At 33.5% G+C, this 260483-nt stretch overlaps 21 protein-coding genes and 2 long non-coding RNA genes across 39 annotated transcripts; 9 read left to right on the top strand and 14 right to left on the bottom strand.

The window, feature by feature from the left end:
• Nucleotides 1-25748: 25748 nt before the first annotated feature.
• Nucleotides 25749-30678, bottom strand: LOC126661169 (deaminated glutathione amidase, chloroplastic/cytosolic). Of its 2 annotated transcripts, none has more exons than XR_007635530.2 (9): nt 30429-30678; nt 29652-29788; nt 29416-29544; nt 28860-28918; nt 28446-28558; nt 28260-28352; nt 28059-28161; nt 27678-27756; nt 25749-25970 (listed from the first exon to the last, which is right to left on the bottom strand). XR_007635530.2 is itself a non-coding variant. In XM_050354980.2 (9 exons), the coding sequence occupies exons 1-9, from the start codon at nt 30645-30647 to the stop codon at nt 25929-25931; spliced, it is 978 nt and encodes a 325-aa protein (XP_050210937.1). In that variant the 5' UTR covers nt 30648-30676; the 3' UTR covers nt 25749-25928. The 2 variants fall into 2 exon arrangements, 1 of the variants encoding a protein (XP_050210937.1); XM_050354980.2 differs by having other exon boundaries at nt 27678-27760; nt 30429-30676.
• Nucleotides 30679-33517: 2839 nt separating this feature from the next.
• LOC126660897 (probable protein phosphatase 2C 38) lies at nt 33518-38175 on the top strand. 2 transcript variants are annotated; one of them, XM_050354603.2, is made up of 6 exons: nt 33518-33785; nt 33918-33966; nt 34451-34942; nt 35961-36343; nt 37152-37388; nt 37602-38175. In XM_050354603.2, exons 3-6 carry the CDS (start codon nt 34618-34620, stop codon nt 37830-37832), a joined length of 1176 nt encoding a protein of 391 aa, XP_050210560.1. In that variant the 5' UTR covers nt 33518-33785; nt 33918-33966; nt 34451-34617; the 3' UTR covers nt 37833-38175. The 2 variants fall into 2 exon arrangements, with proteins under 2 accessions (XP_050210560.1, XP_050210561.1); XM_050354604.2 differs by having other exon boundaries at nt 33522-33785; nt 35976-36343.
• A 1343-nt stretch (nt 38176-39518) lies between these two features.
• LOC126660175 (protein IN2-1 homolog B) lies at nt 39519-42323 on the top strand. 3 transcript variants are annotated; one of them, XM_050353524.2, is made up of 10 exons: nt 39520-39715; nt 39813-39884; nt 39971-40031; nt 40306-40392; nt 40785-40883; nt 40965-41064; nt 41132-41208; nt 41445-41552; nt 41868-41948; nt 42066-42323. In XM_050353524.2, exons 1-10 carry the CDS (start codon nt 39552-39554, stop codon nt 42075-42077), a joined length of 861 nt encoding a protein of 286 aa, XP_050209481.1. In that variant the 5' UTR covers nt 39520-39551; the 3' UTR covers nt 42078-42323. The 3 variants fall into 3 exon arrangements, with proteins under 3 accessions (XP_055959964.1, XP_050209480.1, XP_050209481.1); XM_056103989.1 differs by lacking the exon at nt 40785-40883 and having other exon boundaries at nt 39519-39715; XM_050353523.2 differs by lacking the exon at nt 42066-42323 and having other exon boundaries at nt 39519-39715; nt 41868-41972.
• Nucleotides 42324-42548: 225 nt separating this feature from the next.
• LOC126662020 (disease resistance protein RPM1-like) lies at nt 42549-44183 on the bottom strand. The gene has a single exon (XM_050355906.1). It carries the CDS (start codon nt 44181-44183, stop codon nt 42549-42551), a length of 1635 nt encoding a protein of 544 aa, XP_050211863.1.
• A 2031-nt stretch (nt 44184-46214) lies between these two features.
• Nucleotides 46215-47914, bottom strand: LOC126662019 (auxin response factor 4-like). The gene is made up of 2 exons (XM_050355905.2): nt 47563-47914; nt 46215-46520 (listed from the first exon to the last, which is right to left on the bottom strand). Exons 1-2 carry the CDS (start codon nt 47857-47859, stop codon nt 46215-46217), a joined length of 603 nt encoding a protein of 200 aa, XP_050211862.1. The 5' UTR covers nt 47860-47914.
• Nucleotides 47915-69339: 21425 nt separating this feature from the next.
• On the top strand, nt 69340-73541 carry LOC126660174 (probable adenylate kinase 6, chloroplastic). Its single transcript, XM_050353522.2, has 4 exons — nt 69340-69756; nt 70084-70224; nt 71252-71524; nt 73084-73541. Exons 1-4 carry the CDS (start codon nt 69430-69432, stop codon nt 73243-73245), a joined length of 903 nt encoding a protein of 300 aa, XP_050209479.1. The 5' UTR covers nt 69340-69429; the 3' UTR covers nt 73246-73541.
• A 5183-nt stretch (nt 73542-78724) lies between these two features.
• On the top strand, nt 78725-84360 carry LOC126660172 (probable serine/threonine-protein kinase PBL7). Its single transcript, XM_050353520.2, has 5 exons — nt 78725-78983; nt 80041-80243; nt 81415-81604; nt 82178-82569; nt 83668-84360. Exons 1-5 carry the CDS (start codon nt 78881-78883, stop codon nt 83929-83931), a joined length of 1152 nt encoding a protein of 383 aa, XP_050209477.1. The 5' UTR covers nt 78725-78880; the 3' UTR covers nt 83932-84360.
• A 360-nt stretch (nt 84361-84720) lies between these two features.
• Nucleotides 84721-93201, bottom strand: LOC126662018 (uncharacterized). The gene is made up of 18 exons (XM_050355904.2): nt 92903-93201; nt 92567-92636; nt 91066-91668; nt 90792-90965; nt 90580-90693; nt 90427-90485; nt 90206-90272; nt 89979-90030; nt 89806-89898; nt 89576-89659; nt 89057-89460; nt 88705-88766; nt 87664-87733; nt 86657-86737; nt 86460-86561; nt 85854-85978; nt 85344-85458; nt 84721-85172 (listed from the first exon to the last, which is right to left on the bottom strand). The coding sequence occupies exons 1-18, from the start codon at nt 92986-92988 to the stop codon at nt 85008-85010; spliced, it is 2526 nt and encodes an 841-aa protein (XP_050211861.1). The 5' UTR covers nt 92989-93201; the 3' UTR covers nt 84721-85007.
• Nucleotides 93202-101446: 8245 nt separating this feature from the next.
• On the top strand, nt 101447-105424 carry LOC126660173 (CDP-diacylglycerol--glycerol-3-phosphate 3-phosphatidyltransferase 2-like). Its single transcript, XM_050353521.2, has 7 exons — nt 101447-102084; nt 103465-103562; nt 103672-103722; nt 103830-103943; nt 104099-104155; nt 104301-104386; nt 104864-105424. Exons 1-7 carry the CDS (start codon nt 101514-101516, stop codon nt 104982-104984), a joined length of 1098 nt encoding a protein of 365 aa, XP_050209478.1. The 5' UTR covers nt 101447-101513; the 3' UTR covers nt 104985-105424.
• A 6103-nt stretch (nt 105425-111527) lies between these two features.
• LOC126662017 (probable disease resistance RPP8-like protein 4) lies at nt 111528-113304 on the bottom strand. Its single transcript, XM_050355903.1, has 2 exons — nt 113005-113304; nt 111528-112724 (listed from the first exon to the last, which is right to left on the bottom strand). The coding sequence occupies exons 1-2, from the start codon at nt 113302-113304 to the stop codon at nt 111528-111530; spliced, it is 1497 nt and encodes a 498-aa protein (XP_050211860.1).
• Nucleotides 113305-113394: 90 nt separating this feature from the next.
• LOC126662016 (disease resistance protein RPM1-like) lies at nt 113395-114689 on the bottom strand. Its single transcript, XM_050355902.1, has 2 exons — nt 114249-114689; nt 113395-114177 (listed from the first exon to the last, which is right to left on the bottom strand). The coding sequence occupies exons 1-2, from the start codon at nt 114687-114689 to the stop codon at nt 113395-113397; spliced, it is 1224 nt and encodes a 407-aa protein (XP_050211859.1).
• Nucleotides 114690-115931: 1242 nt separating this feature from the next.
• On the bottom strand, nt 115932-117535 carry LOC126662015 (probable disease resistance protein RF9). The gene is made up of 2 exons (XM_050355901.1): nt 116864-117535; nt 115932-116822 (listed from the first exon to the last, which is right to left on the bottom strand). Exons 1-2 carry the CDS (start codon nt 117533-117535, stop codon nt 115932-115934), a joined length of 1563 nt encoding a protein of 520 aa, XP_050211858.1.
• A 716-nt stretch (nt 117536-118251) lies between these two features.
• On the bottom strand, nt 118252-119734 carry LOC126660176 (uncharacterized). 3 transcript variants are annotated; one of them, XR_007635253.2, is made up of 3 exons: nt 119632-119734; nt 118708-118808; nt 118252-118634 (listed from the first exon to the last, which is right to left on the bottom strand). It is a non-coding gene; the product is annotated as an uncharacterized LOC126660176 (long non-coding RNA). The 3 variants fall into 3 exon arrangements; XR_007635252.2 differs by lacking the exon at nt 119632-119734 and adding an exon at nt 119296-119432; XR_007635251.2 differs by lacking the exon at nt 119632-119734 and having other exon boundaries at nt 118334-118634; nt 118708-119288.
• Nucleotides 119735-124516: 4782 nt separating this feature from the next.
• On the top strand, nt 124517-125277 carry LOC126659571 (uncharacterized). The gene is made up of 3 exons (XR_007635015.2): nt 124517-124796; nt 124877-124960; nt 125050-125277. It is a non-coding gene; the product is annotated as an uncharacterized LOC126659571 (long non-coding RNA).
• Nucleotides 125278-133460: 8183 nt separating this feature from the next.
• Nucleotides 133461-135095, top strand: LOC126662014 (disease resistance protein RPM1-like). Its single transcript, XM_050355899.1, has one exon. The coding sequence runs from the start codon at nt 133461-133463 to the stop codon at nt 135093-135095; it is 1635 nt and encodes a 544-aa protein (XP_050211856.1).
• Nucleotides 135096-135247: 152 nt separating this feature from the next.
• Nucleotides 135248-138021, bottom strand: LOC126660241 (protein IN2-1 homolog B-like). 7 transcript variants are annotated; one of them, XM_056104214.1, is made up of 11 exons: nt 137872-138020; nt 137721-137792; nt 137582-137642; nt 137261-137347; nt 136762-136860; nt 136577-136676; nt 136434-136510; nt 136093-136200; nt 135683-135774; nt 135533-135576; nt 135248-135446 (listed from the first exon to the last, which is right to left on the bottom strand). In XM_056104214.1, the coding sequence occupies exons 1-11, from the start codon at nt 137979-137981 to the stop codon at nt 135439-135441; spliced, it is 858 nt and encodes a 285-aa protein (XP_055960189.1). In that variant the 5' UTR covers nt 137982-138020; the 3' UTR covers nt 135248-135438. The 7 variants fall into 7 exon arrangements, with proteins under 7 accessions (XP_055960189.1, XP_055960188.1, XP_050209570.1 ...); XM_056104213.1 differs by having other exon boundaries at nt 135248-135357; XM_050353613.2 differs by having other exon boundaries at nt 135694-135774; nt 137872-138018.
• Nucleotides 138022-143486: 5465 nt separating this feature from the next.
• LOC126660242 (protein TONNEAU 1a-like) lies at nt 143487-222434 on the bottom strand. Of its 3 annotated transcripts, none has more exons than XM_050353616.1 (9): nt 222429-222434; nt 150331-150421; nt 149758-149890; nt 149114-149202; nt 148897-149019; nt 148496-148623; nt 148329-148351; nt 148089-148245; nt 143487-143762 (listed from the first exon to the last, which is right to left on the bottom strand). In XM_050353616.1, the coding sequence occupies exons 2-9, from the start codon at nt 150415-150417 to the stop codon at nt 143711-143713; spliced, it is 792 nt and encodes a 263-aa protein (XP_050209573.1). In that variant the 5' UTR covers nt 150418-150421; nt 222429-222434; the 3' UTR covers nt 143487-143710. The 3 variants fall into 3 exon arrangements, with proteins under 3 accessions (XP_050209573.1, XP_050209576.1, XP_050209572.1); XM_050353619.1 differs by lacking the exon at nt 222429-222434 and adding an exon at nt 192989-192993; XM_050353615.2 differs by lacking the exon at nt 222429-222434 and having other exon boundaries at nt 150331-150530.
• LOC126660238 (probable LRR receptor-like serine/threonine-protein kinase At3g47570) lies at nt 157379-160533 on the bottom strand. The gene is made up of 2 exons (XM_050353608.2): nt 157865-160533; nt 157379-157749 (listed from the first exon to the last, which is right to left on the bottom strand). The coding sequence occupies exons 1-2, from the start codon at nt 160467-160469 to the stop codon at nt 157400-157402; spliced, it is 2955 nt and encodes a 984-aa protein (XP_050209565.1). The 5' UTR covers nt 160470-160533; the 3' UTR covers nt 157379-157399.
• Nucleotides 162385-165667, bottom strand: LOC126660239 (leucine aminopeptidase). The gene is made up of 4 exons (XM_050353609.2): nt 164533-165667; nt 163855-164088; nt 163458-163784; nt 162385-162861 (listed from the first exon to the last, which is right to left on the bottom strand). The coding sequence occupies exons 1-4, from the start codon at nt 165532-165534 to the stop codon at nt 162565-162567; spliced, it is 1860 nt and encodes a 619-aa protein (XP_050209566.1). The 5' UTR covers nt 165535-165667; the 3' UTR covers nt 162385-162564.
• Nucleotides 166968-171659, top strand: LOC126660240 (uncharacterized protein YKR070W-like). Its single transcript, XM_050353610.2, has 12 exons — nt 166968-167141; nt 167205-167314; nt 167915-167950; nt 168088-168161; nt 168858-168898; nt 168999-169070; nt 169183-169360; nt 169462-169557; nt 169819-169886; nt 170464-170671; nt 171191-171274; nt 171454-171659. The coding sequence occupies exons 1-12, from the start codon at nt 167020-167022 to the stop codon at nt 171511-171513; spliced, it is 1149 nt and encodes a 382-aa protein (XP_050209567.1). The 5' UTR covers nt 166968-167019; the 3' UTR covers nt 171514-171659.
• A 2193-nt stretch (nt 222435-224627) lies between the features above and the next one.
• Nucleotides 224628-234961, top strand: LOC126660237 (regulator of nonsense transcripts UPF2). Of its 3 annotated transcripts, none has more exons than XM_050353604.2 (18): nt 224628-224719; nt 224840-224930; nt 225091-225178; nt 226297-226499; nt 226978-227322; nt 227727-227831; nt 228004-228131; nt 229126-229302; nt 229429-229510; nt 229980-230249; nt 230366-230563; nt 230687-230788; nt 231186-231437; nt 231526-231744; nt 232089-232259; nt 232682-232867; nt 233182-233652; nt 233896-234961. In XM_050353604.2, exons 2-18 carry the CDS (start codon nt 224868-224870, stop codon nt 234385-234387), a joined length of 3552 nt encoding a protein of 1183 aa, XP_050209561.1. In that variant the 5' UTR covers nt 224628-224719; nt 224840-224867; the 3' UTR covers nt 234388-234961. The 3 variants fall into 3 exon arrangements, with proteins under 3 accessions (XP_050209561.1, XP_050209562.1, XP_050209563.1); XM_050353605.2 differs by having other exon boundaries at nt 224694-224719; nt 224863-224930; XM_050353606.1 differs by lacking the exons at nt 224628-224719; nt 224840-224930 and having other exon boundaries at nt 225089-225178; nt 226313-226499.
• Nucleotides 234962-245428: 10467 nt separating this feature from the next.
• LOC126662013 (uncharacterized) lies at nt 245429-246319 on the bottom strand. Its single transcript, XM_050355898.1, has 2 exons — nt 246047-246319; nt 245429-246001 (listed from the first exon to the last, which is right to left on the bottom strand). The coding sequence occupies exons 1-2, from the start codon at nt 246317-246319 to the stop codon at nt 245429-245431; spliced, it is 846 nt and encodes a 281-aa protein (XP_050211855.1).
• A 9911-nt stretch (nt 246320-256230) lies between these two features.
• LOC126662012 (uncharacterized) lies at nt 256231-256740 on the bottom strand. Its single transcript, XM_050355897.1, has one exon. The coding sequence runs from the start codon at nt 256738-256740 to the stop codon at nt 256231-256233; it is 510 nt and encodes a 169-aa protein (XP_050211854.1).
• Nucleotides 256741-260483: the final 3743 nt, after the last annotated feature.

Raw genomic sequence — 260483 nt, 5'->3', positions numbered from 1 at the left:
CGGGCCTGGATCCTGATATCGCCGAGCATAAGCTTCCATTGAAAAGTGGATTTCGTCCATTTCGGCAACCTCCCCGGCGAATGTCTAGGGAAGTGGATACACTTATCCAGGACGAAATTAAGCGGCTGGAAGATGCTAAGTTTATTCGGGAAGCCCAGTACACCGAATGGCTCTCTAACATCGTACCAGTGATGAAGAAAAATGGAAAGCTAAGAGTATGCGTAGATTTTCGGAACCTCAACCTGGCAACACCTAAAGACGAATACCCTATGCCGGTAGCCGATATGCTAATAGACAGGGAAGCAGGACACACGATACTCAGTTTCCTCGACGCACACTCTGGGTATAACCAAGTCCCAATCAGCAAAGAGGACATCTCTAAAACAGCCTTTCGATGCCCCAGGCCGATCGGAGCGTACAAATGGGTCGTGATGCCCTTTGGCTTGAAAAACGCGGGGGCAACATATCAGAGGGCGATGAACAAGATGTTCAGAGGCCTTGACTGCCTTGAAGTTTACATCGACGACGTTGTAATCAAGTCAAATACCGGCGAAGTCCACCTGGCCGACCTTCGGAAAGGTTTCGAACGAATACAATGTAATGGGTTGAAGATGAATCCTCTGAAATGCGCATTCGGTGTTTCGGCTGGAAACTTCTTGGGTTTCTTGGTTCACCAGCGGGGGGTAGAAATAGACAAGAACAAAGCCAAGGCGATAATCAATGCTGAACCACCAAAAACTAAGAAGCAGCTCCAGAGGCTCATCGGCCAGATCAATTTCCTTAGGAGATTCATAGCAAACACAGCAGGCCGACTTCGCAGCTGGAGTGTTTTGCTAAGAGGAAAAGAGACCGATGAGTGGATATGGACGAACGAGCAACAGAGGGTGTTTGACGATTTGAAAGGTTACTTGGCAAGACCTCCGGTGATGACCCCTCCAAAGCCAAATAAACCATTATTGCTATATTTATCGGCCGCACACGAATCCCTAGGCTGTATGCTCGCCCAGGAGGATGATGGAGTCGAAAGAGCAGTCTACTATCTGAGCCGAGGACTGACAGACACAGAAATTTGCTATACCGATATAGAAAAAATGTGTTTGTGCCTATACTTTACGTGTTGCAAGCTGCGATACTATATGCTGCCGGTAGTGGTGTACGTGTTATCCCAGACCGATATCATTAAGTATGTTCTATCGAAACCATACTTAAGAAATCGGATTAGGAAATGGGCGATAGCAATGTCCGAGTTTACATTGGTGTATGTCCCCCAGAAGGCAGTCAAAGGGCAGGTACTAGCGGATTTTTTAGCCGATCATCCTGGCATTACTTTTAAGGAAAAAACAATCGGTTGTTGCGACGTAGCTGTATGGGAGATGTGGTTCGATGGATCCAGGACTGGCCAGGGGGCAGGCGCCGGAGTGCATATTATCTCGCCTATAAGGGCATCGTACCGTCTATCATTCAAACTCAGTTTCAAGTGTACCAACAATCAGGCGGAATACGAAGCCCTAATTTTCGGCCTTGAAATCCTAGCCGAACTGGGGGCAAAAGCAATCAACGTCAAAGGCGATTCGTTGTTAGTCATTAAACAAGTAATTGGGGAATTCAAATGCGAATCCGAACTGCTGGTAAGGTATTACAATAAGGCAAAGCATCTCATCGAAGGCTTTCAGGACACAAGGATGGAATACACAGAGAGAGCCGATAATGTTGTCGCGAATGATTTAGCCCAGCACGGTAGTGGATACAAAACGAGTCTCTGCTTGAACACAATAGAAAGAAATATGCCAAATCTACATACTGGGGGCATCACCATCGACGAAAGGATATTTTCGGCCTACCAACTTGATGTTAACCAAGATTGGAGAAGCGAAGTATTGAATTGGTTTGAGAAGCCAGACCATACGAATAGAAGGTTGAGAACCTTGGCACTAAACTATGTAGTTCTAGCAGGCGAACTATATAAAAAGGGCTTTGAAGGGCTACTTTTCAGATGTATCGGCCCTAAAGAAGCAATGCTAGCAATGGCCGAAGTTCACGAAGGAATAGCCGGTGCTCACCAAGCGGGCCCTAGAATGAGATGGTTAATCCATAAATATGGCTTCTATTGGCCGAAGATGGAACAGGACTGCATAAGATACGCTAAGGGGTGCGAAGCTTGTCAGAAAGCTGGCCCTATACAACATGTCCCGGCCGAGGAACTACACTCCATCATCAAGCCCTGGCCATTTAGAGGATGGGCGGTCGACCTCATAGGGAAGATATACCCTGGCTCGTCAGATGGCCACACTTTCGTTATCATCGCCACTTGCTACTTCACCAAGTGGGTCGAGGCCAAACCCTTGAAATCACCAACGCAAGAAGCTGTGATCAAATTCTTCAAAGAATATATCGTCTACAGACATGGATTACCCGAATTAATAACCACTGACCAGGGGACAATGTTCACAGGAGGCGATATTGTTTGGTGGGCTTCTCAGATGAAGATTAAAATGTTACATTCAACACCATACTACGCCCAAGCCAACGGACAGGCCGAAGCTACGAACAAAGCTATCAAGCTTATAGTTCAGAAGATGATTGAAGAAAACCCGAGGCAATGGCACGTGCTCTTATCAGAAGCAGTTTGGGCGAACAGAACCAGCCAGAAGTCAGCCACCGGAACCTCGCCTTTCAGGCTGGTGTATGGTTATGATGCTATGTTGCCGATGGAGCTGACAGTCACGTCTACTCGCTGCAGGTACCAGAGCGAATTGTCCAAAGAAGATTACTTCGATAAAATGGTATAGATTCTCTTGACCTTGACGAAGAACGTTTGACGGCGTTAGATCACCTTGAAGCCCAGAAAAGAAGGGTCGAGAGGGCTTATAACAAACGGGTAAAACGAAAGATATTTACGGTGGGCGACATAGTATGGAAGGCAGTCTTGCCTATCGGTCATAAAGATACTCGGCTTGGCAAATGGAGCCCGAACTGGGAAGGCCCCTTTATCGTGGTCAATAAGTTAACAGGCGGCGCTTACTTGTTGGCAAACATTGATGGGGAAGAACACGACAGGGCGATCAATGGTCAATTCCTGAAAAAATATGTCCCTAGCTGTTGGGATGGCGTAGACCGTCGGTTGTTTGGAGCCACCGAAGAATAATATCGGTTATAAACTTCCGCCGAACATCCTGGAGTGTGAAAATTCATGGGGTGTTCGGCCACATTATGTAAACACCGATCATTTGGCAGTACCATTTATGTTTCGGTAGTTCACATTAGTTGAGTTTTTTCAACGGGTCCTCCGTTTTTCTCAACATTTTGTAATTGTTTTTAATAAATAATATCATTTTGTATCGGACCAAATGCGGACCGATAAATGAGAATAATCAGAAAATAACACAAGTGAATAATGGTAAAACTTTCGGCTCTCTGGCCGAATAAACATTAAAATTACCAAAATAAAAAGATACGGCCCCAAGGCCGATCTGAAGTACTAAAATTCAGAAAGAGATACGGCCCCAAGCCGATCAAAAAGTAATAATATTCAAAACATTAACAGGTAAAATGAGAAAAATATTGTTCTTGGCTATAAAAGCCTAAAAATGACTGAAAATATCGCCAATTTCGCTGCGAACACTGTTGAACGATTTGCAGGCTTCATCTACTTTGGGCTTCATTTTTGCAAGGCGTTGCTTCAGATGGCTTCGGCTCTTCTTGACATCGACGCCCTCGAGCAAATTCTTGTCCATTGAAATTTCCAGCTCGCCGATGCCTTTTTCTTCTGCCTCGAGCTCAAGTTTCATAGCGGCGATTTTCTCACCGAGCTCTTTGGCGCGATCCCGACGGGTGTTGAGAGAAGAAACCGCCGACTTCACAGTCACCTTCAACTCTTCCAGCCTTTCCCTCGCCTTAGCTTCCTGAAGTGATAGTTCATTGTGCTCAGACTGAATCGCCATTGATTCATCATATATCTTCTGAAAAGCAGGAAGTGAGGCGGACAGTTTGGCCATGGCACCACGGGCCTTCTCACTCAGAACTTTGGCGGGAGCGTCAGCCAGGACAGTAGAAGATGTCTTCAGCCTTTCAAAATCTCTCTGCGACTTGAAAATGGAGGTACCTTGGGACTTCAGTTCAGCAACTACGTCCAAGTGATCGCCCCAGTTTTCAGTAGCGCCGCTGGAAATTTCGACCAAAGATTCGCCCTCAGGTGTCGGCAAATCCTCATCTTCACTATCCGAATCCAGGAAGGCTGCCGCCTTGGCCGCAATGTCTTGTTGGTCCGAGGACTCAACTGGTATCTGCCAGGTTTTTCCACAGTAAAATATCAGCTGCCAGACTACTATAAGGCAATGCAAAACAAATCTAGGGTACCTTGGTTTTTGCAGCAAGGCGTGCTGGAAGGTTAGCCAGCGAAGAGCTCAGAGGTGATAGCAGCGTGGGCAACGGCGAGAAGGTCAGCATTTGGGAGACGGTAGGAGTCTCATCAGTTTTGTTCGAAGGCGACGGACGAACCGAACGACCCTCATCACCAGTCTGCTCGTCCGCAGTTTCAGTATCGCCCCTCGATGATGAGTGCGCGCTAGAAGGTTGCGTAGGGGGAACTTCATTGGGGGATGGGTCGAACATCCGAGACCCAGATGTCTCTTTCCTCGCCTTTTTCGTCTGGGGCTCTTTCTTGGATGGTTTCTTGCTAGCGGGGCGTTTTGCTCTGGCTTTCTTCGGCTCTGTGTTCTCTTCGCCGTCGGTATCAAAAACGTCGCCCTTATTCCACTTCGGGACGCCCACTGAAAGAAAACATAGTTAGAACAACGACTTTGGGCAAGTTATCGAAAGGACTCAATGAGATTACCTGGTATTCTATTATAACCGGTTTTGACCAGTTCGGCTATCGCCTCGGCATCAGAAGGGCATCTGATGCCTGTATAAGTCACACCTTCACTGGTTATCTCAGGTTTACGTTTTTTTGCCCTTTTCTTAGGAAATTTAATGGGGTCGATGGTGGACATGTTGACTTTTGGTACTGGTGGGCTTTTATACTTAAACTTAGGGCGAATATGGGCGAGGTAAAATTCATACGAATACTTAGGCTCATAGTGTTCTTTCCAGACTTTTTTCATTTTTTCATCATATTTCAACCTAGTTTCTCGCCTATGTTTTTGCATTTTTAAGTTCATACCGGGGCGATCTAACGGGTCATACTTAAATTTATAGAAATGTTCAAACTTAGCTATTTCATAAAGGTGAAAGAGGTTACCTTCATATTTGGCTCGTTTTGGTGCCTGCAAAAGAAACAGATCGGCATGAGTAGGGTTCCGAGATAAAGGAGGTAAAGAAAAATTATGAAGACTGAGGATTTCTTTTGGCGAAAGGTCGAAGTAGGACTCTGTGACCGAAGCCCACCAGCTATCGTATTCAGTGGTATGGGTTGGAGACACAGAAGGGCGAGATATTTCGGAGATAGGAGGAAGGTAAGCCCTGTTCAGGCGACAAATGAATTAGAGGTCAGGGTAATCTTCTAAAGAGGGTCTGTAGGTCCCGCGATTATTGACGGAGATCAATAAAGGACAGGGAATTCCTTGGCAAAAACCGAACTGACGGGCGACGTAATTAGGGCAATACGCCTCTAGACTACTGCGATTGTACTCTAGACCGGCAACCAAGTTGCGAGATTTCAAAGAACTGCCCCAGTACTGACCGCCACGTTTGAGTTGTGGATCGGCCCTCGCTTCATCCGAATCTTCACAGTCCCAAGCGAGGAATAACCAGGAAGGAGGATATTTAAGGGACAAGACCGGGCAAAACAACTCGGGGGCCCTTATGGAGTTGTTAAAAACTTCCAGGACATCCAGAACATGGGGAAGGCGAGTCCCTGCGGCGATGAGTTGGTAGCCACATAATTCGGCCTTGATCTGGGGACCGACTTCAAATAATTCTGGGAAGTAAAGGGCGAGCCATAATTGTAAAACCCATAGGGGACCGCTTGGGCATTGGAAAACCCTTTTATCGCCATGCGGGGCGATTTCATTGAGGCTTCTGTATAAGTGAGCAAGCATGAATTCCCCCAAATTACACTTGCGGCCTTCGGCAAGAACAGTGGCGAGGGTGAAGCAATCAGTGGTGACCCTGAATGACGGAGTGCAGAGGACGTATTTTGCTATAAAAAACGCAAGAAAGGCGATATGCTCTCGCATGTCTGGCTTGTAATGCTCTTCGCCCTTAAAGAGGTTGACGAAAGGTCCATAACTCCTTTGGGCTTTTGTCAGTTTGAAAACTGGAATTTCGGCGTCCAAGTTGGGCGAAATGCGCTCGCCGATAACAGGGATATTCAGCATGGTCGCCATATCAAGGAGCGTTATAGTCATCATGCCGAATTTGAAACAGAAGCAGTTGACGGCGGTCGACCAGAACAGGGAGGCACCCATGATGTAATGTTTCGCAATAGGTCTACTCGCTTTGCATAGGCCGATCATGTCATAAATTCCCACATCTTTCCATAACTGGCCGAAGTGTGGCTTCAATCTGTTTACCCATTCTTGATACCCTTTATGACCAATCGGCCAGTTTCTGAACATAGTGTTAACCCAGATGGAAGACTGATGGGGGAGCGAAAAGCGTGGTGGGACTTCTTCGTGGAATGGAGTGGCTATCTCACACAGGTGGCTGGGCGAAACAAGGATGGGTCCGACACATTCCTTGTCATCGTTGGTTTTGACTATTACCTGAAAGTCTGTGTTCGGAGCAGCAGCATGGATCTCGTTCATCTTGTCGGTCACTTGAGTAGCGATAGCATCATTGGGAGCAGCCATTGGAAACTGAAACGAGGGTGTTGCAGTTAGGCGAGTATTTAAATAAGGGCGATTCAAAGGGGTGGAAGAATGTAATACCCCGTAAGTTCAGGTACCGTTTAGTGCAACGTGTCCGGCAGAGAAGGACCGGAGTTGCAGAGATAAAGATATTGGATATTAAAGAAAAAGATAATATGGAGTAAGACGTGTATGTTTGAGGATTAGAATAAGAAAATAAGGAAAAATATCAAGAAAAGTCACAATTATAGTTCAGGGACTAAAGTGGTAATTTAACCAGTTAAGTCCGAAAATGGAATTATTTCGCCAAGGTCCGCGAAATGTTTTATAGTATTGGTGGTAAAAGTTTCAGGTCAATCGGAGACCTTTTAAAATTTGGACGCGGATTCATTTTGGGCTAAATTGTCAATTTTGAAGAATTCAAGGACCAAAGTGCAAATTAGCCAATTTAGCCTCGAGAATAGAAATTGGAAGATTATCGACGGAAATAATTATTTTTGGAGTAGTATTATTTATTGGGATATAAATAATACGTAGATAATCGAGTTAAAAGGATAATTTAACCGTTTGGTTAAATAAGAAAGTTTAAAAGAGAAATGGTTTAAGTTAAAGAAATGAAGGATTAAAAGAGTACATTAACCAAGATATATATAAGAATTCCTTAAGCATAAGGAAATGAGGAAAGGATCAGAAGGAATGATCCAGAGAAGAGAGAAAATGACGATCACCGTCGTTTCGCCGCCGTTTCGCCGTTCGACGTCCGATTCAAGTGATTCAAGCGGCAATTTCTTCAGAATCGAATTCTCTATCGATATCAAGCATCGTTTTAAGGTAATAATCTGAGAATTTGGTGGAAATTCGAGTATATAGCCGTTTTGATTATAATTAGGAATTTAATGATTTTGGATCGTTTTTAACGTTTTTGGAAAAACGAAGTTACGGGTTTTGAAGGAAATGAGGTTTCATACGTGTATGGCGGAAGATAGCATGACGGGAAGCCCGGAAACGACGTTTCCAGGAGCTGCGTTCAAGTCGCCCGTGGTGTGCGATCGCACACCCGTGGTGTGCGAACGCACACCTGTGATGGTGTGCGAACGCACACCAGCGGTGTGCGGACGCACACCGGTGATGGTGTGCGAACGCACACCCAAGGTGTGCGAACGCACACCCATGGTGTGCGGACGCACACCACCCTGTACGGGAGTGCAATGAGTCCACGAGGGACTAAAATGAACTTTTTGCCCGAGGGGCTAAAATGGACTTTTAGCCTTAAGGAAATGGGATTTTGATATTAAGCCTACGTTTATGAATTAAACGTACGTATGATTTGAATAGGAAGTGGATACATCGACGAGGTACGAGATCGACGAGCTGGAATAGTTAAAAGAGTGAATGACGTGTGGAGCTTACGTTTGGATATAAGGAATAGCGATCGTTGTGAGTTATACTTTACTTTGAGTATTATTACGCAATAGATAGTTTTTATATTATAAGTATAATATTAAACTACATCGCATGCTATAGTATTTTATCGATAGAAATGAATTTGTGCATCATATTATCGAATATATATAGATTGTGAAAACTAGTATATGATCCGGGGGAAACAAGCTACCTATTGGGTGTCAATAGGCTGTGTGATCACCAGCGTCCGGGTAAGTCATAGATAGAGATTGCATTGATTGTTTATCATACTTGTTTGTGCATGCGATACAAGGCCTACTTGGTTGAACTATCCCGGGGCCTGTATCTGCGAGTTGACTGGTGGAATTATCCCGGACTCATATCGATCGATCGTTAGATGTTGTGATAATGTTCATTATGCATACTAAGATATTAGGGTTTCGATCGGATCAAATGCTTGAAGTATAATATGTTTGTATATATGTGTTTTGTTTTAAATGCGATGTTATTTTCTATAATACCCTAGTAATGTGTTTTCTCACTCAGTATTTCCCCAAATACTGACCCCTCACATTGATGTTTTTCAGGTGTATAGAGTCGGATCAGACAGACCGTCTTTGGTGTGCTGGGTACGAGTCCCCTTGGTGCTGCAGTAGTATACGTATGACGAGTCTTAACATAAAATAGTCAGGTCTTATAGGTTGTGTACGTGTTTAATGTTTGTTTGATGTGACGTCTTTTGGTTGTCAGTTTTATATTGATCGATAGACGGGCTAGTACGTACAAGTTACGGAAGTGAGATGCCCACTATGGTTGTATCGATGGTGTGATATATATGATGTACGTTATGATTGTAAACGTGTCTTCTTATTATATGTTTATAGGATAGTTGTGTTTGCGTTTCCGCGAAAAAGTTAGAGTGGTTTTAGGCTTGCTACGGGTTTCGGAGCTACCACTCCCATTCCCTAGCGCCGGTCTCGGCTCAATAATTTGGGTCGTGACAAAGTTGGTATCAGAGCAGTTGGTCCAGTTACCTCTGCTAATATGTGATTTGAGTGCAGTTGGTCCATGATACCACTGCGAGTCTGTGATTGGTGTTTGTTTGTTCCTAGGTATTAGGTCATTAGACTAAGTTAGGAACTACTGCAGCTATAGAATTGAACCATGTCTGATCCAAGTCGTTTGTATTATTTGTTTTATGATCAAGCTGATTGATAGTGAATTATCGATGGATTGTGAAAGATCGAATTGATTGATAGTAAATTATTGATTAATCGAGAATTTTTGTTCGTTTCATTATGATAAGTATGATCGATGGATTGTGAAATTCTTGTTTGTTCCATTATGATAAATATAATCGATAGATTTGTGAAATCTTTGTCTGTTCCTTTGCAAAATACGATGTATGGATGGTATCGAAATTAAGTTATCGAAATCGATCGAAGGGTTATGGTATGCATGAAGAAGAAGTATGAAGTTACAGAAGTGGAAGAACTTATCGTGTGCAGAGTTTAAAGGTCTAGAGAACTTACAAAACTCGAAGTTTAAAACTTTTTGAAAGTTGTTTGTTTAAACGATTTTGAAAACATAATTGTGCCTAGACCCGCGATAGTCATCGATAAGTGCCACGACATCGATAGAAATGCATCACTACATATATCTGTACATACATCGATAGGACATGCATCATATGCATTATGTTCGGACGAAAAGGTGAGATGTGGCAACTCTTTGGGGATGAGAGACGTCATCACCCTAGTGCACAATTTTGTTAAAATGAAAATGAAATTTGATTTAAAGTTCAAGATGAATCGTTTTATCGCAAGAGTTTTGAAAGAGTTTTGTTTTCATGTAAGTATACCTAGACCAGAACTCTGTAACGGAAGTGAAGTGCTCGCGAGCAAGCTGCGATCAAGGCCACGAGGCGAATGAATACGTATCGTTGCGAAAACATAGACGTTATGCTTCTAGGATATGAACATAGATTTGAGTTAACGAGCTAGAATATAGCTAAGATCGTGAAAACGTTGGACAGTGACATGTATTCGATTAGTGATGTGCTCGAAAGTAAGTATCTCTTTGACGGGATGTCAAAGATCTTAAATGACGATATAAGAGAAGAAGTGAATAATAGATGTGCGTGAATAGCGGAATGAAAATGATTGAACGGTGAACTAGGACGTTCATACTGTATGATATAAGTATGAAAATGGGATAGTCGAGTATAGGAATCAACTTATAGTTATGCTTTGGAGATAGGAGATTGCCCTTATGATAAGATGAGGTGGATATTGTGTGATATTAGAAAAACGTCGGGTTTAATAAGGATATTGACGATTGACGTACAAGGATAGGAGCGATGAGTCAAGAAAATGTGTGATGGAATACAAAGTATATAGTATTGAATATTAAGCAAGGAACAAATGAAAAGGTCAAGGGCTTAAGATAAGTAAAAAGGTTGTATGAAAATTCGAGGACGAATTTTTATAAGGGGGGAAGAATGTAATACCCCGTAAGTTCAGGTACCGTTTAGTGCAACGTGTCCGACAGAGAAGGACCAGAGTTGCAGAGATAAAGATATTGGATATTAAAGAAAAAGATAATATGGAGTAAGACGTGTATGTTTGAGGATTAGAATAAGAAAATAAGGAAAAATATCAAGAAAAGTCACAATTATAGTTCAGGGACTAAAGTGGTAATTTAACCAGTTAAGTCCGAAAATGGAATTATTTCGCCAAGGTCCGCGAAATGTTTTATAGTATTGGTGGTAAAAGTTTCAGGTCAATCGGAGACCTTTTAAAATTTGGACGCGGATTCATTTTGGGCTAAATTGTCAATTTTGAAGAATTCAAGGACCAAAGTGCAAATTAGCCAATTTAGCCTCGAGAATAGAAATTGGAAGATTATCGACGGAAATAATTATTTTTGGAGTAGTATTATTTATTGGGATATAAATAATACGTAGATAATCGAGTTAAAAGGATAATTTAACCGTTTGGTTAAATAAGAAAGTTTAAAAGAGAAATGGTTTAAGTTAAAGAAATGAAGGATTAAAAGAGTACATTAACCAAGATATATATAAGAATTCCTTAAGCATAAGGAAATGAGGAAAGGATCAGAAGGAATGATCCAGAGAAGAGAGAAAATGACGATCACCGTCGTTTCGCCGCCGTTTCGCCGTTCGACGTCCGATTCAAGTGATTCAAGCGGCAATTTCTTCAGAATCGAATTCTCTATCGATATCAAGCATCGTTTTAAGGTAATAATCTGAGAATTTGGTGGAAATTCGAGTATATAGCCGTTTTGATTATAATTAGGAATTTAATGATTTTGGATCGTTTTTAACGTTTTTGGAAAAACGAAGTTACGGGTTTTGAAGGAAATGAGGTTTCATACGTGTATGGCGGAAGATAGCATGACGGGAAGCCCGGAAACGACGTTTCCAGGAGCTGCGTTCAAGTCGCACGTGGTGTGCGATCGCACACCCGTGGTGTGCGAACGCACACCTGTGATGGTGTGCGAACGCACACCAGCGGTGTGCGGACGCACACCGGTGATGGTGTGCGAACGCACACCCAAGGTGTGCGAACGCACACCCATGGTGTGCGGACGCACACCACCCTGTACGGGAGTGCAATGAGTCCACGAGGGACTAAAATGAACTTTTTGCCCGAGGGGCTAAAATGGACTTTTAGCCTTAAGGAAATGGGATTTTGATATTAAGCCTACGTTTATGAATTAAACGTACGTATGATTTGAATAGGAAGTGGATACATCGACGAGGTACGAGATCGACGAGCTGGAATAGTTAAAAGAGTGAATGACGTGTGGAGCTTACGTTTGGATATAAGGAATAGCGATCGTTGTGAGTTATACTTTACTTTGAGTATTATTACGCAATAGATAGTTTTTATATTATAAGTATAATATTAAACTACATCGCATGCTATAGTATTTTATCGATAGAAATGAATTTGTGCATCGTATTATCGAATATATATAGATTGTGAAAACTAGTATATGATCCGGGGGAAACAAGCTACCTATTGGGTGTCAATAGGCTGTGTGATCACCAGCGTCCGGGTAAGTCATAGATAGAGATTGCATTGATTGTTTATCATACTTGTTTGTGCATGCGATACAAGGCCTACTTGGTTGAACTATCCCGGGGCCTGTATCTGCGAGTTGACTGGTGGAATTATCCCGGACTCATATCGATCGATCGTTAGATGTTGTGATAATGTTCATTATGCATACTAAGATATTAGGGTTTCGATCGGATCAAATGCTTGAAGTATAATATGTTTGTATATATGTGTTTTGTTTTAAATGCGATGTTATTTTCTATAATACCCTAGTAATGTGTTTTCTCACTCAGTATTTCCCCAAATACTGACCCCTCACATTGATGTTTTTCAGGTGTATAGAGTCGGATCAGACAGACCGTCTTTGGTGTGCTGGGTACGAGTCCCCTTGGTGCTGCAGTAGTATACGTATGACGAGTCTTAACATAAAATAGTCAGGTCTTATAGGTTGTGTACGTGTTTAATGTTTGTTTGATGTGACGTCTTTTGGTTGTCAGTTTTATATTGATCGATAGACGGGCTAGTACGTACAAGTTACGGAAGTGAGATGCCCACTATGGTTGTATCGATGGTGTGATATATATGATGTACGTTATGATTGTAAACGTGTCTTCTTATTATATGTTTATAGGATAGTTGTGTTTGCGTTTCCGCGAAAAAGTTAGAGTGGTTTTAGGCTTGCTACGGGTTTCGGAGCTACCACTCCCATTCCCTAGCGCCGGTCTCGGCTCAATAATTTGGGTCGTGACAAAGAACAAAGGCGAACGCTTACCAGGAGAAGGTCTGTGGAGTACTTGAAATTGCTGAAGAGAGAGAAAACTCGATAAATGCAGAGAAAGTAGGTGAATGAGGAAATGAGATGTTGTTTTTCTTAAAAGATAAAATCAGAAGAAGCCAAAAGGTCGTGGGGCCAAGATGTACCATCATGGAGAACAGCTGGTAAGGACGTGGCATCAAAGGGGTACCGAGAAGTCAATAGATGCGCAACCCATTAAAAATTTGCTCGCAGGAATTTGGGCTTCAATGTTGGGCCGAGTGTTATTGAAAGCAGGACTAAGGCAAGAACAAGCCCGAAAATAAACGTTTCAATCTTGTTGGGGGCATTATTTGCACCGGCCCAAAAGGGTTGCTGGGTCAAGAGTTTCGTGTGGGCTTACAAAGGGGTCAGGCCCAAAAGAAAGCTTTTTTTTATTATTATTATTGCCTTTTCTGTTTTATTAGGAGTTTGTAGCTCATTAGAAGTGATTTTCTTTCAGAGTCTTAGTCCTAGTTGAATTAGGAGTCTTGATTATGAGGAGCTATAAATAGCTCAGAGCTTTATTATTTTTGTATCAACAAATCAATCAATCAAAAACCAAGCCCAGTGCTTTTTATCTCGCAATCTCCGGATTGTTTTAATTTAGGAGTAGTTTTCGGTATTAATCTCGCCTGAGTTCTTAACTCCCAGATTATTACTTTTTAGATCACGTGGTTAAGTGTTTTTAACCAAACAAGCCCTGCGAATATCTACATAGGTTCGTTAAAGCATCAAACCTCAAACCGATCCCGATTATAAATTCAAAGATTCGAGTCCGGAATATTTCCAGGCCAACAGTAACATTCTTGTCAATGGAAATAATATGTGCATTTCATTTATCTGCTACTGAGTAGTCCTGCTCACTCGTCAATTTTGGTCTCATCTTACCCATTTTTCATATTAGCATACATAAAATATCAAATTAAAAAAGGGTTTAAATGTATGAGCTAATAGAAATATCTTTTATCAAAAAAAAAAAAATATTCAAAATGTATACATAACGATACTTGTCAATCGTTGGAAATGATACACGGTTTGAATGAAAAACAAATTTAATTTAAATGTATTTAAACTGTTGTATAGCTATTTATTTAAAAAAATTGTTATTTATTTCAACCCAATTTGTTGTACCGCCTTATATGGTATGCTTTTATTTACTCAATTTCTATTCAAAATTACATATGTTTCAATTATCTTTTTATTGCACGTCAATTGTTTAAAAATAGGTGGATAAAATAGCATTACTCATTTTCTTTCTAATATCTACTCAGTAGTGCCTACCCATTAAATTTTCATCTCTCTTTCGTCTTTCTATCAACACATCCATTACATATTTTAATATTATTATTTTAAAATTTTTGTTAAGTAGTAGAGTTTTTTATATTTCAAATAAAAAATACAAGAATTAAGTGATTATTTGAAATATTTTAAACTATTATTGTAACAATGATAAAATATTTAGAACATTCTCTATATCAGTCTACTTCTTTTACCTTAATTTAAATTATTTTTGAATATATAAAATACAATAGATTAGGATGATTGATTCAAACGATGGTATACGCTGTCATTTTCAAATTAAAAAGATAAATATTTTTATTTTCTTTATTCAATATCACAATAGTTTATTATCAAATGCTTCAAAATAAAAATCAACAATAACAATGGCAATGATACTTTTGCTTATTTGACTTGCAAAATCCTGGATCAGGATGTGCATTGCATCCATCACATTTCTTGAAACACCATCCATCTGGACCTTTATCGTCAACTCCTGGTACGCAATCTCCGGGCCAATCCCAACAACATTTTACATCAAGCTTGACATTTGGTAGTAAATCAACTCTTCCACCATTTGCTATATTCATCTCTACAAATAGCATTGCTATAAATATAACAACACATAAAACTTTTCTCTTTATCATCTGAGCCATAGTAGAAATGTAAATATGTATAAAATAATTTTTGATAGAAAGAATATTGAAAAGTTTATGCAATTGTTAGTCTTATATAGGCTCCATTTCATTTCTTTAAAAGAAAACAAATCTTTTAGTTATAGTAACAATTATATGATTTAAATGAGAATATTACAATACCATAAAAATTGTGTCTTTTTTTGGGTAGTTGTAAATTTTGATTAATGAATTCAATGGCAATTTCCTTATTTATTAAAAGAGAAAAAATGAGATTAATTTCTTAAGATTTCATATATAACCCTAAATTAAATTAAGAGTACACAGAATATCTGTTGTTTATTTCTCAAATATTTAAATAAAAATCTTGATGCTTGCGTAAACAATCTTTCAATATATAATACAACAAATTAAAATTGTTAAAAGAGAACAAGATTTTAAATTGAATATTAGTACCTAAAATAAAATATATCTTAAAAATGAGCTTTCTAGATGTTCATTTTTATATCCATTATTTATTTATTTATTTATTTATTTATTTTATGATAAATAGATTACCGTTTGTAGGATATTATTCACTTTCGGCTTCCTCCAACCTTTCATCTTCATTGTTTACTTACGCATAAATGCACAAACAAAATATTTTTAACCAAAAAGTTATTTTTTATTTAAAAATTAAATATTAATGTATACAACTAAAATATCCTATTTGTTAAAGTTAAAGTTAGTATATTTTATCTTACTAATTTAAACAATTGTACATACTATTTTAATTACGCGTCGTTTGGATTAAAAGTTTTTAAAATCAATGCATTTTACTAAATACATGGATTTAAAATTAATAGAATGTGAAATAGCGGATTTATAAATTCCACTCTTTGAAATGTATATAAAATCTATGAATTTATAGAAATATATCTGGAATAATTAAATGTTACTACAATTCATCATTCATAAAAATAATGGATTTTAACTTTTTCGCCTTTTAGGTGAGAATTTAATTGAGGAATTTTTAAGTATAAGAAAATTTAAAAATCCATGATTTTTCATATCATTTTTTCGTACAAAACAATGAATTTCGATAAAATCCATAGATATTTGTACAATAAATGGATTTTGTTTCTCTAGATTTTTCAATTCATTGTCTTTATGCGTACTAATGAGTTAATTCAAATATGAATTCCCTCTATCGATATGTATAATTAAACAATATTAATTGTAATTACAGAAATCTTAAAAAAAATTGTAATTACAGAAATGCTAAATATATGTATAAACCTAGCCTATTATATGTAAAATTATTAGACATAATAAATTATTTAAACCAAGGAAATTATTTACTAGAATATAGTTATTTTATTTCTTTTCATGACCCGTAAAACAATAAACGACAATATGATTCTAATATTTATTCAACTCATTTTTTTGTAGAACAATTTAATATTCTCCATATTAACTTAAATGTGAATTTGTGCATTAATTGACTCGGGAATATGGTAATATTGATGATCAAATCCGCTCAAAAATATTATAAACTTTTATTTTTCTTAATTTTTAATTATTTTATATTTAAATTGTTATTAACTATTTATTTTGTACATTTTTTTTACACTTATATCTTTAATTTTTGATAATTAAAAAAAAGGAGGAGCGCTCGTGGAAAGATCGATCCCATAACCTAATAGATTATTGTACAACGCTTATACCCTAAGAAGCACGGAAACTTCGATAAAGTTGCGTTTCCCGTTTCGGAAACGTTTCGGAAACCGGAAACTCTTGGACACCCGTACGAAACGTTTCGGGCCGTTTCTGTAAATAATAAAAATTAAAATTTGTAAAAAATTTAAAATTATTACCCACAAATAAAAAAATCTAACTAGTTACCCATAAATTTTACATTCGCATTGCCCACAATATAACAAATATACTTATTTGTGTTGAATTGTATTATATTTTTTATATATTTATAAAATTTTAAATATTTAGTACATTAAATTGAATTATTTTGTTAATTATCATAAATATTTAAATAATATTTTTATAAATATATCCCTAAATTTTTGTTATTTACACGTTTCCCCCACGTTTCGTGTCCTTCATTTTGAAAAACTTTCGTTTCCCCGTGTCCGTTTCGTATCGTTTCCGTTTCCCGTTTCCGTTTCCGTGCTACTTAGCTTATACCATTTAAGTTATAACTCATTGGAACATTTTTTTTAATATAAAATGTATTTTATGTAAATTAAAACGATGTCGTTTTGATTAATTTTGTTCATAAAAGAGCTATAAATATATAAATTAAATACTAGAAATTGGCCTATATATGACAACGAATAACAAACGGTAATTTTTTTTTCATTTGGTACAATCTCTGAATAGTTGTAGTCTTGTAGAATGTATAAAAAAAATAGATTAATTGGAATCATTTGATGAATGTTATTTCACGAAACAATATTTATAAATGGTATTCTCTATATATGGAAGTAAATTTTTCATATAGACATTAATTTTAATTCCTTAATAAACAGTATAAAGTTATAGTAACAAATGTACATTTTAGCTAAAAAGGTTATTAATAAAATAAATTAAAAAGTTATAATTTAAAATAAATTGCAGTTTTCATTTTTGATTTTTACGGCTAATAATCACCCATGGTACCTCAACTTTAGGGGTACGGGCGCTAAACCCCCTGATGTTTAAAAACGGGCGCTAAACCCCTTGATCTTTGTGGCGGCGCTCACAAAACCCCTTTTGCTCCAAATTTGACCAAAATACCCCTGACGCCGTTTTTTCAGTTAATTGTCATTTTGAAAAAAAAAACCTGACAGTGTCATATCATCTGACACGTCAGAAATATACCTTAAAAATTTCAAACACCCAAAATACCCCTAATTTAATTTAAAAAAAGACAAAAAAACCAAATCTAACTTAAACCTCTACCCTAACCGGACGTCCGAATGAACCACTATCCGTCAACTATCCGACCACCGCCGGAAGATTTTCCGGTCATCTTCTCCGATTTGAAGATGACCGGAAAATTTCCGGTCATCAAAAAAATCTGTTCCTCATGTTGAGGAACAGGTTGTCGGTTTTTTGATGACCGGAAAATTTTCCGGTCGTCTTCGAATCGGAGAAGATGACCGGAAAATTTTCCGGCGGTGGTCGGGTTGGGGTATTGGTCGGGTTAGTTGCTGGGTTAATTCATTAGATTAGATTGAGTTGGTTTTTTTTTTGTCTTTTTCTAAAATAAATTAGGGGTATTTTGGGTGTTTGAAATTTTTAAGGTATATTTCTGGCGTGTCAGATGATATGACACTGTCAGATTTTTTTTTTTCAAAATGACAATTAACAGAAAAAACTGCGTCAGGGGTATTTTGGTCAAATTTGGAGCAAAAGGGGTTTTGTGAGCGCCGCCACAAAGATCAGGAGATTTAGCGCCCGTTTTTAAACATTAGGGGGTTTAGCGCCCGTACCCCCAAAGTTGAGTTGACATGGGTGATTATTAGCCGATTTTTATAGAATTAACAAAAAATTTACTAATTGTTTTTTATGGAATTAATGAAAAACAAAAGCTAACAAGAAAACCGTTATAAACTTTACATTAGACTTAAACTTTTAAACGTATATTCATTAAATAAAATAATGATCTCTTAATTAGTTTGATTCTTTAAAATCTAAATGAAAATATGACAAATTACCATTTGAAGCATTTGTGATACAAGCATTGATGATGTACTTTCCATAATTTGTCTTAAATATATAAATAGGGAATATTTTCCATTTAATTGACTTTATAGTCACTCTAAATCACAAATAGTAATATTTTTTTTGTTTTTCTAATTCTATATATTTGCTAATCTAATATGCAATAATTAATTGTTAACATTAAATTTACTTATAGTAATGGTAATGAAGTAAAATTATTTGTCTAGAAATTTTTATTTTTGTATTTGTTTTTAAATCAATTACTCTTTTTTAAAATTAGCTAAATTAAATTTATTCGATTACCAATTCAACCAAAAATGACTAAAATCCTATTATTTCTTATATATAAAAAGTGAAATATTTTTTCTTTTGATTAACACATGTCATTCTTATATTTATTATCACAGACAAGAATCTTTCTTTTGCTTTTCCAGCTTTATTTATTTACTAATAAATTGCAAAAATTGAATTTCTTCATACTAATGAGTAATAATTACGAAATCTTTATTTGTAGAATTATGATTCTCCAAAGTTCATTTCAACTTGAGAGGGTTAAGATTACGATTTATAATAATTATTTTATAATTATTGGTATAGTTTAGTTTAATTAAAATTATAACTTTTTGATTTATAAATATTCATTACTAGATTTACTGAATTTGATCACTATAGGAAAATCACAATGCTTATTTCTTTCTGTGTGTTTCTATATATTCAATTTCACCACTTTATAAAATCTCAATCCTTGACCAAAAATGATAAAATTATCCAAATTATTCTTTAGCTTTTGTTACCTTATCTTTGGGTCTAATGTTAAAGTAAATAATTTAAATATAATTTAAAGTTATGGAAAAGATAAAATTAATTTAAAAATATGTAATTTTTTTAACGAAAAATTGTTAAAAGAATTTACATTACACATTTTCTTTGAGTAACTAATAGCTACATAAATTTGATGGTTCTAACAATTTAATATTACTTAGACTATAGTTTATATTTAAAATTATAAAACATTATTTAATAAGTAAAATAAGTACAATTATAATTATAAAGAATTGTTTTTATTAAAAATCTATGAATCTGTGGTCTTTTATTTATCTTTTAATAACACAATGTTTTTAGCTTTCATCACATAATATCCTCACTTTCGCTATAATATTTTCATTTCTTTAGTTATAGTAATATTTGTTAACCTGATGATTTAATTTGGTAGCCTCATTTGAAAATAATTAATTACATACTTTTAAATTTATTTGAAATATACACTATACAAGATTACAATCACATTTTTTTATTATTTGTTAACTTTTTGACTTCTAGTAGCTTTATTAGAAAATAATATATTACACACTTCTAATTTCATTTGAAAAATATATTATATAAAATTACAGTCACATTTTTGAGAGAAAATAGAATGTGATTGCATTTTGACCTCTTATCAATTGTTGGATATGATAGACGGTTTCAATGAAAAATAAATATACTTTAGTATACTTAATTTGTTTTATATATGCTAATCTTTTAACTACTACTGAATAGTCGTGCTCACCTATTAAATTTTCATCTCTTTCTAATCTTTTCATAAGCAAAAACAATACTCCATTAGACAATTTAATAACATTATAATAATTTTTCTGTAAGGCAGTAATATTTATGATATTCAAATAAAAAATACAAAACAAGGGATTATTTGAAGCATTTTAAGCTATTATTATAACAATGCTAAAATATGTAGAACATTTTATATATTAATCTATTTCTTTTACCTTAATATAAAATATCTTTTGATTATATTTATATTTATTATATGTAATAGATTCTGATAATTGAATCAAACGATAGTATTCACTCTCATTCTCAAAATTCAAATGGGCTTTTTATTTTCTTTATTCAATATCATAATAGTTTATTACCAAATGCTTCAAAATAAAAATCAACAATAACAATGACAATGATATTTTTGTTTATTCGACTTGCAAAATCCTGGATCGGGATGTGCATTGCATCCATCACATTTCTTGAAACACCATCCATCTGGACCTTTATCGTCAACCCCTGGTACGCAATCTCCAGGCCAATCCCAACAACATTTTACATCAAGATTGACATTTGGTAGTAAATCAACTCTGCCGCCATTTGCTATATTCATCTCTACAAATAGTATTGCTATAACAACACATAAAAAATTTCTCCTTGTCATTTGAGCCATATTTTGTAGAAATGTAAATATGTATAAATAATTTTTGATAGAAAGAATATTGTAAGAGTTTATGTAATTGTTAGTCTTATATAGGCTCCATTTCATTTCTTTAAAAGAAAATAAATATTTTAATTATAGTAACAATTGTATAGTTTGAATGAGAATATTAATCTACCATAAAAATTGTGCCGTTTTTGGGTTAGTTGTAAAATTTAATTAATGAACTTAATGACAATTTCTTTATTTGTTAAAAGACAAAAAAATGAGATTAGTTTCTTAAGATTTCATAGATAATTTTACATTTTCATCTTTTAAATATAAAACACAATTATTTTATGCAAACTAAAACGACTTGGTTTTGTTTCATTTTGTTTATAAAAGGACTATAAGTATATAACTAAATAGTAGAATTTATGCCTATATATGACAACAAATAACAAAATAAAACTTTTTCATTTTATACATTCCATAAAAAGTTGTATAATATATATAAAAAAATAAATTATTTGAAATCATTTGATAAATGTAATTTGACCGAAACAATATTGATTATATAAATGATATTCTCTATATATGGAAGTAATTTTCTCATATAGACATCAATTTCAATTCCTTATTAAACGATATAAAATTATAGTAACATATGTACAGCTTAGCTAAAAAGGTTATTAATAAAAAAAAGTTAAAAAAGTCACAATTTAAAATAAAATTATAGTTGTCATTTTTTATTTTTACAGAATTAACAAAGAACTTACTAATTATTTCTTATGGAATTAATGAAAAACAAAAGTTAAACAAGAAAACCGTTATAATACTTTACACTAGGCTTAAACTTTCAAACGTGTATTCATTAAATAAAATAATGATACCTTAATTAGTTTGATTCCTTAAAATCTAACAAATTACCATTTGATGCAATTTGTGATATAAGCACTGATTATGTACTTGCCATAATTTGTCTTGAATATATAAATAGGGATATTTTCCATTTAATTGACTTTATTCATTCTCATCACAAATGGTAATATTTCTTTTATTTTTCTAATTCTATTTATTTGTTAATTTGATATTAAAATAATTGAGTATTAACATTAAATTTGTTTATACTAATGGTAATGAATTATAATTATTTGTCTATAATTTTTTATTTTTGTACTTGCTTTTGTATCAATTAGTCTTTCTTAAAATTAGCCAAATTAATCAAAAAATGACTAAACTACATATATTATATTTTATATATATATAAAGTAAAATATGTTTTTTACTGGCACCTGTCACTCTCACATTTATTATCACAAATGGTAATATTTCTTTCACTTTTTTTAGCTTTATTCATTTGCTAACTAATATAAAAATAATTAATTGCGAAAATTGAATTTTTTTTATACTAATGAGCAATGATGAGGAATTATAATTATTTATCTAGGAATTTTTATTTATATCTGTTTCCATACCAATTACTTTTTCCGTTCTAATAGAGTCGTCCACTGTATAGTATAAAAAAACACAATTATTGTTATGGATTTTATTTTTTTTTTCTCTATTTTTTAGGCTTAATCACCAAAAAACCCTCCATTTTTTAGCCTATTTTCAGTTGCCCTCAACGTTGCAATTTTGCCAGTTTATCCAAATTTGCACCTTTAAACTCAAATCCCACCCTGAAAAACTAAATTGGCAATTTTTCATTAGAAAAAAATCCGATTTGATCCTTTATTTTTAATTTATTTTCTGAAAAACATTTAATGTTATAAAATAAATAGAAAGGCATTCTTCCCCACAAATTCAAAAATTAATAATACAATTTCATTTGATTTTCATTTAAATATATGAAATAAAATAAAAATTCACCGCCACACACTTTCGACATCAACACCTTTTTTTCGAACTTCAACATATATTCAAAACAATAATATTTTCTAATTAATAAATTAATATATTCGAATTTTTAATTAATATATATATTATATGAAAAAATTATTTTTTTTTTTTTGAAATCGAAACAGATCTGGTTCGTCTCACAATGAATAGTGTATTTCGTGAACATGACCCCCTCAAGTTCATGTGAATTTGAGGAAATCTCAATCCTACAAGAGGACGTTAAAAGTTAGAAACCTCAAATGGTAAATATCTTTCTAGTTTTTCTATTAAAATTATAAAATAATTTGTCTATACTTAAACACAATTGTATTACAACTTAAGTTTATAACAAAATCCAACCACATTTCTCCTGTGACATGAAAATCACTCATTTTTCGTGCAAGCAAAAAATGTGTATCCAAATATACCAACTCAATAAACGAACCAGTTAAACCAAAAATCCATACTTATATTAAAACCAACGCACGATATTTTGTTATCACTTTTTTTTTTTTCCAGAGATAACAATATATAAATATATAAAAAGAAAGGTCATCTCATGAAGATGATAACCAGTCTTAGGCGAAGAAAATAAAAATGGACTTAGCGGCTACTCATTGAGCCATCCAAATACACATTCGTTTAACAAATTAAAGTATCCATATGTGGATAATTTGTCAAACGAACGGTAGCAATATAGAATGATAAAACATAGAAATAAAAATTGCTTACTGTTAGTAACGACAAAAATAATATAAATATTACCTTGATTTTGTGGAACGCATAATTGAAATGTCGGAATCATTTAGAACAAGACACACCAGCTGATACCTGATCATTTAAATTAATAAATAATATAACAAATCCGAATTTAAACTTACCTGATAGTAGAGAAGTTCCACCAATTAACGACAGAGAGTAAGGAGTGCTTGGGAGGCCCCTCTTTTAGAAGTATATGTCCACAAAAAAAAAAAAAAAAACACAAACAAAAAAAAAACACAAACAAAAAAATATTAACAATTGCAGTTTATAAATTTATAGTCTTTGTAGCATTTAGACTGATTTGATACACCCATAAAGGGGAATTGCGGATGAAAGATTTTATAGACAACGTTTTCAAGTTTATTTTTATGATTTTGAAATATTCATAAATCCAAAAATTTCATAAGATACTATAAAAAATATTTATGTAAAAGATACAAACCTTAAATTTTCAAATTCAATAGCAGACCCGAACTTTCCAAATTGCAGAGGTATTGCAAACGAAATTGTCATTTTTTTTTCAGACCAAACTAAAAAATACAAATCAATAAATGGGTTTTGAGAAATTGAAAACCAAGAGTGATTAAGAATTTCTCTTCAATATTTGAAAGTTGAAATCATACACAAATAGTATGGATTTAAAAGAAGAAAAATACTGCCGCAATCATCATCATCAAATATACACCGTGGGAAGTTTTCTTCAAAATTGCAGGAATTTTTATATGAAACATTTCATTTAATAAAATAAAAAATTAAAAGCCCACAAATCTCAACTCACAATTAAAAAACAACAACCATATCTGACTGAGACTCTTTGACTTCGTGTCAATGAAGGAGCAATGCTAATATGGTAATAATAGATATAGAAGAGACAAATGCGTATGCGGTTATGGAAACATGATCATAATGGAAAAAAATAGTAAGTTAGTAATTTAGAGTTGTTTAAAACCTTCTTAAAATCAAAAGTTGCCAATTGCCCATAAATTTATACTAACAAACAAACCAAACTGCATTAATAAGACATTTAAAAATGGTTTTTATACAATTGAAAAAATAAAATAAAAATAGAACTAAATACATACCTTAACTGCCGGGTTTCGCCAATAATCATACCATAATGTGGCTGGAAACAATTATTAAAAAGAAAAAAACATTTGATTACCGTTCACTATGAAAAAACGGTTTAATAACCGTTATCATTTTCAATTTGTTACATCTTGCATGTCCCATTTGATTTCTTGATTGATTCTGTGCTTTATGGTCGTTTCCATTGCTTACATTTGGTATCAAAACGGGATCAACTTTTAAGAGATGATGAAGATTTTGTCCAAAAAAGTTGACGACTTTCACTTCTTTTTAAGAATCACATGTGTTTCTAAAACTGGGAAAATTGATGGAGATGTAAGGGAGTGCATAAACAGGTTGGAAATCATAGTAAGACCGCCAACGGACGGTAGAGAAGAGGAGAGGAGGGCAGCAAAATCGGCGGCAGTTGACTCTGATTGAAATCGAATTAAACTGATAATATTTTGTTATCACTTACATTCACATCTTTTGTAATTTTGGTCAATGAATACTTTCCTATCACCGGATTTCGTATGTACTCATTGGTAATTTTTTGTGTTAAAATCTGTCAGTCATTTTTGGCACAAACTTTACGCCTTTTTTTACTAACGGATTACTAATTACAGATTTAACGACGAAAATAGGAACTATCGCTAAATTCGTCGCTAATTTATTGTTTTTTTAGTAGTGTTAAGACTAAACATTAAGGGTGTATTTAAACCTTTTTTCTAATTAAAAATCAAATTACACCAAGTATTTATATAAATTTAGGTTCACTTACAATTTACTATCAGTTTGGCTAACCAAAATTTGTCAAACTGGTTCAAATCGCTTTACATAGATTTAGATAAAAAATTATACATGATAATCAACTCAATATGAAATAATTTATAATTATACACAACAATATCTTTTTTTTTTGGTAGCCATCCGGTTTTCAGAATTTTGCCCTGACTAATCAATATTTGACCCGCGTCGCGCACCTAACATGGTGGGTTGGTACCAGTGAGATTTTTCTGCATTCAAAAGACTCGAACCCGAAACCTTGTTTAAGCGATATCAAGCCGCTTACCACTTGAACCAACCCCCATTGATCACAATAATATCTTAATAAAACTAATATCATTTCATAGTTTAGTTTTTTCAGTTGACCAATTGTAAAAATCAAACAAAAACTAGAAAAACACACTTATTAATTATTAGCATCCAAACTAGTATTTTAACCAATTCAAAGTACATTTTGATTTGGATTCATGGTTTAGTTCGTTTTTTGCTCAGCCTAATGCTATGTATACAAACTCAAAAGCTTCTGAAATCAAGAACTTCCATAGATAATTAGACTGTGGCCTTTAAAAATCATTGCGACGAAGATCTCCAAATATCAATAGGGTTTCGTTGCTGAAAAAGAAAATATATCTCATTACAACCATAAAGGCTAGCATAAATAATAGGGTTTTTGACGGAATGGTGTTTGTTTGAGAACCAAAAATACAAAAAAGTGCCTCTTTTAAAATTTATTCAAAAAGAGTGCCTCGATCCCACCAATCCTCATTTTTCAAATGTGGATTGCTCATCCTCGATCCCACCAATCCTCATTTCTCAAATGTGGATTGCTGAGCAATCCACATTTGAAAAATGCGAATTACTTAATTTCAGCTGATTAATCAGCTGATTAAGATTAATTAGCTGAAATTAAGCATTTGAAAAATGCGGATTGGTAGGACCGAGACACTTTTCTGGAATAAATTTTAAAAGACACTTTTTTGTATTTTTTGTTGTCAAACAAACACCATTCCGTCAAAAACCCATAAATAATACTCCATCCGCCCCATTTAAGAATTCCTATATTCCATTTTTGGATGTCTCATTTAGAAAGTATCATATACATTTTAGGAATATTTTTTCATTAAACTTCTCTTATTATTACCCATTTTTAGTCATCTTAAAAGAACTATATTGCGAATTTCATTAGAGGCAATAATATGAAAAGACAAAGACAATAAATATTTTCTTAATCTGTGTGTAAAAACAAATGGAACTTCTAAAATGGGATAGAGGGAGTATACATATGTTATGCAAAACGTGTTTTCTTTAAATTAAGAGGAAAGGACCTAACATGCTTAAACTATGTTGTATGAAAAAGGAAATGCCGAAGCTGAAATAGAAAACCTAGCGGAACACCATATATATTTTTTTTACAATAATAATAGATTATATTTTATGTGAAGTATAAGAATTTCAAAAGTGTTTACGGAAATTGAAATAAAATGCTGAAACATACTCCCTCAGGTCCATAATATTTGTCGCATTTGAGAAATTCTTTTAGTCCATAATATTTGTCATGTTATAATATCAAGAGAGCATTAATTACTATTTTTCCATGTTTGCCCTCCATTAATTTATTAAAAGAATACAATAAACAAATAAAAATGGTAGTCATAAATGTAAATAAGTTTCAATGTAGGGTTAACTTAGTAAAAGTGTTTACAAATTAAGACATATTAATTGTTTTCTTAGTTCTTGGCCAAAGCCAAATGCGACAAATATTATGGACCGGAGGGAGTAACAATTAAAAAAACTAACCACCAATAACTAGGGGAGTGCATTGGTCGGTTCAGCCGCCGTAACCGATTTTCATATAAACGAATCGAAAAAATTATTTGGGTCAGTCGGCTATTTCAGTTTACCAAGTTTTATTAATATCAATGATAAAAAAAATTTGATAAAATAAGTTAAAGTTATTAGTAATTTTTAATTTTATACAAATTTAAAGGGAAAATTGGTACCTAATTTCTATAAAAATTACAAAAATACTTTAAATTTCTGAAAATTTACAAAAATAACTTTATATATGTAATACAGTCAATTTGATAGGTTGGGTTAATTTAAAAATTTCATGCTAAAAATCAAACCAAATTTAAATTTCAGTATGATTCGGTCGGTTAATTCGATTATACCCGAATAGTTCACGCCCTTACCAAAAAAGACCATAATTCCAGCTCTAGGGGATGAGCACGGAGGGTAACTGTCAAATGCTATCTCAATATGTTCGAGATTTTAAGTGGTCTTGTATTCTTGGGTAAATGTGAATTAAATGAAAGTTACCTGGGCAATTGGTATCTTTGCTCTAACCGAGTCAATCAATGAAAAATCAATATCAGCCACAGTTATCCCACTTGAAAATCTATCTGCCAAAAGGAGAAAGCTATATAAATTCTTCAAAGTAGCAAGAGACAAAAAAAAACAAAGTAAACTATAATGAAGTATATATTATGTAAAATGTCAAACTGCCAAATCTAATAGCAGCCAGCAATGGTAAATTTACGAAGAAAAAAACAAACAGAAGTGGCTCAATGCAAAAACAGGGATGAAAAAGAAGAAATAGAAATAATGGAGTAAATATTATGTAAAATGTCGAACTGCCAAATCTATTAGCAGCAACGGTAATTTTCGAACCAGTATGATATAAAAGACGTTCACACTCACTTGGCAATCTACCAACTACAGTTCCCCACGGATCAATTATCAACGTGTCACCATAGCTCTCTCTTTTGTCATTGTGCTTTCCGGCTTGTGCAGCAGCTATTACCTGATAAATGTTCGTTGTGAGAAGAAAATAGTTATGTGACTGTAGAAGAACATTTATGAGTGAGCATATTTTCAGCACAAGTTTATTGTTTTTCGTACATAACATTGCGTCTCAATTGCACGAGCTCGAAGCAGGATCTCCCAGTGTGCCTCACCCGTAATTTTTGTAAATGCTGCAGGCACCAATAGAATCTGCAGATGACAATATAAACATGAACAGGTTAGACACAAACAGGTTAGTTCGACTTCTAATGCAAGATCAAGAGATTAGGTAATTTAACATACCTGGGCTTCATGCTGGAACCTGAGCTGCTGGTAAAGCTCTGGGAATCTTAAATCGTAACAAACTGAAAGACCGAGACATCCAGCAGGGCTATCAACTGCAACTATATCCTTTCCTAAAAAGGGGTTGTAACAGTTTTATTACTTTCGCAAGCTTGTGCGGAAACTTACTCTAATTAGTATATCAAGAGACCAGAACACTAAAACAAACAGACAACCATTTGAATTTGCAACTTGATCAAAGAAAAATAGAAAATCATAAAATTATATCCACATCATCCAACACCAATGTCAACAACATTTAGCAAAAGACATAGAACAATGAACCGCATGCACATGACATTAACCCAAAAAATTTAAGACCAGAGATAATTTTTCAGAATACAGCAAACTAAGATGCTTATGCAAAGAGCTTACCAGCTTCTGTAAAGCTGCTTTCTTTGTATACCCTTCCGCCCGGAACATCGACATCAAACCTTCATTACAAAAGAAACTTTGTGTAATAATTAATAAGAGATTTGACAAATCATATCATGATATAGCTAAAAGCAGTATAGAGGATAGAAGTTGTGGTACATAATCAATCCAGTGAATTTAGGTTTACAAATGTAATTTAAGTTCTACCCGGATAACCTTTTCAGCATGATCCAAAATTGTTTGCAGAAGTTCCATTGATAGCATAACTGTATCATGCTAAGGATGATTTCAATACCTAACCAGTTTACCATTAAAAGACACAAAAATAAATGAAACCATTGAACATCACATATTCAACCCACTATCATCTCATGCCAGAAAGTTAAAATGAAAAAATTGCGTAACTTGTATTCAACAACAAAAAAAATTACAATATGACATGTTCGCTTGTAAGTCCCACTCCAGAAAATTATATTTACAAAGATGACAAGTGATAGTATGAAGATGATGTAAAAATAAGTAATAAAATGAAGATTAAACCAAAAAATAACCTTACAAGAATATTTTCCGATACGTGCTTCTAATGCTCCCACTATCATCAATGATAACATGTGTGTTGCGTAGATGTGCATCATCAGATCCTCGCTCTTGAAAGCCTCCAAGAGATAACCAGATACCAGACTCTCTATAACATTACACATTATGTATAGAGACAAATAAGCAAAGTTATTAAACGAAAAAAAACTACAAAAAACACATTATATAAAAAAAGAAGAACAAATTGCAAAACACCTGGCTAAAGAGCAGTAATGTTGCATAATTGGACCATCCAACGGTTCTGCAATCTTGATACTGTCACCATCTTTTTCCCCAATAAACGAAAAACTTTCCGGTAAACAAAGTAATTTCACACCAGCTGCTGCTGCTTCCTATTTTCACATACAGTTGCATCAAAGCTTATAGCTTAAAACATTACATCAATCAGAATTAGTGCAAAAATAGTAACTATTCGGCCTTGTTTGGAAGAGTATTATGACCTAACTCATTGTTCTTTCAAAATTCTTTGTCAATCTATTTCTTCTCAATAATTTTAGCAAAGCATGCAAAAATGAGAGTTGAAAAACTAGACCTTATATTATTTGTGACGGAGACTCACTTTCCTGAGCGGAATCCAAAATCACTATCATATATCAGGATGTGGACCACAATTCCGGGTTATAATGGCCATCAGCATAGTCCAACCACTCCATTTATCAAAAAGGGCGTAGCCGGAGTTTAAACCCCGACCATGGCGCCCAGATAGTTGAGACTTAGACCAGTAAACTTTTGATCAATTGAATTGAATTCTGGCATATTTTTTTCACATTCCAAACAAGTACTAATTAACTAACACAGTTCTAATTTCTTTTAATTTATAAAGAATCTCTAAAAACACAACAGAATAAAGCAATTCAACAATTATAATTTCATGTTCAATAATTACTAAAACCCAAAACTTTACAGTTCTCAGTAAGAAAATAACAACAAAGTAAAAAAAGGGCAAATTGAGAAATTAATTTAAATAATTACTTTGACAAAGAGAGAGCAAGTGGCGAAATTGGCGGCGAGATCGTTGCTTGACGTCATCTGAGCAGCAGCGACTCGGACGACGGATCGAGCCATGCCGGCGACAGAAGCACGTGCTTTAACGGTCAGTAGGCGAGAATGCACGTGATCGAACCGTGTGCAACTGAGACACTGTGTGAGACAAAATGACATTGTTTTGACTTTTGATTGGAGAAATAACATGGTCGTGTCGAGAAAATTAAGGCACGACGGTGTCGTTTAATGATTTTGCTTTTGTGCTCCATGATTCTGAAAATTTAGTCAATTTATAATTTACTTTTTGTGCTATGCAGTTTATAAACCAGATACTAAAGAATCAATTTTTATTATCAGTGCAATTGTTAAATTATTAATCAAAAATAAAAATAAAATTGAGTAACATAATTTTTAACATTATCAAGCAAAAACAGAACCAATTAAACCAACATAATTAATCAAAATCTTAATAAAATTCAGTCGAAATATATTGATTTAACTTGATTTAACCGAAATTTTACCTGGCCATAGTTGTGAGTCTTGTGACCATATGATAATATTGCTTTATTTTATATAGACCAAGATCTACACATAGTTTCATTTAATGAGTTAATAAATCATCTAAATAATAATATTAATTATTAAATTATATATTTATTTAATTAAATTTTACTTTATCCAGTTTCAATTTTTATTGAGTATTTTGTAGTTTACTAAATATTTTTCCATAATTTTAATTTAATTTTTAATACAAAATTCTAATACCAACACTAGAAAAAGCGAATCTTATAACTTTACTTCTCAAACTTTCTAGAAATTTGAGACTGTCTGATTGAGTTAAGTAGTATTAAAAAAATTAAATAGTAATCATAATTTATAATTTAAATTTTGAACAATCTAAAAATATTAAAGTGATTTTAATAGACACAATAATATAATAAAATTGTCATTATATGTTTCATGAGATAGAAAAAATATTTCATTAATATCTATAACAAAACTATTAAGTAATACCATTCATTCTAATTCATTAAATATCATAACTAAACTTAGATAACTATATTTTTACGCATTCTAATAGATTACAATAGGCTTAATGTTTTAACAAAAATCATAACCTTTCATCCCCTTTCCAATCTTACCTTAACGTTGCAAATCTGTCAATTTTATCCTATTTTGCATTTTTTTCATTTCAATTGTACCCTAAAGTATAAAAATGACCTTTTTTTATTTGAAAAAAATTCTCTAAATTGACCCTTTTTGCATTGGATTAACTTTTTATATTAAATTAACCATTTTTAAAAAAAATATTGAACTTTTGTCAAATAAATAAAGGTCAATTTTATGCTTCGAAGTACAATTGAAATGGAAAAAATGCAAACTGGGATAAAATTGACAATTTTTAACGTCAGGATAGAATTTAAAAGGGAATGAAAGGTCCGAATTTTTTAAGGCATTAAGCTATTACAATGTGAGCATTTCAATATATTACAGAATGAACATGAAAAATATTAATGTTGATCAATCCTAAATTATATTCCAAGTCCTACTACAGTTGACCTATCTTAAACTATGTTTTTATTCATATAAAATACATAGTGGTGACATATAATAAATATTTTTTTAATTTAGTTTAGATGTTGCTCTCATTAAAATATTTTTTTTTTAATAAATCAAAATCAGAATCTCTAATTTTTTTAAAATATGCAGATTTGGATCGGATTAAGTTGGGGGATGTTACTTTCGAGTCACGTAATAGGATTGAGTCAAGTTGGGCCCATGATTTTTAAACATTCAAACTCAATAGCTAGACATAAACTTACCTAATTTCGCCCCAATAAATAGGTCTCACCACCCGATATTAATTCAATCTTGTAAAAGAAAACATTTTTTATGTGTTATTATGTAATCATTTTGACTTTCGAATGATAAAAAAAATTAAATATTTTTTAAGCTAATCTTCCGAAAAAATCTAACTTTTTAATTCTAATTCATTTGCATTCTGACGTTGAAAAATTACAAATTTTATTCAAATTATGACCTATCGGTTTCATTTCACCCTCAAGCATCAAATTGACTTTTTTTCACATGAAAAATATTTAAATCAATACTTTATATTTTAACATATATATTCTAAATAGTACTTAATGTTATATTTAAAATAAATAATTCTTCTTTTCAAAATTATAAAATTTAATAATAATTTTTTATTTAATACAAATAAATATTATTAATAAAATAAAATTTTTAATATATCATTATAATATACCGAAAACCTCCGCAGTCGCCGCCGGAAAACAGACCCCCACCTTTTAGCCCCAATTTGTTTGCACCATTAAGTTGCAAAATCATTAATTTTACCTAAATTATGACCTTTCTGTTCATCATCAATGATGAACAAAATGATAGTATAAATTTAAAATTTAGGTAAAATTGGTGAAATTGGTGATTTTGAAGCATCATAGTGCAAACAAATTGGGGCTAAAAGGTGGAGATTTTTCAGAAAATTAGTCTATTTTTTTTACTATAATACAAGACAATATGTAAATTTAAAATTTGAATAGTTTTTTTAATGGTAAATTATCTTAAAAAGACCACAATGTTTAAAATTTATTTTAAAAATAATAATAATAATTTGCTTAGAAAAGATAATAAAGCTAAGAAAATTAATTAAAAATATTATAAAAATCAAATAAAATGTTTACAGAAAAATGTTTCTTCAAAAATAGAACTATGATAGAATAATTTCAAAATAAAAAGATAGAATAGGTAATATCTATAGAAACATAAAATACCATTTTAAGATAGATTAATAATATGTTAATCTTTGGATGGATTCAATAAAGAGAATTAAAATCTTAGTAAAGAAAATAAAAAAATGATTAAGTGAAAGGGAAAGTTTTAAATTTACTAAAAAAAGTAGAAAGAATGATGAGAAAAAAGAGCCTAAAATGATGGGTTAGTTGGAAGTCAAAGTCAAAAACCCTCAAAAAAGATGATAAACAAAAATAATAATAAAAGTGAAAATCAAACCCACCCTTCAATAAGCAGCAGCCCACAGAAAGATTTTAATTTTATAGAAAAGAGAATGCTCTTATCACTTTAACAATTTTAAATTTTTTAGAAACCATAACCAATCACAATTCTTTCTCTCTCTAGATCTGCTTTTTTATTACAACCTTTTTTAACCTGTTAGAACATTCTAAATCCCTTCCTTTTCATCATTTTCTCCAACTAAATCCTTCATTTTTTTGGGGCTTTTTTCCTTTTCATTAACCCCTTTGATTGAAGGATTTTTCCTAACTTTTTATTTTTTTAAATTTTGTTTTTTCAAGATTGGCAAAGGTATGATCTTTTTAAATTTTTATTATAAACCCATTTTTGATTTGTTTTTTTCTTTAATTGGGTCCTTGAGTTTTTTGTTTTTGATTTCTGGGTTTCGCTCATTTTTTATTTTTTTGATGTTTTTTGTTTCAGATTGATGGTTTTTGCAGTGGCAAATCTATGAAGATTTGAAATTTTGAAGGTATGTGATCAAGTTTTCATCTTTTTTATTTTTTTTATTTGTGATTATGATTATGAGTATTGTAGGATTCATTTTTTTGTTGTCATCACATACCCTTAAAATGGTTTAATTGTTTCATGTGAAAGTTTGTTCCTTGATTATGTCATATTTTTATTCTCAGTATGCTGCTCATTATTATGTTATGGCATTTTATGGAAAATGAATAATATTTATTGCCTGCATTTGGCTTATTATCTTCTTCAATTGATTCATGATGCGGGCTTTTAAATTCTTGGTGTGATGCAATATATTTGTTTGGTTGAATTGATTGTTTTAATGTTTATGTTTCCTTTAAACATGTTATTTAATTTGTGTGCCTATCCATCTTAAATACGTGGATTGTGCTTTCATTTGGTGTATATTCGTGTTTGGTCACTGAGGCGTTATGTTATAGGTTTTTCATTGGATGCAAGAAATATAATATTAATACTATGTGATGCTACAGATTAATGGTGTCTGCATTTATCAATGCATATTTGATTTCTGAAATTTCTTCGGAGGGGTTGGAGATTGAAGAGACAGTAGAACCAAGATTAACGTTTGATATAGCTGCGGATACCTATCTGAGGAATAGTTTTTGCGCTGGGTTATTTGGGTGCGAATATGTAAGTAATGGTATTAATGAATGTGATGAGAATTGTTGCACCTTGTTGGAGGCCTTCTGTTGAGGGTGAAAATTCTAGTAGAGGCGGAGATGCTAGCGGTCGGGCTGATGGATTGTTGTGGTACAAAGATTCAGGTCACCATGTTAGTGGGGAATTCTCAATGGCTGTGATTCAAGCAAACAATTTGCTGGAAGACTGTAGCCAACTAGAATCAGGGCCAATGAGCCTGGTCGATTCAGGTCCTCAAGGCACATTTGTAGGAGTATATGATGGCCATGGAGGTCCAGAAGCAGCCCGGTTTGTAAATCAGCATCTTTTCCAAAATATTAAGAGTATGTTTGGAATCCTCTTCCTTAATAATTTTTTCTATTTACCAAAAAACAATCTTCAGTTTATGACATCTCATATCGTATGTGCTTGACTTTGGCTATCTGGTTTGTTCTGATTCTTCTTGTCCTGTCAATTGAAAGTGCCATTATCTGTTTCTTCTTGTCACGAGCAGAATTCGATACATCATATACATGAATGATTATGGTTACTATTTAACTTTCATCTTGATCTTTGAAAATTTATGAGTGTTGGTAAGAACTGTTTTACGGTTTTGTCTGAACACAACTTGCCTATTTAATGGGGAAATCTTAGATGACCTGTTCATCTCACTAGAACTGAAGGTCATTAATTGTTTCACTTTAAGATACTGTTGTGTTTAAGATGATATGGATTGCATTTGGCATTTACAAAATTTTGATTTAGATTTGTTGCTGTTACTTCTGGTAATGAAGTAGATACAGAAAATGTTATTTGAATCGGTAACAATAGTATGGGAACTATGAGCGGTGGCTTGTGATTTAAAAAGAACAAGACGTGCAAATAAGTTGTATTATACTATTATGAAAGACATGTACATAGAATAAACACCTGCTCCAAATATGGATATTCTTCGCAGCAAATTTTGTTGCAAAATAAAGTTTGAACTTTTAATGATTCAATGGAAATTTTCCAGCAAAAATAAATCTCGCTATCATTTAAGTACCTACTCAGAAACATTGGTAAAAGTACATTTTCAAATTTAATACAAAGATTAGTTAGCCATTTCTCTTAGAACTATCTCACAAATGAGTCCATGTTTATGGAAAGTTGAACATTGTTATAACTTAAAAGATCCTCTGTGAATTTTAAATGGAGGAAGACTTATGTTAGCATTGGAGTTCAAAAACCATGTCAATTTTGTTTTGGAGGCAAATAAAATTACTTTAGCTGAATGTGGGAGCTCAACTTTGCCAATTTTTTGTTTGTTGCTCCACTTTTTAATATTTATGTTGCTAATGCATATATTTACTGACTTGACAGCTATTCATGGTGCAGAGTTTACGTCAGAGAACCATGGAATGTCGGCAGATGTTATAAACAAAGCATTTTTAGCCACAGAAGAGTCGTTTCTCTCTCTAGTAGAGCAGCAATGGAACGTAAAACCACAAATCGCTTCTGTTGGTGCTTGTTGTTTGGTAGGCATACTGTGTAATGGATATCTATACATAGCAAATGCAGGGGATTCTCGTGTTGTGTTAGGAAGATTAGACAAGTCTTCTAAGGAGGTCAAAGCTATTCAACTATCTTATGAACACAATGCAAGCATGAAATCTGTGAGAGAGGAATTGCACTCACTGCATCCCGATGATCCACAAATTGTGGTTTTAAAGCATAAGGTTTGGCGCGTGAAGGGTCTGATTCAGGTATTCAATTCAAGGTTTTTGATGTAGACCTGGTTTTTAATGCCTCATTTTAATCAGTCGCGATCTTTTTATTCCCGCATTCTATTCATTTTGAATCAAATGTGTCTTGGTTATGGCAGAGACCCACTATCGTCATGTTTTTCATTTGATCAAATTTGTTTCTTGCATGTGATTGTATGCCATGATAATCATTCACTATTCATTTCTGTCCCTCATTTTGACACCTGTGGTTTTCTTGTTAACTTACCTTTATATTGACATTATGGAATTATTTTTGTGGTAGCATTTAATGTTTTGAGGATTGATTATATTTTCAAACACTTAGCTCCATACTTGGACTAAGTAGTTCTTTTAATACCAATTGTAAAGTCTGAACCCGATACACTACTAGTCCAATACCAGGGGCACGGAACAGACCAACCTCTTAGTGGTAAAATACACATGCTCTTATAACTAAATTTGATAATCAATTTTTTAACAAGTTTAGTAGGTAAATTAGATATGCTTATGCTTTTTAGGGATAGAATTTGGTTTGCATTTATGCATGCACTGGATTCATGAACTGAGATGCTATTAGTGATATTAAATTGCGTTTAAAATGCCTGGAGTTCATCCTTGACAGATACATGAGGACAAATGTTATGAATTATTTATTGCGAGCTTATGTGCTCGCATTATGAAGCCATGCTTTGAATGCCTCTATGCCTATGAGTTATGCTGTAAAATATTATAAAAACTATTCTGCAGCCTGCTCGTGAATGCTTAAAGTTATAGTTCCTTTGTTGACAGTGTTTTGCTACTTCTTCAGGTATCAAGATCCATTGGTGATGCCTATCTAAAGAGGACGGAGTTTAATAGAGAGCCTCTTTTGGCTAAGTTTCGACTGCCTGAACCCTTCAGTAAACCGATTCTTAAAGCTGAGCCAACAATAGCAGTTCAGAAAGTCTGTCCTGAAGATTTATTTCTTATATTTGCTTCGGATGGCCTGTGGGAGCACCTAAGCAATCAGGAAGCAGTTGACATTGTCAACAATTGCCCACGTAATGTAAGATTTCTATTCATGTGCTTGTCCGTTGATTTAGTTTGTGATTATGACTCTGTTTTTTATTAAACTCAAGGATCAATTATTAATGAAGCTGTCAGAATTAGTAGTTATTTCTTGTTACTCGATTCTTGAGCATAGTAATTTTATTTTTATTTGCGATTATTTAGTATAGGTGTTTTTCTTAAATGTTTTTTTTTTTTAATGTTTTTGTAGGGTATTGCTAGGAAACTCCTCAAAGCTGCTCTTCGTGAAGCGGCAAAGAAACGAGAAATGAGATATTCAGATCTGAAAAAGATTGATCGTGGTGTGAGAAGACATTTTCATGATGACATAACAATTATAATTTTGTTCCTTGATTCACATTTGATTAGTCGCAGCTGTAGCCGTGGGCCTCTGATTTCAATCCGAGGAGGTAATGGTATCACCGGAAGCGCCAACAACTAGGTGAAGAGGTTCTACATACCTGATGCTTAATTCTCATTCCTTTATTTGTATCAAGATTTATTTTTTCCAAAGATGAGAGTCTAAACAGATAAATTTTTTTCTTTTATTTTTTCCGTTCGTTTCTATTGTATAGCCACGCATCTAAGAAACATACATCGAGTCATGACCTTTATAAATAGTAGAGTTGATGCCCAGACAGATGCTGAAAAGCATGTTGTTGTTAGTAGTTGTCTGGTTACCGGCATATGATACTTTTTAAGCTATCCCTCATCATAGCTATGATTTTACTGAACTTTCGTCATTGAAGTTGAGACCAACCAATGAAAATACGTTTCAGTGTCAATTCATCGAGTTACCTATGTATTTTGGACTTATATTTAGATGTTTGTTTCTCGACTTAGTTTATGCCGGACTGTTCTAGCGTCAATGAGCACATCAGTGAGTTCTACAAAAAAATTCTGTCTTGATCGGGTTCATAGTACACCACTCTCGCATGAGTGAATTTTGCGTGAAGACCCGGTTTAGATAAAAGGTTTCCGAATTCCAGAATTCAATGGCAGTGGAGTTTTTGTGAGAGAAATTTATGAAGGAGATCCGGTTTAGACATGAAATTCTCATGTTTCAAACTTTTTAGTTGTGAATATGCAGAATTAGTTAATTTCAGTAACCAACTGTTGCTATTGAAGAACTTGGATGTTAGGTTGCCTTGTAATACAAGAGATCAAGAGTTTGTAAAGATAGAATGCACCCAAATTTTTGTTTAATAAAAAATAATTTTTAATATAATAGAAACTTTGTTAAAATAATAATTCATGACTTTGAATCTATTTCTAGCAATTAATTAACTTTTTAAAAAACGAAATCAGGCTATAAATAAAACAATAGCTAAAATAAGCATAATTGATTTAGTCACATAAAAAAAAACCTACAGAAATATGAATTATAATTCAACAAATTAATAAACATGAAAAAGGGTTATTTGCCAAAAAAAAACCCTCATTTTTCACAACTTTTAGAATTGGCTTAAGGTCTGAAAAACTACCGACCTTTCAAAAAAAATTCAATAGCACCCTCACCTTGTAATTTTTTCAATAACACCCTATTTTGTATTTTTGGCTTTCAATAGCACTCTAAATTAAAAAAATTAGATGATTTGATTACTATAAGGATGAAAATTTTCAAAAAAACTAAATTTAAAGGTGAAATCATACTTTTTTTCTACTTGAACACTTTTAAACAAGTCCTTTAACTTAAAAAAAATTCAAATAAGTCCTCGATAAATGAGTTTAATTTGATGATTTATGGTGCTATTGAAAGTTAAAAATACAAAATAGGGTAAAATTGATTGTTTTACAAGGTCGGGGTGCTATTGAAAGCCAAAAATACGAAACAGGGTGCTATTGAAGAAATTATAAGGTGAGGGTGCAATTGAAAAAAATTTGAAAGGTGGGTAGTTTTTCAGACCTTAAGCCTTTAGAATTTGATAAAAAATTCTATGCACTTTACAGCTTAAAATCATTATCTTTTATCGTTTCACTCATTAAAAATCGTCAAAAAGACTTAAACATTATGCATAAGTCGCTATATACACGAAAACGAGATTTTTTTTTCTTTTTTTTTGCAAAAATCCAAAAAGATTATGTGGGTAATTATCCATTCACTTGACAATTATAAAAAGCTATTGCAATATGTAAATGAAATGATAGAAACTCAAAAATTATGGCATCTTTTAGTGTTAGTTCATCACTATTTTCATCACCTTCTAACCATTTCTGTAAAAGAAATTCAAGAATCTCCAGTAATGGTACAGTCCCATGGTTCTCCAGTAATAGTTCGTTCAAACCCTCAAGAATTGCTCCCATTTCAGCATCTATGGCTACTGGGTATGCTTCTAATGTTAAATTTATAATAAATATTCTTTCTTTTTTTAGTTGGTTTTTTTAGCTCTTAAAATTTATGAACTTTTTGTGTTTGTTCAAGTGTTAAAGAGGTTCTTCCACCTGCTCTAACTTCTACTTCAGAGCCACCTCCAATTTTTGATGGCACAACTAGGTAAACATACTGATTTTGTGATGATTTATTGGAGATTGATTGTAATTTATCTGACCAGTTTGTGTATATCTATGTTTGTTTTTAAGGTTGTATATTTCGTATACATGCCCGTATGCTCAGCGTGCGTGGATTGCTCGTAATTGTAAGGTTGTTTCTTTCAACTTTTCTATGAGTTGGGGTTAGTTTATATTAATCAGAATATGTTTCTGCACAATTCGAGTAATTTTCTCTTTTAGGAACAAGAATTATAGTAATTGACTTATTTTTCGGAACAAGAATTCTATTTTTGAAAATGCTTTTGAAACCCCGAAACTATGACATATTCTAGTAAAAATTATCGTTTATCAATTTAAGTTTCCCTATTATATATTTTTGTGCTCGACTCGTTTGTTTATTGTTTTAAACCAAATGTGGAGAGCAGGGATTACAAGATGTGATAAAATTGGTGCCTATTAATTTGCAAGATAGGCCTGCCTGGTATAAAGAGAAAGTCTACCCTCCTAACAAGGTGAGGCTATGTGACTACATTTTGCTTTACATTGTTATTTGATTTCTCGCAAGCCTTTGAATTCACTAATGCACCAATGAGTCTTTGGTATGCTGCACAGAAATAAAATTACTTAAATGAAAAACATTAATGGATAATGGAGAAAATGACATTTTTAACAAGAATAAGTTATATATATAAAGTTTTAGAAGTGTTTTTCGGAAATGGAACTGAAACGTAGGACTCGCCAAGTTTCTGTGCAACAGAGCTTTAAAGTAGCAATGAGAAGTGTAACCATTGCTTGTGCAATGAATCCTACCGTTGTTGATTAAGGCTGAGGATCCCACAAAACCTATGTAACTTTTATTTTTCTTTTTTTCTGGATTGCTTATGGGGGTAATTATGTTATGCAGGTACCTTCATTGGAACACAATAATGAAGTCAAAGGGGAGTCTATGGATTTAATTAAGTACATTGACAGTAATTTTAATGGACCATCACTTTCCCCTGATGTAATATTCAGAATTTCTTCTGCTTCGTGTTTTTGTCTCTTCATCTTAGTAACCTTAACATAGTAATACATCGATGTTCAGGATCCTGCAAAGAAAGAGTTCGCAGAAGAGCTGTTTTCCTACATGGACTCATTCAACAAAGCTCTAGTTTTTTTATTTAAAGGCGAAGAAAATGAAGCTGGTAGGTTTAACATTTATTAATTTGCTAGAAACATAAATAACTCGTTGACATTGATGAACTGCGCCAGGTGCTGTACTTGATTTTATTGAGACATCTCTTACCAAATTTGAAGATGGACCCTTTTTCCTTGGGCAATTTAGTCTGGTAAGAACCATAAATTCTAATGCAAAAGTTTGTATTGTTTATACTCTTTCATTTGATATTTGCTTTCTGTGAATTGAAAACCGGAGTATTTTTATCTTAATCAAGAGTTGAGTAGTACAATTTCAAGCATTAAGATTGAATTTGAAATTACCTTTCCGAATATAAAAGTTCCGGAATCAATTTTATTTATTAGATTGAATTGAATGAGTAGAAAATATTTGCTCTATTTTGTATAGGTGGATATTGCATATGCTCCATTCATTGAAAGATTTCAACCTGCTTTATTGGAAGTAAGGAATTATGACATTACTGCTGGAAAGCCTAATCTGGCTGCATGGATTGAGGTATGATAAAACCACCCGATGAATTTTTAATAATTAACCAGTCATTTCTTTTTAATTGGATCTGTATCCTCTCAAACTATATTGCATCGAATGTTACATTTCGTTAACTCATTTTCATTCTTATAAGAACATATCGTTGTGCCATATTCTGTTTCAGCATTTTTGTTTTCGTGCTACATAGCTCTAATACTTTGAATCAGATCTGTTAGTTTTTGTTTCAATAAATAAATTTTATGTTTTTTAATCTTGCGTTTTTAATCATGTGTAGTCTGTGATTCGTTACTTGCATTGTATCATGAAACTTTTTGTATGCAGGAGATGAACAAAATCGAGGCCTATAATCAGACCCAGCAAGATCCGAAGGAATACGTTGAGAGCTACAAGAGAATATTTTTGGTAGGTCCCATGTCTGCTAACTAAATTGTGACTAGAACTTGGAGTTCTGTGAAATATTGCAGAATGTTGTGACATGATGATGCCAATAACTTCTGATTTCTTAATCTCTTATTGCAGGGTCAGCGTTGAACTCCGTCTTATTCTCTTCATCCATTATGTTGGTAAAAAGTGATTTTTCTGGTGTAATTGCAGATTCCTCTTGATGAATGTGTAGTTATGCAGTTTAAATTTTCCGCTGTACAAAATATCAAGGCGACATGCCATTTCTAGCAATCGTGATGTAGTTCTTATTAGACATGAATATAAACCTACTCGCTCTTGCACGACCATTGTCGGTCTTACATTTAAAATTTCCGGTGGAAAAGTCGTTTGTTATATTGGCTTAGCATAATCATCGTATAATATAAGTTTATTATTTAAATAATTATAGTTCTATATTATTATGTCAAATTACTTTTAATTTAATATTTAATATTTATTTCTTGGCGAATATTTAAACTTAAAATTCTCACTGAAAATGTATGAATTTATTACAAGTTCTTTACTGGCGCTAATTTTCGGAAAAAAACCCGAACAATCACCCCGAAACAACGTCAAGCATTATATTTTCTCCTCCCAGGTTGACCGTCTCCTATAATTTTCAAGGGGAAAGTAGTTCACTTTTGGAATTCGTTTAACCTTGTGCCTGTCTTTGCCTTGTAGTTGCCTTACAAGGTCTTCATGTACTGCCCAGAAAGTTAGTTCTTGAAGCGTGGAAATATTCTGTAAATCCTCTGTAACAAACCTAAAATTCACACATCCACGAAATACGAGATACCTTAAACTCGGAAAAGCCCGGTTCACTATCTCAGCCCACTCCACAAGATGCTCAGAAACAAATTTTAAAGTTTCTAGCTTCGGAAAACCCCCTGCCTCGCAAAATTCTTTGCCGATGATCTTTGCATCATATGCTTCTTGTAAATACAAATATTTTAATTTGGGAAGATGTTGAAGAAGAGAAACTTCGTCCTGTGATAAATTAGATTTATATAAAGTTAAACTCGTGAGGTTCTCCATGGAAGCAACCCAGCTTGGTATTTCAATTAGAGCTCCTCGTAAATTCAGCTCTTGAATAAGATGCGGAGGGGAAAAGTTTTCAAATTGAGGCAAAACACCTCTGTATTCACCATCAACCAATGCGTCCTCTGCTTGTAAAGACAATGAGAGAAGGTTTTGCATGTTCATAATAGCTGCAGCTAGCTCAGTAGAATGACCTTCAGAGACACAGTTAGCACCGAATCTACGTAGTTGGGTTAAAGTAGCTAATTCATTAGCAATGCCGTATCCAGCACACACGCCATAGCATGTTTGGAGATTTACCAGCTTTCCAATCCCTTTGGGAACTCTGACTCCCAAGTCATTGACGTCGCCAAGTAGAAGGTGCCTCAGCTGTTGAAGTTCCAGCACATCCGCCGGTAGTTCTCGTAGTTTTCCAGAGTACGATAGCTCCAGAGTTTGAAGTTTTAGAAGATTACCTAAAGTCCGCGGCAGATTATCCAGATTTACACACATGGCCAACTCCAAATACTTGAGGTTAACCAAATTTCCCACTTCATCAGGAATGGATTCAATGACAGCAAATATTCTCAACACCACCAAAAACTGCAACTTGCAGATATCTTGCATAAACTCCAAGGATAGACCTCGACGAGAACCCCAACTGACCCGAGCATTCAAAGACAGACTACAAATCCTGAGGTTCTTAAAATCAATAGACCGAGGGCTGCTCTCGTCGAAATTGACAACAGCATGTACAGGTAAATGTTGAGCTTTAGACATAAATTTGTGTTCATCTACTTCAAGACTACATATATTATTATATGGTTCGACAACTTCTAGAGTTTCTAAGTAGCGTTCTTCTACAAGCAGTCCTAGCTGAATTAACTCATCAATAATATTCTCTGCAACATCCTCCATGCTTTCCCCTGATCTATCTGGTATCAGACCTTCGGCCAGCAAAAGCCGAACCAGTTCATGTCTTTTACAAAAATTGATGATAGAAATGTAATCTAAGCAAGACTTGAGATGATGGGGAAGCTTGTCATAGTATTTCTTTTTGCAGAAAAGCTTTTGAAAGTTTGATAAACAAGAATTCTTACATAATTTTGTGGAGTTAGTAGCTCTTCTGCTTGACTTCTCTGCGAAATACGTCTCGTTCCGGTCATCTGTTTCTCGACGGAAGCTTAAGTGAGGCATAGTTTTGTGGATTAGATCTGAGATCAATAAATCAAAATGAAAGATTTCTGTTTTTTTTTTTTGAGATTTTGTATTGACAATTTGCAAAAGTTTGGGGATTTTAATAAAATTTGGGACTCTGTCAGTTCTACTTTTTAATATCGGAGGTTTTAACTATACTTCTGCGTTGCCGGTGCTCTTGTAGCATACTAAGTAATAGCCACATGCAAAAGGTCTCGTGTTCGGGTCTCACTACTTCCTCTCTAATTATAAAAAAAAAATATACTTCTGTGTTATTTATTTCCATTTGACAGTGCCGTGTTCCCATTTGTTTAAAAATGGCTTAATTACTTAAAAAAACCCTCACCTTTAATTTTGTTTTCGTTTATAACCTGACCTAAGAAAATTGTCACAAATACTCATGACATTGTCTTTATGTTTCACCTCTACCCTAAATTTCAAAAAAAAATAATTTATTAAAAACAACTAAATATAAGGGTTATTTTATACCTTTTTCTAATAAAAAAATTACAAACAAATACTTCATCTTTAAAAACGTTCAAATAAGTCCTAAAATTAATTATTATTTTTAATTTAAATAAAATAAAACAAATAAAATATTTTTTTAGTTACAACCTATAATTATACTCCAATTTAAAAAACCGCTAATATTATTAATAAAAAAACAATTTTCGAAACGGACGCCGGAAAAGGAGGAGCAGCTGCTCCTCCATGGAAAGGAGGAACAACTTGTTCCTCCTTTCCATGGAGTTGGAAGGAGGACGACGGTTCCTCCTTCTACGGAAGAAGGACAGTAGTGGTGGGTGGAATTTTTTTTTTTAAAAAAATTAATTTAATTTTGTTTAAAGAGTTTTTTTACGTTTTTTAGTTTTGATAGCGGATTCTAAAATTGGAGTACGGTTATAGGTCGGGAATAATTAAATAATAATGATTAATTGATTTTATTAAAGAAGAAGGTGTTTTTGTATAATTAATAATATTGACATGTAATTAGAATATATACTAAAAATGAAGGACTATTTTAAACTTTTTTTAAATGAAAAGAGATAAATTTAATACTTCGAGGGTAGAGGTGAAACATAAAGACAAGGTCATGAGTATATGTGACAATTTTCCTAGGTCAATGTATAAACGAAAAAGAAGTTAAAGGGGGTCTTTTAAATAATTAAGCCTTTAAAAACATTCAATTATTAAAGGGAAAAGGAGCAAATATACCCCTAATGTTTGGGATCACGAGAACTATGCTCCTAAAGTCTACAAAAGAGCAAATAAGCCCTTAGTGTATATAAAAAAAAGCGAATAAGTTCCTAACATTTTTTTAAAAAGGGAAAATAAGCCTTTTTTTTTAAAACAACATGTTAGCAGTGAGTCTGTTCATCGGAGAAGATGAACGGGTCCCTATTCGTCTTCTCTAGTTATTTTTTATATTTTTTAAAAATAAATAATAATTTAAAATGTAAAAAATTATTTATTTAATTTGTCGACGGATTATTTTCCGGTGATGGATGACGGCGGTGGCCGGAAAAGAGGTGGCGGTTTCCGATCGAATAGTTTGATTTAGTTGGGTAAATTAGTGATTTATAGGTTTGATTTGATTAATTGAGTGATTTTAGATTTGATTTGGTTGAATGAGTTACTTTAAATTTGGTTGGTTAGATGGGTGATATTAGAATTGGTTGGTTTGATTTTTTTTTCTTATTGATATTAGGGGTATTTTGGTCAATTTACAGTAAAAAGGGTTTAGTTGATCATTAGATAAGATTTAGGGAGTTTAGCGGCCGATTTTAAAATTAAGGCCGTTTAGTGATAGGGGACTCTAAATTGAAGTGAAATAGCTGATTAATAGCCATCATTTTGAGACGCAGGAAATAATAAATATTAAAAACAAAACATTAAATTTACTGATTCATATATAACGAGTCATATAAATAAAAATTACAATAGACATAAGTTCAAATAGAATAACAAAGTTTTGAATTCTAAGTTATCTTATTAACATGAATTGGCGACACTCACTCAAATACATGTAATTTATGTCATCTCCCTTTTATAGATGTAAATCTTTCGAACCATGCTCACAAATTCCTGCCATGGATCATTTCCAAAAAGTATCAAATCATCCTCAATGTCAGTATACACAATCACCCAGTTCTTCATTGGATTTGGATCCACTAATGCACCATCAAACTCAAACAACCAATCCAACTCGGCTGTCAACTCAGTATAGTTGTTGAACTTGGTAAGATCAACAGACCTGCCAACTGGGAACCCCTGTTTGTGAACCTTTGTACAGCTCCTCGTTGAACCATTTTGAGCTTTGCCATGAATGTCCCTCGTCTGCAAGTTACCACATTCAAATTATTTTTTATTCTCATTTTAATTTAAATTAAACACAAGATTGAGTTAAGCTGTTGTTTTTTTTTACTCGCATTATATTCACTCTCTCCATTTCTGTCTTTAATTCACATTTTTTATGTGTATATCGGTCCCCCCGGACCAAGCACAACTATATTGTAACTGTGTATGAATTTGAATGCTAAATTTGAATTTTACTTCTCTTCTTATTTATGGGTTCGGTGTGTTTAAATATAGGGAACTATTTAATGTGCGTAAGGAATAGTGATATTGGCAAAATAATCCTAATAAATTTATTTTAGTTGAAGCATGGTAATTATATTTTAAACTATCAGAATCAAAAAATCAATTATTTGTTGTTGTGAGTTAAGAGATGTGTTATTTAAAATGTAATACCCCCACGTATAAGTAATAATTTTAATTTTTTTCATTTTAAATTAATATATAATTTATGATAAATGTTTTAACTTAAAAAAAATAATTAATTACATCGACAAAATGAGGTTAATTTGTTAAAAGTTATCAACTTTATCCTTGTTTAATACAGTGGCACTTTCTATCTTTATATAATAATTTATTTTGTTTCTAATGCATTCTACTTTAATGAGGATAATATAATAATAAGTCACTTAATTAATAAATTATTGTCACTAGTTTGAAACAAGAAAAATAAAAGTAATGTCCCATCAATTAAAGTCGAGAGAATAATAATTATTTTTATTTTTTAAATAATTATATAAAAAAATTATTCTCTCAGGTTGGTTATATTTTAAGTTATAAATAGTTTTACTAAATTATTTCTATCTTAAAATTTATTGATATTTATGATTATTATTTTTATTTATGTGATTGTAGCATTCAATAAGCTAACAAGGGGCACACTTGAAAAATAAAAACTAATATTCTTTTAATATTTTAAAATGATAAATATTATTAACCAAAATAATTTATCAAATGCGAAAAATATTATATACGGAAAGAAATATACAATTTGCTTACTTATAAAACAATACTATTAGAGTACCTGCAGAAAATTGACGGTATTGCTGGCTCCATCAACCATTATTTCTTTGGTGCATTGCCGATTAAGATTTGCGCCGTCTGCCGTGGAAGAAAATTGTGTAGTTGAAGGATATAATTTGAATGGAGAAGTAATACTGAGCGAAGAATAAGAATGATGAGAAGAAGAATGAGTACTGCTCGAATAAGTTGGCGGCGGCGTCGATGAAGGTGATGTTGACGACGGAGAAGAAGATGGATAGGCATAGACGGTGGTGGAGGGAAACAAAAATGGACAGAAATCTTGCTCGTTTCTTCCCATTCAAGAATTAGAGAGAGATTTTTGCCCGGAAAGAAATTATCAAAATGGAAGATCGGAATAATGTGGAGATATTATTATATTCAATTGGTACTGAAAGGCCATGGAAGGTTGTATAGAAACATATTGAAATTAGATCATATTAGGGCTTAATTTCTTAAAAAACCCCCACCTTGCATTTTTTTTTCGTTTATACCCTGACCTTGTAAAAACACCATTTGTACCCAATTTTGAGTTTTTATGTTTCATCTCTACCCAAAAGCATTAAATTGTACTCTTTTCATTTGAAAAAAAGTTTAAAACAATCCTTCATTTTTAACTTATATACGAATTAGATATTAATGTTATTAATAGTACAAAAATACCATCTTTTTCAAAAAATTAAAAATAATAATAATTTTTTTTAGTTTTTTTAAAAAATATTTCGAATTTTTTTTAATTTTTTCAACTTTTTTAAAAATATTTCCGACAAAAAAAATTAAAAATAATAATAATTTTTTTTAGTTTTTTTAAAAAATATTTCGATTTTTTTTAATTTTTTCAACTTTTTTAAAAATATTTCCGACAAAAAAAATTAAAAATAATAATATTTTTTTTAATTTTTTATTATTTTATCAAATTAAAAAAATTAATTAATTATTTGGATGTATTTGATTATTTTTTAAGTTTAAGGATTTATTTGTATATTTTAAAATAGAAAAAAGTATGTTTTAAACTCTTTTCCAAATGAAAAAAGTACAATTTAATGCTTTTGGGTAGAGATGAAACATAAAAACCCAAAATTGGGTACAAATGGTGTTTTTACAAGGTCAGGGTATAAACGAAGAAAAAGTGCAAGGTGGGGGTTTTTTAAGGAATTAAGCCTCATATTAGTGGGACAACTTTCAAATTTTTAACTTTAAAATATATAATATTATTTGAAATGTCCCAAAATAAATTTTCAATTTTTAATATATATATATTTATAAATAGTTTGAAAAACAGAATTTTAAAATGTTTATAATTTAAGGACTTCATATGTCGAAATGTTTATTTATGTTATAATATTTTCTAATTTGTACATATACTGTTCATGCAGTTATGCTATAATTTATCTAATTTGTATAATTTTAATTTTATTATGCATATTTAATATTGATACTGGTATACAAGGGCGAATCTAGGTTCAGGCTCGGATAGGCTCAAGCCCGGGCTATCGCCGAAAATTTGAAGAACTGATGAACGCCGGTGATGGTGTGTAGACTTTCAGCCATGGCTGCCGGCAAAGAAGGATAGGCTGACTGCGTGAGAAAGAAGAAGAAAACCCTTCCTTTTTCTTTTTCTACTTTTAAAAGGCCAACATCTTGGCCTCTTTAGAGTTAAAAAAACAAAGAGAAAATTAGGAAAAATACTATCTTTTTAAAAATAATATGATTTCCTACCTCAATAAGAAAAAGATAGAGAAAATATCTCACCCTTTTAATATAGTTATTTTTTTACTCTAAAACATGTTTATATTATAATTATACCTACTTTTTATTATTATTTTACTCTTATCATATATCTTTTACTGTAATTATATTTTACCATAACACCTGTCACTTTTCTTTCTCTTTCTCTTTCTTTTCTCTTTCGTCTTCTTTATCTTCTCTGTTTTCTTTTTTTTCCACCATTTTTTTTCTTTTCGTCTTCTTTCTTCTTCTTTTCTTCTCCATTTTTATTCTTTTTTTCGTTGTCGTTCCTTCATCGATCTGCTGTCGCTCCGCCATCGTTTCATTGTCGTTTCACCGTTCTTTAATATTTGATTTTTAGCGATTTTTTTCTTAATCCGTGTTGATAAATACAATTTATTTTAACTTTCAGATCTAAATAAATTACTCTTGATTCTTTTCAACTTTAATCTAAAAATCTGCATAAAAACGATGTTATGATGAAAAAAAATGATTTTCTGCACAAAAAAACGAGTTTCTGCAAAAAAAAACTGCATCTGATTTATCACTGCATTATCATATCATTATCATAAAACTGAAGAGAAAAATATTTTTTTTATAAAAACAACGTCTGATTATCATATGAGTATCACTGCATTATCATGTAGTTATCACAATATTGCAGAAAAAAAAGATTTTATGAAGAAAATTATGTTTGATTATCATATCATTATCATAACAATACCGTGTCGTTATCATATAATACCGAGATGATAATATTTATGGTACCTATATGATTATGATAATATCTATAATAATGTATGATAAAATACTGTCTGATTATCATGTTGATATCACTACATTTTCATGTCGTTATCATAACACTGCATTATGATAACTAGATGATAATGAAGTATGATAAGGTTATGATAATTGGATGATAACGTATGTAAAAATATAAAATAATAAAATAATAAAGTTATGATAATAGTATGATAATATAATACCTATATGGAAAGACATTTCATAAAAATTATGATAACGAGATGATAATGTGAAAATAATAGTATGATAATGTTAATAATAAAATGATAATAGTATGATCATATGATATTTGCATAAAAAAATTATGAGAATAATTATGATAACGAGATGATAATGTGAAGATATTAATATGGTAAAATTTTATGATAATAAAATGATAATAGTATGATAATATGACACCTTCATGAAAAATAATTATAAAAAAAATACGATAACAAGATGATAATATGAAGATAATAGTATGATAATGTTAATAATAAAATGATAATAGTATGATAATATGATATCTGCATGAAAAAAAAATTACAGAAAAATTATGATAACGAGATGATAATGTGAAGATAATAATATGATAAGGTTTTATGATAATATGATCCCTGCTTGAAAAAAATTTACAAAAACATTATTGATAACGAGATGATAATGTGAAAATAATAGTATGATAAGGTTTTATGATAATATGACACATGCATAAAAAACAAATTACATATATAATAATTAAATAAAAAAATTAAATATTTTCATACTAAATATATTCAAATATTTTATAAAAATTTATTTTTTTATTATTAACATCCTTTTTAAGTAATTTAAAATTTTAAAAATAAACTATATTAATTTTGTGAAAATATTATGATAATATTATTTTAAAAAGTTAAAGAGATAAAGGAAAAAAGACATCAGGTATAATTAAAAAAATATTTATAATTAGTTTAAAGAATGAAGGACAATAAAAAAAATTAAACAAATAAAAAAATATTAATAAATAATTTAAAGAAGAAAAAAACACAAACAGGTAAGTGTATAAAGATGAGTAAAAAGATTGGTAATTAAAAAGAATAAAAGAACAGTGGTCTGCATGTGCAAAGGCTGACGCGCAGAGAGAGAAAGAGAGTGTGAGAAATAATTGCATAAAGAGAGTATAATAACAAATATTTAGAACATGGAGAGAAAAATTCAAATAAAGTTAAAACTCTGATGTATTTGTGCTGACTTTTTCATGTTGAAGTATAAAATCCTATTATTTTGTTATTTTAGGTAAATTCCTAAATCTCTCAAAAACAAAAAGGGCCCATTTGATCCTTACTGTTTGAAGCATTCCACTTCAGTGCTCCAGCAAGCACAAATTGAATATTTTTCAATTTAATTCTTCAATTTTCACCAAATTCTTAATTAATTACAACTTCCATCAAATTTCTAATCATTCTAAATTCTTAATCAAATTATTTAACCTAATTTTTCAAATTAGTAATTTTATTCCTACATTTTCTAACCTAAATTTTTTAATTCCAAATTCTCCCCCGAAATCAATTACTCCTAAGTAATTTCCAATTTTGAGTAAGTCTTTTTAAAAAAAAAAAATTATTTGTATAATTTTATTTAGTTTATTTATTTGACTTATTATGCATTCTATGATGCACGAAAATCTTGAGAAAAGTGTGTTTCTCCGTTTCGGAAACGTTTCTATTTCCGAAATTCTCAAAAACTCTCTGAAAATGTTTCGAGACCATTTTTATAAATAATAGTTTTCTCTTAAGAAACCTATTTCCTAAAAAATTGTAGAACTATCCAAAATATTTTTTAACGAGCTACTTATAAATTAATATATGTAATTATTTTCCAACAAATCTTATGTAGTGTAATAGTAATTTGTTTATATAAAAATATGTTATTTATAAATAAATTTTAATGTATATATAAAATTTTATAATTTATAATATATAAATATCTCTATATTTTTATTATTGACATGTACTGTTTCCATTTTCTGTATTTTGGACGAAGTCGTTTAGCGGTGTCCGTTTCCGTTTCCGTGCAACATATAACTATATTCAATTTTATTTTTTAGATTTTTAACTTGATTTATTTATAAAAAAATCAAAAAAGTGACTAAGTATTCTAAGTAAGTCTTAGGTTTATTTATTTTTTAATTACATACTATTTAGCCAGGGCTGGAAAAAATTCCTGTATCTGCCACTGCTGGTATACCATATGCAAGACCAATAAATTTCAACTATTTATAAATAAGTTGATGTTCAGTATAAACATCTATTGCTCTCATATTCTTAGGAATTTGAATTCTAATCTGAGAGTGTAAATAGGAAATGAATATATAAATAGAAAAGGGTTGATTTTTCATTTTACAATTTTATTTCCATTTACCTCTCTCTCTAACAGTGACGAAGCCAGATCTAAAATTGAGGTAGGGTACAAATTAATTAATAATAATTAGAATATTAAAACCACAAAAATATATATTAAAAAATATAAGTTATTAATTTTTCTAATGTGAAAATACAACCGAAGGTCAAAAAAATTGATATACAAAATTAAAAAATAAACTTATTCTACCCAATTAAACTTATTTGAAAAGATGAGTAATATATAATGTTTTTAGGAACACTATATTACTCCTTATAACTTATTTTCTTTTTTCTAAATTGTCTTTCTAGAAATTATATCCCTTGGATAAAAAAATATTTCGTACAAACATCATCGCTAATACTAGGCTCATATGGACAAATAAGCTTACGTTCACCGTAATCATGAATAATATCATCGACATTACACTATATTGGTATTTTTTTTATTTATCCGCATTCAAAATACCAGAGGATTCTTCAATTAAGGATTGTAATCATTTTATTAAAAATTTATTAACTATTATAAAATTCCAACTCCACAAAAATTAATTAATACATTATTAAATAAAGTACAAACTCATATATTATCATATAATTCAGACATAATAACATTTCTTCTTATCTGGTAATTATATAGAAAAATTTAAAAACATGATTAGACATAAATTTGTATCGCTGCACAATGAATTTTTACTGTGCATTACTCATCTATCAATTTTAATATTTCACTTGTAATATAACTTTTATTTCGCTCTAGCACTAATAAATTTCACATATAAAAAAAGGTTTAAATCTTCAACATAAAAAAATCTAAATTATAATATACAAATTTCATATAAATTATTTTATTTAGTTTTAAAATGTAATTAAATTTCAAAAGTTTAATGTACAATAAACTAAAATAGCAATTGATGCCGACCTAATAATATCCGAACTCCAAGCATCGCCTAACGAATGCTATGCTCGCCCAACGGGTCTCCAACGAGTATCGCCCATGTCTGTCTCGGGCGGACTTATCCAGGTCTGCCATTTAGACAACCTCATCCACTCCGTTCCCTGACACCCACTACCCGGGATAATCGGGAACGTGCCTTCACCATTATCAATAATCGTGGGATAAACCCACGATTTCCCAGATAACAACCGCCTTAAACTCATTATAAAAGGAAGCCACCGAATGCTGAGAAGGGTAAGCACAAATCAGACTTAAATACTCTTACATTCATTTACCTACCAAAAAACCCTCTCTGACTTAAGCATCAGAGTGGCTTTCAGGCTGAGAAAGCCTGAGGTCCTTTGAGCTTATATTTGTTACTTGTGCAGGAAAAACAGTACGGGCGACCCTTTAAAGATCAACCTGTATCATTTGGTGCGGTGAGCGTGGAACTTATTAGTTTCGTCGTTCCTTTTAGATACTTTTCAGAATTTGCTTTTTCAAGAATGGATCCCCCACGAGATAATACTCTACCAGCTACCAACAGAGAAGACAGGAAAACAGAACCACCGGCCCTAAATCTGTTTCCCCCAACCAGCGAAGAAGGAGAAACCAGCGACCCCCTGGCGATTAGACAGACGATACCTCCGATAGCCATAGCACCTGATGAAGAGCCAATCAACAACCAAGCAATGTTCAAGGCTTTCCTAGAAATCACCAGTCTACTCAAAGACATCAAACAGAGTATCTCGTTAAAATCACCAGAGCAGGGATCAGCGAAATCACCAGTACAGAAGTCAACGTCAACCATGGACAAGGGAAAAGAACCGATGCGAGAGGAAGGTGCCCCTGAAAATTCCGCAAAGAAACAAAATGCCCCCATCGTAATTCCAGACGAAGAACGTTGGATGGATGAACAACACACCCTTAAAGGCGGAGAAGAGCATCTGGAGGAAAAAGTCCGCCAAGTCATGAGCAGGCTTGGAATAAGATGTGAAGACGTAGACATCTCTCTTCGAAGTGACTCACCACTGGCAGATTTCATCATCTCTCACGAGTTCCCTACAAAGTTCAGATACCCCCCAAATTTGGAGTCATACGATGGAACAGGCTGTCCCAAGAGCCATATTCACAAATTCCAAGCGGTGATCAATGTTCAGACAAACTTGGATCACGTACTATGCAAACTTTTTCCTACTACCTTAAAAGGTCTGGCGCAGGAATGGTACCAGAGCTTAAAGCCAGGATCAGTGCTGACGTTCAAACAATTCTCAGGACTTTTCCAGGCTAGATTCGTAGCATGCATCCCTCAAAAGAAGCTGTCCACAGACCTGCTGGCCATCATGCAATGGGAAGGAGATACACTCAGGAAGTATGTAGAAAGATTCAATAAGGAGGCGATGCAGATAGAAGACCTGAGCCAGGAGATCGCCTACACAGCATTACTCAATGGAACTACCAACTCCGACCTACGAAAGGAATTGTTGGCTAAATCACCAAAATCATTTACCACACTGATGACCATCGCACATACACAGATCAGAGTGGATGATGGCCAGAGAGAGATAGAGAATCGCCTCGGACGGGTAGAAGAACGAACGTTTGCAGAAAGAAGAAATGGGGACAGATCGCCCATAGGAAAGAGGTTCGGAGAAAAAGGCAACGACCATTTCAGAAATAAAAGGAAAAAAGACGAAGATAGGCGATATACGCCCCTGAACACAACCAGAACCAACGTACTGTTTTGGGTAAAAGACAGCCGAGAGAAGGTCAGATGGCCAAGGAAGATGAACGCTGCATCAGCCAGCAAAAGAGACAATAGCAAATACTGTGAATTTCACAGAGACAACGGCCACACCACAGATGAATGCTGGCACCTGAAGGAGGAGATAGAGAAGCTGATAGAAAGGGGATCCCTTTCCCAGTTCGTAAAAAGGGACACCGAAGCCAGAGAGACGGAATCAGAAAGAAAGAAAGAGCGGAAAGAAGAAATCGCCAGAAGACCCAGACCAGAGCCAGCAGGCGTGGTTAACGTAATAATGGGCGGATCGACCGGAGGAGACAGCAATACTACAAGAAAGAAAGCTGCAAGAACAGTCTACTCAGTTAGCCCAGGTGCACCGAATGCTAAGAAATTCAGAAGCGTATCTTTTTCGGAGGGCGATAGTCATGGCTTATCAGTCCCCTATGAGGACGCCCTAGTTGTCAAGGGGCGACTCAACAATTTCGAGGTATCTCGGATGCTTGTAGACACGGGAAGTTCGGTAAACATGATCACGATGGAGGTGTTCGGCAGAATTGGACTCAAGAAAGAAAATTTGACACATGTCTCTACTCCACTGGTGGGACTAGGAGGCAAATCTGTACAGGTGGAAGGATCACTGGAGATAAACATCCAACTAGGGGATGGAGAGATCTACAAAGAGATCCGAGCAGAATTCATGGTGGTCAATATGGATTTCGCATACAACGCAATTCTCGGAAGGCCACTCTTGCACGATACGTGCGCATCTATTTGCATGAGGTACCTACTGATGAAAATCCCAACCAGAGAAGGCGATGCCGAAGTCAGAGGATGCCAAAAGTCAGCCAGAGAAGCATACTTCACAGCTCTCAGGAAAGTACATATAACCTTGCCAGTACTAACAATGGAGCCTCCAGAGAAGAAGGAAAGGGCGGAGCATTATGGGCGAACCGCGAAAATCGAATTATCCCCAGGAAAGGAGATAGAAGTGGGAGATGAGCTAGAAGAAGAAATCAAACGATCTCTGACAGAAAACCTCAGATCGCTTGGAGACTCCTTTGCCTGGACAACAGACGAATTGATCGGAGTAGACCCGGACGTCATATGTCATCGGTTAAACATAGCGACCGACGCGAAGGCAGTGATACAGAAGAAGAGAAGGCACTCGCCCGAAAAACAACTCGCCATCGCAGAAGAGGTCGCCCGGTTAAAAGCAGCAAACGTGATCAAAGACGCCTATTACCCCAAGTGGGTAGCAAATGTGGTGATGGTAAAAAAGTCCAATGGCACTTACCGAATGTGCGTGGACTTCACAGATCTGAATAAAGCATGCCCCAAAGATAATTTCCCACTTCCACACATTGATCAGTTAGTAGACTCCACAGCAGGTCACGCCCTCTATACATTCCTAGATGCCAAGGCGGGATATCATCAGATACCCATGGCACCTGAAGATCAGGAGAAGACGGCCTTCATAACGGACCAGGGATTATTTTGTTACAAGATGATGCCCTTCGGTCTGAAGAACGCAGGAGCCACATATCAGCGGCTGGTGAACTCAATATTCAGAGATCAGATAGGAAAACACATGGAAGTTTATGTGGATGACATGATCATCAAAAGCATCCGAGCTGAAGACCACCCAACAGATGTGAAGATAGTCCTGGAGACGCTAAAGAGATACCAGCTAAAACTCAATCCGGAAAAGTGCGTATTCGGAGTACCGGCAGGCAAGTTCTTGGGATACATGGTCTCTCAGCGGGGTATCGAGGCTAACCCAGATAAAATCGAAGCGATCTTAAAAATGACACCGCCACGGAGCATACATGAAGTCCAGAAGCTCAACGGCCGGATCAGGGCTCTAGGTCGGTTCATGTCCTGCTCGGCAAAACGATGTCTGCCTTTCTTCAAAACCCTGAAACAGATCAAGAACTTCACATGGACAGCAGAATGCCAGCAGGCGTTTGAGGAATTGAAAAGCTTCCTATCCTCGCCCCCACTGTTGGCGAGATCGGATCCGGGCGACGTGTTATATTTATACATCTCTTGCTCTGACGAAACAATAGCAGGAGTATTGGTGTCGGAAAAAGGAGGAGAACAATACCCGATCTACTACATTAGCAAAGTACTCAGAGATGCGGAGCTGAGATAGCCGAAGTTGGAGAAGCTGGCGCTGTGCGTATACACCGCCACCATCAAGCTCCGACATTACTTCGAAGGGCACCAAGTCATTGTACGGACCGACCAACCATTACGAAAAATCCTCCAGAAGGCAGAGACAAGTGGACGCATAGCAGAATGGGCCGTCAAAATAGGAAGTCTGGGCGTTATCTATGAAGCTCGAAAAGCACTGAAAGCTCAAGCACTAGCCGACTTCTTCGCAGAATTAACATTCAAAGAACCCATGGAGGACAAAACGACTCCCTAAGAGATACACGTCGATGGAGCAGTTTGCGGAGAAGGAGCGGGCATCGGAGTCGTGCTCAAAGGACCAGGAAGAATCCAAATGGAATACTCAGCAAGACTCGAATTTCCAGCTTCCAACAATGTTGCGGAATATGAGGCGCTGATAACAGGGTTGCAATTATGCGAAGAGCTCAATATCTCCGAAGTCCAGATCTACAGTGATTCACAACTGGTTGTGAACCAAGTCTCAGGGAACTTCGAAGTAAAAGAAGCTACATTGAAGAAATACGCCAAGCAGGCCAAAACCTTCTTTGCCGATAATGGGCGATCCTGGTCGTTACAGCAAATACCCAGAGCAATGAATGGAAGATCAGACGAATTGGCAAAGTGGGCAGCAACAAAGAATTACGACTCAATGAGAAACATCCCTCATGAAATCAAACGACAGCCTAGCTTTCAAGAAGAAATTGAAGAAGGCGAAGTACTGATGATAGAAGGGGAAGAAACCTGGATGACCCCCCTCACAGCATACCTGGCTAATGGAATACTCCCCGAGGATAAGAAGGAAGCCAAAAGAATAGTGGTACTCTCATCAAAGTTCGGAATATACAACGGCCAGCTGTACAAACGGTCGTTCACCCATCCCTGGCTAAGATGTGTGAACAAAGAAGAAGGAGAGTACATCATGAAAGAATTACATGAGGGGACCTGCGGAGCACATGACGGAGCATCAACACTGGTCAGGAAAGCACTGCTACAAGGCTATTATTGGCCCACGATGAAAGAACAAGCTACAACGCTAGTAAGGGGATGCTGGCCTTGCCAGCAACATGCCTTGGTACCGAGAAAGCAAGCTTCAGAAATGAAACCCATCGGCAGTGCATGGCCGTTCGCCCAGTGGGGCATGGACATCCTGGGACCTCTCCCTTTGGCCACAGGACAACGGAAGTTCCTGGTAGTGGCAATCGACCACTTCACCAAGTGGATAGAGGCAGAACCACTGGCAAAAATCACCCAACAGCGCATAACTAACTTTTTCTTTAGATCTATCTTGTGCAGGTTTGGAATACCGAAGGTGCTGATCACAGACAACGGAAAGCAGTTCGACTCAGCAAAGTTTAGAAAGTTTTGTGCCGAGTATCAGATCGACCTAAGGTTCACTTCGGTTTACCATCCACAATCAAATGGGCAAACTGAAATGGCCAACAGAATCCTACTGGCCGGACTAAAAAGAAGACTAGACGAGTGCAAAGGAAGATGGGTAGAAGAACTCTACAGCGTCCTATGGAACTACCGTACCACCCCTAGAGAATCAACGGGCGAAACTCCATTCGCCCTGGCCTATGGAACGGAAGCTGTAATTCCTGTAGAGATCGGCGCACCCACGCCAAGGACAGAAGACAACCAGCTAAACCTAGAAGAAAACGAAGAAGAGCTCAGGAACAATCTGGATCTCCTGGTTGAAAAAATCAACAGATCAGACATCAGGATGGAAGCCTACAGACAAAAGATGGCCAAACATTTCAACAGCCATGTAAAGAAAAGAAAATTCAAACTAGGCGACCTCGTCATGCGAAAAACCGAAGTCAAAAAAGGAGAAGCAGGAAGCGGAAAACTACAGCCAAACTGGGAAGGACCTTACACCATCAGCGAGGTCATTAAAGAAGGAACATTTAAACTCACTAACTCCATGGGAAGATTTATACCAAGGACATGGAACGCCAACAACTTGAGAAAAATTTAGTGACAATGGGTCGCCATCCGACATGATTAGTTATTCCTTAAGAATTAACGTAATTAGTCAAGCGATGTTTAGTTTCAGTATTGTATTTCAATTCCTCCAAGTGATGTTTAATCACAGCATTATGTTTCAATTTCTACAAGTGATATTTCATCACGTTATTGTATTTGAATTTATGCAAGTATTTTAATTTACCCTTGCTCGGACAAGGAATTTCCACAGATATCGTCTCTTTACCATAATTACTGATTACTTAAAATATTTCCAAAGAGGAGAACTGACGAGTTCATTCCCAAAAAAGGAAAATACACAGTCAAAATATATATATCGCCTAAAATAAAGAGAACATAGAAGCTAACTGTCTCAAAAATAAAGAAGGCAAAAAAAAAGATATATATTAAAAAGAAGGCAAATGCCCCACAAAAAAAAATTACAAAGGAAAGTAAAATTCCTAACAAAAGAAAATATACAAATGTACAAAGTACATAACAAAGAAAAAAGGGGAAAGGGGCTCTTAAATCTTCACATCCTCAGCCTTCTCAGGGAGAGCTCCCTTAACAACCTCGGAAGCAGCAGGGTCAGATAATGCTTCTTGCGAATTCCCCGCAACTGAAGAAGCAGCTACAACAATGTTGCCGGACCGGGAAGGAGAAGGGACGTCGGCTAGACTTAGAGGATCGGCCCCGGGAAGAATATAATCCAAATCAGAGGGCCTATCCAATAACTCCAGAGCAGCAAAAGGGCGCTCAGAAGAAATAATCAAACCGAAGTCCTTCTCCTCAGGACTACCTCCCAAACCGGGAACAAGAGGCTTCTCACCAGCCTTGGCAGGTTCCTGGACCCCTTGGGCAGACTGCTTGGCTTCCTCAGCAGCACCTCCACCATTTTCAGACTTGATGGAAACAAACAAGTCTTCAGGGGAATCCGACTCGCTCTCACTGTTGACCCCAGAAGGAAAGCCGTACAAAAAGTCAACGTCGTCATCAGGATGACGTTCTAAGTAAGTACCCACAATAGCCTCAGTAAAATCAGTCAGATCGTTGGCCAGCTGGGCGGTATTGCGACGACGCCTTTCCTTCTCACGAGTCAGTCGACCCCGCTTCAAATAAAGCTTCTTCTCAGCAGCAGACACCTTCTCCGTAAGAGCCAGGACAGTGGTGTCAAATTCCTTTTTCAGCTCCTCATAATCACTCCCCTTGATCACCACCTCCGCAGATAAACTCTTGTTCTCCTTTTTAAGGCGGGCGACCTCAGCAGATAGCACCTGCTGCTGCTTGACAGCACTCTCCCTTTCTTTCGACAACCGATCCACATCGGCGCAAAGAGAGGTTTGCTTAGGAGCACATCCGCCGTGCTCAGCTTTAAGAGAGTCATGCTTCCCCTTCAAAAGCTTGTACTCCGCCCTCAGCTTAGCCAGAATATCCTCGTCATTCAGACGGTTTGAGCAGTATTGGCGGATGGCGAAGCCGGTCTAGAAACAAAATAAAGTAACGTTAATAAAAAAAAGGGGAGAAAGAAGAAGGAAAGGAGAAAAAGGCACTAAAATAATCACCCTTAGCAGGCCGGTAAAGCAGTCGTCGATCAGCACGTCGTCCGGCCTTCTCAGATAATAATCGACATCAGAAGGGCAGCAAGAACCCCTAAAGATGTCAGCCGCAACAGCCGGACAACGGCTAGTGGCCTCCATCCCATACTTTTGAAGGATGAGGTCGACCTGAGTCACATCCTTCCGCGGCTTCTTCATGGAAGGACCCTCCTCAGCAACATCCTCGCCCCCAGAGGAAGGAGCTCGTCTCTTCGAGCCCGAAGAAGCAGTCATCACAGCTGGAGGAGGAGGATGAATGGACTTAGAATTCTTATCCCTCGAGGGAACCTCCATCTTGTCCTTCCCTTTGCCAGTATAAGAAGGAACAGCAGAGGAAGGAGGACTCAGAACAGGCTCCCTAATGGCAAAACCAGGAAGTATCACCCTGGAAGCAACAGGAGGAGTTGGGGCAGAACCATCGTCCTTCTGGGAAGAAGACAGCTTATTTCCGGAAGGAACATCGCCCCCCCTTCTTTTGAGGCCCCTTCCCCACGTCGGAGAGTTTCGCAGAGACAGCTTGGGCGAGAGCCTCCTTCTGCCGCACCTCTTTCTCTCGGCGAGCTCTTCTATCTTCCATAACCTTCTGTTGGAGCTCCTTGAAGTCAACCACTGAGAATTCCAAGAAAATAAACAAATATCAGAAACTAAAAATCAGAACACAAAGATAACAAAAGCTTCATGGTACAAACAAGGTACCAGAAGGACTAAGGGGCATAGAAGAAATATTAAGGGGAGAAGAGAGAGGTGGTTCGCCATCATCAGGAAACTCGCCCTCTTTGAGAGGCGAGGTTTCCTGCTTATCGTCATTCTTCTTCTTCTTCTTCCCCTTCTTGCCACTCTTTACTCTCCTACTTCTCTTAGAAGCAACGCCTTGATCCCAGCCAAAATATTGCTCAATAAGCTTCACCACATGAACCTTCCCGCCATCCCGGAGCAAAGTCAACGTTTTCTGATCATCCTCGCTCAATATAACCTTGTCCAATTTCCTAGGACCTTCCAAAAATACATTGGGGATGGAGCCCCAACCCCCTTCCTGTTTAGCAATCACGAAAGAACCTTTCCACTGCTTCAAAGAATTGGGATTGCCACAAAAGGGAGATCGGCCAGGTTGCAGATAGAAGAACTCATCACTTTTCTTCCTCCCAAGAGAATATATCGCTCGGACAATTTCATAGCCAACCGACCTCTTCAGATGGAGCCCACGAATGAAAATCCCCGTCAAATGGCGATGGGCGTTAGGGTGAAGTTGACCTAAGGGAATTTTAAAATGGTCAAACACCATCTGCGTAAAGCCATCAAGGGGCAACCTCAAGCCTGCTTCAAAATCTTCTATGAAAGTCAACTGCTCGTCGGCATCTAAGACTTGGTCAACAGCCGATCCTTCAAAAGGAATCCGGATCCCGATGATGGAGGGAATCTCGTACCTCGCCCTAATCCATACTAGGGCACTTTGACCGAGGACAATGGGCCACTCAGACAAAGGTTTTTTCTTACTAGAGGATACCTCGGAGGAGGCCTTACGTCTCTTCAAAACAAAATCCTCCTCATCTCCTTCATCATCGCCCAGTTCACCATCTCCGGTCTCATCTCCACCGGCATCCTCAAGGGGAGCCTCACCCTCTGGCCCTCTGTCATCAGCCCCCTCCTCACTATCAGGGATCACCTTCTGAGACAACCCCTCCTCGTCAGATGACAACTCCACAAGGGTAGCAAGAGGAACAGGGTAAGTAGGGTCACTGGCAGAACTATCAGAAGAAGAAGAAGAAGAAGGGGAAGACACTGAAATCTTCATTGTAGACATCCTAAAAATACACTATCTGAAAGCAAACAAGAAGAGGGAAACAAGAAGACAAACAAAAATAGCTAAGCCACTTACTGATTAAAAGAGAAAGTCTGGTGCTATGTAACTCGAAGAAAGCCTTGCTGAAGAAACAAATCAACAAAAGAAGAGAATCAAATAGAAAAATCAAGAGTTAAAAATTTTTAAATTAAAGGATAAGTACCTCTTTTATACACCAAGCTAGACACTCGAATGCCTGACAGCAGGAAACTCCTCGAAATAATCAATGAGAAACCAAAAGTCGCGTTCTTTTATAGTCGAAAAACGCTTCAGATTCGTAACCGTTGAAGGAAACGTTTGGAATTCAAATCATTTCGAAAATTTCGGAAATTCGAATTTTGAAATTTGGCGCTTCAAGTCTTTGACTTAGCAAGATTACAGGGGGGGACATCTGATACCGACCTAATAATATCCGAACTCCAAGCATCGCCTAACGAATGCTATGCTCGCCCAACGGGTCTCCAACGAGTATCGCCCATGTCTGTCTCGGGCGGACTTATCCAGGTCTGCCATTTAGACAACCTCATCCACTCCGTTCCCTGACACCCACTACCCGGGATAATCGGGAACGTGCCTTCACCATTATCAATAATCGTGGGATAAACCCACGATTTCCCAGATAACAACCGCCTTAAACTCATTATAAAAGGAAGCCACCGAATGCTGAGAAGGGTAAGCACAAATCAGACTTAAATACTCTTACATTCATTTACCTACCAAAAAACCCTCTCTGACTTAAGCATCGGAGTGGCTTTCAGGCTGAGAAAGCCTGAGGTCCTTTGAGCTTATATTTGTTACTTGTGCAGGAAAAACAGTACGGGCGACCCTTTAAAGATCGACCTGTATCAGCAATAAAAATTGACTATTATTGAAATAGTGAGAGATAAAAACCACTGACCTTTTAAAGTGTAGAATTAAATTGATAAAATATTTAAAATTAGAAATTCTATTTGGATAAAAGGCATGTGCAATGTGTGAATTAAAGAAAGAGTGGAAAGAAATTGGACTAAAACTTAACAGCTTGGATTAAAGCCTAAGGGTAATAATTTGACTTTTTTTGGATCGAGGGGCCTGGGCCCTACCTTGTATCCGTCCCTGCACACCACAAACAACAAACCAAAAATATTAGGGAAAAATTGAAAAATATAGAAAAAGGGAAAAATAATCCCATAATTACGGAAATCTGTAATTAATTAGGGATAACACTTAACTAATTTTCCAAACAAAAGTTAGCACTTATTTTTCATATATTTTTTCAACCAACACGTGTTTTTCAAAATTACAGATTCTCAACATCACATTTCCCTTCCTTTCTTGTCTTATTCATGTCCTTCCTTTGCCTTATTCTTCTCCAACAATGTCTTATTCATCTTCTTTCTTCGCCTTACCCATCTCCTTTTTTATTTAATCTATCTTATTTTCTATCTAATTTCAGACATAAAGATCTATTTTTTATCGCGCTAGATCTATTCTCTTCCGCCGCAAGTTTGGAGTCCCGCAGCCGCTGTAAGCTTCGAGTCCCACAGCCGCCGTAAGCTTCGAGTCCCACAGCCGCCGTAAGCTTCGAGTCCCACAGCCGCCGCAAGTTTCGACTCTTACACCCGTTGCAAGCTTCGAGTCCCACACCCGTCGCAAGCTTCGAGTCCCATAGCCGCCGGCTCTATTTTTTATTTTATTTTTCAATTTATATAGCCTACTCCTAACTTCTTCTTTGTCCTAATTTTTCATTAGTCATGGTATTTAAGCTTCATGGTACTACAATCATTACTCAAAAACAAACTTCTTCATCTATTTATCAATATGCAATTCAAATTTCAATCGATTTCAGGTTTATATAATTGTTGTATTTTTATTGTGATATTGTTGTTGTTTCTTTTCACGTTGCCGCAACTGTTGTTTTTCTTTTATGTTGATGTTGTTGTTATTTTCTATTTTTCTTACTGCTGCTGCTGTTTTCTGCAGCTAATGCTTGTTTTTTCAGTATACTTTTTGTATACTTTTAGTATACCCTCATATAATTTCAGTATATTGTTTCTTTTTATATGTTAATGCAATTTAAAAGTTAAATGTATTGATTATTTTATTTTTTATGATTACAATAATTTGGTATACCTTTTTAATGTTTTATGTATAGTGTACATTTGTTATATGTACTGATTTGTCTAAATAAGTACAATATTTATTCTAATCATATTATGTATACTTTATGTATATTATCAATATGCTTACTATGTTTTTTTAATGCTTCAGAAATGCAACATCAGTTATTATCAGTATTTGGCATTATCTTTCGTATATTTCTACAATGTTTGGTATATCTTATATATATTTTATGTATATCCTTATTATATCTTTTACTTTTCTAATTTTTGTTTACGTGTTTGTATATTTTATGTATACCGTATGTATACTTTATGTATATCGTTTGTAATTTTTTAAAATAATTATAATGTTTGGTATATCTTATGTATATTTTATGTATATTTGTATCATATCTTTTAATTTTCTTGTTTATGTTTAAAATGTGTTTGTATATTTTATGTATACCATCTGTAATTTTTTTTAAATACATACAATGTTTATGCTAAACAAATTATGTATACTTTATGTAGATTATCGGTATACTTACTGTGTTTTTTTAATGCTCAGAAATGACAACACCAGTTATTATCAGTATTTGGCATTATCTTTTGTATATTTTTGTAGTGTTTGGTATATCTTATGTATACTTTATATATATTCTTATTAAAAAATTTACAAAAATTAAGTTGTTATATAAAAAAATAAGAATATTATATTAAAAAATACAAATTGTATATTACGGATATACAAAATAGCCTACAAAAAGTATGTCAATAGCCTGCAAAAAATATACAAATTAAGTTATTATAAAGACTAATCAAATATTGATAAATCTCATAAGCACACTCTTCCTCTTCCATAATCATAATCAACAACCTAATTGTTCTTTTATTCATATAATAATTATTTGCAGATATAACAAACTTCGAGCCAATATAGTTCTTTTACCATTGCATTAATTTTAAAAAGCTTTAACCTAACAATTATTGCAGCATTCCATAATCATCCTCAATTTGATTGCTTTTGATGCCAAAGACAATTATATGCAGATATAATAATCTTCGAGCCATTATAGTTCATTTGCCATTGCATTAATCTTAAAAGGTTTTAAACCGATAATTGTTGCCGCATTCAATCTTACATCTATATAGTATAACATTTATATACTTTTTGTATATTTTTGGTATACTTTAGATATATCAAAATTACATTACTCTTCTTTTCTCTCTCTAACTTCTCTCTCTACTGTAAATAACATAAAAACACAACAAACACATAAACAAAAATATGGCATTCAATAATTAATTATTGTTCTATTTCCTTTTAATTTTTGTTTCCATTTTCTTTCTAATCGAAACAAAAATATTGGATCCTTAATTATTTAATACCACTGCCACCGTTGGTTTAATCGTTGGAGCATAAGCAGTAATCTCCGGCGGTCGTTGGAGCTTAGACCGGGGACGACGATGGTCGTTTTGCCTGAAAAAAGTGTGATTGATTGATATTAGACGGAAAGTTGTGTCTTTGAAACATTAGCAGCTGGGTCTTCGTCTTTGCGGCAGTAGCAACCCCATCATCTCAGGTAACACTCTCGTATTCAACAAATGGGATGGTGATAGAAAGGATGAAATTGAAGGAAAAACCAGTAAGTTACGAAGACAGTGGAAGAAAACTATAGAAAAGAAAAGGAAGAATGAAAAGAAGAAGAAGGAAGGAATGGAAAGAACAGTACGTGGTTCAGCAATTAAAATAGCTTATTAAGTGTTATAAACAAGACTCAATCTTTTGTTGCAATTAATAAGTCGCTCACGTACTTATCTAATTACTTTACAAAAACACGTGTTACATCTAATTTCCTCTTTTAATTATCTAGTGATAGTTTTAGGTTAACCATAAAATTAATTTAAAAAAAATCACTTAAATTAAAAAATATGCTCTAAATCTAAAAATATAATATGTATCTAAAAAATAAAAACTTTTCACTTTCAACGCCTTTTCATTTGCCTATAAAAGATACACCGTAAATACATATTTGATCTGTTCATTGATACATTTTCGATATATCTATGACATAGAGTAGAAAAAACAAGAACTTTTAGGTGCTAAGTGAATTTTTTTTGAAAATTGTATTTAAAAGAATTGACACTTTTTATGCCATTTTGTGGTTTTCTTACAGAATTTTGAAGTCTTTCTTATAATTTATAAAATAAGTTGTACTTTTTTAGTAAATAGATAGTCAAATACATTATTGTTTTTAGATTTAGTAATTGTAATCATTCAATGAATATTTTACTATCCTGCATATATAATTTATTAACAAAAATTAACTATATAAGAAGGTTTTTTTTTTGTATTGGCAAAATAATATTTCACCTTTTTAACAATTAAAGTCTAACGTTTAAAACGTTACGAAATAAATTCTAATCTTTTCAATTTTTGCATTTTGTAGACTTATTCCGAATTCCGGCCCTTTTGTTATTTTTTTAGGTTACAGAACAATGTTTTAAAAACCGGCCCGGCTGGTCGAACCAGTTAAACCAGGAACCGGTTTCTAAAACCGCAAAAAATTGGACTTTTAGTTGAACCGGGTTGGATCGGTTTGAACCGGATCAAACCGGATTAAACCAGTAAATACCGGATGTCGAAGCGGTAAAAACCGGCGAATTGTAATTTTTTTATTCTGAGAACCGGTGGCCTCACCGGTTTGGCCATCGGTTCGGTTTTTAAAACACTGCTAGTGCAAAAATACGATTGTAATCTTCTTTATAAAATTTTAAAACGTCGGAATTTGATATGTCAATAATATGGCTGCTACATATGTAAATAATGGCCGGAAAAAAGTTCAGGCTACAAAATATAAAAATTGAAAAGGTTAAAATTTACTTCATAACGTTTAAAATGTAAGACTAAATCAGTAAAAAATTAAAACATTAAATTTGTTTTTTCCAATATTTCCTCTTTTTCTTCTTCATATAAACCAAATTATCTAAAAATAACCATGATTGTTCTCTCTCTTGTTTGCATTACATAGCTGTGGTATAGCGCACAAACACTGCATTTCTTGAATTTTATTTTTTCCAAATGTAGCTAAGTAAACGAGGTATTTAGAACACTATCTCTATGAAACTTCGCTTTGAACTAGTGTTATAACTGAATAAATAAAATTAGTTAGACTGTATTGTGATAATTTCATAACTTTTCATTTGTTTCGATTCTTATTTTACTGTATCTTAATTTATACAATGTATTTTATTTTATACAATGAATTCATTTAACATAAACATGATCAAATTGTACAAAAACTTAAAAATTAGAGTTACTAATTAAATTTATAAATAAATAAAATATATTTTTTAATAAATTTTTATAGAATTTATTTTGAACCAAATTCATCATAAATGTATCTCAGCTCACTCTTTTTAAAGTCTATTTTCTTCAAATTTAGAGTAAGCCATCTATTTTTTTAATATTTAATGAAGTAGAGACAAATAAAATATTAGTCAAACATTTATTAGGTTTTGAAAGGTTTAATACAGTTATATTTGTTTGAGAAATTCTTATTTTTCAAATAATAATCTCTTGATAGAGTTACTCAAATTCATTAAAGCATAATATAAAATCTAATTGAGCGTTTTAATTTCGATCATTATTAAGTCATTCGTATATGATTGCACAAAAAATTATTAGGTGAAGCACACTTATTTTGTTGGGTTAATCACTCTAAAGTTTTTTTAATTAGATTTGTTTGTCTTTGCGCTAAAATAACTATTTTTAAGATACGTCATCAAAATATTATTAACCTACATGATCAAAACTTATATGATTCAATTTTTCAAGTGCCAAATTGAATTCGAAACTTTTCCTTACAATCAAGTCCTTGCATTGTGCGCACACCTCGACCCCGTGGCCTAATTTCAACGTAGAAAAATAAGCACGTGCTCTCCATTCCCTCCCTCACTTGAATGAAAACAAAAAAGACATACAAAGATAAATTTTGCTGCTTAAACTTCAAACAAAATTCCAATTAAGACCAAATTTATATCTTTTAGAAAAAACCACTCTAAACTTAACATTTTTATTTTGTTTTAACTTCAGCTTTAAATTAGCCAATAACTTTCTTCTACCTCAACTTCAATTTATATCTAATGATAAAAAAAATATTTTGCCTCTTATATTTAGAATGAATATCAAGGTTTTAAACACACACACTTTTAAACTCGTCATATTGGATTAAAACACACTTAAAATAAACATTTTGACTCATTTTATCCCATCAATTCCAAACGGTGGAATAATTTACTGCTATCGCAGCTCCAATTGCTCTAATCATTTTGTTCCACCTCATATAAAAAAAATGAGCTGAATTAGCCAAAATATGGATGTTTTAATCCAACCCATAAACTTGTCCAGCTAACATTCTAATTTTGTGCTAGATGATGGGGCAAAATGAACTTTTGTTAGCCATAAATTTAACCTTAAATGATCCTTTGAGACAAATTAAGGGACCAAAACGAATGTTCGTTAAAATCAAAACCCTCACAGCAAAACAAACTTCGAGAGAATAAAATAAAACAAAACCAAACAGAGCCTTAACTCTCCCTTCCATTGATCTCTCTCAATTCCTCTGCTTATAGAATCAAATCAATGGCAATTGCATTAAGATCCTCATCAATAATCACCAAAACCAAATCATTTTCTTCTTTATTATCACGCGCCACTTTCTCTTCAACTTTCACCTCAGAAAATGACCATAAAACGGCGGCGGCTTCGCCGTTTTTCACCCCGAATAGCAATCTTGATCGCCGGAACCCTAGTAAGGATAAAAATATTCAATGGGTATTTCTAGGTTGTCCCGGAGTAGGTAAAGGAACTTACGCTTCTCGTCTCTCTAATCTCCTCGGCGTTCCTCATATCGCCACCGGTGATCTCGTTCGTGATGAGCTTAATTCTACCGGCCCTCTCGCTTCTCAGGTGATTTAAAGGGTTTTAATTTGTGGGTGTGAAAGATTTTGATGAAAACGATTTGATTTTTTTGCTGTTTTTGTATTGTCTGTTAAGTGTTTGGTTATATGCCTCTGAGAGATTTGGCATTAAAATTCAAGCATTTTAAGTTGGGCTATCTGATTGTATGTTCATTCAAACTTTGACTTTGTTTAATTTACTAAATGTTTTTTATTATGTTTGATATTTGATTTTTTTTGTTTCTTAGAGATGTGATATGATAATTGTGATGCAAAAGTTTGAGATTTTCAGGGGGGAGTGTTTTGATTGTTGTTGTTGTTTGTGTGTTTGTTGCAGCTTAAGGAGATTGTTAATCAAGGGAAATTAGTTTCGGATGAGATTATTATTAATTTATTGTCGAAACGGCTTGAAGATGGAGAAGCTAAAGGTGAATCTGGTTTTATTTTAGATGGCTTTCCGAGAACTATTCGACAAGCGGTGAGTACGAGTAGATGATCTACTTTTAGTTATGAGAGTAAGGAGAGTATAAGAACTTGGATAAAATATGTACTTCAAAGATTGGGAAGAAAATTGCACTTGTAAAAAAACGGTATTTTAGCAACCTTAACTTTTTCTCAAATCCTATCTGAATAGGAAATTGATTTGGAGGGTATGTTTGCACAGATATAGCCATGTAAATGCACTTTCCAGCCGCTGGATTTTAATTGAATTATTATATTAAATGAAGGTTTTTTTTATCTTTACTGAATTATTAGTTTAACTCTTTTTCTGAATTTTTACCCTATATATGGGACCTGCTATTTGTATGCCGTATGAAAAGGTAAAGGCGTGGATTATGTGATTACAAGGCTATTTAAAATTGACAAACAAATGTTCTTGAGACTGGAAAAATTATTCCTTGGTTAATGAGGGAATGAAACATCATTGAAGACTTTTTCTTCATTTTCTCTCTTTTGCATTATTATATACATGTATATAACTGTTACTGAATGTTATGCTTAATGTTGGTTTTAATCTTTATTTACTGCTTCTGGGATTACTTGCAATTTTTATAACATATTAAGGAGCTGAAAGGCATTTTCTGATTTGTTATGCATCAAACTCGCTCACTGTCTGTTTTGTCACCAAGCGTTGAATTGGTGAATTGCAGCGTGATGGTTTCACTCAAAAAGGAATCGTTTATGTATAATACAATTGACTGCTAGTTTAAATTCATTGGAAGTTGATGGGGTTTGATTGGTTAAATGATTTTGTAGATTTGACGCTCCTAGGTTAGGAGCAGTTGGTAGCATTGCCTAAAAGTATCAACGGAAAAAATGCGGATATACATTATTGTCACTCTGATTTTCTTTTATTTTTTTTAATTTGTTGACATAGATGTATATAGTAAAAATATGCAGTCTTTATTCTCTTAATTTTCCTCTGTTTTCCGCTCTATCCTCTTTCAATAATCGGATTCTCTCCACCGCTATAATTTGATGTTTGTGTGTTGGTTCTGCTCCAGGAAATATTGGAGGGCGTAACAGATATTGACTTGGTGGTTAATCTAAAGCTTAGGGAAGAAGCTCTACTTGCAAAATGCCTTGGAAGAAGGATGTGCAGTGAGTGTGGAGGAAACTATAATATCGCTAGCATTGACCTCAAGGGTGAGAATGGGAAGCCTGGAATGTATATGGCTCCGTTGCTTCCTCCTCCTCACTGTGCATCAAAACTTATCCAACGATCTGATGATACAGAAGAGATTGTTAAGGAGCGTTTTCGCATTTACAATGAAATGGTAATATTACTTTGTTGGTTAAATACTTTTTATGCAAAATCAAGTATTTCATTTCCAAGCTTTAAAGATAACAAATTTCAGTCTCCTGTGACATAAGTTTTCTGTTTTAGTTAGACATTTAAATATTATAATATGTATATGTGCCTTAAAGATACATACGGGAGCATTAGTGAATGGGAGAAAATTTAATACTGAAAATAAATAAGTAGGGGAGAAAAAAGCATTTAACTGTTCCAATTAACCTGGACTTGAGAAAAAAATGAGGGGAATTAAATATATCTCAATCTCCACCATCTTCAATTTTTATGGGTAATGCACAATATAACTTGTAATATTGCTCAACTTCAGGACAAAAGAAGTGTGGTATCTTTATTAATATTTATTTTCAGTGATAAGTGGGGGATTATTAATGATAATCTTACTAATTAATAAATAAATATATGAAAGAAAACCATAGATTCAAGCACCAGATCAGAGTACACCTTCAAACTTGTTGATGGCACTAATGAGTAATGAGTAAATTTATATGTCTATATCCACTAAAAGAATCAGACAACTTGACAACTTAGAATATTGATGCTTGTCATCAGTCATCACTGGTCACTACTATATTATTTTCATTCATTCCTAACTACCTTACCTGCTGTGGCAAACTACTGTTGAATTGTGAAAAACTTAACAGCTCGCTTCTCTGTAAAGAATCCTAATTCTATCTGCATGCTGCCTTCCCATGTCATGCCGTTATGGCAACACACTACTTTGGGTTTCTTTTTTTTCCCCTGCTGCACTCTTTGCTTCACTCCTCTGAAATCTATAATAGCCTCTAAAAAATGTGTATTTTTTTTAATACTTCCACACATGTGAAATAATGAAGCATGATGAACTTTTCTTAGTTATGTTTTTTTTCTTCTGAAATTTTTAAGCGTCTTCAATTTAAACTATAGGAATTCCCTCTTTCCATGTTATAGTTATGTTATTGAAATCATCATCCTGTATATTAAAATTAGATTGAGCCTATATGTTGCCAATTCCAATTCCATAATTTGTCTGCGTCTTAGCAAAATACTGGAACAGGGTACAATGCTGCCGAGAGGCTTCTCATTAGTATTGCTGGGATATTTGATGTCTGTTTGTTACTAATTATTTCGACTTATCCTCTGTAATCTTCGTTTACATATCAATCCACATGATAGTTAGGCCAATGGCTCTTGTTTGGGGATTGTTTTTCTTTGTTTTTAGTTATTATTACAATTCAATTCGTTCCTGCATTTTTAGATGTCCCCGTTAGTTCGAGCTGGTGTTTTCTCAGTTCTGTCACTTCCTGTAGTTTTCTTATCTAAGTGGTAGTTTGCTGATGAATTCATTAGGATCTTCCTTTCTTATAATGTAGAAAAGTGCATATTAATAGATCATAGTTATCATGAACTAATTAGATGTGATGGATAGGACCACAGTGTCAATTATGAGAACTAAATTTTTTGCCATTTTGGCTGCAAGAGCTATAATAATCTTCATTTGCAGATTATTTTCTGAACAATTGACCTTTTTTGTTGCTACAGAGTCGACCGCTTGAAGGTTTCTACCGCAGTCGTGGGAAGCTATTGGAGTTCGAACTTCCTGGGGGAATCCCAGAGTCATGGCCTAAGTTGCTTCAAGCTCTGAATCTTGACGATCACGAAGAAGAGGAGTCAGAGACTGAAGGCAACATGGTAACCATGTAACATACTTGCAAGGTAATTAAATTTAGGTCATTCTTTGCTTGTGAGAGGCGATATTTAATTAATGAAAGGGAGAAAAAAACACACGCATGTGCAATAAACAAATTCTAAACAGTTAGAAATTGTGTGAAGAGCAGGGAGGTCCTGTGAACTGTTAGTTATACTATCTGTTTGGGTTTGGTTAGTCCAAAGTAAAGTAATCAAATAGCTTTAAGTTTAACATTGATGAAATTATCTTGGTTAATGGGTGGTTTAGTCCATTGCTAATTATATTTTGGGCAATTGTTATTGCTGTTCAATTTTGCTGTATTTTCTTGATTATGAAGTTTTAGCTTTAAGTTAACATTGATGAAATTATGAAATAGCTTTAACCATGAGAAGTTTTAGTTTAGGGTTTTTCTTTGGATGTGAACATTTTTTCTTCTAATTGGCAATATCACTCATTCATTATGAGGTGTTTGACAAATATATCCATTTTAGATGTTTCATTCTAACTTTCTAATTCTTTATTTTTAGGGTTAATTACTATTACCCCCATGAGGTTTGGTCTGGAATACTATTTCCCTCATGAGTTTTAAAAGACGACTATTTCCCCCCTGAGTTTTATGTTTCTAAAATTCCCTTTATGGAAGGGGGTATTATGAAAACACAAATATCAGGGGGTAAACCATTGACTTTTTTAAAACTCATGGTTGAAATAGTATTTCAGACCAAACCCCATATGGGGGTAATAGTAATTAACCCTTATTTTTACCCTTTTCAGTCATTATCATTTGAGATATAAATGTAAGGAGAAATAAATTTGTATTGAGAAAAGAATATAAAAGTTCAAATGTAATAAAATTTTAATTGATTTTCTATGATCAGGCGTTAATTTTATTGTTAATAGTCTAAATTTTAAGATAATTTTTAGGATTATGTCAAATTATAAAGTATTTTATTAAATTTAGTAAAATGTTTTTTATTTTCTCAACAGCGACATATCACACAAATGGTATAAACGTTAGATAAAAAATGCTAGGTCGTGGATTTAAATTCTCTCACAAACGCTCTTTCTCTCCAATTATATAAAAAAAAACAGCTAGCGACAAATCAAATCAACACTAATAAGATTTCGTTGCTGAACTATTCCAAATCCGTCTATATCTCCAATTTCTAAATTAGCAACCTTCGTCAAAATCTGTCACTAAAAACCAAATTTCCATTAGTGGTAGCAACTGGAAATTAAAGTGGTTTGCAAATTTTAAGGAAATGTGATTTAAACTAGCTAGAGAAAGAAAAATTAAAGTTGGAATTAAATTGTAGGAAAAATGTTGGGAAGAAATGACCTTCCCCTAATAGAATTAGGACATCTTTTATTTAGTGGACGCCGCTTTCCGGCGTCCACTCCTCTGGAGGGGACGTGAAATGTAAACGTCCCTCCTTAAAAAAATTTAAAAAAATTATTTATTTCGAGTTTTTTTTTAAAAAAATATTTATCGGGGGTTGTTTCCGAACGCCGATACTCGTTATCCGATGAATTGTACTCGTTGTTCGTCATTTTAATCGATTTTTTACGTATTTGTTCGAATGTATTCGAATGAGTTGAGAGAACTTTTTTTTCAAAATTTTGCTAAAAGGGCAGAAATATCTTTTGCCTGTGCGGTGGTAAGTAAAACCGGGCGGTGTTTAGCAATCCAGTAGTTTAAGATCTCATTTTGTCAATAGATTAAACTGCAAACATTCATAGAAATCCTTTTAAGGTATGGTAAAATTAATTAATTCCGACCTAATTGCAATGAGGGCTTCCACGGAGAAAGAAAATTTGGATTTTAAATGAAGCTTTAAAAGATAATAGGGTTTTCTCTACCATGGATTTTGTTTCCTAGTGCTATCTTTATTTATGAGAAGGCATGGTAGAATTAATTAATTTCAATATAGAAAAATAGAAGAAATAAATACGACCTAACAGTTTGTTGTCCAACGTTTATTGCATTTAAATTATAGTAACTCGTTGATAATCATCACGTGATACTTTGATTATTTAACATGTTTATGTACTAAAAGTTTTAGTAGGGACGATGTAACTCTAATTTCATCAGTAAAATATATTACTAAAACAAATGTGCTTATGGAAAGACCAACATCCAGCAAAAAATAATCGATTAATTATTAATTAGTATTGAGCATATAATTCGTAGAAAATTCCCAATTTCATTTCTTGGATTTTATTCAATGGACAAAATTGCAACTTTCACAACTTGAAATAGTACAACTATAAACATACAAAAAATCAAGGTCTTCAAATAAATAAAATGTAGCTGCACTGCACCCCTTTGGCACCAGCTGGCACTTTAGTACTATCATTTTGTCCTTTAAAATGACAGCAAAACGGGAAAAGTCAAAAACTAAAAACCCACACGGTTCATTCAAAATTAAAATTAAACCAATTAAATTAATCGGTTAATCTAATTAAAGTAATAAAAATATAAAACATGAAAATATTTGATTAATTTAAATTTGATTTTTTTAATAATACACATTTAATTATTAATCGAATCGAATTAACCAAACAAACTAAATTGATTAGACTCTTTAATCAAAATAAATATGTTAAACCAGTTATCTTGGTTTAATTAACCTTTGCTCATTCAGAATAAATGATAATAATAATAATGTGTTTAAAATGAAAATTGCATAATAAAGTAACAATGTTATTTATGAATAAAATTTATATTTTACAAATGTAAACCAAAAGAAAAAAAAAATTCATTAATAACATTAGATCAAATTTTAAGTTTTCAAGCAGCAGGGTTTGATGTATACTTCAAATTTTGTAAAAATTATAGAATTGTCATCAATGACACTTTATAAAATAATCTTTTTGACTAGAGACAAGAATATGTGAGTATTATTTTAAATATACACTATAAATAATGCTCTATTGTTATTTTTCACACATTAAAAAAACAAAAAATATATTTTTTCCTTATTTTGCCCTTATTAATTGTGTTTTAAAATTGTAAATGTCATTAATTACCTTACAAAATTGTTGAATTATTAAAATGAAATAAGGTTAAAGAATGAAGTTTAAGCTAAAAAAAGTATAATGAGACTTTTTAAGTGGGACATAAAAAAATAACAATGTGACTTCCTAAATGGGACGGAGGAAGTATTTCTTTTCACAAGACTTCGTACTAGATTCCGCCAACTTGGTAAATAAATTAAACACATTTTAATTATGGTCTATATAAATAGTTAGTGAGTAATAAATTGATTTATACAAAATATTTTCTTTCCAAAAGTCTATTTGAAAATTGAGAAATTCTTAGGTGGACTCGGTCTACCACGTCATCCGTGAACTAAGCCAATTATATCATAATATCTCATTAAAATGAGGGTATTCTTGTAATATCATCATTCAAAAGTGTATACAAATAACAAACAAAATTACAAAAATACCCTCATTTTAATGAGGTGTTATAATATGATTGATTTCGTCCACGGATGACATGGTAGATCGAGTCTACATAAAAATTTCTCTTAAAAAATTAATGTTTATACAGAATGTATTTTAAATTTTATCAAACAATATAATCATTAACTATATAATATGAAGTTGGTTCTTCAAATTTTCTTAGCTATTAAAATTATTAATTTATTTAATATTAAATATAAGAGAGTCCAATGTAACATTTGTTATTGCACCATTATCTTTCAAACTATCCGTATTTATTGCACTCCAAATACTGGTTTTAATGTTTATATGAAAAAAATTACAAATAAAAAAAATAAGAAAAACAGCTATCAACTTTGAATATATCCCAATAAAAAAAATTTGAAAACAAGTTCATTTAACCATTATATAATTTCAGCTTTTAAATGGCCTGGATAATTTTTTTTATAAAATATTATATGTTGTGAATAAATTATCAAAATATATTCTTTTTATAATGAATTTTATATTTTAAATAAAATTTTAGTTAATTAATATGTTCAACTTATTTCAGTTTAAATATAAATAAAAATATATATTAGAAATATGAATAGATTAAAAAATTTGCTTATTTAGAATTATTTTTATATGTTAAATTACTAAAAACAATATAATTAATATATTTTTATTTATACATGAATGAACTTAATCCAATAGTTTATGGATACCGAATACAGAGCATAAATTAAAAATTATAAAAATTAGGAAACAAAAAGAAACTTATAAAATTTCTCTTTTATGTGAAAAATCATATACATTATCATACAATACTGAGAATTAGCAATGATTCCTAATTTAAGTATATAACTTTGTTATACTGAAAGTAAAAAAATTTATTATAATGCAAGTAAAATATTTTAGATCGTTTTGCACGCCACTAACTAATATTTACTACTTAGTGTTGAGGAGTTATTTTCTAATTGTATATATCATTCTTTAATTAATGAAGTTTAATCTTTAACAAAAAAAAACTAATATTTACTACTTTCTATTTATTTTTTTTCAAATTAAATGTAAACAACTCATGATCCTAAAATCACAAATTTATAATTTATAACTTTGAATTAAAAGAAATTCATTAATGATTTCACATCCACAATTGAATTTTATTTGTTTAGTTTCCTCTAATATTTTAATGTATCATAATCTTTTTTGGGTTTCTCAAAATAATGTTAACGTTTTGATAGAATATACTAGTTTAAGAATTCAAAATTTATGAATCCATTACTTAAATTAAATATATTAATACCATTGAGCATGCAAATGCTCTTAGTTTCTTAAATCATGTAAAATGTGTTAAAACATATTAAATTCATGTGTAAGTTACTTATTAAAATGTACTAATAATTAATTTTTTTTATAATTAAAAAGAAAAAAACGCTTGTGTGAGGAATTAAACTCACAACCTTAACAGCTTGCTGCCTAGAACCTATACCGTTTAAGTTAGAAAAAGTATGCAACACAACAGTTGCGCTATGTGATTCGTATAACAAACCTATAAAACATCAGTCATATAGAATATACAATAATAACAGAATAAATAATAATTAAAAAAATTATATGTTTATTGACTTGCTGTAAGTATGATATGACGTAACGATTGTACGAGATAAAACTCATTTTGAGTTATAATTCGTTGGTAAAAATTAAATTGTTTGTAAATCATTTTTGTTTTAATATACATACAATTGAAAAAAAAAATTATTAAACTAGACTTTTAAAATTTTATGTTAAAAAATCTTACTTTTTGTAGATAATTTCTATAAAAAAAATGGTGAAAATTCCCTTTAAGAGTATTAAACCCGAATATTCCCTTTCAAATCATTTTACTTCAAAATGGGTTACAATGGAACAAAATTGAAATCCAAGGATAAATTAGCCAAACACAAAAAATTAAGGCTACAAGTAACAAATTTATAAAACACAAGGACATATCAGCAAAAGCAAAAAAACACAATAAGTAATACATATATATAATACCCAAAAAAATAAAAAAATAAAACCCTCTTGTTCTAAATTTGACACATTCAAAAAAAAAAATTAAAAAAAATCTGACACAGTCTGTTGTCTTCAAAGTAGTGTTTATTTGGTTTCTTGAATTTTAATTTTTTGTGTGTAGTGATTATTCTTACTGGTGATTGAAGTTAAAGAAAATAAAATAAAATGGGTTGGTTTCTCTGTGCTGGCAATTCAAGTAAAAATAATACTAAACGGCTCAAGAACAGACCGGATTATGATGATGATGATCAGATCCAATCATCTTCGGGTATTCTTTTTAATCAGTTTATTATGATGTAGGGAATATAAAGATTTAATCTTTATGTTTATTTCAGTTTAAATTTCGGTTCTTTTTAGTTCATATGGGTAGTTTGATTTTGATTAATGTGAATTTGGTAATTTTGTATGTTTGTTTGGTTTAATTTTTTGTGGGTTTTGATTTAGTTTGATCTGGAGTGAATATTGGGTTTTGTTTTTTAACTTTGATTAGTTGTTAGTAGGTTTACGGGCATGGCAAAATGGTGTTATTATAAAGTTTTATATGTAAAAAATGAAGTTTCTTGAAACATCAAGTGTTCGAAACGTTTCTGAAATGGGACACGTAGATTGAATGGAGTGTCCGGGCTTCTGGTGTTATTTTATTTTTTACCATGTTGGATTGGATAATAACTGATTGAACTGATTTGATTGTGTTTCTTAGCTTTTTGTATTGTTAATCGGTTACATTCTATATATGCTAATTGTAATGTTGGTTGCGGGTTAATTTAATGCTACAATGGTGCGTTTGGTTCAAATAATTTTGATAAAGATTTGGAAGATTTCATTTATAAATGAATATAGTTGTATTTGATTTTTTAGATATTTATATAGTAATTCTATTTTTAATAGAATTGATCGTGTTTATGTCGATGAATTATTAAATAATTTTGTTTGTAAATGAAATGAATTACATAGTAGAATGTAAGCAAAGAAAGGGTGAGGTCAGATGGATTTGAAAGAGAATTTAAAAATTCCATATATTTGGAAAGTATTCATAGTTCTGTAACTGTTGGATGATTACTGGTGCTTATGTAAGCAATATACGACACTACCGACAAAGACTGGCTATTCTATTGTCTATTACGATCAGAAAATTCCAACCTTAACGACTTTCTAAATTATTTTCTTGTCTCTTGTGTTTATTTTTCTTTATTGTCTCTAAAAGATGAGTTCAAATTTCATTTATTTTTAAACTGCATTTGATCTTTGCTGATGTAACCTTATGTGCCTTTTGTTGCTTTTCACATTCATTTATTGGTGGCGTTAATTAAACTTTTTGTTCTCAGGTACCTCAGATAAAACAAAGCAAAGCTTGTCTTCAAACGTAAGTAAAGAGACTTCCAAAGATGGCGGTTCTGATCATATTGCAGCGCATACATTTACATTTCGGGAATTGGCTGCTGCGACAAAGAATTTCAGAGCAGATTGTCTTTTGGGCGAAGGTGGTTTTGGCCGAGTATATAAAGGGAGATTGGAGAGCAGCAATCAGGTTGGTTTCACTTTTAATTTGCAAGAAAATGAAATATATATACTTAGTTTATTCTATGTGCTCTTCCCTCATTTTAGGAATAGTTATGTGTACCTTTTTGAAAGTTTCTTTCGACAAGATTCTTCGTTGGCCCAGTCAAAACATTTCTATGTTTAAAATTGTCATATCAGGACTGATAAGGCAGGCATGAGGGTTTCTAAGTAAATATAAGCAGATAAAGAAATTAATAAAAGAACATAATAAATCAAAGAATATACTGATAGAACATCAAACTAAAGTTGCACAGTCGCTACAAGCAATTTTCAAATTAAACTGCTCTTGGGGTTTTGCAAGTAAATAGACATAATTAAAACGACATATTGGCCTAGTCAACCAAATTAGGAAAGATAGACTTGTTTTTCTTATAAGGCAAAGTAAATTTATCTGGCAAAGATACATGCATTTCAGCTGCTGAACTGCAATCTCGTCTGCCTGTGTAATTGTTTCTCGCAGCAGAATATTTCAGCCTTATATTTCTACTATTATCTTGCCTCCTTGACCTCTATTGTCAGTATACCAAGAGAATGGAGCTTAGTAACTGCTATTGCTGGCTTGCTGCAGCAATGCTACCTCTGCAGGCCACTAGCATGAGTCTCCATTGCACCTGCCCTCCATTCTCTTGCGATACACTTCCTGAGATCACTTTAGCGTTTCACCGTCATACCTGCATCCGCTATGTTTGAACCCCTGTTGGCCATCTGTAATCTTGAAATTGTTGACCGATTAGCTACAGCATGTCATGATTTTTAGAGTGACTTTGCCGTGATATATTTCTACTGTCTATTCCAAGTGGTTGATACTAGAAAATATTTGAAATGACAAGACATACATACAGCTACAAGTTTGTTTTTCTTGTGAACTTTTTCTAATCTCAAAATGGATAAATTATTATTATAGAAGCATGATGGATTCACAAACTGCATAAATGTGCTATTAAAAATTCTTTTTAGAAATCATGTCTGGTTTTAAGTCGAACTGATATTTTGTCCCCGTCCTGTTGTTTCTTTTTTATTCGTCATGGCTTGTTCTAATCAATTATTTATGTTAGCATTTTAACTTGGTAATGCTCTGCACCTTGCTCATACAAAGTGACAACGCTCTGATCTGAAACTTGCTATTTGGTTTGGTGTAGGTGGTAGCTATCAAGCAACTCGATCGCAATGGCCTGCAAGGGAACAGGGAATTTCTTGTTGAAGTATTAATGTTGAGCCTGCTTCACCATCCTAATCTTGTTAACTTGATTGGCTATTGTGCCGATGGAGATCAGAGACTTTTGGTTTATGAATACATGCCATTAGGATCTCTGGAAGATCATTTACATGGTATGTACACAAATCCTGACTTCACTTGTCAGACTTTGAAAAATCATCTTGCATTTGACACCTTGCTAAAAGCTTCGAGCAGGAGAACGGCTTTATTAGTTAAATTTTCTTGCAGTGCTTGCATCTCAAAGTTTAATAATGTTCCTAAAACATCTTGTCATATCGACGTGGGACAATTACAATAATCTCCCTGAATCCCTAAATTTAAGTCTGAAATATTGTTTTTCTTTCTCAATTTTGAAAAATTACTGTTTGCCCCATGACTTTTAGGCTATATATAGTTGAAACCTCCTTGTCAAGGGAGTTTCAGTTAAGAAAAATAAATTGTTTGGGAAAATAGTAATCTCTCGAAATTTATGAGAAAAACAGTAATTCATACCTAAACTCGACCTTATCTTCTTTTCTTGGTAATCCTAATCTTTTATGAGGATAATGGAAATTAGGGTGCTTAAGAATATTTGCTTATAGCCTTGGCATTGTGTGCTAGATTGTATAGTAATATATATACCAATTTCATGTAGCATTATTGACACGCTAATGTGATTTTTCTTCAATGTATTTTGCATTTCTCAGATCTACCGCCTGATAAAAAGAGAATTGACTGGAATACAAGGATGAAGGTAGCTGCCGGTGCTGCTAAGGGCTTGGAGTATTTGCATGACAAAGCTAATCCCCCAGTTATATATCGTGATTTAAAATGCTCAAACATTTTACTTGGCGAAGATTTTCATCCAAAGCTATCTGATTTTGGTTTGGCGAAACTTGGTCCGGTCGGAGATAATACCCATGTATCCACCAGAGTAATGGGAACCTATGGATACTGTGCACCTGAATATGCAATGACGGGTCAGCTTACACTTAAATCAGATGTATATAGTTTTGGTGTTGTTCTTCTTGAGATTATTACTGGAAGAAAAGCCATTGACAATTCAAGAGCTGCTGGAGAGCATAATCTTGTTGCATGGGTAAGAGAGTCTTGCCATATGCTTTTACATTTTTTAAATCAATTTTTTTAAGAGAAATCCGGTTTCCAGCAAATGTAGCGGCGAGCACCAATCAAGCATGACCACTCGCAGTTGGGCATATGTGTAGTTAGATTTGCAACATGGCTGCATGAATTTGTGAAATAAGCATGCTTAAAGTCTAATAAACAAAATTAGGTATCAATCTATTACTACCGATAAAAGTTATGCTTCAAATACCCGATAGCCTATTAGCTGTTGTTTGATGTTAACATACTTAGATCAGTCCGATAGTTTTGATCTCGTTTCTCTTTGATTAACCTGTGTACCTCTCTTTCTTTGGCTGTGATACCAATGATAGAACCAATTACAGTTCTTGAATATGACACCAAGGTTAAGAACTATTGAGGTTAGGTTAGAATAGAGAAGATGGAATTTTTGAGGTGCTAACTTATAGTAAATGAGTAAACCCACTAAATCTTTTTAGTGAAACTTGAGAGGCAGTCAATTATGACAACGTTTCAGTTTGCTAATAAATTGAGTATTTCTGACAGTCTCTATTCTTCTGGAGTGAAAATCCATGCAATAGGTATTCAGCTTGTGCGCCATATCAGGTGGTAAAATTCTGAGTGTGTCGGCTCTGAATGAAGTCCTGGTCCTTAAATGCAAAATTTGATTCAAGTAAGAATGTGGAAACATGATCTTGTAATATAGCTACACCTAATTCCAAACCGGTCAATACAAGAACTATAAATAAAGGATTTTGTCTTATCCTGACAAGATAATTGTACCGTCCTAATTTTTGGTATTTCTATTAAGACTCGCATTTGAGACTATCAAATTATAGTTCAATTTTTTGTTTTACTTGCTAGTTTTTAGAGTAGCTTGTTTTAGGGGCATGGTCGGAGTTGCAGCCGGTTTGTTCATATGCTGCTATTTCCTTTATTGTTTGCCTACTTTGTATTTGCTACAAAATGAAAATTATATTCAGAATTCGAGCTCATTATCTTTAGGTTGTCATGATCAACGGTAGGTAGCATGATGATTTTCAGTGATTGTGTAGTTATCTGAAACCTGTCTCGATGTTAATCCTGTGTTCAGGCACGGCCATTGTTCAAGGATCGTAGGAAGTTTCCGCAGATGGCTGATCCTCTACTCCAAGGTCAATATCCAGTCAGAGGCTTATACCAAGCTCTTGCAGTTGCTGCTATGTGTGTTCAAGAACAGCCCAACATGCGACCGCTTATAGCTGACGTAGTCACAGCCTTGAGTTATCTTGCTTCCCAAAAGTTTGATCCCGAGACACAACCGATCCATAGCTCTCGCACCAGTTCCTCAACTCCGAGAGCAAGAAGAGAACAATGAGTTTGCCAAGTCGGACGAAATAGATTTTACAGTGATAGTAAACACAAGAAATGTTCAGTCTTTCGAAACCAATGCTATGGTTGCTGTCTCTCTACAAGCTATGGTGCTACACGAATGCTTGATGCGAACAAGTTTAAACCAGCTGACCGTAAAATGTTACGGGTGAATTAAAATATGCAAAAATGGAGGTAGAAGCTGCAATGGTCAGACCAACTGTGTCGTCTGCAATAGAAGATTCTTTTTCTTTTAAATTTTTTTTTGGCCTATTATTGATCACCATATTTCCCCCCCGAGTCATTTTACCTTCTTACTTTTACCAAAAAAATTAATGTACAATTTGAGTTTTGGGGCTTTGTATGTAGAGATGAATTCAATAGAAAAACCTATTCACTGGAAAAAAAAAGTATCTGCTTTTGGTTGTTGTTATCATCAGTATGTGTTCATTTTCACTAAAATTGGAAGATATACAAAAGGTCATATATATATATATATGATGAATTATTTTGTTTGAGACGATCATTATCTGATGTTTTGTTTAAATATATTTATTTATGGAAAAGTATAGTTATATATAGTTTAAGTTAAAATCAAACTAATAATTCTATTTTTAAAATTTTCAGAATTAAATATATTTATTAAATGAAGTTTTAAATAAATTTTTTACTAGATTCATACCAATAAAGAGTAAGCATCCAAACTAATTTTTATTTTATGATCTTACAAATTAATCAACTTGACCATAGCGACAGTGATGTAATTTTTTAGTAAGACTTAAACAATAACAATGCATAAGAAAGATTATACAATATCTTCACTTTTTGAATATCATATCTGTCTTACATTCTCTTCACCACTATGATACTATTATTATTGTTCAATGAACAAAAACAATAAATGGATATATAGCTCTATAATGGCGGTCCGACAAAAAATATAACAGATGAAAAAAAAAACTAGTCTACTCTCTCCTGAACTTGAACGAGTACACGAAAAGCTATCTACCACGACGATGATACTAGAGAATTCAACATCTATATATAGTATATGATCAAACTAAACGTGCAAACCGTTACTCTTTATCTACCGTAAGGCCTCTGACCAGTGCTTGGATTCCGCACCTCGTTGGCCTTCTGCTCGGTGCTTAAACTCTCTACTTCATTGGCCTTCTGCTCTGGGATAGGACTCTGTACCTCATTGAAAGACTTCCCGTTGTGTGCTTCTTCGGCATTTGCAGGTTTTGCCTGTGCGATTTATTTGAATTATAAGCCTTGGTTTAATGAACATCATATCAAGTTCTAACTTTCATATAAAAATAGTAATTAGTCCTATCTGTTGAAGTTGAAAAATGCCATTGATATGACAAAGCTAGTACTCAAGAATTTTACTGGAAATTAAGATATCTAGAAATGAACCTTGTTGCGGTCACGCCAACCAAGTCCAAACGGTCGAGACAGCAACCCAATCTTTCTAGCGGGTATCTCTTGTGCAGGCTCATGATTTCCTCGTGGAGAGTCTGGATGAGATGACCTACACAGGAAAATAAATGTATTTTTTTAGATAATGTGTATTAAAATAGGCAAATATTATAACCTCGTCAATAGAGCATAGTTTAATTAAGATTAAACTACTCCAAAAAGTAGCATTTTTTTCTAGATCCTCCCTCATCTTTCTAAGTTATCTTTTCATTTGCTAGACGGATGCCAATGGCAAATAAATAAGCACCCCAACAATGCAAATTACTTTTAAAAGACGGAGAGATCAAAGCTAAAAGAGAGTTATAAAATTCGTAACATAATGTTGAGAAAAATCAGAAAGAGAGAAAACATGACCCAGTTGCAAGGCAAAACAATGCCCATAGATTAATTCTTTGCCGCTGAAATGAGGCATGCCATGTTTTTTGTATTAGCAAATTGACTACACACCGTGGTGAAGGTTGGGTTTTAAGCTGTCCTGATTGATACTGTAAAGTAGCCTCCAACATTGACTCTGCCATTACCGCTCTTTTCTCCATTTCAGCAAGTGAACCAAGGGCTTCTTCATACTTTTCCTGCATCCACAAAGCATAACAAGAATGAGACAAGAGAAATAATTAATGATCCGTGAAAAACCCGGTATGCAAAAAAGAGCATAACTCTAGAGAAATAAGTTATGGCTGTGTCGCTATAGTTCCAAAATACCATAACGGGACAAGACCGGATCCTAATCTTGACGGAAACAATCCAACTAAATTGTAAAGTGAAATATGAAATGTTTAAAAATAACGCAAAGCATGCTCACCACCATATAAATCAAACATTACAGGTAGGTGGTACTTGGAGTTAATCCCACCTCCCTAAAATGCAAACTGCAGCCATAATTGCGCTTTCATGGCATTTATGTTGCAGCAAAGGACTGATTGTTTAAATAACCATAGGAGTTTAAAACCTTTCTTTACTATATTGGAAAGGGGAAACGAATCTCTAAAACCTTTTTATGTGCAAAAAATTTGCAAACATTTGGAAAAAGAACTGAAAGTACAAACTATAAACCTGTAGCACTTGAGCCGCATATCTCTGAGCTGCTGCATCTTGCTCAGCATATCTGCGAGCATCCTCCGTCACCTTTTGCTCTTGCTCTACTCGCATTAAAACCTACATACGTAGCAAGTATCTTTTTATTCCCAGTTTCCAAAAATTATCAAAAGACAGTCTCAAGTGACCAATAATTTATGAATGAAAAAGATAACCTGAAGCATGACGCTTTCTTGTTCCTGCTTATCAGAAATGGCCCTCCGCAACTCAGAAACTTCTTCCTCTAACTGTTCAACCTATAGATCACAACATTAGTGAATCAAAAGCAATTTCTAATATAGAGGGAACAAGCGATACTGCCAGCATCAGTCCTTGGAAACTATAAAAATTAACCAATGCTACAAAATGAGGAAGGAAGATAAGATGAGAATACCACATCATATACTAATAGACGCAAATATATAGACAATTAACTGAAGTACTATTCACCAACACATTGAACGTCAGTTGGAGATAAATAAGGAAAAAATAAATAGAGTTAAGAACATAATTTTTTTTCATAATATCTAAAAGCTAAATTTTGGTTCTCGGTAATTTTAAACTCTAGGGCACTTTTGTGCCAGAACTTCAATAGTTCATTTTCAAAAATCTAAGCCTCCATATAGTTCCCACAGTACCTATGATGGCACATTTTGGTTCTCAGTGAAGTCATACTTTAGAGCACCATTAACATGGCTTAATGTTACAGGCCTATAAGCTTTTTCCCCAGCCTAAACCTCTATGATTCATTTTCAATAATCTCGTAAATTCTGCAGTTTGCACGCAGCCGATCTCCTCAAAAACACCAAAAACCACATTTAAATAGATCTAGTCACCAAATAGAACTCGGTTACAATTGTTAAAAGCTTACATTCTTCTAAATTTTGTCATTTTCCATCTGCTGATTGCTTCCTCTAAATGTACTAATTTACTTGATCTTTACCCCGAAAAACATACCTGTGGTAACCTCCTCCTTAAACAGCTCAAGTACCTAAATTTTTTCAATGCAGATTGCACACTCTCAGAATTCCCGCCCCCCAAAAGGAAAAAACATGTGCACCTTCATGAGCTTTCAGCAATACTCTCACAGGCCTCAGTAGATTCAACGCAAGCATTTATAGAAGCAGCAACATCATTTTAAAGAACAAAAACAAGACAAATAATAAAGTTATTTTGGATATACCCTGGCACTCAATTGCCGCCTATTATCCTGCTTGACCATCTCCATGAGAGCAGTCTCCAACTCTTCTGCCCTGACGATTAAATAATAGCAACATATCAACATGCTAGATTGGCGGGAAAAGGAAAAGCTTCGCATAAAATTATAAATTGCATCTTTATAAGCTATACAATTTCCTTTTTCAACTAACAAAGAGTTATTCGAAAATATTTCAGAATATGACTACCAAGGAAAGATTTAAATTACAATTTCCTTCATCTTTTCAAAAGAAACAGCTATCTTATAAGCAAGAACCTCCACTTTTCCAAATTTACAATTCCCATCATATAATTTAAAACTTAATTCTTACTTGAGAATCTATGCCCTCCATTTCATTTACTAAGAACATATTATTTTTTTAATGAAAGGGCTCTTTCCTCATAAGTTGATCAACCATCAGAAGCTCCAGCAAAACACTAAACCTGGAAAGCACGAAGAGGAGAAACTACGCTCCGTTCTTGCACTCCTTTTTACTTAGGAAAAAACACCCAAATGACTAAGAATAAACTACATTTTCCGGAGATTTTTCCTTCTCTTTTCTCACAAAACCCAGAATTAAAAAAACAATCGAAACAATCAACTTTGAGGGGAAACCCACATTTTAACAGAAATGCCAGATAATCCTTGCAGCAAAATAATGAACAATCAAGGGGGGAATTGACATTATTTAAGTATTGGGCTCTGTTTGTTTATTAGAAAAAAACAATTGTTCGTGAAAAATGTTTTCCTCGGAGACTGCTTCGAGAAAATAACCTGTTTTTTGTTGTTTGATAAAGATATGAAAAATTACTTCAAGAATGTTTTCTGGTATTTGGCATCACCGTGAAATATTATTTTTACCTAAAATGACAACAACAACATCTAAACTTATCAGCACTTTCAAAATTTAGATTTATAATTAAGTAAAAGGAAATGATTACCTTAAAGAAGAGTAATTTTAAAACTTTTCTAATGACTGGAAACAACTTGGTGAAAAAAACTGAACATCATGGCAACAATACCAACCTGAGTACAGCAGATCTTTTCTCCTCTAGCAACTTGCATAGCTCAACCTTCAACCAAACCACCTGTATGTATTAGAAGTGTAGAAAAAGACAGAGAATGAGATTCTGGAAATTTAAAAGATAGCAAGAAAAGAGAAACAAAATATGTGGCGGGAGTTATAAATTTAATAAAACTGGAAAATGTAGAGTATGGGAAAGAACAGAGTAAACAATATTTATGCATTCCCGATTTACAATAGATCATGTGCATGACATTAACATATGACAAAGTAGTAGCAGTGAATATCTGCAACCTTGGGTGCCACATACAAGTATACTTGGAAGAAGAGAGAAAAAAAAAAAGGATAAGCAACCTGATCTTGAAGATCTGGAACAGAATCTATCTCCATGTCCCCTGTCAAGCTTACAAGAACTTCATCTGCATTAGTGGATCCAGACCCTGAACGAGATAAGTCACCACTTTTCTGCTTATTTGCCTCTATCAGCATTGACTTGGGGTCATGCTTAAAGTTATACAGCTTTGATGCTAGACCGTGTGAATCTCTCCAAGCTTGAAGCCCTTTTGTTCTTTCCTCGATTGTATCTATAACCGCAGGCCGATGCTTATTTCTCAACTCCTGTAATCTAATTTCATCTACATTTTGATAACCCATACAAGCTGTTAATACAAGTTGACTGCTATCAAATGTTGAGCCAGCTAGAGACTGTAGCAAAGTGACTGCATCTCCAGCATCCTTGGTAGTGACCAATGCAGGGCCTAGAAATGTACTTAACTCGGTTAAGTTTCACAAATAAAAGCACCTAACATGAAGACTAGACAAAACATAATACCACACTAATGATGAAAGTTCCAACACTGTTTACCCAAGTACCATATAATTCCATCAAAGCAAGTGCAGTCTTAAACAGCATGACACGGTTTCCTTCAAAAAGAAGCACATCCCACAGTCGAAGAACTGGGTAAAAGAAGAAGCTGTCAGATTATGCACAAGCTTGCAGCCAGACAGGGCACAATGCCATATTATGAGATGCAAAAAAATTAGAAGCAGATGATGATACATGAGAAACATTATTATGCAATGATAAAAGCATAAAACCTGACCACTTTCCCATGGAAGCATGTTCATGAAGATGGAAAGGAACCAGGGTCCTGTTACCCATGCAACCTGCACTCCTAGGTAATCCAGATGATTCACTGCAGCATAAGTTAAGCCAACAAATGTTAACCATAAAAAAAGATACATTATCTGTTAACTTAATTTAAACTTAACAAACCTAATTTAGGAAATCTTTCGCGCACTAGCTCCTCGAAAACAAGTTGATCAACCTAATAATGTGGAACATTGAAACGGACATCCAATTATAACTTTGACCAACCTCAAAGGGGATTTAATTGAAAGAAAAAAACAATTTTTGTAGTCATTCCTTTCAGCAGAGGAGAAGGCACAAATGAACCTGTGAAAGGAAAAAAGTCTTAGAAAACAGAGGCATTGCGACATTACCTGAGACTCTATCATTTCCTCAGAGTAATAGCCATCAAAGTAGTCATCAATTATTCCCATCAGTGCCCTGAAAGTTATACCAAACTTAGAAGCCTTTATGGACAAAAATCTAGTGTTAAAACTAAAATGCTGAAAGTGCTAAAATTAGGAGAGTACACTAATTGCACCATAGGAAAAAGAAATAATAAAAAAAGTAAAAGAATCATATTCAACAAACCTACCAGAATGCATTTTCCTCAGGCATCAGAAGCAGTAACAAGGCAGCGAAAAAATTCATAGCCTGCATAGGAGTTCAACTCAAAAACTTAAGAATAGTCTTCAACGCAAAAGATAGCTACCTCATTAAGCTTGAAAGTATTATAGGTCTAAAATACCTGACAGTAACCAACAGAGGGGTTGTGCCGAGCATAAGCTGTAAGCAACCGCCTTAAAGCATTTCGGCCATCATTATCCAATGCAGGATGGCCTGGAAATGTCCGAGGTAAGTCCTGCAACAAAACAAATAAATTCAGAATTTTCTGTTGCTAATGATACATGAATGAAAGCAGAAAGCACAGCAACATTCAAAGACCAAGCATCTAACGACCTTCTCAATCTGCCCTTTCCACTTCTCAGGTACACAAGCAGGGTCTGTAGTTGAACCCTTAGCGTCAGTACCTGACTGTTCTTCATGATGTCCTGAATTAAAATCTGAAGCAAGCAAATTCTGGTAATACTTATCCACCCGGCGTGCCTTTACACCTACAAATGCTTGCCAAAGCTTTTAAAAAAACATTAAATCACTTGTCAAACTCAAGCGCCAAGAAATTGATGAGAAGAGGTTAGGGGGTCGGAAATTAAATGTGTGCAGCAGAGCATACCTCTCCCCTGAGTGCCATCGGCACACCACCACGAACAAGAAACTCCAGTTCTTCTTTCCAGGGGAAGAATGATTCAAGAGGGGTCCCATCAGCTGCAGTAGCACCTGTACCGGAGACACTAACACCGTCACTGGAAGAGTTGTCTTGAACTGGATCTGACCTTTCAACATCATAAAACTCATCCTCTGAGTCCTCTTCTGAGGCAATTTTTGCCAATTTTGTATCTTCAACAGAAAGTTCTTTCTTATTATCTAGCTGGTCTTTTAGTGGATTCCCCTTCTTTTTTATACGAATGCTCATCAACTCTTCAATTTGATTAAGCGATGGTCTAATCTCAGTCCATATTTGCACCCTATGAATTCTTTTACTGGCAGTGGACTGTTTCTCGTCAACTTCAGTAAGACTTTCAGGCGAAACATGAGAACCAGAATCCCCATTGCTTAAATCTTCTGCTTCAACACCATTCCTCGTCTCCTTCTGTGTTGTTTCAGCATCCAATGTGCTGTCTTCTTCCAAAGATAAGTCATTTATAGGCAATTCAGCAGATTCAGCTTGTAGTTCCAAGAAAGTTTTCCACCTTTCTGATCTTTCCTCCTCTTCTTCCTAAAATTAGGAAAGAGAAATCACATCACAAGATGACATCATTGACTGTTGCTTTCTTGAATATTACTAAATTCATTGCAGGAAATTGAAAAAAAAAATCATAACACTCTTTTACTTGGAATTCTGATATAACAAAACTAGTGCAAGATAACATGATAATCGTATTTAACAATTTCATTTCTCCTTCTTTTTCATGATAAAAGAAAATTTATGACCGAGACCTGACCCATAAAAGATGCCTAAATCTAACCGGCCAAATGTTAGAAAATCTAACACATTCTCCTCCCTTTTCATTTTACAAACATTTACTCGGTTAGATCCATACATTTTTTATGGATCATGTCTAGGTAAGAATCTCTCATGGTAAAGATATCCACTCGTAGCTGTAATATACTTTGGAAATGGGAATGGAATCCCATTCTTGGTACACATAATCCAACTTCTTAGGATATTCTTACATTTAAAAATGGTTTAAAATAAAGTGAAACTAACAACAATATTTGCATATAAGTTTTTCAGATTCAGCTCAATTTAACTCGGTTTTCTCAAAATTATAGTTCGGAATTGCACTCGCATCGATTTCCATTGTTCACTTCATTTCCAACATATACTGACAAAATAAATAGCTTCATTTTCACTTCTTCTCTCAGACACTTCATTCGATTAACATGTCCTGTTTCAGAAATTGACGTTTTGAACACGTAGAAAATTTTAAAATAACACCGTTTCACGGTGTCCATGTCGGTGCTACCTAGCTTCCTCTTGTTCAAGGGTTAATGACAAAACCAAAACATTAGGCTTAAGAAAACTTATTTAGCAACTAAACAGGGCATCAAATCAACTTAATAAGCAACTAATCAAACAACTATATAGAACAAAATAAAAAAAAAAAAAAAACCTTGTAAATATTAGCATATTCTCTGTATCTGTGTAAATGCTGCGGTCTAACTGCAAATCCATACGCATCCCTGTTCATCACCAATCAATACGCATTAAACTTTAAAATCTAAAACCAAAATTCAGATGTGAATAACAAAGAATGCGGAGCACAATAAGTCAACAATTTTCAACTCAAATTCACTAAAAATACCGCCACATTTACACATTGCACACTAATCAAAATCACTAACAGATCAATCAATTTGCAACAAAAACGAAGAATTATGAGTAAAAATGATAACGATCAGATAGATCAAATCAGAGAAAAAACACAAATGTGAACACGTGGCAATACCTCTTGTGCTCAAAGGCGACGAGAGGATTACCGGGCTGACTCGTCGAGACCTTGGTCTGAGACAGCGACAGAGACAGCGACTTCATTTGAAAGAGCAGTGTGCAGGTGGACTGATTTGATTGGTGCGAATTGATGCTCAAATTTAGAGAGATTTTTGGCTTGATTTTCTCTCTGCAACTGAATTAGCAGAGAGAAAAAAATGAGTGTAGAGAGAGAAGGTGAGGGAGGAGCGAGATTAGCGTCACATGATTAGTTTTAGATGTGGGGTTAGAGTATTAGTGTGTGATTACTCATTACTGATTTCTTAGCACGGAGTTTCATAATACTGTAGTATTTTTTTAGCACACCAATTAAATCAAGCTCTATTGAATTTAGGGAGGAGGATCAATTTTTGGCAAAAAGTATATTTACATCCCCCTACTAATACCATTACACTTTCTAAAAATTGAATACCTTTTACATTACAATTTTATATTTTGAATTTATTTCTCTACAAAGATAAAAACATACTGATTCAATACAAAAAGACTACGTGAAAAAACATACTATAATTTTTATCTCGATATTACTAACGGTGCATGTGACATACTTTCGTAGATGAGTTTAGTGTCTATAAAATTAAAAGTACAGGATCTCGGTTGTAATAAATAAAAATAAAAGGGATTAATATGAAAAAGTATGATGGTACAAGATCTAAAAATGTATTTCGTCTAAATTGAATCCCTAGTGTTTTGTTGAGGTGCAATTTCTACTCTCATGCTTATCGAATCGACAGGTGAATCGGTGTAGCCATGGTCCGCACTTCAATCTATTTTAATCATAGATTAAACCGTTTGAATAAAATAAATAATATATATAGTAATGTCATATGTGTATATATATTTTACATAAGAGTCTTAAATAATAAAAATAATATATAGATTTTATTTCTGATTTTCTGTAGTTTAAAAATAAATAAATTATAACTAAATTAATAAAAGCTGCTCAATTTTTAGAGTTCAAATCGGCAGGATTACCATACTAATTTTTAAGAAATGCCAAGACTAGCCATCGCTTAATGATTAATTTAGTTTAACTAATTTGTATATTTTTTTCAGTTTAAAGTGATTGAATTTAAATTGTAATATTAATTTTTGAGAGAAATCAACCCAGACGTATCATCGGTTTACAGTCAAATAAGTTAAACTGGCCGGTGCGGTCCGACTTTTAAAAAATAACAAAATTGATATTAAGTCTTCAAAAAGAGTGCTTTTACACCTTAGTGTGGGAACTCCTTTACCCTTTTTTATTCATGAAATCAATGGAAGGTGAAACCTGTAGATAAAGGGCATGGAGAAAGGTTATAGTGGATAAATCCAAATTTATAATAACGCCTATCACCAAATAATGTAACTTGAATACATGTATCAATCATAAATTAATATTAGATCTGATACTATACTAGTTTGACCTTCATAATCACTACAATAGTAAATTAATAGTATGTATATTTACCAAGTTTAAAAAACAATAAGCCTTCAATAACAATAACTAAAAGGTAAAAATCAACGGGGTTGGTCCAAGCAGTAAGCGGTTTGCTATCGCTTAAATAAGGTTTCGATTTCGAGGCTTGTGAATGTAGAAAATTCTCACAGGCAGACTCACCCGCCATGCTAGGTGCGCGACGCGGGTCGGATTCAGATTAGTCAGAACGAGACCATAAAAACCGGATGGGCAAACAAAAAAATAACTAAAAGGTAAAATAATTTGTATATTAATAATGTTAATTATTTTATATTAAAATTCCAATCAAATTAAATTAAAAAGTACTCAAAAATACATCATTAAAAGTTTGAGCTCCATTTAAATTATATATAAAGACCCATTATTGATGTATTTTGAGCATTTATTAGTTTAATTTGATTGGGATTCTTTATACTATAATTTGAATGGAACTCAAACTGAACCTGAGAGTGTGTTGCAATCTCTAAAGATCGTCTCTATATTAGTTTATTTTTCATTGACCAAAGAAATGCTTGGACTACACTGTTGATATCTCAGTATCACTTAAGGGGCAGTTAAAGTACATGATTTGTTCAAAATCATCAATTTTATAAACTTTTATGTCGTATTTGTGCTAAAAGAAATTACGAGGGTCTTACTTGTCGTAAAGTAAACAATTTAGGACTATTTTTGTACTTTCTCCCATGTTTAGATGGGTTTTGTCTTTTTTCATAATTTTCTTGATTTGCTGTTTGATAGATCTAAGCATCTGGCAATTATTTGTGCTTGCGTTCACAGTAATCAGTGCTTGCCTAGGTAGCACGGAAACGGAAACGGAAAACGGAAACGATACGAAACGGACACGGGGAAACGAAAGTTTTTCAAAATGAAGGACACGAAACGTGGGGGAAACGTGTAAATAACAAAAATGTAGGGATATATTTATAAAAATATTATTTAAATATTTATGATAATTAACAAAATAATTCATTTTAATATACTAAATATTTAAAATTTTATAAATATATAAAAAATATAATATAATTCAACACAAATAAGTATATTTGATGTATTGTGGGCAATGCGAATGTATTAGATTTTTTTATTTGTGGATAATCATTTTAAATTTTTTTACAAATTTTAATTTTTATTATTTACAGAAACGGCCCGAAACGTTTCGTACGGGTGTCCTAAAGTTTCCGGTTTCCGAAACGTTTCTGAAACGGGAAACACAATTTTGTCAAAGTTTCCGTGCTTCTTAGGTGCAGCGCTTACTTTGAAGGTGAGATCCACTACTTTTTCATTTTTATTTTTCTTTGAAAAATTGATCATCTAAGTTTAAAAAAATTATCTCTCAACTTAGTAAATTAGATTTTAAAATTTATATTATATGGTGAATAAGTCAAGCGTTTAAAGTATACAGACTAAAAATTACTTGACCTAAATTAAGAAAGTTTGAGATTTTAATTGACTAAAAAAATTAAAAATAATTTATTTAATCTTGCAACACAAATTCGAGAATCGAATCGATCCTTTGCTCTTTTTTATATCATGGTTTTTTACATGTTTTTCTTTCACTTTAGATCAATCTATTTTTGATGGATGTGAGGTTGCAATTTTCTTTTTTTCTTTAATAATAGAAAATTTTATAATAATTTCACCTTTTTAATACAAATAATTTTCTTGGTAATCACTAAAATTTAGAATGATAATTTTTATTTTTATTTTTATTTTTAATGCTAATGGTTAGTTAATATTAAAATGGACATAAAACTATTTATAAACAAAGCAATTCCTTAAAGCATTGAAAAGGATTGCCTCACTTTGCTAAGTAGGTTTGTCATAATGCTTCAAGCAAAATCACAAATTAGAGTAGATGTGTTTCTTTTTTGTTTGTAAATGTCCAAACCTCAATCAATAAGACTCGTGTTCATCATCTAATTGGAGTTTCAATTTTTTTTTCTTCGAAAGAAAATTTAATTAGATGAAATAAATCGATTATAAAGAATCTCACTTCTAGTCATGATATATGAGCTAGAAATTATAACAAATATTTTAAGAGTTTTTTACCTACTATAAAACCCAGAAAAACTCAAATGTACCTGAATCTAATAACAGATCTAGCTATATGAGCATAAAATTACAGATCTTAAAGTATTACAATAATAAACTATAGATCTAACAAATATAAAGACTAAAAAAATTGTAACCGTACAAATTTATAAAAAGAAATTCCAACTTGCTGAAATGCATCGGAGATACTGAGAAAGACGCTAAGGAGGCGGCGGAAAAGACGGAGACATGCCGAGTAGATGCCGGGTAAAACGTCAAAAATCGCCTAAAGACGTCGGAAGGCACCGGAAATAAAACAAGAAGAAATTAGGACCCATAAAGAGTAAAGAGATCCCATTTTATAGTAGATAAAATAAAAAGAAAACTAAAAATCAACATAAATAACAATTTGTGGAAAAACACCATTTATTTGTAAATAAAAGAGTCAATGTGCCTCCTGAACTTATGGCACATGGTCATTTTTGCATATTTTTTTAGCAACTAACCTCAAAACTCTTCATTTTTGGGTCAGATTACTCGATAATTTATATTTTTATTGCAAAAATAGATTTAAGATAATTTTATTGCAACAATTTAAGGAATTCTCTAATTTCTTTTTCGCATCCCTTACCTCCGATTTGTATTTTATGCGTTTTAAAAATACAATTATGGGATAATCTGATCCAAAAATAGAGTTTTGGTGTTAATTGCTTAAAAAAATATAAATTAAATTTAATGATCCTATGGTACAAGTTTAGGGAGCACGTTGACCCTTTTTTCATTTATTTGTTGCAAAATGGAAGATTTGGAGAAATTTGGAGGTGGGAGGAGGGGGTAATTTTGGCATGTTAACAAAAATTAAAAGGATATATAATATATATTTTAGACATTTTACTCAATAATAAAAATAATTATTTGAATATAGAAAGTATTTTATAAAATGGAAAGAGCATAATTAATGTATTAAAAGCACAATTTGTATATAAAATGTCAACATAGCGTTATTACAGTTTAAGTATATTATTTAAAATTTAATACAAAATAATATTAATCTTTTATATTTTGGTACAATAAAAGCTCAATTTTTTTATTTTTATGGCATTTTACAGGCTAAATGACTAATCTGATGTCGTCCTTTAATCATTCAAAACGGTAAAACGAAGACGTTTTTAAAAAAAAAACTTAAACGACACTGAATTATGGAATAAAAAGATCGAAACGTGAGGTTCCACATTTTAAATAAATTGCAAAAAAACACGAAAGATGAAGCTTTTTTTTTATACAAATAACCCTAATATTTATGATATGGAACCATTACTTAACTAACTATAAGTATTACTACTAGAATGTTGCTAAAATTTGTTGAAAATATAATAATATCCATTTCAATGGAATGTGACAATTTATGGTATGGTATCCCTCACTTGATTATCATTGTGTCGGCAATCAACATATTTGTACTATTGATGATCATAATGAATTCTTTTATCTTTAGTAATAATATAATCTAAAATATAGCTTATCTATTTATTTTATTTTAATTAGTATATAACTTTGAAATTTTAATTTAATCAAATAAATATATTTGAAGTTTTTTTTATATTAATTAATAATTAAATAATTAAATAAATTTATTTCTTACCTTTTATTAATGAGTAAATATTAAAAAAAATCAATTAAATATATAAATAAATAATAATTTGGGTCCTTGCCATGTGAGAGTGTCATGTTAATTTATTCATTTTATATTAATAATCCATGATTAAATTATAAAAAATGTATATTAAGGATCACATTATTACAAATGTCAAAAATGCTACTCCATAATTTACACAATGCACGATCGTCAGATTAAATATCAAACACCCAAAGATATGATTTATAGTATATTTTTTAAGTTGACAAGTATTTAATGCACAAAAGATAAATTGCTATGGTCCCAAAGAAGTAGGTCCGAATATTGTAATTATTGGTAGTACTACATCAGCAAAAGCAAAGTTATCAAAAAAAAAAAAAAATTGACAAAAAAATTGACCATGGCCAGGATGCTTAAAACTAAGCCTTTTATAGGACTCACCGATCACCTTTTCTACATCTTTTGGGTCGCATGCAACGCAATGCAATGCAACAAATATGTCTTTAGTACTTATTTTTGGAATAATTACAACTATCTCCATAGATTTTAAAAACTCACATTTTCCCCCCTTAATTTTTTGAACGAACTACTTTTTTTTTAATTTTTAATTTTATATCGCTGAAACCCCTCAAAAATAAATATTTTAGTTTAAAAAAAAAACAAAAAGAGCGGATTACTCTCAGGTTTACTACATATGTCAAAATGATACTTGTACAAATAATCAAAATTATTTTTGTTTGTGATCAAACTTTTTGCAGTTATCGATATGAGCGCCATCATTTCTAAAAAAAAATTATTTGTATTTCTTTTAGGATGAGAGACTATATTTTTAAATAAACTATAATTTGGAGTAATTTTTTTTCTTGTATTTTAATTTGCCGTTTAGTGAAGAATTTAGTATTTATTAGAATTTGGTTAAACAATTATTTGGTGAGATTAAAGGAATTACACATATTTTAAGATGCGAGAGTGTACTTTTAAATAAAATTATAATTTGGAGTAATACATTTTCTTGTTTTTTAATTTGTTATTTGAGAAAAATCCGTATTGATTGGAATTTGGTTAAACAATGATTTGATGAGATCATAGGAATTTCGCAATTCCATCATGTAGGATGGAATCATCAAACATTTAATCTTTTCGAACTCTGTCTGTAACTCACTATAAATTTGGAAAATAAAGAGAAAATGTGTACGAACGAGATATCTAGCAACAAAAAGAAAAAGAAGGAAAAGGATTGCACATTTCTTATATTAAAATCCTATAAATATATTGTTGGAAATTTCAAGGGATAAAAATGATAAGGCACACGTAATTGTTTTATGCTTAAGCGTCAATCTAGCTACTTATGAGCTTTATTTTTGATATTATTTTACACGTTTCTAAAAAAATAATAAAGAGAAATCCTTTTATTGAGATCTTTAAACCCACTTTTGCCAACATCATTGTTGCCATATTCCATTATTTTGGCAGTTTGTCTATCTACCATGGACCACTTTTTCTTTTCTTTCTTGCCCAATCTCATTCTTTTTTACTCAAAGTTAATGATACTATTGGAAAAAATTAATAATCTATGAAGGTCAAATATTTATTAAAAATTTTACTATACACGAAACTTTTAAAATATCTTGATAATATTTAAATTCGTATTATATTATAATAAAAATATTCAAGACCGAAAAGATTTGTGCTTCAGCTGCCGATATGATTTTGACATAACCTACCATATATTTACCACTCATAAAAAAATTACATAACATCAAATTAAGGATTTATTTTATTTAACTCTAACTTAACAAAAACTAATAATAAATAAATAAACCCAAATAAACAAGACCCGCTCATGGAGGGCGGCAGCGAGGCAATTCAGTTTGAATGAGTTTAAAATCTAATAATATGTCCATTTTTTCACTTTTTATCTTTGTTCATCGTTCAATTTTTGAATGAATAAAGAAATGGGAGACATACAAAAAAATCATGATCTTGTTGATAAAACAAATCTGAGTTTGTTTACTTTTTGTTGTTTTTGAATTAAATTTCTTGCTAATCAACCGGTTTATTGTATCAATCAACTTAAACGTTGGTTTGACGTTGTGTTATGCATGTCTATAATTTAAAATGACAAAAAGTAAAAATATATGAAGGGGATGGCGGCGGTGAGCGAGGCGGAGTTCGAGATTTTTGCTTTTTTTTCTCTCTAAATCTTTCCGTTTTGCTGTTGATTTATTTTAATATTATATAAATATTTGTAGCTATTTATTAAATCAAACTTGTTATTGTGGAAACTTTAGGGTTGGTTAGTTTATTAATTTTAAAGGTAATCTTACATTAATTAAAATTTAGTTTTACATATTTTTTAAAATTATGTAAATCTAATAATAGTTGATGGAATAGCATAAAGTTTAACATTGCTAAAGAAAAGGAAGACAATACTAAAAAAACCTATAATAGGGTAATAGTTTATCCTTTTGTTCTTTTTTCTTACGACGCCCGGAAATTGCAACAGAACTAATAGTAGAAGCAATGCATCGATAGTGGAAAGCAAAATAGCGTAACATATCAACACTAGAAGCTTAACCCGAGGAAAATCACCCCCAACAGCAAGTATCCTATTAGAGAAGCTACCATATTCAAAATTCCCAACCTCAACAATTTCGATGGAACACGATGTCCCGAAAAGCCACATGGCTACATTTTACAATAAAATGATCCTCCTGGACGTCTCTAACGCTATCATGTGTAAAACATTCTCCACCACTCTTAGTGACACCAGCAACGATGGTTCAACCATCTTGAAACAGGGACGATCACGTTGTGTAAGCAGCTAAACCAAAAGTTCATAATAAGAATTTTTACAAATATTCCATCAAAGAGAAATTCAGAGGAATTTTTTCAAATCTTAATATATAATAAATACATATTATATTTATTTATATTTAGTTAAATTTATATTAAAATTTGAAATTAAAATTAAATTTTTTATTAATTATTATTTAAATTTATGGAGAATAATGATTTTTTGTGTTAAATGTAACATTGCAAATTATTTAAAATATATTTTAAATACAAAAAATTCATTTGAATTTTTTTTAAAAAAAAGATTGTTATAATATTTTAGAACATAATTGAAAACTGAATATGCAAAATCGAGTAAAATCGATGTTTTTTCAAATGTCATGGTAGAATAAAAAAGGAACAAAAATTTGAAGGCTTTAAAAAAAAATTAAGTTTTTGTAAAAAAATCTTATCAAGTAGTAGCTACTAAAATTCGGATTCAACATTATCAAAAAATTAAAAATTAAAATAGAATTCAACCAAAAAGAAAATGTGATTCTTCAAAAAAGAAAAAGAAAAATAGTGACTGTTCACAACCAAAATTACCAATTGAACCAAATCCTTAAACAAATCAAATTTAATTACAACTCAACAACTTTCACTTCCATGGCAGTCCTCAAGCTAACTACTACAGCAGCTTCATTCTACGGCACCAAACCCTACAACTGGGCCCGCCCAATCACCACCACCACCTCCGCCGTAACAACCACCGCCGCCTCCAACACTCCCACTTCACTCTCATTAGTACAAAAATCCTCCAAAAATAGCAACGCTACAATAACAACTAATTGGCGCACGATAACACCCTGCGCACACCTCTCTTATAATAGCAAACCCACCACTCCCAATTTATTATTTTTAGGGTTTTTTTCTTTTCGTGGCCATAACCGTTTCTCTTCTAATTCTTCTTCGTCGTCATCATTTTCTTCCTCTGATAAATTATCCGGATCCGATTCGCCTTCCTCCGGGTCGGGTCTTGTTGCCGATATGGGCTCCGAGAACAAGATTCATGACGCTGATTGGTACCAGAGCAACGATAATGATAAAAATAATAACAATAGTCATTTAAATGGGCAAAAATGTCCACCTCATAAACAAGATTCTTCCTCTAAATTTCTTACATTGCCTACTATTCTAACCCTAGGTCGGGTCGCCGCCGTGCCGCTTCTAATTTGCAGTAAGTTCCGATTTCCGGTTTGATTTAGGGATTTGTTTTGTTTTATTTGGATATATTTTGTATATTATTTAGAATAATTAAAATTTTTCTTTGTGAGTTTAATTGAATTCTTGCTTAATCATGTCTAATTCTGTTGTGAATTGATTTTGTTTTAATATTTGTTTTCTATGATACCTAGTTTTTTTATATTAATTTAGTTGAAGAATTGAATTTCTGTAACTAAGACTTTTTCTAGATATGAGAGAATTGACTAGATAGAATTTCAATTCGTTTCTTGAATTTTTTGACTTTCGGAATATATATAAAGAAAATTGATTAATTAGTTTATCTCGAGACATGACATGCTTAAATCTTTTAATTTTCTCAGGTTTTGCGTTTAGGTTGTAGCTGCATTTCCTTTAAGGATATTGTCAATCTTATAAATGAGGATAAAATAGGAAAGTAGAATGTGGTTCTTGGAATAAGAAAATCATGTTTATTTACGTATTAGAATTTTGGAAGCGGAATCTTAGAACATGATTTATTGAGTGACTTCTATTGCATATGTGGGAAGAATTACTCTAGAATTCTTGATCTGAGAATCTTCTGATTTGAAGAACCCAATAGCTGTTAATTCTTAGGTTGCTCTGGGCTGGCATCGTAGTTGTAAAAGGTGCCCGAGGCATAAACACCTAAGACAAGAGGGGAAAATTCTTTATTGTTGCAACTATAAAAGTTAAAGAAATCCTATTTTTTTGTATGTGCTATACTATTGGGCTTTGGACCCTTGAAAAAATAGAGTAGAAACATGCTGACTAATACTGAAAAATCAAAACAGAAATTCGAAGTCAGAACAAAATAGAAACCATATTATTCAATTACTAAAAACTGAATCATGTATTCCTGCAAAAACGCGCTGACTCTTACACTCTTGTACTTTGAATCTAGTTACTGCAAAAGATTCAGAGTGCAAGAGTTAGCACTTGATGTAAAATTTGAAGCAATGGTAGGGAACTCAAGCTCTAGACTAGCTAAATGAAAATAAACTGTTAAGGAGCAGCAGTCTGAAGATGAGATGTTTAAAGAACATAATCAAATGACTCGTCCGATTTTGATGTTTGTCTTTCTGGTTGTGAGGCGCAGTCTTTGACAGACATAGAGTAAAAAGCAGAAAAGAAAAACTAATAGATGGTTTCAGGTTGCAACTAGTGGTAGGCTAAAGCTTTTTTGGACTTGTTATTTTGTTAGAAGCATACATTTTATTTTGAGGATACTTATTTTATATGTGTTTATACTTTATATGTCTGTTACAGTTATATCAGTCTTTTTAACATAGATAGAGCCTTTAACAACTATGGCTAGCATTTAATTCGACTAACACACAATTATTCTGCTCTTTAGCTTTTTATCTGGATAGTTGGTGGGGGAGAACTGCTACAACAAGTATCTTTATTGTTGCAGCAATAACTGATTGGCTCGATGGATACCTTGCTCGAAAGGTACGACCTTTGTATAAGTAGTAAAATAAAGTGTATATTTGGTCGAGAAGTTTTTAACTTTTAGGTTGAATATCATGATTACTAAAGTAATTGCCTACATGTGTTTCAGATGAGGCTAGGCTCTGCTTTTGGTGCATTTTTGGATCCAGTGGCTGATAAAGTATGTGTTTCTTTTATTTGTTTTTGGCCAGTCTTGGTTTAATTTTATGCATGGTTTCTTTTTGAATGATCCAAGACTTATTTGATTGTCATGCGGGCTCTAAATAGCTTATGGTTGCTGCTACCTTGGTCTTGTTGTGTACCAAACCTTTGGAAGTTGCAATCTTCGGACAAGTGCCATGGCTACTCACTATACCTGCAATTGCTATAATTGGTCGGGAGGTAATACTGCAACTTGATATTATAGGGTTCCGTTTGTGCAGCTTTGCCTACTGGATTTTATTTATTTTTGCACTTTAGACCACGTGTTTTATTTTAGTTTGGGTTTTTTAGGTAAATTATTTGGTCTGACAAACCTGTTTCGGATCTGTTTGTAGATAACCATGTCGGCAGTTAGAGAATGGGCTGCATCACAGAATACTAAACTATTAGAGGTTTCTTTGCTATCGCCTATTATCTTTAACCCTCCTTTCCTCTTCCTTACGTTTCCAAAATTTGTCAGTTTGTTCAGTTGAAAATTTCTCGTAGTAAATGTTCTTCTTTATTTGTGGCCATTCACCTTGAAGCTATGTTTTGCAGGCTGTTGCTGTAAATAACTTAGGGAAGTGGAAAACTGCGACGCAGATGATTGCGCTAATCATCCTCTTAGCTGCCAGAGACAGCAGGTCAGGACCAATTTCTGTTCACACTAATAATCTCTCCATCTTGATCTGGTGTCAGTTTGAGAAGGATGTAATGGGTTCTTTGCCTGAATCAACATAACTACTCACGTGTTTCACACCAAAAATGAAATCACCAATAGAATATCTTGCCTGAATCAACATAACTGTTCAATCCAATGGATACAAACATTGTTGAAAATCTTATTCAAAATGTTTGTTCCACATAATGAAGTGGCTAAGTCTTTTAAAATGGCACGAGATAGCTTTTCAAAGAAATTGATGGTAACCAGTACAATGATCCGCGAATAAAATTGCTGGACTTTTGGTTGGTGATTGCTGGACCAATACTTGTTCGTACTGTTCATCTATCTACCTTGATCTATTGTCAATTTTAGAATGATGCCTGAAAAGAAATGTATTTCAATCATTCGGCTGAAATATCTGAAGGTTTCTTGTTTCTGTCTTTTCTCTGGTGTGCAGTCTCGGAGGGCCACAAATTTTTGTTGCTTCTGGTGTTGCATTGCTTTATATCTCAGCAGGACTTTCTGTATGGTCATTAGCTGTATATATGAGTAAGATATGGAGAGTGTTGCTTAAGTAGAGTGCTCGACTCGCTGGGTGCATTTTCTCCATGCCAAGGATAAGGATGCGTCGGTGTAGGGCCATTTTGCTTCACAGATTTCCTGTTTGGCGACTATTCTCGTAGAAGAGAGGTTGAGATGGTTTCGGAAGCTGTTCTCTAATCGGAGAAATCCACATATTTAGGTTTCTTGTAGCCAGAATTTATATTGGCGGAGGCTATATATCAGGCCTGGCCGGGCCAATTTGATTATGTTAGCATGTAGCTGACCGGACAAAAAGTCTCCCTTTCCAATTTTTTTAGTAAGAGCCAATGGTCTTATAGGGCATATTTTACAGCTACATGTATTATTAGTGATTTAGTTACTGATGGAGGTACAGAAAATATCATTATTTAGTCAAATATGTACACAAAATAAAGAATTAAACTTTAATATTTTGCAGTTATAAGCTTTTACAAGATGTTGAAACTTTTGTATTTTCATTCTTGAGGTCAAGAGGCTCATGCCGTAAGACCTCTGTCATTTTCCCTATGTCATTTTTGTTAGGTTTTGGTGTTTAAATTAGAAAAGTTCAGGACTGAAAGTGGAACAAAATTATGTTACGAATGTATGTATAAATATTTTAAGATTAAATTTTAGTATAAAAATAAGAAATATTATTTTAAAGGGAAAAGGGTCATTCATGCCCCTAAGGTTTGGGGTCTGGATCAAGTAAGCCCTCAACGTCCGAAAAGGTTCATCCATACCCCAACGTTTGTAAAAATGGACAATCAGACCCCTCGGTTTAACGCCGTTTTGTTGCTCCTAAGACTCTGTTAGTGTGATCCTACGTGGCAAAGATAAAAGGATCATTTATCCTCCTAAGGTTTGGGTCCGGGATCAAATGAGCCCTTAACGTCCCAAAAGGTTCACTTATGCCCACAACGTTTGAAAAATGAACAGTTAGGCCCGCAGTTTAACACCGTCTCATTGCTTACCAGACTCCGTTAGTGTGATCTTACGTGGCTAATTTTTAGCACATATTTGGATATTTGAACTCGACTAAACAATTGACTCGACTTGAGTAAGTGAAGTTCAACTGGTCCTTAAATACACATAAAACTACTCTTGCTCATTGTATGCCCAAAATATATTAGAGATTGCATTCACATGCTATAACTAAATTAGTACAAGAAAGTGGAAGTGCATATATGTATAATATCATGACCATTTATTATTGATCATAACTTTTGGAATCTGCTTAATCTTGTAATTCTCTTCACCTTGCATGGTCTTCATGCACTTGCCAGAAATTTAGTTCTTGAAAGAGTAGAAATATTCCACAACAAACCTCAAATTCACACACTAATAATATTGGAGATACGTTAAACTCGGAAAAGCTCCATTCACAATCTCAGCCAACTCCACGAGACATTTAGAATTAAAATTGACAATTTCGAGCTTGGGGAAACTCGAAACTCGCAAAATGTTTTAGTGGAGTCTTTTGAAACCCGAAAAGTTGAACCAAACACTCCCATAATCATGGAAGTATTCTTGATCATTGGATTCTGAAAATGTAACATTGATTGCAATCACATGTTATTAGTACAAGAAAAGTGGAATTGATAAGAGCTGATACTAAAGCTCTGCACATTTTTTGCTAGTTTTGTTTTTTTTTGGATATTTTGTAATCTGACTTATGAATGTACTAGAAGATTGAATGAATTGTGGTGGAGCTTAATTTTAGCCTTTAGTCAAGGAAACAACTCTCCTTAAATTATGGAGATTTGGTATTACTCTACTTTTGTTGTATCAGACTATATATGTTTTGCATTAATGAAATGAAGTAACCTTTTTTGCTTTTGCTATCTTCATCTTCTTCTCTAGAATTTATATTCTGGACATTTCTAACAACTGGTATCAGAGCTAAACTTGATCTTTGTGGGACTGTGTGTGAGAGAAAACAAGTAAGGAAAACTCACTTAAAAAACCCTAAACACTTGAGATGGCTACAAGCAGCAATATTTCTGCTCCTGCTCCTCCTATTCTCACAGGTGAAAACTACCATGTGTGGGCTGTGAAAATGGAAGCATATCTCAAAGGTCTGCTATTATGGGGAGATGTTGAATCAGACCTTGAAACTGAATTGCCAGAGAATCCATCCCTGAATCAGCTCAGGATGTATGAAGAAAAGGTCTCTAGAAAATTTAGAGCCTTAAGTAGTCTTCATTCAGCTGTAAATGACACTACTTTTACAAGGATAATGGCATGTAAAACAGCAAAAGAAGTCTGGGACAAGCTGAAGTTGGAGTTTCAAGGGAGTGAGAAGACAAAACAGATGCAGATCTTCAATTTAAGGAAGGAGTTTGAACTTCTCAGGATGAAAGAGACTGAGAATGTAAAGGAGTACATTGACAAAGTTATGAAAGTTGTTAATCAAGTGAGGTTGCTAGGTGAGGACTTACCTGAAAGAAGAGTTGTAGAGAAGGTGATGGTGACTCTTCCAGAAAGATTTGAAGCCAAAATTTCTTCACTTGAAGATGCTTGGGACTTGTCTCAACTCTCTCTCACTGAGCTTGTAAGTGCTCTACAAGCTGTTGAACAAAGAAAAGCATTCAGAGAAGGAGAAAGCTCAACTGAAAATGCACTTTTTGCAACCCAAAAGGCAAAAGTGCGAGCAGATGATGCAAAGAAGGGATCTTTACTAAAGAAGGGCAAAGACAAAAAATTTAATCAGAACAACAGAGCAAGCAATAGAAGAAGAAAGTATCCTCCTTGTCCTCACTGTAAGAAGACAAATCATACTGAAAATTATTGCTGGTACAGACCTGGTGTTCAATGCAAAGCCTGCAAGCAGTTTGGACATGTTGAAAGGATTTGTCCAAGTAATGTTGGTCATCAAAATCAAGCTCAGCCTGCTGAAGTTACCGAAGGATCTGAAACTCAAGAGGAGAAACTTTTTGTTGCCTCAATTGTTGAACAATGCTCATCTGCAACTGAAAAAAGCAGCTCTTGGATGATCGATAGTGGTTGCACTTGCCATATGACAGCAAACTTGAGAAATTTTAAAACTTTGGACAGAACATATTCTTCCAAAGTAAAGCTCGGTGATGGCAGACTAGTGGATGTCAAAGGCAAAGGTGCTATCTATGTGCATACTCATTCAGGTACAAAACTTATTTCAGATGTGTTGTTTGTGCCTGAGATTCAACATAATTTATTGAGTGTTGGTCAGTTGTTAGACAAGAATTATTCAATTAAATTCCAAAATAAAATGTGTGAAATAAGTGATCCTTCCGGTCTAAAGCTTTTGGCAGTTAAAATGCATAATAGGAGCTTTAATATTGATTGGAAAAATATTGAAGTTCAAGCATTAGTCAGTATTGAATCCGACTCTTGCTTGTGGCATAAAAGGTTGGGCCACATAAATTATGATGCTCTGAATTTACTTGAAAGATCCAAAATGGTGAATGATTTGCCTATGGTGACTGCAAATTCTGAGTTTTGTGGTATATGTCAACGTGGCAAGCTGAGCCGAACTCCATTTCCTGTAAACCAAGCTTGGAGAGCAACTAAGAAGCTCCAATTGGTTCATACGGATGTATGTGGACCCATGAGCACACCTTCTTACAATGACGGTAGATATTTTCTTCTGTTCATTGATGATGTCTCAAGGTATTGTTGGGTTTATTTTCTAAAATATAAATCTGAAGTGTTTTCTATGTTTCTGAAGTTCAAGGCTGCCGCTGAAAATCAAAGTGGACATTCAATTAAATGTTTAAGATCTGATAACGGGTCTGAATTTATTTCTTCTCAGTTTCAGTCATTTCTTCAAAAGGCAGGCATTCATCATCAATTGACGGTCACTTATACACCTCAGCAAAATGGTGTAAGTGAAAGAAAGAATCGATCAATCATGAACATGGCAAGATGCTTGTTGTTTGAAAAGGAGTTGCCAAAGAAATTATGGGCTGAAGCAGTTAATACGGCTGTGTATTTACAGAATAGACTTCCAACTAAAGCCGTAGATGGTAAAACACCTTATGAAGCATGGACAGGTTGTAAACCATCAGTGGCACACTTGAAGGTATTCGGAAGCATTTGTTATGCCCATGTACCAGAGAAGAAGAGGGACAAGCTGGATCAAAAGGCTGATGTTGGCGTGTTTGTCGGTTATAGCACAGTTTCGAAAGGCTATAGAATTTTGAATCCAAAAACTGAAAAGGTTTATGTAAGCAGAAGTGTGAAGTTCAATGAAAAAGATGCGTGGAATTGGGAGAAAATGATTGAAGAGTCTTCCAACCAAAATATTAGTGATTTTAGCACACCTCAGATTCATGATGACAGCTCTGAGGAGGAGGATTCAGATGATGAGCATCATGCCGTCAAAGGCACAAGAACTTTACATGACATCTATAGCAGATGCAATGTTGCTATTTTTGAACCTGGCTCAGTTAATCAAGCTTTACAATCTCCAAAGTGGAAAACTGCCATGGAGGAGGAATTCAACGCTTTGGTGAAAAATGACACTTGGTTGCTTGTTGACAGACCAAGACATCAACAAGTGATCGGTACAAAGTGGGTATTTAGAGTCAAGACGAATCAAGATGGCTCAATCAGCAAACATAAGGCGAGATTAGTAGTGAAAGGCTACTCTCAGCAACAAGGTATTGATTTTACTGAAACTTTTGCTCCTGTGGCCAGATTTGATACGATCAGATTATTGCTTGCTCTAGCTGCACATAAAGGCTGGAAAGTCTATCAACTTGATGTTAAATCAGCATTTCTCAATGGTGTTCTTGAGGAGAAAATTTTCGTAGAGCAACCTGAAGGTTTTGTGGCCAAGAATGATGTTGATAAGGTTTATTTATTGAAAAAGGCACTCTACGGTTTAAAACAGGCCCCTCGAGCCTGGTATGCTAAGATTGACGGCTACTTGCTTGACTTGGGATTTGAAAGGAGCATGAACGAAGCAACATTGTACGTGAAGCAATTATGTGCTGAAATTTTAATTGTTTCGATCTATGTTGATGATATTCTTGTCATTGGAAGCAATTCAGGCCCTGTGAATGAGTTCAGAAAGCAAATGGCGAGCATGTTTGAAATGAATGATTTGGGGCAGATGTCGTATTTTCTCGGAATGGAAGTGTCTCAAGCTTCAACGAGAATTTTTATTTCTCAAACAAAGTATGCAGTAGAATTGTTGAAGAAATTTTCTCTAAATGGTTGCAAAGCTGTCAGTACACCAGCTGTGCAAGGACTGAAATTACAGGCAAATGATGGTTCACCATCTATCGAACCTTCAATTTTCAGAAGTCTTGTTGGTTCATTGTTGTATTTGTCAATCACAAGGCCAGATATAACATACGCGACGAGTATTCTGTCAAGATACATGCACACGCCAACTGAAAATCATTTCAAAGCAGCTAAAAGGGTCTTGAGGTACATTCAAGGTACACTTTCATATGGTGTATTTTTCAGGAGGAGTTCAGCCCTGAAATTACTTGGTTTCACCGATAGTGATTGGGCTGGATCACTTAAAGATTCAAAAAGTACATCTGGGTATTGCTTTACTCTTGGATCTGGTGTTATATGTTGGAGTTCCAAGAAGCAAGGTTCTGTCGCACAATCATCTGCAGAGGCAGAATATATAGCTGCATCCGCAGCTGTTAATCAAGCCTTATGGCTGAGGAAAGTCTTGAACGATTTGAAGTTTCATCAAGAAGTTGCTACGGAGGTTTTGTGTGATAATAAGTCTGCTATTGCAATGGTAAAGAATCCAGTTTATCATGGAAAAACTAAACATATTAAAATCAAATATCATGCTATTAGAGAAGCAGAGAAGGAAGGTGAAGTTGTGTTGCTGCATTGTTCAACCGAAGAACAAGTTGCTGATGTTTTCACTAAAGGGCTGCAGAAGAACAGATTTGAAGAACTCAGAGACAAACTTGGTGTTGTGCATAGCTCTTGCATCAAGGAGGAGTGATAAGAGCTGATACTAAAGCTCTGCACATTTTTTGCTAGTTTTGTTTTTTTTTGGATATTTTGTAATCTGACTTATGAATGTACTAGAAGATTGAATGAATTGTGGTGGAGCTTAATTTTAGCCTTTAGTCAAGGAAACAACTCTCCTTAAATTATGGAGATTTGGTATTACTCTACTTTTGTTGTATCAGACTATATATGTTTTGCATTAATGAAATGAAGTAACCTTTTTTGCTTTTGCTATCTTCATCTTCTTCTCTAGAATTTATATTCTGGACATTTCTAACAGGAATACATATAATTCCAACAAAATGCACATACGAAATTTTGATAATTAAAAATGTTACTTGAAGCTAGGCAAGTGATATTTTCTTGTAATTTGTTTGATCTTGTAATTATCTTCACCAAACATTTTTAATATATGATCCATTGAGCATCACTTCTGGGATTTGTTTAATCTTGTAATTATCTTCACCTCGCAGATGCCTTATAAGGTCTTCATGTACTGCACGTAAATTTAGTTGTCAAAGCGTACATATATTGCATAAAAGTCGAGGAAAGACCTCGATCAGAATACCAATCAAAAATGTCACTTGAAGCTACCAAGATATATATGACCCGTTGATCATTACTTTTGGCATTCCTTTAATCTTGTACTTCTCTTCACCGCGAAGTTGCCTTGCAAGGTCTTCATGTACTGCCCTGAAATTTACTTCTTGAAGCATAGATAAATTTCTCAAGTCTTCAGTGACAAATCTCATATTCTCACAATTATGAAATTCGAGATACCTTAAACTCGGAAAGGCTCCATTCACTATCTCACCCCACTCCACAAGATGCTCAGAACTAAATCGAAGAGTTTCTAGCTCCGGAAAACCCCCAGCCTCGCAAAATTCTTCGCCGATGATCTTTGCATTGTACGCTTCCCATAGATACAAATATTTTATTTTGGGAAGATATTGAAGAATAGAAGCGTCATCTTGTGATAAATAAGATTTATATAAATTTAAGCTGGTAAGTTTCTGCATGGAAATGACCCAGCTGGGGATTTCAATTAGTGCTCCACATAAAGTCAGCTCTTGAACAAGATGCGGTGGGGAAAAGTTTTCAAGTTGAGGTAAAACACCTCTGTATTCACCATCAATCAATACGCCCTCGGCTTCTAATGTCAATGAGAGAAGGTTTTGCATGTTCATAATAGCTGCAGCTAGCTCACTAGAATGACCTTCAGAGACACAATTAGCGCCAAATCTACGTAGTTGAGTTAAAGTACCCAATTCATTAGCAATGCCGTAGCCTGCACACACGCCTTCACATGTTTGCAGATTTACCAACGTTCCAATCCCTTTGGGTACTCTGACTCCCAAGTCATTGATGTCGCCAAGTTGAAGGTGCCTCAGCTGTTGAAGTTTCAGCACATCTACCGGTAGTTCTCGTAGTCTTCCCCAATATTTTAGACCCAGAGTTTGAAGTTTTTGAAGATTACCTAAAGTCCGCGGCAGTTTATCCAAATTTACACACACAGCCAACCCCAAAAATTTGAGGTTAACCAAATTCCCCACTTCATCAGGAATAGATTGAACAACACCAAATATTCTCAACACCACCAAAAATTGCAACTTGCAAATATCTTGCATAAAGGCCACGGAAAGACCTCGATCACAATCCGAATGATTGTATTTAGCATCCAAAAACAGAGAACGAATCTCGAGATTTTTAAAATCAATTGACTCAGGATTGCTCTCGTCAACTTCTACTTTACAAACTCTCTGTTTACCATATTCATTAAGCCCCCACTGTTGAATTAGTACAGCAAACTTTTGAGTTATGTACTTTTTTTCCAATAACAAATTTGCAATGTTGTAGGTTAAAACTTGAGTTCTGCGTTATTTCTAATTGATAGTGTGGTGTTCTATTTTCTTTGTGGACTACTAAATACCGCCCTAGATTACTACAAGAAAAGTGGAAGTACGTACATATATAACTAAAGAACAGAACTACATGCAGATGTAAAATTTTGACAGTTCAAAATTGTCACTTGAAACTAGTAATTATATATGATCAGTGGAACGTAACTTTTGGAATTTGTTTAATCTTGTAATTCTCTTCACCTAGCAGTTGCCTTGCAAGGTCTCCGTGTACTTGGAGTTTTAGTTCTTGAAGCGTAGATATGTTCCTCAAGTCTTCATTAACAAATCTCATATTTTCACAATTATGAAATTCGAGATACCTTAAACTAGGGAAGGCTCCATTCACTATCTCAGCCCACTCCACAAGATGCTTAGAAGAAAATCTAAGAGTTTCTAGCTTCGGAAAACCACTAGCCTCGCAGAATTCTTTGCCGACGATCTTTGCATCATATGTGTTAGATTCCATCTTAAAACCAATTGGTATTAAGTGGAGGTGCCCAACTAATATATAAACACAAGTCCATTCACACACACAACCAATGTGGGATTTCCCACTTTAACAATATGCTCCCCATAGATGTAAGTGTTTTAACTTGGGAAGATACTGAAGGAGAGAAGCTTCATCTTGTGATAAATTAGACGAAGTTAAAGTTAACTTGGTAAGCTTCTCCATGGGAGCAACCCATTTGGGGATTTCAATTAGAGTTCCAGATAAAGTCAGCTTTTGAACAAGACGCGGAGGGGAAAAGTTTTCAAGTTCAGGTAAAAAACGACCTATCCATTCACTAACAAGGCATGCGCCCTCTGCTTGTAAAGACAACGAGAGAAGGTTTTCCATGCTCATAATAGCTGCAGCTAGCTCACTAGAATGGTCTTCAGAGACACGTTTTGCACCGAATCTACGTAGTTGGGTTAAAGTACCCAATTCTTTAGCAATGCTGTCTCCAGCATACACGCCTTCGCATGTTTGAAGATTGACCAACGTTCCAATCCCTTTGGGTACTCTGACTTCGCCATTATTGACGCAACCACTAGAAAGTAAAAGGTGCCTCAGTTGTTGAAGTTTCAGCATATCCACGGGTAGTTCTCGTAGACGTCCACAATATGTTATCTTCAGAGTTTGAAGTCTTTGAAGATTACCTAAAGTCCGCGGCAGATGAAACAGATTCATACACTTGGCCAACTCCAAATACTTGAGGTTAACCAAATTCCCCACTTCGTCAGGAATGGATTCAATGGCACCAAATAGTCTCAACACCACCAAAAATTGCAACTTGCAGATATCTTGCATAAAGGCCCGGGAAAGACCCCGATCAGAGTCCAAATCAAGTTTAGCAGACTAAAAATGTTGAGGTTTTTAAAATCAATTGACTGAGGGTTGGTTTCGTGAAAATCGACAACAACATGTACAGGTAAATGTTCAGCTTTAGACAAAAATTTGTGTTCATCTACATCAACAATACATAAATTATTGTAGGGTACGACAACTTCTAGACAATCAAAGTAGCGATTTTCTGCAAGCCTTCCTAGCTCAACTAACTCATCAATAATACTTTCTGCAACATCCTCCATGTTCTCCCCTGATTTATCTGCTATCAGACCTTGCGCGATCATAAGGCGAACCAGATCATGTTTTTTATGATATTTCATGATAGAAATATAATCTAAGCAAGACTTGAGATGATGAGGAAGCTTTTCATATTTATTTGTTTTCCAGAAAAGCTTTTCAAAGTTTGATAAACACGAAAGCTTACGTAATTTTCCGGTATCACTAGCTCTTCTACTTGATTTGTCTGCCAAATACGCCTCTCTCCGATCATCTGTTTCTCGATAGAAGCGTAAGCGAGGCATAGTATACTAGATTGTTATGAGATAAATAAATGAAAAGACAAGATTTCTGTTTTCAAATTTGCAACAACTTGGAGAATATAAACACCTAGTAGAAGAGATAATTAATGCTCCTTCTCCAAAAGTTTCAAACGTTGAAAAATAGAACTTTTTAAAAAATGAGAAAATGTCAATATTCCATAGCTGCGTATCGGATTCAGATATGAACAAGTACCTATCCAGAGAAAAGTATGCCTCAGTTTTACTTTCATCCAGAAAGAGATGACCGGATAGAGGAGTATTTATTTGGCGGAAAGACTTCCGCAAGTAGAAGCGGTCAAGATTATGTTATTGCTCCGAAATCGAGTCAAATGAAAAAGATGGCAGCTGATACTGCAACTTCCACCAAGTTATGTCCAAATTTCTTTCTATCAAACTATGAATAGCTTCCTTGTCATTTCATATCCTGCTTGCATCACATTTTTGTCACAAGATATTCTCGAGCAATGCTTCAACAAGATTAATTTTTCGTAAATCTAACGATCGTTGAACCCTACGAGAAATTTTATATTGTTGAACAATAGGACCAAAATTTTATCAACTTTACCTGTTCATGCATTATATTAAGAGTTGGTAAGTGGAACCATGAATTAGAATTTAAGAACCTTGAACTTTGTATATGTGTTAGTGACAGCCAAATCTTGTGCAAGAGCTGAATTTAGGTGGATCTTGAACTGAGAATATTATCGTAAACATTCATTGTCTTGTTCTAATATGACATGGCGGAATAATCACTCTGTAATAATTTATTTGTGACGCTAGTTGTTTCCCCAAGCTTGTAAATGTATACAAAAGTTTATTTACACTTAAAATTTACAGCTTCAAGATTTAATATTGTAATACTATTAGTCGTAAATGTCATTACTTTTCATTTTTCATGCCTGAATTTGTGCAATGTGTAGTTATGCAGTTTAAATTTTCTGCAGTACAATGAAACATCAAGGTAATATGCCATTTCTAGCAGTCGTGATTTGGGCCAGACACTTAAAATTTATGGTGGACAAAGAATATCATTTCTTTTATTGGCTTTAATAAGCATTGTAAAATATAAGTTTACATTAAAATATTTATTGGAGCATACATACTTAATATTAAAACTCTTGGTGAATATTTCTAAATTTATTATAATTTTGTTATAACTGGCGCTAATTTAACCCAAAATCTCATAGGACGTGAGAGTTTCCTACTAGTAAATAAATAAAAGCATCATATATTCTCCCAGGTTGCGCGAGTCCAATAACTTTGAAAGTCAAAATAGTTCACTTTCGGAATTTGTTTAATCTTGTACATGTCTTCACCATGCAGTTGCCTTACAAGGTCTCCATGTACTAACAAGAAAGTTAGTTCTTGAAGCGTAGAAATATTTTGTAAATCTCCCGTAACAAACCTAAAATTCATACATTTTTTAAATTCGAGATACCTCAAATTTGGAAAAGCTCCATTCACTATCTCGGCCCACTCTACTAGACGCTCAGAAGCAAATTTGAGAGTTTCTAGCTTTGGAAAACCCCCAGCCTTGCAAAATTCTTTGCCGATGATCTTTGCATCGTAGGCTTCACATAGATACAAATGTTTTAATAGGGGAAGATGTTGAAGAAGAGAAACTCCATCCTGCGATAAATTAGACCGAGTTAAAGTTAACTTGATAAGCTTCTCCATAGAAGCAACCCAGTTGGGGATTTCAATTAAAGCTCCAGATAAAGTCAGTTTTTGAACAAAATGCGGAGGGGAAAAGTTTTCAAGTTGAGGTAAAACGCCTTTGTATTCGCCATCAATCCATGCGTCCTCTGCTTCCAAAGACAACGATAGAAGGTTTCCCATGTTCATAATAGCTGCAGCTAGCTCACTGGAATGACCTTCAGAGACACCTTTAGCGCCAAATCTACGAAGTTGGGTTAAAGTACCCAATTCATTAGCAATACCGTATCCAGCATACACGCCTTGGCATGTTTGAAGATTCGCCAACATTCCAATCCCTTTCGGTACTCTGACTGCCAAGTCATTGACGCAACAAAGTAGCAGGTGCCTCAGCTGATGAAGTTTCAGCACATCCACCGGCAGTTCTCGTAGTCTTCCAGAGTTTGAAGTTTTTGAAGACTACCTAAAGTTCGCGGCAGATTATCCAGATTTATACACACGGCCAGCCTCAAATATTTGAGGTTAACCAAATTCCCCACTTCATCAGGAATGGATTCAATGACCGCAATTATTCTCAACACCACCAAAAATTGCAACTTGCAGATATCTTGCATAAAGGCCAGGGGAAAACCTCGATAAGGATCCCAATTGTATTCAGCAGCCAAAAACAGACTACAGATTTTTAGGTTTTTAAAGTCAATTGACTGATGGTTCCTTGCGTCAATATTGACAACAGCACGTACAGGTAAATGTTCAGCTTTAGACATAAATTTGTGTTCATCTACATCAGCACTACATATATTATTGTAGGGTTTAACAACGTTTAGAAGATATCCTTGAAGCATTCGCAGCTCGATTAACTCACTAATAATACTTTCTGCAACATCCTCCATGCTTTCCCCTGATCTCTCTGCTATTAGACCTTCGGCCACCAAAAGCCGAACCAGATCATGTTTATTACTATATTTTCTGATAAACATATAATCTAAGCAAGACTTGAGATGATGAGGAAGCTTTTCATAGTATTTCTTTTTCCAGGAAAGCTTTTGAAAGTTTGATAAACAAGAATCCTTACCTATGTTTCTGGTATCACTAACTCTTCTACTTGATTTCTCGACGAAATATGTCTCGTTCCTGTCATCTGTTTCTCGACGAAAGCGTAAGTGAGGCATAGTATTATGGATTTGATCTGAGATAAATAAATGAAAAGGCAAAATTTGTGTGTTTTGGAGCTCTGAATTCACTATTTGCAAAAATTTGTGATTTTATCGGTTGGACTTTTCTCATTGCGGACCATGTCAGTTCTACTTTTCAACTCTGTTTAGAATATTCATTAAGCTCCATTATTGAATTAGTACAGCAAACAACTAAACAACGAGTGACTGTGACGTTCTCTATTTTACTTGACCATCGAATCCATATTATAGTTTTAGAGTACCGCATCCTAGAAGAGCGAACTGATTAATACTACCCCGGACAATGGCGGAGCCAGAATTCGGACTTAAGGAGAGTGAGATTTAAAATAATAAAAATAAAATATATAAAAACATTTCTGAGCTTGCGGGGCTTATTTTATGGGCAGACCTCATGCAGCTGCAAGGTAAACAAAAAATATAAGATCAAACACATTTCAAGTGATAGTTCTCAAGGACAGACCATAGAGGACTCAATGTTTTTACCTTACAATAGTTTATTTCGAGTTCCCTCTATTTCTGTTGATATATAATTATACTCAGCTATTTCTACTTATGCCTTCCTTTTCTTGCATTCAAAATAATGTATGTGTACAATTATTGGTAATAGGCATGTTACTCGGGTTGGGTGCGTGTACCGTGTGTTTTATACAAGATTAAACTTGCGAGAGAATGTTAGAGTCAAGAATAGAATGTTTGATAGTGAATGGAGCCTTTCCGAATTTAAGGAATCTCCGATTTCATAATTGTGCCAATATGAGATTTGTTACCGAAGACTTAAGGAATATGTCTGCGCTTCAAGAACTAAATTTCAGTGAAGTACATGGAGACCTTGCAAGGCTACTGCTAGGTGAAAAGAATTACAAGATTAAACAAATTCCAATAGTACCGTTCGACTGAGCATATATAATTACTAGCTTCAAGTGACAAATTCCAATAGTCCAGTCCTCATTTTCTCCTCTCGTGCTTCAACAGCTGCATTCTTCAAGTCAGGAAGCTCCTTTCGTATCTCATTCACATTCATCAAATAATCACTCATTTCTCTATCTAACCATCTCAAAGACTCGCATTGCGAATTCTGCAAAATCTCACAGCAACTTAAAAAAACTCACCATAAATAACAATCTCATTTAATGTGCATCAGAACTTACATTCATGCATTGACATGTGCAAGGCCACTTGCCGCCGGCATTCAAGTCTGTCACGGTATGGTCATTGCCTTTCAGATCTTGACTTCCTCCTTCGTTCAAGCCTAACCCGACACGAGATTATCAGCAAAAAGAAATGAAACCACACATTTAAATTTAAAGTACAGTTTAAACAGAAGAATATGGGTGAAACCACACATTTAACAAGATAATTACAAATAACAGCAATCTCCAAATCACACATTTAACAAAATAATTACAAATAACAGCAATCTCCAAATCCAAGCACACATTTCAATTTGTTTACAGTTATTTAACAAGTACAGATACAAAAATTGCTAATTCGATAATAGTAAAATCTTGTGATAAGCATAATAAACAATAAAAAAATGAATCGAACTCAATTCAAATCGATTAGGAAAAGTTGCAATTCGATATCTATTTATTTTCCGAGAATCCTTAATCACTCAGTTAATAAAGATAATTACAAATAACAGCAATCTCCAAATCCTAGCACACATTTCAATTTAGTCATAGTTATCTAGCAAGTACAGATACAAAAACTACTAATTCGATAACAGCAAACTCTACCAGGCCTTTCCCCTGATATCCCAAATTAACATGATCATAAAGTTAGCTCCATGATTAACAAAAAAAGGAACGGCCAAACGACTACACATGCCGCTGCTATAAAATCTTCATTTGGATATTTTCCCCCAAAATGGGAAAAGATGTACCAAGTGTTTCACCATACAAGTGTTCCAATTCTTTACAATGAAAGGATCATCGAATTTGCATATACAAAATGAGCACAAATCTAATGCAGAACATGATCAAATTACTGGGATCTATCAAACAATTTAGCCAAATAATAATTCATCAAATAAATTGAAATTCAAATTAACAGCTATAAAATTTGTTACTCACAAACATCCAGAAGAGTACGAGTATGATAAAGAGAAGGCTGAGAAGATCAGGAATTTGCACAAGAACCGCCTTACCGCCGCGGGATTTAAGTGTGCTTTTGAGCAGGTAAAATGGTTGCAGTAACATGAAATGTGAATTTTTTTTTAAAGAAAACAATTTTTTTAAAATTTTTTTTTCTTTACCAAAATTATAAATCTTCTATTTTTGTTACAATTTTTTAAATGTACCTTTATTTTGCAAACTTTCTATTATTTTTTAGTTTAAAATTATATAACCCATGTATTAAAATTCATTATTTAATTGAGCATATATTTAATACGGCACCATTATCAATTGTGGCTATATTGTATCTGACTTGTTTAATTATTATATTATAGTGTCATTTTAATTGGTTGGTTTGGTTTCTTGACTTGTTTAATTATTCTATTGTATAAAAAAATTGAGTAACCACATATTTGGAGAATAATGTTGTAGTGTCATTTCAACTGGTTGGTTTGATTATTTAATAAAAGAATAAATTGCACGTAATATACTTGGAGAATATCATTGTAGTGTCATCTCAACTGGTGGGTTTGGTTATTTTAAAGAATAAATTGCACCTAATATATAGAAATAAGATATGTAGGCAATGATGAAGCTAGATGTGATTTAACAGATATAATTATGGCTTCACATGTGTTTATGGCTTCAGATGCCTTGTATCAATGTTTAGCCAATGGAGAACCACACAAATGATGTTAAAGGGTACAAAACTGAAGCAAATTTACTCTTCAAGGTACAGTGAATTTGCTTCAGTTTTATACTTTAGATATAGATATTTATGGAAAATGCTTTATAACCCAACATTTTGTACCAACTTTTTTAACCCATCTTACGTGACAAAATTTCATTCGTCTAATTCCCACCCAAAAGTGTATATCTCAAAAAATATAATTTAATCAGTCCACTCTTTAATTGCCACGTCAGGCGGTACAAAAAGGTGGATTAAAAGTGTTGAGTTATATAGCATTACTCGATAATTATAGGGTTTGAGCATGCTTTAATTTTATTTTACTTTATATTACGACTATATAATTTATATGTAAAAAGAATTCAAATAAATGTTAAAGAATGGAAATATCTTTCAAGAATAAATAAACTAAAAAGTAACCGCAAGCTTAAATTAACAATTGAAAGTGGAACTTTTATTAATAAAATAAATTAAGATTTTTTTAAGGGAAAAAGAAACTAATGAATGCTACTGTAATTTACCGTGAGAAGTTAAAAAAACAGATAAGATAAGTTTTAAGATATAGGTAATGATTGATATATAGATAATGACTTTTTTTTATAACAGATACAACAGGTAGCCGGTCATCATAACAATAGTCCAGATTTAAGATCCTCATAATCAATGGCTTGAATTTAAAGTGGTTATATAGGTCAGTGGTACAGTAGAATGACCCTGCAATCAACGTTACATTTTGAGAATCCAATGATCAGGAATACTTCTATGATTATATCTGGGTGTAAATTGTAACTCAGTTGTAAGTATTACTTATAATCAATCCATTTTTAATCTAGTTGAACTCGAGTTTGACTCAGCTTGACAATCCTGTGAATATAGTTGGATTTTGAATAATTATTTTTATACATGTAATTATATATATTTATTATTAAAATATTATACAAATAATAAGTGTAGTCGAATTAACTAGAATTTCAATTTTTCAAGCTTCTAAATTAAAACTTTATCAAATCTGAGTGTAACTCATTCTCTAAAGAAACACTATAATTTGCATAGAAAAAGGAAAATGACAGAATGAGCCTCTAAAATAAAGCCTGTAATTTTGAAGTTGGTTACTTTTTTTCAGAAGAATCATCAAAAATATGCCTTCTTTCAGGGATTGTTCTCAAACTGAGTAGATCAAAATTAATAGTATGAACTATGAAGAGCAATTGGTCCTGACCTGCTGTCTCTGGTAGCTAAAAGGATAATTAAAGTGCAAAACTAATTAACTCAATAGCAAAGCTGCACAAATGGAACCTTTAAATATTGTTGTGTTTTTTTTTTTTTTTTGAAGGGTTATTTCCAAAGCTAAAATTCCATATTGGAAGTTTAAAGGACAATACTTGAGTTTATATTAGTATTTTCTATTATGAGTTAATAAGTGTGTTAAGGGGAAGGGAATGGGCTTGCGCCCCCCCTTCTTTGGAGTTAGACTTGGGTGTGGGTGGACGATTGAAATCAAGTGGGCTTAGTTTGAGGCTTGATTAAATATTTTGTTATCCGAAATTATAATCCAGCTAAAATTTAAGTTAAAATGAAAGTAGATATAAAAAGGAACAGTTCAAGTTAACTGAAATCAGGTAGTGCAGATTAACATTAAAATGTGATTAAAAACGTGGGTTAAAAAAGTACGTAAAAATGTTTGTTCCGAAAAATGGTACTAACCAGAATAAAGTTTTACGTGGTCAAATATGAGCCTTTTGAGATAAGATTTTAATTAATTAAATAAAAATTATAAGTAATTAGAATATGCCACGAGGTCAAATTGGAGCAGTCAAAATATTAAAAATAATATTTTGAGGTTTTGAATATTAAGAAAAATATTCGGAAAGACTAAATTTAATAGTTAAAGGATAATAATCAGGTTTGACTATTTAAGGTTAATAAATTAAATCACGGGAAGTGATTTAATAAATTCGGAATATATAAATTAAATTTAAACGTAAATTTAATTTATATGTATCCGTAAAAAAATAGCGTAATTATATGAGTTTAAAATTTAAATCGGAAATTTTAATTTTAATAAAGGGATATAAACGAGATTAATAGAATAGAGAATACGACTGGACGTCGTAGATAAAAATATAGTGATAATAAATATATCAATATACCACTCTAATTGGAGACACTACAAGAAATTCTGTATTTGGCAATAAATTCTTTTGCAGCCAATGTTTTTTGCTGCTAAAAAACATTTTGCAGCATTAATTTTGAAAGTTGCTGCCATTAGTTAAGTTATAGCAGCATTTTACAGTAAATTTTTTTACCAATTACTTAAGGCAACGTTTTATTAGCAGCAACATGTCACAATTTGTTTTTGTTACAGCAAAAATATTTGCTGCGAATTCTAGTATTTCTTGTAGTGAGAGTTTATTATTTCGGACAAAATTCCGAAATTAAAATATCAAAAATCGGAAATATATATATATATATATATATATATTAAATAAATAAATAAAAGGGATAAGAAGAAAGAAAATGTCAGGCGGTTTGATGTGGTGATCAAGTAAAGTAAAAAAGGCAATTTTAATTTCTAAAATATTACTTCAATTATTTTTCAATTATTAACTAATTAAGTATTATTTATTAGTTTAAATTGAAATAAAATAATTTATAAGTCCCGAGCGAATAATTTTGATGTTAATATTCGCGAAATAATTTCACGAAGCTAGCGTCAAATTTTTATGAAATTTGGATGTAGTAATTTTATTCAAATGAGACTGATTTGTACCTAATAAATTTTCTGGGATTTATTAAAAATAAAATATAAGTCGGATGCGAATAAAAATTATATTTTTATTCGTTTGATATTTTATTAGATTTTTGGATAAAGTTTCGCAGAATTTGAAATTAGTCTTCGTTTGAATTACAAACAACTAATTAAAATTAGAGTTAAAGTGCATGATTGAGCTAGTATCAAATGGTACTTTAGCCCATTGATTTTTTTATAAATAAAGGAGAGGGGGGACGCATAATTCATTCTGCTCCTCAGAATGACGTGTCTGCTTAGGCATAGGAGATAGCAGTGGGCGCGAGGAATTAGGTCTCGTTGATTTCGCTCAGATTTTACGATTTTGACTCGATTCTTCAACAAATCCATTAGTAATCGAGGTATTAATCTCTTATATGATGTTTATTTCGATATATATTAATTATATATTCGATATTAAACGGTAAACGTATCGAATAGATATAAATGTCTTTTGAAATTTCCGTTTTATATTGATTTTTTTTCTTTAGTCCTATATAAGTGTTGCTTTCTTCTTCAAATGGGTAGTATTCTGTTTTATTTCAGTTAAACGTTGATTTTTTTTTCATGAATCAAATGGGTACAATGGCGGACCCAGAAATATTTTATAAGGTGGCCAAAATTATAATGAAACTTTATAAGATGAGTAAAATTGACAACAAATAAATTTTAAGGTGGGCAAACTATATAATTTAAGGTGATAAAATCATATTTTTCAATTTCATATCAACGTTTTTTAAAGGAACTCAAAACTATAAGGTGGGCAGTTGCCCACTATACGCTCTTCCTAGGTCCGCCTTTGAATGGGTATTAACTCAGCATCCATAATATAGATATACTCTGTATTAACCCTGGTTTTAATTTTATGAAGACTATGGATGCTGAGAATGATTACTCATTTGAAGAAACAAATCATGATATACTCCGTTTTTAAAAAAATTATGTTGATTTTTTTTCCAGGGACATTAATGAATATGAGCTTGGTAATTTCGAATACGATTTGAATACTTATTTAGAAGGGTATATGAAATTAATGGAGACTCTAAGTCGCATTGAGAGTGGAATTGTGATAAATCTGATTGAGATAGGTGGCGTTATTTATAATTTGTTGAACCGTCAGTAGTTGGGAATACAGTTAGGGGCTGCACATGTGTCTAACATTATCAATACTGGACAAATAAGTAAAAACCCGAAGAAATCACAAATTAAAGCCATCAACCATTTTTCTATTACAATGTGTGATACAGGAAATAAGAAATGTTCAGCTTGGACAATTTCATATAAATTTCTTGCTTCCTCCTTATACCTCATAGGATTTTGATTTCTTCAGGTATAAGGAGTAAGCAAGAAATTTATATGAAATTGCCCGTTAGCCAGGTTCGAATCCGCTCCTTCGTATTTTTACTCTAATTTTTTTTAAAAAAATATAAACCTAATTAATTAAGAACCACCTTGTAATGCAAATAGACATGCTGTTTACGATGCTCAACATCCATGCAGGTATAATATGTACTTCATACTTTTTTCTTTTTCTTTTTAATTTGACTTTGAACACGTGTTGGCTCTTTTCTTCAGATATGAGACTGGGGATCATGTAAGTGTTTACTGCGAACTGAATATGCTGATCTTTTGAGTTCACCAAAAAAGGTTTACATAATTTATTACATTATAATAATTTTTTTGTCATGTTTAAAGTAATTGATTATTCTGATGCCCTTGATTTCCAGTCTGCTTTACATGCTTTAGCTGCTCATGCTACTGATCCAACTGAAGCTGATAGACTAAGGCATCTCGCTTCACCTGCCGGAAAGGTTGTGAATCTATACAATATGTTTTTTTCCTCAGTTTAATCATTATCATTCTTTTCATGTGGATGTAACTTTAGATTTATTTAATACAGGACGAATATGCATAATGGATAGTTACTTCTCAAGAAGTCTGCTTGAGGTCATGATTGAGTTTCCATCAGCCAAGCCCCCGCTTGGTGTCTTCTTTGCGATAATTTATTAGACAGAAATTAAGATTAATTGCTATTGTAGAGTATTGTCGTTTGAACTTGAGAAGTATTGTCGATTGTCGCCTTTTTCAAACTCTGGATTAGTTGTGGTTGATACACTATTCCTTTTGATTGGCTCTCTCTATTTTAATTTATGCAGGTGGTAATATCCTTTAGCAGTAACATTTTTGGGTAATTTTGATCTTTATGGCAGCAAATATTATTGCTGTTAGTTGTGAATTTTTGGTAGTGTTGAAAAGATATTGAATTTAAAAAAAAAAAGAAAAAGAAAAAGTGCCTTGTAACTTGAAATGAGAAGATAGAGAGTTTTGTGGTTTTCCCACATTGCTTAGGAGAACTTAATACATTGGGTTTATAAACTTGGTTTTTCTCATATGGGTTTGGGCCCCAAGGGGTACCCAATTTTGTGAACGGGCTAGGAGTTACATCCTACCCGATTTACCACACACGCACGCGCGCGCCGTCCGTTCGGTCGGCCGGCCGGCCTGGCCTGGTCTGGGTTGGGTTGGTGGGTGGTTCGGCTAGCACTTTATTTTTTGCATTTGTAACTGTAATGACTCTTCCACTCCATCTGACTGTTGCTGTTTTTCTTCATTAAATTAATTGTTCACTCAGCAGCTATGTTTTCTTAGCCTATAAATACTGGCTTCATTTTTCATTTTAGAACACACAGAAACACAGAGCAATACAAAGAAAGTGTTTTAGAGCTGATTTCACAGTGCAGTGTGATCAGTATTTCCGGCTGTTTTATCCTAGGGACGCCGCGGTTGATAGTCAGCTTTGCACCTCCGAGCTGTGCCGCGAAACGTCTAAAAGAGAGCGACCTAGTCCGCGACTCAGCCTCATCATATTCAGTTTTACAGCAATTGTATCAACAATTTTTAGACGTGTCCCTTTACAATTGCTGCCATGAATACCGATGAGGTTGCTGCCTACGGTTCTTCTACTGTTGATGCCAACAAACCATTCCGGTTTGAAGGCTTGCATTTCAAAAGATGGAAACAGAAGACTGAATTTTTCCTAACCATCAAGAAGGTGGTTTCTGTTTTGACAATGGCAATACCTGTCGTTGATGAAACTGCCGAGGAAGAAGAAAAGGAAAAACAGAACGGTGAACTTCAACAGTGGATGACTAATGATTACTTGTGCAAGAATTTTATTCTCAATGCACTAAGTGATGATCTCTATGATTACTACAATGATGGAAAGACTGCAAAGGAAACTTGGGAGGCGCTGCAAAAGAAATATGATACCGAGGAGGCGGGGACTAAAAAATATGCAGTCAGCCGCTACCTCAAATATCAAATGACTGATGAAAAATCTGTCGAGGCGCAATCCCATGAATTGCAGAAAATAGCTCATGAGATCATCTCCGAAGGTATGGTTCTTGATGAACAATTTCAAGTTGCTGTTTTAATTGACAAATTACCTCCTTCGTGGAGGGACTTTAAGAATTCTCTCAGGCACAAAACAAAAGAGTTCTCGCTGGAAAGCTTGATCACTCGTCTTCGGATTGAGGAAGAGGCGAGAAAACAAGATCTAAAAGATGAAGTGCTGGTTGTTTCTAACAACACAAGGAAGTTTAGTTCGATGAGTCTGAAGCCTAATGGCAAGAATTTTAAGAATCAGAATCGCAACTCGAACCAAAACCAAAATGTGAATCGCAACAAAGCGAACCAGAATGGTAATCCTTCAAGGAACCATATTGTGAAACAGGCACCACCTGTTAAGAATGACCTGCCACCATTTCTATGCTTTAATTGTGGAAAACCGGGTCATATGGCACGCAAGTGTCGGAACAAGCCAAGTACTGCTCCACAGGCTAACTTGACTGAAGAGCCTTTTACGGCTATGATAACAGAAATGATGGCTGAGATCAACCTTGTTGGTGGATCAAGTGGTTGGTGGGTAGACAAGGGCGCTAATCGCCATGTTTGCCACGATCGTGCTATGTTCAAAACATACACTGCCGTGGACGATAAGAAAGTATTACTGGGTGATACTCACACCACTACTGTCGCTGGAATTGGAAGTGTTGAACTGAAATTTACTTCAGGAAAAACACTAATCTTGAAGGATGTGATGCACACTCCTATGATGAGGAAGAACTTGGTGTCTGGCTATCTTCTCAACAAGGCTGGATTCTTTCAGACTATTGGTGGAGATATGTACACCATTACTAGAAATGGTATTTTTGTGGGAAAGGGTTATGCTTGTGAGGGTATGTTTAAGTTGAATGTTGAAATTATCAATAAAGATGTTGCTTCTGTTTACATGGTTTGTGATTTTAATACTTGGCATGCAAGACTCTGTCATGTAAATAAAAGGATAATTAACAACATGAGCACCCTAGGATTAATTCCTAAAATGAACCAAACTGAGTTTGAAAAATGTGAATTCTGTAGTCAAGCTAAGATAACTAAAAACTCACATAAATCAGTAATTAGAGAATCTGAACCTTTAAATTTAATACATTCTGATATATGTGAACTTGACGGTACCTTGACCAGAAATGGTAAAAGATATTTTATCACTTTTATTGATGATTGTTCTGATTTTACACATGTGTATTTGATGAAAAATAAAAGTGATGCACTTGACATGTTCAAGTTATTTGTAACAGAAATTGAAAATCAATTCAATAAGAAAATCAAGAGATTTCGCAGTGATAGAGGTACTGAATATGAATCTAGCTTGTTTATAGAATTCTATAACTCACATGGTATTGTGCATGAAAGAACAGCACCTTATTCTCCTGAAATGAACGGTAAAGCCGAAAGAAAAAATAGAACACTTACAGAAGCAATAGTGTCTATTTTATTGAATTCTGGAGCTGCTTCTTATTGGTGGGGTGAAATTCTGTTGACTGTTTGTTATGTACTCAACAGAGTCCCGAAATCAAACAGGAAGATTTCACCTTATGAAATCCTAAAGAAAAGACAACCAAATTTGTCTTATTTGAGAACTTAGGGCTGTTTAGCCTATGTTCGGATTCCTGATCCGAAACGAATAAAATTAGCAAGCAGAGCCTATGAATGTGTTTTCATTGGGTATGCAGTCAATAACAAGGCTTATAGATTTTATGACTTGACTGCACGAGTTATTATTGAATCAGTAGATGCTGATTTTTATGAACAGAAATTTCCTTTTAAATTAGGAAATAGTGGGGGCGAATCATCTAGTAATGTTCCTGTGGTCAGGAATAATGAGATTACTAATGATAAAGAACCAGAGATCAGAAGAAGTAAAAGAGCTAGAATTTCGAAAGACTTTGGAACTGATTTCCATGTCTATTCTTTAGAGGAGGATCCTTCGAACCTCCAGGAAGCTTTAACTTCATTAGATTCTGATTTGTGGCAAGAAGCCATAAATGATGAGATGGATTAATTAGAGTCCAATCATACATGGCATTTGACTGATCTGCCTCCCGGTTGCAAAACCATAGGTTGTAAATGGATCTTAAAAAAGAAATTGAAACCTGATGGTACTGTAGACAAATACAAAGCTCGACTTGTAGCCAAGGGTTACAGACAACGTGAAAACGTTGATTTCTTTGATACCTATTCACCTGTTACTAGAATAACATCCATTAGAGTGCTGATTTCGATCGCTGCGCTATATGATTTGGTCGTACACCAAATGGATGTTAAAACTGCTTTTTTAAATGGTGAACTGGAGGAAGAAATTTACATGGATCAACCTGAAGGTTTTGTAATACATGATCAGGAACAGAAGGTGTGCAAGTTAGACAAATCTTTGTATGGTCTAAAACAAGCACCTAAGCAATGGCATGAGAAATTTGATAATCTTGTCATCTCAAATGGCTTTAAAGTGAATGAAAGTGACAAATGTATTTACTACAAATCTGAAAAGGAACTTTGCACTTTCATATGTCTTTATGTAGATGACTTGTTGATTTTTGGATCAAATATTCATGTTGTGAATGCTGTGAAATCAATGTTGAGTGCCAACTTTGATATGAAAGATCTAGGTGAAGCGAATGTCATTCTTGGCATAAAGATAACTAGATCTGAAAAAGGAATTTCTTTAGATCAATCTCACTATGTTGAGAAGATTCTAAAGAAATATAACTACTTCGACTGTAAACCTGCATGTACACCTTATGATCCAAGTGTAAAACTTTTTAAGAACACTGGTGATAGTGTACGACAGTCTGAATATGCGAGCATCATTGGCAGCCTTCGGTATGCCACTGATTGTACTAGACCCGACATTGCATATGTCGTTGGATTACTGTGCAGGTTTACTAGTAGACCTAGTATTGAGCATTGGCATGCTATTGAAAGGGTTATGAGATACCTTAAAAGAACAATAAATCTTGGATTACATTATCTGAAGCATCCTGCTGTACTTGAAGGGTATAGTGATGCAGATTGGAATACATTGTCAGATGATTCCAAAGCCACGAGCGGCTATATTTTCAGTATAGCTGGTGGAGCTGTTTCTTGGAAATCAAAGAAACAGACGATTCTGGCTCAATCTACGATGGAGTCAGAAATGATAGCACTAGCTGCTGCTAGTGAAGAAGCAGGATGGCTAAGAAGCCTGCTAGCTGAGATTCCTTTATGGGAAAGACCGATACCAGCTGTGTTGATCCATTGCGATAGTACCGCGGCTATTGCAAAAATTGAGAACCGTTATTATAATGGTAAGAAACGACAGATACGTCGTAAGCACAACACTGTTAGAGAATTTATCTCAACAGGGGCTGTTAGAGTGGATCATGTACGCACTGATGATAACTTAGCAGATCCTTTGACGAAAGGATTAGCTAGAGAGAAAGTCCATAGAACCTCAAAAGGAATGGGACTATTGCCTATTGAATGAATCATCCATAATGGTAACCCGACCTAACTGACTGGAGATCCCAAGAAATAGGTTCAATGGGTAATAACAAGTTATGAATGATATGAGCCAGAACATGCAAAATTAATGCATGATTCCTAAAGCGAGAAAAGGATGAATTAATAGAATCTCTTAATGAAGTCTATACTCCATATGGAGTGGAGTACCTAGCTATATGAGTACTCTTGATAGCTTCACCTTTGTGAATGTGGAAGTGGGGCCGCTTCCTATGAAATTTGAGGCAAAATTTCTAGAGCGTTCACTAAACTGGGATAGACGTGCAGGGCCATAAATGCACGGGCTTTAGAAAAACACTTATGAAAAGAACGTGCGTGGTTTGATGTCCGAGATAGAGTTCAAGACTACGAGTCACTCTTGTTGAATCAGAATCTTACTCACTACGCAAAGGTTCAAATCGAAAGATACCTTTGTTTATGCACAATCTTAACAGAAATTGCTCGAGAAACTATTTTTAAAATTCGAAGTGGGGGATTGTTGAAAAGATATTGAATTTAAAAAAAAAAGAAAAAGAAAAAGTGCCTTGTAACTTGAAATGAGAAGATAGAGAGTTTTGTGGTTTTCCCACATTGCTTAGGAGAACTCAATACATTGGGTTTATAAACTTGGTTTTTCTCATATGGGTTTGGGCCCCAAGGGGTACCCAATTTTGTGAACGGGCTAGGAGTTACATCCTACCCGATTTACCACACGCGCGCGCCGTCCGTCCGGTCGGTCGGCCGGCCTGGTCTGGGTGGGTGGTTCGGTTCGGCTAGCACTTTATTTTTTTGCATTTGTAACTGTAATGACTCTTCCACTCCATCTGACTGTTGCTGTTTTTCTTCATTAATCTTTTCTGTATTAATTGTTCACTCAGCAGCTATGTTTTCTTAGCCTATAAATACTGGCTTCATTTTTCATTTTAGAACACACAGAAACACAGAGCAATACAAAGAAAGTGTTTTAGAGCTGATTTCACAGTGCAGTGTGATCAGTATTTCCGGCTGTTTTATCCTAGGGACGCCGCGGTTGATAGTCAGCTTTGCACCTCCGAGCTGTGCCGCGAAACGTCTAAAAGAGAGCGACCTAGTCCGCGACTCAGCCTCGTCATATTCAGTTTTACAGCAATTGTATCAACATGTAGCAATTATACTTGTAGCTAATTGTAAACTTTCAGCAAAAATTTTAAATGTGGCTAATTGTGAATTTTCGGCATCAGTTATATTTGTGGCTAATGGTGAATTTTCCGCAACAACTTTTATTGTTACCATTGTTACGTTTTCAGCAGCAATTTAAATTTTGTTACCAATTACTTACAGTAATATTTTATTAGCAGCAACATGCCGCAATTTGATTTTTGCTGCTAATTTCAGTATTCCTTGTAGTGAGAATAAAAAATTCTTCTCTAATTCATCTTGTAAATGGAAAGAAATATACAAAAAAGAAACAATTTTATTTTAAAAAAGTCATACAACAGTATTAGAAAATCTAATGATAATATTTTGAGAAATTCTATAACTAAACAGAACTATATTTTCATGAATTGCTATTTTTTTAAATCATTGATAATGTTGATGAGTTATTAATGAATTTTTATTTTAATGTTCATCATTGCATTACATAAAATTGCTACAATTGAAAATGAAGAATTCTTGTTAATTTAGTTTTTTATAAAATTTCTGGACAATTACGGAATTTTGTCATAAAAATGAATTTCTTGTAATTAATAATGTAATTCTATAACATAAATAAGCAATTCCAAGGACTATAAAATCAAAATTACATAATTATTAATCAAGAACACATGATTCAAATTTAAAAGGCAAATGATTTTTTTATGTTAGATATAAATTATTGAACAAAGGGTCAACGCGCCCCCTGAACTTGTGACACTTGGTCATCTAATCCAATTTATACTTTTTTGAGCAATTAACCCTGAAACTCTTCATTTTGGGTCAAATAACCCCATAACTGTATTTTTAAAACGCATAAAATACAAATCGGAGATGGGTGATGTAAAAAAGTAATTAAATACTTCTCTAATTGTTGCGATATAACTATCCTAAATTTATTTTTTTTAAAATAAAAATATAAATTATGGGGTTATTTGACCCAAAAATGAAAAGTTTCGGAGTTAATTACTTAAAAAAAGTATAGATTGAGTTAGGTGACCCTGTGTCACAAGTTTAGGAGGCGCGTTGACCCTGTGTTCATAAATTATTACTACATAGTATATTATTAGGAACATGTACCTGTTGAAGAATAGGGTGATTGAAGGGTTAGAAATATGTATGTATCTTACATCTTCAAAAATCTCCACAAAAGACTGACAATCACAGCATAATGAGCGGCTGCCATGGATAGCGACGTCTAGTCTATTGTATCAAGCAGCGCCGGCGAAGGATAATGAGCGGCTGCCATGAATAGCGAGCAGCGTAACTGTTGATGAGGAGCGGTTACTCGCATATTCTCATTCTGTAACCGTCTCTGGGTGCTGAAACTTTCTTCTACATCAACTCCTCAAGTTTTCTATGCTTAATTCTCACAAATGTGGCTTCCTATTTATCCTTTGTTCTTTCTTTAATAATTTAATGTTTTTTAAACAAATGGGAACACGCTAAGAGCATCTCCAATGCAATGCTAAAATGAAGTGATAATGCCATAATTTAGCATTTAATCTTAAAATGCATCTCCAATGCAGTGCTATAGTTTGTGCTAAATTTAGCATATGCTATATCACATGCTAAATTTAGCACAGACTATAGCATATGCTAAAATTCAACAACCAATAGCAATTCACTACTAATTACAATTTTACCACGGTCATTTTTTGCATTTATTATTATAACCTACTTTTTTATTTTTTTTTCCTTTTTTCATTTTAAATTTTGTGCTTCTATTTAATTTTACAATATCGATTTGATTTTTTAATAGTAGACCATACATCAATATAATAAAAAAAATTAAATAATTTATTTTTATATAATTCATCGATTCTTTTAATTATATTTTTTGAAAAACTCATTATTAAATTAAAAAAAATATTACATAAATTTTAGTTTAAAATATTTAATTAAAAAAATTATTAAATAATTAGCAATTAATAAAATTAAGAGATAATTATTTTAATAAATAATTATAACATTTCTTTTTAACTTTGTGCATTGGAGTAAAATTTGAAATGTTATGCTATCTATAGCATTTTACCACTTTTTCATGCTAAATTTAACATATCATACTAAATTTAACATAAAAAATAGCATCCATTGGAGACGCTATGACAAATTCAATATTGAAAAGTAGAACTGACAGAGTCCCAAATTTTATTAAAATCCCCAAACTTTTACAAATTGTAAATACAAAATCTCCACAAAAAAAAAACAGAAATCTTTCGTTTTGACTTGTTAATCTCAGATCTAATCGGCAATACTATGCCTCAGTTGTGCTTTCGTCGAGAAACAGATGACCGGAACGAGACGTATTTCGCAGAGAAATCAAGCAGAAAAGCTACTAATTCCACAAAATTAAGTAAGAATTCTTGTCTATCAAACTTTGACAAGCTTTTCTGCAAAAAGAAATACTATGACAAGCTTCCCCATCATCTCAAGTCTTGCTTAGATTACATGTTCATCGTTAAATTTTGTAAAAAACATGAACTGGTTCGGCTTTTGCTGGCCCAAAGTCTAATACCAGATAGAGCAGGGGAAAGCATGGAGGATGTTGCAGAAAATATTATTGATGAGTTAGTCGAGTTAGGAATGCTTGAAGGATGTCACTTCTTTGATTATCTAGAAGTTGTTGAACCCTACCGTAATTTATGTCGTGTTGATGTAAATGAACACAAATTTCTGTCTAAAGCTCAGAATTTACCTGTACATGCCGTTGTCAATTTTGACGTGAGCAGCCCTCAGTCTGTTGATTTTAAAAACCTCAGGATTTGTAGTCTGTATTTGGCTGCTCAAATTAGTTGGGGTTCTCGTCGAGGTCTTTCCCCGGCCTTTATGAAAGATATCTGCAAGTTGCAGTTTTTGGTGATGCTGAGAATATTTGCTGTCATTGAATCCATTCCTGATGAAGTGGGCAATTTGGTTAACCTCAAGTATTTGGAGTTGGCCATGTGTGTAAATCTGGATAATCTGCCGCGGTTAGGTAATCTTCTAAAACTTCAAACTCTGGATCTATCCTACTCTGGAAGACTACGAGAACTACCGGCGGATGTGCTGAAACTTCAACAGCTGAGGCACCTTCTACTTGGTGACGTCGATGATGTAGGAGTCAGAGTTCCCAAAGGGATTGGAAAGTTGGCAAATCTTCAAACATGCGAAGATGTGTATGCTGGAGACGGCATTGCTAAAGAATTGGGTACTTTAACCCAACTACGTAGATTCGGTGCTAACTGTGTCTCTGAAGGTCATTCTAGTGAGCTAGCTGCAGCTATTATGAACATGGAAAACCTTCTCTCATTGTCTTTACAAGCAGAGGACGCATTGGTTGATGGTGAATACAGAGGTGTTTTACCTCAATTTGAAAACTTTTCCCCTCCGCATCTTGTGCAAGAGCTGAATTTACGTGGAGCTCTAATTGAAATACCCAGCTGGGTTGCTTCCATGGAGAACCTCACGGGCTTAACTTTATATAAATCTAATTTATCACAGGACGAAGTTTCTCTTCTTCAACATCTTCCCAAATTAAAATATTTGTATTTACAAGAAGCATATAATGCAATGATCATCGGTAAAGAATTTTGCGAGGCTGGGGGTTTTCCAAAGCTAGAAACTCTAGAATTTGTTTCTGAGCATCTTGTGGAGTGGGCTGAGATAGTGAACGGAGCTTTTCCGAGTTTAAAGTATCTGGAATTTCGTGGATGTGTGAATTTTAGGTTTGTTACGGAGGATTTACGGAATATTTCCACGCTTCAAGGACTAACTTTCAGGGCAGTACATGAAGACCTTGTAAGGCAACTACAAGGCGAAGACAGGTACAAGGTTAAACGAATTCCAAAAGTGAACTACTTTGGCCTTGAATATTATAGGCGACGGTCAACCTGGGAGAAATATGATTCTTGACGTTGTTTCGGGGTGATAGTTCGGTTTTTTTCCTAAAATTAGCGCCAGTTAAGAGCTTGTAATAAATTCATATATTTTCTATGAGAATTTTAAGATTAAAGATTCGCCAAGAAATATTAAATAATAAATAAAAGTAATTTGACAAAACAATGTAGAACTGTAAATATTTAAATAATAAACTTATATTATACAATGATTATGCTAAGCCAATATAACAAACGACTTGTCCTCGGGAAATTTTAAATGTTACACCGACATCGTCCTGCAAGAGCGAGTCGCATTAGATTCATGTCTAATAAGAACTGCATCACGACTGCTAGAAATGGCATGTCGCTTAGATATTTCATTGTACTGCAGAAAATTTAAACTGCATAACTACATATTGCACAAATTCATCAAGAGGAATCTACAAGTACACCAGAAAAATCGCTTTTTACCAACATAATGGATGAAGAGAATAAGACAGAGTTCAACGCTGACCCTGCAATAAGAGATTAAGAATTCAGAAGTTATTGGTGTCATCATGTCACAACATTCTGCAATATTTCACAGAACTCCAAGTATTAGTCACAGTTTAGTTAACAGACATGGGAAGTACCAAAAATATTCTCTTGTAGCTCTCAACGTATTCCTTCGGATCTTGCTGGGTCTGATTATAGGCCTCGATTTTGTTCATCTCCTACATAAAAAAAAATTCATTGATACAATGCAAGTAATGAATGACAGACTACACATGATTAAAAATGTAAAATTTTAAAAACATAAAATTAATTCATTGAAAGAAAAACTAACAGATCAGATTCAAAGTTTGAGAGCTATGTATCACGAACACAAAAATGCTGAAATAGAATACGGCAAAATCATAAGTTCTTATATAAATGAAAATGAAGTAACGAAATGTAACAATCGATGATGCAGTATAGTTTGAGAGGATACGAATCCAATTAAAAGAAATGAATGGTTAATTTTAAAAATTCATCAGGCAGTTTTATCATACCTCAATCCATGCAGCGAAATTAGGCTTTCCAGCAGTAATGTCATAATTCCTTACTTCCAACAAAGCAGGTCGAAATGATTCAATGAATGGAGCATATGCAATATCCACCTATACAAAATGGAGCAAATATTTTCTACTTATTCAATTTCTATGTAATAAATAAAACAGATTCCAGATCTCTTAATTTAGGAAAAGTATTTTCAAATTCGATCTTAATGTTTGAAATTGTCTAACTCAACTCTTGATTAAGATAATAAATAGTCAGGTTTGCAATTCACAGAAAGCAAATATCAAAGGGGAAGAAAAAAAAAGACTTTTTCATTAGAATTTACGGTTCTCACCAGACTAAATTGCCCGAGAAAAAAGGGTCCATCGTCAAATTTGCTAAGAGATGTCTCAATAAAATCAAGAACAGCACCTGGTGCAGTTATCGATGTCATCAAATTGTTTAAGTTTCTAGCAAATTAATAAATGTTAAACCTACCAGCTTCATTTTCTTCGCCTTTAAATAAGAAAATTAGAGCTTTGTTAAATGAGTCCATGTAGGAAAACAACTCTTCCGCGAAATCTTTCTTTGCCGGATCCTGAACATCGACGTATAAACTATGTTAATGTTACTATAAGATGAAGAGACGAAAAACACAAAGCAGAAGAAGTTTTGAAATTTACATCAGGGAAAAGTGATGGTCCATCAAAATTCTTATCAATGTACTTGATCAAATCCATGGACTCTCCTTTAACTTCATTATTGTGTTCCAATGAAGGTACCTGCGCAGCATAATTACCCCGGGTAAGCAATCCAGAAAGAAAAAAACAATTTGGCATTGCGATTTCGCGGTTTTGCAGGATCCTCAGCTTATTTTAACAGCAGTTAGATTCATTGTGCAAGTAATGGTTACGCTTTTCTTTGTTACTTTCCAGCTATGTCACATAGAAACTTGTCGAGTTCTACGTTTAAGTGAATATGTTTCCAAATATACTTCTGAAACTCTCAAACTTTGTGTTTTTAATTCATTCTTGTAGAAAATGTACTTCTCCATTATCCGTTAATGTTTTCCATTTTTGTTTCCGTGCAGCATATTAGTGACTGATTGGCGCATTAGTGAATTCAAAGGCTAACAAGAAATCAAATAACAAATTTAAGCGAACCAGAGTCACATAATCTCACCTTGTTAGGAGGATAGACTTTCTCTTTGTACCAGGCAGGCCTATCTAGCAGATCAATAGCCACCAACTTTATCACATCCTGTAATCCCTGCTCTACACAATTGGTTTAAAACAATAAACAACAAGTCTAGCACAAAACTATATAACACAGAAACTGAAAGGCTGAAACGAAAAAAAACCCGAACAATTAGAATCTCCACTAAACGTATTGGCGGAGTTCAATTAGTAAAAAAACCGAACAATTAGAACTACAGTTACCCTTCAATCATAACTGTAACATATTCAGACAACTATAAACTAAACCCAATGCATAAGAAACAACCTTACAATTGCGAGTAATCCACGCACGCCGAGCATATGGGCATATATACGAAATATACAACCTTAAACAAACATACAAATACACAAAGTGGTCAGATAAATTAGAATGAATCCTTAGAAAATGAAATGAGTATGTTTACCTAGTTGTGCCATCAAAAATTGGAGGCGGGTCCGAAGTAGAAGTTAGAGAAGGTGGAAGAACCTCTTGAACACTAGAGCAAACACAAAAAATACAGAGAATTAAAGAGGAAATTAAGAATCTTTATGATGAAATTAAGATTAGAAGCATACCCAGTAGCCATAACTGCTGACATTCTTGAGGGTTTGAATGAAGTACGGAAGAAAGTGATGAAATTAGAAGGTGATGAAATTAGTGATGAACTAACACTAAAACATGCCATACTTTTTTAATTTCTATTATTTCATTTACATATTGCAATGTTTATTATATAAGCTAAGCTCATTGTTAACTGGTGTGATTGGTACCCACATTTTTTTATTTTATTTTCTGGTTATCTACTGAATTCAATTCAACATAATTTTTAAGTGAGTAATATTTTGAGGAAATTAGATGTAACACGTGTTTTTGTAAAGTAATTAGATAAGTACGTGAGCGACTTATTAATTGCAACAAAAGATTGGGTCTTGTTTATAACACTTAATAAGCTATTTTAATTGCTGAACCACGTACTGTTCTTTCCATTCCTTCCTTCTTCTTCTTTTCATTCTTCCTTTTCTTTTCTATAGTTTTCTTCCACTGTCTTCGTAACTTACTGGTTTTTCCTTCAATTTCATCCTTTCTATCACCATCCCATTTGTTGAATACGAGAGTGTTACCTGAGATGATGGGGTTGCTACTGCCGCAAAGACGAAGACCCAGCTGCTAATGTTTCAAAGACACAACTTTCCGTCTAATATCAATCAATCACACTTTTTTCAGGCAAAACGACCATCGTCGTCCCCGGTCTAAGCTCCAACGACCGCCGGAGATTACTGCTTATGCTCCAACGATTAAACCAACGGTGGCAGTGGTATTAAATAATTAAGGATCCAATATTTTTGTTTCGATTAGAAAGAAAATGGAAACAAAAATTAAAAGGAAATAGAACAATAATTAATTATTGAATGCCATATTTTTGTTTATGTGTTTGTTGTGTTTTCATGTTATTTACAGTAGAGAGAGAAGTTAGAGAGAGAAAAGAAGAGTAATGTAATTTTGATATATCTAAAGTATACCAAAAATATACAAAAAGTATATAAATGTTATACTATATAGATGTAAGATTGAATGCGGCAACAATTATCGGTTTAAAACCTTTTAAGATTAATGCAATGGCAAATGAACTATAATGGCTCGAAGATTATTATATCTGCATATAATTGTCTTTGGCATCAAAAGCAATCAAATTGAGGATGATTATGGAATGCTGCAATAATTGTTAGGTTAAAGCTTTTTAAAATTAATGCAATGGTAAAAGAACTATATTGGCTCGAAGTTTGTTATATCTGCAAATAATTATTATATGAATAAAAGAACAATTAGGTTGTTGATTATGATTATGGAAGAGGAAGAGTGTGCTTATGAGATTTATCAATATTTGATTAGTCTTTATAATAACTTAATTTGTATATTTTTTGCAGGCTATTGACATACTTTTTGTAGGCTATTTTGTATATCCGTAATATACAATTTGTATTTTTTAATATAATATTCTTATTTTTTTATATAACAACTTAATTTTTGTAAATTTTTTAATAAGAATATATATAAAGTATACATAAGATATACCAAACACTACAAAAATATACAAAAGATAATGCCAAATACTGATAATAACTGGTGTTGTCATTTCTGAGCATTAAAAAAACACAGTAAGTATACCGATAATCTACATAAAGTATACATAATTTGTTTAGCATAAACATTGTATGTATTTAAAAAAAATTACAGATGGTATACATAAAATATACAAACACATTTTAAACATAAACAAGAAAATTAAAAGATATGATACAAATATACATAAAATATACATAAGATATACCAAACATTATAATTATTTTAAAAAATTACAAACGATATACATAAAGTATACATACGGTATACATAAAATATACAAACACGTAAACAAAAATTAGAAAAGTAAAAGATATAATAAGGATATACATAAAATATATATAAGATATACCAAACATTGTAGAAATATACGAAAGATAATGCCAAATACTGATAATAACTGATGTTGCATTTCTGAAGCATTAAAAAAACATAGTAAGCATATTGATAATATACATAAAGTATACATAATATGATTAGAATAAATATTGTACTTATTTAGACAAATCAGTACATATAACAAATGTACACTATACAGAAAACATTAAAAAGGTATACCAAATTATTGTAATCATAAAAAATAAAATAATCAATACATTTAACTTTTAAATTGCATTAACATATAAAAAGAAACAATATACTGAAATTATATGAGGGTATACTAAAAGTATACAAAAAGTATACTGAAAAAACAAGCATTAGCTGCAGAAAACAGCAGCAGCAGTAAGAAAAATAGAAAATAACAACAACATCAACATAAAAGAAAAACAACAGTTGCGGCAACGTGAAAAGAAACAACAACAATATCACAATAAAAATACAACAATTATATAAACCTGAAATCGATTGAAATTTGAATTGCATATTGATAAATAGATGAAGAAGTTTGTTTTTGAGTAATGATTGTAGTACCATGAAGCTTAAATACCATGACTAATGAAAAATTAGGACAAAGAAGAAGTTAGGAGTAGGCTATATAAATTGAAAAATAAAATAAAAAATAGAGCCGGCGGCTATGGGACTCGAAGCTTGCGACGGGTGTGGGACTCGAAGCTTGCAACGGGTGTAAGAGTCGAAACTTGCGGCGGCTGTGGGACTCGAAGCTTACGGCGGCTGTGGGACTCAAAGTTTGCGACGACTGCGGGACTCCAAACTTGCGGCGGAAGAGAATAGATCTAGCGCGATAAAAAATAGATCTTTATGTCTGAAATTAGATAGAAAATAAGATAGATTAAATAAAAAAGGAGATGGGTAAGGCGAAGAAAGAAGATGAATAAGACATTGTTGGAGAAGAATAAGGCAAAGGAAGGACATGAATAAGACAAGAAAGGAAGGGAAATGTGATGTTGAGAATCTGTAATTTTGAAAAACACGTGTTGGTTGAAAAAATATATGAAAAATAAGTGCTAACTTTTGTTTGGAAAATTAGTTAAGTGTTATCCCTAATTAATTACAGATTTCCGTAATTATGGGATTATTTTTCCCTTTTTCTATATTTTTCAATTTTTCCCTAATTAAAATAACCAAATTGAAAGATATTACTATATTTCATTATCCATTTAAATATCAATAAACCAAACAATTTCTTATACTGGTCTCTTTGTCTTAAGAAGTCATTCTTTTAATTTTTATAATATACCACTTTAAAAGTCCACTTTATATTTGAGCACTTTTTAACTTAAACTTTCTCTTTATTTATTTATTATCTTTATATTAAAGGGTTGATTCCAATAAAATATCAAACATCTGCGAATTTTGTCAGTTATAACTAACTCTTTCAAAATCGGATAGTTTAGCCTATTTTAAAATATTTGAAACATTTTCTAACCATTCGTGAACCAAAACGAAAAATTGGTCTTTCGCGAATGGGATAAACTAACCGATTTTGAATGATATGGGATATTTGAAACCTTTTCTAGAGAAATCAATCAAAATCGGCTAGTTTATCCCATTTACGAATGATTAATTTTTCGGTTTGGTTCGCGAATGGTTAGAAAAAAATTTAAATATAACAAAATGGGTTAAATACTTAAATTAGCCTATTTTGAAAGATTTGGTTATACCTGACAAAACTTACAAACGCTTGGTATTTTATTGAAATTAACCGTATATTGAAACATATTTTACAAGTAATTTCTAAAGAGAATTTCAAAGCAATAAATAATAAAAGTACAACAAAAATAGAAACTATACAGTTATATCATATTAAGTTGTGTGTAAATACCTTTTAAAAAACAAATGAGTAAATATACAAAATGTACATAAATCTTTTAATACTTTTTATGAGCTTTGAAAAGACAACATAAATCTTTTCTTTTACTATTTAAACTCATAATATTTTTAAATGGTATAAATAAACTTACATTAAAAAAATATAGAAATAAGTAAAAACGGGAGGAGCAAAGTGTCCAAAAAGTAAACTGACCAAGAACTTTAAAGGTATTTTCTGTAGCATTTAAAAACATTGAGACTCCAAATGGCTAAAAGAAACTTAAAAGAATTTAGGCTTAATTTCTTAAAAAACCCCCACCTTGCATTTTTTTTTCGTTTATACCCTGACCTTATAAAAACATCATTTGTACCCAATTTTGAGTTTTTATGTTTCATCTCTACCCAAAAGCATTAAATTGTACTCTTTTCATTTGAAAAAAAGTTTAAAACAATCCTTCATTTTTAACTTATATACGAATTAGATATTAATGTTATTAATAGTACAAAAATACAATCTTTTTCAAAAAATTAAAAATAATAATAATTTTTTTTAGTTTTTTTAAAAAATATTTCGAATTTTTTTTAATTTTTTCAACTTTTTTAAAAATATTTCCGACAAAAAAATTAAAAATAATAATAATTTTTTTTAGTTTTTTTAAAAAATATTTCGAATTTTTTTTAATTTTTTCAACTTTTTTAAAAATATTTCCGACAAAAAAATTAAAAATAATAATAATTTTTTTTTAGTTTTTTTAAAAAATATTTCGAATTTTTTTTAATTTTTTTAACTTTTTTAAAAATATTTCCGACAAAAAAAATTTAAAATAATAATTTTTTTTAAATTTTTTAGTATTTTATCAAATTAAAAAAATTAATTAATTATTTGGATGTATTTGATTATTTTTTAAGTTTAAGGATTTATTTGTATATTTTAAAATAGAAAAAAGTATGTTTTAAACTCTTTTCCAAATGAAAAAAGTACAATTTAATGCTTTTGGGTAGAGATGAAACATAAAAACCCAAAATTGGGTACAAATGGTGTTTTTACAAGGTCAGGGTATAAACGAAGAAAAAGTGCAAGGTGGGGGTTTTTTAAGGAATTAAGCCAAGAATTTATGTACTCCTTTCAAATTTCTTGAAGGGTTTCTTTAACCTTCGGTTTAAATTCTACTTGCTCAATTTACTACAACCAAACAAGGCCTTAATGAGATTTGTTACACGTACTTTTCTTTTTAGAGAATTTACAATATTATACTACTATGAAGCAATTGTCAATATTATAAGGGATGATTAGTATAAAATATACATCATCAAATTTAATACAAATAAAAAAAGAAGGTTGAATATATTTGGCTTAATTGTACTAAAAATCACTAACTTTCGCGTGTTTTAACAAAATCACCAATTTTCACGTTTTTGCATATTTAACATCGGCGCTGTTGTGGATGTAAAACAACACCGTTTTAGATATCAAACGACATTAATTTTCAAAGGAAGCACATTTGATGTTAAATATCCAAAAAAATGAAAGAATATGTTAAATATGCCAAGAAAAAAAAATATATTAAATACAAAAAAATACGCGAAATTTGGTAATTTTTGGTGCAATTAAGCCATATTATTTTTTACGGGCATCCTCTAATTCAGTTAAAATACAGTATTGATACTCGATAATATTTTTTTCTTCAAAATATAATATAAATTTATTTTTAAATTACGAATTCAACCTATAATCCTTGACTCTACGGATTTACGACCGAATTAGACTTCACAACCATGTGAAAACCAAAATCTAGTAGAGAACATTTCATACAATACTTAATGAAAAAGAGAGAAGAAAGCTTAAGGCTATACTGAATGACATATCAATATGGGATTCCATAAGATGAGGGAAAATATAAATAAAAAAGCTCATACAAACACTAAATCCTCACAATATATTTTGGAGGAAATAAAGAAATTAAAAAGAAGACTTACATAAAACTTACTACCTTGTTTCATGATGATAAAACATTTGATGAATTAGAAATGGCAGATACACATTAAACTACAAGTACAGTCTCACAAAGGGTTTTGGATCAGCTATATATGGTCAGCCCTGCCGTCGTCATCACTCATTCCATCTCCGGCATGCCTGCAACATAATCGAACAGATATAATTAGACAACTAAGCGTACAACAATGTAAAATACAGATGTACATTGGCAAATGTGAGTCATTGTTTCTCAAACAGATGTAGAAGTTCACTTTCCAGAAATTTGAGACCTACAATGGCTTTGTTGCCCCAAAAGTTCTCAAATCTTAAATTCCAGTGCTTCATTTTTGTTTCTAGGAGCACTTATGCTACTTTGAAACTCTATATTTATAGCTTATTCTTGTCAAATGTAATATCATTTTAATGTTTCGCATTTAGGCATTTCTCGTTTCTACGTTTCCATACTACAAAGTAAATGGCAGGTTTGCTTGTTCACAAAGGAAACCAATAAAATATACTAAACAACGTAAACAGAACACTGGAAGCAGGGCTACCTGCAATCTAAATCATATTCCTTCTCGGTCATAATGAATAGCTAAATTGGAGATAAGCACTTTTCATTACGAATCTATATAAATTGAGGCTTGATGTGAAAAAGTTATAGCATGAAAACGTTCATAGACCAGTGCCAGGAAATTAAATGTGAAAAACACATAATCAATTGGACAAATCCAAGAACAGCTTCTACCTGGAGTTGTAGTTCATGACTTATGCTTAATAATACTACCTGATAACGTAGCTAGTAGCATAAAGGCGGTAAAGCAGACTTACTCGCATTAGACCTCGCCAGGTCAAGCAAACCAGGGGACCCCGGACCGAGATACCTTCACCAGCCGACATACCGAAATGCGAATTACACGAGGGACCCGATCAAAACTCGGTTACCTCGGCACAGGATACAACTGATGCGGTGAACCAACATGACCTACCAAGCTCGGTACCTGTTCTTGACCGAGCTGGAGTCTCTACCAACAAACTTTATAAATATCACTAACAAAAATCGACACATAGAAGGTTCCCCGCATCACGCATCTTAATCGATAACCGAGACATAATGAGAAACTGCCACCTTAGCTAACTGATTCTGTGGGGACCAAGAGAAATGATCCACTACGGTAAGTTTGTACTTGGTGAACTTATATAAAGCACTTTATGTGCAAACCCTAAAGGTAATTCTTTTTCTTGCCCTACACTCTTTTCCTCTCACAAAAATTTGTCGGTGTCCCTCACCGGTATTTCAGCTGACGTTCTTTTCTTATTTTTTGACCGAACCCGGCGGCAATGATTTATCACTAGGAGAGTTTCCATTTATCTCAGATAGAGCAATTTGCTTCCGACGTTTTCTCAACTTAGCAGCAAAACCTTCCATTTCCTTCCCAAAAGTTGTACGCGGAGGTCGCTTTAATACAACAAAGAGTCATAAGTTTACAGCCACAAAAATGTTAGCTCAAAATACACCAATTATACACTGTAAAAGTATCAACCAACATTGAAGGCAAACTAAAATTATGAAGCCAAAACTTATAATAAGATCAATATATATGCAGTATAGACTTTAGGTTACTTTGGTTGAATACAATAATACGACCCACATGTTTATAGATTAAAATCAGACGGAGACTCGTCTATTACCAATATAAAAAAGGGCATACAATTCAGACACAGTCGTATTTCTACTAAAAGACAACAATGCATTAATAATTGAAAAAGATAATTAGCTCAATTACCTGTCCAGGAGTGAGAAAGCATCAGAATAAGTACGTATTCATGCGCCATGTTAGCTATTGATTTAATTAATTGATCCATGGCAGGAAGCATGACCCTGTCCGGTTGAATCCTTCAGCATCAAACAATGGGCAAGACGGTTGATATCCCCGGATGTCACGAGTTTGATATTTTTAGTCATTTTTTAAGGTTTGTTTCAATACAACTTGGTGCCTGCGTATGATGCATTGTGATTTTAATACATAGATGTTCCTGTCTTTGAATATCTCAATCTCTGTGTTTAGAAATTATCAGGATTAGTACGTTTGTAATTTTAAGTGTGGAATCCCTTTCTCAGGTCCAATGGTTGTTGAAGCTTTCACAAATTTCCCTACTCAATGAAATTATCAACTTCACAGAAGAATCTCGGTCTTTTTTACAAGGCTTGGTCGATGAGTTTAGCAAGGACGGCGCTATGGAAATTCAAAACTTTGAACCTCTATCAAACCTTCATATAACACCTGTTGAACTCTTCTTGAAAAAGAAGTGTCAAGTGTATCCAGAGATACCTAAGGTTGTTAGTGACCCTGTCCAGTGAATCCTTTAGCATCAAATGTATCACTAACAACCTTATGTATCTCTTGATACACTTGGCACTTCTTTTTCAAGAAGAGCTCAACAGCTGTTACATGAAGGTTTGATAGAGACTCAAAGTTTTGAATTTCCACGGCATCGTCCTTGCTAAACCCATCGACCAAGCCTTGCAAAAAAGACCGAGATTCTTTTGTGAAGTTGATAATTTCATTGAGTAGGGGAATTTGTAAAAGCTTCAACAACCATTGGACTTGAGAAAGGGATTCCACACTTAAAATTACAAGCGCACTAATCTTGATAATTTCTAAACACAGAGATTGAGATATTCAAAAACAGGAACATCTACATATTAAAATCACAATGCATCCTATACAGGCACCAAGTAGTACTGAAACAAACCTTAAAAATGACTAAAAATATCAAAATCAAACTCATGACATCCGGGGATATCAACTGTCTTGCCCATTGTTTGATGCTGAAGGATTCACTGGACAGGTCATGCTTCCTGCCATGGATCAATTAATTAAATCAATAGCTAACATGGCGCATAAATACGTACTTATTCCGATGCCTTCTCTCACTCCTGGACAGGTAATTGAGCTAACTATCTTTTTGAATTAATAATGCAATTTTATCCTTTAGTAGAAATCAATACGACTGTGTCTGAATTATATGCCCTTTTTTATATTGGTAATAGACAAGTCTCCATCTGATTTTAATCTATAAGCATGTGGGTCGTATTATTGTATTCAACCAAAGTAACCTAAAGTCTATACTGCATATATATTGATCTTATTATAAGCTTTGGCTTCATAATTTTAGCTATTTTAGTTTGCCTTCATTGTTGGTTGATACTTTTACAGTGTATAATTGGTGTATTCTGAGCTAACATTTTTGTGGCTGTAAACTTATGACTTTTTGTTGTATTATAGGGACCTCCGCCTACAACTTTTGGGAAGGAAATGGACGGTTTTGACGCTAAGTTGAGAAAACGTCGGAAGCAAATTGCTCTATCTGAGATAAATGGAAACTCTCCTAGTAATAAATCACTAATGTCGGTTGATACTTTTACAGTGTATAATTGGTGTATTTTGAGCTAACATTTTTGTGGCTGTAAACTTGTGACTTTTTGTTGTATTATATCGACCTCCGCCTACAACTTTTGGGAAGGAAATGGAAGGTTTTGCTGCTAAGTTGAGAAAACGTCGGAAGCAAATTGCTCTATCTGAGATAAATGGAAACTCTCCTAGTAATAAATCACCGCTGTCGGGTTCAGTCAAAAGATAAGAAAAGAACACAGAACGTCAGCCGAAATATCGGTGAGGGACACCGGCAAATCGCTCCGACGATCTAGTCAGTATCTGTGAGAAGAGAAGAGGAAAAGAGTGTAGGGCAAGAAAAAGAATTACCTTTAGGGTTTGCACATAAAGTGATTTATATAAGTTCACCAAGTACAAACCTACCGTAGTGGATCATTTCTCTTCTCTTGGTCCCCACAGAATCGGTTAGCTAAGGTGGCAGCTTCTCATTGTGTCTCGGTTATCGAGTAAGATGCGTGATGCGGGGAACCTTCTATGTGTTAGTTTCTGTTAGTGATATTTATAAAGTTTGTTGGTAGAGACTCCAGCTCGGTCAAGAACAAGTACCAAGCTTGGTAGGTCATGTTGGTTCAGCGCGTCAGTTGTATCTTGTGCCGAGGTAACTGAGTTTTGATGAGGTCCCTCGTGTAATTCGCATTCCGGCGTGTCGGCTGGTGAAGGTATCTCGGTCCGGGTCGGCGAGGTCTAATGCGAGTAAGGCTGCTTTACCGCCTTTATGCTACTAGCTACATTATCACTACCTATTTGACGCAATAGAATGAATTCGAAGCTATAACTTATACTTTTCAATACTATCAACTTCAATAATCAATCTAAAACCTTTTCAAAACTTGCCAATTGAATGCATGTTCAAGTGTAACATTAAATAGAGTGATCTTTCCCCTTGAACTAAAGATTTTTACACTCTTTGTAACACAAGTTTTTTGTTTGCTTCACTCTCCAGATTGGCCAAGTGATGTAACATATCTCAATATTACATTCTGTTACTACATTAAATTTTAAGATTTAGATGGGATAAGAAACTAACCGCCAAGATGTAGTTAGGTTTCGAGCTTTCCTGTCTAGTTGAAGGTTTTCCAATGCAGCTGAAGCTCGAATTACGTCCTCTGGAACTTCATCACTGTCATATCTCCAATTGTAATCTTCTTTCCTGTAACCAGACATGGATGATCCTGCTCTTCTGTCTGAATGATGCATTGCATTAGATACAGGGACCAATAACATAGGTGGAAAATAGTGAAACATAATGCACAGCCTAATCACTCACCAGATGCCTGAGAAGAAGCAGGCCTGACATAAGCATGCCAAAGAAACAAAAGTAACAATGAGTCGCCAATAAAGGATAATATAATATATAAAAGAAACAAACAAAAAGCAAGAGAAGAACAAGAAAAACTAAAGAAGTGAAAACGAAAAGTTGGAAAGGACCTTCACCTTCCTAATGGCGGTAAACCACCAGCAACATTTGATGAACAAGGTCTCCTAGCATTTCTCGAATCTAAGTTAGATAAGGATTCCGCTTCTGACACTCTCCTTCCAGTACCTCTACCTTGGGATAAATTCTGTCACAACATTCAATAGAGTGCGACCAATAGTTTATATAGGAAATTTTACCAAATAACAATGGGGGAGGAAAATGACATCACAAATTTTGCCTAATGAAAAACACATCTATCAATAAAATAAAACAACCTCCCTCAAAATTTCTTCTTTCCTCAAATGAAAACCCAACAATGAATTGAAAGATACAAAATCCTAATGTAAAGTTCATAGCCTGATTCATATAGCAAGTGAAAAGATAGATACAGTGAACAGAAAAGATTTAATGTACAAACCTCAAACTTCAAGAATCCTTCAAGAACATCCAAGAGTACTGGACCACTATCGCCATTTCTATTAAGATCATAGCCATTCTTGCTACTAAACTCCTTCAGTTCAGATTTCCAAGAATCTTTTTGCTAAATCATAACAACCAAATATTAAATGAAAATCTATATATCTGAAAATGCTTTTAAGAATTGTAGTAGTAATAGATCAAGAACTGATAATTACCAAATTGCATTCTGGATTATATACTTTTAGTGTATGATTTAGTTGTGCCCAATCCAAATATTCACATATCAGTGCAGTTAGTAACCTCCCTGCATTCGAAAAAGAAAAACAAACACAATGTGATATGATGAAAAGCACTTCTTATTTACAACGGAAAAAGAACACACAAACAAACAAAATGTTTGCATTAGCATGCCAACTTAAGAACCTTTAATGACATACACTATTTATGTGTAAGAGCAAAATAATTTTGGCAATTTCTATAAAGCTTAAAAGTGTGTATTCCCATCAGCACTGATCCAAAATAAAGGCCATCGTTCCATATTTTTAACTTCTAAACACGCTCACAATCATGAAATCTCCAAATTGAAATATTTGATTCTCCTACTGTAACTTGTAAAAGGAAAATTTGCTTCCTAGATTCTCTTTCATGATTCAAACTAACTAAGCAAAATTTTGTTTCCATAACTTCATAAGCTCTCAATAACTAAATCTATCACAAGCTTAATTCCAACAAAAACACCATTGGGAATTACAGCTTATAAAAACATTAACGAATTGAACAATCCCCATAAGCCAAAAAGAAAAGCTTCAACATTTGTAAACTTCCGAAACAAGCAAAAACAAAACGAAGAACTAAGAACCTGAAGGAGAAGCATGAAGTTGTTTAGCACGTTCATTACAACTACCCAACAATGCAGGAGGTAAGCCTTCTTCTTTGTCAATTACTTTATCCTCCTCTTCAATTGCCTCAAACACACTTGCCCTCAGCTCAGCCTACGAGCCGGTCAACAAAAAAACACACTGGTAAGCAACAATAAAGCATAACTCAAACATCAAACCAAATAGCAAATTCAAATTCCCCAAATTAACAGCATTGAAATTTACAGCATAAAGCAGAAAAAGCATTGATCTTGCACCGAAAAAAAAACTAAACTACAAACTAATTAATTTTACTAAATTAACCTGTTTCTAAGATCTAAAACACCAAACCCAGTTAATTAACAACATAAAATAAAGGATCTTTAATAATTTTTTTGGATAAACTGAGATCCAAAAATAAAAAAGAACAACCTTTTTTTAATTATAAACTAATGGGTTTTCATAGAATTTAAAAATTTCCATTACCCATTTCTTAAAACACAGCTTTCTAATTAAAAACAAAGGAAAGGAAAATAAATAATTTTCTAGGGAACCAAACAGAAAATAGAACCCACCCGGATCTTAGCGAGAACGCCCTTTTTCTCGAGGGTACGAGTGACAAGAGTCTTGAGGTCCATCATTTCTCTGGTGTAATCGTCCATTTTTGTATTTGTCTTCTCCTCCTCTGTTCAGTCCCTCTCTTTGTATTTCAAGAGCGAACTGTTTCTAAATATAATTTGATTTTGTTTGGGAGGAAAAGAGAGAGATAAAACAGAGAAGAAGCTGATTTAGATAAAATGAATGTAATTATTTAGATGCTGTAAAAATGTGGGGTTTAGATCTGGGCCGTTCATGGAGGTGGTAACTGGTAAGGCCCCAATTTTTTTTTTTTTATCTCTTCAAATAAATGCCTAATAAAAAAATTAAAATATTCTTAAAAATACAACATTAAAATTTATTTTTAAAATATATAATTTTTTTAAAAGATCTTTTTAATTTCAGAAATATGATTTTAGTTAACCAACGGTATAATAATAGGTTGCTAACGATTATATTAAAAAATAATTTATATTTTAAATGCACAATATAAGTTTACTAAAAAAATCTTAACGTTATACTAAAAATTAATTAACTTATCAGCAGTTTATTCATGATTTACTAACGGTATTCTAAAAACAAATTTATTAATTTTTTAAAAAGTAACAATTTGTTTAAAATACACAATTCAAGTTTATCAATGGTTTACTAACGATTTATTAATACTATATTCAAATAAAATTTATTACAAATGTAGCAACAATTAACTCAACGTTTACTAACAGTATACTAAATATAGAATTATTAGTGTACTATTAGTAAATCACTGGTTAACCAACAAACCATTATAGATGTACAAGTGAAAAAAAATTACATTAGAAAATCAAAAACATTATTGCAGGACAGCAAAAAGTTTACCCTAGGTTAACCAACACCCAAAATATTTACAGGTCTGATTCAGATTTGACTAAAACGAACGACGACGGGCTTGTGGCGATGGTGTGCGACGGCGGCGGCTGGCGGCGGTCCGGCATAGGTATGGCCGATCTCTTCCCTCTCCTTATTTCTGAATTTAAATTAATTTTAATTGGTCCAACTAGATCTGTATTTTTATCAGTTTCCTTCATTTCTTCCTTCTTCTCCAGCCGCACAACTCAGATTCATCCAAACAACTCCAAATTCAAAAAACAAACATTAAATTGTATTTCTAATGGAACAACCAAATGAATCAACGGAACGTCCAAAAAGAAAAAGCGGCAGGAAGAAGTCAGTAACAAGAGAAAAATGTTAAAATCTAAAGAAGGTGCTGCCATTAACGAGCTGTGGTGATGGTGTGCGATGGCGGAGGACTTGCGACGGAAGCGAGCTTACGATGGTGGCAGCTTGTAAAAATGGCAGTGGCGGTGGGCTTGAGAAAATTCTAGGGTTAACTTTTGTTTTTGGCTGTGTGTTGCATTTGAATAAATTAGGTTATGAAGGAATTAAAGGAGTAATCAGTATTTGTGTAAAAGTCAAAATATAAAAATTAAAAAAGAAATAACAAATTGTATTTTCCAAAAAAATAAAGATGACATAGTAATTATGGCATTAAGTTTGCAACATGCAGTAGTTTGTGTAAATAAGTCTGTTTTTATGCTTCATTAATTTTGTTTTAGAGAGAATCGAAACAGCTATAGACGTAAAACACTCGAAAAATCCGAAAACCACTCCTGATGTTTTAACATGGAATAAACATTATGCGCTAAACAATTTGAAGCGACATTCACATATCGTCTTACACATTAAAAAAAATTAACTAGAAAATTGTTTTGCTAAAATAATGCAATTATCGATTAACAAATTATCACCATAATTTTCCGCACTACAGATATCCAAAATCACTTTAAGGCGCCATATTTAATAATTAGATTCCTCCATCCTCTTAGCCAATCAAGAGTCGGATACCATAATTTCAATTGTTATAAGGTTAAGATTCCATATTACTCTAACTTGCCAAGATTGGATAATATGACCACCATCATAATGAACCACGCATCCTAGCCCGTGCTACCTTCTTTGTCAAAAACAACAACATCATCGTTTATTTTACAACCCCAGCACCTCTCTCCAATGACTCATCCTTGAAATCAATAATCTTCCCCCTCGTCCCCCGATATTGGATGAGCCGCAAGCTAGCAGAATTCACAATATTCTTCATGCTGTTAGTTTTACCATTCGACACAATGTAATTTCTATTCGACCAAAATTTCCAACAGATCAAAGAAATAAGCTTGCACTCTTCTTGCTTACAGTTCCTCAACCAGCTACAAATCCATTACTCCATCTCCATGTTGCTTCCTGATAAATCACTGCCGATGGCCCGATCTATGTTCCAGACTGTCACGTGAAAGAGATAACAAAAGAAAAAGGTCAGGCCGAATTACAGTGGGGGACACCGACAATTTTCTCCGACGCTCTAATCAGTTCAAGTTAGGGAAAAAGAAGAGAAAGAGAAAAGTATGGTAAAAAAAGAATTACCTCTAGGGTTTGCACGTAAGGTGCCTTTTTAGGGGTGTAAACGAACCGAGCCGTTCGCGAACAGCTCGGTGTTCGGCTCGATAAGAGCTCGGTTCATGTTCGTTCATATTTTAAACGAACCGAGCTCGAGCTTGATTTTATGTTCGTTAATATAAACGAGGCGAACATGAACATAGTGGTGTTCGGCTCGTTTGCGTTCACGAACAGCTTGAGTAAGAGTTCGTGAACAAGCTCGATTAAGAGTTCGTGAACAAGTTCATGAACAAGCTCGTATATAGTTCACGAACAAGCTCGTTTTGAAACTCGATTAGGGTTCGCGAACTAATTAATATTTAAATTAATTTATATAATTATGTTTCTAATTTATTTAGCTCATATTCGTCAACGAGCTCAATTAGATTGTTTTTAATTTATTCAGCTCATATTTGTATTTGTTCGTTTAACAGCTCGTGTTCGTTTGTTTATTCGCTAAACGAGCGGGCTCGCGAACAAGCTCGTTTTGTACTTATCGAGCTCGCTCGCGAGCTGGTTCGTGAACGAGCTCGTTTAGTACTTACGAGTTTGTTCGTGAGCTCGTTCACGAACTTGTTCGTTTAGCGGATAAACGAACGAACACGAGCTGAACATGAACCCAACATGAACACTATAAAATCTAAACGAACCGAACATGAACACTCTGTTCAAAGCTCGACTAAACATGAACCGAACATGAACACCTTGTTCGCTAAACGAGTCGAACATGAAATCTCCAAAACTCGGCTCGGCTCGGCTCGGTTCATTTACACCCCTATGCCTTTTATAGGTTTACCCCGTGCAAACCTGATGTACCAGATTCCTTCTCGTTTGCGGTCTCCACATTTCAGTTAGCTAACGTGGGAGCTTCTAGTTGTGTCTCGAGTGCTGTGCCAGATACGCAATTGCAAATAGGTGAGGAAAATTATTCGTGCGCCAGATGCTGTATATGGTCCCAAAAAGTTTTTAAAACTGACTATTATCTTTGTACATGGTCTATTTGAGTGTGCAACCTATATCACGTCCTGATAGCCTCAGTTCTTATATGTGCCGAGATATCCTGATCTGTCCGAACGATTCTGATATCCATTTCAACGCTGTTATCATGTTAACGTGGTATCTCGGACCGGGTCCCCCCCTATCGCTTGACTTAGTGATATCCTGTCTAAATGAGGTTGCTTCGCTTTTAAGATGTGTTACTCATATGTTATCAGTTCCTATCGGAACAGCCAGCTCCGCTGCTCGTCAACACCTCCTCGCAACATCATAATTCAGAAACAAATGCATTACTAATTTATTCATACTTCTACAATCCCGACAAAGAGGAAAGAGCAGTGATAAATACATGTTTTGTAGCTAAAGCATCATTGGCATGTAACCGGAGATAATCCGCCAAATAAAATTTCTTATAGAGAACGGAATATCCATTTTTAAAACTTATTCCAAAACCTGCACATACCACCATTCAAACCTAATTCCACCTCTCCTCTCAAAACACCGATGAACGCTTTCAATGAAAAAGTGATATCTAGGGGTGAGAAAATTAATCAACCGAACCGATGAATTTTGGTCGGTTTGGTTTAAATGGTTAATTCGCTCAATTAAGTTTTCATATAAAAAAATTTGATTGTTGAGTTATCGGTTTGATTTGAATTTTAAATTATCTAAATTAACCGAACCGACCGAATTAACCAAAATTAATTTTTTTTTTGAAGTTTTCCTCATAATGTTTTTGATTTTAACAGAACCGACTGAATTAACCGATCTATTCGGTCGTTCGGTTTTGTAAATTCCCATCTTTTTTTAATCGGTCCGATTTTTGATTAAAAAATCTTATTCGGTTTGGTTCAGTTTTGAAAATTTAATCGAACAGTTAATTCATTTAAGGATATGTCGGTTAGATTTCGACCGAATCGACTGAATGCTCACCCATGGTGATACCTCATCAACCAAGAACTCCAACCACTACAAGAAATACTAGAATTAGCAGCAAATATAATTTTCTTGCTAATAGTGCTAAAATTGTTAATATTAATAATATAGCAACAAAAACAATTGTGGCATGTTGCTGTTAATAAAACACTGTCTTAAATAATTGGTAACAAAATTTACTGTAAAATACCGCTATAACTTAACTAATAGCAGTAAATTTCAAAATTATTGCTGTAAAATGTTTTTTAGCAGTAAAAAAATTAGCTGGAAAAGTATTTGTTGCCAAATATAAAATTTGGATTATACTATTCGCCGCCCCATTTTACTTAGCACCGTCCATACAAAAGACATTTTCGCCCTTCTAGCAAAACCAAAGCCAAAAAATTCTCTCAACTCATTCAAACAAATACGTAAAAAGTTGATTAAAATGAAGGACAACAATTACAATTTGTCGGATAATGATTATTGACGTTCGGAAATATATTTTTCCGGCTTTTTAAAAAAACGTTTTTTTATTTTATTTTTCAAATGGGAACTCTCTCCATATGGAGGGACGTTGGATGTCCCTTTTGGAGGGACTTCAACGTCCCTCCATGACGATGGACGTCCCAGTGGGACGTCCCTCTATGTGGAGGGATGTCCCTCTGGGACGTCTCCGGAAAATTTAAAAAATAAAAATAATTTTTTTCTTCGGAAAAGTCGGAAAAATTTATTCTCGAACGTCGATAATTATTACCCGACGAATTGTAAACGTAATTATTTATGTTGTGCAGGTTCATTTAGAAAATTTGGACGGTGACGAAATTGATTTCAGGGATCGGTCTTTTTTATTCACAGATTCTGATTCAGCCGTACAAAAAATATTCATACTACTAATATTCAATAATATTAAATCGATTAAGTTTCTAAAATAACAAAAATTACAAAAAAAAAAAATTAATTCTATATTTTTTTAGTAAAAAAATCCGGATGCGACGTTTCAGGTCGCAGCCGTAAACAGTCCCTTGAAGGGGGACAGTCACGTAAAATATGATTTTAGTTTGAATGAATTGAGAGGTTTTAATTTTAGGCGTAATTACTTAAAAACCACCCACCTTGTAATTTTTTTTCATTTATACCATGACCTAGGAAATTTTTTAATTGTACCCTATTTTCGATTTTTATATTTCATCTCTACCTAATGAGTTAAATTGACCTATTTTCTTTTGAAAAAAGAATTTAAATTAGTCCTTCATTTTTAACCTATATTCTGATAAAACGTTAATGTTAATCATTTATTTATCTTGTTTTTAATATTTTCATCCTTAAATTAATTAAATTATCAAATTTTTTAATTTTGGGGTACAAATGAAACATAAAAATCAAAAATAGGATACAATTAAAAAATTTTCTAGGTCATGGTATAAATGAAAAAAAGTTACAAGATGAGTGGTTTTTAAGTAATTAGGTCTTAATTTTATATAGAAATAAGGAAAAGGTAAAAAGATAAAGTATGGGTGCGGTAGGTAGTAAAAAGGGACGGTATTTAATAATCCAGTAAAATTTCGTCGTAGTGAACTAAGAACCACGTCCAAGTTAATATTTGTTTTAAGGCCAAATGTCTTAAAAAGGCCAAACCTTTCATAAAAATTTCATAAAAGTCCCGACCTTTCAATTTTGTCGATTTTGGCCAAAAATAAATTATTTGATTTCAATTGTGGCCAACTCTCAATTTGATTTCAATTTGCCTATGTGGCGCCTATGTGACGCCTATGTGGCGTGTCAAATATTGAAAGGTCAGGACTTTTGTGAAACCAAATAATCCATTTTTGGCCAAAATCGACAAAATTGAAAGGTCAGGACTTTTGTGAAACCAAATAATCAGTTTTTGGCCAAAATCGACAAAATTAAAAAATCAGGACTTTTGTGAAACTTTTGTGAAAATTTTGGCCTTTTTATAACATTTGGCCTTGTTTTAAAACTAAGTTTTAGGGTATCTCCAATAAGGTAATTAAATCAATATTTGATGACTCTCCCTTTTCAATAAGGATTAATATTAATTTGATGATACATATCTCATTTTCGCACCTTTTTATGTGATTTTATTTTGAGTCAGCTAATCACTATTTTTGATATTTTATAATTTAATTAAATCACACTTCAGTACTTATAGTTTATTTTTTATTTAATTAAAAAAATTATTTCTTAAAAGACTTAAGTATAAATAAATAATATCTGTAAAAAATGTATAAATAGATATTAATGTTATAATATTACAAACTGATTTTACTCATGAATATTTAAATATTCTATTTATATATATTTCATAAAATATAAAAATAAATATAAAAACATTATACAAATAAATTGTATTAATAATTTTTTTAATATTTTATTTTTAAAATATAATTACTTTATATATATATTAATTGGATAATATGTAAGAAAAATAAATTTATAGTATAATTAGTAAAAAGCATATAAAAAGTTAAGAGTTAAAAGATGATTAAAATATTAAAAAATAAGCACACATAATCAAATAATTAAAAGTTCATGCAAGTTAGCTTATAAATTGCACCAAATGATGGAATTTTATTTAATATCGTTATTTTTTTTGTCAACTACATTCACATACAATTACATATTATGGTGTTTCTTATATATTTCTCAATACAAATCAGCTTCAATTATTTTTTTCCTGATAGCACATAGCTCTGAGACAACATCAGTTATGATCATACGATCAGTTGGCAACCTTGCAGAACAAGCAACCCCAATTTCAATAATAGAAGCAAAACAATCAACTATAATACTTCCTTCAAATTTTTCTTGAAGCAAAATTGGATCTAAAATCTCCATAACTCCATTGGGTAAAGCCGACCGTCCGAGTTCATGAATGTTCCAATCTTCTTTGAACATGCCGTTAGTTGGTCTCTTTCCTGTAAAAATCTCCAACAGAAGAATTCCATAGCTATATACATCTCCACTTGTCGACGCCTCGCTTCCTAGGCCATACTCTGGAATGGAAATTTACAATAAATTGTAAAGTTTTCGAGTTTCAGAATCATTTTCGAAAATGCAGAAACATACGTAGAACTCGATAAGTTTTCATGCAGTATAGGTGATTATTACCTGGAGGGGCATAACCGATGGTTCCTCGTAATCCAAGAGAACTTGACTGAATTGTATGATCAGACAATGTCCCTGATAAGATCTTTGCCAGACCGAAATCACTGATATGTCCGTTAAGTTCGATGTCTAGAAGAATATTGCTCGGCTTTAAGTCACAATGAACAATTGAACTTTCACAATGGTGATGGAGATATTGGAGTGCTGAAGCAATGTCAATGGAAATATTTAGTCTCTGAAGGAGATTTAAACTCGTTGAGGCTTCGGCGTGTTGTTCATTCGGATGCAACCGCTCCTCTAGGCTTCCATTAACCATGAATTCGTAAACTAGAGCCATGAAATTATTGCCTTGATAATCTATACTCGAACAAGATGTAAGAATCTTGACGAGATTTCGATGTCTGATACTTTTCAAGGCCTCGCATTCTGCGAAAAAGCTTTTACTTGCTTTCTGAAGCTGCAGGTTAAGAACTTTAACGGCAATAACTAGCCCTTCTTTTTCAAGAATTCCTTTATATACAGAACCGAAACTGCCTGTACCGACTAGATTTTCCGACGAGAACCCGTTGGTTGCATCATGGAGGTCTTTGTAAGTCACTCTAAAATGTGAGTTTCCAATTGATGGTGATGATGGCAGAACAAGTTTCTGTTTTTTCTTCCTGTAGAAGCAGTACCATAAGATGAATGTGAAAGAAAGTCCAAAAATACCTGATGCAGAAGCAATAATAATCTTTAATATGGTACTCAATTTCTTGCTTTCTTCTACTCTTAAGTTGCATAAAGATAACCGAAATTCTGGAATTCCTCCACAGAGTTTTTGATTTCCCATGATCGCGGTAGCGCTTGCATTTTCGAACACTCCTGTAGTTGGTACTCTGCCTTCAAAATCATTGAAAGATAGATTCAAGCTGAGCAGCAGGTCGAAACTAGCCAAGAACTCAGGAATTTTTCCGGATAAATTGTTACGCGAAAAATCTAACGATTGAAGACCTCTTAATGAACTTAAACTTGAAGGAATGTTCCCTTCAAAAGAATTGCCACTTAAGTCTAAAGTTTCCAATTTTATACAATTTCCAAGACTGCTTGGAATTTCCCCAGACAACATATTATTAGCAATAGACAATAAACCAAGGTTTCTCAGAATTCCAACTTCGCTCGGAAGATTTCCCGTTAGTTGATTTCGTTGCAAATCTAAGTATACTGACAAGGATGAGAGGCTCAGAATTTGTGTAGGTATGTTACCACTTAAATTGTTATGGTTGAGAGTAAGCAGTATCAGGTTTTTGCAGTTTCCCAAACTTTCTGGAATTCTACCTTGCAGATTATTCCCTTGTAAATATAGCTCGGATAACAATGTCAAGTTACCTATAGACTCAGGGATGGTTCCTGATAGCTTATTAAGCTGCAACTGCAATCGGATTAGCTTTCGGAGTTTTCCGATGCCTGGTGGGATATTGCCTGTGAATTGGTTGTTCCACATGTCAAGGCTTACTAGATTAACAAGGTTTTCTAACCCGGATGGGATGTTTCCAATTATTTTATTGTGATCGACACTCATCTCTTCAAGATTCGTCGAGAGATTTCCGATGCATTCAGGTAAAATCCCTCCGAAGTTATTGACATTTATATCCAAGAATAGTAGATCAGATGCATTTGTTAATGTGCATATGAAGTTCAAATCATTAAGCTCTCCTTTACCAAGAAAATTTAAGCCAATTCTGAATACCTGAATTCTATGCAGGTTTTCCAAAGATGGGACTTCACCAGTAAGATTATTTGCCGCCACTTGAAGCAACTCGAGCTTGGAAGCATTGGATATTGATATCGGAAGTGATCCACTGATTCCGTCGTTTAACGCAATCGAAAAAGCTCGAATATTGGGAAGAGTGAATCCCAAGTTAGATGGAAGACTCCCCTGTATTCTATTGTCTGCTACATCAAATCTTCCCATCGAAGAAACATTAAGAAGCGAAAGAGGGATGGATCCTGACAGCTTATTAGTACTCATCAGAAAATCCGTAAGATTCGTTAACCTTCCGAGAGAATCCGGGATGCTTCCGCTCAACAAGTTATCACCTAAATAAAGTGTCTGCAGAGATGACAAGTTCCCTATAGATGAAGGTATAGTTCCTGTCAATATATTATGATTAATAGCGAGAAATTCGAGCTTCGACAAGAAACCGAGCGTTTCAGGAATTTCTCCAACAAGTTGATTATGGCCCATTACAAGGTACTTCAGATTAGACAAAGCAGACAAATTGGAAGGTATTATTCCTGAAAGATTATTATTGTTGAGTCTTAAATCTTCTAGTCTTCTCAAACGGCGGATTTCCGACGGAATTTCTTGACCAAAGCTATTCTGTTGAACATGTAGAACTCTTAGAAAGCTCAAGTTTCCGACATGGGGCGAAATCAAACCTCCGAGTTGCAAGGAACTTAAGTTCAAGCTAACGACGCGCCGGTGTCGTCGGCCACAGGTGACACCATACCATTGACAGAAGTGAGTACTAGAATTCCAGAAATTAAAAATCTCAGCAGGATCATCAGTTATTTTGGCCTTGAAATGGAGCAGGGCTTGTTCATCCGTTTCATTTCCTCTAGTTATCATAGCATCTGAACAAAAGAATGAGAGCAGAAAAATAGTGGCATAGATGCACAGAAATATGCTACAAAATTTGGACATTTCTAAATTGGTTTTTCGGATCAATGTTTTTCAATTTATTTATAGGCTAAAGGTAAGAAAACCCTTCAAGTTATTCAGAAGAGCATATAGGTCCTTTTAGTTTTTTTCTTGGCCACTCGGGCATTCAGCGTTTTTAAACATTGCAAAAGAATACTTTATATTTTTCTCGGAAGGAACAATTAACTCGTTTTAGTTTATTTTTTGGGCACTTAACCTCTCATGTTTTTAGTTATTTGTTTGATTTTTTTTTTTCGAGTGTGGAGGCTAATCTGTACCATTTTAAAATATCGAGAGCCTAAATAGCAAAACAGAAACAAAAAGAATTTATATGTTCTTTTGAATAGTTTGAAAGGTCTTTTTTTATACTTTCTGCTTTATTAATATTAACCTCTTTGACTCAATCTTGTATGCTTGTCACGATTGATAAAATTTCAACAAAATGTAATAATTATTCAATGGTTGACTGGCCGGCTATTTATTATGGAAAATGAATTCTGTCTCTTTATGGACCCTGCAAAATAATGGAAAATGGACGGATAGTGATTGAAATTTAATTTATTTTGATTGTTCCTGAACTATCGTTTCTCCTCTTAAACTACCCCTAAACTTTGATTTGTTTCTAAATTATCTTTAAAATTTTATTTGATAACTTGTTGTTCCTAATGTTACTTCTATACCGTTTTGGTCAATTTTAATGACGTGGTGTGCCAACCTGATTTTACATGGACATGTAAAATTTTACTTTTTACCACGTGATACCATATGACAAATTTAGATGTCCAAATAGGATTTCAGTTGGCATGCACGCTATTAAAATTGACATAAGCAAGACGAGTAACGGCATATACAATTAAGTTATTAAAAATTTAAGGACAATGAGTATATTAAACTTTAGAAACAATTCAGAAAGAAAGACGATAATCATGAAACAGTTTATGTAAATTATCCATAAAGACATTGATATTCTAGCAACTTACGGTATTAGGCTAGTACAATTTTTCGATATTCAGTAATCTTCCAAGAGCTGTTGAATTTTCGATTCCAAAATTCAACGTTTAAAGTAGTTTTCGGAGCTTAAAAGATTTACGTCATTAAATCCAATCAGTGTTTTTCAATCTTGATTAGGCTTAAAGGTAATTTATGCTTTGCGATTGACCAATCTAGCCCAAGCATTTCTTCGTACAACCATGCAAAACAGTCTTGTATTTCTGCAGCAATCCAATGGGTTGTGCTTGCAAAAATTCTTCCAAGTTTGTTCTGATGAAGATCGATTTTGAATGAGCTTCTGTTCCAAAGTTGATTTCTTTCAACTCGTCTTGAACTTGTGTTGGATCGTCCTCTAACTTTCCTGTGGCGATCTTGAGTGCACCCGTTGGGTCCTGATCTCTGTATATTCATTCTACCGAGAAGACTTCATGCTATTTAATAAGGTTGCAGACCTTGTTTATCAAGTCCTGATGCCGATCAAACATCAAAAGAGTTTGTAGATGTTGATCAGACCTTACCCCCAAAGGTCTCTGCTATTTGCCGATCGCACTCAAGGACTGAATGTCTTTCACCTGCTCATCATATATGAGTGCCTCTAAAACATGACTGTCTTCTTTGAATGGATTTGGTTTTTTATTTCGTATTTTATCTTTAATATTTTGTAAAAAATTATTCCTGTATTTTGATTAAATCAAAAACCAAATATAACCAAATCCAAAATTACCGTTTAATCTGATTTGATTGTTATTTTCTTTAAAAATCGATAAATTTCAATATTTTATACCATCGAACCGAACAATACACTAGCTTCAATATAGCACGTAGAATCAGTTAAAAAAAAGAAGCACCATAGTTTAGCAATCAGCACAATCAACTAGCATACCATCTCATAATATGTTGTTAATGCCGGATTGTTAGCCTAAGCAGCTGCAAACATTAACAAGAAACGAGCTCTGCAGACCAAAACATCAGAGCATATATTATTTTACTATACAAAATCCTACACTACACCTGCTTGATCAAACTCCTTGAGCTACATGTGCTTGGCGAAGATGGCTTCCACAACGCCTTGAGCTATAGGGTGATAACATTCCCGAGCCTCAGCGAAAACCCTCTTAGCGAAAATCTTCTCTTCTTCCTTTTCGGTACCTTGAACCAGAGCAGCGTAGAGCGGACGTAGGTATTTCATCCTCCCAACTTCCTTTAAAGTCTTCTCCACTTCGCTGAAGTAATCTCTGCAGCCAGATGAAATCGCCAGTTGGAGAAATGCTACTTTCATTTCATAATCCTTTGATTCTGACAGCCTGTAGCGTGCATCCAACGCTAAGATCTGCATAAACAACCAGATTTTAAAAATAAATAACTATAATACACGGCAATTGATCCGCAACTGTGGAACAGATTCCATCCAACTGCATACCTTAAGTAGGGGTGTGCAAAAACCAAACCAAACAGACAAATTCGGTTTGACATATAAAAAAAAAGGTTTTTGAATTGGTTCGGTTTGGGAGGTAAAAAAGTTCAGTTCAAAAACTAAACCAAATAAAAAAATCAACCACAACAAGCAACCAGACTGATTTGGTCAGATTGGTTTGAAATACTTTAAATCCTGTTTGATTTTGGAAATTCAAATTTTTTATTCAGTTAGATTCAAACTGAATGCACATCCCTAACCATAAGTATCCATCAAAAGTTCAATTTCTTCAAACCAAAGCTATTGATCCTTCATAAGTTCAATTACTAGAAAGCGTTTGTTCATAGTTCACAGCTTTATGATTTGACATCCTAGAGTGTTAAGATAAGCAGATGGGACAGGCAGTAAACAAACAAATTAAGGAAGATCGAGCAATTAAACTATTACAGTTCCGATGCATTATTGTCATCTTTTATCCAGAGAGTAAGGGATGAAATCAATAATATTCATACCTGAGAAGCTTCAACTGATTTGGGGAGGTTTTCTAAATACAGCTCCCATTCCTGCCCTTGCCAGTCAGCAACTTCGTCCTCTCTAGGCATCCTTCCGAGTTTGAACTCGTGTGCGAGTGATACAATCTTTGTGTATATGTCAGAAACTGGTTCGTATGCATCTGAAGGGATGCCGGTACCCTCGGTCCACAATTTTAAGTCAACGTCTTTCTCTATTCCAGGGACATTTGCTTTCAAGAAATCAAGAAATGTATCTGTATCAATTGATTTGAACTTGAAGGTGGCGATATATTTCTTGATGAACTCGTCAAACGCAGGTCTTCCAATCTGGGCATTAAAAAGTTAAAACACATGCCGTAATTTATATAATTTGAGTTCAGCAAGGAATTTAACAGACCTGACGTTCTATGCGCCATAGAAACTGAAAACCCTTCTCATATGGAACTTGTGAATACATATCATCCGGGTCTGCATTCTCTTGATTAGTTTTGAGCTTGGTAAATTCCATGTTGTCCTTAAATCGCTCTATGTCATCATGCAAACCCCTCCAGCCAATTCCAATATTAAGTACAGCTTTGTCTTCCCCTTGTACGACCTCAACAATTCTCCTTTCTGCATAAGTCGTAAAACCCTATAATCACAAACATGAGGCTATTAACAACTCATAGCAAGAAAATGCTTTAACTAAGCAAAGCCTACAGCTTTTCAAGCTTCAATAGGTATTTTCCCAAGATCTACTAGAGAAACCAAAACATAAACAAACATAAAAAAAGATATATTATTTCCTTAAACACAACCACCTTAATCACACCAAATATAGGCTTTCCTAGAGAAACTCGACATCTTCATCATGTCAAGCAATTCATCTACATAAAAAACAGAGATGCCAGATTTTCGAAGGCAAGTTTACTAAATCTATGAGATATACCATATAATCTAATGAGTTGAGGCCTAATTAGTATCATCAGTGTAATCAAACAATTCACTACGAATATGGCAGACACTATCAAATTACGGATAAATCAAAGCTAAAAGAAACCATAAAAATGTTATTATATAGAAAACCCGCTTATACCTCATTCAACCAAAAATGGTTATTGTTGGAGTTAGTAATCAAATTCCCAGTCCAACTATGAGCCAACTCATGAGCCACAACCTGTGCCCCACTCGAGTCCCCTTTAATTACAGTCGGGGTCAAGAAAACCATCCTCGGATTCTCCATTCCACCATAAGGAAAACTCGGCGGCAAGACCAACAAATCAAACCTCTCCCATTCATAATCTCCAAACAACTTCTCCCCTTGCTGAATCATCTCCTCAGTCCCCGCAAACTCCCTAGCAGCAGCATTCAACACATCACTTACATTCTCTGAATAAACCCTAGTCCTCGGTCCGACATCCCGAAACCCCAATTCCCCAACAGCAAACGCAAACAAATACGGCGGAATCGCCTGTTCCATCACAAATTCCTCAACAACCCTTCCTTCAGCAAACCACAACGACTTAAAATCAAACCCCACATCACCCACATGGTTCAAAACAACGTCACTCACAACCGGCGCCCGACGATCGCAATGTCTTGCCGACATAACGCCGGACAGCTGGTTTGGGATATTCAACCGGGCCGAGTAACAAATTCTCGCAGCCGGCGTATCCTGACAAGGAAAGACCGACCGGGCATGAATCGACTGGCATTGCGTATAAACAAACGGCTGAGTCTTCCCGAAAGTTTGCGGAGGCGTTAGCCATTGAAGAGCGGAGGACGACGGAGAAGTTGAGTAGAATATGAGAAATGAGGACTGGTTATTGAGCGTGATGGTGAGGTGGCAGCCTTTGATTGGATCAATTGTAGGGGAAAGAGTGAAGGGGATTAGGGTTAGGGTTTGGGGGTCTAAGATTTTATGGATGGTAAGGGAGCGAGTGTCGAATGAGATCGGACCGGAGTGTGGGGCGGAGAGGGTGAAAAGAGCGGTGGCGTGGATGGTGGAGGAGGGGAAATCGAAGTAGAGAGAGAGGGAAATGTGGGTTGTTAATGGGTGGGTTGAGTCTGTGTACGAGTGTGGATCAATTGGTGCCATTTTTGTTGTTAATTGAGGTTTTTAGGGTTTTTGAGGAATTGGGGATTTTGTGAAGTGGAGAAGAAAGACAAAATTGGGGATTTAATAAAAAAATTAGGGATGAATAAAGAATATTTTAATTTTTTAAAATTGGAGGGAGAATATTTGCTTGAAACATACACATTTGGTGTGAGTAGTTGGTGTGTTTTTTAAACTCTTATTTTGAGTTTGTTTATGTCGATTTTTCTTCATTTTTTTTTCTTCTAAAGATATGATTTCATGGAAGAAAAACAGAAAAACGACTACACGAGTCTCGATTCTAGCTACGAAATTTGGGCTAGAGTGTTACCACAAAAAAAGCTATCTGCTAGGGTTTTTTTGGCCACTTCATGTGCCATCCAATTACAAGTACGTTTTACAAAATTAAACGAATAAGAAGTAAGGCTTTGACATTTTACTTTACAATCTTGCAAAACCACGTCGCAGACGTAATCAACTGAGTTATTCCCGTGCATAGCGTCAATGATGCTTTTCGCAGCTCCCTCAAAAATAGTATTCGATAGCCTAAGAAATACTGCCAAAGACGTGGCTTCTCTCAAGGCTATTGCTTCCATTAAAGTTGCAGACGATCGATTTTTGTTCATTCAAGATGCTTTATAGTGACTGTTTAAAAATAAAATTTTGAAAATTTAAGGTTTTCAAAAATTTATTTGAAATCCAAAATGAAATTTGTTGGCTTTTTTTTTGTTATAAATGTAAATAATGCTCGAACTATGTTTTCGATTTATTTTGTGCCATCAAATTTTTTCTTTCATTTTTAATCACATGTTAGGTTTAATTTGTTGTCTTTATCTTTTTTACATTTGATTTATAATAATGTATTTCAATTTTCAATAACCTTTGTGAGAAAAAAAATTACAAAAATAACATCAAAATGAGACACAATTCATAAAGAGAGAAAAATAAATTAGAGAGAAATTTATGTTTTCTTAGTTCTGAGAGCAGAAGGTGGTATATCTTCAACCTCTGGCTAATAAATTATTTTGTTTCTAGAGACTATGAGTGATTTTAATGAAGTATAGATAATGTAAATTAAATTTTATTATGTCAGTTCTTGATTAATTAAGATTATTTAGCATTTGTTTAAGTTTTAAATTCAAGTTGTTGACGAATTAAAATTTTAATTGGATCATTGAAGCATGTTTATACTGTATCTTCTAATAATATATTATGGTGTCAGAAAATTTCCATCACTTAAATTTATCTTGTTTATTAAATGACTTTTTTTTTTAATTTTTATAAATAATTTAATCTATCTTTTATTTTCATGATTTATAGTGTATTTCAATATTTATTTAAATATAATCTAATAAAATTTTAAATATACTGAATTTACCATGTTAAATTAAACCAATCATGTTATAACACTATTAAAAATATAGCAAAATTATAATATCATAATTAAAATCTCAGACACATTTATCACAATTTCTCTAAAATATTATTATGAGATTGTTACAGAAAACATCATCATTATCAACCCCATTACTGCTCTTTCAATCTCAAGTTCTTCGTTCTTTCTGCCATTTTCAGTCAAATCAGCAGCTGCAGCAAAATAAAATTACTAGGTTTGTTCAAATTTTTATTTCAGAATTATTCATAAACACTACTTTAAAATTGTCATTTTTCAGGTCTTGTAGTTCCTTTGGAATTGCGTTTGACATTGACGGAGTAATTCTTCGCGGCCATGTCCCCATTGGTGGCTCTGCTCAAGCTTTGAAGAGATTGTATGGATACGATGGTAATTTCATGCTCTGCTACTATTCAATTTGTTCAAAATTTATTTATCTTTGTTTTGGGCAGTTTGAAAATTGGATGACTGAAGTGAATGGGGTTGTTTAAAGTATGATTATGGTTTTTGCAGTTGTAGCGATTTAAGCATAATATTTAAAATTTGGTACTTTCATTTTTTTTGGCATTTCACGGTCCAAACTCCAAAGTTATTATTCGATGTCGTTTCGGTCATTAAAAACCGCCAAAACGACATCTTTGGTGAAAAAAGAATGTATTGGTGCTAGAAAATACCAAAAAATAAAATAATTGGACTTTTTTTTTTTACCAAATTTCAAGTTGTGCTTAAATTGCTACAAACTCGAAAAGTTGAGATTTTATATACAAATAACCCTTCAAAATACTCATGGTTGATGCTTGTTTTAAATATAGCATGTTGATCATATGAAACGAAAAAACAAGAAATTAATTACCCTGTTTATGGGATTAATTGTTTTCTTTTATGTAGAATAAATTGTTTTTTGTAATTAAAGAGAATTTCCGTTGACATAGTGTTTGTGTTCTTTTTTTGTTTTCATCTAATCTGAATGCTTAATGTATACTATTACAGGGTCTTTGGAAGTTCCCTTTCTGTTCTTGACGAATGGTAAGTTTCTTGCTATTGTTTTGTTCTTGAACAGTTAAATGCAATAAATCCTGTATGAATAAGAATTCTCCTTTTGATTTATGTTTCAATCCAGGATTAAATTAATAATGGTTTTTTTTATGCTTTTATTTGATTAGGAGGTGGCATTCCAGAATCGAGACGAGCCATGGAGTTGAGTGAAATTCTAGGTGTAAAGATTTTACCTTCTCAGGTTCTCACTGCTTAATGTTTTTGCATATTCTGTTATCCACTAAACTTAGTTTTTGCGTTACTTGGTGTAATTGAGTCGAGACGAATCGAAAGACCATCAAGATCGAGTTCGACTCGACTCTAATATTTAATGCTTGAAACTTGACTCGAACTTGATCGAGTTTCATTTTAAGAGCTTAACTTGGTAGAGTAATTGATACTGGAACTCGAATTATTCGAGTATCTGTATACTTATTTAATATTTTAATTTAATATAAAAATAAAAATAAATGTATTATTATAAATATATATAATTATAATTTATGAAAGATAAAAAACTAAATTAACTAAAATCTATTATGCTTATGAGTTTATCGAGCCGAGTATTTTGATGTTCGAACTTGAATAGGTAATTGACTCGAGTAGCTCAAACTCGAGCTTGACTCAAAATTTTTATTGAGTTGCTTCCGAATATTTTTTGAGTCAATCCCGAGTAGTTTGAGATACAAATTTTAACTAAAAATCTATTATGCTTATGAGTTTATCGAGCCGAGTATTTTGATGCTTGAACTTGAATAGGTATTTGACTCGAGTAGCTCAAACTCGAGCTCGACTCGATATTAATCGAGTTGCTTCCCAATATTTTTCGAGTCAATCCCGAATAGTTCGAGATACTAGTTTTACAATATGACATAGCTGTTCTTTCTTCCTGATACAGATTTTACAAGGTCACTCACCCTTCAAAAATCTGTTGAAGAGGTACGCAGCCAATATTTCTTTGTCGTTGTTATTTTTTAACGGAAATGAATTTTCCATTATTCAAGCTTTAGTATGGGGAACTGCTACTTTCCCCCTGCAGATATGAGAATCAACTCATTATTGCCACCGGAAAAGGGGAACCTGCTTTAGTAATGTCAGAGTACGGTTTCAAGTAAGTCCTGCTGATTGATCTTCATGATGGATGACTGCTTTTTGGGCAACAATTGTTTCTGGTTTTTGCAGCATTTTGATTTAATGGCGGCCTGATGTGCTTCTGTTGGCAGAAACGTTCTTTCATTAGAAGAGTATGCCTCTCTATTCGACAATATCGATCCTGTAGCTCAGTACAAGAAATGGAGTGCTCCCTCTGCAAACACGACAACAAGACGCAATGTTTCTTCTGAAATAGTTAAAGCAGTATTTGTTGTCAGTGATCCTGTAGATTGGGGCAGGGACATTCAGGTGTTTTCTTTGATCTGGTGAACCACTATACTATTATGCTACTCTTTTCATTTTCTCTGGGAACATTTCGTGCTATAAGACTTACTAATGAGTGACATCAGGTTCTGTGTGATGTTTTGAGATCTGGAGGCCTTCCTGGACAGGACAACGGTCACCAGCCTCATCTGTATTTTGCTGCTGATGATCTTGAATATCAGGTTGGCAGCTATACTTATTTTTTTCAGCTTGCTTGTGCTTTGTAGGTCTCTTCATATATGCTTTTTGTCCACTGTTGATACTGCACTCTGGTATTGTAAAATATAGAACTTTATGGACTGACCAATGGTATTTTTTTTATTAGAACCAACACGAGTAGAGTTCTTCTGATTTATTGGAAGAATATATCGGTTCTATTTCTCTTCTCGTTTTTGGTGCTAGATTGAACTTGACATTACTAATTGGCTAATTGCTGAACACAGGCTGCATTTGCTTCTCAACGTCTTGGACTGGGTGCTTTCAGAATTGCATTGGAGAGCATCTTCAACAGGTGAGGTCAGTGTTCCAGTAAAATTTGTTTTTAATTAGAAAGTAATCGGTCTGAGTGGCGGACTACTTATTGTTGTTGCTCATGTAAATGGCATTATGGGGCAACTAATAACCGTGATTTTGATACTTGGTACTTTCGAGATTGTTTCCTTAGTTCACTTCCCAACTTCTTTATAAATGTTCTTTTACTGCAACTTTGGATGGTCTTAGTTCTGCTTAATCTGAACTTTCACCCATATGTCTTCTATTTCAATTTGTGAGTTTGTGGCTCGAATTTGTTGAGTATATGCTTCGATATAGGCATTCGAAGGCTCCGTGATTCTGCAGATTTAACATTCCGAGTTGTGCAAGAATTCTTGATGTAACATTCCTAGTCGTGCAGGAAAATCTGAAGGAGATGAAGAAACAATTTATGGGCATGAATTTTCTTTTTACTCATGTCACATTTCTGCAAATTATAAATCTCGTTACTCCATGTTGACACCGACCTTTCAGATCAAACCGAATTTTGGAGCTAAATAATATCATTGTTTGTCAATTATCTGCACTAAAATCTGTTACGTTTTAACTGTTGGCAGGATTCACCATAATGCTCTAGACTACACAACTTTTGGGAAACCAAATCCATTTGTATTCAACAATGCTGAAGCTGTGTTAAGCCAGCTTCAAAAGTCCTGTCGATCCGAACCTAATTTCAAGAAATGCGGAGGCCCTGAATCCCCTCCTTTGAAAACCCTTTATATGATCGGCGATAATCCTTTAGTCGATATCAAAGGTGCACAACAGGTTCGTCCGTCTTGTACCTTCTCAATGGCTAAAACTTAAAAGCACTCGTTTGATATATTTTAGGGTTAATTCCATAAAAAGTCACGACCTTTACACGAATTTTCATTTTAATCACGACCTTTAAAAATTGCCATATAAAACCATGACCTTTCATATTTTTTCAAATCTATCACCGACTATTTTTCCGGTGAATTTTACCGTTCATTTTTTTGTCAAATCTGCCGGATTATGGTGGCCACGTCATCAAAAATACACCAAAAATTGATTTGGTGATAGATTTGAAAAAAAATGAAAGGTCGTGGTTTTATATGGCAACTTTTAAAAGTCGTGATTAAAATGAAAATTCGTGTAAAGGTCGTGACTTTTTATGGAATTAACCCTATATTTTATATAGTTAAAACACTAATCTAAAAGAAAGAAAAATTCAGAAACCAAAATAGTTAGATTCATAAAAGTTCAGAAACACATGATTTAATATTTCATTCTAGCAATAAACATACTCTCGTATTTGAATTTCAGGCAGGCCATCCTTGGTTTTCCATCTTGACACGAACCGGCGTTTTCCGAGGGGAACATAACCATGCAGAGTTTCCTGCAGATCTGGCAAGTTATATGCTTAATAAGGATAATCCTACTTTGCTGTTAAACCGTTAACTTCTTTTGCAAGTTATATTTTTCTTACAAAAAATAATATCATTTTAATTACAGAAATTATCATTTCTTAATCTGTATGAAATTAATAAGGGACGGATGGAGTAATATGGATGCTTTCAACTTTGCAGGTGGTTGATACTGTTGAAGAGGCAGTTGATTATATTCTGCAAAGGGAGTGCATTTCTTAGTACTAACATGACTGCCGCATTGTTCTTAATCTATTGATTTGAATTGAGTAGTAGTTTTTTGAATGACATTGTGTCAAAAAAAAGAACTACGTTGGTAATGTGTTCAAACCGTACTCATATATGCAGCTGTTTAAATTTTTGGGTCAGAGTTTTGCCTTCCGTAAGGGACCAATCCGGCTCGAGTAGGAATTAGTCTGAATGTGAAAGGCTTAAAGGAGCCGTTTCATAGTTGGAATCCGTTCAGGACACCTCATTGTCAAAAAAAAAAGTTATATACTTTGGTAACCTCTAAAAGATTTTAGTGGGACAATTATTATTAGCATTACACAACTATTAGGGTAATTATTAAAAAATATTTGACTTTTAGTGAATTTATAATTTAATAACATTATTTTAATTTTACAATGTTATGACTAGGGGCGGAAGAACTATATGGCTGAGGTAGCGACTAGACCCGCATTTTTTTTTGCTAAATTCTCCTTCAAGTTTTTTTTTTAAATATAGTTATTTAATTTTAATTTTTATACAATTAGTCCCTTTAAATTTTATTTTGTACAAATTAGCCACCCCATAGTAGAATAATTCCATCCCTGATTATGATCTTTTAAATTTGTTGAAATTTCATATAACTTGATCATTTGAAACTGATGTGTCTATTCAGAAGAGACTCGGTGTAAGTACTATTAATATGATTAGCTATAGATGACCTAGTTGCATGAAGTTGTTAAAATTTGAAAGATCATATAACGCCATGAGAAAGTTTAGAAGATATCATTAAATTATAAATTATGCTAAATATCAAACATTTTTTAGTCATCAAATTATTAGCACACCAGATCCCAAAAGAGAATAATTTTATAAACCATGCTGAGTTTCATAACATTTCTTTTGAAATTAAGTTTCACAAGATTTAAATAAGAATAATATTCCAACAAGAAAAAATATTTAATTGCTAAATCAACATTTCCATATCAATACACCACTAATTCTAAATCAGTAATCTAACTATTTTTTTTATTAAGTTAAAATAAATTAGTGAAAGTTCCTTATCTTCCTTATTCTAGAAATAAGATATTTCTCAAGTATAATAGTTTTATTAAGAAGATGCTTATATTCTCTTTTGAAACAAATGATTTCTTAAGCTTATCTTTAAAAACATAATATATGCATGCTTATTGTCAAATTAAAACTATATTTAACAAAAGTATTTATTCTCTCTTATTGCATCAATATTCTCTTTAAACTTTAATAAATTATGTACGTCATTAGCTTTATTCCTCCATTGGTAGCTTCTAATTCTGTTTTTCTGAAAAAAATAAAAAAGAGCTTCTATAATCATGTTTTTCTTTTTGGCTTAATACGTTTGACTGTCCTTTTACTCGTCAACTTTTATTCAATATATCCTTTATATTCAATTTCACCTTATTTTTATTTATTAATCTCTCAATGAATGGAATTTTCTATGTGTGTTTCAGTTGCCGTTAAAACAAATTTAATAAAGACCTCTTGAACAAAAATGATATTAGTTTAAGAACTTTTAAAACGAGAATGATATAATATGGGAACTCCTACATGAATTTTATTTATAATCTTATATGCGTAAATTTTTATACTATTTATAAAGGTAAGTTAGCACACGCAATTTTTTCTATTAAGGGACTCAATAAATTGGAGAAATAGTTGTACAAGAACTAGGTAAGGTAAATTGAATACGGAGGACCTATTGAACAAAAGTTGAAAAGTATAGAGATGTCTAGATGAGTTAAATCTTTTTTTTAGTTTAACGTTGAGGTGTCATAGACGGGGTTCAACTATAAAACAATAATTTTAAATATTTTACATCCACAACAATCCTCACTTGAGTCGAGTAAGTCCTTTACTAGAGGTAAAGCTCTAACTCCAAATTTTAAATGGTTGTGTATATAAGTACGGTTTGAACTCATGTTAAGTTAGAAAAAAACATTACCAATTCCGATGCGTCTTAAAATCAAATCATATAATGACAGATACATATAAAAAGTAGGGTTAGTTACACATAGAGTTATTATATTTACACTAAATTACAAATTTATCACGGTTTTTAGGAGCAAAAACAAGTAATTATGCCCGCACGGGTTTGGTCTAGTGGTTTAAGTTTCAGCCATCTGGGCGTCAAAGGTCATGGGTTCGAACCCCGGCTACGCCCTTTCTTAATATGGAGTGGTTGACGTTTGATTGCTGGCCATTATAACCCGGAATTACCAGGTATATGGGCTTGCGGGCAGTCTATATTCCGGGATTTGACAATAATATTGAGTTTCGGCTCAATCATAAAAAAAAGCAAGTAATTATTTACCCTGAAAGTCAAATTATACATTTTCATTGTAAATGATCAATAGAATACTTCTCATTAACAAACTCATTATATTCTTTCTCTAATATGAAAAAGTTAAATTATAGAATAAACAAAGAAAAACAACCGGTTTGTAATTGAAATTTATATCTGGCCTGGTCAAAATCAGGCCAAATAAAATTTCCCTTTTAGTTAAAAAAAAGATAGATTTAAAAGTGGTCAGATGTATTCCATACTTTCTTTATTTATGTAAATTCTTCAAATTTATCATATTAAAATTGTATAATTTCTTAAAAAAAATGAGAACATCAATTTCACAATAAATAATGTTGGCTAAAGGCCCTAACTCAAAAACTCATGTTTTGATGATATAATAAAAAAATCTACTTATACTTCTGTCCAGTGTTTGTGAATATATTAGATAATAAAAAATCTAAAAGTTTCATAAAGTTAATGGTATAGAGAGTAAGCTAAACCTAAAAAGACATTTTAGTAATCAAATGGCTAATATATTCTAAAGGAAATATATTAAAAAAGGCAAAAGGCTTACTTTAGTCTTTAAAATCAGAGCGAAAAAATTAATAAAACCCTAAGGTCAAAGGTTGCTCACTTTACCCCATAACGTTGTCCAAACCGGCTCAGAACACACCAAAAATTTAACACCGTCTGTTTTTTAGTTAAATGATGACGTGACATGTATGGAAAAAATTCAAAAACATCCTTAATGTTTAAAATATTTACCAAAATTTATATTTATAAATTTTTTTAACTATTATCACCCTTTTTTTCATTAAATATCAATAATTAAATAATATTTTAAAATAAAATGTTTATTAAACAATCGAAACTCAATTAAACACGTCGAAACCTAATTAAACAAATTGAAATCCAATTAAATAAATTGATCGCCGAAAAATTCATTCAAAAATTAAATAAATAATAATTTATTTTTTACGAATATAAATTTACTTTAATTGGAGATACGACCACTAATCCATCGCCGAAAAACGTCTAAAACTAATTTTTTTTTTAAATCCCGGAGACCCCCATGCAGACCCACCGTGGTGGGTCTGCTCTAAAAAAGAGCACAACCACCGTGTGGTGGGTCAGCTCTTTAATAGAGCAGACCCACTGTGTGGTGGTTCTGCTCTAAAATAGAGCAGCCCACCACGGTGTCTGCTCTAAAAAAGAGCAGAACCACCGTGTGGTGGTTCTGCTCTAAAATAGAGCAGACCCACCGTAGTAGTGGGTCTGCTCTATTTTAGAGCTGACCCACCACTTTATTTAGAGCAGACCCACCACGGTGGTCTGCTCTTTTTTAGAGCAGACCCAACACGGTGGTCTGCTCCGGTTTCGAGCAGACCCACCGACGGTGGGTCTGACGGATCGTTCGGTTTTTAGAATTAAAAAATAAATAAAATATTGTTTTTGTTTATTAATTTTTTTAATTTTTTTATTTTGTTCGGAATATTTCTTTCTAAAAATTACAAAGGTGGTATCCGGCGGATGAGTGTTTGATTTAATAGGTTTAAATTGAATTTTGATTGGTTTTATTGAATTTTGAAGCGTTTAATTATATTTCGAAGTGTTTAATTGGGTTTCGATTGTTTCAATAAATGTTTTGATTTTAAATATTATTTAATTATATATATTTAAATGAAAAAGAGGGTGAAAATAGTTAAAACAAATTATAAATTTAAAATTGGTAAATATTTTAAACATTAAGGATGTTTTTGAAAATTTTCCCTAAGGGCCACATCATCAGTTAGACGGAACAAACTAACGGTGGTGCGATTTGAGCCAGTTTGGAGAACGTTAGGGGGTAAAGTGTGCAACCTTAAAACCTTAGATTCTTATTAATTTTTTCGCTCTCACCTTAGGGGCTAAAATGAGCCTTTTGCCATCAAAAAACAATGTCATCTATATATGGAGAATATAAACAATGAAAGTCCCCTAATATAATAAAAAAGGCTTAATACATAGTTTGACCCCTGAACTTGTACCCTTTTACCCATCTAACCTCTAAACTTAACGTCTCACCTATCGAACCTCTGAACTTGTTAAATAATCCGATTTGACCCCTGAACTTGATAAATTTGTAAATATTGAACCCTTCGTGTCCACCTGTCACTTGAAACATTCTAGAATAAATTGTGTACGGAGGGGTTCAATGTTTAAGTATTTATCAAGTTCGGGGGTCAAATCGGATTATTTAACAAGTTCAGGGGTTCGATAGGTGAGACGTTAAGTTTAGAGGTTAGATGGGTAAAAGGGTACAAGTTCAGGGGTCAAACTATGTATTCAGCCTAATAAAAAACAATGTCATCCATGGCCACCTTTAAATATACATATATATAACCTTATACAATCGTTTAATTTAAAATTTTACCAAATCAAATTAAATCATTCTCATCTTTATACTGGTGTACGTATACTATAATCAATTTACATTAATACATTGTAGGAGTAATATTATAAAATTTCATAAACTATATATATTTTTTCAATTTAATCACGAACTTTAAAACGTTTCAATTGTATGAATAAACTTTTATTTTGTTTCAATTCCATACACGAGGTCATAATATGAAGATTTGACTGCAAAATAATGATATCCACCTAAACAAAATCATACCAATGAATGAGTATCACGTCAGCATATGCATTGAATTAGGAATAAATGAAACGTCATGCATACAATTGAGACGTTTTAAAGTTTGTAATTAAATTGAAAAAACGGGTATAGTTTATAAATTTATTTAGCATTATCCCTATATTTTATACCGGCTCGGCTTTGTTATTAGATTTTTAATATTTAGTTTTTTGTATTTTTTTCTTGAACAGCTATATCATTTTATAAGTAAAGAAAATATAAATTATAAAAATAGGATCAATTTATCTATCTACTTAAACCAGCAAAATTATCTAGCTAGTATTAATTTTTCTCTCAAAATTATAATTTTACAAGCACTAAAAACATAAAAATTATACTTTATTGCTAGCCACTAACCAATATTTTTCTTGGTAGGTAGCAAAAATCAAAACATGGAAAATTTTAGTAACTAAAGGCAACAAAAATTGACAGATCGAATAGTGAAAAGAATTAGTGGTTTATATCATAATCCAATTTTAAACCCATGATTTTTTTTCATATCATAACTTGCATGCCAAGCAAGAGCAACAGAACATAGCAAAATTGAGCTTCGAAAAAGAAGTAAATTAGCGGACAGTTAATAAATTTAAATAATTATTAAGTGATTTATGAGCTAAATTACAACAATTTAATAACAAATAACAGAAAATTCAGTGGATGATAATTGTATGATTTTACACTCAAAAATTATTTAAGGTACGCAGAGAGAATTAATTAGTTAACCCTAATCAACATTATTCATTTCCCTGCAAAAATGGATACTAAATGGGTTCACTTATTCTCTCTAGTTATCCTTCTAGCAACTCATTACTACCAAGTTCTCGCATCTCCGCCGGCCGCTTCACCATCAACGACACCAATTCCAAAAGCTCTTCCACCGCAGCAGGCGACACCCATTGCGAAGGCTCAACCACCGCAAGTGGGAGGGCCGGTTACAACGCAACCTATCGAAAAAGGGAAAAAACAACCTCCAAAAGGCGAACAAACCCTAGGGATGTGCTTCAGATTCACAGTACATGTCATTAATGGCATGAGCAATAACAACAATCGATTATCACTCCATTGTTGGTCTCGAGATCACGATCTAGGTTTTCGCGATCTGTTCATCGGAGGAGATTACCAATTCTTTTTCGGATTGGATATATTTAGAGGAACTAGATTCACTTGTACTATGAAATGGGGGTGGAAAAATCGACAAATTCCTGTGTTTAGAGATGATGTTGAAGCATATTCGTGTTGTTCGTTAAGTCGAAGTTGCTTTTGGCGAGCTCAAGATGATGGTATTTATTTTAGTAATAATAATCTAGATTACATAAAACATATAGATTGGTAGGAGGGGGATGCATATTAATTGCGGCAAAATAATTTTATATATTCATAATTTAAATTATTGTTTAAATATATAAATATGTTAAAAGAGTTAATCGTCTTATCTGTTAATTTTACAAACTAAGATAATTATATCTATAATGTTTTGGATCCAACGTAAATTGCTTATACAAATTTACTAATTAGTTCAGTTAGAAAAAAATTAGAAGCTTTATATTCAATTTCAACTAAAATTGTAAAACTATTTTTTTTATTTATCAAGTCTTCAATGGACAAAATTCTCCATATGTATAGTGTTTAAATTGCTGTTATCACGAGGCTACAAATGACATTTTGAAAAAAAATGGTATGGTATAAAGACTTAAAAAAATAAAAATTGTATAATATGAGAACTCCTACATGAATTTTATTTATATTTTTGTATGCATAATTTTTCAAACTATTAAAAGTTATATAAAGCATTCCAAAATAATAATATGCATCATTTTAAAGCTGTTTAATATTTTTTATTCAACTAATATCACACACAAAGATCTAATCATGTGTAATACCCCAAAATATTTAATTATCTAATTGGACCACGTGTCCAGTTTTGATTCGCCAGAGTGGCGATATCAGAAGAATTTCTAAAAGAGATAAAGTAAAGAAATTTCAAGTAGGTCGGTTTTGAGAAACTAATTATGTGAAATTTAGGTTATATTTCAATTCTAAAATTAGAATTGAAATTAAAAGGAAAAATGTCAAGAAAAGTCCAAAATAAAGTACAGGGACCAAAGTGGTAATTTAGCCACTTTGTGTCGAGAATAGAAATATTGGATTTTGATGGGAAAGTGCTAATATCGAGTTTCGTATTATTTATCGGATATAAATAATACGTATAAGTTGTAATAAAAAGATTTAACGATTTAGTTATGGACTAAATCGTACGAAAGAAAAGTTTAAAGGATAAATGATAATAAACAAAAAGAACAAGGATCAAAGTGACACTTTAGCCATTCAATATAAGAAAGAAAGATTGAATCAGAGGAACAGAAGGAAGCTTCGAGAGAAATTGAGAGAAATCTCCGAATACGATCGTTTCGCCGCCGTTTCTCCGTTCGACGTCCGATTCGCGTGATTTTCGCGGCAATCTCTTCGGAATTCAGTCCCCTATCTTTCTCGAGCATTAAAGCAAGGTAAGTTGAACGTTTTCATGGTGATAAATGGATAATAGTTGGCTGTTTTACGTTGTGCTGTTTCGGTTCGAATCGGATTCACGTAAAACATGTTAAAATTGATGTTTTTGAACGTTTTGGAGTTGGGTTTTAAGGTTTAGGCGTATTTAAGCATGTCGGGATGGTTTTGGATGGATTACGGTGTAAAAATCGACGTTTGAGGACTGAAAACGGGTGCCTCACGACGCGAGGCCAAGGTCTCGCGACGCGAGGCCAAGGTCTCGCGACGCGAGGCCAAGGTCTCGCGACGCGAGGCCAAGGTCTCGCGACGCGAGGCCAAGGTCTCGCGACGCGAGGCCAAGTCTCACGACGTGAGACTGACTCTCACGTCGTGAGACCTTCTCTCACGACGTGAGAGAAGCTAGGCACGATGTGCCTAGCCGTCGCCGACCCCCATTGGTCATGTTGAGGTCCGACACGACCTAGCTCGACCCATACACGTTATGTGGACTCCGAAAACATATGAAACGAGCAACAAACTTAACGATTAGTAATATATCTCGAAAGGTGTTAAACGTATATGGGATATTGATTAACGCTTAACAAGATATGAATCGTTTTACAAAGTAAAAGAATGATAACTTAGGGTTTAAGTTTATAAGGTTCACTTTTAGGTACTAAACGCGTATTTGACTTATTAATGTGTCAGACGCGTCAGCAAGCAGTGAGGGCACCAGACGAGGTCTAGTGCGAGCACATCATTACATAAATCACTTCATTGATTGGATAGCGGTCACTGTGAGTTGCATTTTACTTTCGTGTATTATATATATATAAAGTTATTTTGTATAGATATATATACTGTTTATACGCATCGCATTATATATAATTGATTGGATGTTATATGTTTATTTAATTTCTATATGCGAGAACTAGTATGCGATCCGAAGAAACTAGCTACCTATTGGGTGTCAATAGGCTGTGTGATCACCAATATCGAGTCAGTCTAGTGTGTTTGCATTGAGAAATGATTGGATATGTATGATATGATATGAATTCGATACGCAGAGTGAACTCGGCTACGGTGTAGCCTGAAAGTCCCCGTATCTAGTGGCTGGGCCACCAGCGAGTTGGACTCGCAATTGATATTTATGATTGGGTTGAACGATATATGATTATTCGAGAGATGTGTCGCATGTTAGGATATTAGTTTCGTACGGATCAAATACATGTTTATATATTTTATATTATTGTTTTCTTGAGATGCGATGCTATGTTTTTAAATTAATACCGTTAGTAAAATGCAACCTCACTCAGTATTTTCCCAAATACTGACCCCTCACCTTTAATGTTTTCAGGTACTTAGTATGTGGACCTAGCTAGAGGCCAATTTTGAAGTCCAGAAGTCAGCTGTGTATGTGTAGTATCTGACTTCTGTGAATGCTGCAGTAGTGGTCCCGCGTTGACAGAGTCATAGCCTAGACAGCAGTACACATTGAGTGTACATATTACTTGCTGTCCAGTTTATATGTTTTTGTAAGCTACGTGTTTTATATATTGTGCACGGCACTAGGTGCCAGTGATATGTTGGATACACTAACTAATTTATATAGTACCGCGAGGCCAGTTCGTACGAGGCACGGTAACTAGAGCCCGCGAGGATAACAGAACACTTAGTGTAAAGGTTTGTGTATACATGTTATGTATACTTGCTTCTGTTGCTTTAGGTTATTTGTTTACTATTTGCGAAAAATTAATAGTGATTTAAGGCTTGCTACGGGTTCCGGAGCTACCACTCCCGTTCCCTAGCGCCGGTTGCGGCTCAATATTTATGGTCGTGACAATGTTGGTATCAGAGCAGTTGGTCCAGTTACCACTGCTAGTTTGTTTTGGATGTCTGTCTGAATTGTGAAACTCTGTCAGTAAGTAAACCTAGGAACTACTGCAGCAAGAGAGTCAAACCTTAGTTGTTTGCATTTGATTGATATGTGCATTATTAGTAGAATGTTATATAGCGCGCGTGAACTCAGATAGTTAAGCGAATAAAGTGATTAATGTTTGCAAATGCGAACTGCTAAGGCAATTAAGTGTGTATTGCTCGTGTAAGGAATATTAGGTGATTGAAAGTTTAATGTTTGTGATGCCTTATGAGATGATAATGAAGTTAAGCAAGGAAAAAGGGGGCTCAGATGGTTGTTGACGTTTGGAACTGTTTCCTTTCAGCATGTCTGGGCAGAACGGAGCTCAGTCACATGCTGCAGAGAAACGGAGGAAGCGCCTCCTATTTATCAAAATGGATTTCACAACGAAGTAGGCGGACCATCTGAAGTCCACCAGAAATGATTCCACATAGACATTGGGAGATCATCTGAGATATATTAGAATGGTTTCATGTCAGTATCAAACTTTGGTAGTTCTTCTAGGGTTGGAGGTAGAACTCACTCGCTTGAAATGGAGCCCAGTGAGGGAAGTTAGGAAGATCCAGAGGAGGATCTAGAGGAAGAATCAGAAGAAGTTCCTCAAGAGGAGGACTTTGAAGAAGAAGAGTTATCAGATGAGTCAGACGTCGAGGAGTATCGGAGTGAACATTTCTAGTCCACTGTGCGGAGATACCGCAATTTGAGAGAGGATACAGAGATAGCTAAAGGTCGGGGGCATGTGGTTTTGAATCAGGTTAGGAGGCAAATGCGTTCCTTTTCTAAAGGAATACTACCAGTGGGACTGTATTCCTCTGACTTTCTGCGCATGGACAAAAGAGTTCCAGACCTTAATGAAGATAATAGGACGATTAACTGTAGATACGTTAGGGGTTTGGAACTCGAGTTTGATGAGCTATATGAGTATGTTCATGAGCACTTTGGGACGCTCACTATGATGGCCCGTAAGATCGAGGCTGACCGCGAGTGGGATGGCAATCCTGTTCGACCCTACTTTTTCAGACGTGTGTTCTATCCAGATTATACTAGTTGATCCTCTGGTATTAGGACTAAACCCTACTCTGTGCATAGAGGTGGAGGCAACTCCAGTAGAAGAGTTAAGGGTCGACACATTGGAATAGTTATTAGGAAACCTAGCGTTCCACATCAGGCACCCTTAGGTATAAATGATTAATATGCTTTGAGTATTTGTGTTTATATGTTGCATTGTTGTGTATATGTTTACTGCATGCATGATAGAGCATAACGAGTAGAATGTACCTATAGGATAATACCTCAGATAGGTAGGGCCTATAGGAAGCGATATTAACAAACACGTGCTTAAAAAAAAATGAATATATAAATATAATTTACAAAAAACAATAATATAATAAACGATAAATAGTACATTTATCGCGAACGTAATTCCTGTATTACGTTCTAGAAGTTGTGAAGAAAGAGATGGGTTACCAACAAGGAATCGATGTGAAACATCGGTCCCTGCGTTTGTATAGGACATGGTACAGAGTGTTAAAGAAGTGGTTGTGGTGATTACAGCAGTAGAAAATGTTGAATTAAATTAAGTTATCGGAGATATGGAGAAATAATTGATGTGATAGGAGAATAGTCAGGAAAATGACAGAAGGTGACAGCAATACAAAAATTAAAATGTACCCAATAATAACAGAGAAAGCCGTTAATAGTCGCAGAGTGTACAATCTGGAGTAAACTTATGTTTTATGAAAAGTATGAAGAATTTTTAAGATCTTTTTTTCAAAGTACGATTGTGCTCAGACATCGCATATGACATTGCATAATCATGATAGGAATGCATAAGGAAATGATTTTCAAAATATAGATCACGCATCATATCTTTACAATGATAAAGAAAATGCGACCTCGAGCAACTCTTTGGTGATGAGAGGTGTCATCACTCTGAGCTACAATTGTACTAATGATTTCAAACGATTTATAAAAAGTGATTTAAAAGAGCTGGCCAGCCAAAGAATGTTTTGAAATCTTTTGTTATTAAGTGAACTCAGATGTGAAACTCTGCGACGGATAATAAAATGTTCTTAGTAAATAAGAATAAAATTTAAAAGCAAATCCCAATAACAGAATAAAGCCCTGTTAATGATAATTGCAATAATGTTAAGGGAGCTACAATAAAATGTGAACGAGGAGTTATTGCCGGAGAGCGAACGCAGTCAAGATGCAATGCGCTGGCAATATTTAAGGATATAGTAATTATCCTTATGATAAAATAAAGGATGAAATGACGGAGAGTCATGTTAGACGAAAGAAACGTAACAAATACGCAAGGATGAAGAGTATAAGGATTATTCCTATGGTGAAATAAGTAACGTAGCGAACGAGAAATATACTAGAGAAAGGAAATTAAAAATAAAAGGGACGAAAAGACGATAATATGAGTGATGAACATGAAGTGATATTTAAAGGATATAACTTTATCAATATCAGTGTTCGAAGATACAGAAGTAGAAAGAGAAAGGATACAAAATGATGAAGCAGACGATTTTGCAAAATGTGAAGGTGATTTTGCAAGATATGAAAGTTAAGAATTTGATAGATCAAGAGAGATAATGATGCTATATGACTGATATTAAGTGAAGTCACTAATATCTACATTAAGAGCTATAGATTGCGTTAACTGAAAGGAGAAAAGTTAAGTTGTAAAATTCTAGTATAAGGAGAAAGGCACACGTATAGGCATACGTGTCAGTAAATATAAGAATTGTGGATAATATGAAAGAAAGTATAATGAGGAAAATCATATACCCTTAAGATTTAGTAAGATGAATAGAGGAGAAAGTTCTAGAAATACGTCAGAAGGATCATCAGAATAGAACAATAATAATGGAGCTATTATAAACGGAGAAAAGACGTAATAAATACAGTAAGTAAAGGATAAGATGATACTTCATTGCTATTAAACAGATAGGAGTGAACTGTATCTAAGGAGTCGTGATGTCACAAGAACGAGAAATGATGCTAGTACAGAGAAATCAAGTTATTTAAAAAGAATAATTAGAATCATGATATAAGTGCTAAGGAAACACTTCGAGAAGAAGATGAAAGACAGAATAAGGACAAACTAAGAAATGATCGTAATTAGTATTACGATGATACCTTGAAGAATGAGAATAAAGTTACGAAACTATTCGAAAGTAAGAAGAAGAAGAAGTATAAGAAGAGAGAGGAAGTTGATTATATAATAAGAAGGAATGACGATTAAGAAAGCAAATAAGTTATTAAGGATTTACTGAATCAGTTAAAGATGAAGTTAATTAAATGTTAAAGATAAGAAAGAAGTTAAGTGAAAGTTAATTAACGAGAAAGATTCTCGAAACAGTTAAATGGTAAAGAAACATATGAGATTCTTATGAGGTTATCATGAATAGGAAACTGTGACGTAAAGGAAGAACATCGTTGACTAAAAAGTCAATAAGAGATTTGAGGCGAACCTCAAAGGAGCAACTAGAAAGTAGTGAAGAGGATAAGAATACGAATAGTACTAGTAAACAAGGACAACTGTATAAGCTATATAATCAAAGGTAACGTGAAATGCAACGTTTAAGACAATGGTAAAGGACGAAGGATCACGACCAACAGAGCAACGTGAAATTCACGATTGCTTAAATAAGCAAAGAAAGGATAAATTGAAGATAGTAAAAGATGTATCAGACCCAACTACGTTAAGAAACAACATGTGTGATAAGCAAGGTACAATTTGAAAAAGATTAGCTAATAAGGAATGAGATGTTTGATGACAGTAAAGAGATAGTGAATGTGTTAGACGTAAAGCAAGTTGAAGAAGATTGAATGATAAAAAAAAAAAACAAAGTGTCAGACAATGATAGCAAGGAGTGAGAAATGACAAGAACTAGCTAAGAAAGGAAAGTGATAACTACAGACGATAGGAAAGATCATAACTACAAGTTATGATTACAAGAGAAAATATTCATAGGATTATGCATAAAGTAAGTACCTTATTAAAGATGGAGTCAACACGTCGTGACCATTCACGTATAAAGGAGACGAGTAGCAACCCTACGGTTACTAAGAATGAAATGATGAAACGAGAAAATATTAGATTATGATTAGCGGCAACCAGGTAGCAATGACGCAAGGACTACGATATCAAGAATACGTCCAAGGACCAAACTATTTCGGGAAAGATAACAGATGAGACGAAAGTACCAGTAAGAGAATTCTCAACGACGTAGCAGCAAACAGCTATCAAGAGTTGAATAGACAATCGATTAGCAATAAGTATGAAATTATAGCTGTGCATGGAAAAGCTGCGATCAAAACCTATTAATGGACGTCAAGGAAACTATAAGGATAAGTTAAGATCCCAAGAAGATTTATGAAAATTCGAGGACGAATTTTTATAAGGGGGGAAGAATGTAATACCCCAAAATATTTAATTATCTAATTGGACCACGTGTCCAGTTTTGATTCGCCAGAGTGGCGATATCAGAAGAATTTCTAAAAGAGATAAAGTAAAGAAATTTCAAGTAGGTCGGTTTTGAGAAACTAATTATGTGAAATTTAGGTTATATTTCAATTCTAAAATTAGAATTGAAATTAAAAGGAAAAATGTCAAGAAAAGTCCAAAATAAAGTACAGGGACCAAAGTGGTAATTTAGCCACTTTGTGTCGAGAATAGAAATATTGGATTTTGACGGGAAAGTGCTAATATCGAGTTTCGTATTATTTATCGGATATAAATAATACGTATAAGTTGTAATAAAAAGATTTAACGATTTAGTTATGGACTAAATCGTACGAAAGAAAAGTTTAAAGGATAAATGATAATAAACAAAAAGAACAAGGATCAAAGTGACACTTTAGCCATTCAATATAAGAAAGAAAGATTGAATCAGAGGAACAGAAGGAAGCTTCGAGAGAAATTGAGAGAAATCTCCGAATACGATCGTTTCGCCGCCGTTTCTCCGTTCGACGTCCGATTCGCGTGATTTTCGCGGCAATCTCTTCGGAATTCAGTCCCCTATCTTTCCCGAGCATTAAAGCAAGGTAAGTTGAACGTTTTCATGGTGATAAATGGATAATAGTTGGCTGTTTTACGTTGTGCCGTTTCGGTTCGAATCGGATTCACGCAAAACATGTTAAAATTGATGTTTTTGAACGTTTTGGAGTTGGGTTTTAAGGTTTAGGCGTATTTAAGCATGTCGGGATGGTTTTGGATGGATTACGGTGTAAAAATCGACGTTTGAGGACTGAAAACGGGTGCCTCACGTCGTGAGACATTGTCTCACGACGTGAGACACGTCTCGCGACGCGAGGCCAAGGTCTCGCGACGCGAGGCCAAGTCTCACGACGTGAGACTGACTCTCACGTCGTGAGACCTTCTCTCACAACGTGAGAGAAGCTAGGCACGATGTGCCTAGCCGTCGCCGACCCCCATTGGTCATGTTGAGGTCCGACACGACCTAGCTCGACCCATAAACGTTATGTGGACTCCGAAAACATATGAAACGAGCAACAAACTTAACGATTAGTAATATATCTCGAAAGGTGTTAAACGTATATGGGATATTGATTAACGCTTAACAAGATATGAATCATTTTACAAAGTAAAAGAATGATAACTTAGGGTTTAAGTTTATAAGGTTCACTTTTAGGTACTAAACGCGTATTTGACTTATTAATGTGTCAGACGCGTCAGCAAGCAGTGAGGGCACCAGACGAGGTCTAGTGCGAGCACATCATTACATAAATCACTTCATTGATTGGATAGCGGTCACTGTGAGTTGCATTTTACTTTTGTGTATTATATATATATAAAGTTATTTTGTATAGATATATATACTGTTTATACGCATCGCATTATATATAATTGATTGGATGTTATATGTTTATTTAATTTCTATATGCGAGAACTAGTATGCGATCCGAAGAAACTAGCTACCTATTGGGTGTCAATAGGCTGTGTGATCACCAGTATCGAGTCAGTCTAGTGTGTTTGCATTGAGAAATAATTGGATATGTATGATATGATATGAATTCGATACGCAGAGTGAACTCGGCTACGGTGTAGCCTGGAAGTCCCCGTATCTAGTGGCTGGGCCACCAGCGAGTTGGACTCGCAATTGATATTTATGATTGGGTTGAACGATATATGATTATTCGAGAGATGTGTCGCATGCTAGGATATTAGTTTCGTACGGATCAAATACATGTTTATATATTTTATATTATTGTTTTCTTGAGATGCGATGCTATGTTTTTAAATTAATACCGTTAGTAAAATGCAACCTCACTCAGTATTTTCCCAAATACTGACCCCTCACCTTTAATGTTTTCAGGTACTTAGTATGTGGACCTAGCTAGAGGCCAATTTTGAAGTCCAGAAGTCAGCTGTGTATGTGTAGTATCTGACTTCTGTGAATGCTGCAGTAGTGGTCCCGCGTTGACAGAGTCATAGCCTAGACAGCAGTACACATTGAGTGTACATATTACTTGCTGTCCAGTTTATATGTTTTTGTAAGCTACCTGTTTTATATATTGTGCACGACACTAGGTGCCAGTGATATGTTGGATACACTAACTAATTTATATAGTACCGCGAGGCCAGTTCGTACGAGGCACGGTAACTAGAGCCCGCGAGGATAACAGAACAGTTAGTGTAAAGGTTTGTGTATACATGTTATGTATACTTGCTTCTGTTGCTTTAGGTTATTTGTTTACTATTTGCGAAAAATTAATAGTGATTTAAGGCTTGCTACGGGTTCCGGAGCTACCACTCCCGTTCCCTAGCGCCGGTTGCGGCTCAATATTTTGGGTCGTGACATCATGCAATAACAAGCAACATATAAAAAGTAGGGCTGGTTATATATAAGATTATTATAATTATATTAAATTACAATTTTATAACGACTTATTGGAGCAAACGCAAGTAATTATTTGCTTTGAAAGTCAAATTATACATTTTCAATGTAAATGATCAACAAAATACTTCTCATTAACACACTCATAATGTTCTTTCTCTAATATGTAAAAATTTAATTATGAAATAAACAAAGAAAAACAGCCGAACCATAATAACACTAGTCTTCCTTTCTTACACCTTTTAGAGTTATTATTATATAAAATCATCATATTTCCACTAACTTGTAATTCAGTTATGAATTTTAAAAATTATCAGTTTCGTTCAGCATCTTTTAATTTTTGTTATATTTATATTACCGTTCAACAATCACAATCTTTATTTTATTAGACAATTATAAATTTTTGAAATTATATCAATTACTTGTGACATTCGATTTGTCATTTTATGTCATCCTTTGTTCGTCACACTAGCTACAAATTGTTGTATTATGAATGGTACACTACCACATAAGTCACTTTCAGCAACACTAACATAGCAACACTATCAATACTGTTGCAATAGTACATATAAGGCAACAGAAAGGTTACGGTTAAAAACCGTTGCACAGAAATTAACAAAATTCTGAAATTTATAACATAAGGCAACATATATGAAAAACAGTTGCATTAGCTTAAGAATATGTAACAGTTTGATTGAATCTAGCAACACTTTTAAAATGTTGCTTTTTATTACGTTATACCAAATTATATGTGTTTAACTATATGAAAAAATCATTTTGCAAATCTAATTTGAATGTTAATTTGAATAATCTTTAATCAAGTGAAATATAATATGTGTTGATGGATTTTGTTATATAGTATTGAGTTGGACTGGTCACTCAACACATAATTAATTGTTAATATGTTAATTAAGTACTGTAAATGCGCCAAAATGAATGTTAAAAAGGCAATAAACTCAAAAATAATAAAATGGTCAAAAGAACTTCCAATCATTTAGGCCTATTTCATTTTCATTTTCAGATGAAAGTTTCTCTCGCCGTTTAGGCCAAATAGTTTATGTTTTTCAATTTCATTTTCAGGTGAAAGTTTCTCTCGTCGTTTCTCTTCGCCATAGCCATTTCTTTGCCGTCTCTCTTCTCTATTAATCTCAGGTAATCTCCATCGCCATCTCTTTGCCGATTCTCTTCGTCATAGACATCTCTTAACCAATTTTAATTTGAATTCTCTCTTATTTTCGTTGCTCTTTTCAATTTCTAGGGTTTACTGATAATTTGAAGATCTCTTCAATATCTTCACATGCTAAGTAAGTATAATTTCAACTATAGTTTGTATATATGTTAGGGTTTACTGTTTGAATAATTTTGTTATGTTCATGTGGTTAGATTTTGATATGGAGTTTGTGTGGTTAAGACTAAAATATAACAATTAGATAAGATAGTACTTCTCTGGCTTTGAAATGGAAACTTTATATTTTCTTGTTCTTCATTTTCTTACTTTACAAAATCCTTTAGCATTATTACATAGTCAAATTTTATCACTCAAATTTGGTTGTGGTTCTGTTTTTTTTTTCTGATGTGTAATGTCATGATGAGCAAAACAGTAAGCCATGGAAATAATTGGCTAGAAAGAGGAAGAGCAGAGGATTAGCAATGGCAACGGTTTTTGTACATTATGCAACAGTTATCTACTGTTGCCGAAAGTGACTTATGTGGTAGTGGTAATACAATTACGAAAAAAAATAAAAGGTGATGAATCAAATTAATAATTTTAAAAACAATGATAGAATTTTAATTTAGGATAAATATAGTGATTTTTATGTAATTAACCTTATAATTTATTATACTTTTAGTATACTATTAATATAATTTATAACTTAGTGTATTGTTAATATTGTTAGGGTTATGTTTTATTCATAAAAAAAACATTATTTCTACCATTAATTGCTTCAAATAGCAAATCTTTCTCATCAAATTAAACAGCATGAATTTTTTGGTTCAATAATCTTTGAAACGACTTAAATATATAATTATGTTTGCACCTTACAGACAAACCATTATCATTAACTCTGAAATCACATTTTAATAAATTAATGGATATTTTTGAGAAACAAATTAAAAAAATGACTTTAAATTTAACTTAAACAAAATAAAAGTTCTAATATGACCAAATATTGAAATTGAAATATTAATTATTACAATATCCTTTTAATGGGCAATGTGTTAAAGAAATACTTATCTTTTAGCTCTTCTTTTACTATATCAAGTTCTTATAAAATCGCCAATTTTATCTAAATCACTATTAGTATACAGGCGATTTGCGACGGACTTTAACGACGGACAGAAAATCCGTTGCTAAATCCACATATTAGCGACGGATTTAGCGACCGATAACACAGCCGTCGCTAAATCGTCAAAAAGTGTGGCGGGAGAGTGCCCGCCATTTTAGCGACGGACTATATACTTATAAGTACTAAATTGGTCTCTCTTTTTTTCGGATAAATGGTAATTATATTAGCACACCCTCAAAGTCGCGGGCGGCAAAAGAGTGACAAAAGATCAACTAAGCATAATTACAGAAAAAATATATAGAACGGAAAACATCATTTCCCATGTAAAGGAAGCTATGATTTCTAGCCCGATGAAAATCCACCACCTTGCAAACACTTTGAAAGACCAAACTGTGGATACTAACGGAGGTGTTGTTGAAGACGCGATTATTCTGAGCTTTTCATATGTGCCAAACTCCAAAATACCAAATAAGTTTCCAAATAATGCGATGCCTACCCGTAGCTAGGGAATTCCACTGCAAGAAGAAATTGTCAAGAGAAAAGGGAGTCGCCCAATTAATCTCACAATTAGACAGAATATGAGTCCAGAATTTCCATGCAAACTTGCAGTGAAGAATGATATGAATGGCCGATTCATCCGTATAGCATAAAGAACAACGGGATTGATCCGCATGAAGAACACCACGATTAACGAAAGTCACATTAGCTGAGATTTGGTCTCTGGCAAGTAACCAGACGAAAAATTAGATTCGTGGAGGAAGAGTTTCCTTCCAAATAAAATGAGCCAAAAGACAACCAGACCTGAATTCTTTCGTTGATCATAGGAGGCAGCAGTTGAGCCATAGAAGCCACCGTGAAAGACCTGTTATCCCCCTATAAAAACCCATCTGAACTGTGCTGTAAATTGGCGAGCTGAGGAAGCAAAGTCTGGAGCTGCGCAAACTGTTCTTGTTCACCAATCTTGTCACGACCCGAAATCTCGAGCCGAGACCGGCGCTAAGGAACGGGAGTGGTTGCTCCGGAACCCGTAGCAAGCCTAAAAACGAGTAAATTGTTTTCACAAATCAAACACAAAATTATGCACAAAACGCTTTCGAGAAAATATCGTAAAAAATATTTCATAATCGTCGAAAACGTTCTTTCAAAACCGATGCATAATCGATTGGAACTAAGGTCTTACTCTGCGATAACATAACTCAGCATTGCCTTGTTCCGAATCATACAATTACATACCAATTTCATTCATAGACAATTGGTGAAAATATCAAACGCGTAAAAAACATAGTTTTATAAATCGTGTATATATATTTTATAAAATCAGAGTTAACAGCTGGATCTCGTTCGGTACAAACAATCAAATATAGGCTGACATCTACTGACTACTGCAGCGCTACGAATTGAAGCGTACTTCAATACATACTTTATATGTTGTAGACTTCCGAAACAAGAATGGAAGTCCATCTCTTCAAATATTACCACCTGAAATAAAACACTGTTGGGGGGTCAGACAACGCTGAGTGAGTTTACACGTTACTAATGGTGTTATATAAAATAACATCGCATTTAAAAATAAAACATATATAAAAGAACATAATATATATCAAGTATTAGATCCGATCGAAACCTTAATCTTAAACTAATACTATTTCCTATAAATATCCTACTCATACTGTATCCGTTCATATTATATCGAATCATTTTAATCCAAGTGGTACGGTCCCGAGATAGTTCAACCGAGTTACTCGTTACCACGTGACATAGTCCCGAGATAGTTCAACCGAGTTACATCATGTCACTGCTTAATCCCAAGGTGTGAGTCCCGAGATAGTTCAACCGAGTTACTCACTAGATACGGGTCCCGAGATAGTTCGACCGAGTTACCTCGTATCTACCAAACATAATCCTCCTCATTGCCAAACATAGTCATCATATAATGAGCTCATATCAAAGATTTTTAGATACTAACATCTATAATGCTAATTCTATGACTGACCGGACACTGGTGATCACACAGCCTATTGACGCCCAATAGGTAGCTCGTTTCCTCGGATCACTATACTAGTTTTATTTTATAAGAAATAAACATTCAATAAGAAATAATAATCATTATGAATAATAATGCTTTATGCGATGCATTAATAATAATGATAATAAAATAAATAGCTTTTATTAATAACACACAAAAGTAAATTGCAAACTCACCACTTGCTAACCATAATCTTCGAGAATTCGTAAAACGGTATCGCGTTCGTCACGTTCCGAGTCCCGTTAGTAATCGTCTCGTCGAGTCTACGAAAATTTGATAATCGCACTAATTAATAAAAATCTAACTAGAATTACTTATCCAAAAATTGGGTTTCTAGCCAACTTTGGCTACCGAAACCGCTTATTTAAAATAGCCCGTACTCAAAATAAATTGGACATTTCCATAGTCCGCAACATCGTCTAAAACTTTCATTTAGACTCGAACTTCATTTGACATCTTTAATGTTTCCAAAATTTTCCTCAAAGATAACTCTTTAAATTTTTCCTATTTATTTCGTGTTTTTGGACCATCTTTGAGCTACTAAAACCGTCAATTAAAGTGGTCCAAATTCAAAATACAATTGACATTCCTAAAGTTCGGAATGTCGTCTAAAACTTTTGTTTAGACCTCGGACTTAAAATAGCACCCGAAGGTATCGGAAATCAGTCCTGAAGTTGGTACCTCAAATCTGGAAATTAAAGCTGTTAAAAACAGCCTTCTAACGCTGCTGTTTCAGACAGCGGAACAAGGTAACTACAGCGGATATTTTCCAAAAACAATCTGACATTCTTAAACTTCACACTTCCCTCTACAATATCCGTGAAGATTTCAACTGATTCCGACTTACCATTTGTTCAGAATTTAATTCCAAAGTTGCCCTAATGTTATATTTTAACACTTAGTTTATTTTTCTAACTTATATTTCCAGTTTTTGACTCAACTTCAAACACGGATAATTTTTAATCCGACTTAACAACACCACGTTTATTTTCCTTGAATCTCATCTATGCAACACCATTTATTTATTCTACTCATCTTTGGGTTAATATTATTCGGATTGGGGTCCGTTTTTATATGCGAAGTAGCCTTCGCGACTTGATTTCAGGATTTCCAGATTTTAATATTTTCAACTCATCATCTATTTTAATCATCCTAGCCCTATTTACTTGTTTAAATCCTAATCCGACTATTACAATGTACTCTCCGTATATCCCTTACGGCATACCATTTAAACCTTCTCGAAAAACATCACTCAAAGTCGTCCGAAACTTGGTCGAAAGTGAGTGTCATAAACTGTTTTGGGTTTATTTTTTTGCATTATATAAGCTCAGTTTTAAACCCCTTTAACCATGATTTTTGAAGTTCCGAAAACTACGTTTTGGACTCGAGTATGCGTACATCGACCTAATGTCAGTGCGCCATTTTTATGACTGCCGGAGCTCACCGGCAGCTCCGCTAAAAGTGGCAGCAACTGCTGCCTATTGCAGCAGTTTGCTGCTGCACTCTGCAGCAGTTTACTGCTGCCTATTGCAGCAGTTTACTGATGCACTTTTGCAGCAGTTTGGCTGCTATTTTGGGGCACGGATTCGACGTTAAAAACGTAAATTCCGAGGTGTCCAAACCCCTTGAATTATCTCTGAAAAACAGCCTTCTAAACCATCAAAATCATAGCTCAATTTCAGCCCCTTGACATGTTCAAAAACAGTTTATTCACTTAACGTAAACTCAACCAAAACTCAATCAAACATCAATAAATCTTCAAGTTCAGAATTTTTTTACCTTGAATATGATGAGTTTGCTTATGGCCGAACCACTCCCTTCCAAGAATCACCATCAAAACTTCATAATTCAATCTCCAAATCAATGATTCATAACCTTGTTTCCCTTTTTGTCGTAGGATCAATTTGCCTCCATGGTTATTGAATTTAGCTGAAGAAATGATGAGGTTTATGGAGGAGAGGAAGGTGAGGATTTGAGGTTTTTGATCTATAATATTGGCTTGCAAGAGAAAAATGAAGAGGTGGGATTAACATGTGTCTTCATTTAATTGAAAATGTGGGAAAAAGTCCATATAAATGCTTAAGTTTTGTACCTCTTATAACTTAATTCCCCATCTCTTTGTTTTTCCAATTAATTGACCGGAACCTTGACGATTCTTGATTTATCGATAAATAATGGACTTTGTCGCATTATTAATTTATCTGGGTCCAATATTTTATTTATATCCTTTTGCTTTTTCCGATAATTAAAATTCCGTTTAATAAAATGCTTTCGTCCAAATTTATAAGATTTATTCTTAGGTCCATAAATTTATTTTACGAACCTTATCGTAAAAATTTATTAGCTCGGGACTTACCAATTATTTTATTTTAATTTATCGATTTTTCCCTAGTCCCGCTAAAATCCAATTTTATCGAATAATAATTTTCACTTAAATTATTATTTTACGATAATTCTAATAGACCCGCTTTGGTCTAATTCTTATTTCTTGAACTTAATTTCGATGTCCTTGATTTAATTCTCGCATTTACGCCTCTTGGCACCTTACGTAGTACTTTAAAAGTACGGGGTATTACATTCTTCCCCCCTTATAAAAATTCGTCCTCGAATTTTCATAATTATCGTAATACTCTTTTCATCAAGTATTACCCTTCTTAGAAATTCTTATTGCTCCTTATAAAGACTTAAAGTCTTACTTCGTATACTTTACCTTTTTGAGCATAGTACACTTTTACCTTTACAATCTATTGTTTTCATGAAACTTTCCACACCGTCGTTCCTTGGTGATCTTCCACTCACTTGCTGTGAGCAAAGTTTCTGAATTTCCATTACTCAAATTACTTATCCAAAGTAATTGCCTCACTTCTAGTTTTACTAACCTTGGTCTTATGTCCATCATCTTATCATTACTTTCCTTTTTATGATACTTAATTTCACTCTAGTTGATCATAGAGTGAAAAGATACTTTGTCCTTGTTATTTATTGTTAACTTTACTTCGTTAGCTTGTCAACATCATGATCTTGTATCACGAGTCGAGTTTTTCTTAGAATTTCTCCACATTTATGTCTACGTCCTTATCGAATTGGTATTACTTTTTCTTCCCTTAAGGTTTTATTCCTTACTTCCCAAATCGCAGATTATTTTAGTGGCCTGTCATTGTCAATAGCTATAAGTGGTTTCCACACTATTTTGATTCGTCTCTCGATGTATCGTTGTCCTTTTACATCCTTTCAATATTTTTTTTAATGACTTATAGTTTTCATTAGATATTCTCCATCTAATGACACTTTTCTTTATTTTGATCTCATCCTTAGCGCTGTTATAGTTTTATACCATAAACTGCCTTATGGTTCTCGAACAATCTTAGTTCGATCCTTCATAAAGTTCCTTTGTTCCAAAAACAGAATTAGACTTAACTAATTCAATCTGATTATTCATCTAAGTATCATCCTTGACATGTACTTTACCACTTCTCTGTTATGCATCCTATGTAACAATTCATTTTGTGTAGGTCCTTTTGATCTCACAGATAAATAATATTTTGAATTATAGAAGTACATCCTTAGACTTCTATAATGATTCTCAGTTTCTTCCTCGTAGTTTCCTTGTAATCAAACTCCTTATGAATACTTTTATTCATGATTCATCCTTATTGTAACTCATTACTTTATTCTGTATCCCTTAGTTCCATTTATTAGTACTACTCTCTTATACTTTTGCGACTCACGCCATACACTTTTATTTACTTCCTTAATTGTTTACCCCTTTGCCGTCGTCTTTTACTCCATCTTCCATTGTTGCACTTTCCATCGTTGATAACAATTTTACACATTGCTTCTCTTGGATCACTTTTATATCCAACGTGTTAATAATTGTTGATACTTACGTGATGCGTTCAATACTGACATTTGTTCTGTCAGTAAGACAAAATTTCAATTTCTTATTGAAATTGTACCATTTACTATAATATTGCGTCGATATGTCCAGGTGTCTCCTGAGATCTTTTTGGATCCTAAAACAAATATCATTGTCATTTGACAAGTTTGACTTTGTTCCATCAACCCCTCAAAGGTTGAAGCACTGATCATTAACGTTCTTCGTGTTCTTTCTTCTTTAACTCGTCCTTTATATATCTTTACCACGCACTAACTCATTTGTATCGAATGAGCGGGTCTCCTATGCCCGCATACTTGATCCATCGTAGTTTGTCTTACACGCTATTATTTCTCGTGTCAAACTTTGGGATCCTTACGTTTGTATTGATTCCTATATCTTTCTTTCTCTTTAATTCCTAATATGATTCAACTTTCCCCCCCATGTAACTCTTGTTTCTCTTTCTTGTTCGTGTTAAGTTATTCCTTCTCTTATCACAAAATTCTTATCTGGAAACTTTCGTCCTTAACACATTACATATCTCAAGCAATAGCTTATTCTAACTTCTTCATTGATTTCGACATATGAACCTTTAGACTTTATATCTTTGACATGATCTTCACCATCTCATGTATCTTACCTTTCGGTAATCATCGTCTACGTTCTCACTTAAGAATCATCTAGGGCATTTCCTAGCTTTCGTACTAAACTTTCCACTCTATGCCATTCATATTCGATCTTGTGATCTTATTCTTCGTCCATATAACTGTTCTTTAATATCGGTCAAAATGTTCTAATCGCGAAGCATTCTGCTTAGATTTTCCCACTTTTTAACATACTCCACGCAACTTAAGAAATTAATTTCTTAATTTCATTCATCATATATATCACACCATACTCATCTCATACATATCTTACGTTCACAATCCTTATATACCTTATACTTTCACAGTTTGTTGTCTAAATTGATCCTTTATATATACCTCCCGTCAACGCTCTTAAAAAAAACTGCCGCTGAGTTCTCCGTTCGACGATTACAACGGTTAACTCCTAAACAACCTTCTCAAGAATGTCATACTCCGATATTAAATCGATCCAACGGTTCAATCAAAAGATATCTTGGTTTTACTAGATTTAATGATCTTTTGATATCGCGTAAAACTCGCGTCATCCATTTTTAGAGATCATCTTCTATCTCTAATGTTTAAGCTATGGGTCGATTACTATGTTCGACTATTATCTTTCATACTTCCATTGTCTTATAGCATTATTTCCTAATTACCTTATTTATAAATAGGGACATCCTAGTTTGTTGTTCAATCTATTTCACTTCACTATTTGTGTACATCTAGATATTCTAATCCCGTGACAGATCGTGAAACTTCGACTAACTTCGTACCTTTCTAAAACATACTCCTAGTTCGCGTTCTTATACATGTTCGTCGTGTCTCTGAGGGTTGCTTGTAGCTTGATCTCGAACATTTCACCTTCGTTACAGAGTTCCAGTCTAGGTATACTTACGCATAAAACAAATCTCTTTAAAACATAATTCAATCATCGTTGAATTTCAAAGGAAGGGCCCTTTTTCAAAAATTCCATTTAAATCATTTAAACGTTAGTATAATTGTGCACTAGGGTGATGACGTCTCTCATCCCCAAAGAGTTGCCACAGCTTACCTCTTATCTGCCAAATGCATATGATGCATGTTCTACTAATGTATGAATTCATTTATTATTCTTTCCATTTAATGTGTATGCAGTGATGTATTTCTAATTATGTCGTGGCATTAGTGCACTACTATATTAGGTCTAGGCACAATTATACTTTTAAAACCATTTAAGGAAATAACTTTAATTGAATTTTAAATCTCAAACTTCGTAAGTTCTCCAGAACTTTAACTCTGTAACTTGGTAAATTCTTCTACCTCTGTGAATCCACGCTTTTCTGTCGATCATCCCTTGGTGTCTCTATCGTAGGACTTCGATAGCATGTTTGTATCGCACGATGCTTGATACATTAGGTTCGTCATCGAGTCGTATAAATGTCGATTATCTACTTCGTACATAATGATACACAACACTCATAGAATAACCATGTCCTATTAATATGCCGAGCATGTGTCCATATAATCAAATCTTAATGCAAAAACTATATATCTATGCCTAGGCAGGGCATCTAAACATTGGCCGAACATATAGGCATAAGCGGAATATCTACGCATGCGTATCTCGTCAAACAATCCTATCGAACGTACAAACAGACTCGTATCCTAGGGAGGAGAGTTAGAAATTTTAAAATCAAATGGAACCCGATCAAAGACATGACTAGAATCTTATATGTTGCAGTAGTTCCTAGGTAGACTCACACACAAAGCAGTGGTATCCTGGACCAACTGCTCTGATACCACATTTGTCACGACCCAAAATCTCGAGCCGAGACCGGCGCTAGGGAACGGGAGTGGTTGCTCCGGAACCCGTAGCAAGCCTAAAAACGAGTAAAATTTTTTCACAAATCAAACACAAAATTATGCACAAAACGCTTTCGAGAAAACATCGTAAAAAATATTTCATAATCGTCGAAAACGTTCTTTCAAAACCGATGCATAATCGATTGGAACTAAGGTCTTACTCTGCGATAACATAACTCAGCATTGCCTTGTTCCGAATCATACAATTACATACCAATTTCATTCATAGACAATTGGTGGAAATATCAAACGGGTAAAAAACATAGTTTTATAAATCGTGTATATATATTTTATAAAATCAGAGTTAACAGCTGGATCTCGTTCGGTACAAACAATCAAATATAGACTGACATCTACTGACTACTGCAGCGCTACGAATTGAAGCGTACTTCAATACATACTTTATATGTTGTAGACTTCCGAAACAAGAATGGAAGTCCATCTCTTCAAATATTACCACCTGAAATAAAACACTGTTGGGGGGTCAGACAACGCTGAGTGAGTTTACACGTTACTAATGGTGTTATATAAAATAACATCGCATTTAAAAATAAAACATATATAAAAGAACATAATATATATCAAGTATTAGATCCGATCGAAACCTTAATCTTAAACTAATACTATTTCCTATAAATATCCTACTCATACTGTATCCGTTCATATTATATCGAATCATTTTAATCCAAGTGGTACGGTCCCGAGATAGTTCAACCGAGTTACTCGTTACCACGTGACATAGTCCCGAGATAGTTCAACCGAGTTACATCATGTCACTGCTTAATCCCAAGGTGTGAGTCCCGAGATAGTTCAACCGAGTTACTCACTAGATACGGGTCCCGAGATAGTTCGACCGAGTTACCTCGTATCTACCAAACATAATCCTCCTCATTGCCAAACATAGTCATCATATATGAGCTCATATCAAAGATTTTTAGATACTAACATCTATAATGCTAATTCTATGACTGACCGGACACTGGTGATCACACAGCCTATTGACGCCCAATAGGTAGCTCGTTTCCTCGGATCACTATACTAGTTTTATTTTATAAGAAATAAACATTCAATAAGAAATAATAATCATTATGAATAATAATGCTTTATGCGATGCATTAATAATAATGATAATAAAATAAATAGCTTTTATTAATAACACACAAAAGTAAATTGCAAACTCACCACTTGCTAACCATAATCTTCGAGAATTCGTAAAACGGTATCGCGTTCGTCACGTTCCGAGTCCCGTTAGTAATCGTCTCGTCGAGTCTACGAAAATTTGATAATCGCACTAATTAATAAAAATCTAACTAGAATTACTTATCCAAAAATTGGGTTTCTAGCCAACTTTGGCTACCGAAACCGCTTATTTAAAATAGCCCGTACTCAAAATAAATTGGACATTTCCATAGTCCGCAACATCGTCTAAAACTTTCATTTAGACTCGAACTTCATTTGACATCTTTAATGTTTCCAAAATTTTCCTCAAAGATAACTCTTTAAATTTTTCCTATTTATTTCGTGTTTTTGGACCATCTTTGAGCTACTAAAACCGTCAATTAAAGTGGTCCAAATTCAAAATACAATTGACATTCCTAAAGTTCGGAATGTCGTCTAAAACTTTTTTTTAGACCTCGGACTTAAACTAGCACCCGAAGGTATCGGAAATCAGTCCTGAAGTTGGTACCTCAAATCTGGAAATTAAAGCTGTTAAAAAAAGCCTTCTAACGCTGCTGTTTCAGACAGCGGAACAAGGTAACTACAGCGGATATTTTCCAAAAACAATCTGACATTCTTAAACTTCACACTTCCCTCTACAATATCCGTGAAGATTTCAACTGATTCCGACTTACCATTTGTTCAGAATTTAATTCCAAAGTTGCCCTAATGTTATATTTTAACACTTAGTTTATTTTTCTAACTTATATTTCCAGTTTTTGACTCAACTTCAAACACGGATAATTTTTAATCCGACTTAACAACACCACGTTTATTTTCCTTGAATCTCATCTATGCAACACCATTTATTTATTCTACTCATCTTTGGGTTAATATTATTCGGATTGGGGTCCGTTTTTATATGCGAAGTAGCCTTCGCGACTTGATTTCAGGATTTCCAGATTTTAATATTTTCAACTCATCATCTATTTTAATCATCCTAGCCCTATTTACTTGTTTAAATCCTAATCCGACTATTACAATGTACTCTCCGTATATCCCTTACGGCATACCATTTAAACCTTCTCGAAAAACATCACTCAAAGTCGTCCGAAACTTGGTCGAAAGTGAGTGTCATAAACTGTTTTGGGTTTATTTTTTTGCATTATATAAGCTCAGTTTTAAACCCCTTTAACCATGATTTTTGAAGTTCCGAAAACTACGTTTTGGACTCGAGTATGCGTACATCGACCTAATGTCAGTGCGCCATTTTTATGACTGCCGGAGCTCACCGGCAGCTCCGCTAAAAGTGGCAGCAACTGCTGCCTATTGCAGCAGTTTGCTGCTGCACTCTGCAGCAGTTTACTGCTGCCTATTGCAGCAGTTTACTGATGCACTTTTGCAGCAGTTTGGCTGCTATTTTGGGGCACGGATTCGACGTTAAAAACGTAAATTCCGAGGTGTCCAAACCCCTTGAATTATCTCTGAAAAACAGCCTTCTAAACCATCAAAATCATAGCTCAATTTCAGCCCCTTGACATGTTCAAAAACAGTTTATTCACTTAACGTAAACTCAACCAAAACTCAATCAAACATCAATAAATCTTCAAGTTCAGAATTTTTTTACCTTGAATATGATGAGTTTGCTTATGGCCGAACCACTCCCTTCCAAGAATCACCATCAAAACTTCATAATTCAATCTCCAAATCAATGATTCATAACCTTGTTTCCCTTTTTGTCGTAGGATCAATTTGCCTCCATGGTTATTGAATTTAGCTGAAGAAATGATGAGGTTTATGGAGGAGAGGAAGGTGAGGATTTGAGGTTTTTGATCTATAATATTGGCTTGCAAGAGAAAAATGAAGAGGTGGGATTAACATGTGTCTTCATTTAATTGAAAATGTGGGAAAAAGTCCATATAAATGCTTAAGTTTTGTACCTCTTATAACTTAATTCCCCATCTCTTTGTTTTTCCAATTAATTGACCGGAACCTTGACGATTCTTGATTTATCGATAAATAATGGACTTTGTCGCATTATTAATTTATCTGGGTCCAATATTTTATTTATATCCTTTTGCTTTTTCCGATAATTAAAATTCCGTTTAATAAAATGCTTTCGTCCAAATTTATAAGATTTATTCTTAGGTCCATAAATTTATTTTACGAACCTTATCGTAAAAATTTATTAGCTCGGGACTTACCAATTATTTTATTTTAATTTATCGATTTTTCCTTAGTCCCGCTAAAATCCAATTTTATCGAATAATAATTTTCACTTAAATTATTATTTTACGATAATTCTAATAGACCCGCTTTGGTCTAATTCTTATTTCTTGAACTTAATTTCGATGTCCTTGATTTAATTCTCGCATTTACGCCTTTTGGCACCTTACGTAGTACTTTAAAAGTACGGGGTATTCCAAATCTGGAGCCGTCTTCTCCAGGTCAAATTACCGAAAGATTGAAGCTGATGATCATAAACCGAATCGATAAAATCATCCTTGTTTCTGCTCAGGCGGTAAAGAGCTGGAAATAGTGAGCTCAGAGAATCATTCAGCCATTTATCCGTCCAGAATCGAATCCGAATTCCATTACCCAAAGACATGGAAACTGAATTCAAGAAGCAGTCCCATGCAACTTTGTTTTTCACGCAAACGTTATAAATCCCTTTCCATAAATGCGATAAGTGTAGAGTATTAGCAGAAGCAATATCGAACCAAAAATCAAGCGAAGAGCTAGACGAGACAACGGCAAACCATAAAGAATTCATGTCGGATACCATCAATTTCCAAATCCACTTCATCAATAAGCAAACATTCCTAGTAAGCAGCGGGGTAATGTTCAGCCCCCCCCTGTGTGAAAGGAACACATACATTTGTCCAAGCAACTTTACTGAAACCCGGAGTACCAACATTTCCATTCCATAAAAATATTCTCATAATACGCTCAAGAGAGTCAGCAACAGAGCAAGGAATTCAGAGAGAGCCTAAAAAGTAAACAGGCAAACTACAGAGAACAGACTTAATTAAAGTAAGTCTACCTGCAGGCGAGAGTAAATTACCTCTCCAAGTCGAAAGCTGAGAGGAGAAATTAGCGACCATAGGATCCCAAAGTTTAATACCAACTGATCTATCCGAAAGAGGAAGGCCAAGATATGTAATTGAAAATTCTTCGACTTTACAACCCAAAATGTCTGAAGCACTAGAAAGAGAGATGGAGTCAACGTTAATACCAATGATGGAGGACTTCTGGTAATTGATTGTGAGGCCAGAAATTAACTCAAAACATCTTAGAATACGGAGAAGATTCTCAATCATCTGCAAATTATTAGGAACAAAAAGGAGAGTGTCATCAGCAAACTGTAAAATAAAAACTGGCTCAGCTAGACCATCAATATGAACTCCCGAAAGAAGGCCCAGACTGACTGCTTTGGTAAATAAGGCTCTCAGACAATAAACCGCCAGGACAAACAACATAGGAAAGATGGCATCTCCTTGACGCACTCCTTTACCCATGAAATTTTTTCCAGTAGGGCTACCATTTAGAAAAACAGAGAGCTGTGCTGAGCTAAAGAAGGAGGAAATTCAACCAATCCACTTCTGATCAAAATTCATTTTGTGAAGCATTTTCAAAATAAAGTTCCAAGAAATTGAATCAAAAGCTTTCTTAAAGTTCAGCTTTATAAGAAAAACTTGTTCTCTCCGACGCTTGACTAAATGAATAATTTCTGAAGCAATCATGTGGCAATCATGAATGTTCCTCCCTTTAATAAAACCAAATTGGTTTTCAGAAATAACCAAAGGGAGAACATGAGATATCTATTTGCCAGAACCTTTGAAATTAGTTTGAAAACCCCATTAATCAAGCTGATAGGCCGAAAGTCCTTAATATCAGCTGCCCCCTGAAATTTTGGAAGTAACACCAAAAATGATGTGTTTAAACCAACCGGAAAGGATGCTGAGTCATAGAAACCCGAAAACAATGAAAGGAAGTCCTCCTTCAAAAATCCCCACGCTTTCTTATAGAAAAAATAGTTAAAGTCATATGGACCTGAGGCTTTATTACTATCACAAGACACGAGAGTATCAAAAATTTCTTTCTCAGAAAAAATACCTGAAAGGGATGCAGCTTGCAAGTCAGAGAGGGACTTAATAGGAAGATCATCAAGAGAAAAGCTAATAATAGGATCCTGCTGAAATAAATCTTTATAGAAAGTCTGCACCCTTTGCTTGATCACAGGCGGAGAGGAATAGCCAATTCCATCAATATGAATCTCAGAGAAAGTGTTGCTCTTCGAATGAATAGAGGCCACTGTATGAAAAAAACTTAGTATTTCTCTCACCATGTAGATTCCAGTTAACCCTTGATTTTTGATGCCAGAGTGATTCTAAATGCTTAGAGACTTGGTCAAATTCGGCATTCAAATCAGCCAATCTGATGCCGTCCTCCATGCTAAGGCTCATGAAATCCGTCTGAGCTTCAAGAGCCGAGATATCATTCTGAAGAGTAGAAAGTTTAACATTCAAATCACCAAAAACGTCCCTGTTCTATGTTCTAATAGCTGTCCGAAGCTCTCTTAACTTAATTGCAAAGTTAGAGTTGGGCAACCTCTGAGTAATGGATTTCCACGTGTTCTCCACAAAGGAACTAAACTCCTTATGACTCCACCAAGCATTGATAGATTGGAAAGGCTTAGGACCCCAATATTTAGCTAGATCAGAGCTGAATAAGATTGGAACATGATCAGAAAAAGATTTAGGAAGAGCCCGCAACGAACAATTAGGCCAAGCTGTGAAGGCTGAAGGGGACATGAAACATCTATCAATCTTCGATCTAGTAATACTGTTCTGCTAAGTGAAAAACATGCCTTGAAGAATAGACTCCACAAAATTTGAATCAGATATGAAAGCCGAAAAAAACAAGCATAGAAGGAGAGAAACTAGTGCAATTAAGCCGCTCTGAAGGGTCCAATATGTCATTAAAATCACCCACAACAATGCAAATCAAATCTGAGGCAAGTTCAGGATGAATATCACACCAAAGAGAGGCCATTTCCCTGGGACAATTGCTAGAATAAACAAAGATATAACGGATATGAAGATCACCCCAAATAAAATCTAAGCTAATCCATCTATTAGCTTTAAAGATTCTCGAAGGAGAAATCAATTTTGGGTTCCAAACACATAATAACCCACCCGAAGCACCAGAAGAAGGAACAAAACAATAATTGAAATCCAAGTTTGGCCATAATAAACGAACTCCAAAATCATCAAAAAGTTATTTTTTAGTCTCAACCAAACCCAAAAGGGAAAGATTATGAGTAGAGACCAACGAACGAATAAAACGAGCTTTCCAAGGGTAAGACAAACGACCTCGACAATTCCAACAAACAAAGTTAAAGATGTTTGACATAAGAGATAATAAACCTGGAAAATGAAAGACTCCTTAAAGTCTGTTCTCTGACTCCTTCGTAATCCTTTGCGACAAAAGTTCAATGATTCCTGCCTCCTTTTCAACGTTGAAAAGACCCATATCCAGCCCCACTTACCATGTAATTTTAGCCTATCTTCTGCCCTGCTCTTTGCTGCAGTAACTAAATTCAGCTTGTTGCAATTCTTAATAATATTATTCGAAAAAGATGGTTCAGAGCTGCCTCTGGGAGATGATCATGAAAGAAGATTTCCAGCTACATCAATCCTCTTATTTTTGCGGTGTTGAGTAACAAAACCTGAGAATTCCTTTAGAGTTGAGTCTGCTAACATCAACTGCAAGTTACCAGCTGAAACCGAAGAAGAATTAACTTGTTTTGAATCCAGATGAACATGTTCAGCAACGTGATTAGTTGCATGAGAAAAACCCTCAGCCTTATCATCTTGATTATTCGAAACAAAAGCAGGAGAAGAAAACCCCGATAAACCTTTAGCTTCGACTGAATTCGCATTATCAGAAGTCAAGGGAACCTCATCTTCCGAAAAAGAATCCTTGCTAGCAAAGGACTCGTCCGAAGATTCAGAAGTAGATTCTGAAAATCCTATATCATCCAACATTATTGGAAGATCGAATTCCGAAATACGAATAAAAAATTCCTTCCCATTAATCAAAATTGGGACTGTCTCCTGAATAGAATCTCTTGGCGTAGAGATTAAAATTGAACCCGTATCTAGCCTCTCTTTTGAAAAAATCAATGGGTGAACCGTAATAGAATCACCATAGCGATTACCAATTTGCATGAAAAATTCTTCCTCCCATGCACAAACCGAAAAACCCGAAATATTCAGCCAAATAAATCTTGTTGTACTAACAGAATCAATCTCACATTGCTTAAAAGAAGCAAAGAAATCCAGCAATGATGGGAATGTGATTGTTTGGAACACTGATTTGATTGCCAGAGAAGCAAACCTGATTAACAAATAAGGTCCACCCATAAAAGATAGAGATTAAAAAACGATACCCTTTTTCTTCAGGTACACAGCAGATTGCAAAACAGATGTTAAATCCATAACAGTGAGTGTTAAGGAGTGAGTGATATCCGAATAGGAATCATTAGAGGGAGCATAAACCATAGGTTCAGCACTCAAGACATGCACATACGATCTGTTATCACGAAAAGAAGGGTTCAAAACCGGTTTAGGAGCCTTGGCTTTGACGATAGGAGGACGAGCTTGAGCTGAAGCGTTGCTGTGAGTAGAATTTTGATTGCCATGAGGGTATTTTGATTCAAAAAGCCCTAATGCGATAGTAACCAATGCTAACCTTGTTGAGTCGAGTAATAGCTGATGTGTAATCCTCATCAGGGCTTGGACGAAAAAATCCAAATCTGCGATTTTTGACGTTCCTCTTCCTGGCTAAAGAAACTTTTCCTGCAACTCCGAATTTCAGAAAGGCTTGCTGAAGGTGGATATAATTCCACGATTCTAGGAAATTCTCGAAGTGGAACACAGGTAGGGTGCCAGGGATGGTTGCGGGGTAAAGTCTAGGGTTCTGGGGTGGAGAAGGACGGGATTTTTGGTGAAGAACGAGGAATTTGGGGTTAGGGTTAGGGTTTTGGTAGGGGTGGGACCTCATGATCTTTTTATATCTTTTTTCTAAACTGGCCTCTTTTTTCCTCAAAACAATTTTTAAGAAGTCATCTATTTTTGTAAAAGAAAATTGAGCGAAAAAGAGTTCAAATAAGTTATTCATAAGGGTATTTTTGAAAAAACTAATTGCATGAAAAAAATCCAATTTACAAAATTATATACAATTGAAAGTAAAAGCAAATTTGGACAAATTTGGCGACTTTGTAAAATAATGATATAATTAAAAATGACTAAAAAATGAGGTTTTTTCAAATATTTTGCCTTCCAAATTTCAAAAGAGGAAAAGCAATACCCGTGTCCTTTACTCCTATATTTATCCGTTTAAATAATATTTTCACTCACAAATGCCCATTTTTTTTGTCATGGTTGTATTTTAACAAATGTAGAAATTATTGAAGAAGGTTAAAGTACAATGATAAAAGTCATATAACACTAAACAAATATATGATCTTTAAAACTCTAATTTAACAAGTAAATATGAGATAAAAAGATATAAGCAAAAGATAACAATCGAAAAAAGTAAAATTACGTCGAAATCCTGCTAAAGTACCATCTTGGCACAATGAAAAACGAAGTTATGTTGTACGATGGTCTTAACTTGAATCTCGTCAAATAGGCCAATAAATCTCTTAATCCTTTTAAGTTTCAAATTTTTCAATCATCATCTTCAAGAAAATTAAAAAATATAGAGAAACCATCAACTACAATAAAACCAAAAAATCAATTTTTTCAATCATCATCTTCAAGGAAATGAAATTTTTCAATCATCATATTCAACTATTTTTATAAAAAAATCCTAAAAAAATATACTGCATGAAAAGCCCCACTTATTTTAGAATTTTTTTGTAATTTTTTGTATTTTTAATTTATTAATTAATTATACACTATCTATAGTTGAAATTATTGAGCATAATTTTTTAAAATTTAAGTGGTTGATTAGACTTAAGAAAAATTTCTAATAGTTAAAAATATGTAGAATTTTTTTTATATTCATAAAACTGTCAGTGGTTGATTAGAATTAGAAATTGTTTGTATCCATAAATGGAGAGAGTATTTGTATTCATAAATGGAAATGTTTTCTCGCTATTACATTTTTAAAGATGTAATTTTTTTATATTTTTTTTAAAACAGCTAAATCATTTTATAAGTAAAGAAAATATAGGCACTAAAAATAGTACTATCAATTTATCTACTACTATCTAATTAAACCAGCAAAATTATCTAGCTAGCATGAATTTTTCTCTCAAAATTATAATTTTTACAAGCATTAAAAACATAATTGATTGCTAAGTAAACTAATCAATATTTTTTCTTGGTAGGTAGCGAAAAATCAAAACAGAGAAAATTTTAGTAATTAAAGCCAACAAACATTAACGGAAGTGAAAAGAATTAGTGGTTTAGATCAAAGTTCAATTTAAAACCAATGATATTTTTAAATATCATAACTTGAATGCCAAGCAAAAGCAATAGAACATTGCAAAATTGAGCTTCGAAAAAGAAGTAAATTAGTGGACACTTAATTTAATTAGTATAATTAATAAGTGATTTATGAGCTAAATTATAACAAATAACAGAAAATTCAGTGGATAGTAATTATATGATTTTACACTCAAAAATTATTAAAGGTAGAGTAGAGAGAATTAATTAGTTAACCCTAATCAACAATAATATTCATTTACCTGCAAAAATGGATTCTAAATGGGTTCACTTTTTTACTCTAATTCTCCTTCTAGCAACTCATTATTACCAAGTTCTCGCATCTACGCCGGCTGCTTCGCCATCAACGACACCAATTCCGAAAGCTCTTCCACCGCAGCAGGCGACGCCCATAGCAAAAGCTCAACCACCGCGTGCGGGGGGCCCGGCTACCACGCAACCTATTGAAAAGGGAAAACTACCTCCAAAAAGTAAAGACACCCTAGGGATGTGCTTTAAATTCACAGTACATGTCATTAATGGCATGGGAAATAATAACAATCGATTATCACTCCATTGTTGGTCTCGAGATCACGATCTAGGTTTTCGCGATCTGTTCATCGGAGGAAATTACCAGTTCTTCTTTGGATTGGATATATTTAGAGGAACTAGATTCACTTGTACTATGAAATGGGGGTCAAAAAATCAACAAATTGATGTTTTTAGAGATGATGTTGAAGCATATTCGTGTTGTACGTTAAGGCGAAGTTGCTTTTGGCGAGCTCAAGATGATGGTATTTATTTTAGCAATAATAATCTGAATTACATCAAACATATAAGTTGGTAGGAGGGTGAATATATTAATTGATCAAAAAAAATTATATATTCATATTGCGCTATAGTTTAAGTGTTATAAACGCTAGGCAGCAAATTGTTAGGTCGTGGATTTAAATCCTCCTACAAGCGCTCCCTCCTCTCCTATTATTAAAAAATATATATTATATATTCATAATTGAAATTAATGTTCATATATATATTCTACTCTGTTACTTAATTAGTTCAATTAGAAAAGAACAATCATATAATTTTGATTGAATTGAAGTTTGGAAAATGGCGGAATTAAGATTTTTTATTTGTCCAGATTTCATAGTCTATCTCTAATCTATTAATAGTTTGGGTTTAACTTCGCCTTAACGTACAATAAATGGATTCGGATATAACTGTTCCAACTCGAAAAATTAATGGATCAGACTGTTTAATTTTTTTTCAAAAAATATATATCAGAAAGGTAAAATTATGAAAATATAAAAGTTATTTTTCCGTTAATTTATTACACAATCCATATTGTTTAATGCTTTTAATTAATTTAATAATACATTTTTTCATGTATATAAAACATTGAAACAAAGATGCGCACAAATAAAATAATACTATTTTGTATTTTATATTAATTGTGGTTAAATATATTTACGATTTACTATCAATTAATCCATCTGTCATGATTTTTTTTATTTAAGTAGTGTGTTGTGTTTGTAATGGACATTCGAGAGATATTCATATGAATCTAATTCTTCACAAAGGATTGTTAGCCATCTTATTATCGTATGACACATATCAATAATAAATGTGATAATCAATTAAAAAATATTACATTAATTTTAATTATAATATTACATATTATCTTATATTCATTAATTGGTTATATATCATATTAATATTGTCACATGTTGTATGATAAGTGGATTGTTCGCCATCCCACATAGCAAATTAAATTCACACAATAATTCCTCGAAATGCAAGTATAGATGCATGTTATTAAGAAGAAGCTCTTATCACACTTCACATAATTATTATAGTTAGCTCGCTCATAAGATCGAAGAACTCGTAACTCGCTCGGGATTCGCCTATTATTAGTTCGGTATTAGTATTATATATAATCAGAATCAATAAAATACAATTTATCTTATAAGGGAATAGATATAATAAATCTTTGCTGTAATTGCTGAAATTGATTCTTAAACATCAATTAATTTTCTAATCTGTTTCCTACCTATTATATTCATATATTCACCCACGATTTGGCTTTCCTTTAATCCCAATCTTACCTTATATACACCCCAACTACTAACATAAGTTTAACTCATCATTCTCTGTAAATACACACAAAAAATAATCCCTAAAATCAAAAAACTTTACTATTTCCATTAATCTCTAAGCAATGACATCATCAATTAGGGTTTATTCCACTTTATTCCTCATTCTTCTTCTTCAAGCAACTTACCTTCAGCCTCAAGTAACCGCAACGCAGCCTATAGAAACCAAAGCTATCGGCGGATTTTGTTTAAAATTTAGGGTTCATGTAATGAACGCGTTGAGCAGCAACGTCAAGCCGTTGTTCCTCAATTGCTGGTCGGAAGACGATGATCTAGGTTCTCATCGCTCGTTTATCGGAGGAGATTTTAATTTCAAATTTGGAGTAAGTGTTTTTGGAAAAACTAAATTCACTTGTGATTTTCAATGGGATAAGAAAAAGCAACACATTGATGTTTTTAACGACGATGTTGAAGGAACAGTGTGTTGTGAAACGGGAACTTGTTTTTGGAAAGCTCAAGATGATGGGATTTATTTTAGTGTTGATGGTCTAGATTTCAATAAGAAATTTAATTGGTTAATTGGTACTTAGTTAATTAATTGTATCAAACTTTTACACATAATAGATTAAGAAAATAAAGTGAAATTTGGTGCATTTTACAAAGAAAAAAGTGAATATGTAGTCATGTAGGTTTTAATGCTTTTGTTTATGCAGGGATATAATTGAGCCAAAAAATAAACTTTTTTGATTTTTTTGAATTCATTCAAATTTTTGAATAATGTAAAACTACCTCAATTTGACAAATTCTTTGAAAATCTTCCTATTTTTAAAATTGATTTAATTATACCTACGTAGAAATTGAATGTATATTTTTTAAACAAAGAAATTGTCAATTGGGGTGTCACATGGATGAATCAATTTCAAAAATATCATTGTCTATTTTAAAAAATTGAATAGATTCTCGATGAATCGACTAAATTGGAATAAATTTGCAACATAGAATCCCTCGGCTTAAAAGGATGGTCCGCCTATATATGTCGATGCAATATCATATAATTACTATAGTTTCATCATTTCATGATTTTAATGTAAAATATATTTATCTAACCATAACTATACTTTGTTTGCCAAATATATATATAATCATGAAATTTTATTATTTTGGTTCATCATTTTTTTTATATTATAAATATATCCATAATTTATTTAGATCTGACATGACACAATTTTATATTCCTGATAACAAAACAGATGGAACAATTTTTGAAAGGAGCCAAAAGCTCATCCTCGCCCTCACATGACCAAAAGAACCGATACAACCATAGAATAACCAAGTCGATGACGATATAAAATAACCGAGACAGCCATACCACAAGACATCCAAGATAAACACAACATAAGAATCCGAGCAGGACCAACCGATCTTATACTCTTATCCTACTAAGGAACTACTCGGCCAACCGAGCAGATACCCTCATCTCACAAAGGACCTGTTCGGACAACCAAATAGAATCAGTTAATCACATTAACCCATCTTAGAGAGGATGTGCTCGGCCAACCAGGCATAACCATCATTGATTACAAGGACACAATCTGACAGCACGTACTCGGACAACACCAACATTCCCTGTGATGTTGATAAAACTTTAAGAGTTTAATTGAATTTTATATAGTATATTAAAAAAATTAGTTTTAGATAATTTGGTTTGTTGATCAAACTTTAAGGGTTTACTTGAATTTCATTGTGGATATGAGAAAATCAATTTTGCATTAGTGTTTGTACACATTGTTTTTGTAGACTATAATGAAAAAAGAGATATTTAAATGTAAAACAATCGTTAATGTTAGGTGTTAAAATGATTGTCACCTAAGTGTGGGTATGTAAGTAACTACAAAGCTAAAGTTTAGAGGTCCAAATATGTATTTTTCGCCTAATTTAAAACTCAAACATATTGAGAGGGTTTTTTTATACAAGGAAACTCGTTAAATATTGCGCTGATAATCACCGATGGTATTCCAACTTAAGCACTCCAACCACCAAGCCTCATGATCTAAATTTTAACCCGTTAAACCCTCTAAACTTTACTTAATGATCACGTAAAGCATTTTTGGCCTAAAATCGTTTCAAAAAACCGCCCCAAGGCCCTTATTTTCTCAAATATGTGCAAAATACCTCTAAATTCAATAAGAAAAACCAAGTCAGCCCAATCTAACCAAATCTAAATTCACCACCAACCAAATCAAACGTAATCTATTCATCCAATCAAATCAAAGCTAAATTATCAATCCACCCAATTAAATCAGACTACTCAATTTAAAATATTAAATAAATAATTATTTTTAATTTAAATAATTTTAATAAATATTTTTATTTTTTTAAATCGATCGGGTGAATAGACCCACCGGCGTGGGTCTGCTATTTGAACAGACCTATGCTTGCAGACCCACCGCTATAAAAAACAGCCCACGCCGGTGGGTCTGTTCTCCGGTGAACAGACCCACGGACAATTTAAAAAAATATAATATCAAAAAATAATTTTTTTTAAATTGAAAAATAATTATTTATTTATTTTGTTTAATTAGATTATGTTTGATTTGGTTAGGTTATATTTGATTTGATTGGGTGAGTGATTTTAGGTTTGGTTAGATTGAGATTGTCTGGTTTATTTGTATTTACTTATAAATTTGAAGAGTATTTTAGCATAATTATGCCAAAAATGCTTTAGTTGATCACTAAGTGAAGTTTAAGAAATTTAGTGGGTCAAAATTTAATCCACGAGACTTAGTAGTTGGAGTGTGTAAATTGAAGTGCCATCAATGATTATGCCCAAATATTGAGAAAAAATAGTAAATTTACATATATTGGACATCGAAACTCTCACATCATGATCGGATTTGAAGCTAGAAATGCTAGCAATCATATTTTCATAGATATTAGGCCTAATTATTTAAAAAAATCCACCTTATAATATTTTTTCGTTTATACCCTCATCTAGGAAAAAGTTCATTTGTATTTTTTTTTTAATTTTTCGCTTTCATCTCTACCCTAAAATTAAATTTTTTGACAGTTAAATTAATTAAAGGATGAAAATATTATAAATGATTAATAATATTAATGTTTAATTAGAATATAAGCTAAATATAAAGGATCATTTTGAATATTTTTTCAAATGAAAAGAGATCAAATTAACTCTTTAGGTAGAAATGAAAATGAAAAATTAAAAAAATAGTACAAATGAACTTTTTCCTAAGTCAGGATATAAACGAAAAAATATTACAAAGTGAGAATTTTTTAAATAATTAAGTCTAGATATTAAGCCTTAAAAATCTGAGTAAGCCATGATTCATCATTAACATTAATTCTTTTTTATATAAAAATTAACATTATTTTTAAACCCATATTCTATGTACTCTCTGATATAGTTTAGATTTTAGACATTGCATGTACTTCTTTCCACTTTTAACCTATAGAGAAACAAACAGCTTTCTATTATTTATATTAAATATACGATGTCCTTTTTATGTTTTGTAAAATACCAGACACGCTTAAGTTTTTAACATTTATACGAGCTTTTCTATTTGCTCATCCTCTTCGTTGATTTCTCATCTTCTCTGTTCCTCCATTTTCTTCACCATTATCTCATTGCTGCCGTTCTTCTGTCTTCACCGTCTATTTGATGCCGCCGCCGTTCCGCCTTCACCATTACGCCGATGTCGCCGCCGTTCAGTTGCCATCATTGTTGTTTCGCCGCCGCCTCCGTTCCTCTTCCTCGCCATTCGGCTCCTTGAATTCCAGCTCCGCACTGAAATTCTTTCTCGCCATAACGATTTCAGTGTCGGAATTTTGAGGTTGAGTCCCAGGTTCATGACTTGATTCCTTGTCGAAATTAGAGCCTCAAAAGCTGGATCTTGCTAAGCGGTGACGATATTTTAGTAACAGCGGCGGCGATATCCGAGCAGCGGCTACAACAATCTCCTTAGATCCACTATTCACATTGACGACGAATTGCTTCCAATAATCATTAAGTGTGTTGTCCTTCAAACAATCATTTAATGAATTTCTTTAAAATTGTTATTTTTGATTGATTGGAACTGTATGCATATCTTTTGGGGTTTTGATTCCATAACTGAGTCCCCTAAATTAATGGGATGCTTTTCGCTTCTAATTACTTCAACTGACCTTGATTTGGGACCAAGATTATGGGAAATTTGTGTAGCAAATAGAACAGATGAAAAACAGGTGCTTGATGATTTTTTAGAGTGAAATATTGTATTAGATTTGTTTACAGATGTATAAAATTATAGTATTAATCGGGGTATTAGTGGATGGCATCTTTTGATATACTTTTTATTGTCTATCAATATTATCTTTTTATTAATTTTAGGTTGATTTGTAGTTGATATTGTATTAATATTTTATTAATTTTATAATTGGTGAAAAATACAAATAATGATATTGAATTATTATAATGTTACAGTGTTGATTTTGTTTTAATTTTCGGTTGATATTTTGTTGATTTTAGCATCGCTAAAAAAATACAATAATAATATTTAATCATTATAATATTAATTATAATGTTACAGTGTTGATATTGTGTTGACATTTTGTTAATATTGTGTTGATGTCGTTTGATATTTGTTTGATTTTAACATTAGTAAAAAGAACGATATTGTACGTGAAATAAAATAAAAAAACAAAAATTAAATTGAAAAAATGCTATAAAAATAAAAATTAATTAGTTTATTACATGTTGATTATTGGTTGATCTTGTGTTGATTTTATGTTGATATATGAAAAAAATTAAATATGCAGTAAATAACAAATATCGGTAAAAAATGAGCAAAAATTAAAAATTAAAAATATTTAAAAGTAAAAATTATATAAAAAAGATTTAAAAATTAATATTAACCAGTTTATTAATGTTGTTGATATTGTGTTGATATTGTGTTGATAAAAACTGACGAAAAATGTCAACAGTTAAAAAAACTCAAAATTAAAAAAAAATAAAAAAATCTAAAAATTAAATATATAATAAATATTAACTGCAGAAATATAATGGTGAAAAAAAAAATTAAAAATAATAAATAAAAATAGTGGAAAATGAAAGTTAGTATAGAAAGTAAAGTTTTTTTTAAAAAAATAGTATAAAAGAAAAAAAAAATGGTGTGAAATGTAAAGATTTAGAAAGGATGGTATAAAAATAAATGTTGAAGAAAAAATAGTATTTTGTATAAAAATCCCTATAACCACTTGGCTGGCCTCTGATTGTTCATAATTAAACAAGTCAAACAATTGAAAAAATAATTCATTTGTTTTTAGGCTTATCCCATTAAAACTCCCACCTTTTACCCCCAATTCATTTGCACCCTCACATTATAAAACCACTAAATATAACCCAAATTACGACCTTTCACTTTTAATTGTACTCTCAAACATTAAATTGACCTCTTTTCACTTAAAAAATATTCAAATCAATGCTTTAAATTTTATCTTATATTTTAAGTATGGCTTAATGTTTTATTTAAAATAAAAATAAACATATTCTTTTAAAAATTATAAAACTTGACAATATTTTTTATTTAGTATAAATAAATATATTTATTTTATAAAAATTCATATCCGCAACCATGCGGCCTATATTTTTGAAAATTAATTAACAAAATTCCGATATATGAATGATTTTGTTGCTACTATCCGACCCGCTAAAAAATTATATTTAATATTTTTTTAGAATTAGATAATTAGCCTAAATACAAACTATTTTTAATTTTTTTAAATAAAAATTAAAATTCCGCTCGTCGTCCTCGAAACGAACCCGCCCACCGGGTTCGTTTCGAGGAAGACGAGCAGTCGTCTTCCTCCATGGAAGACGAGCAGGTCGTCTTCCTTAGCTGAGGAGGACTCGTCTTCCTCGGCTGAGGAAGACGACTGTCTTCCTCAGATTTTTGAGGAAGACAGTTCGTCTTTCTCAGAACAGAGGAAGAGAAGACGAGTCTTCCTCCATGGAAGACGACCTGCTTCCTGGTTCGTCTTCCTCGACGGGTTCGCGTCAGAGTTTTTTTAAAATAGAAATTATTTTAAATTTAAAAAAATTATTTAATTATTTATTTTTTAATATCTATAATACATTTAATTAATTTATGTTTATAGTTCAAAAAAGATAATTACCCGTTCATATAAAACAGTTAATGATATATCGATCAAAAAATTAATTTAAATTACCAAGATTGAATGATTTAATCTTTTTAGAATTATCCGAATAATCAAATTATTTAAAATTAAAAATATTAAACTAAACTTGTTAGCTCTAATAATTAATAAAAATACAGTAAAACTAAAAATAAAAGATTATTTAAATTACTTACAGTAGTTAAACCAATATTTTTGATAAAACTGAATTGATCGAATTAATTAATTTAACTATAAATTAAAAAAAATAGATTAAATAATTATGTTTGATTTAATTTTCGTAGTCAAGTGAAATGGAGATAAAAGTTTGATAACATGAGGATGACATATACGAAATGACGCAAGCAACTTAAGAAAATGAATTCTAAAAGGTATTGCAGTGAACCATTTACTCCAATTCCATTCACATTCATAAATCATACAAAACAGAAAACTAACAAATACATTAGATGATAAAAATTTTGACAATAAAAATTCTTCTCTCGATGATGTTATTTTTCGTTACTTCATTAATGTGGAGTTTTTTTTATAAGTGTAATCACCCTTCTTTCGTTTATTCGGATATAGATTTGTTTAGAAATTCCGATCGCATTTTTCTTAGATAGTTTTCTGCTTTTGTAGTCTAATTTGGCATTTTTTTGTTTGTTTTCTTTTATCTCTTTTGTGACTTTCAATAAAGCTTTGATTCATTAAAAAAAACTGGATTCTTAATAAAAAAAGATATAATATAAAGTAATTCAATTACTTGTATGCTCTGATAGAAATATTGATTTTTGGTTTAAAAGATTATTGATTCTTCCTAAGATTATAAAATTATTTGGACCCACTTCAATATCATGTGAGGCTTTCATGGTATGAGGACACATCCCCATCTAGCCTGAAGATTGGTCATATTACTTATTTTAATTGGATCGGATCATTAATATCATTTTAAGGGCAATGAAAACAACATTTGTTACCAATGAGCTTGCCAACGTGGGCCTAATTTGAATGGTTAAGACACCTCTAAGTGCATCAAGAGGTTGTGGGTTCGAACCACGCCTCGGTAACTAACAACTAACAAATGAGACTCGAAAGAGTCGATTCCCACCTTTGATAAAAAAAAACCAATGAGCTTTACCTTAAATGGTATAAACATTAAGCAGAAAAATTGTTAGATCGTGGGTTTGATTCCTCCTACAAACGCTTCTCCTTCCCAAATTATTAAAAAAAAACAACATTTGTTTTTTGAGATTAAATTATAATTTCAACTGAAAAATAATCTTAATATTCACTGTCTGCCAAAAGACAAGAATATGTAAAAAATTATAGTGAGTTTTGACTAGAAAAAAGCTTCAAGTTACATGCATCTTGCGGTACTAATTTCTTTATCTTAAATTCGAATTTTTCAGAAAAACAATTATAAAAGTATCACATATATTTTAGTAAATGTAGCTATAATATTTTTTTTATATATATTTTGTTAAACATATACGATAACTATTCATTAAAACAACAATTGAGTGTCAATAATTTAAGATAAAAAAGATTAAACATTATTAAACTAAAAGGGTCATACTTAGTTTATTATACTTAGTTTATTTAATACATGGTATACAATGTGTTATGGATGAATTTTAACCGTAAGTTAATATCTTTAATATTCTATATTTAGACTAACTTTCGCTCGAGCCGGATTGCAAAAAAACATTATTTAAGTAAAAGTATACATCGCCAACTCACTTGCGCAACACAGTTTGTATATCTGTTTATAAGCCATTTTTTTCATCTCTAACTTGGAATTCACAATGCTAGCAAGCAACATATACAGTAAATCTGTGACATATACAGTAAAACAAAAAATGCTAAAAATAAAAATTTAACCAATATTTCCACATAAAAATGTACACATGACCAAAAATCTAATATACTTCAGTCTTCAGCCAATATAAAAAATCAAACCAAACCAAACCCATTCCCCTAAAAAAAATATAAAGAACCATGAACATGGTCAACTACAACAATGAAACAAAAATGGTAGCCAAGACCATCGGAGACGGAACTACCTTTAAGTTAGGGTAGGTTTCAGCTCCGGCTGTGATCGTAATTTTTTTAAACATAGAGATATGTTTGAGTGAATTCAGAACTAGAGAGAGATTAAGTTCCGAACTGTGGAAAATAAAAAATGAACTAAAAATTAAGTTCGGATTGAAAAAAATTATGAATCCGCCGCTAAACTCCATCTTTTTTCTTCTTGTTCTTCACATCTTCAATAACTGATAATACGCTCATTACTTTACCTGCTAAATCATTAAAGATCTTTGCCTTAATTTGACCCCTTGGTGGTGGAATTCTAACATATTTCTTCTTCGGATTGTTCTTGAATATATCTTCCATTGTGAGTTAAGAACCAGAACAAAAAAAAACCAGAGGAGATGTGTGTATTTTTAAAACAAAAAATATATTTTAAAAAGTAAAGATTTTACAAAACCTATGGTCATATTTATAAAGGATTTGTTTTGGGTTATATTTAATCCACATTGGTCAAAAGGATTCACATTTTTTGTAATGTGAACATGTTTTTTTTATAATATAGTTTATTCAAATAAACAAAGTGGAAATTTTATGTTTTAGTATCAAAAGCAAGCATCTAGACAGCTGTTTTTATTTTTTGGGATTTACTTAATGTTGAATGTCTAGGATTTTATGAGTCACATCAGAGAAAGAGTGGGATTCAAGGCAATGTGTGAGAGAGGTGGTGACTGGTGTGCACATGACCAAACCAAAACCCATTAAATAATCAAATTAATTAAATTAATTGAATTAAATTAAAAAAGATCATTTACTTTGATTTAGTTATTATAATTTTCTTTAGTTTTAAATTTTGCTTGATTTTATTTATAATTATTAAAATAACATAAATATAAAAAATCTATAAATATGAAAATCAATCAATTATTATCTACTACTAGTTATTAGAACATGAAAATTATTGGAACGTGAAACTTTATACAGATTATCAATTAATGTTAATGTTATAAAAATTCACCAACTTACACGTTTTCTCATTTTAATCACACGGTTTAAATTTTTTCATCTTCATACACGAACTATCCCTTTTTTTCAAATTCATGCACACTACTGAGGTGTCACACCTCCATTGGTGTAATTCGCTGAGGTGGAGGTTATTAAACACCAATGAATGAGTGTCACCTCAGCACCGTGCATGAATTTGAGAAAAAATGTAGTTCGTGCATGAAAATGAAAAAATTTAAACTGCACGATTAAAATGAGAAAACGTGTAAAATTCGTGATTTTTTTAACATTATTTAAAACGTTTTCAAACAACCCTTTTTGAGTAAATATAAGAGCTTATGGTTAAGAGTTTATACTTCTTCACAGGATTCGAAAAAGCCTGTAAAAAATGCATGGCGGATAAGTCGAACTTAGTCAAGTTTTTTTTTTATAATAATTTTCATTAAACTAAGGCTGAAAAATCAGCCGTTAGTCCAGTTAAACACATTCATATACACATGGATTATTACATTTTAACCCATTTATAATCACATACTCCGGTTGTCCTTTAAATGTTAATATACATAGTAAAATTAATCCGTCTTACCATATTTTTTAGCTTTTAGTTCCAACATTTATATCAGCACTAAGTGATTTAATTATAACAAATGATTTGTATATATCATAAAAAATAAAAATTATACACTCAAAGAATAAATATTAAAATTTATATTAAATTATATTATACTATGATTCATTTTTCATTCACATTTAAAACAATCCATAAAATAAAGCACTTAAAATTGTCCCAAAAAATTGCAACAAAAAATGTATCTAGAAGCTGGCATATAATGTCACACTAAACTAAAACAAAAGCTCAGTCACTAATTAAAAGAAGTAAAATTTTCATTCCAACATATATAACTTTATCAATGTGAATGTGGAATTAGAAAAATAATGTCTGTCTGGCAGAATATTTCAACTATAAAGTCAGATGTTGATGTAGAAAAACACAAATTGAAGACTAGAGAAAACGAATGTTATCCATAAATTTTTTAAACTAAGGCTGAATACATAGTTTGACCCCTGAATTTGTACCCTTTTACCCATTTAACCCCTAAACTTAACGTCTCACCTATCGAACCCCTGAACTTGTTAAATAACCCGATTTGACCCCCGAACTTGATAAATACGTAAACATTGAACCCCTCCGTACACAATTTCTTCTAGAATGTTTCAAGTGACAGGTGGATACGAAGGGTTCAATATTTACAAATTTATCAAGTTCAGGGGTCAAATCGGATTATTTAACAAGTTCAGAGGTTCGATAGGTGAGACGTTAAGTTTAGAGGTTAGATGGGTAAAAGGGTACAAGTTCAGGGGTCAAACTATGTATTAAGCCTAATTAGATTCATTATCTTAATTATCTAACAGCTTGCCATCTCCCAAAGGAAAAATTAAAAAAACATGTGTTTTGACTAAGTTAATTATCCACCATAACCCAGAGATCAATGTAGATTAATCCTTGGAATAATATGATCGTGGAAAAATATTCCTTTCCTCTAACTCTAATTGATAATTATTTTTTTAATTCATAGTTTTTATTTATAGAATATCTTTTTTCATTAATATTTATTATCCTCTTCATTTTTTTAGTATTATTATCCTCTTCAATTAAAATATTTACAAAGATTAAAATGTATCATACATTTAATTTAATATAAAAATAAAATGCTAAAGTATCATAATGTCGCCCCATTGATGATGTTGTCACTGCCGCATAAATAATTTTTTTTTTTTTTTTACCAAAGGCTAATATTCATTAATAGAATAATCAAATGTACAAAAATAAGTGACTCCCAACAAATCTGAGTGAGCCAGTCTAAATGTAAATGATGATACCGCATAAAGCAGTCATCCAAAAGGGCTTTTTCGACCACCAGTGGGCCACCCAAATATGTTAACAATGTAAATAAAATTATTGTTACAAACAATTCTGTCATCACTAGGAGAATGATTTTCTGCATTGTGAAATGATGATAGTCTTGTGAGTAACAACTCTTCCATCATCGCTAACGCCATAGTACAATAATCACATTTAAAAGAACGCCAAATTTTAACCATTTAATATATATGCTGCCATCACATGTGTATATTTTCTATAGTTACTTTATTAATTTTAACAAAATATATTTATTTTATCCATTACTCACCATTAGATGAAATAAATTCATCTAATGGTAAAAATAGATAAAATAATTTAACAATAAAGTAACTATAAAAAAATTAATTATAGCCAAATTAATAAATAAAAATTTATATTAGAAAAACATAATAACTACTTTTAGCGGTTAACATAATTATACTACAAAATAATAATAATAGATGTACTATTTTTTGAGAAGATAATAATAGATGTACTAATTTGCATAGAATTTGCAAGACAATTAATATTGGCACATATTACTTAGTCCTATCTTATTATCTCAATAATTTACGTTCAACTATTTAATAACACATTCCATTATTACAAACGGATCATTATCTCTATTAATAAAACATCAACCAACATTTCCACTGTTATAATTAATAAAGAGATTGATTTTTATTTAAACATCTTAACAATATTAAAATAAAAATAAAATATACAGTCTAATGAATAAAAATAAAAATAATGTAATAAGTAAAATAATGTAAAACTAAATTTACTTTTAGTTTATTTTCGATATTATAAACTTTTAATAAACTAATTTAGTTAATTATTTTTGGCGGAACGATTAGAATCAGACTCGGTGTATTAAGGAGTTTTTTTTACAAGTACCCATGTTGTAGCAAAATATTCTCAAGATTACTAGTTATATTTTTAAAATTGAAAAATACAGAACCCACTTTTTTTTTGAGCAAATTACTGTGACACCCCTCACATTTGACATAATTCACAATTTAGACCTTCTTGTTTAAAAATTGAACTATATAGCCCCTCACTTTTGGTTTTGTCAACGATTTAATCCTTCCATCCATTTTGGATGTTAGTCAACGAAGTCAACGAAACAATATGGTCCCCCACTTTTATTTTTCTCAACGATTTCACCCTTCACTTTTGTTTTTGTCAACGATTTCGTCCCTCAGGTTTGATAATTAATTTACCCATAAGTCCCTTGACTTCGTTGACTAACACTAAAAATGGATGGAGGGACTAAATAATTGACGAAAGCAAAAGTGAGAGGCCACATAGTTTAGTTTTCAAACAGGAGGGACTAAAGTGTGAATTATGTCAATTGTGAAGGACTTTATAGTAATTTTCTCTTTTTTTTTTGCAAAACTATACTTTGTTAATTAGAAAAATGCAATAAAATGTAGTTAGATGATAGTCAAGACTCTCCTACAAATAAGATCTTTCTAAATAAATTAAGATTTTTTTAATTAAAATATTTTCAAATGAAATTAATTAGTATCTTTCCAAAAATAAACCAATTAAAAATATTTTCAAAAAAATCAATTAATTTTTTTTCCAAAATCAAATTTAAAATAAAATCAAGGGGTAATATTTGGTAAACGTTTATCTTGATATATACTTAAAGCTGATTAGATTCAATATTCGAAAAATGCGGTTTTGTTAACCAACGGCATACTAACAAATTGCTAATGGTAGACTTAAACAATTTTTTCTTAAAATGCACAATTCAGGATTACTATAAAAATTATTAATGATATACTAAATATTATTTAGCTATAGGTCTGTCAACGGTTTATATGGTACACTAAAAATAAATTTATTAATTTTTTTAAAAATTACATTTTAAATATACAATTCAAGCTTTACCAGCGGTTTACCACGATTAGTTAACCATATATTCAAAATAAAAATTATTACAAGTTCACCAACGGTTAACCCAACGTTTACTAACAGTGTACTAAAAAAAATTATTGGTTTACCATTAGTGAACCATTGGTTAACCAACAACAAAACCATTACAAAAGATAATCAAATTCATCTATTAGTTTAATAAATTCATCACAGCAAGTCCACCACCTCCGGCGACTACAATCAATTCTCCATCTCCGGTCGTTGATCCTTTAAGACTCACGGCGGCTTGGAAAACCACGACAACAACTCCGGCGGCAACAACTCTTTCAAGATCATAATTAGATGTTTCATCTTTAAAAAAAACCCAATAGTAGGTCATCGTCTTCAAGTAGTAGGCCGTTTTCTTGCGGGTGCTCGTTCTCCGATTGCTTTCTTGTTCTCCAATTGCGATTTGTGAAGATGAAGAGGACGGTGGTTAATTTACAGATCTGATTTTCGATTCCGATTTGTTCTTCAAGACGGCAACATGTCCTCCATCTTTGATTATTGCTCCTTCAAGACTCACAGCAGCTTGAAAATCCACGGTAAGATTTGCTTCCTCTTCATGAATGGCATCAGTTTCAAGTCTATCAGCGACTGGCATAGCTTTACGAACGGCTGCGGCGGGCTTCAGACAATAGCAGTTGGTTGGCGACGGGAGTCTCAAAATTTTAGGGTTTTCTTTTATTTTTGGTTTTCTGCAATAAGATTATCAGTTATTAGGGTTTATATATAACATATTAATGGAAAAGAGAAAAGTTAAAAGTGAGGAAAAAAAGAATAGTCGTACTCTTTTAAACTGAAAGTATGCACATTATTATTGAGAATATTTTTCTAATTTACAGTGTATTGTATAGTTATCTCTTTATTAAGACAAGCTAATGGCCTCAATTGGATGATAATTATTACTCGGTTTATCAAATTTTGACTGATTTAGACTATTTTTTAATGAACAAAGAGTCAACGCGCCCCTTGAACTTGTTACACGGTATCATCTAATCCATTTAATATTTTTTTGAGCAACTAACCCCAAAACTCTTCATTTTAGGTCAAATATCCCATAATTTATATTTTTATTTTAAAAAATGGATTTAAAATAATTATATTGCAACAATTAGGGAATTATCTAATTATTTTTTGCATCCCTCACCTCTTATTTGTATTTTACGTGTTTTAAAAATACAATTGTGGGGTTATTTGACCTAAAAATGAAGAGTTTTCGGGTTAGTTGCTCAAAAAAGTATAAATTGGATTAGATGACTCCGTGTCACAAGTTCAGGGGGCGCGTTGACCCTTTGTTCTTTTATTAATTTTCCCTTCAAGAGCGCCTCAAAATTAAGTAGTTCTAGTTCAGGAAAGTCCAGTTGCTATTGGTAACAAACCCGGCCCAATAGAAAATAACGGATCAACCCCAATCTGAATCATAACTTTCGGGTTAATTAGTCGGATTAAATTGAATTTCTCGAACCCAAATCAAAAACCCTTGGGTTTCAATCTCCAATCTCCGATCAGGTGAAAATCAATTTAACCCTAACTTTTTAAATCAGAGTTTTTCCAAGCCATTTTCCAAAATTATTCTCTGTTAAATTAAAGTAGTTTAATATGCTTTACGCTAATTACTCTATTTTTCAGAGTTAATTAGTTAGTTATTACAGTTGAAATGGATCAGCAAGAGGATGATAATCGTGTCACCGGCGAATCTCCGGCCAAGCAAAATGATGAGGTCAGCTTTATTTTTATTTGCATTCAATTTTAGTGTTTAGTGTTGCGGAATTTTGAATTAGGCTTAATTTTGTTGCGTTTGTGGTATTAATTTTGTTTTTAAAATTGATGTTGTTCGTATGTGCAGTTTCGATATATGATTTTTTAATTTTATGTTTCAGGAAGCTGTAGCTCGACTTGAGGAAATTAAGAAGTCGATGGATGCGAAAATCGCTCTTCGTCAAAGCAATTTGAATCCTGTTAGACCTGGTTTGTGAATTTTGTAAAATTTCTTTGATGTGTTTATCCTGTAACTGACTGATTAAACCGACTCACTGTGTGTATTGACATGAATGTAGTATCTTCCCTTGACACGTTGGTTAAATGGAAATAGATTTTTATTTTTTTCAGAATATGAGAATGAGAGGACTTTAACTTTGGCAGGAGAAAGGGGGAGAGTGAGTGCATACTTAAGTTGTTAGATATGAGTTAGTGATTTAATAACTATGCTATATGCATTGGATGATAATGTGGCATTATTATGCTCAAATTTGATATTATGATTCATTTCTAGAGAGTTCTGGTGGGATGAGGGATCTTTTGTTAGCCATGCAATTAGATTATTTCGTCAGATTTTTTTGCAAATCATATGTACTTTATATTTTTTTTCCATACTGCATTTTCGGGGTATTGGGGTGTATACAAATCAAATTTGTAGGCTTCTAGTAATTAGCAAAACTTTCCCAAGGACTATTTTAATGGATTCTGCATTAGTCTTTGGCGTGTAAGTTTGGATCTACATAATGACTAGGAGAAGCTAAATCATTATACCTAATCCCCTTGACTCGTAACACTGAATTTGGAAATTGTTTCTTTGCATATCTATTATCCAGCACATGTGCTAGTATGGTCTCGGTCATCAAATACCCTTCTCTTTAACGCTGTCCACAAATTTCAGTTCATGATTTTTTCTGTCAGCCACAGTTTCATTGTCAAATCTTAGATAGCACTCAATGTTGAAATTCTACAAAGTGGATTTGATGATCCCCATTGTAACATTTTAATTTCAAGTTATATTTGTTATGAATGAGTAAATTTAATTGGTTTTTCGTATGTTCCCACTAACAAATATGCCTTCCATGATTTCCTTTGGGGTCCAGACGCCAGAAAACTTACTTGTTTTCATTACATGCTACTATGCTAGATTGGTGATCATGCATGATCTACGGTGACTGTTTCTTTGAAATGTTACTCTACTCCAAAATTTATTCTACATATCTATATTGTTTATCTTATGGACATCATTTGATAAACTTTCTAGTCAAGTGTCCATTTGGGCTTTTGATATCAGCACTGCTGTACATTAATGCATTTATCACTGATTCCAGATTCTGGATTCCTTAGGACATTGGATTCGAGCATCAAACGTAATACAGCAGTAATTAAAAAATTAAAGCAGATAAATGAAGAGCTGAAAGAAGGTTTAATGGACGAGTTGAAGAATGTCAACCTTAGCAAATTTGTTAGTGAAGCTGTGATAGCAATTTGTGATGCAAAGCTTAGAACTTCTGACATACAAGCAGCAGTTCAGGTAGTTTTCACAGTTTGGAACTGAACTTTTCCTTAGATGCTACCTGTAGCTGCAATATGTTATTTTTAAACCAGTTTACTTTGACAATTTTCATTTGAAATATCATCGATATGTGTCAGTGGCGTTTCTGTGTTACTTTAAATTATTATAGTTTATTTTCTGGGTTTGTAGAGGGTAATTATTTCTTTGCTGATAAAATTTTTGTTATCCTTCCATGATATATTTATATTTTATTTGTCTAGTCTGTAAGTTTGCACAATTTTTTTTTTTATCTGGGTGAGTTAAACATGTTGTTCTTCACAAGTATGTCAGATATTAAGACAAGCCAAGTAGGTTATTATTAGGGTCAAAAATACCTAAATTGTGTGAGTTTGTCAATCTATATATATATAAATGCAGTTTCCAATTGATTGCTTGCAGCCTGTTAAAGGCATAATTATACTTTTTATGTCTTCTGACATTTGTCTACCTTGCAAAGATTTGCTCTTTGCTTCACCAAAGGTACAAAGACTTTTCGCCTAGTCTGGTACAAGGTCTGCTGAAGGTCTTTTTTCCTGGAAAATCAGGGGAAGACTTGGATGTGGACAGGAACTCCAAGGCTATGAAGAAGCGGAGTACCCTGAAATTGTTTTTGGAACTCTACTTTGTTGGAGTTATAGAAGAAACTGGTTCTCTCATCAATATTATTAAGGATCTTACTAGTATGGAACACTTTAAAGATCGGGATGCTACTCAGGCAAATTTAACTCTCCTCGGTAGTTTTGCTCGACAAGGGAGAGTTTTTCTGGGACTTCCCCTCTCTGGACCAGAACTTCATGAAGAGGTGTGGCTTTCTTCTTTGGTTTACATTCTGATTCCCTTATGATCTAGGTAGCACGAACATTTTATTCAATCAATATGTCCCGTTTGGGAAATGTTTCGGACACTTGACGTTTTGAACACGAAACTTTATTTTTTATATAGAAAACTTTAAAATAACACCGTATTTCCGTGTCCGTGTTCAAGTGTTTCATTTTCTCGTGTTCGTGTCTGTGCTACCTAGCATATGATATTCATTTATTAGATTCATGAAAATTTGATGTTATGTGTGCCTTTTTGTCCTTTGATTTAGTGATACCTTTATCTCACTTATTTGTATTATCTTTGTTCTACAGAAATGTAACCTTGTCTACCTACATTTTCAAGCTTGACCCGTTTTGTATTTCAACTTCTGACATTTTGTTACAGTTTTTCAAGGGCTTGAATATCACAGCAGATCAGAAGAAAATATTCAGGAAAGCTTTTAATACATATTACGATGCTGTATCAGAATTGCTTCGATCTGAGCATGCTGTAAGAGTTGTTTGTTCTTTAGTTGCTAATTTAGAGTTTTTCTTATGTGCTTTCCTGATTCTTTAGGTTCTTTTTGATATAGAACTTAGTTTTGTCCCATGCAAATCATTTATATATTTATATTGCTTTTGTTTGATTGAGATATAAATGTCAGATTTTTATTTCTGAACAGTCTCTTCGCCAAATGGAGCACGAAAACGCAAAAACGTTGAATGCTAAAGGAGAACTCAGTGATGAAAATGTTGCTTCATATGAAAAGCTTAGAAAATCTTATGACCATTTGTATCGCAATGTTTCATCGTAAGTTTGCTGCTTGTTTCATTTTCTTATTGTATCTGTCCGGATGGTGGTTGGATATGGTGAATCTGTTCCATTGTGTTGCAAAGATCACCGATGGTCTTCTATCAACTTGTAGTCCTCACTCCCTTTCCCTCTCCCTCTCCCTCACTTTGATCTTTACAGTTATCAATGTGTAGATCACTCATCTATTCAATTTATCAAATTAGAGAATATATTCTTGTCATAGGTAGCTCTATTTTCTTGTGGAATGATTTTAGATACACATTTAGCATGCTAATCAAAACAAGAAATGTTTTTTTAGAGAAAAAAATAGGCCTAATCACTCAAAAACCCCTCACCTTTAAATTTTTTTTCAATTCCACCCCGACGTTGAAAATTTGTCAATTTTACCCACTTTTGAATTTTCCGTTTTCAATTGTACCCCAATATTTTAATTTATGTTAATTTTTTTACTTAAATGATGAAATCATTCAATTAATTAAGTCTAAACATGAAATTAAATTCTTTTTTATTCAAAAAAGTATAAATAAGTTCTTTATTTTTAAAAACTAACTAAAAACCATAATCAAATTAACACTAATTTAAATTCTTAATTAATTTAACTAAATTTAAATAAATTTTAAAAATATACAATCAATATATGCGAGACATGGAGAATGTTTTAAACAAATTTCCAAACGCAAAAGACGTTAATTTAATTTTTCAGGGTACAATTGAAACACAAAAATGCAAAATAGGGTAAAATTGACAAATTTTCAACGTCAGGGTATGATTGAAAAGGGGCTAAAAGGTCGGGTTTTTTTTAAGACATTAGGCCAAAAAAATATCTGGCACTTAAGTCTATTGGATTACTAATTTACAATATTATATCAACATGTACTTGCGCTCCCTCTACTTGTTATGTGGCTTGAAATTAACAGTCGTTCAGTCCACGTTGCCATTCTGTAATATTGCTGTATGATTTTCCCACTGAAAATATGAATTTCTTTGTCAGTTTAGCTGAAGCCCTTGATATGCAACCTCCGGTGATGCCAGAGGATGGCCACACTACTAGGGTTACCACTGGGGAGGATGCCTCATCACCTGCTGCTGGGAAAGATTCTTCAGTTCCTGAAGCTTTGTGGGATGATGAAGATACTAGAACATTCTATGAATGTTTACCAGATCTTAGGTTTGTTGGAGCTCTGTAACCTTTATGTATGAGTATATATGCTTTTTTGTTGAATGGAGCATTGATTTCATTGCTCTTAGTGTGGCTATGAAGATTTGATTAATGCATAGTATATGTTTGTTTTAGAGCATTTGTTCCAGCAGTATTATTGGGAGAAGCGGAGCCCAAAGTGAATGAACAATCTGCAAAAACTCAAGAACAATCCAGTGTAAGAATTTATAACTTTGAATGTTATTATTTAAATAGGTTGTGCCGTCAATATCTGTCTAACGGGAAATTTGCAAATCCTACCGTGCATTTCCTGAGTTATCGTTGGATGCTTGCATTTATATTTGCCATTTTCTCCCATCCTATATTCTGATTGTTTCTGAAAGAAAGCTACTTAATCATTTACCATCTCTTCCCTGCCAATCTTCCCTAATTGCCACTGCATGTATGATGGTCAATTTTGTCTTTTATCGCTCATTTCTGTTAAAGGTTTATATTAGGGCTGAAATCAATCACTTTCCCTCCAGACCTTATCTGTGGGTAAATGTTTTGTGGAATTCTGCGTTATAATTATAGTAATTAGTCTGTTCTCTTATTTTGTTCGGTTGTTTTTCTGTGTTTTTCTTGTATTTGCTAAAAAAAATGGCTGTATGTATATTGATATATTCTTTCTCGTTAATTAATTGAAGGAGGTGGCTACTGAATCAGATCAAGGTCAACCCATTCAAGATACTGCCGAGTCATCTGCAGACTCTGGTGCTTTGCAGGAGGGGAAAAGTGCCGAGAAAGGAAAGGATAAGGATGAAAGATCAGAAAAAGATAAAGGTAAAGAAAAGGATACAGAGAAAAAAGGTGAAAATGAAAAGGAGAAACTCAAAGGTGTTGAAGGAACAAACCTGGATGCTTTACTGCAGAGGCTTCCTGGCTGTGTCAGTCGTGATCTTATTGATCAATTGACGGTAATCGTATTGATGCCTTAAATAATCTTACTGTTTCATGTTTTTTCTTGGAGTTGTGTGTGTATGTGTGTATAATGATGATCATATTTTTGTTTTTGTATTTCATTTTTTTTCAGGTAGAGTTTTGTTATTTAAATTCAAAGTCAAATCGGAAAAAGCTTGTGAGGGCATTGTTTAGTGTACCCAGAACATCTCTAGAATTGCTCCCATATTACTCACGGATGGTTGCCACACTGTCAACTTGTATGAAGGATGTCTCTTCCATGCTCTTGCAGATGCTAGAGGAGGAGTTCAATTTCTTGATAAATAAGAAGGTCCGCCTTACATAATGATATGTTCTATTGAAAAGAGAAGTGGCTGTTTTCTGTTTTTCCCCTAATTGTTCTATTTTATTTAGTTGAATTACAAATTTAGTTTAAAATCATAATTTTTTGCAGGATCAAATGAACATTGAGACAAAGATCAGGAATATTAGATTTATTGCGGAGCTCTGCAAGTTCAAAATTGCACCAGCTGGACTTGTCTTTAGTTGTTTGAAGGTATATGTGTTGGTTGAAGCTAATTGATTGTGCATTTGATTTACTTGGTGAAATTCTTAGAAATTTTGGATTCTTTTGTTCAATGTAACTGAGACTTGATTTTTATGATGTGGGGCTGGCTGCATGAGAAATTTCCTACTGTTTTCAGTTCTCTTCTTTTTTCTAACCTTATCCTCTTCTTTTCTCTTTGGTAATATTATCCTTTATTTGGGACTTGAGTCTAATATTATTAGGTGCTGGTCATTTTTCCTGGGTGGACATGCTGGTGTTTTTTTTCCCACAATTCAATTATGAAATTTGTAGAATTTTGTTCTCCATATTTTTGATTGTTACTTGATTTCCTCATGATTGGGACATGCCATTGCTCTTGCATATTGATGGTTATACTTGCTGGCAGGCTTGTTTAGATGATTTCACACATCATAACATCGACGTTGCTTGCAATCTTCTTGAGACGTGTGGTCGTTTTTTGTATCGATCTCCTGAAACAACCGTGCGTATGACTAATATGTTAGAGATATTGATGCGCTTGAAAAATGTCAAAAATTTGGATCCCCGGCATAGCACCCTTGTAGAAAATGCTTACTACCTGTGCAAACCACCTGAAAGATCTGCACGTGTGTCTAAAGTCCGCCCCCCATTGTACCAGGTACAAGTCATATTACTGTCTCAATTTCTCAACTGTTTTTCATGTTAGATATCGCAGAGCCACAACTTGAAATTGATTTTTTATGCAGTATATCAGAAAATTGCTTTTCTCAGATCTGGAGAAGTCTACCATTGAGTATGTGCTGAGGCAACTTCGTAAATTACCATGGAGTGAATGTGATGCATACCTTTTAAAATGCTTTATGAAGATTCACAGGGGGAAATATGGCCAAATTAACTTAATTGCTTCTCTTACTGCTGGTTTGAGCCGTTATCATGATGAATTTGCTGTTGCTGTTGTTGATGAGGTATGTTATTTTCATGTCTGAAACTCTGTGCTTCCGCTGATATTTAATTTGCTATAGTTAATGTGGATGTATGGTGCTTTTGCAATATTTTATTATTGCACTCTGTTTCTAATTTTAATGCTTCCTGATGGTACGAACTCTACCTAGAACCTAGTACTTGTGGACAGGTTTGTACATCCTGTCCTATCTCACCTGGCTAGCAGTGGTCATTTTGAATTGTGGACTATTTTGATTTGTGAATGTTTACTAAAGATTTTTGGACTCAAACTTTTGTGTATAATAGTAGCATGCATGTGTTTTTGTATTTTTGGACTTCTGACAATTCATATTTCTTTTGCTTTCAGGTTTTGGAGGAGATTAGGCTTGGGCTAGAATTAAATGATTACAGTATGCAGCAGAGGCGCATTGCTCATATGCGATTTTTAGGAGAGCTTTACAACTATGAACTCGTGGATTCCTCTTTAATTTTTGAGACGCTCTATTTAATCCTTGTTTATGGTCATGACACACCAGAGGTATGGGCCATCAATTTTCTAGAGTAAACTTATGTCATAAACAACTGTTTTGATGATATATTTGTATGGACAAAAACATCAACTTGGTGTGCATCTGCATTTGTCCCTATTATTTCTGTTGGTTTATCTTAAATTAAGGGCATGTTTTAGATTGCTTTACTGTGTGAGGTTCCGACCGGCACATATTAGTCGTAAGTCAAAATGAAAAAGATGGCCATATTCAGAAACTGTTGGGCTTGATCAAATATCTTGGAATATGAATTATATGAATGCTGTGTTGCCTCTTGTATCTGCTTCTAGATGATTATAAAATTGCATCTCTTCCTCTAATTATGGAATTGTTGGGTGATTTATGTTAAACTGTTGCTAGATGTGACCGTTTCTTGCCATGTAGTTTGACTTCTGATAACATGTGTTGTTAGAGGGATGTCCTGGATCCACCAGAGGATTGTTTCCGCATCAGGATGGTCATCACTCTTCTTGAGACCTGTGGACACTACTTTGATCGAGGCTCTTCTAGAAGAAAACTTGATCGATTTTTAATGCATTTTCAGCGGTATATTCTCAGCAAGGGTGCATTACCCCTTGACGTTGAATTTGACATACAGGTAAGTTGTGAATATTGCTTTTATTCTGTCCTCTCTTTTCAGTTTTGGCTAACAAAGTCTATTATTCAACATAAGAATCTATACTTCAGAAGCTGCCATTAGATTGTTTAATATAAAGCCATGCTATTAGATCTCAAATGTGTGGTTTTGAGGTATAGGAAGGATAGGATTCACTGGTGATCTCTTTTTTCCAATTAATTAATTTGACTAGTTTGATTTGTGTCCTTTGTTGAGAATTCTCAGTATTTTTACAGTATTACATTCCATCTTTAGTCGTGAGGTAGCAGTATGATCATATGTTGAAACATTTGCAGGACTTATTTGCGGAACTACGTCCTAGCATGACTCGGTATCTATCCGTTGAAGAAGTTAATGCCGCACTTGTAGAATTGGAGGAGAATGAACAAACAGGTTTCGTTGACAAGGTCAATAATAGTGAAAAGCACGACGGTGAAAAACCTTCTAGCAGGAAGGCTTCCATTGCTGTCTCTGCTAATGGACAAAATGCTGTGAATGGTAATGAGGAAAATGGTGGAATTCATGAGGACATTGGTGACAGTGACACTGATTCAGACAGCAGCACCATAGACCACGAGGTACAAGATGAAGACGATTTGGATGAAGAGAATCATGGCGATGGTTGTGACACGGAGGAGGAAGAAGATGATGATGGAGATGGACCAGTTTCCGATGAGGATGAGGAAGTCCATGTCAGACAAAAAGCGGCTGAGGTGGACCCTGTGGAAGCAGAACATTTCGAGCAGGAGCTAAGGGCAGTAATGCAGGCAAGTTATAAATCCTTATTGTTTGTTTCATAACCTATTATAGCTCAAGTCTCATAGTTACGAGAATATTTTGTGGAGTTTTGAGGGATGCGGTTTGGTGTTATAAGAGCCACAGAAGACTTGTGAAATTAATATTCTCTAAAAGCTAATCATCAATTATGATATAGATATTGATGTTTGAAGTTCTCCACACCTTAATTACTTCTAGTGACGTTACATATATTATTTAAACACTGATTGCAGGAAAGCATGGAGCAGCGGAGACTAGAGCTGAGAGGTCGTCCAATGATAAACATGGCAATACCCATGACCATGTTCGAGGGATCCACTAAAGATCACCATGGAAAGGGGATTGGAGGTGAAATGGATGACGAGGCAATGGATGATGAGTCAGGAGGAAGCAAGGAGGTTCAGGTGAAAGTACTTGTGAAGCGCGGGAACAAGCAGCAGACTAAACAGATGTCCATTCCAAAGGATTGCTCTCTCGTCCAAAGTACAAAACAGAAAGAAGCAGCAGACTTTGAAGAGAAACAAGATATCAAAAGGCTTGTCCTGGAGTATAACGATAGAGAAGAGGAGGAGAATAACGGGCTGGGAACCCAAACGATGAATTGGTTGCCTAGTGGTAGCAGTAGAGTCGGTAGCCGTGAAGGTAGTGGCGGTAGAGGTGCTGGATCACGTTATAGGCATCAGTATCATGCAGGTAGTGGTTTTTATCATGGAAGAAGAAGGTGAGTGACGGCAGCAGAAAATGTTATTGTTGACTCGTTGCCACTTTCACTCTTATTACCGACAAATTCTGCAGCAGAAGAAAGTAGTTAACACCATGCTACTTTTGTCCTGATTATGGACATAAATGGTTCCTTAACAGCAAAAGAAACAGAATTATATTGCACTTGGCTGGTTCTTAAGTATTGTACATTGGTGCCCGTTATCTTACAGTCAAAGAAGTGCGCTGTTCCCCCGTTGAGATCTGGTGAAGGGATACGCTAAATGCCGATCCTACCATAAATAGTAAATACTCAATCTGGTTGTGTTGAATTATGTTTTCTTGCCGAAGGATTATCTGCAGAACGATCATCTCCAGGAATTGTCATCGGACATACTCCGTGCAGTTTATGTGAAGGTTGTCTATTATTGGTTTACATGTGTGAAGCGGTACTGTAATTTAGCTTACGTATTACTTCTGAATTTTACTGTATATTTTGTCCAAAGTGAGATTCCTGCTTCTGGTTTTTGTATATGTAGACTGTCTAATGTCTAATATCCGACCTAAATGACTATAAGAAAAGTAAGTTTTCGTATTTAATTTAGATTAGTATTTTATTTATTATTTGAATGCTTTTTTGTTCTGTGAAGGCTCTCTATGTTTGATTGAGCAAGAATGGCTTGAAGCTGAAATAGAAGCAGGCGAACTACACTATTAGTCTGAGTCAAAATTATGAATAGTTATTTTACAAATTGTTAGTCAGAGCTGAAAATACATAGAAGTTTAGCCTTAAGAAATGCATTTTGTATATTTTAATGAGACTGATTAAAAATAAATATTTAAATGCATAAAAATAACCTAGGACAATTAATAATTGATGGTCTGGTGGTGGCTGTGGGCTGTTCCTCTTACCTTTTTCTAATGGCAAATAAATATTATTAAGATATTAAAAATGTCAAAATATATCATAGATCAAATTGATACAAAAAAACAAACAAACTGAAACTTAACAATTGATCTACAAGAAAAAACGAAACAACAATAGAAAATTAAAGATGACAATAAGCAGGAATAATTCAAGTGTTGAATTTTTTAATACCATTTATATTTTTACAACTTTCGTTTTCAGCTTGCTTCGCTACAAATATACTTCGACGTTTTGAGTAGAACCTTGATTCTTCAAGAACTTGAATATGGTGTTTGAACAAACGCAAATAAATCTTGATCTAACTAAGGATTAACACAAACGAACCTAAATTTACAAAATTTAAAATAGACAAAAACCACAATAAATCTCTGAAAAACAAAACAATTTATTCGAGAAACAATAAAAACAAAAATTTGAAATAATAGAATAAATTTTATTTACCCCAAAAAGTTCTTTTCTATTGAGAATTGTATTGCCAATGAATAAACTTAAAAATGTTATTAAACTTTATTGGATTATTTTTATAAAATGATCAACTTATTGAAAATTTCCACTTTACACGAATTGATTTTAAAATGAAACCTAACCTAATTCAATTTTGAATGAAATAGTAATTATCTAAAAAATTCTCCTCGATTATATATATTTTCAATAGCAATTCTTGATTGCATTTTTATGACAGACCAAAATGGCTTGAGAAAATTGATGTTGGATGCACTAAATGCAAATGTCATTATCTGGAAAAAAATAACAATATCATTCATTGCTAAATCAAACCATTCAATAATTGATTGTAGAAACTAGATATCACTCAACTGCCTATTTTATAAGTAGGATGTGTCAATTTTTGGGTGGACAATTAAAAAAACAATAGAAAAGCCATCAACAATATTTTAATATTTCTGATTTAGGAATAGGGTTCCCCATACTCTTGTGAAAACATAATATGATAATATTACATAAAAATAAAAAATATTGGAGAAAGTGATTCCAATTTTAGAGATAAGAATTGTGTGCCATAAACCCAACATGTGGGTACTAATACATCTTTCCATTTTGGGTAAAAATAAAATACAATATTTTGGACCCACTGCATAGTTATTTGCCAATGCTAAATCACATGCTCCTTTTTGTTTTAAAAATGTCTTCTTTTGAATATATAATTTAATGGTCAAAAGTAAAAATTTGTATTGAAATCATGGATGCTTATATTAGTAATTTCTGGAAAGAGAAGAAAATTTTGTGTAAGGTGTGTCCATTATTAGTAGGGGTATGAATTGATTGAACCGAGCCAAATTCGAATTTTTGTTAAATTCGAGTTATTGTGTGTTGTATAAGTTGGGATAATCATGAGAATATTTCAATAAAAAAATATTAGTATTTTTTAATCATAATTTTTCAATTTGATTTTTATATTCCGGCGTGTTTATTTTTTTTTAAAATTTTTTTTTTATATTAAACCGCTTTGTATTTATACATCTTTTTTATCTTTCAGTTCTTCTAAACAAAATAATTAACAATTTAATAAATAAATTTAAAATTTCCAGCTCATAACAATTAAATAGATTGATTTTTCTAATTCTACAATCACTTCTTAAATATTTATTATGAGTTTCAAATTTAGTTTTTGATCCGCTCAAATTTTTAATTCGTAATTAAATTGTTTATTTTACTTCGATTCAAATCCAACGATCATAACTTTCTCCAAAAGTAAAGGAAACTGTAATTTATTAATTTATTTGTTCTTATTAAAATCTATTAAAAATGGTTTCAAACGCAGTTTCGAATGTAGTTTTAAACGGTTTCAAAAGGTTTTTAAAACATAATTTTATTATCATTTAACAAAAATTATAAATAGTTTCAAACAGTTTATAAGCGTTTCAAACAGTTATAGAAAACAGTTGCAAACAGTTTACAAAGATATTATAAGAATAGATGATAATTTATCAACTCAGTACATGTCAACATATTTTTTCCTAAAGAAATTACTACTATAGGTAATAAAAAAAGATATGTTGATAAATAAGAATCCCATAATCATGGAGATATTTAATAAATTATTATCCCTAAATTAAGAGAAAAAAATATGTTGGCAGCACAATAATTTCAAAAAAAAAATTTGACAACAAGGTTTTTTAACTTAAAAATATCTTATATTTTATAAAATTGAAAATAAACAAATAATTTAGGCCTACTCACTCACAAGCCCTCAACTTTTTAATTTTTTTCAATTGTACCCTAACGTTGGAAAATTCTTTCAAAACCTTCCCACCTTTAATTTCCTTTTCAATTGCACCCTGACGTAGGAAAATCCTCTCAAAACTCTCCCACCTTTAGATATTTTTTCAATTGTACCCCAAATTGGAAATTTTTATAGTTTTAATTTTAAAACGTTATTGGATATAATTTTAGGAAGAATGTTTTTTTACATTATCAATTATATTAGCGTTTAATTAGAATATAGATTAAAAATGTAAAATTATTTACAAAAAAATTCCATGTGGTAAGAGATCAATTTAATATTTTGGAGTACAATTGAAAAATAATCTAAAAGTGGAGGGGTTTTAAAAGGAGTTTCCTACGTCAGGGGTGTAATTGAAAAAAGTTTAAAGATAGGAGACTTTTGAGTGATTAAGCCAACAATTTACATAGAAGGAACTAGACAAGAATCTAAAATATCAGAGATATCTTCCAAAATTGAAGTAATATAAAATATGAAAACAATATGTAAATCAAAAAAATCACTTTAATTTTGATAATTTTAAAAAGAAATATCTATGAAAAAAATTGAACTCACAACTTCAGAAGTGTGTTGTTCGGTATTTATACAATCTAAACTATATTTTTATCAAGAAATATAACTTGCTCTTGATAAATAAAAAAAAAAACCTCGCTAAATAAATATGAAAAATAAATGGCCAAATCACTCAAAAACCTTTCATCTTTTTTTTTTCAATTGTATTATGACGTAGGAAAATCCTCTCAGAACCCGTTCCACCTTTAGATTCTTTTTCAATTGTACCCCAAAATATTAAATTGACCTCTTTTCACATGAAAAAAAATTTAAACTAATCTTTTATTTTTAATCTATATTCTAATTAAACACTTATATTATTAATAATGTAAAAAATCATTCTTTCTAAAATTATATCCAGTTTCTTTTTAAAATTAAAACTATAAAAATTTTCAATTTAGGATATAATTGAAAAAAAAATTAAAGGTGGGGGGTATTTTGAAAGGATTTTCATACGTCAAGGTGTAATTGGAATGAAATTTAAAAGCGGGAGAATTTTGAGAGAGTTTTCCAACATTAGGGTGTAATTAAAAAAAATTAAAAATGGAAAGCTTTTAAGTGATAGACCAAAATAGATTTATCAGCAACAATTAGAATTCAAAAGGTTGACCTTTTCTTTATCATCAGATGCAATAATAAAAACGAGGCTAACCCTACATCAAACTTTTAGTCATTTTAATGTCAATTTAGTCATTCTAAAACCATATGGTCGTATTCTATAACTTTTACAGCTTGAAAAATGAACATTGAAAATTTAAAATATATTTTATCGGCATATGAAGGCTTGGCCTAGCGGCTAATCCTTCCGAGGCCGGGGCTCAACTTTCGATTCTCTCAGATCGTAGTTTACTGTTTAAAAATGCATAATAATATTAATTTTTGCTAATTTTCGCTAATAATTAATATAAAAGAGAATTGTCTCTTACATTAAAAAAAAAATATATTTCTTGTCTCTTCATATCGCTCACTAATAATTAAGTTTTATAATATTATTTGTTTATTATAAAATTGAATATTCCATCCGTTCTATTTTATAAATTTTATATTCCATTTTGAAATGTTTTATTTTTATTTTTAGAAGACTTTTACATTGAACTTCTCTTTTTATTTTTTTAAATCACCTTAAAAGAAATTAGTAAAATTCTACTTTCATTAATAAAGATAAAACAAAAAAAAATAGTAATTAATATTTTTTGGTGCTCTCTTAATCTTTTTATAAAATAAAATAGGACTTTTAAAATAATGAAGTATTATTTATTAATTAGTTAAACTAATTAGTATCGGAAAAATATATAAAAAGACATAATTACAACATGATAAAGAGAGACCAACAATAAATTATGTTATAAACCGAAATATAGTCTAGCTCGAAAAACCTATAATCAGAGGCGGACCCAGGTGAGAAGGTGAAAGGGCAACTGTCCCCTTAAATTTTTTATATTTTACAAAATGGTGCTTCAATTTTTCTATTTTTTTGTAAATTATGATTATTAATTTTTTTTCTTGTTTACAATCTGCCCTTTCAAATATATTTTTATATGATCACGTTTATCCATACTTGAATTTCTAATTCCGCCCCTGCCCATAACGTACATGATCACATGACATAAATATAATTTGAACTCATAAAACTGATTGAGACACAATATTACAAAAAATTAATTTAACCTTTTTAACTTTGTTTCTTTTAATATGAGAACTTAAAATGAAACAAATCTTGGCACTTAATTTGCACGTGCTATTTACTTACAAATTACAATCCCGCAAAGGAACAGTATAAAGAATAAACATCACGTGGACGGTTCACAATCAAACAGCATATACACCACGTGGACGGCTAGAGATTATAACCACGTGAATTAAAAAAATAAAATTTATCATAACATTTTTGTAGATACAATCTAAGACGACTTTGGTACGAAAGGAGGTGAAGCGACCACGTCACCAACTTCCTTTTAAACCTCGTATTCTTGCCGACAACCACTGTTTAAATTTTTTTAACAAATAATTTTTTTTAAAAGTAATATGATATAGGTATGATATAATATTATAATGTGGCAAGAAAATATACAATATTATAATCATATGTTTATTTTAAAAAGCTAAAAGATCTTTTAATTATTAGCCCACTTGTGTCGCTAAACTAATTATTTAACGTCTAAAGAATTGAAAATCCAATAGACCTTCTAATAATTAATATTTAATAAATTAATAATTCTAATAATTAATAAAATTTTAAGGAACCAATTTAAATATTACGTCTTATAAAGTATTCAATAAATTAATAATTTTAATAATAAAAAAAATATAGTCCACCATGTATATTAATTATTAGAAGGGTTACTATCCTAATCTTTTTATTTATTATTAAAAAAATTAAATTTTGTAATTGTATATTTTAATTTCAGTTTATATTAAATTAACCTATCTAACATTATATTTACTAATATACATAATTAAAAAAATAGAAACTAATATTTTTTTTTCTTTTATTTACAAAAAATGAAATGGGATGGAAACATTTTTTTAAAAAAATTGATACATTTATAATATAGTACAACTAAATACTTATGTCTTGTCCCATTGGTCATCAATTTTATATCTAAAATGATATTGAGAAACTTAAATCGAGAGACAATTACAATAAAATTAAAAAAGGAACATATAATGCATTTAAATATTTTTTAACTTTAATTTATAATATTCTCAATAATGTAGTGTTGAGATATGGGGTATGGGCACCTTTAACTCAAAAGTAAAGAAAGAAAAGGATCCCTATCTTCAGCGTATGACTTTTAAATTATTAAAATTCCAACATTTTTAATTGAAACTAAAACAATAAAATTTACATATTTTATAATTAAATTGGATAATATAACATCAAAGTATAAGTTTGAAACCAATAAAGCTATAACTCAAATGTTATAAGCGCTGAACAATAAATTTTTAGATTGTTGGTTAGATTCCTTCCATAAGTGTTCCCCTTCCCTCAATTATAAAAAAAAGTATAAGTTTAATAATAATAGTTTTTTCTTTGAATAATAGGCTTTTGTATTAATTAAGAAATCATATACAAAGTACTTAATAAAAATACCGGAATGTGGTGACTCATAGAAATCGACATCATACATGAAATATGAATCTCTGCTAACTAGTGAGTAATCATATTTGTTGATCTCCTAATAAAAGATACTAACTATCAGAAAAATGGCTAAACAAAGTCCTATAATCTTGTAGAATATGACTGATATAAGAGTTATCAATATCAACCTTTTAGAGAGACTCAACAAGAAGTTGGGAGTCTGACTCAAACTTAACATGTTGAACTTGTTGAGTGTCAAGTCACGATAATGTCTCTTTGAGGCCAAGGACCTTTGCCATAAACGGGACAAAATGCATAGCAATAGAACTACTGTGAACGCCTATAATTTAACCGCTTGAATCTCTAACTACACAACCTGTGCTAAGTCTACATGCATGTGCAAACACTACACCATCGAAGTTTCATTTTAGGAAGCCTTGTTGTGATGGCTGCCAATAAATAAAAGTCTCAATAAACTTTTCAAAAGATAGAGATTTACCTTGAGCAGCCTGCCACAAAAGAAGATTAGAAATAGATTTGTGCACAATAATATTTGGAACAACATAATGACCCGTCCAAATATAATCATTGTGGTTGTTCCAAATAGCCCACAAGATCATAACTACATGCTGCAGAACATTAGAGGTAGCAGTACAGAAGACATGATCCATCCATGTTTTAATATCATGGCAGGGATGAACATGAACCACCATATTAGTCAGATTCCAAAAATATTTTACAAAATTACACGAGATCAACACGTGAGCTATAGTTTCCTCTGACGAAAGACACAAGGGACATTTAGTATCAATACCCACACCTCGCTTATGAAGACAACATATGGTTGGAAGACAATTCGAACAATAATACTGGAGAAAAAATCTCACTTTTGGGGGAACATTCGGTTTCCATAAGTTCTTCCAAGATGACCAAATCACATTAGAGGAGGTGTTATTATTAACCTCCATAAGGGCCTTATAAGCTCTATGAAAAGTCTATAAGCCTTTCCTTTCAAATCTCCAAGACCATTTGTCATCATTGCAGTTGGAAGCAAGAGGTATTTTTAAAATTTATTAAACGTCTCTTTCACACAACACATCGTTAATGACCTATGTATCCCAAGTCTTGCTATCCACTCTGGGTAGACTACTAACAATAGTACCTGCCAATTTTGGAATCAAAGGAGTTGATGCATATGGATTATCAACATCTAATAGCCAAGGATCCCTCCATACGACAGTCGTTTTACCATCCCCAATAAACTTGTGGTATCCTGACGAGAGAAGAGGATTTGCGGCAATGATGCTACGTCAACCATAGCTTGGATTATTCCCCACGATAGCTTAAATAAAGGAAGACGTTAGGAAATATCTATCTTTAAGGATATGAGCCAGAAGTGAGGGAAGATTATTGAGAATCTGTGACCCTTACTTGCCAAGTAACAACAAGTTAAACTCATGCAACTTCCAAAAACCCATACATTTGTTTACTGTCCTAGCACAAAGTCTTTCCCACCACTGCCAGTGAATACAACTGCGGGTTCCCGCACATTGACCTTACCAAAAAGAGTTCAACATATGCTCAAACTCAACACAAAGGTCTAGCAGGATAATAAACACATTCATAGTATAAGTTGGTAATGCTTGTAACATGGTCTTAATCAATATCTCTTTTCCCACTCCAGATAAACGTTTGTTATTCCATCTGTGAAGACGGGACCAAATGTTTTTTTAATAAACAAGAAAGCAACTCTTTTACTTCTTCAAATACAAGCTGGTAATTCAAGATAAAAACTGCCATAACGGGTGTCTTCTGAAACCCCTAGATTTGAAGTAACATGACTACAAATTTGAGCATTAGTATTCTTACTAAATTAAACAAACAATTTAGAGAGATTAACCGTTTTTTCAGAAAGCAAACTGGTAAAGATGGAGGCATTCAGTGACTTTGAGACACTCAGTTGGCGTAACTCCGAAGAAAACAAGAATATCATCGAAAAAAATTAAATGAGTAAGGATCGGTGCATTCCGAGCAATTCTGCAGCCATAAATTAAATTATGTGAAACATACTTGCCGAAGATGGTTGAAAAGCTCTCTGCACACATAATAAAAAGATATGGGGATAATTGACCTCTTGACGAAGACTCGTATAGGGAATAAGCGGACCCAATCTCTACCATTAAACAAGAAGGTATAAAAAATTATTATAACCCAAGCCATTATCAGTTGTACCCATTTTTTATGAAAGCTGAACTTTAACATGATTGTTCGGAGAAAAATCCATTCAAGGCGTTCGTATTCTTTGCTCATATCGACCTTAGGTTTCGCTACGCGATCCTTCCCTTGCATCTTGCGATGTAAATTATCAGAAACCTCCCACGTGATAAGAATATTGTTTGAAATTAATCACCATTTGATGAAAGCCTACTGTGATTTTACCACAAATGAGTTGAGAATATCTTTGAGTCGATTAGCAAACACTTTAGATAATACTTTGTAAATAACGTTACAAAAACATATAGGCCATAAATCACTGATGGTCGACAGGGAATTTTTTTTTGGAATTAGGATTACAAGAGTATCATCAATAAAGTCAGGGAGAGTACTAATATTCAGGAACTTATCACAAGCCAAAATGACATCGGTACCCACCATGTCGAAAAATGTATGGAAAAAAGTTGGGTTTAATCCTTCGGGGCCATGAGACTTGTCGGGGTGCATAGAGAATAAAGCTGACAGACATCCTCACCATTAACTGAACGAAGCATATCAAAATTTTGCTCATCAGAGATATGTAGCTCAATACAATGTAGAATAACATCCATATGACATCTCTGTGAGGAAATAGTTTCTTTAAAATTACCAAAGATTGTTTGGTCCAAACCATATTCTCAATTCCTCAATACTCCATACTCATCTTTAAACGAAGAAATATTATTAACTCGACGACGATGTGTGCCTAGATTATGGATAAATTTAGTGTTTTGGTCTGCTGCAATTAACCAATGTTGCTTATTTCGTTGCTTCTAGAAAGAATTTTGTTGGTCATAAAGCTTCCCTAGCTAACTAAATACTTACAGATTTATACTTCGTGAATCGTGATGGTTTTTCTTCCCACTAAGCAATTGAAGCTGATGTTTACACTCCCCAATTCGACGCTTGAATTGATTTAGTAATTTTTGACCCCATATATTCAGAGTCTGCTCACAACAAGCTAATAAGTAAGACAATTTATAATAAGCGTACCAAGACTTCTATTCAGTTCTCTTTGCGGTAGGTGCAGGTGCAGACGAGCGATTAGTTTAGATGGTAATAGCCAATACGAAGAAATAGGTCTAATAGGCGAGAAGACGCTCTACTTTAAGTGTTAGAAAGATTTCTTCAAATTTATTGTTCGCTTAATTTTGATACTTTATATAACTTTTTAGATTTATTTTTCTAATTTTAACCAAATTCTCAAGCTTTTTAAACTATTCTAGCTGCAGAGAATAATGTATTTAATACATTTTTAATGTTTTTTTGGAAATAATTATTATAATCTTGATGAGTTTAGATGTATGTTTTTAAGATTTAATAAATTTCTATTCTCTCATTAATTTTAAGATTTTATATAGCTAAAACTCTCTTATAAAAAAATTTGGTTAAAATATTAAAATATTTCGAGGAAAATGGTCATTTTAAAATTTATGGTGAAAACGACATTTCACATCTAAACTCATGTGCATAATAATAATAATTAATCTTTCTTTTAAATTTCATACAAAAAAAATACTTACTTGTAGATTGAGTCAGTGAGGGATTATAGAATTTGGGTTTTTTGTCCATTAATAATTCTAAGATGCAAATAACATAAAATTAGATTATCACTCTAATATTTTATTTTATTTGATTGATTTAAAATAAAATAATATAATAAATATTACTTATTTTTATTTCAAATTGACAAGCTCTATTTTATTAAATGATATACACTAGTTTATTAATAAAAAAACAAAGTCATATATGTCCTTAAAGTTTGGGTAGAGGATCAATTATATTCTCATGGTTCAGAAATATGCGTAAATATCATTAATGTTTTTAAAATGCTCATTTAGGCTCTCACTTAACATTGTTCCACCGAAATGTAAAAGACTTATTTCTTATCAGCATGGACCATTTAATGCAAACTAGAAATTGACTATTGTTTTTTTATAGAGAAAAGATGAACTTTACTAATACAATCTTTGTTGATAAAAACCTCCCATTTTTCTAAAGTATGGGCGACTACATTACAATGTCGTCGGACATGTGATAATGAACTAACCGAGAAGCCGTTTCTGCAAAATAATCCTCAATAATAAGTTGTGTCGGGTTAGTTGCACTACCTGGGTTGTTCAACCTGCTTATAACATTGGCAGAATCTGCTTCAAGGATCAACGCTTCACATGGGAGAATAGCAGCGATACGAATCCCAAACAAGACAGCTTTGGCTTCAGCCACTTCAACATCCGTTATACCGCGAAAAACAGAAACACCCCATCTCAACACAGCTCCATCGAAGTCTCTGCACACACTACTTATAACAGACAAGTTGCTTCTAATAGACACTGCAGCATCAGTGTTAATCATACGCGAATTTGGCGGTGGTGGAATCCAAGCCGGGGCTGCTTCAGGTTGGAGAGCGTTGGATACCCTTTCTGACAAACATTTTCGGCCTGGCTGTGAGGGCAACTGACGAAAAAGAGAAGCAGTGGGAATCCTATTATTGCCAAAAACCATGTTGTTACGATTGTTCCAAATCGTCCGGAGACATAAAATACACGTCCTAACATCCTCCTCTTTCAAAGCACTGAAAATCTACAATAACCAATCCACCATCGTTATGCATGTAACCATGTCAACATGCAAGCTTAGAGGAGAAAGGAGCCACAACCCACGAACAACATCACAGTCCTTTAATGCATGCATCTGACTCTCCTCCACAACACCACATCTAGGGCATAATTTTGACATTTCAGGGATTCGTCCAGCTAGATTGACGTTGCATGGCAACGTATTATGAATTATCTGCCACAAAAAATGTTTCACCTTCGGCTGAACTGGATTCATCCATATCTCACCCCAAATATCTCTATCAGCTGAATTAGTGGACGGTGAAGCTTGATTTTTTGACATCAGTTTGCAAGCTTCATAATAGCATGTCTTAATGGAATAAAACCCATTTCTATTTGGGAGCCACTATAACTTGTCCGGAGGAAGTCGTCTGCTGATAGGTACTTTGATGATATTAATGTCGTCAGATGGAAGAAAGCATAGCGAAAGCTTTTCTTCATTCTAACTATCGTTATCAATAAAATAGCTTACACGACAATCATCATCAACATTGGAGCTGTTGACAGGCTTCATAAGCAGAGAAGAAGTGATCCAATTATCGTGCAACACCTTAACCGGGGCCCCATTGCCGATCCGCCAAACTAACCACTACTAAAACTCTTGCCTTTAGCGACAGATTCTTCCATCGCTAAAAGCATGAAATCCTTCGAAAAACGTTTGCCGACGGATTTTTCAAAAATTGCCGACGGATTTTAGCGACAGATTTAAATCTGTCGCTAATTACTGAAGGATTTAAATTCGTCGCTAATTACCGACGGATTTTAGCGACGGATTTAAATTCGTCGCTAGTTAAAAAAAAATTAAATCGTAAAATAAATTATTATTATTTAATCAGTCACACACCCGTCACCCACCCATCGCTCGTCGGCCTCGGTTACCCATCTGTTGCCTCCATCACCCACTCATAATTTTTGCATACCTCCCAGTAGGTCACCCATCCTTCCCATTGCTCCCACTCATTGCGCTTTAACTTTGAAGTGATCCAATTTTCGTAACTCCACCTGAACCAGCTCAGCTTCTTGTTATATATATATGTATATTTATATTTAAATGTAACTAAAAAATAACCAATACTTCCTCCCACATTCTAAGATAATTATTTTAAATAATTATTAATGAATAAATAAATAACAATGTTTTCAATATATATTTCATAAATAATTATGTTATATTTAAATAATATTATATTTAATTAAAAAAATAATTATTTGTTCTTTAATAATTATTTTTCTAAATAATTTTTTGATAAAAAATTTATTTTTACGATTTAATTTTTTTTTTAAATTAGCGACGAATTTAAATCTGTCGCTAATTAGCGATGGATTTAAATCCGTCGCTAAAAACGGATTTAGCGACGGATATGAAATCTGACGCTAAATATCAAAAAAAATTGGCGAGAGTGTTCCCGCCAACTTTAACGACGAATTTTCCGTCGCTAAAGTTGGCGGGAACATTCCCGCCAATTTAAATGACAATTTAGCGACGGATTTCATATCCGTCGCTAAATCTGTCGGTAAAAAAGATTTAGCGACGGATTTTGAATCCGTCGCTAAAATCCGTCGGTAAAACACAGGTTTTTTTAGTAGTGAACCTAGAATCAAGACCCCTCTTTCCCTCCAAAATACTTTGCCATATAAAGCTAGATCGACGACATCTACCAGCCTGAACAAAGTCCGTCCTAGGACAGTACTTGGCTTTATAACCTCTAGCGCAAAGAGTGTTAGGATTTTGGAGTAGTTTCCACGCTTGTTTAGCAAGCATTGCGAGGTTAAACGCTCTGAGATTGCAAAAACCGAGTCCCCCTTCCTTTTTTGGTTTGCAAATAAACTCCTAACTAACCTATGTAATTTTTTTCTCATCGTCTGTACCGCTCCACTAGAATTTCGCAATAATACTCCTCATTTCATTACAAAAGGAGATCGGAAGGGCAAAACAACTGATAATCTAGGTTGGAATGGACTGAGCTATCGACTTTATTAAAACCTCCCTTCCCTCCTTTGAGAGAAATGTTTCTTTCTAACCCAGAATCCTTTTATGAAGACAGTCTCTGAGAAAAGCAAAGATAGGCTTTTTAGACCGCCCCACCATAGTTGGCATGCCGAGATACTTCTTGAAACAATGAACAACTCAAAAACCTAATACCCCCTCTATCGCATCTTTGTTCGCCTGAGTGACTCCCATACTGAAAAACATTTCAGATTTTTCAATGTTGACAGTTTGTCCCGACGCCTGTTCGTAGTTGAACATGATATGCTTCAAAGCTTGGCTCTCACAAACTTTGGCTTTGATGAAGATAACAATGTCATCAGCGAAAAGGAGGTGGCTGATCCTGGGGCTCCTTCGACAAACTTGGACTCTAGAAATATGCTTAAGCCGAACTCCCCTCCTAAGCAAGGCTGAAAAACCTTCGGAGCATAGTAGGAACACATACAGTGACAAGGGATCACCCTGGCAAAGCCCATGCTGCGGTTGCAGAAAACCAAACGGAGAACCATTGACCAAAAAGGAGAAGGAAACCGTCGAAATACACGCCATAATAAGTTTGATTGGGAAAACCCATTTTTTCTATTACTCTCTAGATAAAACTTCATTCGATCCTGTCATATGCCTTACTCATGTCCAGCTTAAGCGCCATTGATCCTGTTTTCCCCTGAGATCGTTTAGACATAGAATGAAACATCTCAAACGCTATCATAACATTATCAATAATCAGCCTACTAGGAACAAATGCGCTTTGAGCTTCATCTATAATATCAGGCAACACACCTTTTAGCCTATTAGCCAAGACTTTGGCAATCAGTTTGTATATAACATTACACAAACTGATGGGACAGAGATCCTTCATTGATTTAGGGGCAGATTTTTTCGGGATCAATGTGAGGAAAGTGTGATTAACTCTTCTCGGCATCACACATTTCGTAACATCACGACCTATCACGTGCCAGTAAGAGTTGTAAAATAAAACAGGCATACCGTCAGGACCCGGAGCCTTCAGAGAACCCATTTATTTCAATGCTGCCTTGATGTCGTCTGCATGATAAGGCTATTGTAGCACTTTAATTCTGTCTACCGACAAGAACGAGTCGATACAATCTATGAAAATATGCTGATTTGATGGGCCGAAGTAGAATAGAGAACGGTAATAATCTTCGACCACAATATTAACTGCCGCTCCACTCTTCCAATTGCCACAACTGTCACAGATTCTCTGAATAAAATTATTTTTCTTTCTATTAGAGGCTTTGTGATGAAAAAAATCTATATTACGGTCCCCTTCTCTTAACCAATCCGCATGAGATCTCTGTTTCCACATGATTTCTTCTTTCAAAAGAAGATCGTTAAGCTCAACTGAAACCATACCAGACCTCCTAAAATTTGATGCACCATCAATGCTGTCTTGAATAAGATTCAATTTAGCCAGCTTAATTTTCATTTGTCTAGAGAGGTTTCCGAAATTATGGAAGGCCCATTACTGTAAATCTGAACCACAACCTTCTAACTTTGCCATAAAATCCGATAAAGAACCACTGCTCTCACCCCAAGCCGATAGAACTACGTCATCAAATTGTTTATGCACCATCCATATTTGCTCGAACCGAAAGACTCGAGGGGCCTTGCTTCCAACCTGTTTAGGACAAGAAGTATCAAGCAAGATGGGATTGTGGTCTTATTTGTATCTCGTGAGGTGCGAGACTTTCCATCCTGGATACTTCTCCTGCCAACTTACGCTGCCTAGAAATCTATCCAGACGAATCTGAATAAGTTCATTACCCCTGGGCCTATTCGACCATGTAAATTTACAGCCGGAGAACCCCAAGTCCTCAACCCCGCAGTTGTCAATGGCTTCTCTAAATCAATCCATATCTCTTTGCACACTATCCCTGCCTCCATCCTTTTTAGAATGAAAAGATGAAGGTTAAAATCACCAAACACCAACAGCGGCTGATCAATCGATTCCCCAATCTGTATTAAGAGCTCACATGTTCTCACTTTGTTATGAGCTTCTGGCCAACTGTAGACTTGTCACGACCCGATTTCCACCTCGAAACTCGAGCCGAGACCGGCGCTAGGGAATGGGAATGGTTGTTCCGAAACCCGTAGCAAGCCTAAAACCTCTATAAATTTTTCGCCTCTTAAATATAAATATATATCGTACATCGCGTACGACCCGTTTTCAGAAAACACCGCTAAAACATTTTTCCGTTTAACGTGGAAAACACATTCTGAAAATATTCATATAGGCGATATCGCGTTTTCAGAAATGCTGGTTGAATAACCCTAGTTATTTTGACCCACGCGCATTTCTGAAAACCGGTGCGGTGGTACAGGGACTTGGCTCACGTGCCTTGCCTCGCAGGCAGCCCTGTCTCAAACCGCGCACCCGAACAATATGTTTAATAAAATATATCGAACACTTTCCTTCTCAAAGCGTTGTATCAAACATATTTAAAAACATGCACAGCAGGCACACAAACGTAAGGCCAGCTAAAACTACACACAGTGTCTTTGCAGACCAAAGACACGAAGCTTGGCCACCCGTAGGGGACACCATAAAACACCATATGCCTATTGAGTAGCCACTTATTAGAGCTAGACAAAGTCAGGATTCCTATCAGAGTATATAGACAGAGGAACCATGACGTGACTACAGGCATATCAAACCTATATACACTATTGCAGCAGCTAAGAGTTTAAAGTGTTATTTACATAATAACAGGATAAGCTTCCCTGATGGAAAAGGGTGGAAGCTCGACCAGACCCGGTAGCTAGGTACCTGAAAATGATAAACAACAACGGGGTCAGAAATATAAATATTTCTGAGTGAGTAGATAGGTTTACAATTAAATACCAAAATCGCGTATATACAAAATATCGGTATATAAAAATATTACCAGTCCTCGATCCAAATGAAACCCTAATCCTGATTACGTTATAGTGCTATCATATATATAATGCATATGCACAACTCTTGTTTAATACAGGATGAGCTGTATACATATGTATCACAGCCATCTTGACTCTGTATAGGGTTGCTGGGCCGGAACTTAAATCACTGCCACCTCAGGACTACCCGATAGGTTTAAGCCGCTTTACAAGCATCTGGCTTAAAACCTAATCTCAATATGTATGCTTATAATATTTACCTCTCATCTAGTTCATTAACACCGGTGATCACACAGTCCTATTGTTGCCCAATAGATAGCTCGTTTCAGTGGATCTTCCTTGGCTAAGTTTCATACTTAGTGCGATTTATGGATTTAAAAACAATTGAATACTAATATTCAAAAGTAAACAAATGAACTCACAAACACCGCTAGGTCTGGAACTTAATCCTGTGGTTGTGGTCAGACTGCTGGCTAGCTGGTCGGACTAAACACACAAAGCAAACAGGATAAAACACATCAATATATGTTTCCTATAAAATTTCTAGGTCCTTAAACCCAGATCTAGGTCAAACATGTAATCATTTAAACATATAGCACTTATGGTCTGTTTTCTTTTAAAACCATATTATAAATTCCCATTTTGAGAAAACGTTCTAACTTCTCTCTAGAAGTTATTTTAGGTATCACAATACCTAAAGAAAACCATTTATAGTATAGACCTAATTGTCAAAACAATTCTCGGTCATATACTAAGTATTTAGCAAAAACGATTGCTAAATCTTTAAAACCGTTTAAACATTGACTTTAACTCTTTTAAAGTCCATTATAAACGTTTTAACTTTACTTTTAAAATCTCCTTTTAAAAGTCTTTAGGTTTAGTATATAAAACCTTTTCAATTTCTTCTAACACAAGTTATCGTTTTAAAACGTTTTCGAATCAACGAAACTACGTCAAGTTCTTAGGGCAAAAAGCCCCGGAAAGTCCCCCCTTATCGACATCTCGGCGTGGTGCATGATCGTGCACCTTGGGGTAGTGCACGATCGTGCACAACTGGTGCACGTTCGTGCACCCCAGATGGTGCACGTTCGTGCACCTTGGGGCACGTTCGTGCACCCTCTCATGGTGCACGTTCGTGCACCAAATGGGGTGCACGAACGTGCACCAGTTGTGCACGATCGTGCACTACCCCAAGGTGCACGATCATGCAACACGCCGAGATGTCGATAAGGGGGGACTTTCCGGGGCTTTTTGCCCTAAGAACTTGACGTAGTTTCGTTGATTCGAAAACGTTTTAAAACGATAACTTGTGTTAGAAGAAATTGAAAAGGTTTTATATACTAAACCTAAAGACTTTTAAAAGGAGATTTTAAAAGTAAAGTTAAAACGTTTATAATGGACTTTAAAAGAGTTAAAGTCAATGTTTAAACGGTTTTAAAGATTTAGCAATCGTTTTTGCTAAATACTTAGTATATGACCGAGAATTGTTTTGACAATTAGGTCTATACTATAAATGGTTTTCTTTAGGTATTGTGATACCTAAAATAACTTCTAGAGAGAAGTTAGAACGTTTTCTCAAAATGGGAATTTATAATATGGTTTTAAAAGAAAACAGACCATAAGTGCTATATGTTTAAATGATTACATGTTTGACCTAGATCTGGGTTTAAGGACCTAGAAATTTTATAGGAAACATATATTGATGTGTTTTATCCTGTTTGCTTTGTGTGTTTAGTCCGACCAGCTAGCCAGCAGTCTGACCACAACCACAGGATTAAGTTCCAGACCTAGCGGTGTTTGTGAGTTCATTTGTTTACTTTTGAATATTAGTATTCAATTGTTTTTAAATCCATAAATCGCACTAAGTATGAAACTTAGCCAAGGAAGATCCACTGAAACGAGCTATCTATTGGGCAACAATAGGACTGTGTGATCACCGGTGTTAATGAACTAGATGAGAGGTAAATATTATAAGCATACATATTGAGATTAGGTTTTAAGCCAGATGCTTGTAAAGCGGCTTAAACCTATCGGGTAGTCCTGAGGTGGCAGTGATTTAAGTTCCGGCCCAGCAACCCTATACAGAGTCAAGATGGCTGTGATACATATGTATACAGCTCATCCTGTATTAAACAAGAGTTGTGCATATGCATTATATATATGATAGCACTATAACGTAATCAGGATTAGGGTTTCATTTGGATCGAGGACTGGTAATATTTTTATATACCGATATTTTGTATATACGCGATTTTGGTATTTAATTGTAAACCTATCTACTCACTCAGAAATATTTATATTTCTGACCCCGTTGTTGTTTATCATTTTCAGGTACCTAGCTACCGGGTCTGGTCGAGCTTCCACCCTTTTCCATCAGGGAAGCTTATCCTGTTATTATGTAAATAACACTTTAAACTCTTAGCTGCTGCAATAGTGTATATAGGTTTGATATGCCTGTAGTCACGTCATGGTTCCTCTGTCTATATACTCTGATAGGAATCCTGACTTTGTCTAGCTCTAATAAGTGGCTACTCAATAGGCATATGGTGTTTTATGGTGTCCCCTACGGGTGGCCAAGCTTCGTGTCTTTGGTCTGCAAAGACACTGTGTGTAGTTTTAGCTGGCCTTACGTTTGTGTGCCTGCTGTGCATGTTTTTAAATATGTTTGATACAACGCTTTGAGAAGGAAAGTGTTCGATATATTTTATTAAACATATTGTTCGGGTGCGCGGTTTGAGACAGGGCTGCCTGCGAGGCAAGGCACGTGAGCCAAGTCCCTGTACCACCGCACCGGTTTTCAGAAATGCGCGTGGGTCAAAATAACTAGGGTTATTCAACCAGCATTTCTGAAAACGCGATATCGCCTATATGAATATTTTCAGAATGTGTTTTCCACGTTAAACGGAAAAATGTTTTAGCGGTGTTTTCTGAAAACGGGTCGTACGCGATGTACGATATATATTTATATTTAAGAGGCGAAAAATTTATAGAGGTTTTAGGCTTGCTACGGGTTTCGGAACAACCATTCCCATTCCCTAGCGCCGGTCTCGGCTCGAGTTTCGAGGTGGAAATCGGGTCGTGACAAGTGTGGTATCAGAGCAATGTTTTAGGACTTGAATGTCCGAAGTATTGTTGCTGATATATGTTAAGTAGAGGTACTAGAAGTCATAAGAGTTCCTAGTGAACTATTGCAGCAACATAGGATTCGAGTCATGTCTTGATCAGTTGTCAGTTATTGAATACATTCAGCTATAGATAGCAGTTATACATGTGTGTAATATGTATTGATGTTTTGATCAGGAACACATGAGTTGTTCTTGTGTTCGAGATACGTTACAACTGATGGAACATGTGAGATGTTCCTAAGTTATAAACACGTTACAATCATGGAGCGGAATGGTCAGAGCAGATGACCAGTATTCGAGGAGTATGGTTCTGTTTGAACACAGGACAAAGCGAAGATTTCCTCTGAATTTTTGTTTGAGAAAATAGTTAGATTTTCTCTGAATTGTGTGTGATTGTTATATGTTTTGCTTATATAAGTTTAATAGTTGATACCTGTTATATGAAAATGTGATTTTTCTATAACTATTACATACGGTACTTATGCTGAAAATTTCATGTGTTTCAGTATGTCTGGGCCTAGTAGAGCTCATACGCATGTGGGGTCTGATCCACATAGTGTACCAGGTTTGCCTGTTATACCTGATACATCTGTTCCCATAGAGGCTGTTGACTCAACATCAGCATGTGACATGGACATATGGGAGGATGCTATTGGAGTAGAGGAATTAGAGAGAATGTTGAATGAAGATATAAACAGTACTGGAAATAGCCGTAGCTCTGTGTCTGAATCGACTGCTACATCGGCTTATTTGGGATTTAAGGTAAAAGAGTTCTTAGCTGAGGTGGACCATCTAAGGAGGGTTCAACAGCAAATAAGACACTCGCCGAATCATTCATGGGAATACGTGAGCGAGTGGGAGGTGCAAGAGAACCAAAGTTTGGATAGGCTAAGGGATTATATGGATAAGTACACTAGGGAAGACTTGAATGTGGAGGCATATACTGTTGAGTTTATGCGTTTATGTGAAGAAGTACCTGAGTTAGTTCGTGATGGTGAGGAAGTTGCAAGTAGGTACGTCAAAGGTTTAGGGCCTGAGTTCGAGGAACTCATGGCGGTAAAGTCTGATTCTGTAGCATATCTGGCTGGGCGTGCAAAGCAGATAGAAAGTAAGTTGAGGAGGAATGACATACCCCTCCAGCCGTACTATTACACCAAACCTGAAGAACCTACTGCTACATTTCCTAGGGTAGGAAACTCTGGACCCGCGAGGCACTACAACCCCTACTTTGTTCCGCGAGGTGGAAATCGGGTCGTGACAAGACTCCCACACCGTCCTATGCACCATTGATAGCAACATCATTCACAGTGAAGCCGATGTGGTTCTGAGATGAGTCTCTGATTTGGATATCAATGTTTTCATTCCACCCAAGCACAAGACCACCTCTTCGATCATCTGAATCAACAACGAAAAACTTAAAAGAACTGAGACTTCTACTAATACTACTGAATCCGCTTTGAACTAATTTAGTTTCCATCAAGAAAACCACATATGGGGAATTATTTTTAATAAATAATTTTAGAGCCCGTACCGTCTAAGGATTCCCCAATCCTTGGAGGTTCCAACTGAAGATTTTCATTGCGTCCGACGAGACTGAACGTCAGTCTCCGTCGATATCTCAATGTTTTCGAAACGATTCAACATTCCATCTCTGACTTTTTTTGAGAAAAGATCAGATGAATCCACCACATCCACTTCCAACATGCTACGGTCCCTTTTTATAACTTTCTTCCTACTCTCCTTCTATCCCCCCGGTGCAGGAAGCCTTAGTGCATTACTCCGAGTCCAGGATCTCAACTGTTGATTCTTTAATTTGTACGATTGCTACCAGAATTCCCACTACACTGCTCTCCAATAACTTTAGCATTTGATACTGGCTGGACTTGTTGAATTTTCACTTCAACAAGACATCTAGTTGGTTTTGGGTTATAGTAACCACTGCAGGTTGTGTAACATCAGCCCTATCTACAGGATCCCCAACCTCCACAACATTGGTTCTTTCCATCGCTTCCACGTCAAGATTCAATTCTCTCCTAACTGTTGGATTGGTATCACCAGTGTTTGAAGGAGAACTCGATATGGGTTGTCTCTCTATTCCCTTGTTAACATTTGCACCATACGATCTATTTCCCATCATAACCGTTTACGCGGAGTAGCACGTAAAACTGGACCATAGGGCCATTATTAATCCTCAATCTCCTCCAGTTTATCCTCACAATCCGCAGCTAAATGATCTAACATCCCGCACCAATAGCAAAAATTATGAATATGTTCATATTTGAACGAAATCCAGCATTGATCGCCAAGAGGATTGATAACTTTTGTGCCTCTAACTATTGGTTTTGAAATATCCATTTCAACCCTAACTCGACCGTAACGATTACATTCACCATTATCTCCGGGATCGATATCCAGGACGATACCAATCTTCATCCACAGCTTCCTGATTGCAGCTCTACCTCTACAGTTCAACGGTAAATTGTAAATTCTCACCCATACTGGACAATGATTGATAATCATGTTGTTCAGCTGCATATATCCAGTCATAGGTTCGAATAGGATAAGTTGTTTATCAAAGTTCCACGGTGATTCCCTAAGAATTCTGTTTCTAACATTTTTAGAAAAATTCACAAACAAACAGCTCGTCTCTAATATCTCGTAGGTTAAAACCTTTAGCCAGACGCCAGACGCCATGCGCTAATCAGGGCATTCTTCATATGCACCAGATTATAAGGCTTTTTCGTCAGTAACCTACCAACCAGGCTCAACTCAGCCCTATCATCCGCCCCCTCAACAACCACATCTTCTAACGTTATAGTGCATTGTTCCTACTCTGTGAGTCTCAGTTTTGAGCAAGCCTCAACCAAACCCTCTTCCATATTGCGAACACAACCAACCTCAGACCAGACAAAAGAATATCAGACGTACTCAAATGTTAACAAGATCAAAAATCGATGGAGAAATCTTCAGAAACGAAGAAAAATCCCTAACCCTAGAGAAACCCTAAGGTAGAAAGAGGAAAGGACTCCACGAAAGTCGGGAGAGAGCAAAATGGAATTGACTATTGTTTTTATTTTAGGAAAAAGTATCATACGATGCCCCTGAAGGTTGGGCTGAGGATAAGGTTTAAAAATGTGCATATTTATATAAAAAAGGCTCATTTAAACTTTCACACTTAACATTATTTTATCAGAATGTGAAACTTGTTTATGTCTTGTTTATGTGTACCGTTTAATGTTGATCAGAAATTGATCATTGTTTTTATTTTAGTAGCAAGTCTTTTTATTTATTTAATCCCTATATTCTTAACCCTAAAATATCAATTTAATTCCCTGAATTTCCAAACAAACCTAAATTAAACATAAAAATTAAACCATCATCATTAGCCTATAAAACCCCTCATTATTTTATAATCTTTGGCAGAAAAAATTATACCGTAATATGAAACTATTGAACACCATCATCGTGATAAGAAGAGGAGCCGAAACTCACATTATTATACTTTCTTTTTTCATCAAAGATTAAAATATAATTTGAAGTTTCTAGGCTTTATGGGTTAATGATGGTAGTTTAATTTTATGCTTCAAAGGGCATGTTTTACTCTGCAAATAAACACTTTGAAGATCCAATCTTATAGTGAAATAGATTGGGATTCATGCATTAACACGAAAAAATATTTAACTTGTTTTTGTATCTTCCCTATTTTTTTTTAATTTTATGGAAGACGAAGAAACAGACTACAATATCTAGATCATCTTTACTTTTTATATATCCATTTACAATATTTAGTCGTTTTAAATTGCATGAAACAATAACATTTTCTATAATTATGTCTAAAGAAGAATCATAACTATATAAAATTAACAATAAAATGACTTCTAAATTAAAATCTTAATAAAAAATCAAAATTAAATAAAATTAATAGTACAAAACTTTTAAACGGACTTATGTTTTTTTTTTTAAAGATTGCACAAGAGATAAGATAAAAAGTATTCCCCATACTACTACCAATTATCAAGTTATGGTTCACGTTGTACTATTATGATATGACTATGTTTACGTTTCATTATTTAAGAATTTATCAACATTTGCTTGTATCTACATTTAATAGTCAATATCTAATTTTGGTTGAACATGTCCCACAAGAAAATTAGAATGAATATATTTATACATACATATGTGGTTGGGAGCTAAACACATATAATAAACATTCTTGAAATTTTTATTTTTAAAGTCAAAATCAAATTTCCTAATAATTAGTCAATATAGTTGGAAAAAACAGACACAAACATTTTATTTAGATCAAACTGTTTTCTTGTTACCCATCAATTTTTGTTGGTAGTATCATTATATACAGTAGTTGTACTTTACCATGTTCTCTATATACAAATTGATAGATAATGACAAATAATTTAATGGCATACAAAATAAAATATGAAAAAAAGTTGTGCTCTATTATCTTTACTTTTTTTTTGAAGACAAATTACCTTAAGATAAATATTGAAGTATATATATTTATTTTCTAAATCAGTTAAAGCAAAAATATTTGACCGGCCTAATATCTTATAAAAAAACCTTAATTTTATAACCCCTTTTCGATCATATCTGGACGTTGAAAATTTGTCAATTTTACCCTATTTCGCATTTTTGTCGTTTCAATTGTATGCTGAAATATTAAAGTGATTTTTTATTTGAAAAAATTCAAAGACGTTCTCCATGTATAACATGTATTAATTGTACCTGTTTAAAATTTATTTCGATTTAGTAAATTAATTAAAAATTAATTTTTATTTAATTATAGTTTTTAGCTAGATTTTAAAAATAAAGAATTTATTTGTACTTTTTTGAATGGAAATAAATTTAATTTTATCTTTAAACATGATTAATTGAATGATTTTCTTATTTAAGTAAAATTATTGACAAAATTTAAAAAATTGGGGTACAATTGAAACGATAAAATGTGAATTAAAATAAAGTGGACAAGTTTTTAATATCAGAGTATAATCAAAAAGAGACTGTAAAGTCGGAATTTTTTTTAAAACATCACGCCTATTTTAATAAAATAGTTGCTTTATTTGAAGAAACAAAATAAAATTCGAAATTTAAATATGAAAATTCCGCAATGATGATAAACAAAATGAATTCAAAGGGATGTAAATTTTCTAACACTAATAATATCGCTAGAACTTTCATTTTCACTATGTTGTAAAGATGCTTCAACGATCTAACAAAAATCTTAATTTATTAGGAATTTTAATCTAAAGTTTAAATAAACAATAAATAATTTTGATCGAACTAAAAATTGATACAATAAATTCTAATTTACATCACCAAAACACACCAAAATCACTCATTGGTTTTAAAAATAGAGCACATCTCCCGCCTTCAAAATCCCAACATATTGATATATTCTATTTTATAAATTATTGTTCGGAATAATCAATATTATTACATTCTTTGAAAGTTTAATTAATTTAGAATTGATCCAATATATCGATAAGAAAATAAGACGTTATGATACAAATTTATCATTCATATTTTTTTTTTGAATTTTTTATAATATTTGATATGATGTTTTCATTTAAATAACTAATTTGCAACATCATAAACAATTTATAATCTCTTTAATAAAATTAATATACAACGATATATTATTTTAAACTCACGATTTAATAGATTGCTGGTTAATGTTTAATATGGAATCATAATTTCTTCAGTTTAGAATGAATTTGAGGGGGTCATGTTCATAATTTACACCGTTCATTGTAATATGAACGGTGTAAATTGTGAAGGAAAATTGTTATCTAGTCCGGGTCCATAAATTTTCCATGCACCTATCCAATGAGGTGTTAGAAAATCTAACACAATTTTCTCTCTTTTTCATTATTTTCTCTTTTTTCTCATTTCTCTAACACCTCATTGGATAGGTCTATGAATTTTTCATAGACCGAGTTTAAATAAGAACTTTCCAATTGTGAATATGACCCTTTTAAATTCAAATAAATTTCAGGGAATTTCAATTCAAATGAGAAATATTTTGTCTTTGAAGGCGCGTTTGAAAAACACGTGAATAATCATTGTTCTAATTATCTTAGTATTTTCCATGGTCATGGCGTTTGGCCCACCTTATCATCATTTGAAAAGGATTTCCATACGTGGAGTGCAACAATTGGATTACAATGATACGAGGATCTTAACTAATAAACATAAGCTAGTTCACAATGTTGTTTTCTCAAGGGGAAAAAAGGTTAAAAGGGATAAAGTACAAAAATAACCCTAGTTTTTCCTAAAATTTCACTTGACTTTTTTATATTTTTTGATTTCGATTAGGACTCTCATGCTGCTATCGATGTGCAAAAGCAATTTTAATATTTTGAAAACTAAAATTTAAACTCCTCTGTTAGATAAAGTTATATTTATATTTCATCATTAAATTG

The sequence above is a fragment of the Mercurialis annua genome, linkage group LG8 (assembly GCF_937616625.2).
Source record: "Mercurialis annua linkage group LG8, ddMerAnnu1.2, whole genome shotgun sequence".
Lineage (NCBI taxonomy): Eukaryota > Viridiplantae > Streptophyta > Magnoliopsida > Malpighiales > Euphorbiaceae > Mercurialis > Mercurialis annua.
Note: the sequence above shows the minus strand (reverse complement) of the source record. Positions and strands in the feature narration are given on the sequence as shown.

What these genes read in the sequence shown, in the direction of transcription:
- LOC126662014 (XM_050355899.1), top strand. Translation starts at nt 133,461, where the DNA reads ATGCCTCAGTTGTGCTTTCGTCGAGAAACAGATGACCGGAACGAGACG.
- LOC126662015 (XM_050355901.1), bottom strand. Translation starts at nt 117,535, where the DNA reads ATGCCTCACTTACGCTTTCGTCGAGAAACAGATGACAGGAACGAGACA. An exon ending in TCAAATATTTGAGGCTGGCC is followed by an intron (nt 116,823 to 116,863) that starts GTGTGTATAAAT and finishes AACTTTAGGTAG; the next exon opens with TCTTCAAAAACTTCAAACTC.
- LOC126662012 (XM_050355897.1), bottom strand. Translation starts at nt 256,740, where the DNA reads ATGGCGTCTGGCGTCTGGCTAAAGGTTTTAACCTACGAGATATTAGAG.
- LOC126662018 (XM_050355904.2), bottom strand. Translation starts at nt 92,988, where the DNA reads ATGAAGTCGCTGTCTCTGTCGCTGTCTCAGACCAAGGTCTCGACGAGT. An exon ending in AAGAAAGCGTCATGCTTCAG is followed by an intron (nt 86,562 to 86,656) that starts GTTATCTTTTTC and finishes CTACGTATGTAG; the next exon opens with GTTTTAATGCGAGTAGAGCA. An exon ending in GTTGGCGTGACCGCAACAAG is followed by an intron (nt 85,173 to 85,343) that starts GTTCATTTCTAG and finishes TAAATCGCACAG; the next exon opens with GCAAAACCTGCAAATGCCGA.
- LOC126660172 (XM_050353520.2), top strand. Translation starts at nt 78,881, where the DNA reads ATGGGTTGGTTTCTCTGTGCTGGCAATTCAAGTAAAAATAATACTAAA. An exon ending in TCTGGAAGATCATTTACATG is followed by an intron (nt 81,605 to 82,177) that starts GTATGTACACAA and finishes TGCATTTCTCAG; the next exon opens with ATCTACCGCCTGATAAAAAG. An exon ending in AGCATAATCTTGTTGCATGG is followed by an intron (nt 82,570 to 83,667) that starts GTAAGAGAGTCT and finishes TCCTGTGTTCAG; the next exon opens with GCACGGCCATTGTTCAAGGA.
- LOC126660897 (XM_050354603.2), top strand. Translation starts at nt 34,618, where the DNA reads ATGGTATTAATGAATGTGATGAGAATTGTTGCACCTTGTTGGAGGCCT. An exon ending in TCTTTTCCAAAATATTAAGA is followed by an intron (nt 34,943 to 35,960) that starts GTATGTTTGGAA and finishes CTGACTTGACAG; the next exon opens with CTATTCATGGTGCAGAGTTT. An exon ending in TCAACAATTGCCCACGTAAT is followed by an intron (nt 37,389 to 37,601) that starts GTAAGATTTCTA and finishes ATGTTTTTGTAG; the next exon opens with GGTATTGCTAGGAAACTCCT.
- LOC126660238 (XM_050353608.2), bottom strand. Translation starts at nt 160,469, where the DNA reads ATGATAACTAGAGGAAATGAAACGGATGAACAAGCCCTGCTCCATTTC. An exon ending in CATCGGTTATGCCCCTCCAG is followed by an intron (nt 157,750 to 157,864) that starts GTAATAATCACC and finishes TTTCCATTCCAG; the next exon opens with AGTATGGCCTAGGAAGCGAG.
- LOC126662019 (XM_050355905.2), bottom strand. Translation starts at nt 47,859, where the DNA reads ATGGGAAGAAACGAGCAAGATTTCTGTCCATTTTTGTTTCCCTCCACC. An exon ending in ATACCGTCAATTTTCTGCAG is followed by an intron (nt 46,521 to 47,562) that starts GTACTCTAATAG and finishes GGTAACTTGCAG; the next exon opens with ACGAGGGACATTCATGGCAA.
- LOC126660239 (XM_050353609.2), bottom strand. Translation starts at nt 165,534, where the DNA reads ATGGCACCAATTGATCCACACTCGTACACAGACTCAACCCACCCATTA. An exon ending in ACCATTTTTGGTTGAATGAG is followed by an intron (nt 164,089 to 164,532) that starts GTATAAGCGGGT and finishes TTGTGATTATAG; the next exon opens with GGTTTTACGACTTATGCAGA. An exon ending in AATCAGTTGAAGCTTCTCAG is followed by an intron (nt 162,862 to 163,457) that starts GTATGAATATTA and finishes TTGTTTATGCAG; the next exon opens with ATCTTAGCGTTGGATGCACG.
- LOC126662013 (XM_050355898.1), bottom strand. Translation starts at nt 246,319, where the DNA reads ATGTCAAAAAATCAAGCTTCACCGTCCACTAATTCAGCTGATAGAGAT. An exon ending in TTTCTCCTCTAAGCTTGCAT is followed by an intron (nt 246,002 to 246,046) that starts GTTGACATGGTT and finishes TGGTTATTGTAG; the next exon opens with ATTTTCAGTGCTTTGAAAGA.
- LOC126660237 (XM_050353604.2), top strand. Translation starts at nt 224,868, where the DNA reads ATGGATCAGCAAGAGGATGATAATCGTGTCACCGGCGAATCTCCGGCC. An exon ending in ACATACAAGCAGCAGTTCAG is followed by an intron (nt 226,500 to 226,977) that starts GTAGTTTTCACA and finishes TACCTTGCAAAG; the next exon opens with ATTTGCTCTTTGCTTCACCA. An exon ending in ATCTTATTGATCAATTGACG is followed by an intron (nt 230,250 to 230,365) that starts GTAATCGTATTG and finishes ATTTTTTTTCAG; the next exon opens with GTAGAGTTTTGTTATTTAAA.
- LOC126660240 (XM_050353610.2), top strand. Translation starts at nt 167,020, where the DNA reads ATGAGATTGTTACAGAAAACATCATCATTATCAACCCCATTACTGCTC. An exon ending in GAGATTGTATGGATACGATG is followed by an intron (nt 167,315 to 167,914) that starts GTAATTTCATGC and finishes ATACTATTACAG; the next exon opens with GGTCTTTGGAAGTTCCCTTT. An exon ending in ATGTCAGAGTACGGTTTCAA is followed by an intron (nt 169,071 to 169,182) that starts GTAAGTCCTGCT and finishes TTCTGTTGGCAG; the next exon opens with AAACGTTCTTTCATTAGAAG.
- LOC126662020 (XM_050355906.1), bottom strand. Translation starts at nt 44,183, where the DNA reads ATGCCTCACTTAAGCTTCCGTCGAGAAACAGATGACCGGAACGAGACG.
- LOC126662017 (XM_050355903.1), bottom strand. Translation starts at nt 113,304, where the DNA reads ATGGAATCTAACACATATGATGCAAAGATCGTCGGCAAAGAATTCTGC. An exon ending in AGATTAAACAAATTCCAAAA is followed by an intron (nt 112,725 to 113,004) that starts GTTACGTTCCAC and finishes CTAATTCAACAG; the next exon opens with TGGGGGCTTAATGAATATGG.
- LOC126661169 (XM_050354980.2), bottom strand. Translation starts at nt 30,647, where the DNA reads ATGTTATTTCTCCAATCAAAAGTCAAAACAATGTCATTTTGTCTCACA. An exon ending in CTTGCTCTCTCTTTGTCAAA is followed by an intron (nt 29,789 to 30,428) that starts GTAATTATTTAA and finishes ATGTGAAAATAG; the next exon opens with GAAGCAGCAGCAGCTGGTGT. An exon ending in TGTAGTTGGTAGATTGCCAA is followed by an intron (nt 27,761 to 28,058) that starts GTGAGTGTGAAC and finishes TCCTTTTGGCAG; the next exon opens with ATAGATTTTCAAGTGGGATA.
- LOC126660174 (XM_050353522.2), top strand. Translation starts at nt 69,430, where the DNA reads ATGGCAATTGCATTAAGATCCTCATCAATAATCACCAAAACCAAATCA. An exon ending in CCGGCCCTCTCGCTTCTCAG is followed by an intron (nt 69,757 to 70,083) that starts GTGATTTAAAGG and finishes TGTTTGTTGCAG; the next exon opens with CTTAAGGAGATTGTTAATCA. An exon ending in TTCGCATTTACAATGAAATG is followed by an intron (nt 71,525 to 73,083) that starts GTAATATTACTT and finishes TTGTTGCTACAG; the next exon opens with AGTCGACCGCTTGAAGGTTT.
- LOC126660241 (XM_050353611.2), bottom strand. Translation starts at nt 137,981, where the DNA reads ATGGCATGTTTTAGTGTTAGTTCATCACTAATTTCATCACCTTCTAAT. An exon ending in GGATTACTCGCAATTGTAAG is followed by an intron (nt 137,348 to 137,581) that starts GTTGTTTCTTAT and finishes TGTGTAGAGCAG; the next exon opens with GGATTACAGGATGTGATAAA. An exon ending in AAGTCTATCCTCCTAACAAG is followed by an intron (nt 136,861 to 137,260) that starts GTGAGATTATGT and finishes TATGCTGCGCAG; the next exon opens with GTACCTTCATTGGAACACAA.
- LOC126662016 (XM_050355902.1), bottom strand. Translation starts at nt 114,689, where the DNA reads ATGCCTCGCTTACGCTTCTATCGAGAAACAGATGATCGGAGAGAGGCG. An exon ending in CTAAAGCTGAACATTTACCT is followed by an intron (nt 114,178 to 114,248) that starts GTACATGTTGTT and finishes CAACATTTTTAG; the next exon opens with TCTGCTAAACTTGATTTGGA.
- LOC126660175 (XM_050353523.2), top strand. Translation starts at nt 39,552, where the DNA reads ATGGCATCTTTTAGTGTTAGTTCATCACTATTTTCATCACCTTCTAAC. An exon ending in AGGCGAAGAAAATGAAGCTG is followed by an intron (nt 41,065 to 41,131) that starts GTAGGTTTAACA and finishes GAACTGCGCCAG; the next exon opens with GTGCTGTACTTGATTTTATT. An exon ending in ATCTGGCTGCATGGATTGAG is followed by an intron (nt 41,553 to 41,867) that starts GTATGATAAAAC and finishes TTTTGTATGCAG; the next exon opens with GAGATGAACAAAATCGAGGC.
- LOC126660173 (XM_050353521.2), top strand. Translation starts at nt 101,514, where the DNA reads ATGGCAGTCCTCAAGCTAACTACTACAGCAGCTTCATTCTACGGCACC. An exon ending in ATGGATACCTTGCTCGAAAG is followed by an intron (nt 103,563 to 103,671) that starts GTACGACCTTTG and finishes CATGTGTTTCAG; the next exon opens with ATGAGGCTAGGCTCTGCTTT. An exon ending in AGAATACTAAACTATTAGAG is followed by an intron (nt 104,156 to 104,300) that starts GTTTCTTTGCTA and finishes TATGTTTTGCAG; the next exon opens with GCTGTTGCTGTAAATAACTT.
- LOC126660242 (XM_050353616.1), bottom strand. Translation starts at nt 150,417, where the DNA reads ATGGACGATTACACCAGAGAAATGATGGACCTCAAGACTCTTGTCACT. An exon ending in ATAATCCAGAATGCAATTTG is followed by an intron (nt 149,020 to 149,113) that starts GTAATTATCAGT and finishes GTTATGATTTAG; the next exon opens with CAAAAAGATTCTTGGAAATC. An exon ending in AACCTAACTACATCTTGGCG is followed by an intron (nt 143,763 to 148,088) that starts GTTAGTTTCTTA and finishes ATTATGTTGCAG; the next exon opens with GCATGCCGGAGATGGAATGA.